We start from the raw sequence: 213,912 nt of genomic DNA, 5'->3' as shown, positions 1-213,912 counted from the left end.
TGAACCCAGGAGGTGGAGCTTGCAGTGAGCTGAGATTGCGCCACTGCGTTCCACTCTGGGCGACAGGGAAAGACTCCGTCTCAAAAAAAAAAAAAAAAAAAGAAATACAAAAAATTATCCGGGCATGGTGGCAGGTGCCTGTAGTCCCAGTTGCTTGGGAGACTGAGGCAGGAGAATTGCTTGAACCTGGGAGGTGGAGGTTGCAGTGAGCCAAGATTGTGCCGCTGCACTCCAGCCTGCATGACAGAGCAAGACTCTGTCTCAAAAAAAAAAAAAAAAATCATCAACCTTGAGCAGAGAAGAAATGAGAAATCTGTATAAAAGCATAGACCACAATCAAGAGTTTATTATAAACTACATCTAGAGCCAGCAATTATAATAGAATGTGACACATTTGTAATAAGTATAAATTTGTCTTTTCAACTAGGTAGGACTCCATTCGGCTGCAAGGAATAGAAACAACAATAGCAGGCAACAGCTGGGGGTGGTGGTGTGTACCTGTAGTCCTATCTACTCGGGAGGCTGAGGCGGGAGGATCACTAGAACGTCAAGTGCTAATGAGCTGAATCAATGATATAGTGTCTATATCTTTCTACCTAGAAATGAGCACTTGGTCTCCTAGTGATCTTCCCTCCTCAGCCTCCCGAGTAGCTAGGACTCCAGGTATACACCACCACACCCAGCTATAGCCTAGTGAGGTGGGAGGATCACTAGGAGGTTGAGGTCACAATGAGCTATGATTGTGCCACTGCACTCCAACGTGGGTGACAGAGTGAGACCCAATCTCTCAAAAAAAAAAAAAAGGAGTAAGCTAAACAAATAGGCTCTATTTCCCTCAAATAAGTCTAGGTGGCATTGATTCAATACTCAAAAATGTCATCAAAGAACCAAGCCTTTTCCATCTATGATGTCAGAGCCAAAGATGCTGAGATTCTTGACTTTTTCTTCATATTGGTTACAAGATGAGTGCTATGGCATCAACCATGATTTGTGTGCCCAAAGAAGGAAAAAAGGTGAAGAAGTGAGAAAAATCATGCCCTCTGTGCCTATATCTTTCTACCTAGAAATGAGCAGCTTCCCCAGAAGTCCCATCCCACCCCTCTGGCAGACATCTGCTTACACCTCACAGTCAGATGAGTACCAAAGCCACCCTCACTGCCCATGCGGCTGGGAAGGCAAGTATTTACCACCCCAGCCTCTTTGTGGGAAGGCTGCAAAAGACAAGGGGTTAGGAATGGCTTTGGGCTAATCAATCAGTAGTGTCTTCCATAGATAGTTTTCCTCATTTTAGGTATGTAGGCACAGAGGGTACTATCTATGAATATTTATTAGGTGGCCAAATGTACAGGTCGTTCAGTTGATTATTATTTTATTCCATATCAAAGAAGTTATGTCCAGACAGGAACTGCAGAATCTTATCTAAAAATACTTCCAAAGATCTCTCAAGAGAACGCCATTGAAAAGAGTTGGGGACAGGGCAGGTGGATGCTCTGGGTGAATGGCAGAGCTAGGATGCCCTCAAACACAGATGATGCCTATCCTGTTTGCTCACCACATGGTTCTAATTGGATTGTCACAGGGTGGATTTATGGCTCATTTTATCTTGGAATTTATGTTGAGGCTAAAAGTGTCGACACCATTTCCTTTAGTAATGTGAACCTACCCACTTGATGTTAAATATTAAACTAGTCCCTTTAAATAAACCAATAAAATAGTAAAATAAGTTCAGAATCTGTAGGTTGACTTAGTCTCATCTACCTGTGAAAGTACAAAATAATTTCTCCATTTTCTTTTTTTTACTTACCAAGCTATTGTATTTATGGTATTATTCAATTCGTCTTTATACTGGAGAACCTCAAGAGTTGAAGATTTGTAAGTTTGAAACATGCCATGTCAGTCCTCTTAGAGGGTTAATGCCATTGTTATAGCCATGTCAGGTTCATCTCTTTATCTGTAAACTTTCTGCTTGTGGCTGGATCTCACCTCCTAGTCAGACAGCTGGAGGTCAGAAAGCGATCATAGCTTGACAGGGATTTTGTTTTAGCGGAAGTTTGTCTATGATTCTATTGGGATAATAATAACAACAACAATAATAATAAAAGGTTGCTTGTTCTTTCAGGGTTTCACAGGAAAACAGCAATTCACAAATTTACAACAGAGGGAATTTAATGCAGGGAATTACAGGGAGACCCTGAGAAGCCAATGGGAGTGGTGAGGTTAACAACAGCAGGAAACCACTACCCTCACTAGGCTGCAGAGACAAAGCGAGGAAGTGGCGTTACCAGAGCCCAGAGCCCAGGGTCATGTCATAGAAACTGGAATCATGGAAGAAGGCCTGTGTAAGAGAGCTGGAGCTACAGAGGAGACACAGCTGGGGCTGGAGCCCTATCCCGAAACAGAGTGGGAGGCAGAGATGTGCCTAATTTCTCCCTCCCACACTCCATTCTCCCTTCAGCTCCTTCCATTGCCTGAACCTATCTGGAAGCCAATTGACTTGTGAGCCTAGAAATGCAGCCTTCGGGGGATCCGATCCCAGCCACACAGAGCAGAACAGGGGAAAGTGGGGAATGGATTTGAAAGCAAACAGGCTTAGAAACAATACAGAAGTTCTATTCCTCCTCTTACCCGACTGTAGGTGAAAACATACACTTTGGCCTCTAGTCATTATTAAGTTGTGCCTCTCAGCCATGTGTGGGTTTCTTTCTAGTGTTGGTTAGAATGGTTATGTCAGCACATTAACAATCTTTATTGCATATCCAGTGGATGATAAATATTACTAGACTCTGTAGGAAATAGAAAGAAATCGAAGACAACATCACTAACTATATGTCATTTACCCTTGCACTTATAGTTAGTTGGAGGTTTTCTAAAAGAGGTAAATCCTAAAACAAGAGGTAAAAGGTTTCCTATAGAGTAGATAGGAAGAATGTTTTAGGTAGAGGAAGTACCCTAAGGAATTGTGACACACATTTTGCATGACACACAAATATCCATAACAGGAATGCGCAGTCTAGATGGGCTTGGGTGACAGAGAAGTCAGTGGAAAACTTTGGAGGTGCAACAGAGGACTTTAAATGTGATCAGTAGGGAACATGGTAAACCTTCCATGTGAAAAATGGTATTGAGCTCTGCTTGGTGCCAGATGGAGCACTAAGGAGCTATTGGGATAGTCTAGTCAGGAGGTAGAGAGCAAGTGTCTGAATGTGAGGAGGCATCATAATGTGGTGGTTAAGAGCACAGGTTCTGAAGCAAATCTGTCTGGGGTCAAATCTCAGTTCTACCACTTACTAGATCCTTCTCTGGAGGACAAAGATGATAATAGTAAGCGCCCCTGCTTGTAGGGTTCCAAGCATTAACTCCATGCCTGAGACATGATAAATGTTAGCCACTATTGAAATCATATTAGAGGACGAGCTTACCAAGGAAGGAAGAGAGAAAGAGTAAAATGCCCATCAGGCAGCTCAGATGTGTATTTGGAACTGTTTGTAATATAAATTGTAGTTGAAATCACTATGAATGCATAAACTCACTGCAAGACTGAGTTCAGAGGAAGGAAAAACAGAGGATCCAGGACAGACAGAGGAGACAATAGAAAAGCAGTCAAGGAAATAATAAGAGAATTCTGTGGACCAGCATATTAAAACCTCAGAGAATAATAAAGCCATACAAAACAGTGGTCACTTGACAGGATATTGAAGCCCTGGATGAATGTCTTCTGTTCAGTTTGCTGAGCTGATTTTCTGCTTACTCTGGCCTAGGCATTACCATCATTTTTGCACGTTGCAGCATTTAAAATAGTATCATTAGAGTAAGAGCCAAATCCCAATGTATAAGTGCCTGTCATCAGTGACCATTAGTGATACATTTTTAAAATCATCCATAGGGAGTTGAGTGTACATCTTTAAATCTTCCGAGGAAGCTGATATGGCAACAACAAGAGCACAACACTTTCTTATAGGGTACCAGAGCCACGTTGCTAGTACCAATTTCCCTGCTTCTCACTGGAGCCTAAAAACAATAAGGAGAAGGAGTTCAGGAAATGAAGACATTACCAACAGCCACAAAACAGCCAGAATTGCTGCAAAAGGTCTGGCGTTAGCCCTATAACAGCTTTGGCTGAGGCTGTACATCTATATGACATGTGGTTATTGTGCCTGACGTTTGGCATGAACAGTGGAGTGCTGGCCTGAGAGTAGAGATAAGGAAAGGAGATGAGGAAGAGAGAGATGGGTGCACAGATTTGCTGTAGGGTTTTGTGTGTTCAATTTCCAACACTGCTTAAAGAATAGGTGTGCAGAACTCCACTTGGTGGTAGCTTAGAGAATGTGCCTTTCTGTGTTTCTCCTTTCATTAAAACCAGTAAGGTTGAAGTTGAAGTATGGAGGCCACTGGGGTTGGGGAAGGGGCTGTGATCTGACCAAGGGAATCAAAGAAGCTGGCTCTTGTGGGTCTTGAGGTAGTGTGTCATAGAAAGGCAGAGCCATTTCATTTATTTTTCTTAAATGCCTTACAGTTCTTAGTCTCTATACATCACATGAGCCAACATTGAAGAATTTGAAGAAAAGCCCTGTGGTTGATCAGTTTCTCTTATAACTAAAGTAACCATGTAACTTCTCCTTCAGACTTTTTATTGAAAGAGCATACAATGAATACTTTTCCTGGGACAACAGGCATAAACTGGACCATCCCAGAATGATTAGAATATGTAATCATTGGCTGGGTGCAGTGGCTCACGCCTGTAACCCCAGTATTTCGGTAGGCCAAGGCGGGTGGATCACCTGAGGTCAGGAGTTCGAGACCAGCCTGGCCAACATTGCGAAACCCCATATCTACTAAAAATACAAAAAATTAGCCACGTGTGGTGGCATACGCCTGTAATCCCAGCTACTCAGAAGGCTGAGGCAGGAGAATCACTTGAACCCAGGAGACAGAGGTTGCAGTGAGCCCAGATCACGCCATTTCTCTCACCTGGGTGACAGAGCAAGACTCCATCTCAAAAAAAAAAAAAGAAGAATATGTAATCATCCTACTTATAACCCATTTCAAAACTTTTTAGTTCATATAGTATAGTGATTAAGAGAACAGACCCTGGAACCAGACTTACTAAAACCCCAGCTATGCTGGCAACTAGCTATGTGACCTTGACAAGTCACTTAACTTCCCTGAAGTTCAGTAATATCATTAGCAAAATAATTGTTCCTACTTTTGAAGGTTATAGTACTAAGTTAATATGGTTAATATGTGGACAGGCACTTACAGCAATTCCTGGTAGATAGTGCAAGCTGAGTGTGTACTGTTCTTGTTATTTCACACACTGAAGAGTAAGCAACCTAATCTTACAGACCTGATGCGCAGCCTTCCTTTCCCATGCCATGGCATGGAGGGGCATTTGGCAAATTATTTATATGCTGAATGAATAAATTAAAAGAAAGAAGGAAGAAAGGAACATGATTTTTATCCTTTACCTACAATTTTTTCTTTATTCTTTATTCTTTCGCTACTTTTAGGCTACTTTGAAGGACAAGGAATTGACATTCACCCAAGAAGCCTTTCAAATGCCTGTTCTAACCTAGCCTTTACTATGCCCTGGGATCCCTTGTATTATGAGCTTCCTCTGGAAGGAAGAGAGATGGATTTGGATTAAGGAGAAAATTAGGCCTAAAACCAACACTGGACTCTCTTCATCATCTGCTTTTCCACCTGCATGCTTCTCCTAAGCTGGCAGACCTTGTTGTAGAAAGTTATGTCTTGTCAATTAAAATTAAATATGTCAATTAGCACTATTGCTACCACCTCAATTAGGCCTGTTAGCAATTCTTTTATTTACTCTCAATCATATTCCCCAAAGATATCATCTTTCCCATCCCTCAAGCTTGCAGCCCACTCACCCATACATCTCTCTCCCAAGTTGACCTGCTTTCTGCTTTATTGAGATGAGACTTTCTAAGATGAACTTCAATTTCCCCCTTCCACATCCAAGTGATTTACAACCCCTCCTATTATTTCCTTGCCTGTGCCAGAAAGGAAACTGCCCCATCTGCAAACTCCAAAGCTAATTTGCTCCTTAGTCGAAATCCATCTCTTTTCCTTCCAGAGCCCTGTTCCATCAGTTATTCCATTCTGTTTTGTTTTTTACAAGTCTCCCAAATTTCTGGTTTCTTCTCTTTTACATATTAATATACTTAAATATTTTTCTACCATAAAATGACAAGAACAACAAAAAGCTCATCTTTCTCCTTCTTTTCATTACCAAACCTGCCAAAAGAATAATCCATGAATATTAGCCTCTCTCACTCTTAATCATTTCTAAACCCTTTTAAAGTGACCTCTCATACCATTAATTTGAAACTGTCCTCTCCTAAATTACTATTGACATTCTAATCCCTATATCTGATGACTTCTCCTGAGTCCTTGTCCTCCTCAATCTCTCTGCAGCATTTTCTGTCATTGATCACCCTCTCCTTCATAAAACACATCCTTGGCTTCTTTGACTTGGATTGATCTTGGCTACCCTCTTGGAACTCTAATTTATATTTGCCTCATCCTTCTATCACCCTCTAAATGGAGGTGCTCCCCCAGTGTTCAACTCTTCCATTTATGATCACTCAACTCTTGTGATGATTGCAACCATTTCCAGGCCATTGACTATGTCCTCAGTGCAGCTGGCTCCCAGATCTATATTTCTATCCCAACAAATACTGCAAGTTCACATTTCCAGCATTCTGCTGGACATAAACATTTACTAAAAACTAGACTTTTCTCCTCAACACATTCTTCCAAACCAACTCTACCCCCTGGGTTTCCTGTTTCCCATCTCCCAGACTCAAAAATTATTTTTGTGCCTTCTTCACCTAATTAGTCTCCAGGTTCTATCAACTCTACCTCCACCCCTGTCAAATCTAACACTTACTTTCCGTGAGCACTGCCACTGTCCAGCATGTCACCTCTCGTCTCAAATTTCACTGCAACCTGCTACCTGCTCCCATTTCTTCCAATCTATTCTTCCAGCATGTCCTGAATCTTCCATGACTCTCTCTCCTAATAGTGCTTTATATGCTACAGATAAAAGCCCCAAATGCCACCATCTGGGCTCCTTTTTTTCCCAGACGTAATCTCTATAATTGGTCTTTACACATACTGCTCTCCAGCCAATCCAAACTTCACCTTTCAGAATAAGTCCCACACTTCCTACCTCTAGGCCTCATCTTTTTCCCTCTCGCATTAGTTTCCTAAGGCTGCCATAACAAAGCACTACAAATTGGGTGCTTTCAAGCAACAGAAATGTAGCCTTGCCCAGTTCTGGAGGCTGGAAGTCCAAAATCAAGGTGTCAGCAGAGCCATCTTCTCTTTGAAGGCCCTAGGGGAAGAACCCTTCCTTGCCTCTTCTAACTTCTGGTGTTGCTGCAGCCCTAGGTGCTCCTTGGCTTGTGGATACATCACTCCAGTCTCTGCCTCTATCTTGTCATGGCCTTCTCTCCTGGATATTTGTGTCCAAATTTCCCTTTTTTTATAAAGACGCCAGCTCTAATCCAGATGAGTTCATCTTAACTTGATTATATCTGCAAACGCAATTCCCAAAGGAGGTCACACTCTGTATGCACTGAATGTTTGTGTCCTCATCAAAATTTTTAGATTGAAATTCTAACCCCCAGTGCAATAGTATTAGGAAGTGGAGCTTTGGGGAGGTAATTAGATCATGAGAGTAGAGCCCTCATGATGGAATTAGTGTCCTCATCAAAGACACCCCAGAGAGCTCCTTGTCCTCTTTCCGCTTGTGAGGATATGAGAAGATGGTAGTCTGCAACTCAGAAGAATGCCCTCACCAGAACTTGATTATGCTGGTATCCTGATCTTGGACTTCCAGCCTCTAGAATTGTGAGAAATAAATTTCTGATGTTTATAAGCCACTCCGGCCATGGTATCATCTTATAAGTGCACTTACAGAGTGTGACTAAGACACACTTACAGATTCTGGTGGTTAGAACTTCAACGTATCTTTCTGGGGGACACAATTCAACCCATAACACTTCTCTGCAGAGACTTCTCCCTTCATCCAGTTCCATAGGTTAAAATCCTTCCACTGCTCCAGAGTTTGGTTGATTTTGACCTCTCCCAAGAAGTTGCTTATAATCCTCTGAGATAACACAGTATTTTGCCCCTTTTATAGCATAGCTATTTCTATATATCTTCTTTGTGCTGCTAAATTCTAAACCCTTCCAGACATAGGACACATATATCACTCATCTTTGTATTCCCTCCCCCACCCCATGCCTAGCAGAGTGCCTTTTACTCATGAACTTACCTGGTTAAATCAAATTAAAATAAATTTCCTTTTAGATATGAAATTTTGAGCATTCCTATATTTTTGTCACTTAAAGTAATTTTTCACTTTCATCATTAAATCTAAATGTTGGCCAGGCCCAAATAATTTCAATCTGGACTTACTTTTCATTGAAATGTTTCAACATTAAAAACATATCTCTTTCTCCTTTTTTTGAAACTCTATAAATTGGTTTCTATAGGTCATTTTTCTATGCATCGATTTCTTCCTTGGATTATTTTGAAGTTAATATTGCAGGTGCCCTGAATTCTGTTGGAATCTAATCATCTAGCATTCAGAAGATATATCAAAGAGTGGTCCAGGGAGTCTGGCTTGGACCTTCAACTTCAGCCTTGCAGGTAGTATCCTGAGATTAAATAAGCATAGTCAAACACAGGTTCCTTCAGGCCTAATTTTTATGTTTTAAATATGTAAATAACTCCTTATTGTAGGGTCATCATAATTAATATGGTATTCCCAATCCTACATTAATTTATTTTTTATTCCTGCAGGTTTCAAGTTCGAAAAAAGATAGAATAACTAAATGCTATGCTAGCTCACAGCATTATTGCTCAAGAGGAATAATGCTCTTGTACTTTAGAGTAGGTAACTACCCTAGTTTTTCATCTAGAGTTGCTGCATATGTATATTCCTCTTTCTCTGTGTGTGTGTGTGTGTGTGTGTGTGTGTGTGTGTGTGTGTGTTCATGGAATGGCTGGAATCTGTTTAATCTCCTAAATAGATTGAGCACATACACAGCAAGAGCATTCAGACTATAGGCTTTTCGTCAAGGACACGATTCTCTTTCTAATGCATATTTGGGACTGACAGACAGAATTACTGAGGATCAGCAGTCATGGGGAGAAAAGGAAAAACAAGTGAAATGGTAGATTGAAATGGTGTTTAAGGGCCAGTTTCTCTGCATGTGCTCCCTCTACAGAAAGGGTCCTAGGGGCTGTGGGGAAATAGGCGGCCTCCGGGCTGTGAGCTAATGCGGCACCACTGCTGTTTGCATAGCTGCACAGCCCTAGGAGAGACCTGGGAAAGCTAGCTTGAATTCCAATGAATATTTACAATTACACTGCTCCGTAGCAGAATGCAATCATAGTGCTCCAGTCTACAGGTTTTATGCATCAAAAGAAAATGAGAGGAGAGCAGCAAAAATGGAGTTGCCTTTGGAGAGACTTACAAACACAGATCTCACTGCTGTGGCAGAACTAAAATGCTTTATTTCTGATAAGAGCAATTTATTCTTCAGGCATCTTCCTTGATAGTAGAAAGCACCTGACTGGGTTTTGAAGTGAGAAAGTCTTCAGTAGATGGTTTTTAATTCTGAGCAAGAGAAAGGCATGGAAGGAATTTTATTGCGTAATTATGATTTTGTTTTCTAACAGCAGACCCTAGAGAGGGGTGGGAAAATCCCCAAGCCTGTTCACAAACTCCCTCTTCTTTCAGTTTGTGTTTTCATTCTGTTCTCACAGATTGTCATTGCTTCATTGGGTAGCCCTGGGAAAAGCTGCCACCATTTTGTATCCCTAATTTAAAGCCTTTGGGTAATTGATTACCAGTAAGGCATGCAATCCCCTTGCTCATTTTTTTCTCATGAGCTGTTGATCCATACCAAAGATCCGGAGAGAGCCAGATGGGAAAAATTAGTCAGAGCCACTTGGACCCAGTGAGGCAATTCTTAACTTTTAGAGGTGCCAGAGTAGATGAAATGGAATGTTTTAAAAGGACTCCACCAGAATCTGGTTTTGGACTCAGCTGACTAATCTCTCTGACTATTAAGAGTTATACTGGATTACTATTTGCTAGCAGCCTGGGTTGCTGCACTAAGTAGAAGCCCTGTCTGCTACCCATCCGTACTTTTACCTATCATCAGCCCATTCCCTTCCATCAAGATGTCCACCTGATGCCACTGTCTACCATCCACCTCCCTGCCTGTTGACCTGTCCCACCACTAATCCATGCATCTTTTCACATATCCATAAATCAACTTGCTTGTACATATCCAAGCTTGAAGCAGAGGCAGGCAGGAGTCAAGAACCTATATTTGACCTATATATGACTAGGCATTGGCAGATCAGAGAATGCATTCTTCCTTCTCTGATTGTATCTTCTCAGATTCTCAGTGGGTTGTAGATGCAGTGGAATTATCAAACCAGGGGCTGGGAAAAGGGGAGGCTTTAGGTCTCCATGACCTCCATCAACTTTCTGCTATTCTTTGTTGTACATGAATCATGTGTTCTCAGTCATACATAATTGCTATGCAAGCACAGCTTCAGGGTGTTCCTCCTGCCAACTGGATCACTGCCTCTAAATCCCTTCTTCAAGGAAATTCTGTATCCTCTAAAGTTATTTAGTAAGTCTTATGGTATACAAAACACATATGGCCTATGAGTTTGCAGTACACGAGTAGATATTTGTTGTAAAAACCCATGGATGTGGTATTACTTAGTGCAGGACAAATAATCACCTTAAACTAATGTGATTGCTTGTTCTTTACTCTTATGGTCAAAGAAGTATTACACTTTAATACCTAGTGATGCCAGGAGGCTAGGCATTTGTTCCAATATGGCTGCTCCTGTTGAAAACATTTGGGTCTCCTCTTCTGGAAGTGCCCATTAAAAATCTAAAAGTAGGCAAAGGACTTGAACAGACATTTTTTCCAAAGACAATCTACAAATGGGGCTGGGCGCTGTGGCTCTTGCCTGTAATCACAGCACTTTAGGAGGCCAAGGTGGGTGGATTACTTGAGCCTAGGAGTTTGAGACCAGCCTGGGCAACATGGCAAAACTCCTTCTCAATTAAAATTTTATGAAATCTTTTAATAACAAAAAGGATATACAAATGGCCAACGAGCACATGAAAACATGCTTAACATCATTAATCATTAGGGAAATGCAAGTCAAAACCATGAAATACCACTTTACATCCAGTAGGATGGCCACATTTTTTAAATGAAAAATAATAGGTGTTTGTGAAGATATGGAGAAATTAGAACCCTCATACATTGCTGGTGTAATGTAAAATGGTATAGCTGCTGTGAAAAACAGTTTGGTGGTTCTTTAAAAAGGTAAATATAGAATCACCATATGCCGCAGCAATTCCACTGTTAGGTATATGCACAAAAGTATTGAAAACAGGTGCTCAAACAAGGACTTGTAAATGAATGTTCATATCAGAACTATTCACAATAACCAAAAGACATTTGGAGCAACCCGTATGCCCTTCAACAGATGAATGGATGAACAAAATGTGGTACATACATACAATGAAATGATTTTAAAAGGATTGCTACATGCTACAAAATTAATGTACCTTGAAACCATTCTGCTAAGAAGTCAGTCACAAAGTACCACCTATTATATAGTTCTGTTTATATGAAATGTCTAGAATAGGCAAATCTATAGAAAGTAGATTAGTGGTTGCTTAGGGCGGGGTTGAGGAAAGAGGAGGTTGTGAAAAGTAGGGACATAATGGCTAAAGGATGTAGGGTTTCTTTCTATGGTGATGAAAATATTTTTAAGTTGCCTGTAGTAATGGTTGCGCATATCTGTGCCTATACTAAAAACCATTGAATTGTACACTTTAAATGGGTGGATTAGATGGTATGTGAATTAATTTTCAATAAAGCTGTTTTATTTTTTAAAGCAGGTTGTAAACAATACTTGTAAATAGTATTAACTCATTAGTTTATGGTCCTAGCCAATATTTTTAAGTAACAAATAATATTATCCAGCTTGTTGACTTACTTATTTTAGAAGTTTGATCCCAAATGACATTTAGCTATTTTTAGAAATCTACTTTGAAGTGGTAAATATTTGCCACCAATGATAATATTCACAATAAAGGCAAGAGGTGATGAGAGAACTGTCCAGAGAAGAGTTCCCAAAATTTTCACTTGTATCCGTGAAATAAATGGGTCATCTCATGACTTCAGAAAGGGCAACTCTCATTTGGAGCTAAAAATTCTGGTATGTTAAAAAAAAACATAGTCACACTTCATCATATATCTATGTATACTTTGGTATACACATATAATTGGTATATACTTCTACATTTACACATATAATTTAGTATATACATATAATAAGTAAATCTATGTGTGTGTGTGGCCAATTTTTGATTTGTAACAGGGCAAGTAGAAAGAAATGGAAGCGAGACTTTTTTTCTATTCTTTCAATGAATGTTTATTGGGCATTTAATAAAGGGTATAAAAATCTTAAGACACATTTGTCAGGAAAACCCCTTATCCAATTAAACAGAGGTAGTGCAGATTTTTGGTAAACTCCAGACTAGAGTTAGAGGCCAAATAATTCATTAGTGCTTAAGAGCAGAGAATATTTTGTAAGATAGTCGAGACAGGTGTTCCCCTGGAGAAATTCCCTGGCAAATATTTTTTAAAGCTTCTAAAAGGGCATTTGACCACCAGAATATCCGAAGGTGGTATAACTAATTGTCTTGGCAAGAACTTATGTACTGTTGCTATTTACCTACGGAGAAGAATCCATCTTCGGTTCTTCCCGTAGTTTCAAGCCCTCCAACAGTAAGTACCGAATAATTTTTGTTAAAATGGTTCCTGTTGGCCCTATCAGCTGATGACAACTGCATAATCATACAACAGGAGAGGGTGTTATAGGTATTGGTGGCTTCTTTGAAATACTGTCCACTGTACTAATGAGCTCTGGGTAAAAAGAGTCACTCATGTATTTGTATAGAATTATTTTAGGTTTTTGTCATTTTTCCTTCTGCTAAAAATGTACTAAGTAAGTCATAATAACTAGCTAACTAATTGCCTCCCCCACTGATGTCCAACTTCTATAGCAACTGGGTTTGAGTGGAAACTTAGCCAGAAAATGATTTTTGTGAACTTAAGTGAAACTCTAATGATACCACCACATAAGAGAAAAACTGCTGCCATCATATAAAAAAAGTTAACGCAGAGCAGATTGATATCTAACAGAGGCCTTTTCAACCCTGCAGGCAATGGTGTTTTCAAAAGTTTGCAAGCTGACCATTCTATCTGGTATTGTTTGAATGTTCAGATGTGCCCCAGAAGGATAGATAACATTTTTTTTTCTAACCTTGAAATAGACACTCAATGGAAATGGGAAATAATGAGATTTGCCTGTACATTTCTACTAATATATCAGTCCTCACTAATGGTCGCTATATCCAAGATTTCATTCCTTAGTCAACTTGAATCCCTAACAATCCACCTTCCACAATTATTAGTTTTATTGATGATACTTCAGCATTTATTGTTTTGGGAAAAAAATTGTTATTTATTTACAGAGTTAAAAGCTACTTGGATTCCTACCTCTGGGTAGCTACTGGTCAGTCACATTACCTTTCTATGTTTATGTATGCATTTATAAAATAGGTATAAAATGCACACAACTGGACCTAGAGGAATATGGGAAACAACATTTGTTGCAAACATACCACATGTCAGACATTGTACTTGGTATTTTACAGACATGATCCCATTTTAATCCTCAAAATAATTGTGCCCAGTTAATGAGATTACCGTATTACAGACAACAAAATAGGAATTCAGAAAGTCACTCAACCTGTGACTATTGTCAAATGATGGTACAAGGATTCAAACCTAAGTGGAAAGCTAAGGTCCGTATAATGTTTAAGGTCCTTGTAATTTTTAAGGTCTTGCGTGCACGCCCACTCCATACACCTTATGTCTTGGATCTCAATTCCTATTATCTCTTCTTCACTATCCTCCAACCCTGCAAGCCTACTCCCACCTCAGGGCCTTTGCACTGGCTGTTCCTTCAGCCTGAAACCCCTTCCCCACATGTCTAAATGATGTATTCCCTCACCTTCTCAGGTCTTTGCTCCAATGTCACCTTCTTAGTGAGACTTCTGATCATCCTATTTAAAACCACAACCTACAACCCACTCCCCACTCCCAATCATTCTTACCCCAATCTGTTTTCTTTTCCTGTAGCATTTATCACCCTCTAATGCTATTTTTATTGTCTGCTCCTCTTGCTAGAATGTATGCTCCACCAAGACATCGATTTTTGTCTGTTTTGTTCTTGATGTTCCTTAGCTACTAGAACTGTGCCTAGCACATAGTATGGGGTCATTAAGTGTTGACTGAATAAGTGAAAGACTCAATTGATTCCAAAGCTGTGCTCTTTCCTCAATGGCCCCAGTAATGAGCTTCTAGAGATTTTCATTTTAAACATTATTAATCTGAATCTCTCCTTCTGCTCTCTGACTTTCTCCTTTCACCAAACAATGGGAAGAAACCCTCCCCTCAACTACCTGGCTGGTGTTTATGTTATTGAGGGTCATGGTTAAGGATCAGAGTATGCAGGATATTATTTGTCTCATATCCGTGAGGGTCTCTGTTGTGTTTGGGGCTGTGAGAAGATGACCAGGGGTCCTGTGTATACAAAGGCTAGATGTGACATGCTTCTAGTTACCTAGCAAGGGGACTGTCAGCTCTTCTAGCCATCCCACAAGCAGGGTGAGTGAAGCCCTGGTGCTGGCCAGCATGGACACTGGAGCTGCAGGGGAAGGCAAGGAGCTCATTCCTCCCCTGTCTTCTTAAAGCCTCCTAGGCCTAAAGACAAGATCCATGCTGTACGTGGCATTTGCAGTCTTGGAGGATGCAAAATAACTCTGAGCTTGGATTATATTTCTAGATGGTTACAGTTCAGAATTTCATAACAGTCATCAGGCTTACTGGATTTTGTGCTTTGCTTTCACTGTTGGATATTTGTTGAAATTCAATGTGGAACTAATTCATCTTTGAAAGCCATCTTAAACTTTCTAATAACCCATAAGCCTGTTGGAAGAAAGGCAATGATAGAAAAGAGGCTCTTGGCCGGGCGTGGTGGCTCATGCCTGTAATCCCACCACTTTGGGAGGCCAAGGCGGGTGAATCATGAGGTCAGGAGTTCGAGACCAGCCTGGCCAACATGGTGAAACCCCGTCTCTACTAAAAATACAAAAAATTAGCTGGGCGTGGTGGCAGGTGCCTGTGATCCCAGCTACTCGGGAGGCTGAGGCAGGAGAATCAGTTGAACCCGGGAGGCAGAGGTTGCAGTGAGCCGAGATAGCGCCAGTGCACTCCATCCTGGACAACAGAGTGCGACTCCATCTCAAAAAAAGATAAAGAAAAGAGGTTCTTATCATTTCCTTGGTGTCATTCTTTGTAGGCCTGAAATGAACCCACTTTTTTTTACTTTATTAAAAAATGTGTGTTTTTGGTTGACTCACTGTATAATAAAGGAAAACTGTATAATAAAGGAAACCCAATAAAGTGTTCAATACAGACATACATCAATGTGCAAGCTACCTATCTCCTTTCAGGCTTTTTTCAACGTGTACGTGTGTGCACATATATACTAGAAGAAAAGTTGTTGAGGAAGTTGTTATTTCTGAATCATAGGATTCAGGGTATTTTTATTTTCTTTTTAAAAAATGTTTCCAAAATCCACCCACCCATTTGTACACTGATACTCTATTTACATGTCTGCATATTTTTCATTTTTTACAGCAAATGTGTATTACTTTGTAACCATGCAATCAACTTTCTCAGTAATGTTTATAATTTTTATATCATTTTCTTTGAAAATCTACAGGTTTCCCCTATATTCATTATGTTGCTTTGAGTCTGTTTGCTTTTTTTGAATCCCTACCATAAAACTAAAAGCAATGAAAGTATTTTACTAATTAAAAGACACTTTTTGATTCATGCTAAAAAATACATTTAAAAAAATCATGAAACTGTTTGTTCAATGACTTGTCAGGAAAGATTGGTAGCCTTCTCTATGACAGGATAGGACAATATTTATAAACCAACAACTGAAATGCAGAATTATCTTCTGCCTTTGGTTAATACTGTCCTGCCATTCCATATTGCCATCCATGATAATATTGGGGAGCCATAGATGGAATACTCCATAGTCATTGGGAAGAATGGGGTAAATCAGCACACTTACTGACTGGAAGAGATGCTCATGAAACACCCTGAAATAGAAGAAAAAGTTACAAATCAGGATTAACTCTGCTCACATGTTCTTAAGAAATTGTTTTGTATATGTGTTTGTAAACAGACAGAAATCCAAAAGGACATACAGCAAATTGCTCATAGTGATTTTTGCTTAGGAGTAGAATTGGCAAAGATGTTGGTTTTTAAATTATCCTGCATTTTTGAAATGTTAAAAATAAAATGGTGTTCATATTTTAAATATGTCCATTTACTCCATTTTTCTAAGCATTCCTTTCTAAGATTCCAACAACTATTGATTGATGCATGATTTCTTTCTTTTTTTTTTTTTTTTTTTTTTTTGCGATGGAGTCTCGCTGTGTCACCCAGGCTGGAGTGCAGTGGTGTGATCTTGGCTCAGTGCAACCTCTGCCTCCCGGGTTCAAACGATTCTCCTGCCTGAGCCTCCTGAGCAACTGGGACTACAGGTGCCCGCCACCACGCCCAGGTATTTTTTTTTTTTGTATTTTTAGTAGAGACGGGGTTTCACCATGTCAGCCAGGATGGTCTCAATCTCCTGACCTCGTAATTCACCTGCCTAAGCCTCTCAACGTGTTGGGATTACAGGCGTGAGACACTGCACCCGGCCTGATGCATGATTTCTTTCCCCCGAACTCAGACATCAGATCAAGGTCACTGTTATCTTCCCAAGAACGTGTAAAGTGCCTGACATACAGTAGGTGCCAGTAAATAATTATTGAATGAAAGAATAAACATATCAAAATGGTATCTACTTTTTAAAGGTTAAAAAAAACTAACAAATTTTTCTTTACAATTTGAGAAAAAAATTCTTGTTTCCTGGAGAGCTAATGAAAGGAAACACACATTCACACATACAATACTTTTTTTTTTTTTCAAACTTTGGGGAATGGATCCATAGTAAATACTCCTCCCCATACATTCGCCTGCTTCACGATTTTTTATTTTTTAATATATTATCAAAAGTCCTGAGGTGACATCTCAACTTCTTCTCTACTCAACTTACAGGCAGAGAAAACAAAAGCTCAGCTGGAAGACACTGAAATGGAGGCACCTACTTTCAAGCCCAGACTTTAAGAGAGGTAAACCACATATCTAATCCTTCTTAATAGATTCCAGAAAGAACATCGATGAAACTTCTCTTGATCTTTTTTTTTTTCTTACACAAATTTAATACTTTGATCGCTTACAACCAAAAAGCAGTATTTAAAGAAACAGCACAGGTCACTTTTATTATATACAGCTCTGTTAGCAAGATACTACCTTGAGTAGCTGTTTAAAGGGATCACACTTCAAAAGGTAATTGACCTAAATTCTTCCTGCTCTGCACTCGGTGAGTCTTCCCCATGTGCAGCCCTCCCATGGATCTCACACATGGAAGAGATACAGTGAGGTCCTGGGGAGCATGAGAATCTAGGTCACTGTGATTAAAACTAATTCAAACATTATTTTAATGGCTGTGTTTAGTTTGCTGAAAATTCTCAACTTCATTGGGCGCCTAAAAGCTGACAGCCCCACTCTGGAATGAACCAGAAGTTGATTTATGGAGAAGAACACTCTAAAATGATCACACCTGTTCTGATCCCATCTGGTTGGGATATGCTGAAATGGAATTATGTGTTTCTACTTTCAAAGTATTTGTTTTGGTCTGAATCATTAACAAAATTATAAAACACACAAATCTCAAAGAAGAAACTGTGCTCTGGCCAGTTGTCCTATGAGTAGCCTAATACTACCTAATTTCTTTTGTTCATCTCAAAGAGATTTTTTTTTGGCAGATATTCACTGATTCAGTCACATTCTCTGGTAATTTTCCTATCCCAGGTCCATATCATTGCTTTGCCCCAATGATATAAAGTGTTTTAACTTGTAAGTTTAAGCGACAGCTGGTAGTCATATTCTTAGGATAATTGTTCAATTGGTTAAAGTTCTTTAGAACTTACTGGAACACTGATTTAAAGTTTTAAGTGTCCAACACACTTCCTAGTTGTAGAAATCCTGTCAGCGCCAACTAATCATTGTTCCAAACAACTTTGGAACAAAACAAAATCAACAAACATCTTTGGTACACGATCTTCCTGGAGTGTTTTTATGGCTTTCTCCCATTATTTTGGAAAATAATATTGTTGCTATCACTTTAGAACACTTCCAGAAGCCGACTTGGCCTTGAAGTTCTGACTCATTTATAAGACCATGTGTTACAAATCACAGCTTTCTGTTCGATACTTGGCAGACCGAGGCAGATGTTTGGTTGGAAAAATTGTTCTGTTACCTGAAGTAGTGTGTTAGCAAAGAAAAATCTGCAAACCAAATTTCTAACTAATATTCATGTTTCTGATATGTGTCATCATATGAGTAAGTGTCCTCCTTGTGTGTTCCCCAAACAAAAACATAGCCATTGCCCTTTAAATTCTAAAATTAAACAGGATAAAAATAAAGAGATATACATAAAATCTCTGATACATAAAAAGGGAAATGGCTGGGGAAAGGAAACAAAAATTAAGCTCTTTGTATCCCAAGATTATATGAATATGAGCAAAAACCCATATGAAGTCACTTAATAATGAGGTCAAGAATGCCGAATAATTTAACATACCCTTGGATCCTGATTTGTGATTGTCCAAAACTAATATTTCACAAGCCACATTGCACCTTGTCACTGAATCCTATTTCACCCTCAAGATAATGTCCAAGTATTAATGGACCCAATTTGGTGGAAATTACCTAATTGGCTGCAGTCACTTCAACTTGAATGTGACATTTTGGGATGTTCTGTAGTCACAAGGATAAGTTAGAAGCTTGGGCAGCAGACTTGCTCTTTGTGATAATTGTAGCTGAAGCTTGTGTTATCACTGAAGCTTATTATTTTGCAAGTTGTACACTCAGCTTTTTGTAAAAATTGTACTCTAAGGAAAAATCCCTGAGGATGCTGCTTTTCTCTCCTGGTTTTTCTAAAACCTCCAGATGAAAATGACCAAAGAAAATGCTCTGTGATTGCATTTAAGCACACTTAACTACATGCCACCTTATAAAATATCTTAGTATCATGCATTAGACAGAGATCCTTAAGTCTCTGTGTTCTTTACCTTGTGTGATTATTCAGTTAACTAAATTACTGCTAGCAAATGGCATTAATGAAGGGCATTCCTTCTATCCTGGGGAAATTGTGTACCTCTTCATCGGACAGGTAAATGGGGAGTAAGAAGTCAGCTTCCTGCTTTCATCGTCGCCTGCCCCATTTTGTGTCAGAGCATTTTGCTTGTGAAAACAGTAAGCTCATTCCTGAACAGTAGGAGGGTATCAAACAGTGGGCATCTTTCTCTTGTTAGTAAAACTTTTTATTTCTATACTGCTTTATAGTTTCAGGAGGATATTCCTTCCCTCTCTCCCTCTCTTTCTTCCTTCCTTGTATATTTAGAGTAAATAAGATGGTCCATGCCCTTTGCTAGGCACTGAAGATAAAAAGAGAAATAAATATAGTCTCTGCCCTCAATAAGCTTCCTCGTTAAGAAGGGGAGAGAGAATAATAACCAGTCAATCATTATCCTATACAGCGAGCGTTCTAACCATGTGTACTACAGGAAATACTGAGAAGACAGGAAGCCTCACAGAGAAAGTAACCTTGTGGCCAGATCTTGAAAGATGAACAGGTGTTTACAGCTGGAGAAAGAGGAGTGATGAGAGGGGACTGGGGAAGTTGTCACCTCAAGCAGAAGGGACAGCAGGTGTGAGGACATTAAGGCACGAAATACGTGACTGAAATGGCAGGTGAGGCCAGATCACAAAGGACCTATGTGCCTTGTCCAGGTGTCTGGAATTTGTCATATGGCGCTTTCATTTCAGCTGTTCCTCACAGTAGCCTGAGGAGTCTGATGTTATCCAACAGCAAACCAGTGTCCTGAGAAATAGAGGACCTAGGCTGTAGTAGGATTCTGCCACCTACTACCACTTGTCAACTTGAGGCAAGTCACCAGGCCTCTTTGAGCTTAGAACACACATCACCTATTTATCACTTCTCTATGCAACAGTAATTTAATATTAATGCTATTGTCCTTTCAGCAACTGTCTGTTACCATATACTGTTAATGTACTTTTCTTAGGCACTGGGTGCTATTAGCCGATGAGAGTGAATCTGGCAAACTGTAATCTCCTCCCTCCCCAGTGCGCATAATGCACCATTCTGCAACCACTCTTACCCAATGAGTATGCTCCCACACTATCCAGAGTAGACTGTCTTTTGCAGTGGTGGTGTTTATTCTGCCATGATCTCTCTTTCTGCCATTTATTTTTGTCCCGAGAAGCAGTTTTGATCCATAATGGCTAACAAAAGATGGTCAAGCACTGGTGCTGGAGCAAAGAAATAGAGAGTGTCATGCTGGGTGTTCAAATACAAGTGTAATATCAGCTCAAGTGAAGTTCAAGGAAATGGTTGGAGAGAGAGAGTGAAGGAGAGAGAGAGGGAGAAGCCATCAGCAGAGAGTTAAAGAGCAGTGGCAGTGTGACTTGGGAAGGGCACCGTACAGACCGGGGCATCCTGGGAGCACTGCACTACACCTGTGACAGCAGGCTGGGAGAAAATTTGGCTGGAGAGAAGCCATGAACTCGGGGAACCTGGAGGGAACAGATTAGCCATCGTCAGCCATTGCCATGATTCTGAAAACATGTCTCTGTAGGGTCTGTGTTTTCAGGACCATATGCAGCACGAATTCAGGCAGTGCACCCTTTTCTGAAAAGAGTGCAACCCCTGTGCAAACCATGGGGAATTCATGGTTTACTAAACTACAGCGTTTAAGAGCATGGGCTCTGTAGCCAGGCCATCTGGGTTTGAAGCCCAGCTTTACCATTTACCAGCTGTACCACCTTGGATATTGAACCTCACGGCATCTCAGTTCCCCCACCTGTAAAATGGAAGTAGCAGTACTATCTACCAACCAGGGTAGTTGAGATAATAGAATACTTGTAAAGTGCTTAGAATAGTGCCTAGCACATGTTAAATGCTCAAAAATATTAGTTATAATTGTTTTTATTATTATAACTGCTGTTATTGTTATTTAGTTTTCTGTCTATAAAATGAGGAGAATTGATTAAATAATCCCTGAGATCCCCCCCAGTGCTAACATTACCTGAACTCATTAATCCCTTTAGCCCTAGGAGAAAACTGCAACTCTGAGGAATTGACTGCCCCCACCAGGATTACACGGGGAGTAAGGAGTAAATGCAAAACTGGAACTGGAACCCAAGTCAGTTGCCCGACTCTCATGCCCCCCATGCTCTCTTGCGTGCCCAAAACTGACCAGAGCATCACGCAGCGGGGCCCCTTGCTCCCTAACCTCTTGCACCCTTGGAGTGGCAGAGTTTCAGGCCAGCTCTGGTTTTTGTTTTGTTTTTTAACCCCTTCCATTCTTCTGTGAATCAAGAAGGGAAGTGGCTAGCCTGGGGAGTGAAAGGGATTTGTTGCACTGGAAGAAATAAAATTTAGCCTAACTTTAATAAACTAAAGAATATTTCTCCCAGCATTTACAGCTCAAGCATCTTCTGTTGGTCCCCATACCAGTAGGAGATTTGGTCATCCTTTTGGAGAAAGTGAAAGGATTTTCCACCCAGTTTTGGAGGAAAAGAAATCTTTAGATGTGGCCCTTTGTCTTAACCACCCATTGCTCTTGTTTTATGTGGCTGGAATCTCAGTCATACTTGTTTCCTTTCTGGTGCAATTATGGCAATTCTTCAAGGACCCAGTAGAACCTGAGAAAGCAGGGAGAGGGGAGAAGAAGGAGAGGGGACGTATTTTCAACAAACTGACCTATCCTTTATCCTTTAGTGTCAATTTTGGCAATATTTGCATCTATATTCTTTTCTACACATTTACAACCCACTTACACATAACAGGGACTCTGGTCTCTAGCTACTGGGAATGAAGCTTTCCTCTTTTGTTTATTATCTCTCTTTTTTTTCTTGTCTGTGTCCATTTCAATATTAGAATAATCATTACCCTCAATAGCTAAAATATCTGTGCAGGGTTTGTTTTTTTAATAAGTATTTTTCATTTGACTGAACCGATTTCATCAAAGGAGGTTAATGTGATCACTTTAATTTGCAAAATGCCTTCCTCTTTTTATTTCTTCTGCATTTGATTTTGAGCACACGTTTAATTGTTTTTGAGGGTTTGTGTTTCAGCCTCAGCTGGACATGCAGAATAGGCTCTAGACAGTCTCAGAATTTCATTATGACCAAGGAACCACTATTCTATAAACACTGAAAATTGGAAATTATCTCTAGAGCTGTTTGTTAACGAAGTCGAAGGCTAACCTTTAGGGCTCATTAAAATTCCACTGATGAAAACTCTCGTGCAGGTCAGTCCCTCTTTCAGGAATCTATCCCTGTGTTACGAGTGCTGGTGTGCGGAAATCAGTCTGGACCCTCCCCTTTGCCCTCCCCTTTAATCTCTTGGTCTGGTTTAGGCAGAGATCTTTAAAGCTTATAGATTCTCTTTCTCCCTACTCAGAGTATGTGTTGTGAATCCAAACAAACATGAGTAGGTCTCTGAATGTGTAACTGTGACTGAGCCACTTGGACTGGCAGTCCTGCTGAATCTCCCTTCCTCCATCAATAAAGGAACAGAGTTATTGATACTGGGGATAATTAAGAGGGGCAAAAAGAGGGGTACATTTTCTGTACCTGACAGTAGAAATAAACATGGAGGCAGAGGCAAGAAATGACAAATCTCCAATTTACACCAGTATACAAGTACACTGCACAATTGGTGGAATGCAATGAGTTGTTTTAATGAATCTATTTGCAAATGACAGTTAAAATACAGCCATTCTTTTCCAGAGATCCCTGCATGGTGACAGTGGCCACTCTCCTGTCCTGCTGGCAGATGAAACCTCCCAAATCCTCCCAAAGTGCTGCAGCATCCACGTGCAGAAGGGTATTTGCATTCACTTGGTGCCTCATTGTAAGGAAGGACACCATTGACAGCACATAACATCACTATTATTATTGCTAAACAGATGGAAAATAATTGTTTATGGAATTTGTGTTTTAATCGCATTAATGTCTTTGGCAGGAAGATCCACCTAAGTACACAATTCAAAGCCTGCCTTTGATCTGGGCCCCTTGGGGGCATTTTCCATGACTGATAAAATGCTCCTCTGAGTTCATAGGCAAATGATGAAAATGATAAAAAGACAAAAGTCAGGCACCAACCTCCCATTTGGATATTTTGTCTCCTTGGAGAATCACAAGCTCACCAGGCTTGCAGTCATGCTGACGATACAACACATCTCACCCTGTTATACCCACCCAGGGCTCAATATGAACGCCTTCGTCGCTCTCCTCCCTTCTTTTCCAGTTCCCTCCTCCCCTTTGCACACAAACACACACATGCTTGATGCAAGAATTCATGTGCTCTCTCTTTTCAAAGATTCTTACTGCCTTTTTATATGGGCCAGTTTAGATGCTTATAAAGTATTTCTCAATAATAGCCCTTACACATATTTTCCCCTTTCATCCATCACGCATTTCTTGGTTAGCATTATATTGTGACAAGATAGAAATCAAAAGCATTGCTTTTAATGAAAATGAACGTTCTAGTTCGGAAACAGTTTGTCTTCTAAATATTCTGCCATAAATCAGGCTGAGTGCAGTGTAATCAAGACCAAACCCTGAAAACTTGACAATTTCCCTCTTACCAAGACCCAAAGGACAGAAGCTAATGTAGAAATTTTGATAGCTAGTGAAAAAGAAAAGGTTCTATAGATTTTTGTCTCACAAGCACAATCCCCATCTTTTCTTCTCCTGAGAAGGTTAATTAGATACTTTCCTTTACTCTTAGAATAAAGAGAACTAAGGAGGTTTTAAATTCATAAATGTATTTTTTTGTTTATTTGTTTGGTGTATTTTTCCCTCTCATTCTTTCTCCTCTGCAGAACACAACTAGTAAATGATTGGATCTTTGACAGAACAAAGGTATTTTTGATGGGCTCTGTAATCTAGTGCGCTAATGCGCCCAGTCCCCTCATTGTCTTGCTGTCTGATCCCATCCCTTCTGCCAGACAGTCACTGCGGGATGAGTCACTTTTAATGTCTGATAATCAAGGTGAATTTTCAAAAAGCTGCCATTTTGGAATTATGCACTATATCACGGTGTCAGGGAGGAGAAGAGAAGGAAGGATGAAGGGAAGGCTAAGATAGACACCTACTGCACATTGAGAGAACTGCAGGACACAACCAGCACCGTGCCAGACAAGATGTGTCCGGAGGGTCCAAGTCGATCAAGGCATACATAATGAGAAGGAGACTATGTTAATTATAAATTAAAAATAACTTCTATGATAATGAAGATTATATGCACAGGAGGAAATGTCTTAGTTAAAACAGACTGGAGGGATGCAATTAAACACCAGCCATTTGGGGGTATGAATTCTGTACCTACTGAATATATTGTGGTCCATTAAATAACCTAATACAAACTTACATTTGAAAAAGAATAGAAGTGAACTGTGGCTGTCTCCATGGATGCTGAATTGTCTGCCATCCTTATTTAAAGCAACACAAGCGAAGGGATGTTACTTAGTAGATGAAAACAGCCTTCCTTCAACTAGGGAGACTGGTTATTTCTGGAATCATTTAAAGAACTGAACCCACCCCCATGAAGTAGAGAGGGAGATACTGGAAACCCTCGGTAAACAAAGGCCAATCAAATATTCTTGCAAGGCTTTGGCTGTTCAAATATATGGCAGTCAGTGTCTTCTCTAAGGTAATTAACTGAACCCACTGTTAGGTATGATGGCTTTGAAATTTTTTTAATTATTGGCATTATATTAAATAGTAGGGTAGCTGAAGGAAAATGACATAATATGAGAATAGCCTGCTACTTTTGTTTATTATTCAGAGAAGTGAACACCTATAAATAGAACCAGGATGTTTTGACTAGGGAAATGCTATCCTCATTACAGCTGGGAGATGCTGGAGTGATTTAAAGCCAAAGCTTCAAAGCTTTGTCCTGCTGTATAAAAGCATGAGGGTTTTCATGGCTGTTTCAGTGGTCGGTGAGAGCCTGCAGGTGCTTTATCTGTCCTGGAGGAGGGAGGAGAGCCATTTCTGAGAGTGCTATTTTGTAACCATGATGAGTACTTACATATTCCTCCAAGAGGTATTTAAATACCTACATATCTTCTTTAACATAAGTTATGTTTACAGATTATTACACCTTCATATTGTCTACCAAGGTTAAGTAGTCCCTCCTCCCCTTAACCCCCTCCACCTGCACCTTTGCCACTCTCTCTCTCTCTCTCTTGCACGCTCTCCCTGTCTCTCTCTCTCTCTCTCTCACACACACACCACCCAACACACAATTGCAAAATAAGGAAAGATAACAGAGTTACTGTGTTACTACTGTCATATTTACATATAAAAAGATTCAAAATATGAAGAATATTTGAGATGGAAAGGACCCCTTAGAGATCTTTTGGTACAGCCCTAATTGTACTGACATAACAGAGAAGTGACTTGTCCTAGGACACTCAGCCGGAGAACAGCAGATGCCAGGCTGGCATGCTTTCTGCCACAGCATGCTGTCTTCCCATTAAAAGAATTAAGCCTCTACAGCTTGGCTGCACCATGATTCAAGCACAGATGTCACAATGAAAAAATAAAAACCTAAGGAAGAGATAAGAATCATATGCACTTTCAACCATGATACAAAGGAATAAAATAGAATATGGTATGAAATTAAGGAAACCAAAATGCTAACGAACATCTATCTTAACAAAATGATCTGCCTAGTCAGGAATTCTATTAGAAGGCAGAATTGTCCTACTTTTAGTAGAGACGTTTGGAATTAGCCAAGAAAGCAAGCGCTGCTTGCAAAAATCACAATGCTTTATTTCTGTCTATATATTTTCATCTGAAACATTAGAATAATTTGGTCATATTCAAGTATGTAGTCGTTGAGATTCTGACTAAGCTCTGCAAACTAGTAACCATGTTAAGTTACTAGAAAGAAACCAGCATTTCCTTTTATTCCTGTAGAATCTAGGTCTTTAGCAGGTACAGCCTCCTTGTTCTCTGCGCCACAGTCTACCTGATATGACCTGTTAGGTATTTTTGCATCTATAACTTGTATTTACCTCCTGATATGTCCTCCCTCCTATTGGACTAATCTCTAGCTGAAATGTTCTGTGCATTTTTATTAAAATATTTCCCTGGTGCTTAAGGAACCTGAGGTTCTGGGTAAGAAACCCCTAAACCCTCGAGTATATCTCCTATTTTAATATTAAACCTCATGGGTTTTCTTCACAAACACCTAATGACAACAGGAACATTCTTTTTTTTTTTTTTTTCTTTTTTTTTTTTTTTGTACATGGAGTCTCTCTCTGTCACCAGGCTGGAGTGCAGTGGTGCAATCTTGGCTCACTGCAACCTCCGCCTCCTGGGTTTAAGCGATTCTCGTGCCTCCCGAGTAGCTGGGATTACAGGCACATGCCACCACACCCAGCTAATTTTTGTATCTTTAGTAGAGACGGGGTTTCACCATGTTGGCCAGGATGGTCTCGATCTCCTGACCTTGTGATCCACCCGCCTCGGCCTCCCAAAGTGCTGGGATTAGAGGTGCAAGCCACTGCGCCCAGCCAACAGGAACATTCTTGGAGGCACTAGATGATAGTAATGATAAACCAGACATGATTGTAAACCAAATAGGACCTCTCAGTAGCTGTACTTTTCCTTCTAAAAAAGGTTTAAAGAAAGGCCCACACTAGGAATTAAACGGTAAAAAAGAAAATGCATATAAATTGAGAATGTGTTTTATTTAGCATCGCAGAGAATTTTGGGGTAGATAAAGGAATGGATCAAAAGATTATGTATCATGTAAAAAGCCTTAACAAAATATGTGGTGATCAACAGACAATGGAAGGGTTACAAAAGAACAAACTGATTCCTTCAAGTCTCAAAACAAATGGCCTTTCATAGTCTTCCTGATCCTACTTTTTGCTTCTGAGGAAGAAAAAATTGAAGAATATATGTGTGGCTGGTGGGGTAAACATGGAAACATGTTATCGTTGTTTTTGCTTAGAGAGCCATCAGGAGTCTTAATGAGATTTCAGTTTCAATGGTACTATTAGGAAAAAAGTTTCTCAATCTCAGCACTAATAACATTTGGGGCTAGACAATTCTTGTTTTGATTTTTTCCTTACTTTTTGCAAAATCCCTTTTCCTGTTTTTTTGTTTTTTTGGGTATATTTTATTATGCAGCACCCTCTTCATAGAATTGACAGGATAATTATTTGCTGAGGGGAGGCAGAGGAGGGGCTGTCCTATGCATTTTAGGATGTTTAGCACCATCCCTGGCCCCTACCCACTAGATGTCAGTAACGCCCACCCCACCAAGCTGTGACAATTAAAATGTCTCTAGACATTGCTCCATGGGGAGCAAGATCACCTCTGGTTGAAAACCACTAGACTAGAGTGAATGGTTGTTATTTTAGAAAATAGGCTTGGTTGTCCCATGTTTTGGAGACAATCTTTATCTATGCAATAAAGCCTGTGTTTCTGAAAATATGCTCAAAACATAGCAGGTACTTTATGGTTCCTGATATTGCCTGTGAATAGGTCCTTCCACAGAAGTCTGAAAGCTCAAGATATATAATTAAGTCTAAAGGGAAGCATGTTTCAAAAAGAAGTGAGCAATTGATTACTGACATATAGACTATAAGGAACTTAAACAAATTTACAAGAAAAAAATCCCATTAAAAAGTGGGCAAAGGACGTGAACAGGCACTTTTCAAAAGAAGGCATACATGCATACATGCAGCCAACAATTACATGATAAAAAGTCAACATTGCTGATCATTAGAGAAATGCAAATCAAAACCACAGTGAGATACCATTTCACACCAGTCAGAATGCCTATTATTAAAAAGTCAAAAAATAACAGATGCTGGCAAGGTTGTGGAGAAAAAGGAACACTATACCCTGTTGGTGGAAGTGTAAATTAGTTCAACCATTGTGGAAAGCAGTATGGCAACTCCTCAAAGACCTAAAAACAGAACCACCATTCAACTTTGCAATCCCATTACTGGGTATATACCCAAAGGAATATATATAAATCATTCTATCACAAAGACACATGCACACATATGTTCATTGCAGCACTATCCACAATAGCAAAGACATGGCATCAACTTAAATGTCCATCAATGATAGACTGGATAAACAAAATGTGATACATATACACCATAGAATACTATGCAGCCATAAAAAAGAATGAGATTGTGTCCTTTGCAGGAGCATGGATGGAGCTAGAGGCCATTATCCTTAGGAAACTAATACAGGAACAGAAAACCAAATACCACATGTTCTCACTTATAAGTGGGATCTAAATGATGAGAACACATGGACACATAGAGGGGAACAATAAACACTGGGGCCTATTAGAGGGTGGAGGGTGAGAGGAGGGAGAGGATCAGGAAAAATAACTAAGGAGTAGTAGGCTTCATACCTGGGTGACAAAATAATCTGTAGAACAAACCCCCATAACACAAGTTTACCTATACAACAAACCTGCACATGTACCCCTAAATTTAAAATGAAAGTTTTTTTAAAAAAAAGACATATAGAGTTGGCTAGGATCAAGTAGATACAAAACGACATTTTTGTAAGAGATTTAATGCCAAAAAAATTTTTTAAAAAGAAATTGAAGACCTAAATAAATGGAAAGACATCCCATGGTCGTGGATTAGAACACTTCATCTTGTTAAGATTTCAACCCTCCTCCAAAGAGCCAGCACCTAGAATTTTTTTTTAATGTGACTATTTGAGACAAAGATGGCCTGGAACCCCCAGTCTTCTATGGAAAGCAGGCCAAACCCTAGTGGAAAGCATTTTTTTCAGTGCCTTTCTTAGATATGGCCAAGGAGGATAATGAGAAGAAATTACCTCCCTGAGCTATGGACAGCAGCAATATAGGAAGCTTTCCCCAGAGAGCAGAACCAGAACCTAACCAAATAACGTTCCTCCTATCTCTAGGGGTCTCTTCCCATGTCATCCCACAAAGAATTTAGAGTTGGCTGTGAATCAGTGTCTGCTCAATGATTTTCCTTCTTTCTCCTTCTAAGCGGGAGTATTTATGGTAGTTACCCTGTCCCTCTCCCACTACATGTTGGGCATGTGGGAACAGGTAACTTGGCTTTAGTTCATAAATCTGGATCAAGAGGAGTCATGTGAGATCCAGTGTTTTGAGTTTGAAATGTGATTGAATAAGACTTTGGGACTTCTTTAGAGAAGTGATGAAAGTATTTTGCATATAAAAGGGGGGAACAAATATTTATTACTAAAAGAGCCAAGTGTGGTAGATTTTATTACTCTTCTCAATTATTTGCTCCCCTTTCCTGTGAAAGTACTATACATATCACTTATTTTCATTTTATTTTCAGCACCTATCCATATGAGATGACTGTCTCTTTGACATCAAGCTTGGTAAGACTTTCTTTTGCCAGTGAAATGTGGATATAAGTGAGGTGTACAACTTGCCAGCAGAAGCTTACACAGCCATGTTATGGTTTGATCATCGTTTTGTTTTGTTTTGTTTTTCCCCCAAAGTGGGGGTTTCAGTCACTTTGTCCAACTGAAAACATTTAGTGGGTACTGCCAAATCAATTCAGAGATTACAGCAGAAGGAATGATGGCCTTAATCTTGATCATGTCTTGGGTGTGGGGCTTTTAAAAAAAATGAGCCTTATTACTAAAGGCATTTCTCAATTTTATCTTTTGCTGGTTGGAAATTAAAAATAGTTACATTTTTCAATCCCACTTACAAACTAGCAAGTTCCTTTGAGCTCTCTCTTTCTTGTAGTACCTTGTTAAATGTAGCGAACAGAAACTAAGACACACTAGTAACATTTTGTTTCCTATCCTCTTCACTTAAGTTTACAAGTTCATTAAGTACATGATCTGCCTTCCTGGAAAAACCAGACTTAAACAATGCAACTTTTGAATTCAAAAACAGAGAAATAGCAGAATAAGCATTTGACAAAATCTAATACCCATTCATGATAAAAACAGTCAACAAACTAGGAATAGTAGAAAAATTCCTCAACCCAAAAAAACAGCATTTACAAAAACCCCAAAATTAATATCGTATTTAGTGGTGAAAGACTAAATGCATTCCCCCTAAGATCAGGAACAAGAGAAAACATCTACTCTCATCATTTCTATTCAGCCTTGTATTGGAGATCTAGTGATGATAATGAGGCAAGAAAAACAATTAAAAGCTTCCAGATTGGAAAGGAAGAAGGGATACTCACTTTGTTTTTAGATGGCATGATCTTGAATGTAGAAAATCTTAAGCAATCCATATAAAAGCAACTCTTACAACTAGTGAACAAGTTCAGCAGTGTTGCACGACACAAGATCAATAGGCAAAAAATCAATTGTATTTCTATACAGTAGCAATAAACAATCCAAAAATGAAATTAAGAAAACAATTCCATTTATAATAGTATTTTTTTTAAACTTGGGAATAAATTTAATAAAAGAGGTTCAAGACTTGTAACTGAAAACTGCAAATCATTTTGAAAGAAATTAAAGACCTAAATAAATGGTCATGGATTGGAAGACAGCTGTCAAGATGACCGTATTTCCCAAAGTGATCTACAGATTCAACACAATCCCTATCAAAATCCCAGGTGCTTGATTTCAGAAATTGATATGCTGATACTAATATGCATACAGAAATGCAAAAAAAAAAAAAAGAATGGCCAAAACAGTGATGAAAAATAGGATTGTTAGAGACCTCTCACTTTCTTATTTCCAAACTACTACAAAGTTATAGTAATTAAGACAGTGTGGTAATGGCATAAAGATAGAAAATAGTAGATAAATGAAATAGAATTGAGAATCCAGAAGTGTCCCCTTATGTTATAGTCAATTGATTTTCAAAAGTTGTGGTATGACAATTCAATGAGGAAAGAATAGTCTGATCAACAAATGGGGCTGGAAAAACTGGATATTCATGTGCAAAAGGTACACCATACACAAAAATTAACTCAAAATCGATCATAGACATAAATGTAAGAAATAAAACTATAAAAATCTCAGAAGAAAACATAGGAGCAAATCCTGACCCTGGGTTAGGCAATGGTTTCTTAGTTATGACACCAAAAGCATGAGCAACAAAAGAAAAATAGACAAATTGGACATCAAAATTAAAAACTTTTGTGCTTCAAAGTACGCCATCAAGAAGGTGAAAGTACAACCCACAGAATGGGATAAAATATTTGCAAATAATCTATCTGATAAATAACTTGTATCCAGAGTACATGAAGAACTATTACGACTCAACAATAAAAAGACAAGTAATTCAATTTTTAAATGGGCAAAGGACTTGAATAAAAATTTATCCAGTGAAGATATCCAAATGGTCAATAAGCACATAAAAACATGCTCAGTATCATTAGTCATTAGGGAAATAAAAATCAAAACAACAAAGTTGTCAGTGGGTCAGTTCAGGTTCTTGACTTCATGACACAAAGTCATGAGAGTGAGTTCAAAGTAAAATAGGCAAAGAAGTTTATTGCAAAGCAAAAGTACACTTGATAGCAGGCTGCTCGAGAATAAGACAGCCCCATGTGACACTGGGGAAATTCCCTTTATAGGAAGCTTATATAATTATTCGTAAGAGGGTGGGGTTGGACGTTGCTGTTAAGCATGTTGCAGGTAGTCTCCTGGGTGCACATGCCAGTTGCTGTACGTGCTGTGTACATCACATGTCTCATTAGCATCTTAATTCTCTAACCAAGGGTGTGTTTTTTACTATCATAATGAGAATAGGTCAACTCGGGGACACTAATCCTGAGTTTCTGTGTTTGTACGAATTTGGGGATTGTCCCTTCTGCTCATTGTCCTCCTTGCTGCAGGCTGTTTTAATCACAAGTCCCAGATAGTTTGTGCACTGTCGGATGATTTGTTCTCTCCATCTGTTTGGCAAGTTTGTTCCCCTTTAAGGGAAGCTATGACAACAAATGCTGGTTAAGAGAACCTTCATACATTGCTGGTGGGATTCTAAAATGGTGCAGTCACTTTGGAAAATAGTGTAACACTTTCTCAACATGTTAAATATATAGGGACCAAATGACCAGTAATTCCACTCCTAGGTTTAAAACCAGGAAAATTGAAAACATATGTCCACACAAGAACTTGCACAGGAAACCTCATAGCAAAATTATTTATAGTAGCCAAAAGTGGAAAAAGCCCAAATGTCAATCAACTGATGAACAGACAAAATATGGTTTGCCCATACAATGGAATATTATTTGGCCATCAAAAAGAATGAAATACTGACACCTGTTAACAACATGGATAAGCCTTGAAAACATCATGCTAAGTGAAAGAAGCCAGACACAAAAGCCACATATTGTATGATTCCCATGATGTGAAATGTTTAGCATAGGCATATCCATGGAGGTAGAAAATAAAGTAATGGTTTCCAGGGGCTGAGGGAAGGAGGGAATGACGAATGACTGCCGATAGGTATAAGATTTCTTTAGGGGTGATAAAAATATTCTAAAGTCAGATAGTGGTGATAGTTACACAGCTCTGTACACGTTGTGTACATGTACCACAAATCATTGAATTGTATACTTTAAAGGGTTGAATTCTGTGGCATGTGAATTATATCTCAATAAAGTTGTTATAAAAACAGAAATAATGAAGGACAATAGTATTGGTAATTATTCTTATTAGTTACCAACCCATCACAAAGATGCTGTGTTCCATTCAATCTGTTCAAAGCATTTATCTGTTGCATATTTGTTCAGAGGATCTAAATGTGTCCAAGCCCAACAAAGATGTAGGATGACCATCTCTTCTGAAGATTTAAGCCAAGTAGAATTCATTCTTTTCATCCATTATTATTTGCCTTTTTGTGGATCCCTCAGTACTCACTCAGAATGGTTATTTCTTAAAGACTCGATTTTACTTGAATAAGAGCTTTACTAGGTGGTTTGGATTAGGGCTAGGGGTGTTGGTATGTGTACATATAATTTTTGGTGGAAGGTAATTGTCCTAATGAAGAGTTTTTAACCTATCCCTTACTATTGGGGGGGTTCAAGTGCATACTGGACTACAGGTAAATTAAACCTTAGTTTTCCCTTTAGCAACTTATAGAAATGATTTACCTTAACATTTTGAGAGTCATTTTTACCAATATAAATGGCTTTGTAAGTTTTTATGTTTTCTGACAATTCTGACAGAGTTAATCACTGTCTCATCTGTATATCAATATCTTGTATAAATTCCTGTTTCTGCCTATCTCCTACCATTTTGCAATCATTTGTATACATGTCTGCCTCTGACACCAGACTATAAAAATGGAGACAGTGTTTTATTAACTTTGCATCCCTAACACTTAGAACATGTTCAGTGCATGTTTGCTGACCAGAACTCCCACTTCCATAGGATTTGTTTTTCACTGCTTAAAGGCTGTCTCCCTGAAGTCTTCACTCCTCCAACCTCTTCATGTCAGTCCCCTCAAATTGAAGTTTGATCTATAAGTTAATACTTATCCTCTTCATGCACTATATCCATTTCCTTATTTCTAAAGTTACTACTAACCATTATTTCACCATTGGCTATAATGAGAAACAGCCCATGACAGTCATGTTAAATGTGTCTTCTAATGGGGTTTCAAGCCACAGTATGAGGACAGCTTATCTGTAAACAAGATTTTAAGTGGTAAGAAATAAATACCTCTGTTCATTCTTTCTTTTGACTATCCCTGCTTTACCAACATTTCTTAGCCTTTTTAACCTAAAACAATAGTGGGTCTGAGAAGCTGAGATCTTCCTTCTGATGTTTAAGCACAGACTATGCATGTCTTTTCCAGAGAGAGACAGCTGCCCTTGTGTTTAGAATAAGGACAGCAAGAAGCCTGCATATAGCTTGTGCTTGACAGATATTTATTGTTCAGCAAAACCTGCCCCATCACTAGAGTTTCTATCACTGTGGCTATCAGCCTCTCAAATCAGACATCATGATAATTGATTGAGATCTGAAAGGCATGGAGGGACATTCTTTATAGTTGATTGAAAAATCCATCACTAAACAATACAGTGAACATTATAGTCACAGCTTATATATTCTCTAATGAGGGCTTTTAATCCACACAACCATTGTTTTTCTAGAGATTGACTTGGAGCTCACTAGTTTGATAGGTATTTTCTCACGAAATGGTGTCAACTTGGCGTGACCAGAGATTGAAGTTCTCCAAGACCCAAATAGCCAAAATGTTTCCATCTTTGAAGGAAAAATCCAAGCATATCAGATGACAAATGGGTGTCTTCCCAAAAGTATATCTTTGTGAGGAAAATTTTTCCCACCTATCTTTAATAAATGCTTTAAAACAGTGCTATTCAAAGTGAGGTCAATGGACCAGTTTGTTACTGGTTTGTAATAAAACACATATAAAAATTAAGAATGAACACTTAGAAAATTTTGCAGCAGCATGACAGAGTAATTATATATCTGTGCAATCCTCATCATTAAATACAGGCCTTGTATTTTATATTTCTTTGATATTTTATTTTTTAAGATTAACTTTATTGTGTTTTACAAAAATATTAGTCCATAATGTTTGGATATGTTTTAAAAACTGATCTTTAGCTCACACAGTTTGAGAATCACTAATCTAAAACACCATGTCTCATCTCTATTTGTTTGCTAGTCATGTTTGCCTTATTCCAATTTTCAGGCTTCATCCCATTTTATACTCACTGCCATTTTCTCTAAACATGGGAAACTTAGACTGTTTTCCCTTTAACCTTCAGGCAGTGGATGTGTCAAAGGTTTGAGGCACTGGTAGCTTCATCTAAAGCCCGTCATATTTGGGGTTCGTTGTGGTCATGAAACTGAAAAAGCCTCCTTTTAGAGACTGTAGTAATGTATGTGTCATTTTGAGAGGAGAAAAGGTTGTTACTGTTGGTTGTGACTTTGGTTCCTGGAATTATCAAGCTATAATAGGCTTTCGTAAATGATCCTCTGCCTGCCACGTTCACAAAGACCATGTGGCCCTCAAGACACTGGAGAACTTCACCTTAATCCTCTGTGCCCTTCCAGTGCTACCCCCACATCATCTCTGCACAATCCAATCAATGTCGGTTCTCCATGAGTATTATTTAAAGTGAACTGATATATCATTCATTGTTATATTTCATTTGATTCTCAAGCCAAGCAGTCAACCTGTCTCCAGGAGAACTATGTTTAACTGATTATGTCTTAACCTATGACCTCATATTTTTTAAAGAACACGATTTGAAGACATTGATATCTATTGCCGTTTACAGCTCTTTTTCATCCAGATTGATTATATGCTTATGACAGGAATATGAGTGATGGAATGGAGGGAGCAAGACCAGAATCAGGGAGACCAGTTGGGAGGTCACTGTGTTAATCCAGGCAAGAAATAATGAAGAGCTGATCCAAGGTAGCGACAGCTGAGGAGGAGAAGGGATGGGTGTGAATGATATCTAGGTGTTAGAACATCAGGATTTGGTGACTACTTAGATGTGGGGTTGAGAAGAGGGAAGTGTTGATCATGACTCCCAAGTGTTTGGCTTGGGGTAACAAAATGGGTGATGATGATATGGGAAGTTACAGCAGGAAGAGCAAATTTGGACAGAAATAGTTGGGAGTGGGGATGGATCCAGCTTTGAGCGTGCTGAGTTTGCCATACCTGGACCATCTAGGCAGTTGGTCCATCTAGGCAGATGAGTCAACTCAGGAGAAAGTTCTGGGCTAGAGATTTGGATTTTTGAAGTCATGGGCATATGAGTAATTAAAACCATAGGATTGAGTGTAATAATTTAAAGTGTCTTAGAGTCATCTCAACCTATTCAATTTCCCTTTAAATGTAAGATTTTTATAGTTGTGATTTCTCTATCTTCCATGTGACAAAATGGGATAACCTGGTTATATCCTAATGGTTTGTGTATGAACACTATGGGATCTTATGAAAAGGGAAGACAATCAGAGAGGTCAGTTTAAATATTTCCTAAACTTGGAACTCTATTATCCTAGTGCCTAGCTCTCCTCCTTACCAGTCAGTAAAAGCACACAAATGAATGTGTTAGGATTCTACGTGTGTTGGCCCATTTGATTCAACTCAATCATCACATGCTCCCCTAAGAGGTATTGGTAAACCCATTTACAGATGAGAAAATAGGTTCGGAGAAATTACGTGTATGGAAAGTGACTAAAGTCACCAGCCTTCAGCGGTGTGTACCTCCAGCCCTCTGGTAATATGTGCTGCTGGACAGTAACATTTTCTAGGGCCCTACTTTGTACTGGTCACCTCAAGCACTGGTACCTCTGTTTAGCTCTGTTTATCTCAAATCAGGCACCGCAAAAAAAATAGCCAATTTTTATGGTTCAAATATTGGCTTCTTCAGCTGCATTCCCAAACACAAATAGCAAACCCTAATGGACACAGGAGAGACAGTTGTCTTTCAAATAAATGTCTTATAATTTTCTGCAATAAATCTTACCAAGAGTGCATCAAGAAGCCTAGACAGAGGACATGAGCAGACATTTATGAAAAGAAGGCATACACACAGGCAACAAGCATATGAAAAAATACTCAATGTCACTAATCATTAGAGAAAGGCAAATCTAAATCACAGTGAGATACCATCTCACACCAGTCAGAATGCCTATTATTAAAAAGAAAAAAGAAAAAAAAATATTGGTGAGGTTGTGGAGAAAAAGGAATGCTTATGCACTGCTGTGGGAATGTAAATTAGTTCAGCCCTTGTGGAAAGCAGTTTGGCAATTTCTCGAAGAACTTAAAACAGAACTACCGTTCAACCCAGCAATCTCGTTACTGGTTACATACCCAAAGGAATATAAATTGTTCTACCATAAAGACACATGCACACTTATGTTCATCACAGCACTATTCACAATAGCAAAGATATGCAATCAACCTAAATGCCCATCAACAGTGGACTGGATTTTAAAAAGTGTGGTACATATATACCATGGAATATTATGCAGCCGTAAATAAGAATGAGATAATATACTTGACAGCAACATGGATGGAGCTAGAGGCCATTATCCTAAGCACACTAACATAGGAACAGAAAACCAAATACTGCATGTTCTCACTTATAAGTGAGAGCTAAACACTGAAAACACATGGACATAAAGAAGGGAACAATAGACATTGGGCTTACTTGAGGCTAGAGGGTGGGAAGAGAATGAGGATCATTCTCTACCAATGGGGTACTGTGCTTATTACGGGTGATAAAATAATCTGTACACCAAAGCCCCATGCCACCCAGTTTACTCATGTAACAATCCTGCACATGTACCCCCGAACCTAAAATAAAGTTGGAAAGTAAAAAAAAAAAAAAAAAGTAATATATAAAGAGTATACAAGAAAAATATTGTACTCATCTGTAGAGAAGTAAGGGAAAAAATATACAAGAAAGAAAAGAAGCCTAAAAGTGGTCATCCTTTTGACCCAGTAATCTGCTTCTGCAAAACTATCCTAAAGAAATAGAGAGGCACCCCAAATTTATTCATAAGTTTGTAGATTTAACAAATAGTTTTGGTGAGCATTTAGCAGTACCAGACGTTATGCTGGGGACTGGGAATACAGCTGTCAATGAGATGCAGTCTGTGTCCTGTAAGAGCTCACAGTTCAGCTCTGTGTTCCCCACAGTGATGGAGAACTTGACCAGGTATCCTAGAAACGGGAGAAGAGTGTCTCAGCAGGCTGGAGCAGGGATGGCTTCCTGGGTGAAGTGATGTGCAGATGGAGTCCATTGTAGGTGTTAGCCTTGGGAAGATGGGAGTTAAGAACATTCCAGGCAAAAGCAACAACATAACAAAATCGTAAGGGAATAAACTGCATCGGGGTCTTTCAGGAACGAGCAGTTTGGAGGTATCGTACACGATACTCAGAACCTTCCTTTCACCCAGTAGGCCAAAATTCCTCCCAGTGTGTTCAGAGTAGCCTTAGCATTCCTCAGAAATGCTTTAGGGGCCTATGTCAACGACGGTGGGAGAAGGGCTGGGAATTGGTCCAGGCTCGAACCCCACCCCTGCCACAACCCAAGTTGCCTGGGAAGTTTTCCTTAAGATGTTTAACAAAAGGCTTCCACTTCTGAAAAGAAAGTTTGAAAACCTTTGATGGGGAGCTACAGATTTCAAGCACAGGAGTAAGCATAACAGATACATATTTCAGGTAGGTTACCATGGGGGCTACGGGGAAGATATTTCACTTGGCGTTTAGGTGTTTACTTATAACTGGAAACAACCTAAATGTCCAATAATAAGAATGTGATAACATAATAACAATAAATAGCTACCATTTATGAAGTGCTCATTGTGTGGGGGCACAATGCTAAGTACATATATATGCCACATCATTTAACCTTGATAGAAACCACATGTGGTGAATATTATCAATATTTTGCAGATGTGAGGACTGAGGCTTAATGAGGATTAGTAGCTGGTTTTGTATCACCTAGCTGTTAGAGGGGTGGGATTGGAATTCTATGCCACGTCTCTCTGACTCTTAAGGGCATACCATTCTGCCTCCTGAGCAATGATAAATCCACATGGAAGAATGTTATACGGCCCTTTGAAATCATATTTTCAAAGACTTTAATAATATGGGGAAATATCAATAGAATAATGTCAATTTTTTTAATTCAAGTACAAAAATATAGAATCATCCCAATTTTATTAATCATGCTAAAATGTTAAAAATATTTATCACTAGATGATGAACTGTAGGTAGTTTTAATTTTCTTTCTTACACTTTTCTTCCAAATGTTCTAGAATAAGCATGTGTCCCTTTAATCATTGGAAGCATAACAAAAAGTTATAAAAAGGATTCAAGGTGAATTGCTGTCATCAGTCATTCTCACCCTAGACTCAAGAGGAAGGATCAGCTCTTTAACACATCTTTCAGAATAACAGTGCAGACTATCCTGTGTGCAAAATGTAAGGGGAATCAGCATGCTAATTATTAGCCATATAACCTTGAAGTTAACGTCTCTGAATCTCAGTTTCTTTTCCTATTAAATGCGGACATTAAGCTAAGTAGTCTTTACAATTCCTAAAAACACTAAATTTTATAGGCTTTTTTTTTTCTACAAATGAAATCAGGCAGAGGGGCATAAAAGAAACATATTAAATTCTTCTTGGTTTAGTTACATTTTCATGAGCATTTAGGGAGGGTGGGTTTTTTATTAGGTCTCAGCTATTTGGTAATATGGTAATATGCTCAGATTCATTTGACATCCAAGCAATGCCAGGTACTTTCATAAAATTTTTTCTCATCTCATCTTCGCTAAAACCTTTTTAGGTGAGCATTATTATGCTCATTTTTGCTGATGGAGATCAAGGGGTTAAGGAACTGACAAAAGGTCTCTCTTGACATGTTGTGGCGAGACTGAAATCCAAATGCTTCTTTGCGAATCTCTAGAATATTGTTAGTTCAGATGTGGAATTGTTGTTTGTTTGTTTGTTTGTTTTATCATTTCAACCACCTTATGTACCGGTTATCAAATAAAATACAGTTTCTGCCCTCAAATATTTTTTGTTCTAAGAGAGAGACAAAATTCTTACAAAGAAACAATTCTGAAATTAAAATTAAAAATGATATATAATGGAGACAAATGGAAGCTTTTGGCAATGTGTCTGTATCCTTTAGTGAGAAGCAAATAAAAGGACATTATTATGAAATTGAAATGGGGGCAGAAACAGTCACTTGTCATTAGTGTCAGGGTCATTTTAATGAAAATTAACCCCGGAAATGCTTGACTAAGCAGTGGAAGCCTACGCACCACTTGGACCTTGACAGAACCAGGGCAGTTAAATCTTTCCTACCTGCACATTAGCTTAAGAGAATAAATCAGTCCAAAGCTACTGGCCATGCTAATTGCTCTAATTATTATCACTGGAAAGGCTAGATAATACCTATGAGGTATTGAAAGATAACCACAGCCCAGAATAATCTAGTAACCAAAGAATTCCCAGAGGAATACTCAGACACTGCTCACAAAGCCTGGGCCAGTTGGATTGGATAACAAAGCGTACAAATATGTAGCTTGACAGAGAGGATGGATTCCATAGCATAGGGTATAGTCTTCAGCTGGGGATGACCATGTTCAGTGGGAATAAAGTGCTCATAGGAAGAACTGGGTAGGGAATCTCAGAAAGTAGTGTTTGGTAGCTTAGAGATGCTTTGGCTTCTGAAGACTGTTGCTCAGTGTGTGTGTGTGTGTGTGTGTGTGTGTGTGTGTGTCTGTGAGTGTGCATGCATGTGTGTGTGGATGTACATGCACATGTGATGTCAGGTATAAGAATTAACCAATTTTTCATCTGTGACCTAGATTGATTTCTTCAAATGTGACTACACACCTAGCATCTATGGGCTATGTGAAAAGGATTATGTCGAAATAAGAGCTTCTAGGATTTTGTGAGGCTTTATTATTATTATTATTATTATTATTATTATTATTATTATTATAAACAGTCTCATTCTGTCATCCCGGCTGGAGTGGAGGGGCATGATCATAGCTCACTGTAACCTTGAACTCCCAGGTTCAAGTGATCCTCCCACCTCAGCCTCCTGAGTAGCTGAAACTTTAGGCATGCACCACCACACCTGGCTAGTTTTTTGTTTTGTTTTGTTTTTGTAGAGACCCCGTGTAAAGACATGGGGTCTTGCTGTGTTACCCAGGCTGGTCTTGAATTTCTGGGCTCAAGTGATCCTCCCGCCTTGGCCTCCCTAACTGCTGGGATTATAGGCATAAGCCACTGTGCCGGGCCAGTGGGGTCTATTGACTTCTTTATTTCCCTGCTGTCCTGAGATAAAAGAGTGACCTAAGGTGGTAAGCTTGACCTCGGAGACTAAGTGAAACAGGCATCTTGTGCATGACCAGCATGGATGTGCCTTCTGTGCATCATTTGGGGTGTGGGGAGAGCACATGGTTTCTCCTGCTCAGACATTGCTTCTCTGATAGGCTCTTCTTTCAGGTGCTTAAAGAAGTAACTATTCTGAAGTGTTCTAGTTCTTTGAGGAATGCTGATGTATGGATAAAGTATGGTGGAGCAAAGAACACTGGACCAGAAGTTGGGGAGGTCGCCTTAGCTCCACCACTGTGTCTCACCGTTAAATTCATCTACAGGTACCATTAATTCTTCATTATTAAAGATAGAACTACATGCTTGTTTATATAAGTAACTCAGAACAAAAAATGTGTCAAAACACATAAATTTTATTGTTAGTAGAGTATAACTAAATTTAAGAAGCCCTTAATATGTGCAAAGTACAAATTCTGTGTGGGATACAAACAAGGCCTTGTTCATATCTTTAGGGATCCTGGAATCTCGGGAGGTGACAGACCAGTGCACGTATTGCAACCAATTGAGGTGTAAGAGACAATATGAAATTGCTATGAGCAAGTTGATTCAGTCACTCAACAAGTATTCACAGGCACTGTGTGAACTCTAAAAGCAAATTACTTCTCTCTGAGGCAGGCGAGGCAAGGTCACAGAAGCTTTATGGAACTGAGCATTTGGGCTGGTGTTTGAAGAAGAGGTTAAAATTTGTCAGGCAGAGCAGAAGGGAGGCAGGTGTGACAAAGGTCATGTGGGAGTCAAAGGCGTGGGAAAGTATAGGGTGTGCTTGGGAAATAGTGAGTGGTTGGGTTGGGCAAGAATCAAAAATGTGTAATTAGAAAAGGAGATAGGGAGAGATAGGCCTGAAAAGATCAATTGTGGCCAGATTCCAGGTGACAACGTTGAGAAGCTTGAACTTTATTCTGTAGACATCAAAGTCTTGGGGCACAGAAGTCACGTGGTTTCATCTATGCTGTAAGACAATCTGGCAGTCAACGGAGTAGAGGAGAGACTGGAGGAGGGAAACTCAGGAAGAGGCTCTCGCAAGAGCTCAGACAAGAAAGAGCCAAACTAGGGTGGAGTGGGATGGAAAAGAGAGATGGATATAGAGGACATGGAGGATGAAGAATTCACAGAACATGACACCGATTTGGACATGAGGCCAAGGAGAGGACAGAGTTGCTGATGAAACTTCTCAAGTGTTGCCATCAGCAGCCCAGCCCTGGACAAATTTTTGAAATAGGTTGGCTTTATTTTTATCACTTCAGAGAACTCAGTGCAGTACCTCTCTTCTGCAGACCAGGGTCGTGTCTGTTTACTTCATTTCCAGTGTCAAATCTGTCATCTGGAAAGGGTGTGAAATTCATCCTGAAGGTAAGAATTTGCAATGCTATCCTTCCCAGGTGTTTGCCCTTCAATAGATCTCTGGCCTTTAAGGTATAGATAGGAACCTTTAAGAAGGAAATTTCTATTCTTAGCTAGTAATTTTCCAATGTGTTTCTCTTCATGTATTATATTCCTTTCAGTAAAGCTTGTAGTTTCAGAAGGTAAGTCCTGTAGCCCCATCCTCTGATAGGTTCCTGGTGCCTTTGACCATGCAGCAGCCCTCCTTTGTCATGTCTACTAGTTTTTGTCCTTTTCCTGTTCAGGGTACTCTACTCAGCAGCTCTAGCTTGTTGGCCCTTACTTATGATTTGGGCAGGTGACCTGCTACCTAGGAAGTCTTTTATTCTCATGCTTCATATATTTCAAACTTTGCCTTGGTCCAGCATGGTATTCAAAACACTGAATAATTTTACAGCCCAGCCACTGACTGGTCATAAGGAACACTGAGAACACCAACTGTAAACAACTGTTAGGGCCATATCAGAACAGCCAGCTGAGTACCCACTTGGATATTGGCATCTTCTGGGTTACAAGAGCCTTGCAATTAAGGATGAGCCAACAGACCTGTAATCGGGAACTACACCCAGTCTTTTAAAAACAAGATTAAAACAAAATGAAAAATAAAATGCAATCCACTCACTGTCACTGAATTTCCAAAGATTAGTAATGCCAGTTCACTAATACTGATCCACAACTGTCTCCTAGGCAAGGCAGGAAAGAGCCATGGAAATTCGGTGCTGTGACATACTCCTCAACTTTAACCTTTCTTCCTTGTGCAGGATGGGATTTTTTTCCCCAGTGCCTTTGAGATGTCCTGGAGAACAGGAAGCAAAACTTCCCCCCAGTTCTTGCCCTGCTGCATCCCACTCCCATGCACAGCCTGGGGTAGCATATTCATGACCCAGTGAGGCTGTGTGTCATGACAAGCTGGCTAGCCTTTTATTAATACCCAAGATTATTCACTCCCCTTTTTATTTGAAAGAGCCAAATAATTTTAAATACCACCTATAAGACTGCAGCTGTCCCCAGAAATGGAATTCTGATTGAATTCCTACTGCTCCTTTAAGAGTCAACTTAAATGTCACCTTTAAATAATAACTGCTGACATTTACCCAGAGCTTACTCTAAGCCAGGCACTTTGCTAAGGGCTTCTCATGGATTTCTCATTTCATCTTCAAAAAAGAAAAAAACAAAAACAAAAAACTCCAAGGTAAGTACTAATACTATCCCCATTTTACAGATGTGGAAACTGAGAGATTAAATAACTTACCCAACATCTCATAGCTGGTAAGTGGGAGAGTCGGCAGTCTAACATCTGGGTCCTCAGCACCGTTACATAGCAGGTATTCAACAAATGACCTGAGGGATGGGCACAGTCTTTGTTTCCCTTTGTGCTGTGGTCTCTGCAGTGACCCTCACATTTGCAGTGACTTAACCAGCACCTGTCTTCCCAAACTCAACAAGCCCACTGCTCTATCCCCCCAGACCTGATACCATGCTTGGCATATTGCAAGCATGCAATAAAATATTTGTGGAAATAAGAGATAGAAGGAGGAAGGAGGGAAGAACAAAAAGCCTTTCTAGTTTGAGGCTTGGAAAATACAGTGACCTGAAATGAACTTTGGAATGAAAAGAAGCTGAGGGCTGCACTGATCTTAGGTTTAACATGCCAGGGTTATGCCAGGCATGGTGGTGAGTGCCTTTAACCCAGCTACTTGAGAAGGTGAGGCAGGAAGGTCCCTTGAGACCAGGAATTCAAGACCAGTCTGAGCAACATAGCAAGATCCAGACTCAAAAAAACCCAACCAACCAAACCAAAAAACCCCACCAGGATTGCAACCCCAACTCTGCCACTTACTGGCCACACGACTCCCATGCATATTGCTTTACTTTGAGCTTCAGTTTCAACATCTTGTAAAATGGTTTTCTTTTTTGGAGTTACGAAAATTAAATGAAGTGACACATATACCTGAGCCCGGCAAAGTGCCTGCTACTCAATAACTGTTGTTAAGTGAGAGATACAGGGAAGAGGCTGGCATATTTCACCTCATATAGAGGAACATGTGGTCATCACTGATACATAAAATATTGCAAGAGACCAGTAACTCTTTCGAGTGATTCAACCAAATGACTCTATGTCTAAACATTAAAGTATGACATATGAAGTATCATCAGGAACATCAATTTTATGTCTCAATGCCAGCTTTACTAAGATGTGTAACTGTTTATATTTATAATGCAAATGTATTGCACGATTCCTGGTCAGAAGAGTTTAAACATCTGTTCTTTTCTCTCCCCCTTCATCCTTCCCGAGAGTAGGTACTCCTTCCCCATACTCTCCCTCCAGCACCCTTCATCTGCCTGTCACTTTTCAAAGACAAGCTCCTCAGAATGAAATCTCTGCTGTCTTTGTTTTCCTGGTTTCCATTTTGTATCCTAAAATATTCACTCCAAGTTCCGCTTGACAGACATTCCTAATCTAATCTCCACGTCTGCTTTCTAATTTTCACAGTCAGGATAAAACAAATAGGTTGGAGTTAATTGCCGGAGCAGCGGGCCAGAGCACTGAGCTGTGATTTATGAGCTGAGTGCAGGCGCTCTGCAACACATTTTTCTTAATTTATTTTTAATGAGTCTCTCAATTAATTTTCTTGGAAACATCTTAATGATGTTGGAGGCGGGTGTTAATGAGGTCTGCACCAGCTCCTAATTTTGCATATTTTAAAGTGCCTAATGTCATCATGCACCCTTTCTTTCCATTTTAAGAAGAGATGTCAGGGGTGGCAGGGGGCGAGGATTATTGTTGAATGGAGAATTTTCACTCTTCATGCCTCAGTCTTTGCTTAACCTTTCAGACTTTATGGGCTTTTGGTGTTCTCAGCGCAATCACATACCCCTGCTCTCCTTCCCCACCCTTGCTCTCTCTAGGTTCGCTTAGGCTGAGAAGCTGCAGCAGGAAAGGAAGGGAAAGGGCACAATCCTCAGGAAACTGAGAGTTCTGGGGAGCAGTCAGTGGACCTAGTGAAGATGTCCAGGGGGTACTTTTGCTAGGTTGATCGACCTTTCCCAAAGCAGACAGTGATTAGGGAAAAATGCAACTGGAAGAAACAACTCGAGGGATGTGTTCTTACCATCTGGCCATTTGTTCAGAGCCCTGGGTCCCCTCAATGTGTCTGCAGAGCCTAGGGCACCAGATCCACAGGACTGCAGCACTGTCCACCTTGCATCCTGCAAGGCCTGGAGAAAAATGCAAGGCCGAGTACTGTCTCTGAGCCCTCTCTCATACCTCCTGTCTCCACTAAGTCTTCATCATTCTTCATTCTGTGTTTTCTCGTTGGAGCTCATTTTTCTGATTAAATAGTCATTAAATGTTTATATAGAAAATCTAGGAAATGCAAAAGAATTTATCAAATAGGGGAAAACCAAGCTCTACCACTTAAAGACAACCTCTATTCAAATTATGGTATGTTTCCTTCTAGACATTTTTTTCCTATTCATGGGCTTTTGGTTTTTATTTTATGCATTTGCGATATACTGAATATCCTTTTTTCCATTTAACATTATAACATTAGATAACATACTTCCTTCAAGCATCGTTTTTAATGGCTGTTTAATATTCCATCTAGCAGATGTGTCATAATTTACTAAACCACTCCACTGTAGTTGGGCATCTAAGCTAATTCTCAAACTGTTATTGCAAATACTTTGTGATGAACATCTTTGTACTGAAAGCTTCTTTAAAAAAGTTTGAAGTTAGTTTCTTTGGAATAACCTGAGGATTTGATTTAAAGAGTATAATTCTTTTTAAGGCTCTTGATATATATTTCCAAGTTACTTTTCAAAGAGTTATGCCCGTTCATTTCCAACTGCCATACGTGAGTGTGTCTGTTTCTTCAATCTTGTGATAGTATGGAGTATTATACAATTGTATAAAACATTCGCTAAGCTGGCATTTTAAATGTATTTATTTAATTTCTCCACAAGTCCCCTCTTTGGGTAATGTTTCAGTTAAACTGAAGGCTGCTTTTGCTAAAGAACTTTCTAGGCCATGAACCCTAACATGGCCAAGACCTGGATTCTTCTGGTGCATAGCAGAGTCTAAGCAAATGTGTGTTATATTGACTTATCCACAAAATAGAAAATTGAGGACATTATCTCTCCTTTGACTTCCCTGCTTTCCTCTGTGAAGGCTCTCTGCCCTCATTGCCTTTATGTTGATAATTCCAAACCTGTATCTCATCCCTCTTCTTTTTCTGGAATGCCAGCCTCAAATTTCATACCATCTGGGTGTCCCACCTCCACCTGGATCTGCCAATGACCTATCCGGCTCAGCATTTCCAAAACTGAGTACACATCTCCTCACTCATGTTTTCCATCTGGAGCAAACAGGCCCCCCCGCCCACATTGAGCAGCTCCCGTAGGCACCAGACATCAGTCTTCTGCCGGGCCCCATCCTCACAGGCCCCCGACATATGCACATTCAGTCAGTGAGCAAGTCCTGTGGATATACCTGTCCACGCGCTCCTGGGTGCCTCTTCCCTCCCATCCCTGCCGTCCTGCTTCAGACCCATCTCTCACCTACACTAGTGCAGAAGTTGTCTCCCCACTGTCTTTTGCCTGCTGTCTTTCCCTATGTGCCTTAGCCCTTCACAGTGCCAGGGCACTGTCTTTCTAATACAAGTAAAAAGCCCTACAGCGATTCTCTCCTCCTTGAATAAAGAATACAGTTCACAATCCTCAGTAATACATCATGGTGACTACACAACAATATGTTGTATATTTGAAAATTGCTGAGAGAGTCATTTTAAGTGTTCTCACCACAAAAAAATAAGTATGTGAGGTAATGTATATGTTAAATAACTTGATTTAGCCACTCCACAATGTATACATGTCTCAAAACATCATGTTATATGTCATAAATTGATATTTTTACTTAATTTAAAATAATTACTTAATTAATTTTTTAAAGATCCACAGTACATGATGAGGGGCTTTCATACCATTTGTCCCCTCATGTTTTACACATTTTTCAAACATGCCATGCCCTTTGTTGGGGTTACTTCCTAAGCCTGCGATGCCCTTTTTCCCATACCCCATAGAACAATTGCATGCAACCTTTTCCCTGAAGGTTTATTTACCACTGTGGTTTCAACACACCTGGAATATATTTTGCACATGGTAGATGCCTAGTGAACTTTGGCGAGTGAGCATAGGGATAAGGCATCTGTAGAAATGTGTGTCCTTCAAAGCTGTTACCCACTGTACTTTCTGGAATGTTTTGCACATGAGGTTAGAAGTTGATATTTGAAATTTTAAAGAGCCTTTCAACTTGAGGATTAGATGTTTATATTTAAAATGTTTAAGTATTAGGCCGGGTGCGGTGGCTCACACCTGTAATCCCAGCACTTTGGGAGGCCGAGGCAGGTGGATCATTTGAGGTCAGGAGTTTGAGACCAGCTTGGCCAACATGGCATGGCAGCTGTAAGCCCAGCTACTCAGGAGGCTGAGGTAGGAGAATGGCTTGAACCCAGGGAGTGGAGGTTGCAGTGAGCCAAGACCGCGCCACTGCACTCCAGCCTGGACGACTCAAGTCTCAAAAAAAGAAAAAAAAAAGTTTAAGTATTAAGAATCCTTCAGTCTGGGAAATATAGTTTTTCAAGGCATTTCTGTTTTCTGGTAGATTCCATTGATTTTTTGCTGGACATTCATTAATTTCCATTAAAGGATCTATTGAGTGTCTCCCACTAATTCCTTGTGCTTAGTGTAAGTATTGTCAGAAGGTTCCCTGAGAAAAGAGCACAGATTTTAGCTTTAGGTGCTAATTGATTCAAATAAGATTCTGTATCCAGATGCAGACCTAAATATCTAGTAGTCTTAGAGTTCAAACAGGATCTTGTTCAAACAGCCACTTGTATGGATAAGCAGGAAATACTGTATAGCAGTAGCTACTGTGCATTTCTTCCTGACCCCGTGTTTGGAGGCATCATGTTGATAGTTTGAAATCGACCATGGTGGGGATATTTATACCATGGAAACAGGCAAACACTATAAATCAGAGCTTGACTTATTGTTCTGTTGATTTTCTAGGACGTTTTGTTTTGTTTTGTTTTTGAGACAAACTTTCACTCTTGTTGCCCAGGCTGATCTTGGCTCACTGCAACCTCCACCTCCCGAGTTCAAGCAATTCTCCTGCCTCAGCCTCCCGAGTAGCTGGGATTACAGGTGCCCACCACCACACTCGGCTAATTTTTTGTATTTTTAGTAGAGATGGGGTTTCACCATGTTGGCCAGGCTGGTCTCGAACTCTTGATATCAGGTGATCCACCCGCCTTGGCTTCCCAAAGTGTTGGGATTACAGATGTGAGCCACTGTACCTGGCCTAGAGACTTTTAAAAGTTATGAAGTGTTGTTAATCCAGATTAACTAAAAGCATGTTGTGTCTGTAGCCATTACATTCTGAATAGCACAAAATATTGAGAGAGTATCCTTACAGTGTTTGAAAACTGTTAACTGATTCAGCAAAGAAGTTGCCCTCATTACTGATGAAGAAGTAAATTGTGTCATACATAAAAACAACAAAAGCATTCTGAGAGAATCAATCAGCTATATGGAAATTACAACAGAGTACTGTGTATTTTAAAATGTAATTATAATATTATTAATTATAAATAACTTGCTGTGCAACCCTTATATTAGCAAATTTATCATAAATTCAAGTACATATGCATATGTCTTTTCTGGAGGGTCAGTTGTTAAACCCTTACCAGCATACCCTTCCCTCTTCTTATGCTTCATTGGCCAGAACTCAATCATGTGGCTTCACCTAGATGCACGGACTAGAGAGCAATTAGATTAGCTGTGTGTCCAAGAAAGAGAGAACCACGTATAGGACACACTCATCTCTGCCCAGGGAAAACAACTCAAAGTCCTGTCCAGTCACTTCATTCCAGCTCAGAGTCCGGGGTCTCTGGATGATGCAAAGATCTATCATGTGACTCTTCTTGGCGTGGCACCCAATGAACTAAAAGAAGTTATCTTTCCTCCCTTTCTCGCTTCACTACTACTTATACTGCAGCGAAGCAAGCTGCCTGCAATAATTGCAATTACAAATTCCCTGTCAGAAAAGGAACAAAAAGGGGGTACACTGAAGCCACTCTTAACAAATGCTGGAATCCTATGGGGCAGATCTCTGCTTGTTTCTCTGGGCCTTTGTCATTTATGCTCTGCTGGAAGCAGTAAGTTTTTTCAACCCTTTGACTCTGCAAATGTCTGGACTCTTTGCATTCCCATTTATTTCTGTTTACAAACCTGCTAATTCTCTCCTGAGTTTATCTCCTTAATAGCTTAGCAAAGGCTGCCAATAAAAACCAACACACATTACTAATAGTCTGCTTTCTAGACTCCTCTAGAGCCGCCAACTTGAGAGGAGACCTTATATCTAGTGTGTTACCACAGGTGACAGTTTTACTGCTGCATGTTCTGGTTCTTTTCTTTCCGTCTGCTGCTGATGGTGTCCTTGTCACTCACTGCCTGACCATTAAACCAATGCCACATATTTTTGGTTTTTATTATGGCATTGTTTCACTTCCATTTCTGTATTAATCAAATAGGATAGGCTAAGCTGTGATGACAAAGAAATTCTAGCAGCTTAACACAATAAAATCATTTCTGCCTAATGGAAAGTTCATCCAGATTCTTGTCGTAGGGCAGCTCTCCTCTAAGTAATGATTCTGGGATAGAGGATTCTTCCACCCAGTAGTTCCATGTCCCCTGGGGTTTCCTCAGAGCCCTCAACACTCAGCTGACCAACAAGCAAAGAAAGAGCAAGGAGGCCCACATGGTGTACTTTAGGGGCCGGGCCTGGAAGGGGTATATCCCACCTCCATCCCATGGGCCATTGGCCGGGACTCAGTCACATGATCCCACTTACATGCAAGATAGCATATGTGCTTTGGTAGTGTAGAAAGAAGAGAAAGGAAGAAGAAGAGAGAGATTGGTGAACAGTAGCATCTATATACACCCAAAGGGGGTAAAGGTAGTTAGTATATTTATCCTCTTCCTGACAAAAACAAAGATCTTAAAATGCCTGAACTTCCCTCCTAACTTCTTCCACCCATCTTCCCTATTAGGATTTTCTAGTATTGTAGTTTCACCAACCTTTTGTATGAGCCAAATGAGAGTTTTTTGTTGTTGTTGGGTGGATGAGTGGTTAGTTTTTGTGTGTTTTTACAGGGAGTACTTACTTAATTAGCCAACATGTTTCACCTACTTTGTTCACTGTTGCCTCCTGTGTCCTCTTCTCTTCTGGTATAATTTGCCTTCTTGAAACTATTTCCTCTATTCATTCTTTCTGCAAGGGTCTAAGACAAGTAAACTCTTCATCTTTATATGTCTGGAAATGTCTTATACAACCTCACTTTTGAATTATTATTTAGTTGGGTATAAAATTCAGGGTTGTCAATTATTTTCCCTAAGAATTTTGAAGGTTGTTCTATTATCTTCTGATATGATTATCCTGACCAAAGTTAGCTGTCAGACTAATGGCTATTCTTTTGTAAACAATCTTGTTTGTTTTTTTTTTCTCTCTCTCTCTCTGGAAGCATTTATTACCTTACCTTTCTGTGCTTCACTACACTGTGTCTAGGTCTGGATTTATTTCTCTTTGTTTTGTCATGTTTGGGACTCTGTATGCTTCTTTAATTTAAGGGCTCATGTCCTCCTTCAATTTTGGAACTTCTATTTTCTCAAATATTGGTTCTTCTCCAGTCTCTCAGTTTTCTTTTTCTGGAATTTCTGTTAGACATGCATTGGCAGGTTTCATTCTGGGATTTCTCATTACTTCTCTTTCACATTGTACATTTACCTCACTGTATAGTATTTTTTATTATTTCCTTTGGTCTCTCTTCCAGTTTGCTCATTCTCACTTCAGCCATGTCTAATCTTTTTCACCCACCACTGAAGGTATATCTCAAGGACTGATTTTTATTTCTGGAATTTATAAATTTTTTTCAATGTATATTGGGCCTTTCTTTTTTATGATGCCCTAATCTTACCTTAAGTTTTCCATTCCTTTCATTATCTTTTTGAACCTTTTAGATACATTGCTAAAGTCCCTTTTATATTCCTCTAATTTCCATGAGTTCTTTGATATGATTTCTCCCTTTTGATGTACCTGCTGACATCTCTTATAATGTTGGATTTATTCCTGTGTTTTGTCACATAGTCAATTAGCCTATTTTGCTAGAAGTTATCTTTTGTGGGGTCCTACACATGCTCTGTATTGTGAATGTGTCTTTATTATGCATTTCCATCATTATGCTGGGAACTCTACAGGATTCAAACATTCCAGACCAATTTTTATGACTGTTTCTAGACACTGAATTTCCATAAAGCATGATTAGTAATGGAATTTGGCCTCACATACATTAGGAATACTAATTTCTCATCGTTCCTTCTACCCTGTGCTTGGAGCAGTGGCTCCACGCAGTGGCTCACGCCTGTAATCCCAGCACTTTGGGAAGCTGAGGCGGGTGGATCACAATGTCAGAGGATCGAGACCATCCTGGCTAACGTGGCAAAACCCCGTCTCTACTAAAAATACCAAAAATTAGCCTGTAGTCCCAGTTACTCGGGAGGCTGAGGCAGGAGAATGGTGTGAACCCGGGAGGCAGAGGTTGCAGTGAGCCGAGATTGTGCCACTGCACTCCAGCCTGGGCGATGGAGCAAGACTCCATCTCAAAAAAAAAAAACTTATAATGAAGAACAAGAGACTCCTTTCTACCTGTCCCCCATGTACTGTCCTAGTTCTGCTCTGCAAGGGCAACCACTTTCAACTCTTCTAGCTGTTTCTTCTGATAGTTACCTCCACACTTATACACAACATATTTATACTGGTAATTTTTTTGTGATGTTAAAAATTATTCAGTGACTGCATATTATGATAAATGAGAACATAGTTATCTCATTCCACCTATCACTCCTTGTTTCAGTTATATATTCAATATTTACAACAGGATGATTATGTTAATACTGTTCACTGTGGAGCCAAGTAGTGAACTATGATTGCGTTTTCTTTCCAGTGCAACTTTGGAATTTTCTGTAAGTTTCCATTTGCTGTTTATGTGTAAAATTTGCTACCTACTAATCCTTGATCTCTTCCCCAAAAGATTCCATCATATCAGTTTTCGCTCAACTTTTTTGTATTAGTTATCTATCACTGTGTGACAAATTGTCCCCAAAACATTGCAGCTTAAAACAATGAGTATTTATTATCTTACAATTTCTGTGGGAAAATAACCAGACTTGGATTAGCTGGGTCCTCTAACTCAGGATGTCTCACAAGGATGCGATTAAGGTGTCAGCTAGGACTGTAGTCCTCTCAAAGTTCAACCAGGAGAAGATCTACTTCCAAGCCCACTCCAGTGATTGTTGGCAGGATTAGTTTCTCAAAGGCTTTGGCTAGGCCCTCCCTTGGTTTCTTGTCACATGGGCCTCTCCACAGGGCAGCTCACAACTTGACGGCTGGCTTCATCAGAGCAAGCAAGTGAGAGAGCAGGATGGAAGCCAGAGTCTTTTTAAATCCTCATATTGGAAGGAACACCCTATCATTTTTATCATATTCCATGTATTAGAAGCAAGTCACTAAGTCCAGCTCAAGAGGAGGGGATTATAGAAGAAAGGACTACGGGGAGTCTGAGATCACTAGAAGTCTCTTTAGACAATGCCTACCACACCCTTTCCCCACCCCCCCCCGGGCTCTTGCTGTAATCTGGACCAGTTAATCTCTAGTGAGAGTTTCCTTCACCACTTTCTTAAGTTGATGTCTGTTTCCTGGACCCCATGGTCTCCTTTCTTGGTTTACTGTCTCTCATTTTAGGAGAGCACATCTGTAGCAAGTGCTGTCAGCTAAAGATACTGTGAAGATAAATGTTCTAAGTCTTTTCGAGTCTGAAATGTCGTTATATTGATATTCCCTAACATTTGGACAGATATAAAATTCAAGGCTAAAAATTACTTTCCATCAGAATGTGTAAGGTGTTGCTCCATTTTCTTCTAGCATGAAATACAGCTATTAAGATGTCTGATTTTTCATTCGACTGTAAGTGACCTGTTTTTATCCCCGCTGGAAACTTTCAGGATCTTTTTTTTAACCCCAGATGTTCTGAAATTTTACAGTGATGTAATCGAGTTAAGGCTCAGTCTTCATTTATTGTGCTGGATACCCATTCACCTTTTCAGCCTGAGATTCATGTCCTTACATTTTGGTAATCGTTCTTGTATATTTTCTTTGATAATTTCATGTGTCCGCTTATCTCTTCTCTTTTTCTAGAATTCCTATCAGTTGGATGTTGGACCTGCTAGAACAGGAGTAAGCAAGTTTTTTGGTAAAGGGCCAGAGAGTAAACGTTTCAGGCTTGGTGAGCCACATGTGGTCTGTCACATCTTCTTCCTTTTTTTTTTTTTTTTCCAATACAACCCGTTACAAATTTTAAAAGCACTCATAGCTTAAAGAACACATAGAAACAGGCCACAGGCTGGATTTGGCACATGTACCATTCATTGCCAACCTCTTCTAGACAGGTTTATCCTCTATATATCTTATCTGTTCTCTCTTATTTTCTATTACATCTTGCTATAATTTCTGGGAGATTTTCTTGAAGATGTGGTAGGCATCTTCTAAAGAGACTTCTAGTGATCTCAGACTCCCCGTAGTCCTTTCTTCTATAATCCCCTCCTCTTGAGCTGGACCTTCTAATAAATAAAATATGATAAAAGTGATAGGGTGTTCCTTCCAATATGAGGGTTTAAAAAGACTCTGGCTTCCATCCTGCTTTCTCACTTGTTTGCTTCCTATTTTCTATTACATCTTGCTATAATTTCTGGGAGATTTTCTTGATGTTACCTTCCAACTATTTTACCACTTTTTTTTTAATTTTAGAAAAAAAAATTTTTTGATACAAGGTCTCACTATCTTGCCCAGACTGAAGTGCAGTGGCAGGATCTCAGCTCACTGCAACCTCTGCCTCCCAGGCTCAAGCAGTCCTCCCACTTCAGCCTCTCTAGTAGCTGGGACTACAGGTGCACACCACCATACCCAGCTAATTTTTTTGTATTTTTTGTAGAAACAAGGTTTCACCACATTGCCTACACTGCTCTCGAACTCCTGAGCTCAAGCAGTCTAACCACCTCAGCCTCCCAAATTGCTGGGATTACAGGCATGAGCCACTATGCCGGGCCCTAGAAATTCTATTTTTAAATTCTAAGAATTCTTTCTTATTCTCCAATTGTTCTCTTTGCATAACATCTTCTCAAATCTCTCTAAAGATATGAACTAGAAGGTTTTTTTCTTTTTTAAGTTTATTTTCTGTTCTCTGCATTATTTCTCTTTCTGTTTGTCTATTTTTGTTTCCTTTCATTCAGAGGTTTTCCTCAAAAATCCTTGCCTGTCACTGTATTTAAATGTGAGATTCTAAACAGGGAGCATTTTCTTTGGGAGTGGGAGCAGGACTTGCCAACTAACAGGCTTCACTTTAAGGTTATTAAGTAGAGAATGTTTGTATGGGGAAGTTTAGTCCCTAGGGCCATCTAGTTTATTCAGAGAAGAAACTTCTGGTTTTCTGCCTGGGGGACAGATGCCTTGCCTCTGGTGTTCTGTGCACTGAGTCTGGGAGGTGGGAGGAAGGCCAACTGTTCTGGTCACTGATTTTTATCCAAGCCTTTTGACCATATCACACTCACCACACACAGACCTAAGCCCCCAAGCTCCAAGTCTAGTTTGTTTCATAAGACCTAAGTCCCTATGTTGCCATAGGGCCTGACAAAGACAACTTCTCTGAAAGCACCTAGCACACCCTTAAGTGCATTGTAGAATCTCTTTTCCTTCACCTTCCCTTTACTAATCTGTCCTCTAAGGTGATAAAACCATCCCTTGCCACCCTTCACCAACTGTTAAAGAACTTACCTAGCAAAGAATCCACTTGGCAGGGGACTATTTCTAGCCCCTTCTGGCATATGGAAGATCTTGGTAATCTTGGGCTACAAAAGAGTCGGCTACTGGATCATTTTAGTAAAGGTGGCCATGAGACGAACTTAATGTGTCATTTGTCCTGAGAACCCCTGGCTAGCATCACTCTTACTGTACTAGGGAAGACTTCACCTCAACACTGTGTTTTGCTTTGAGTCAACCACTGGTGACCCAGTAGCCGTGGGAGGGAAATTGCCCCTGTTTTCCTCATAGCCTGTCAGTCTCTATTACATCAGAGAAAGCTGAAAAATTGATTCTTTTTTGTCCCTGTCCAAATGTGGCAGCTGTTTAATTTCAATTAGCAAAGCTTGAAAAAGAATATTATGCCAGGAGTAATTAAAGCAGGAGGGGGTTCCTTGCTCACCTGCACTCCATCCTCCTAATTGGGGATCTGAGGTGTCCCCCAGCAGGACTGTGAAGTTTGGGTTCTGGGGAATTCTGGTGCCTGGGGCTTTGATGTAGCTCTCTCTTCAAACAAGTGACAGGACAGGAAGCATAAGCCTCCAGGAAGGATTCATTTAACTTTTTAAAGTCTAAAAATTAGCTGTACAGATCAGACTTGTCTACACCAAAATGCCAACTTGTTCACTTCAAGCCCTTGCTTTTGCTCTCTATAAGTCATCTGTCTGCTTTCAAAGCTCCTCCTACTCTCCTGCTGGGGAAGGCCAACTCCTTTCTCCTTTATCAAACAAGTATTTGTTCTGGTTGACACATTAAAATCTTTACCAACAAGTGAAGCAACCCCCTACCTGCAACTTCGTAAGTTTCGCTGCATCCGTCAGAGTCCCAGGAGGAAACAGAATTCACTCCTAATGGTACAGGTGGATGGAATTTAAGGAAGGGGCTACTGACAGAGGAATAGACAGGGGTATGAGAACAAGCAAGGAAAGGTGCCCAAAGACTAACAACACCAGGAAGCTGTTACTACCCATAGGGTGAAAGGAACAATGGAAGGACCAGAGCCAGTGAGAGCTGGGGGAACGGCCCAGCAGTGGCTGTAGTCAGAGAAGGATGTGACCTTCCCAGAGAGGCTGAAGCAGGGTAAGAACAGGGAAAACATGCCCTGCTGCCTTTCCATCTTCTGCATGTGCCTCCCATGGCCAAATAGCCAGGAGAGTTCATTGTCAGAGTTCATTGTCACTTCTCGTGTATGGGTCTCGTTTCCCAGCTTGTGTGTGGTCAACCTGAGGGTCAATATTATGTCTTGTATTTGTTCTGTATCCCATGGGGCTTAAACTAATACTGAGCACATGGGTACTTAATAAATGCTCTGGTTAGATTATTTGAGTATAATTTGTTATTATATTTTAGAAAAAATTGAGAAGATAGATGTCTCCATATATTGAATTTTACATATATTATGATGACAATGTATATTTAAGAATATGATATACAGTTATATATACATATATACAGATAGTACATGCATGGATAATATATACAGATAATATCATATATACAGATATCTATATACAAAATGATATATAGATAACTATATATGATAACAATATATAATAACTGAAAATATATGTACAGTATCATTGTAAATTAATAAGTGGGTCTCAACTGGAAATACAGAGATGACCTTTAAAATAAAAGTAAGAAAACAGTGAAGTCAGTGAGAAATGACAGCTAATGGGCATGTTTGGCAGCAACTTACATATCATGCAAAGCCAACCTACCTGGGATGCTTGGAGTAGAGATACAGGCATGCTGTGCATGTCGCTTTCTGGACACAAGCGCTATTTGAGGGCTATTTGTACGCTCTTCTTTAAGAGACTAAGTGATGGAAGATATGGGGTTTCCAGGAAGAGGGCTCACCGGGGCTGAGTGTCCAGGCCCACTGGCTATGTGGGATCTGTCTAAGAGCGGAGGTGTGTGGAGAAAAGGCAGCCACGCTGGTGAAACATGGAACTAGGATTCTAGCAAACAGTTTGCACGCTCAAAAAGGATTTCATCACTCTTTACACTTAACATTCTGCAGAGTCTCAAGTCCTCCATTGTGATCATTGCACTGATCAGATGGGGACCAATGCAAGGACATGTCACTGTGCCTCAGCCAACTTACCACCTGCCCCAGCTGACACAACTGCGGGTTCTTTGGCTCCTTTCTGACCCATCTCGCACCAATGCCTGAAAGGTGTACTTCCCTGTATTTCTTTTAAGTGAACACTAAGGCGGTCAAGACGCTGACAGGAAACATCCATTCTTCTGCACCAATGTTGAAAAGCCACGAATCACACAGAAAAATTAACTTTGATAATATCCTTGTAAGTGGCATGCATCTTTATCCACAGCACATTTTAGATTATGAACTGGATTATTCCTTTGCCCCAGAGCCCTTCTGAGCCACCTGCTTCTGCCAATAGTTGGCATGCCTGCCAAAAATGCAAACTACTTTAAAGTTACCTTTGGGAAAATATAATTAGAATGGAAAATTATATATTCAATTTAATAAGCTGGGGGAAAAGGAATGACAGAACAAATGTCTACATGGATTAGCATAAAAGCATCAAGTCAGAAGGTCTCTTTTATCATGTAAAGAAATGTTGGGTAACCCTGCTGCCCATTCAGATTTTTCTGCTTCTTTTGGCTGACAGCATTCTCAAGTGGGTCGTCTGTGTCTTCCTGCATCCTTTTCCCTACCACACATTTCTTCATTAGCCTTCCACAAGCTAACTTCATGGCACTGTGGTGATGAATTTTATGTATCAGCTCGATTGGGCTACAGGGTGCCCAGACATTTGGCCACACATTATCTTGGGTGTGTGTATGAGGGTGTTTGTGGATGAGTTTAACATTTGAATTGGTGGACTGAGTAAAGCAGATTGTCCTCCCTAATGTGAGTGGGTCTCACCCTATCAGTGGAAGGCCAAAAATTCAGACCAAAAAGGCCAAGAGGGAGCTTCTCCTGCCTGGCTATCTGAGCTGGGACATTGGCTTTTTCTGACCTTTAAATGTGTACTGAAACATTGGCTCTTCTTAGGTCTTAAGTCTGCTAGCTTTTGGACTGAAATTTGTACTATGCTCAGGTATTTGGACTCTCACTGGAACTACACATTGACTCTCCTGGGTCTCCTTCTTGCTGACTGTAGATCTTGGGACTTAGCCTTCATATTCATGTGAGCCAATTTCTTATGATAAATTTCTTTATATATGTATATGTGTGTGTATATCAATATGCACACACACACACACACACACACACACACACATGCCCTACTGGTTCTCTTTCTCTGGGGAACCTGGACTGTACTCTCAAATGTCACCAGTGGTTTTCCTGCCAGGCTCTATGAGAGGCTCTCCACCTTCACCCTTGTTGATGCTGGAGTTACCTCTTAGTTCTCAGCCCTCCTCTCACAACCTCCTCTAATTCTCAATGCTGCAATTTCCATTTCTCTACTAAACCACAAGCTTGAGTTATTCTCTGTGTCCCAGCACAAGATCTCCTACTACCTATTAGCCTTGCAACTTAGTGCCCCTATCTCTCCTAAAATTCAGTGGGTCTGAATATTGTTTCTCTCAAAACCATCCCTTTTTCTTCTTGATTCTCTTGCTTCTGGCTGAAAACCTCCATGTCTGCTTCTCCCACCCCAGGATCCAATTAATCACAAGCCCTGTGGCTTTTCCTTTCATTTCTGAGGCCATCACCATCTTTTCATTCCCTCTCCTTCAATCCTAGCCCAGCCTCCTCCTCATGTGCAGCAGCCTTCTCATTGGCCTCTCCATCTTCCATCTCCCTTCACCCTGCACTCTGCACTGTCAGCCTGATTGTAGCAGAACATTAGTTCATCCCATCTGTCTCCACTTGAAAATCTCCAGGGACTCAGTGCCAAGCCCAAACTTCTTTACTGAGCCTCTAAGCCTCTCTACCATCTGACCCACCATTCCAGGGTGGCTACCGAGACAAAATGGAGCTCCAGGCCATTGGAGCCACAGCGCTGCCTTCCTCAGAAAGCTTGTATTCCTTCCAACTCTGAAACATAAAGTAATGGGAAGGACTCATCTTTTCCAATTTAAAATCCCCTTTCTACAGGCATATTTTTAAAATGTTGAGATCACGTGCAGTCTGGGTGATAACATGATTCACATGAAGTTCACTATAAAACTTTTAGGGAGGTAAGCATTTCCTAGCCTCCTTTGCTATTGTTACTTTTAGCTACGGTAATCGTTGGCACGTTGAGTTCAGCTAAAAGCAGTGCGCCGGGAAGCGATGATTAACAGTGTGGACTCTCAAACCAAACTACCTGGATTTGAATCCCAGCTATATCACATACAGGCAATATGGCCTTGGGCAAGTCAGTTAACCTCCTGGGGCCTTAGCTCCATCATCTGCAATATGGAAATAACAATAATCACACCCATGGACTGTTGTGAGTTTCCCAGAAAGTGGTTAGATCAATGTAAATGCGCATTACAAAGGCCGTATGCATTTCAGTGCATTGTTCCTGATGGTGAGCTGCCAGCAGTATCAGGAGTGACTTATCTGTGGAGCTGCCCTCCTGGAATGCTGATGTCATGGCCACGAGTGAGCATCCCAGTGGTTCCTCCAAATCTTGGCTCACCTACAAAAGTTGTAAAGAGGTGCAGGTCACAGAGGCTCCTGACCAGAAGGTGCCTTTCATTCTATTGTCAGACATTCTATGAGGACTGTCACAGGCATGATCTCATTTCAACTTCTCACCAACCCATAAAATGAAACAGAGGCTCAAAGAGACCAAGAAATTTGCCCAAGGCTCACAGCTAGAATGTGAGCCCAGATCTACCTGTACATTTTAACTCATGCCTCTGCTTCTGTCCTGTCTCTGCCAGACCTTCCCAAGTCACTCTCACTCACTTCCCCAGACCCCTGGCCCATTTCCCAATAGCAAGCTATTATCTAGTCAGGACATTCATTCATTCTCAGTGGGCCCTAAGTGGAGCAAAACAAAGCAGTGAGGTTTCTTTCTGGCTCTGTGTGTGTGTGTTTGTTGTCTTTGGAGCTTCCACTTTCATAGACGGTGACCCTAGAGCAGTAGAACAGGAAGAGATGGAGGCCCTCAGAGCCTCCATCTAGATGCTTCTAGAACGTACCTGCTTAGGTTATGCCAAGGGCATCAAGGGTGATGGGCAGGGCTGAATTCTGTGGATAAAAATATGAGTGTGCAGCAGAGTGGACCAAAGTGTGGTTGATGATCTCCAAGAACTCTATGGAAGAGACGACTATAAACAAAAGGGCCCTGCATGTGTGCTCTAGGAACCTCATGAAAGGAGGCCACTCTGCAGCCAGGTGACCATGTATGTGCACTAAGTGTGTGTGCCATGCTCTGTCTTTGCATCATTATCCTAGTTCTGTCCTGGCATCATACCCTTTTGTATGTGTATGGAGAGCTAGCAAAGTGGCCAGGCCTGGGCTGTGTTGGGGTCACCCTACCCACAGCAATCCAGGATGCTCACAGGGGTTGTTTGCATTCTTGCTGTCCAGCTGCAATTGGACACACACGTGGTTACTGTAGGAGATGCCACAGAGCGGGACAAATGTCCTCATGAGAAACTTATTATGCTCTCCAAAAGGAGCTGTCCATTCAGGGAAAATCGGTAGCAGGAGGCTGCTCAACACAAGGCCAACCGCCCTTCTAGCGACGTGCTGCCTCTTGCTGCCACAGCACCACACCAACGCTTCAGCGCTTTGGAGTGCAAGAAGCAGGCAGATCGCTTTTAGAAATTAGGGAAAAGAGTATTTGAGAGCTACTCACCTGTTTTTAAAGCCTCCCCATGAAGCTTCCACATCTCTGTCTTTCTCCTGCACTGTAAGGCCCTGGTCCTGGCCCAGAAAGTCAGAGTCACAGCCTAGACACACTGAGGATGGCATCCAGAGTGTCCTGGCCTGTCATCCTGTCCATGGCAGAATGAGTAGTTAGTACATAGGGCCTGTGTGCCCACCAGGCTAGGATGTGATTTGATGGCGCACTCTCCAATATGGCAGCCAGTAACCACAGTGGCTGCTTGGATTTAAATTAATTCAAATTAAATAAAATTTAAAATTCCATTCCTCAGTCACACTAGCCACATTTCAAATGCTCAATAGTCACCCGTGGCTAGGGCTACCTCACTGGACAGATAGAACATCTTCATCATCACAGAAAGTTTTGTTGGGTGGTGCTGGTACTCCAGTGCCATCATTTAAACTGGCATGAGTTCTTTGAAGGGCCCCCAAAATCCACGTGGAGGAAAATAAAAAATGGTATATCAAGTACTAGCCAGGGAGCACAGCTACCTGTACATCCTTCCCTCTGCTCATTCATTCGTTCAGGAATGTCATCGTGTACCTGAATACACAAGGCACACCAGGGTTGACATACTCAGGACCTGCCAAAATGATCCAGACTGTGCTCCTGCTCTTAAAGGACTGCCCATTTGGTTCAGGGGATAAATGTGCACAATGGCCAGGTGTGGTGGCTCACGCCTGTAATCCCAGCACTTTGGGAGGCCAACGCAGGCAGATTGCTCGAGCCCAGGAGTTTTGAGACCAGTCTGGGCAACATAGTAAAACCCTATCTCCACAAAAAACTAGCAACGTGCGGTGGTGCACGCCCCATCTCTAAAAATAAAGTAAAAGTATTCCCAGCAGCTCAAAAGGCTGAGGCAGAGGAATCACTTGAGCCCACGATGTTGAGGCCGCAGTGAGCCAAGATCCTGCCACTGCACTCCAGCCTGGGCAACAGAGCAAGACCCTGTCTCAAAAAAAAAAAAAAATGCGCATGAGTAACAATAACACAAGAAGAAAGTGATCATTTCACCATAAGAGAAGTATGCTGAGTGCTCACAGAGTTCAGACAAGAAAAATCTGCTTCCAGCTTGGGAAAAGGAGTAGCTTTCAAAGGAGAAACGTAGACGTGGAAGAAAAACTATCCCAAGCAGCGGGAAGGACATGAGCGTGGCACAGAGGCAGACAGGGTCCTCCCTGGCAGAATGGTGGCTCTCCTCCCTGGGAACATCCAGCCTGAGGCTGAGGTAGGACCCCTGCTGACTGACTGATTACCTCAGTGCACCCTGCTCAGCAGTGGGGGATTAATGTCCTAGCCCAATTGCCCTCTGTTTTGATTAAGGGTCAGTCGTAAGGAAGTCATAGGGAATTCACTCTAGCAAGTGAAAGAAGGGTATTAAATGACTTACAAAATTACCAGGAGAGCTGAAGAAACAGACACTAGATTGAGCTTTCAGGAGTGGCTTGAACACCAGGGCACCAAGGAAACTGCTGCCTCGTTGGTGATCAGGAAGCCACCAAGATCAGGAAGTGATATAATTAGAAAGTGGCCACCATCCGTACTTGCCACAGAAAACCCTGACACAACCATGATGGTGCTGCCGGAGAAACAGCAGCCCCAGAAAACATGAGCTCTGACTCACTTCCCCTTCCACATTTCATCTGGGCACGTCTGACTGGCAGAACTTAAATCACATCCAGAGACCCAGGGACAAACGCATCTGAAAAATAGAAAAGAACGTGGAAAACAATGGTTGCTAGTTTTCCAGACTCCAAAGTATAGGAAGGAACATTGGAAAGTTGGAAATCCATTTCACCTCCAACCTACCACACCCTCTTACCCACCAGTGGTGGGGGATTAAGTGACCAGACATGCTCCAGGGTGTTTAGAGCAACTTTCAAAGGTGAGAACCTGAGATATTTTCTGCTAAAAGCAGAAATCAGGAGACAGCACTCATATAAGTGCACTAACAAGAAAGAAAAGTGGAAAATATTTGAAGGAGACTGGGTGCCATTTATAAACCAAAGATTCCAGAACTGGGCAACCTCTTTGTTTCAATGCAGCCACTGTGATTCCTAGCTTTTTGCAAAGAACTGCAAGAATCAGCAGGGTTTTACAACACCCTAGCCAGCCACACACTGTAGGACTGAGGGAGGCCACAGGTAGGGTGAATTTCCAAGTCTGAAAAATACCAGGGAAGCCAAAGAAACAGACACTAGGTTGAGCTTGCAGGAGTGACTCTGAACGTCGGCACCCAGCTCTTGGTTTTGTTTGTCATATCAGTCCCTGCTGAGGAAAGCAAACAGCAGGTAACTGTAGAACACACCTGTCTATAGCAGCTGTTTGATGTTAGTAGGCTTTGATTGTCAACCGAGCAATTTGCTTAGGATTTGGAAACAAAGGAAGGAGATTGTCAAAAGCCCGAGGAGCAGGTGACATGCAGCATGCCTGTGTGCTCCCAGCAGTCAGGAGGAGGATGCGTGAGTGAGAGATTGGCACCAGAGCTAGTGCAGTTTGGGGAAGTGACAGCCTCCTACGGGGCAATAATGGGAACTCTGCAATAATGTGCCAACTTCCTATCCCAATGAAGTGTTGATGTCAGCAGAGACCACACTACAGGCAAACTAGTCTAACCAGTGTCGGGGTGGGACCTAGGGAGGAAAATTGCTCAATTCTTAGTATGGTTAGAGAAAAACGTCAGGGCCAGGCTCAGTGGCTCACGCCTGTAATCCCAGCACTTTGGGAGGCCAAGGAGGAAGGATGGCTTGAGCCCAGGAGTTCACGACCAGCCTGGGCAACATAGCAAGATCCCATCTCTAAAAATAAAATAAAATTTTAAAAAGAGATACATCAGTGAAGAGTCCATGAAGGATGCCAGCTGGAATGATTTATAGGTGATAGTGACTAATCTAGAGTCTACTGTGACTGAGAAGTGAATCAACCCTGCTGACTCTTGCAGTTCTTCAGACACTGAGGAGTGTCTAAACCCACCTGTCCTTTAAGATCCAGCTCCAGTCCCAAGTCGACTCATTCACTCACTGATTCATTCATTCAAGGGTTTCTACTCAGCACCTTTTGTGTACAAGATATACAATGAACCATGCTAGTCATGGTGTCCACAGGGAGATGAATAAAAGTAATTTCTCTCTAATATGATGATAGGACATGAATAAATAACTCTATTACAAGGTAGCAAGTGAAATAAAGTAATGTGAAAATTCCAGGATGGGACAGTTACTTCAGTTTGGTGGAGGAAAATGAGAAGGATCTGGGAGGCCTTCCTGGAGGAGGAAGTGGTCTTGGTGAAGGCCTCGTGGAATTTGTTGTCTTTCAATATATCTGATCTTTTCATTTATATCTGACTTCAATAATGAGCTTTGAAAGTATTTTTTAATAAATCAAGGTAATGTATATAAAGAAAGGTGTTTAACCGTATAGTGGGTAATTAATCAATATTAGCCCTTTTCTGGGATGGAAATGGGCCCAGAGGGAAAGGTAAATGTTGTGATTGAATATAAGTGGGAAATGCACTGCAATGCCTTGATCTGCTTCAATGTTAAAGGATTGTGATTGGCAGCTTTGCTGGAGTTCTTTGTTATTTGTTTTGGAGCCAGGCCCTTCTGTAACCTGGGAAAGTGTTCCCCATCGTATTCTGGAGAATTACTCTGAGCATCTCTGTTTGTTTCTAACTATGATATTCAGAGGAGGCATACAGGATTTTAACTGAATTGAAAACAAGATGTAATGTGGGAAGTACTGGAGATATAGTAACTGTTGGGAATGAGGAAAATGTATGATGAAAATGTGGACATAGTTCCTGTAACTTTTGCACCTCTCAAACTCCAATTGAAATTTAAATCCAAAATGCATTATTCTGAGGATAATTGTTCAGCATAAAATTATGAACTCAAATTAGTATCTCATCACCCTTTCAAAGGAAAGCCTGAGAACCAAGGACATAGAACCAAATTTTAGCTTTCCCATCAGACCCCTCCAGGTCACTGTTAAAGTATTGCTGGGGGAGGGGGGAAGAGCTGGGAAAGCAATGGTGTGGTCACACATTATGCATCTGCACCAGTCTTGAGAGCTCTGCAAATCTGTCCTATAGGTGGTGTGGGAACAAGGAGTTATTCAGGCTGCGAAACAATAAATGGGGAAACATTAAGTGGACAGTTGTCCAGGCAGAGAGTCATAACCAGGCTAAAGCACCCAGGGACCCCCCACGGCCAGGTCCCTATGGATGTCACCAGCAGCATACACAGCAGGCAACTCCCTTTCTCCCCTGGCAGCACTGGACCAGGTGTCCTAAGATCTAGATCCTGTCCTTACTCTGTGTGATTCTATTCTAGCCCCAACCTTTCTAGATCCAAATTTTCTCATCTTTAAAATGCACCCACCTACATCACAGGGTTGCCATGCAGTTGAAATAAGGTAATAGTTATGAAAGTACTTTGAAAAGCTGTAAGAATTGTAATAATGTTATTCCTTGACTATAGATTAACGAACATAATAAAATTGCTATTGCAGATATTAGCATAATAGCACAGATTGTCCTTCCCTTTAATGCAATTCATCAGGAATAAAATGCTTCTGCTTTTTCCTGACGTTCTCTCACCATCTTTCCTCTGTAGGAGGCTATGAGGCTCACTGGTCTCCAGAAATGTACCTCTGTGTGCGGGAATGTTCCAGAAGGCCACACTGTCTACAGGGCCATTGCTTCACTGCAGATTAGATGTCCTCCCAGAACCTTCCAGGGCACTAATTGCCTAAACAGCTCTGGTAAGAAGATCAGCAAGTATTTTAGACTAGTAAGTGTGGAAATTCTGCTCTAGTATAAATCAAACCAATTTTGATTAGAAAATATAATCTGTTTCATGAACAGCTGGACAGTTTACTCTGCCAGTTAAAGGATAGTACTTCCCCCATCCTAGCCAGAGGGAGCTTGCGCTGGGTTGAAGTCCCTGATAGGAGTCAGAGGACTGGCTCTACCTGAGGTCACCCTGCTCCTCTGCTCTGTGGACAAGTGACAGTGGAGTGAGCCTGTTTGGCAAAGGCCCCTCAGAGGCTCCATCCCAGCAGGGCGGGCACAGAGCCTTGTGTGCTACCAACAGCTTGCCATGTAGTTTTCTCCCTCCAGATCCAAATGTCACACTCAAACTGCTGATATAAAATTCACTGCATCGCTTCCCTTCATTTCCTCTCGGGCTGCTTTTCACTCACAGGCTCCATGAAGATTTCCATAGTTACTAAGCTCTCTATGTAGAGTCAGCTCTGACAACCAGCAGCCCCATCCTAATTCCACGCTGCCATTCCCTCTCTTCTTGACTTCTCTCCATGTTTCCTATTCCAGTGCAGCATTAGAACAATGGCTTGGAACTAGCTGAGTAAGTGATTTGCAACTACATTCCCCCCTCTATCACTAGAGGGACCGACCTGCTAAAGGAAGTCACTGCAGAAACTACCTTTTTTTTTTCTGAAAAGCCCTTTCCAATAATCTCCCTACACTTTTTTTTTTTTTTTTTTTTGAGACGGAGTCTTGCTCTGTCTTCCAGGCTGGAGTGCAATGGCATGATCTCAGCTCCCTGCAACTTCCACCTCCCAGGTTCAAGCGATTCTCCTGCCTCAGCCTCCCGAGTAGCTGGGACTCCAGGAGTGCACCACCATGCCCAGCTAATTTTTGTATTTTTAGTAGAGACAGGGTTTCACCATGTTAGCCAGGCTGGTCTTGAACTCCTGACCTCAGGCCATCCGCCCACCTCGGCCTCCCAAAGTACTGGGATTACAGGCATGAGCCACCGCACCCAGCCACATTTTTAATGTTCCTTTTGCATGACGTTCAACATAGACTTTCTGAGGACTGGGCTCTGCATTGTCTTCACTTTAGCTCTTCAAGCAGGTCTTCTTAAAAGTGACATTCATAAAGCGGGGAGGTCACTGAAAGGCTAGGGCCATGCAAAGGCTGTCAGCCACGGAAGATGCTCCCCCTGCCTCAGAACACAGGCGGACTGCTGACAACACCTGAACCGACAGGGGAGAGGTGACCTTGGGTTGGAAACAAAGGGCTAAGCCCGGGAAGCATGCGTCCTAGTTCCCTGCAACAGCACAGCCACTCACCCTAGGCAGCGCAAGAGCACAGAAAACAAAGCCTCATTTGGCATCTCTGATATCATCTTTGGAAGTGAATAAGACAAATCACTTAAAAGGGGCAGGGGAGATCGATGACGCTGCTAACTTGAGACTGTCCATATGAGAGGTTCTGATTTATCAGCCTTCATAGAAGCTGATAAGCTCTTGAAATGAGTGTTCTGTGATCGGCGGCCGTACCTCCTGGTAGTCTGTGTTGCTCTCCTGGTTGGGGTGGGTGGGGGTGGGGGGATGTGACTGTGACAGGGACTGAAAATACACACTGTGATTCCATCATTCACCGATCCACGGGTTTGCCTTATTATGATGGGGCTGTTACTTGTGTCAACCCCAGGTATAGCCCAAAGCTGGTGGGAATTATATTTCAGCACAGGTTTGGGGTGGGGGAGAAAAAACTACTACTGAAAGTGGAGGCCGGTCATTTTTTAATTGGTATTACTATGAAAGCTATGTTCCTTGCATTAGCAGACAGAGCCAGAGAAACCGTGCAGCCATTCGGAAAGGAGGAGGGCAGCTCTCCCCAGGGCAGGGGGATGTGCGGGATCCAGCAGGGAGAGGGAAGCTATTATTAAAAATAAGAATAAAAAAATAGAACTGTAAAGCGGGTGAGTAGCCCTTCTGAATATTGGTGCTGAACAGTGTCTGAGCACTGGCTGGGGCTGCCTGAGTAAGATTAAAATCTGCAGGGAAATTTTGTTCCTTAGCACTGGCAGAAATTAGGAATAAATTCAATTGCATTCTGCACAATAGCTGGAAGCGATTGAGGTTAAGTGGCCTCACTCTATGATGTGTTAGTATTACTGAGCACTCTCTGCTCACGTGACTTGGTGCGATCTGCTCTTGGAACACGTCGCCATGGCAACTGATGATTTCTATTACAGTACATTCAAGTTCACATTCTAGGCCTGTCATACGCTTGGAAATTTCCAGTTAAAATATTTATTTATGAAAAAGGCAAAAAGAAAAGAAAAGCCACCCCCAGACTCTTTCAGGGATAGAAAACAAAAAGGTGCCCCCAACGAAGAATGATTCATCTGCCAACAAGAAGGGAATGCTGGGTTTTCACTCAGCTGTTGCCACTAAACAAAAAATGTCCCATGGGGTGGCCAACTTTGTCAGGGAGGGGACAAGTTGGAATCTTAGCTGCTGTGGTTTGGTGTGCAGATGTGATGTTGCACTGGATGCAGAGTGACAGAAGTGGCCCTAAAAACCTGCAGATCAGAGTCTCCATTTGACCCTCTGAGGCACACTGCTGCAATTTCAGCTTCTCGCTAAGGTTCTGCACTTTATCTTAGTCAATCCTCAGCAGGGAAAGAGCTGCACTCTCTCCTCAGCCACAAAGAAGGGGTGGAGGGAGCTCTCACTGGGTGGGTCAATATTCTGGGGTCCCTGGGGATTCCAAGGCTGACCCCAGTGGAGGAGGAGGGCAGCCGGGGACATAACGTGGCAGACTGCTCTCTCGAGGAAGCCATAACCTTGTCCATGACAGAGTTCCATGTGGCTTTCTCTGTACTCCTCCCAGACACTGCCCATGGAGCCCCGGGTACCCCCAGCCCTTTTAGGAAGACTGCTATTTAAGTGTGTATATGCCTGCTGGCTTCTCCCTGGAGAAAGACAGCCAAAGGTTAAACTAAACCTTTCCTGAGAAAGAAAGCATTATTTCTTGACCATGCATGATGCAGGGTTGCTAACAAGGCCTCCTGGCTTCTCATGCTTTTTTACCTTAGTCAAGCACATTAAATATGTTAATAAAAGATTCCCCAGTGCTTTCTCTATCAGAAGCTTCCAGGTGGCTGCAATGACCATAGGTGCCCAATTACCTGGTGAGGGCATCCCATGACTCACAGATGGTTTTTTCCCTAGCTATTAAAATCTCCATGATCTTCTTTTGCATTGTGGCTTCTGCTGAGTCTGATTGGACTCACACTCTGGTTCGTAGCTGGAACCCACTTTGTACAAAGGGGCAGTGTTTCCTGGACTTGCTTGATCATTAGAGTCACTGGGCTGCTTGTTTAAAATGCATGTTCCCAAGGGGACCTCAGACCTACTGAGTCAGAGTCTCCAGGGCAGAGACCTGAGAATCTGTATGCTTATAATCAAGCAAATGTAAGTCACACTGCACTTGGATTGTAGAGCCTATCAGCAATATTAGGGCTATCTTTCAAAAATTATCTTGCTGACATACTCCTAATGTCTCTCTATAAGGCATTGGGCCAGGAGTCTTCTGGGAAATTCCTAAACATTATTGGTGCAGAATGGCACGAGAGATTGGACAATATTAAAGAGTGGATTGATGGTTGTGGTCCTGGAGATTCCCCAGTGGAGGCACGGATGAATTCAGTCCCATTAATATGAATGTATTCTCTATGCAACCAAATAGTCATCCCATGTGTAAGAAAATAACTTCTTCAACTCAGATTAACCAATGTGCTTACCCAGCTGCTCCACAACAGGAGTGCCGTGCATGTAGAACAGATACCACTCTTTGGAGTGTGAGTGAAATGGTAGGGTTAGATTTTTAGTCCCACTCAGCAGCTTTGCCTATGAGGATTTACAAGACAGGTGTTATGTTTACTGATTGCTAACTGCACATGTCAGAGGTTGGGGGAGGCAGCGTCAAAGATGGCAGTGTTAAAGAAAAAAACCTGGCCAGAGAAGTGCCAGTTCTGTACCACAGAGAAGACACCAAGCACAGAAGAAGCCCCCGTACCCTGTACTCCATTTGTCTAACACAAATGAGTGTTGCCCAGACACCCAACTCTTTGAAGGAATCCTAGATAAAGACTTTGGTGTTGGTACCATTCGTATTGATCTTTCTCCCGTATCTGGGAGCAGGAGGAGGGGTTGCTTAACTTTCAGTTGTTCTGTGGATCCAAAAGAGCATTCATGTAAGGTGGACTCAGGGGCACCTGCAGAAATTAGAGCAACCAGGGTTAGTTTCTGAATCAGTTCAAGAGTTTTTGAAAGCTCCTTCTCTCTCTCTGTCTGTCTCTCTCTCTCTTTCACACACACACACACACACACACACACACACACACACACACACACACACATTCTGTAAGCTCTGAGAGAGAGAGAGAGATTTAACACACTTACAGTCTTTACTAGAGTCCAGAATCATGAATACAAAAATGACTTTTTCAGATTCTGGAGTGGATTGCAGACCTGCAGGCCCTACTCAGCCAAGGAAAGGCAGGACCCCCAGCCCAGGACGGCCCTGGCCAAGCCTAGCTCAGGCCGCAGCCTTTGTGTGGGACAGCAGCATCACCTAGTGCTGCTGAGGTTTAAGTACAAGCTTTTCCCTGAGAACGCTCCAATGTGATCAAACTGTATAACAAGATCAATTATCCACATTAATGAAAGAGAGTAGTAGTATTTACAGCAATCCCAAACTGGAGATAACGTCCAGGTCTGTTTTTCACTTAGCTTGGAATGTATTCAGTGACTATGTAGCATTTGAGTTCTCCATAAAGTAACATAAAAGAGTGTATGGCTGAGCTCATGCAGGCAGGATGGATGGGGGAGGCAGGAGGGGTTAGCAAGGTTAAAGCGGGGCTGGGTTCTTGTGTCAGTTCAGGTCCTTCAAGAAGCAGATGCTGAGATGGTGTTAGAAGTGCAAGAGATTCAGTGAAAGATAAAGGGAGAGGGAGCAGAAGCGGGCAGGGAGAGCCGTCAGACTTCAGTGTAGGTCTGACATCTGTGAAAAGGAGAGGGGGAAGGAAGGAAGATGAGGTAGGAGGAGCCTCAGACTGCAGTGCGGCTCAGAGAACAGCTTGACCAGCCCAACAGGACAATCTGGTGCAAAGATGACCTATTGAGGAGTCCTGCACTGGCCAGAAAACGTGGGCCCTGGTGCCATCGCTGCACCCAGTCATTGGCCGGAAGCTGCCCTGGAGACATTGACAGCTGGAGGCTGTCCGCAAAGTGCACTCCCTGGGGCAAGTTCTCTGTCAAGGGAGACCCGAACAGCAAGCCTCCATGGCTGCTGCAGATTGAAGGGAAGTTGTCTCAAATCACATATTTACCTGCAGATCCCCAGGTCCACAAACTGTCAGAAACAGAATGAAGGAACACTATGGATTGATGCATCTAAATTGATGAGTGTAAAATCTAGCACTTGTTCTCATACCATTAACTAGTGTAAGCCAGAAAGAGGAACTCCTGAGCAGCCTTTATTAAGCATGGATTTTTAAACAGCAAGTGGCCTGCCTTCTGAGGTGTGTTCTCTGCCCAGGAAACCAAGTTCAGTGTCAACAACCTAGAACACCAACAGTGCCTTAGCTTCTTTGTCAAGGATGGATTTGGGTCTGAAAATATCTATATCCTGCCCAAAGCATGAACAGTGACCTCACATCTCTACCGATTCTCTCACTCCCATGAATGGTCTTTAATACTATTGACCACGAGATACCACTGCCCAGATGATATGACCTGATCTCTGTATTTAAAAACATTAAGGAACTTGCTCAAGCTCAAAGATTTTCAGAAATCCAATTTGGGTGAATTAAGAAACACAGATAGCACTACAGGCAAGGGCACAAAGTTTTCAAATCACAGTTAAGCCACAAAGGCCCAGGATGCCTTGAATAAAAAATGCAACGAATCGCTTGACAAAGAATCTTGAAAAGATCTAAGGATGGAAGAAAGCCCACTGCAGAAATAGAGAAAGGATGAGGAAGAGCCAAAAAAAAAGAATGTGCAACTCTTTCTAAGGCTCATGGAGGAAAGATAAGAGCAGCTGCAGAGAAAGCAGAATGAGTTTTTAAACTGGTCTTTAAAAAAGAAAAATAAAGAAAGGGAGCATAGATAATTAGGAAGTAATGAAGACTTTTAAATATAGATGTTGAAATAAACCGGGTAAGGGAATACTTGAAAACATGGTACAATATGTAAATCAGCAGGTCCAGAAATGCACATTCCCCAACCTTAAGAGAATTAGATAATGAACTCGCTGAACTACTGACCATTATTTTCAAAGGCTCCAAGAGATCAGGGGACTATAAAATGAAAATATTTGACCAGTCTTTTACCAAATTAAAAAAAAAAAAAAAAGCAGCCTTGATAATTACCATACCTGCCACTATAGACTCTTCCACCTCATGGGGAGGTTGTAATGACAAATGGAACTAGAAATATTAACCCGCCCTGTGGAAAACTTGGGGAGGTGTGGTTAGCTAGCGGTGGTATGTGTGCGCCATGCTGATGGACTGGAGCCGGGCACATATGATTGGGGTAATACAGATGTTTGAATTTTTGTTCAATAGAATGCATTTGGGGGTTGTGTAATTGTATTTCTTTTTTTTTTTTTTTCCTCACTGATATAAAGTCAGTTTGCATCCCCAGAGAGCACTGCAAGGGAGAAAAGTTCTTCATAGTAGGTATCAATGATTTTAAATTTTCCATCCACAGATGGATAATGGACTATAGGTCACATAAAAAATCTCCAAGCTTTCTCTTTAATAAATAGACTAGTACAAGCTATTTTTCATTTTCAAAAAATAATATATTACTCTTCTAGAAAGACAAAAAATACAGATAAGCAATAATGATAATCACCTAAAATCTTGTCCCTGTTTATACAATTTGGTGTTTTTGCCTCCACAATTTTTTTCATACATATAAATTTATTTATTTATTTATTTTTAGAGACAGAATCTCACTGTGTCACTCAGGCTGGAGTGCAGTGGCACCATCATGGTTCACTTTAGCCTCAAACTCATGGGCTCAAGCAATCCTCCCACCTCAGCTTCTTGAGCAGGTAGGACTACAGGTGTGCACCACTACACCAGGTAATTTTTATTTTATTTTATTGTAGAGACAGAATCTCACTCTGTTGCCCAGGCTGGTCTCGAGCTCCTGGCCTCAAGTGATCCTCTCACCACAGCCTCCCATAGTGCTGGGATTACAGGCGCGACCTACCATGCCTGGCCAGAAGTTATTTTTATAAAAATTAGAGGGTCCTCCATATAGGGTGGTCCATGTAACTGTTGTTATTATATAATTGTTATGTATTATATAGCTGCTTTTTTCCCACTCAATATAACGTGCACATTCTTTCATCATTTTAAATCACTGCATATTTAACCAATAACTTTTGGACATTTAGATTATGTCTTCTTTTTTTTTTTTTTTTGAGACAGAGACTCCCTCTGTCACCCAGGCTGGAGTGCAGTGGCAGGATCTCGGCTCACTGCGACTTTCGCCTCCCGAGTTCAAGCGATTCCGCTGCCTCAGCCTCCTGAGCAGCTGGGACTACAGGCATGTGCCACCACACCTGGCTAATTTTTTGTATTTTAGTAGAGACGGGGTTTCACCATATTGGCCAGGATGGTCTTGATCTCCTGACGTGGGATGGTCTTGATCTCCTGATCTGCCTGCCTCGGCCTCCCAAAGTGCTGAGATTACAGGTGCAAGCCACCACACCCGGCCCTGCAGTTAACATCCTTAAAAAAACATCTTTGCATACTTATTCTATTCTTCCCTTAGAATAAAATCCTGTAAGGGGTAATGCTTGGCCCATTGTATTTTTTTAAGGACTTTAATTCCATCCATATTGCTAAATTACTTTCAAGAAAAAAAGGCAATTAACACTCTACAAACAATACATGAAACTGCAAGTTCCCTTCTACGTGCACCAGCTAGATTTAATAAAATTAAAAATTTTTCAGTACAATAACATATTTAGCATCCTATAACAGTTGAATTGGGACCATTAGGTGAAACAAAATACCTGAGGAAATGTGTGTGTTTTCTAAAGTGACATTAAACTGTTAGGGAATTCTGTCTCTCTCTCTCCTCTCAAACGTGTGTGTCTCTTCTTCCCTCCCTCCTTCCATCTCTTTCTTTCTCTCTCCTTCCCTCCCTCCTCTTAGGAGGATACATATGTGATAAAAGTATTTTTTAATCACAGGTAAATAATAAACACAAAATTCAGGATGGTGGGGAGAGGCAAGGGTCAGAGGAATGCCACAAGGAGAAACACTTAGAAGCCACATATTGGTAATGTTTCAGCTCGCAGGGGATCACACACACGCATTTGATCATTCTGCTTCATAGCTTATGTATATGCTGTAAGCATCTGAATGTATTAGCTACAGAGTGGGGATTATGCATTGCACACTCAGTAGTTAGCAAATTTCATTTTCCAGTATGTAAAATCGGGTTCTCATGTCCCCAAAGAGTAGAAGCAGTTTTTCACTGTTAAAACCAGGCCCGATACTTTACTAGCTGGGTGCCTGCCAGGACAGAGCCTCTTCAGAGGATTCCAGAATTCCCCAGAGAGGTGGCTGTGCCCTCATACCTCAAGAGGAGAACTCCTCCCTGCTGGAGAACCAGGAATGGAGAAAAATGAACCAGAACGTACAATAGATACAACTTCTCAAGGAATTACCTAAGGCTCAGGACTATGACCTTACCCATTCTTCTGTACTTTTCTAAAAATAGATCCCCAATTCTGGTAAACTGTTCAGAGAAAATAGCCTATTTTTAAAGGAGAGCTCCTAAATAGCTAAATCATTTTGCTTAAGCAATGAGCCAAGTCGCTTCTAATGAGGTTGTAGCATTACTGGAAATAAGAGATATATTTAAATAAATAGTCCATACATTGCTCCAATAAATCACTTGAAAAATATTCTCGAATGTACTAAATGTGTTTTTAGTGGCATGTGCCTGACCTTTCTGGAAGAAGAAAGATAATGCTAGAACATTTTGAGAATAAACATTTATCCAAATTAGTAGGCAAGACACTAGTAAAATTGTTTTACATTTTCTTAACACCTTTAACTATACCCTGCGCTTCCGAAACAATTTATTTTTCCTACCTTTAATAAAATACAGAATCTGTCTGTAAAGTAGCAGGAATATAGGGGCAGAAAGTTTTTTGATGACCCAATGAGAAATCCTATAATGGCCCTATTACCTCAAGGCCTCGGGCAGGATGGATGGATGTATTTGCAGCATTTCCTGAAATGACTTGCAGGCCATAAAATTTTCATGTTTTATGACTGTATTTCCAAGTGTTTTAAAATCAGTGTCATGTTCTTTTTTCATAATATTCACAATAAAAATGTGAATAAGACCCATTCATTCATTCAACAAACACACGAAGAACCTTCTCTTTGCCTGGTACTCCGTTAAGGAAGCCTAGGTCTTCCCTCAAAGTCCTCACGATCTAAGATGTCCTATAAAGCTTCCTGTATTAAATCTGCAACTGAACCTGTTAATGTTATGCTTCACTGCCTGAAAGAAATAATAATTACATTGTGCCCCAAAGAGTGTGTGCTCAGATTGAGGTGTGCCAGAGAGAAGTTCTGAGGCTCAGTCTTCTTCATCTGGTCTGCCTCCCCAACCCCACCTCTCTCTCACCCCTGCAACTCTCTGTTCTCCCGCCTGCCTCTGACCCCAAGCTAGGCTCACTCTCTTTCCTTCCATCCCATTTCACTCCCTCTCTGTCTCTCCCTTTCCCTTTCTTTTCTCTCTCTCCCCTCTTCCCTTTATTATGAAACTTCTAGAAAGACATTCACAGCACTCTCTCTTCCCATCAGTTCTTCATCAGTAAGTGTAACTGCAGTCCTCTGTTCTACCCACCCTGTGTTCACTGAGGTCAGAAGCAAAATTGCCTTTGCAAAGATTATGACAGTGAGAGAAATCAAGCATGGCTGAATCCATCTTGCCTCTAGCTTCACGAGCTGGCTGTCCACACTCATTCCTGGGTATAGGCCAAGTTAACCATGGGAGGAATTTCGTTCATGGTTTAACTTTGAAGCAAGGATGATAATAGTCCGTCCCTAAAACCAACCCCCTCCTTGCTCAGAGACTGAATAAAACTAACAAAGGTCAGGAGATTAGGATTATGGGAGAGGCCTGAATTCTACTTAAAATGTAGACATAGTTTCTATAATCCCTTACTGCTTAGGAGTCATGTAGCCAAAGGTCACAAGATTTGTGACTTCCCCGATTGCTGCTATAGATAACGTTGCTAGTGTAGAACCTAAGATTGGTTTTTTGAGATTTTTTTTCAGAATTTTGCATTCTAACAACTGACTGACTGCCTGCCAAGACCCGTGACTCATGACTCAACCAGTCCCATGACACTCACCCAGAGGCAGACTCAGCATACAAGGACTATTTTCCACACCCCTATGATTTTATCCTCAACTAATCAGCAGCACCCATTCCCTAGCCTCCTACCCACCAAATTATCCATTAAAAACCCTACCCTCTGAGTTATCAGGGAGACTGATTTAAGTAGTAACTGTCTTCCATGTGACTAGCTTAGCATTAATTAAACTCTGTCTTTACTGCAATACCATGGTCTCAGTGAATTGGTCTTATCTTTGCAGCAGGCAGGAAGACCCCTTGGGCAATTACAGCAGAGGCTCCTAATCTCCAAAAGAATGGCTTGGTTTTCCTCTTCTTACTTGAACTTCTGTAGCAGCTGACACTGTGGACTCTGCCGTAATTTATCTTCCTTCTCCTCTTTGGAGAGGCCCCTCCTCTGGTTTTCCTTCTGTGGGCTCCTTCTCAGCCCTCTTTGCCAGTTCCCTTTCTCTGCCCATTCCTCCAAGATTGGCACTCACACCCCAGACAGCATCTCTTCTTATGCCACTGTTCTGACCACTGGATCTCTCCTTGTGGGCCACACGTGGTCACACATCAGTGCCCTTGAACAAGCTTGTCCCATTCATCTTCCAGGGACTGGCTTAAAGGGACGGCAGCATGTGGTGGCTGAGGGCATGGACTCTGGAGCAAGATGGTGTGAGTTCAAATCCTGGTTCTGCATTGATGAGCTGTGTAGCCTTGGGAACATTACTTAACCTCTCTGTGCCTTAGTTTCCTCAACTGTAGAATGAAAATAATAATAGTGTCTGCCTCTGGAGGTTGTTGGGAGAATTAATGAGCTAATATTTGTAAAGTCCATAGCACGGTGCCTGGCACATCCAAAGTACTGTGTATTTGTTCAAAAAAAAAAAAGTCAACACTAAAAGTATTTTCCAAATGCCCAAGCTTTTAATCATCTGCTACCGACTGTTTGTCACCATGTGTTACACTTTTTAGATAAGTGCCTCCCCAGGGCACTCTGCGCTCCCTTGGTCGGGGACCCTGTCCTAGTCACCTCTAAATCCTAGCCTGGCACAAGGCAGGTCTCTGCAAATGTTTGCTAAATGAGCAGGAGGTCATAACAGATGGGTTTTCCATGGCCGCCGAGCTTAATAGCAAATTAGGGAGTATGGGCATAGAATTTCCTTGGGAAGTATTTTGGCGGGGGTGGGGTTGAGGTAATGTTAGGCACCAGCGCTTTCCATTCCCACAACTTCTTCAGTCCAGTAAACTGATCAGCTGACAGGAGCCATAATCATGCCAAGCCCAATTAATCCACACCAGAATGGCACACACTGTACCTTTCTGTATCCCATCAGTTGAGTTTTATTTTCCATCCTTCATACCTGTTTCCTTCTCTGTGTGTACTTTATGAGCTTCATATGTAAAGCATGAAAAATCCAATAAAACATGAAAACCACAAGTCAACAGTGCTTTATTCAAGAATATTCCTATTAATCAAGAAACTTTCCCAAGTAATGCGCTCAATCCACCCACCAGGTGCCAGGTGGCAATAGGTGCTTAGGGAGAGGGTTAGGGAGCACGTAAGAGAGAAGAACTGTGCCCCCTGGCCTTGGAAAGCTCTCAGTGCTGTCTACGATTAGAATACACCATCCCCTTCCTAGGAAAACATCTTTAGAAATCAAAGGTGTTCATAACCCACTAATGCATCTGTACCTTTAATTAGCCCAATCGAGCATATAACTTGGAAAAATCTCTCACCTCTTTTGCTCCTTTCAACTAGTTTCTGAACACTTCATTTTCTAGTAAGATTTCACTGCATAACAAGCAGTAATGAAATGACCAATATTAACCCATTGTTATATTAAACAAACTACATCATTGGCTGACGGCATTCTATAGTCTTGGGGTTTGAAATGGGTTCTATCCTATGATGAAAACATTTGGCATTTGCCTAATGAGACCATTCTTGTACCTACAAAGGAAAAGAGACATTGTATTAAAGCATTTCATGTTAATGACAGCATGTTCAGCACTTTCTGCTCACAGCCACATCTGTGGGTGAGGCAGGTTTCTCGATATTAAATGCTGCATTTGGGCCCATATTCTTAGTGAGGTGTCTGATTGGCTACTCCCCAAATATAACTTAAATTGGCTTAAAATAGAACAATCACATGCTAACCCGGTAGCATTAGCAACTCTATTAACAGCCAATTTCACATCCACACCAGAGGGAGTAAAAGGTAATTTGCTCATTATCAACACCCTTCGGCAGTGGGAGGAAATGACTGTTCATCAGAAAGTATTTTCCAACATAACAATAGCAGTGCCCATATGTAACCACCTCACTCTCCCTTCCCTTCCACGACTTGATCACTGAAGAACCGCTATAGGAAAAAGGCTTTGCAATATAAACGGGTTCAATATAAGAAGTCTCACCACTCCCCCTCCAAAATCAGCCCTACCATCATCTCACCTTTGCTCTTTAGGGTTACAAGTGAAGTGTTTGGCAAATCACCCTACAGGGTACAGGGTGGATCCCAGTATAATATTAGATAATATCATGTAGACATTGTCTAGACCAAAAAGCTTCCCCATCCCTATGACTTGACTAGTACCCCAGACAGCTTTAACCCAATGAGTTGAATGTGGACAGATCTTGGAGCCCACTGTAACCAAATCTATAATCTGCAGACTCATCTAAGGATGGAAGATACTGGACCATTCAAAATTGTAGTATTGTCCTAATGATTATTTTAAATCGCATCCACTATCAATCTTTATTTAGTAAATGTTTCTTCAGAAGTTAAGTTTCTTTGTTTGCTTGCTTTTATTATTTTTTTATTTATTTTTTTTTTTTTTGAGATGGAGTCTCACTTTGTCACCCAGCCTGGAGTGCAGTGGTGTAATCTTAGCTCATTGCAACCTCCACCTCCCGGATTCAAGCGATTCTCCTGCCTCAGCCTCCTGAGTAGCTGGGATTACAGGCGCACACCACCATGCCCAGCTAATTTTTGTATTTTTAGTAGAGATGGGGTTTTGCCATGTTGGCCAGGCTTGTCTCGAACCCTTGACCTCAGGTGATCTGCCCACTGAGGCCTCCCAAAGTGCTGGGATTACAGATGTGAGCCACCTCGCCCAGCCTGTTTGCTTGCTTTTAATTGCTGCTTAATAAACTTCTATAAATGTGTTTATATATTTGGATATAATATACTGTTACAGTGACAAATTAAAGAAATAGATTTCACACCTATCACTCTGCTCAACTGGCTATTTTTATTTGAAAAGAGTCATCTCCTAACTCCTGTCTAGCTTTCTAGGCCTTCTGCTCTGCTTCCTCTCTCTGTCTATTCGGTCTCCCACACACAGAGGTCAGGCTAATGTACACGAAGCAATTGTTGATGTGTCTCTCCCCAGCTCGAAAACCTTCATGGCTCCCTGTTGCCTCTAGATAAATTTCAGACTCTGAATTCTCGCATCTACAGCTCTTCCCATTCCAGCCTCTCCTTCTCTTCCAGCTTCAGCTTGAAAATTTCATTTCTCCTCAACATCTTAGAATATAGCCCATCTTCATCTGTCAGAATCAAAAGTAGGATCAAATGCAACTATCTCCATAAAATCTTTCTTAATTATTTGAATAGAAAGTGATCCACTGCACCTCTGAATAGCAGAAGCCATTTGGAACATACTGCAACTTCAAAGTAGATTACAGGGGAGCTTCTTCCAGAACTTGAAAATGAGAGAAAAGTTATTCTGGGAGAGCTGAACCATACCCAGCATCACCTTAGGGAGACAGGATAAATCTCAGATCTGCAAAACTTGACTGGACCAGAGTAGTCTATGTAAGAAAGAGCTTATCAATCTCATGATGCAGACGGGTGGAACATATAGTCCCAGAGGGAATGATGGGTGGACCCCTCCTAGCTCTGTCCTGGAGAGAGGGAGCCTTAGCCAACAGACTGATTGTATCAGCCCCAAGATCTTTGCTATCTAAGATAGTTACAAGATGCTGTCCTAGTCAGTTATAATTCAATATCAGATTATTTCAGTATCCCTTACTTCTGATTCTGTCACCCAAAACTCTCTTTGGCTTCTCATATTGGTCTACCTCTGGAGAGAGTGTGTGCTGGCCATGTGGACTGAAAATATTCCAGTTCTCATGACAGTGATCTCTTACTGCAAATTAGTTAATTTGACTCTTCATTCTTTCAGTAAATATTACTGAGCATCCACTATGTGCCAGTTATTTCTCTACTCACTTCAGATAAGATGGTGAACAAAAATTTACAATCCCTTGATCTATGGAGTTTGCAGTCTAGAGGGAGATACACACAAGTATGCCCACAATTCTAATATAGTGTGAGGACTGCCCTGGTGGGGACGTTCAGATCAGGAAGGGAGCATGTGCTTGGAGGAAGAACCCAAGCTTGGGGATTCAGAGAAGGCTTTGTAGAGGAAATGATATTTACCCTGAGTTCTGAGTGAACCCAAAGATGATGGGAGGAGAGAAATGGAATAATGCACATAGCCGTAGCACAAGCAGAATGGTCCAAGGACTGGGTGTGTGTCCAAGAAACTGAACATAGTTCAGTAGAGCTCTGGCGGGAAACGTAAAGAAGGGCAGGGAGGAGGGTCAGAAAACAGGACACAAGGCTGTGCACGGTGGCTCATGCCTGTAATCCCAGCACTTTGGGAGGCCAAGCTGGGTGGATCACTTGAAGTCAGGAGTTCAAAACCAGCCTAGGCAACATGGTGAAACCCCGTATCTACTAAAAATACAAAAATTAGCCAAGCCTGATGGTGCACAGCCATAATCCCAGCTACTCAGGAGGCTGAGGCAGGAGAATCACTTGAACCTGGGAGGCAGAGGTTGCAGTGAGCCAAGATTGCACCACTGCACTCCAGCCTGGGTGACACAGCGAGACTCCGTCTCAAAAAAAAAAAAAAGAAAACAGGACACAGATGAAGAAAGGCCTCCTAAACCATTTAAGGAACACTTTACCTTGAGAGCAATGGATAATTATTAAAAGGCTTTAGGCAAGCAAATGACATGATCGTATCTCTAGTTGTTGGAGGAGTGGGCAGTAGTATTGGGGTTGAGGAGAAGAGGACCAACATAGAAGATTAATTGGGAAGATCCAATAGGCAGGACATGGTAAGTGATGGGATGAAGGGTCTGGGAGTTGAAGTGAGTGAGAGAGAAAGACAAAGAAGAATCAAGATGGTGCTTAGATTTCTGGGCTGGAACAAATGAAGTAGACGGCAGTTCCTTTCACTGATGCAATATATAGTAGTGGTTAAGAACAAATTCCAGAGTTGGGCTACTTGAGTTTGAATTCCACCTTTACCCCATGGTACTCTGTGATCTTGGGCAAGTTTATTCACATCTCTGTGCCTTAGTTTCTCATTTACAATAAAAATAACCACAGTACCCATAGGGCTGTTATGCAGATTACATAAGTTAATAGTGAAGTGCTCAGAATTGTGCCTCTCCTTCTCACACAATAAACGTGATGCAAGTTTGTTAAATACCTTAAAAAGGTGATATCAGAGGAGAAGCAGGTTTGGAGTAGAGGCTTACAGATTTAGTGTTGGAGAGATTGAATTGCAGAAGCCTGTGGGTCAGTGGAGCACACCTGTGTAGAAGGCAGTTGTTATCCAAATCTGGAGCTCCAGATGGAGAGCTGTGCTGGAGATGTTATTGTAGGAACAACCTGATATGGATGATAACTGAAATCTGACAAGAGAGAACAAGACCAGGGAGGATGTAGAGTGAGAATGGGGAGGACAAGACCAGGAAGACCAGGAAGAACCTGGGACCATTTCAGGAATGGCCAGAAGGAGAGGACTTGCCAAGGAAGCGAAGGAGCCGTCAGAAGAGCAGGAGGAAATCTGGGAGAGAGTCTCAGAAACCAAGGACAGAAAGCATTTCTAGAAGGAGAAAGTGCTTCTAGAAAATATTTCTAGAGGTAGCCACTGATGTCAAGTTTGTGAGATACAATAAGGACCAAAAAGGGCCCCCTGGAGTTGACACCCAAAACTTTGACCTTGGCCATTCAGAGTTGCTGCCACCAGGGTAGGGGTGACAAGGTGAATATGGGGAAAGGGGGATAGAGGAAATATCAAGAGGCAGCAAATGCGAACAATTCATCCATGAAGATGAGAAGTGAGGGGCAGAGAGGAGAGAGAAGACGGTGGCTGGAGGAGGGCAGGAGAGGATTTTTTTCCCCAGTATAATAGAAGATAGTTGCTCATAGGTAACTACTGTTATGGGTTTAGTTGTGTTGCCCCCACCCCAATTCATATGTTAAAGTCCTGACCCCCTGAACCTGAGAATGTGACTTTATTTGGAAATAGCATCATTGCAGGTGTAATGAGTTAAGATGAGGTCAACCTGGAATAGGGTGGCCCCCTAATCCAATATGACTGGTGTCCTTATAAAAGGGAAATTTGGAGACAGACATGCACATAGGGAGAACACCATGTAAAGATGAAGGCAGAGACTGGGATGATGAGTCTACAAGCCAAGGAGCACCAAAGGTGGCCAGCAAACTGCCAGAAGCTAGCAGAGAGACATGGAACCAATTCTCCATCACAGCCCTTAGAAGGAACCAACCCCACCAACACCTTGATCTTGGACTCCCAGCCTCTGGAGCCACCTAGAGTGTGGTATTTTGTTACAGTAGCCCTAGGCAACTAATATGCCTGCATATGAGACTTCCTGTTATTTACCTTATAAACTAAGATCCCACCAGGAAGCAGATGGCATGCTCAAGCTGAGTAATTTGTGGACTACTTCATAGAGGAACTAGGCATAAAGCTGTGACCATGGTATAAGGAAGCTACAAGGTGGCATGCAGTGCCCAGGTATAGTAAGGGTAGGTCTTGATCACCTCCAAGCCTCAGGGGCCAGGGGAGAGAGCAGACCTGAAATGGGGAGTGGAGAAAGCCCCAAGACCCTCTGGGGACCTGGCAGGGCAGAATCTGAGGACCCAGTCCCCTCCCCCACTGACCTTCCTGCTGATTTTCCACACTGGTCAACCAAGCAGGGGCCAGAGAGCAGAGGGTAAGAGAGCTGGTTGATGCAGCTCATGGGACACAGAGCGGAGGGGAGAGAGGCAGAGAGTATGTGAGGGGCAAAGGAAAACCCAGCGCAACTCCATATCACATTTTGAAACCAACAGGACTGTTACATATTCAAATGTTGAAACATTAACATGGTAATAAGAAGAACTACTGGAGAGGGAGAGGCTACAGCACAAGGTAGCTCATTATAGGGCATGGGTATTTTTGGAGTTACACTTCTCATCGTACATTTCTGCTTCACCCAATGCATACTGGGTTCTCAGCACTTTTGAATTAATAAGTAAGTTCATATTTATAGTCTCTGTTTCTCCTTTCATCTTTGGAAATAATCACTGAGAGAGACATTTCCTGCTATCCCCTAACCTCTTGGCCTTTTTTTTTTTTTTTTTTTTTGAGGCAGAGTTTCACTCTGTTGCTCAGGCTGGAGTGCAATGGTATGATCTCAGCTCACTGCCACCTCTGCCTCCCAGGATCAAGTGATTCTCGTGCCTCAGCCTCTCAAGTAGCTAGGATTACAGGTGTGCACCACCATGCCTGGCTCACTTTTGTATTTTTAGTAGAGATAGGTTTTTGCTGTGTTGTCCAGGCTGGTCTTGAACTTGTGAGCTCAAAGCCATTTGCCCACATTGGCCTCCCAAAGTGCTGGGATTACAGGTGTAAGCCACCTCTTGACTTTTGAAGTGCCTGAGGTGCACCTCTCTTCTAGAATACCTGTGAGATATGCCGGTGACCAGGAGAATAGGTCTGGTTTAAATTACGGGCTCATACAAAGCAAAGTGACTCCATGAGAAGCTTCTAAACCAAGCTTGTCTAATCAGCGGCCCATGGGCCACATGCAGCCCAAGACAGCTCCGAATGTGGCCCAACACAATTTCGTAAATTTTCTTAAAACATTAGGTGATTTATTTTTTATTTTTTATTTTTAGCTCATCAGCTATCGTTAGTGTATTTTACATGCGGCCCAAGACAATTCTTCTTCTTCCAATGTGGCTCAGGGAAGCCAAAAGATTGGACACCCCTGTAAACAGAAATGTAAACACAGCACAATCAGTAACAATCATTTCTTTTATCTGTGATTATAAACATTTATTTAACTAAACCTACCAGAAAAGGCTATATTATCTAAACTAATACATGTTGGCATGCTATCTTCTTATATGCTTCTATGCTAGATTCAGCCAATGCTTTATTTTATAATGAATATGATCAATTCATTAAGGAAGTCAGCACCATACTCATTGATAAGAATAACAAGTCTTTTATAATGAAGGACGATGTTCACATATTCATCTCAGTTCACCTTTGGGTTTTGCAACCTGAATAATTTTTTAATCTCACAAGGAAGGGCTAGCTTCATGATAGTCTTTTGAGTCCCTGGATTGGGACCCAATGTTTGAGTTGACTCTCAGATGTTTGAAAAGTGGACAGTAGTATAGGGAGAAAACTTGTGAAGCAATGAGAAAAAGCCATAGATAGCTAAGAACTTTTTTAAAAGTAAAAATAAAAGAGGTAAAAGACAAAATGGAAATGAAGTGTGCAGTATCCCAAGGTCCAAAATGTCTTCCAATAAAATGCTCTTCTGTGATGGCCCATAATCCTTATCGAGTATTTAATTTAATTTAATTATTATTATTATTATTTTTTTTTTTTTGAGATGAAGTCTTGCTCTGTCGCCAGGCTTGAGGGCAGTGGCTCGATCTGGGCTCACTGCAGCCTCTGCCTCCTGAGTTCAAGCGATTCTCCTGCCTCAGCCTCCTGAGTAGCTGGGATTACAGGCGCGCGCCACCACGTCCAGCTAATTTTTGTATTTTTAGTAGAGACGGGGTTTCACCATGTTGGCCAGGATGGTCTCGATCTCTTGACCTCGTGATCTGCCCGCCTTGGCCTCCCAAAGTGCTGGGATTACAGGCCTGAGCTACCGCTCCCGGCGAGTATTTAATTTTTTTAAAAAAGGCACACCCAAATGCTGCAGTGCACAGGAATCTTTTCATTTCTTCCACTCATTTTGGGGACAGACATTCCCTTTGAAGGCTCCTGGTTACCGGGACCACGGGAGCACTGGGGTTTCCTCCCTCATTGCCACTTGTGCAGTTGATGTGGTCTTAGTTACAAAGCACCAGACTGCTGCTGCCTTCAGTCAATCTGTTTAGCCAAAGGCCTCTGATTTGTTCACGGTTACTACAACACATACAGAGGGCTGGAGAATTTTTTTTTTTTTTACTATTGATCTAGTGCTTTAAGAGGGGAAAAAATCTCCTTGGCTGTCTAAACACTATCGATCCCTGCTTGGGAGTCGCAGCAGAAGTGTAGAAAGGGCGTGGATGAATTGAAATTTCATTTCCGACAACTTGTTCCTGTTATTTTTACCCTTTTGGTTGGGGAGAAACACATTGCTGCGGCTTCAGTCAATGTGGTCGATAGCTCCACTGAGAAACTCAACACGGCTTCTGCCAGAGGTTTGGCAATGAGACATGATGTTGGATTTAGAGTGTATGAAACTGAAGGATGCTTGTGAAAAGTATGAGGTCTTAACACCAGTGGAGGCAGAACAAGTGGCTCTGGGCTCACTACAATCTACAAGAGCTGTGGCTTTGCAGAAAAGCAGGATTGTGGAGACTAATACCAGTCCCATGTAGGAAGGGCCCAGAGTATGCACCAGAAGCTTCCCTGGCCTCTAAGTGCCTTGCTTCCTACTCTTAGCTGGCTTTCTGCAGCAACCATGGGAAAGGTACCCTTTAGCAAAGCTACATTTCAGCCCTCAAAGAAGACCATGATGTTGAGCCCTTACAGGAGGTTGCTCATGTACTGTGCGGGAAAGGACCCCTGTAGAAACTGGAGCTGCAGGCCTTCAGGGAACTAGTGGACAGACTGGGCATGCAAGGATAGGTATCTGCAGCCAGTGGTTTTGGGAAGCTCCCCACCCCTCGAACACACCAAGTAGGAGATGTGGTTTGGTGCCAGCAGCACCAGCTTTGTTCTTTTATTAGATGTTCAAAGAATACAGGAGAGAACCAGGCTCCTTCTTCCTAATGGCAACATCTGGCATTTATGTAGCCAGGCACCTTTGATCCTTAAGGATCCCAAAGCACTTTACAACCTGCTGTAGTGCTAATGGCCATAGCAACGATCATACAGTAAACATGGCCAAATATTCCCCGTACTGGTTCCCTCCTCTCCATTCTGCAGTGTACACACAGTTTTTCCTTCTGGAAGGAAAGATTCCAGTTTGGATCCAAAACATCTCTTTTGTTTGTCATTTTTTGCTAAGTTTGTTCAGAACTGCCTTTTTTTTTAACAAAAATACTTCACAATCATTTCTTAATAAACAGTACTTCATTTACATTTTCAATTATCTTATAAGCCCATTTCTGCCCCTCATCCTCATCCCTCCCACTCTAGAGAAAGATGGAAATGTTCTTCTCTCCTGGGAGTCAAGAATCTGCATTGCGGATGAGGTTGCAAATTCAGACACAATAAACAGAATTAAGAAAAACTGAGCTGGCGTTTGACAGAAATTGTAAAATGACACTCAGAAATGTTGCTCTTGTGGAAATTACTGATATTAAAATATAAATCAGTGTCTTGTGTTTCCCATAGCACCAGGGGCTCTATTAGGTTATGCAGTTTGATTGCTGAGCTGAACCTAAGAGACTTGGCAGTTCAGAGCTGAAGTTATCACAAAGCATTTAACCCTTCTCCTGCTGGAGAGCAGGCACCTCTGAGAATGCCAGTTGATAATATCGCCCTCAAAAGTCCTTGACTTTTTTGTTGAGCCCTTTGAAACCTGGGAGAAGGTGGAGGAGGGCTGGGTTGGGGAGAGAAGATAAAGGAATTTGGAAAATCTTTTCTTAAGACAAGAGTCTTGTTGCATAGTGCCAGCCCAGGGCAACTCAAGAAGCAGAGTCTATGTTGGAGAGTTTATGGTGGAGAGGGCAAAGAAAAAATGCCCATTAAAATTGTCTGAATATTACCCCATTACATTATTTATTTAATCCCCATAACCACCCTGTAAGGTAGGTATTATTGTTCCAGTTGTTTCCAAATGGGGAAACTGAGACTCAGAGAAGTTAACTTGAGTCAAAATGTGAGCCCTGACTCCATGAAGAAGTGGCTGAGGCAGGGAAAAGTATAAGATGAACCTGGAGCATCTCGTACCCAAAAGTAAGAATGTGCTTAAGAATGGGTATTGTTGAAAGGGCTCAGGAGCCAACCTTTGGCCCATTGGCCAAAGCTGGAACATTTGAGCAACAAAATAAATAACAGTATTAGATTATAGCCCATATAATAGATATCCATGAGTTCATAGTGATGTAAACAATACATTAATTAAATGGGTGAGAAAGAGCAGCTCTTTCTTACAGAAGAGTTCCAGCGAATAAATGTAGAAGAAATAAAGGAAAAAGAAGACCCCCATTAGAATACTACTGTAACAATTATTGCAAGTGAGATCCACCTTGCTAAAGATAGCAGGTGACAGTTTGAAGAAAAACAGGATATTTGTATACTCTTAAAGTATCTCCCTTAATATATTTATTAATTATAGTGGGGAAAAATAATAACTTTATAGTAGATAAACCCAGTAGACACCAGCATAACCAGGTGACCAAGGTCAACATCATCAGGGATAAGATGCATTGATATCATGTATCCCTGACATGATACACTAAGAAGGTGTATGACACACTTGCCCAAAATGCATAGCCTCAATCTCAGCACAGAGAAACATCAGGCACTTTGGGAGACCGAAGCAGCCAGATCGCTTGAGCTCAGGAGTTTGAGACTAGCCTTGGCAACATGGTGAAAACCTGTCTCTACAAAAAAATACAAAAATTAGCCAGGCTTGGTGGTGAGTGCCTGTAGTCCCAGCTACTTGGGAGGCTGAGGTGGGAGGATTGCTTGAGCCTGGGAAGTCGAGGCTGCAGTGTGCCATGTTCACACCACTGCACTCCAGCCTGGGCAACAAAGTAAGACTCTTTCTCAAAAAGAAAAAAAAATCAGGCAAATTCAAATTGAGGGGCATTCTATGAATTAACTTTCCAGTACTGTTTAAAAGTGTCCAAGTCACGGAAGACAAGGAAAGACTGAGGAATTATCATAGATTAGTGGAGTCTAAAGATATAAAACAACTAAATGCAATGTGGAATACTGAATCAGATCCTAGAACAGAAAAAGGACATTAGTGAAAAAACTGGTGACATCCTAACAAAGTATGCAGTTTTGTCCATAGTTTTGGACCCATGTTAATTTCTTAGTTTTGATCATCGTATCATCATGTAAGATGTTAATATTGGGGAAACTGGGGAAAGGGTATACAGGAACTCTGTGTACTATTTTTGCAACTTTTCTGGAAATCTAAAATTATTTCAAAAAGGTCTGTGTGTTCCTGTTCTTTCACCAGAATAGATCACTTCTACCTTTGGGGAGAGACAAAGCAAATCACAAACAACCATAATAAAGGCAGATCATTGTGTTAAAAGAGGTATGGGAAAAGGGCTGTAAGGGGGAAAGGGTACACACCTGGCAAGGCTGCTGTGAGGATTAGCTCTGTTATTTTATGTTCAGAACACTGCCTGGCATATAGTAGCTGCCATACAAGAGTTAATGTGACATGTAGTTTAGGGAAGTTGAAAGAAATGGCAATTGGGTTGGGTCTTGAAGATGTGTGACTTTGGACAGGCAGAAAGAATATATCTCGTAAAGAAAGAAAGAGCAACCAATTGGGAGAATTTTCTCCATGTCAGTCAATGATAATGGCAACAAAGATTAGGTGGACTGTGTACTTCAAAATGGGAAATTTTCCAAAATGGCATGGGAGTAATAGTGGTGGCAGTAGGAAGGCTGAAATGTTCCTCTCTCCCTGACCCTGGCTGTTTCTACTCCATACAGCAAATAGAGAAGGAGAAAGTGAACACAAAGAACTGACATCTCAAGAGAAAACCAAGGCAAGTCGAGAAAGGGAAGGGGCATTTGAGAAACATATCTGTGGAATCGCTGAAGAGCTGGTCCACCATGAAACAGGGGTTCCAAAATGTAGAGTATAAGCAACTAGTGGAGGTGCTAGAAACGGTGAGTGAACTGTAGAGAGAGATCTCTGAGAGTAACTTAAATAAGTGTGTTTTGTCAGTGTCAGCTTGCATTAGATTCAGGTGTATGAAACAGAAAAATTAAAAACAAAATCATTACTTAAGCAAGATAGAAATTGCTCCTTCTATCCAGGGCTGGCAATGATAGTTCCATAGCATTAAGGCCTCATGTTCCAGATGGCTGGTGGAACACCAGGCATTAAGTCAGCATTACAAGCCATTAGAAAGGTGGGAAGAACAAAGAGCTGTGCACTACTTCTCTTTCAGAAGATTTCATGGAAGTCCCCACAATACTCCATTTTATGTCTCATTGACCAAAACTTAGACACATAATCATACCTAGCTGCAAGAGAGGCTAGGAGATAGAGTCTTTTAGATGAGTGCATGCACATCCCAATAAAATGAGCATCTGTTACTAAGGAAAATAAAGAGTATGGATGTTGGAACAGACAACAAACAGCCTCTGTGAAAGGTAGCAAAGAAGAGAGCCAGGGGGAGACATTTTCACCTAGGACAGTGAGTCTCATAAATCCTGGATTCCTTCTCCTGCTCCTCCTGGCCCCTAATTTCTTCTGTCATTCAAAAGCCTCTTTCTGGAGAGACCCAACTAGCCCTACTTTCTCTCCAGAAGAACTCCAGTCCTGGAATTGGACTGTGGCTCAGTCAGTGACATTGGTGTCAGGTTCCTATTCACTGTTACTCTGCAGAACCCCAAACCCTGGCAAAACCATCTCCAACATCATCTCCTCATACCATCTCCCCCTACCAGTTATGCTCTGCACTACCAGGGATTTTCTCCTTTAGAACCGGGTTTGGATTCAAAAAGGCGAACTCTCTGCATGCCAAGCCTCTGCACACCAAGCCTCTGCACATTGGCTCCAATCATACTTTCTGGGTAGAAATAATTAGTATACAATAAGTATCCCTGTCTGTTCATGGGGCTCACACATTTTTAAAAATAGAGAAAACCTTTAGCTCCCTCTCATCATTTCAATAATTAAGAGCTCTAAGATTCATCACACTTTTTTCACTGGTAGGAGGTAGAACATTGGAGAAAAATCTAAAGCCCAACATAAGTAAAGGAAAGACTTATGGCTTAGTATAGGTAAGCCTGAGTTAGTTTGTATTATCCCACAAAGATAGCTTTAATTTTAAACCAAAAAAGCATCTCTTTCCTGAAAACCCGGAAACATGTTTTAGATTAGGAAAAACAGACCCTTGATATTCTTCCATCCAGGCCATGAAGGAAAAGGAATAGTCGGTGTTCCTTGGAGCAACAAGGTTGCTGTAAGGCCAGGAGTCAACCATATACCCAGGCACTTACCAGTTCCTTGGGGAGGGAGTCAAAATTAGCAGTCTGTGATTACGGCATTTGTGTAACCCAATGTGGGCAGGTGGTATGTGAAGTACTAACTGATGTGTTTCACATCCTGGCCTGCTAAAACTGCATTTCAGAGAACTTGTTCACTTATGCCCCTTTTCCTTCCTCTCTCCAAAACCACACAAAGACTGTTTGAGTTAGGAAAGAGGAGGAATAGGGTAACTGGAACATAAGCAGGAGAATTAGACCCTGGTGAGATCTATGAGATGGGGCAGAAGGGAGGGAAAACAATAGATTCCCAGATAGGTTTAGTGATCGAAGGGCAGAGGGACTTTTGATCAAAACCAGGAAAGTGAGCATTCTGTCCTCTTTCTCTCAATACCTTTCAAGGTAAAAGATAGAATGCTGATAGGACAAGTCTAAGAGACAGTCTGAATCTACTCTCATGTGGTGTGTGTGTATGTATGTGTGGTATGTGTGTGCATGTGTTTGTGTCTTGATGGGGAACAGGGAGGAGCATCTTCAAAGGATGAGGAAGTGCCAGATGACCCAAAGCCCTTAGGATGAGGAAGACACAGGATATAAGGTGATATGGTTTGGCTGTGTCATCTTGAATTGTAATCCCACAATCCCCATGTGTTGTGATAGGGAGCTGGTGGGAGGTAATTGAATCATGGGGTGTTTTCCCCCATGCTGTTCTCGTGATAGTGAATGAGTTCTCACGAGATCTGATGGTTTTATAAGTGTCTGGCATTTGCCATGCTGGCACTCATTCTCTCTCCTGCCACCTTGTGAAGAGGTGCTGTCTGCCAAGATTGTAAGTTTCCTGAGGCCTCCCCAGCCATGCAGAACTATGAGTCAATTAAACCTCTTTTCTTTATAAATTACCCAGTTTCGGGTATTTCCATATAACAATGTGAGAACAGACTAATACTAGTACATGTGGCCTACTGACCAGGACAGTGACACCTCGGCATACTCTAGCTAGGAGAGATGCCCATGACCATGGACCACAAGCTTCCCCTGGTGCCAGGATCCAAACTGGGACCTCAAAATCTTAAGCACACTCTGGAGACGCCTTAAAGAGGTTGAGAGAATCATGAACTGTGAGGGAATCATGAACTGATTCATTTTTAACCTGAAAGTCGTGGTGCTTTCTCAGAAATAACTAAGATTGTGTTTTCTGCCATTTGGTGAAAATGGGGCTAAACAAAAACACTGAGTAATAGAAAGAGTTACTTTCTCTTTTTGCACACCTGACTTGATACTTGCTACCTTAGTCACCCATTTGAGGTGTGGTGTTAGGTGTTTCTTGGGAATCTGCAAGGTGCTCTGATAGTAGACTGAGGGAAGGCACAAAACATCACTAGAAGCTCTGACCAAGTTTTTGTTTTCACTACAATCATTTCTTTAGGCACAGCTGTCACCAAGAGAAGTCCTACTTTGAAAAGCAGATGGCAGGAGTTTTGAATACAAAAAAGGAGTTGCCTGGGCAGATGGCAGTAGACAAGGCATGAAGAAATGAAGGTCTCAACAGAGACGCAAGAGGCAGAACAGAATATGTAAGAACAAGGGTTCAAGAAGAGGGAGACATGAGCAAAGTCCTGGCTTCAGAGAGTCAGTAGCCGGGGATCTGGTAGAGAGTCCCTGCCTCTGGGATGAGCCCTTCCTCCACAAAATATCTGTCCAGCCATACTCCTCAGTCAGACAGCACTGTGAAGGTTCACATGGCATTTCGTAAAGCCTGTGGGGCTCCCCCAAAACACTCTTCCCTATCCATCTGGCAAACATTACTGTCAAATGTATCAAAAACTTATCATATAACACTTCCAGTTTTTTCATCATAAGCCCTTCCAAACTGCCTGCTGCTATTGTTAATGACTGAAGATTCTGACATCTCCTTCATGGAACAAACTCCAGCTCTCTTTTTTTCTTCCTACTTACCTTACTTAGTAAATTTCAATATATTTTCATGCAAATGTTAGAACCTATGCCTTCTACTTTTCCTTCGAAATGCTCTTGGCTCTTGCAACTACAGCTGTGTAACTCCATAGCGGATGAAACCATCACAATCTAGAAAATCATTTCTCTGTCTTTTGGACAAGATTTCATTTGATTTCAGAATCATCTCCTGACTATCCAGTGGGCTTGCCTGCAAAGAAGTATGATTCTCAAGGATACATTTGTTCCATTACAACTTTTTGTATGATACTTGGGTGAGTTCATAGTTCCTCCTAAAGAAAGGTGTCCATCGTGGTAGAGCACTGAATCAGTGAACTTTAAAGCTAGGAAAGACTTCTAAAGGCCATTTATTATAGCTTCCTAGCTTACAGAAGCAGAAATGAAGCCTCAGAGATATGAAGGCCTTTGCAAAGGCCACTCCTCCAGTGAGGTGCTGAACCAGGTTTAGAAGCTTGGTGGCCTAGAATCCTGTTTAGTGTTCTTTTATGCCACGCTATTTTTAATCTTGCTTGACTAGTGTGGAAGTCATTTGTGAGTTCGCCAGTACAGGCATACCTCGTGTTACTGCTCTTCACTTTACTGTGCTTCACAGATATTGCATTTTTAACAAATTGAAGGTTTGTAGCAATCCTGCATCAAGCAAGTCTATTGGCGCCATTTTTCCAACAGCATGTGCTCCCTTATGTCCACATCAGCATTTTTTTAGCAACAAAGTATTTTTAATTAAGTTATGCACCTTGTTTTCTTAGACATAATACTATTGCACGCTTAGTAGACCACAGTATAGTGTAATCATAGGTTTTCTATGCACTGAGAAACCAAGAAATTTGTGTGACTTGTCTCATTGTGATATTCGCTTTATTTTGGTGGTCAGAAACCAAACCCGCAATCTCTCTGACATATGCCTATATTTCTTTGAGGAGGTAAAGGAAGAAGTTAGGCATGGCCATGTGACTTGTTTTGGCTAATGAAATGTGAGCAGAAGCAAAGTGTTTCACTTCCGCTTTAAGAACCAGTAGGTGATTCACCAAGTTCCCTTTCTGCTACCATGGCAACAGGCAACATACTAGATAATAGAAGTTCACCAGCTGAGGACTACGAGGATATTGAGGACAATGTGGAGCAGAGCCCCAGCTGACTCATAAAGGACATGTAGCATGAGTAAAAAATAAACCTTCACGGTCGTAAGCCACTGAGACTTGGGGGTTGTTTGTTACTACACCATCACCTAGCCTGTCCCCACCAGGTGAGCCTGAGCCACACCTCCATTTCCATGATGCACCTCTGTGCATGAAGACTTCAGAGGGTACTCAATGCAGGAAATCAGAATTCAGCTCCATAAAACATTCCAGATTCCACATATCACCAACATTCTTTCTTCCTCTTGGCTTATATTAGGGATAGGGGATGTGGTTTGTTACAAAGGATGAGTATTTTGATAGCTTCTCATTCCTTGAACTATTCTGCAGGTAAGTTCCTGGTGGAAATTCCTCTATTCTTAGGGTTAAAAACAGAATGAATGAGATGATTTTAATAAGCTCAGTGCATTATGACCTCAAATGCATCATCCTGTACTTACATGCACATACATGTGCAAAGATCTTTGGTTTCCTGGGAGGCTTTCTAGCTAGATAAGTCTCAGCACTTCACATGTTTCCTAACTTTATGAGCATCAACATTATGGCAAGCTGATGCTTCAAAAACACCATATCATCAGATATTTCATATGAATAGTTACAAAATTAATGGAAGCTCCTCATAGAGTAGTAAGAGAGCCTCTGTGACCCTGGGTAAGTCACTTAGCCTCTCTGGGCCTCAGTTTCCTTATCTTTAAATGAGGATAGTAGTAGTCCCTGCCTCCCAGGGTTCATGTGAGAATGAAGTTAGGTCATGCACATCATGTCTGGTTCATAATAAGTACATAATATTAGCTATATCTGAGCCATAGAGTACATAGAAATCTAAAAAGTAAACTCGATTCAGACTTTTTGCTTTCCAAGAAGGGTAAATTCAGAAACTGTTTGGTTCACCAAGTAGTGGTTTTCTGGAAAAGATGTAAAACCATGGTCCTGCCATCTGGAGGTTTTAACACCCTTTTAAAAACACAAACAGATGGGTAAGCAAGTGGGTATTGCTAACAGTTCAGGAAAATTTTCCAAACCTCTTGCTGAGGGCATAGATCCAGCTGGGAAAATCTTTAAAGGGCAGAGGCTCATTTATACTTTTTCCATCTTAAATACTTGGACTTTTTCAGGTTTATAACAAAGCTCAGAAAATACTAAAGGTTAAAGGAGAATTGAGAGCTGCCAAGGAAATGAAAGATGAGGTAAGGCTCCTAACTCCTCTACATGCATGGAGTTGAATATTCATTACAAGGGACTTTTTTCATGTTTTATGATTCAAAATTCCAGTAATAAGCATCACAAAATATCATGGACAGAGGTGGGCAGCAGAGCATCGTGTTTAAGAGCCCAGACTCGAGCTGGGTGGGTCTGGGTCCATATCTACCAGCAGTATGATACTGAGTTTGTTTCCTACTTTTAAGTTTCCTTTGCCTTATCTAGAAAATATGAATTGTGATCACCTACTCTAAGTTTCCTTTGCCTTATCTAGAAAATATGAATGATGATCACCTATTCCAAAGACTTGGTATGAGGATTAGCAAAGGTAGTGCATGTAGAAAGCACTTAATCGATATTAACTATTGTTGCTAACATTCTCTCTTTATCTGGAATGATATGAAAATGGAGTGTCTGATTAGTTTAATATTTTGGTCAAACTGTGTTTATGGGGCCAGGCGCAGTGACTCAAACCTGTAATCCCAGCACTTTGGGAGGCCGAGGCAGGAGGATCACTTGAGCCCAAGAGTTTAAGACCAGCCTGGGCAACATGGTAAGACCCCTGTCTCTACAAAAAATAAAAAAAATTAGCCAGGTGTGGTGGCACGCTCTTTTGGTCCCAGCCACTCAGGAGGCTGAGGCAAGTGGATCACTTGAGCCTGGGAGGTTGAAGCTGCAGTGAGCCATGATCACACCAGTGCATTCCAGCCGGGGCGACAAAGACCCTGTCTCAAACAACAACAACAGCAGCAAACTATGTTTATGTATGCCCTACCTTGTTCCAGAAAGGATTTAAGGGGACTTTTTTGATGAGTAAAGGATTGTCCCATGTACCATATGCTTTTTAACAGACCTCCTACCAAGAGGTGAGCAGATTCTGAAACAGGCAGTCCACTCCTTTCCTGCTGCATTACTGGAGCCATACAGAACTTCATACCAGTTCTGTGGGGAACAAGGATCTCGTATGGATTTTCTAGAAGGCTCTTTCTTCATTTAATTTATATCTTTGGAGCACCTTCAATATGCCAGGCGTTCATTGTTCTAGGAGCTGGGAATAAAGCAGTGAACAAAATAGACAAAGATCTCTACTCTCATGGAGCTTACCTTCTTAGTAGAATAATTTCTCAAATGATATGATAGTGAAAAAAGTCTGTGAAAATTGCCCAGGTGCCAATAAAAATCAGCCCACGTTCCATAGGTGGCTGATCTCCAACATATGTCATATGTATCCTAGTCTGTATACTTACAGGGTGTGCCAATTTTGTTTTTATGGCAAACACTAATCTAGCCTTCCATGATATGTGTCAGACAGTGTTCTAAGTACATTGTATTTACCAATGCATTTAATCCTTGCAACAACCTTAAGAAAGCCATAATTATCTCTATATTATACATGGGGAAATGTAGGCACAGAAGTTAAATAACTTGTGCTTGAATACACAGCTGATAAGGGGATCTCTCAGATATCTTTTTTAATTTGTTAATCTGTGTGTGTGTGTGTGTGTGTGTTTATCTTTCTTACATTTCATAATGTTTTCTTTATTTTTTAAATCTTTTTTATTATACTTTAAGTTCTGGGATACATGTGCAGAATGTGCAGGTTTGTTACATAAGTATACACCAATTTTAAAAGAATTTAGAACACCATAAAATATAGTCACTCCTCAGTATATGAACATAATTGGTTCTAAATTTTTGTTCACAGGCAAAACCTTGTATAAGTACCCATTAATTTCATTCATAAGTAATGCAAAAACTGTAATATTTCTATAAATGGAAAAGTCAACTTGGGAATCAAGTCAGTAATATCAATAATAGTGTTTAAAATTACTGTAGATAACTGTAAACTCTACTATTACACAAGTGAAATGTAAGAATTCCTGAATCAATATTAGTTTTTAAGGTTTCATGATTCTTAAGGCATAACTCTTACCATAAATTGAATGGTTGTGATATTAGTGGTGGTTAAAAGTGGTTTCCCATTGATTATTGAAGATTTGTCCTCATCCTCAGACAAATAAGATAATATCCCAAAGATGATGACCTTTATGGTGTTATTGGTTGAATCCAAAATTACTCCGATTTTCATGTTGAAATGCCACATCCCTGGGAATGCTGCCATTTTGAATCTTTGCAATGCTCTTGGGCTCTGAAAATGCTACTGAATCACGAGCTTCAATTTAACATTAGCTTCCCCCAAGAAGAAGCTTGAGACTGTTAATACTTGGAAACCTAAAGCAAAATGTCTTCTCCTATTTTGAAATATATGTTTGAGATACCATGCTTTTTGACAAAAGACCCATTTAATCAATACAGAAAATTTGCTTCAGTAAATAACCTATTTTCTAATAGTTATCATGAATATGGTAGCAACTGCAGTATCAGCACTCATCATTTTGCCTGTGGGTTAATAGCTGCTGCTGCTGTCATATGTTTCAAAGCAGAGTGACCAGGTTCCAGCCTTATATAAGAGAAACCGGGTATCTAAGTACATGACTTATGTAAATGAAAACTCACCTAGCAGTGGAGACTTATGATTTCAGCCATTGTTAATGACTTCAGATCCAGGACAAGATCAGATGGTGCCTGAGGGTCAACATTATGACTCTCAGTTCATCTCATGCCCCAGTAATGGTTACAGAGCTATGATTGATGAAATGTCAGATTAAATCTATCCCTATTGCATGTTGATACTCAAAAGGCATCTGCCTGGAATTTAGCCTTCATAAAGTAGATAGGATTATAAATAGTTTACAGCTAATATCTGTGCGAGATACCAGCAAGAAATTAGGTTCACTGAGACCCCAGAAACATTGGCTTTTCTGGGGTTCTGAGGTGAACACAGCCTTTTCTAATAACTCCCTATAATTAAAAATCGAACATCATTCTCGAAATCACCTGATCACTCTCCCAGCATTTTTACTCCTTTTCTGATGCATCAAAACCTCTTTATAATTTGGTCTTCAGGAGTGAATGGTTTTCTTTTCAAAAGTAAATTTCACTTGACATCCATCAAAACATATTTGTTATTCAACTGGTTTAAGGAATATTCAAAGAAAGATGATTTATTCCAAACCTTGTTTCATGAATGAAGACATTTTCTCAGAGACTCTGAGCCGATGCTAAATGTACAAATTAGATGAGATCATCTGTATTGAAGATCCAATTCTGAACTTCTGGTGGTGCAAAAGAATTGGGCTGTCAGGCCTTCTACTCAGAGGACATCCAAAACTGGAGGGAGAAAGGATATTTTTATTGTCCTGAGAGAGAGCACTTAACTTTTAATTTAGAGAGACTCAAGTGTGTATCGTTGGCATTTTGTTAGTGAGCCCTCAGTGTGCTGGTCTCCATGGGGAACAATCTGGTGTCAGGGTCCCTGCCTTAAGACACGTATATTCAGCACCAAGGCAAGAGTATAGGGTATTTGGCTCTCCTGTGGAGCAGGCATCTTGTTGTCACCTAACCTGCTCATAGATGCCAAAGAAAGACAGTCCTGTGGCCAGAGTGGAGAGGCTCCTTAGGGTCCCACTTCCTGGAGAGGCTCCATACCCTATTCCCAGTGTGGTGACCACAGGAAAGGGATCCAAAGCACCAGAATCAAACTACCACTCTTCATCGAGTTAAGGATTTTGTTTCCAAGTTAGAAAACAGTGTCTGTACACCATCTTTTAAGGCCACTCTACACATATTGTCTTAAGAGAGTCCCCATTAATTGTCTTAATGGTAATTACATGCTTGGGGCAGTTGACATCCACTGTTATTTTTCTGGAAGTGAGGAACAAAAGATAGGAGCAAGAGAGGAGGAGGGAGAGTTTTGAGATAATGAAATCCTTTTAATGACAGAGCCATGCCGTTAACCTAATTAAACTGTAAAGTGGTTAAAAAAAAAAGTCCAGGTACTAAATGGAAATGAAGAAATAAATCAGCGGAGACAGCAGCAGTTCTGGGAAACCTTCTGAATTCTGAATACTCTGACATTGCAATGTCCAATTCTCACCGTTGTCCTCCGGCCCCCCTCGGCCTTGTGCAGGGGTCCTTTAAACTGACCTGTCCAGTAAGGTTTGATTTACGATGTCCATATCAGGTCTCCAGTTCCTCTGGGAATGTGTGTTATGCAGCTCATATATTTCAAAAGACAGACCAGTCAGTTGGATATGAGGGCAGAGCACTGGCTACAGGGTCAGGAGGAATGTGCTCTCCTGGCCCTACTGCTAACCAGATGTGAGACCTTGGGCACTTTGGCTTAGATCCCTTCACTATTTCCATGCACCTATCCCCTGTCTACTATGCACTTTTGCAGCTGTAACTCTCTTAGAAGAATTGCCTTTAGACTATTGAAGTCACTTTGCCTACAGGGGCAGAGAGCTGGAAGTTCTTAGGAGCTTATAACCCATGGGATGGCCATTGGCCATTGACTGACTGATGCTGAGTTTGACAGCCCAGCTTTCATTGACACCAATCAAGACAGACTCTAAGGTGTAGCTCATATTCCAGAGTTTCCTGTATGAGCAGGCTAAAATTACTGACCACAGGACTCTCTGAAAATGTACCTATACTTGGTTTTTACCCCTTCCCTGTCCTGCTTCCCCCTCTTCCATGCTGGTTTTTCTTGGGAGTGTTTCTTTAATAGATGCCATGAATCCTCACTTAAGAACCCTCTTGGTAATCTAACCTAAGAGATAGGTACTGTATTAGCCCATTTTCACACTGCCATAAAGAACTACTGGAGACTGAGTAATTTATCAGGAAAAGAGGTTTAACTGACTCACAGTTCCACATAGCTGGGGAGGCCTAAGGAAACTTACAATCATAGCGGAAGGCAAAGGGGAAGCAAGGCACATCTTACATGGCAGCTGGAGAGAGAGAGTGAGGGGAAGTGCCACACTTTTAAACTATCAGATCTCGTAAGAACTCACTCACTATTACAAGAACAGCATGGGAGAAACCACCCCCATGACCCAATCACCTCCCACCAGGTCCCTCCCTCAACACATGGGGATTACAATTTGAGATGAGGTTTGGTTGGGGACTTGGAGCCAAACCATGTACTGACCATGAAGGAGCCAGCCTCAGTTCCTAGATTTAAAACTCAGTAACGGTAACATCTGTGCTCACAAGTGTTGTAGAAAGCCGGCACAGTGACAGAACTGAAGCACTACACAGGTTCACACAGGACTTCTTCCACCTTCCTTTTCACACCATTGCCACCCACAACTCTGGGAGTGGAGGTGGCATCCTGGAGTGATAAAGCCCCACCATCCTACAACAGCTCTGCACCTGCACCCCCACCCAAGTTACTATGCCCCACACATTCTATTTATATCTCAGTCACTACTTTCCATCCCCATCTAGCAACAATTAGCTAATTCTTTTCACTCATAATCAAAGACAGAAATCTTACGCCACCAGCCCAGGGATTTCACTTTTGTTCCCATTGTGAATGCCTCTAAAGAAAAGCACTGGGTTGGCCAGGCACGGTGGCTCATGCCTGTAATCCCAGCACTTTGGGAGGCCAAGATGGGCACATCACGAGGTCAGGAGATCTTGACCATCCTGGCTAAAACTGTGAAACCCTGTCTCTACTAAAAATACAAAAAATTAGCCGGGCATGGTGGCGGGTGCCTGTAGTCCCAACTACTCAGGAGGCTGAGGCAGGAGAATGGTTTAAGTAAACCCGGGAGGCGGAGCTTGCAGTGAGCCTAGATCGTGCCGCTGCACTTCAGCCTGGGCAATAGAGCAAGTCTCCGTCTCAAAAAAAAAAAAAAGAAAGAAAGAAAAGAAAAGCACTGGGTTTATAGGTGAGGGACATTTTTTGGTCTAGTGGGTAGAAGAGAAAGGTAAGAGACTTCAGAATCCCATATCAAGCCCATCATGGATTCACTATACTTGTCTTGACAAGTTCATTTGACATCTCAATATGTTCATCAGTGGCAGAGCCATTAATATTTATAGACAGTCCAGTAGGTGCCTAGAATTATTCTAGACACTGACTTCCTCTTGAAAAACAGGGGAATTGTCTGTTGTGCACCCCCAGCAGTGTGGTGAAGATTTAATTAATATAAATCAGTAATTGTCTGAATAATGCAGAACGGTCAGACACCTGGCAATTGGAAACTGTGTAAATGTTACACAGGATGAGTAATAACAGCTAATGGTTGATGGACAAATTTCCAGCAAATTTCAAGTCTCTGTCAACCTGTTAAGTGAATGAAAGCAGCACTTTCTTGATAGTTTATAATTGATGCTTTTGTTTTTCTGGCTGCCTAGGCGGGGGAGAGAGACAGAGAAGTGAGCAGCCTGAACAGCAAGCTGTTAAGCCTGCAACTTGACATCAAGAATCTGCACGATGTCTGCAAGAGACAGAGGAAGACCTTGCAGGACAATCAGCTCTGCATGGAGGAGGCAATGAACAGCAGCCACGTAAGGGACTTGGCAGCAGCCGCTCACCCCTGCTCTCTTGACTTCTGCCTCTGCTCCCTTGGGCGGGAATAATAGAAAGTTCTTCCACTGTTCATTCAGGAGTACTTATTAAGCAAGCAATGAGAGAGAATTAAGAGAATTAAACACACACACCCCAACGCACATACACATGGAAAATGCCAGTCCTGCCTTCAGGACTTTTCCATCTATCTCCAAGGTCATGTACATCCTAGGCACGATGTTTTCCTTATCTGGCCTTTCACACCTGTATTTACAGCTCATTGCCCTGAAAATATCAGATCATAGTGATACAAGGGGAGCAGCGTCTGCTATGGATCTCAGACAAACTTCTAAGTCAACCATGAAAATAAAAACCATCACACCTGCTCTAAGGTATCAGTGTCCATTGGGGTAGCAGGGGGTCTTTATTGCTGCACCTGCGTCTCACTGCCTGCAAGCTTTTCTTCTGGATGCAGGAACCTGATCATAGGACAAGCTCAGGTTCTCAAGAGTTAATGCCCCTAGAAGCAACCCTCAAGCAATGTCAGATGGGGAGATGGTAGATTACATCTCCCACCTTCCTTTCTCCCTAATCAGAGGTAACCCGAGGCGTGCTGTCTCACAGACTTCCTCCATGGACCTGAGCCCAGTTGCTCACAGCGGTACCTGACTTGATGACACACCTTTTTTTTTTTAACCCAATGTTGTTGTTGTTGTTGTTGTTGTTGTTACATGAGTAAGTTCTTTAGTGGTGATTTGTGAGATTTTGGTGCACCCATCACCCAAGCAGTATACACTGAACCCAATTTGTAGTCTTTTATCCCTCACCCCCCCCACCCTTTCCACAGAGTCCCCAAAGTTCATTGTTTCACTCTTATGCCTTTGCATCCTCATAGCTTAGCTCCCACTTATAAGTAAGAACATATGATGTTTGGTTTCCCATTCCTGAGTTACTTCACTTGGAATAATAGTCTCCAATTCCATCCAGGTTGCTGTGAATGCCATTAATTCATTCCTCTTTATGGCTGAGTAGTATTCCATTGTATATATATACCACATGCGAAAACATGGAACCAGTCAAATGCCCATCAATCAATGAGTGGACACACCTTTTATCTGCTTCCTTCCCTTCCTTGTTTCAGTCTCCCACTCCCCAACCAGAGTTTCCTAAGACCACCTCCCACATCAACTACTACTTGACCCTCAGTTCCTTGTCACAGAGCCTGCTTTCAGGGGTGCCCAAGTGAAGACACTCAGTAGCACTGATCCTACACATGTGTGAACATGCAGACCTCCTGGCATAAGCATCTTTCTTGAGACTGTGATTTTGGACTAATACTTATCTAGAGTCTAGGCTGTTCATCAGCTGAGATAATTTCATTTTAGCCTGGGGTTTGCTTTCTTTGGAAGCTCTAAATCTAAGGTCTTTAAGTCAGTCTCTAAATTTTTCCACATAAGCTGGGGAGCCATCTGGGAGATATTTTCCCACAGCTCCCTAACACTTTGGGTTTCCAAGAATTCTTTACTTGTGGTCTTCATTTCCATTTAGTGACATGAGTTCTCGGTAAACATAAAGAAGGTCCTAGCTGCACAGACCTGTTGCTGGACACCCAAAGTTAGCCTCTGGGAGGCTGTGAAGCCGCCACTGTGTTCTTCACTGTTTGTGGTCAAGGATCTGGCCTCTTTTCATTGCATCTATTAGAGTTCTCCCAGGACTTACCACCTCACTATTGAAACCACAAATTGTTCCTCTGCAATGTCCTAGAAATACTACCAACAAAGCATTTCTACTTCATCTTGTAAGCACTGCTTTCCTCAGGAAGTCACAAATAGAGAAAAATCCACCAGTTTCCTAAATGGATCTCAGGAAGAAGATTATCATAATTTACTTCTTTCTAAATATTAACATTTTAGGATATTTTCACCATTGCTGTCATGAGTTTACTTATTCCCCCAGTCAGGGAAAGCCATGTGGCTTATAAATGTACCTGGCAACTTGGAAGGAGAAAGGTATTAAATTGCATTTTATTATTCTAATTGCCCAGAAGAAGGTCTAACAGCTTGAAACAAGCTTTAAAGCGAGCTCTTTTTTCCCCTAGCACTTAGTGCAGAATTTAAATAGCAGACTATGCATACAAATCCACAATTAGATGTAGACTTACACTCATCCGCTCGGAAAATCCCTTTAAGATCTGCCTTCCACATGGAAATGTAATATGGGAACAAAAGGGAAACCAAGACTTTCTGAAATTCTGACTACTCTCTAACAAGGAGCTGGGGAAACAAGCAGGAGGTCATAGTTTACAACCGCAATTATGCAAGAAGATTAAAATGTTACATTAGCTGTTATGTATAACAAAAGGAGTGGCAGGGAAGGGGCAAGTGATAGAAAAGAAAACGGCATGACCTTGCAAATCAAAACTACGTTATGCTCCCAATCCCAGGAACACAGCAGGAAATAGGGTGAAGCAAATGAGGTGGCTAAGGTGCAAAATTCATGGGCACAAGCTCTTCAGGTGCCAACCTGCATGTGCTCCACCCTGAGACTGAGTGCCTCCTTAAAATTTGCACCTCACTTCCCTCACTGTAGTCCTGGCCCTGCCCAGGAATCAAAAGAGCATCTCAAAGTGAAAGGAGAAAAGAACAACAGAGACATCATAATAAAATGATCAAACCAGAAAAGAAAGGGCCTTTTGAGCAATTTTCCCAGGCTCCATTCCCTGATGGTGGCATAGGGTGCATGCCCTGATATTCAGTAGAGCTCAGATTGCCAAACTCATCTTTGAAGTGTACAGAGGACACTTTTTAGCATAAAACTATATAAGGCAAGTTTGATTCCTGTGGATAAAAGTAATTTGTTGAAGATGTAAAGATTAGTAGAATCTTGATGGGCATTATTACACAGTATCGTTTTGAATCATTGGGAATGAAAAAAAATATTTCACTGAATCTTCTAAATGCAATGTGAAATCCTGGATTGGATATTGGAACAGAAAAAACACGTTAGTGGAAAAACTGGTGAAATCCAATAAAGTATAGTTCATAGTAATCTTCCAACATTAATTTCTTAGTTTAGACAAATGTACCCAGTTATTTAAGAAGTTAACCTTAGGGAAAGCTGTATGAAGAACATATGGGAACTCTCTGGGCTACTTTTGCAATTTTTCTGTAAATCAAAAATTATTCTAAAATACTTTTTTTAAAGTGAATGTCAGGCAAGCAGAAGTCACTAGTGAGAAGAATGTCTACGTCAGAAAGATGCATCTAAAATTAATTCATGTCACTTAAACTTACAGTTCTATGCTCTGCTAGTACAAGGAAGTACAAGACATGCAATTTGTAGAAGACATAAGAAATAACAGATAAGGCCGGGCGCGGTGGCTCAAGCCTATAATCCCAGCACTTTGGGAGGCTGAGGCGGGTGGATCACCTGAGGTCAGGAGTTTGACACCAGCCTGGCCAACATGACAAAACCCCATCTCTACTAAAAATACAAAAATTAGCCAGGCATGGTAGCAGGCGCCTATAATCCCAGCTACTCGGGAGGCTGAGGCAAGAAAATCGCTTGAATCCAGGGGACAGAGGTTGCAGTGAGCTGAGATCATGCCACTTCACTCCAGCCTTGGCAACAGAGTGAGATTCCATCTCAAAAAAAAAAAAAAAAAAAAAGTAACAGATAAACCTATCCAGTGATATAAGGCTAAACTAGAGTTCAAAGGAAATATCTCACTTACTTCAAAGATAGGAACAGAAGTTCATGACAATGACTGAAAAAGTGAGTTAGTCCTCATCTGTGCTAATGGTTGCTGCTGCTACCTTGTGAACAAGGAGAAACTGATTCAAAAGCCAAATAACCCCTCATGCAATTCAGCTCAAAGTTTGAAGACTTCCTAGATTGTTCTATAGACCTCAACACCAAGAATACATATCACAAATTTAATAGATCATGCTGTATCAAAAGGTCAAATATGAAGCACTTAGAATTTTTCAACTATACAAATGTATTCTCTGGGTTCTGCTATGGCCCGGACAGTGTTAACTTCCTTTTTCTATTGTGGGTTTTGGTCCCCTCCCCAGGAAATTAATTCAGTTTGATGTATCCAAGTCTTAAGTTTCTCAATAAAGAAAAATATCTCCATTAAAAAAAGATAGTGAGACTTTTCGGTTCTTAAATGAAAAAAAAAATCATTAGGGATTCAGTTATCAGAACAATGCCAACCTAGTCAGCGCAAACTAGAACAGGGAATAAAATGGTTAAAAAGTATTTTGAAAAGCCAGCTTTAGGCAAATCAGCAGGGCCTGATGACATACTTCGAAGAGTACTTAAGGAATTGGCAAGTGTTATTACATAGCTGCAAGTGATTATTTTTGAGAACTCAAAAGGATAAAGAAAGTCCCTGTAGACTGAAAAAGGGTAAATGAAGTGCTCATCTTTTTAAAAAGGGAAAAAGGACAATCCCGGTAATTATAGACCTGTCAGCTTAACTTCAATACAAGGAAAATACAGAACTTAACATCAATCAATTAGCATCAACTTGAAAAGCATAAAGTATTGGGTGGAAACCAACGTGACTTTTCAAAAGGCAAATCATGCCAGGCCAATTAATTTCCTTCTGTGATCAAGTGGCCACATAGGCAAGGAAGGAGCAATAGCTATAATCTCTTTGACCACAAGTAGGGATGAAATGTGTACTAAATATGGGAACAGGTTCCTATGGACAGCCAGCAGTCCCCATCTTTTCTAGCAGCTGAGACCTGGATAGAAATCCAGCTGAGAAACCTGGTAGACCAGATGGCCTCCAGAATCACATCTCACTCCAGATGGTCATTTTAAGAACTAGTCTTACCTCTGTAAAATCATTTCCAACGTACTTATTTTCTTCAGATCTCAGTTTAAAAGTCAAAGAAGACTCTTAATAAAATATCTGTGTCTTCATTAGGAAGAATGTTTTAAAAAAAAAAAAAAGACAAAGAAGCAATAGGAAATAAGTTGGTGCCTTTGTGATACTGCTCTTCAGCACATTTGTAAGTGAAATGTAGGCTTCATCCATAGCGTGTCTTTTTCTATTCCTTTAGAATTTAGAAGGATAAATAAGTAGAAATTTAACTGGTCTCAAATAAGTCTAGGCATTTCTCCAAGTCTTTGAAATTTGATTCCTCTAAACCCATTGATATCTATAGTGTGCAAATGTTTAAAATTCCTATCCAAAGAACTCTAGTTTCTCTGCAGATAGAAGCAGTCCTTGGATCTTTATAACCAGGCAAATTAGGTTGGGTGCTATATTTGTCCTGTACTGGAAGAGTTGCATAAAATCTCATCATCTGGCTAGCCCATCATGTTGCCTCAGACCAAAATTAAACCCAGAAGATCCAAGACGACCTCTGGGGAAGATAAAGCATTGACATTTCACCAGTATCCCTGCCAGGCTGCTAAGTTTTATACACATCATTTAGAAAAAAGCATTTATTTCCCACCAGAAGCTTTAAGACCAAAGAGTAATTCTGAGCACACCTAAGTATAGATGGGGGTACCAGGTACTAGAGGGGAAGCCCTAAAGAGAGAGAGAGTTTGACTTCTTTTAAAAGAAGAGCATTTCTCTCATTCTTCTGGGCAGTGAAGAAAAAACAGGGACGTGGAAGCAAAGAGAAGCAAAGAATGAAGGAGACCATGGTTAGTTTTCAGCAGGGTCATACACACTCAGCAGTGGACAGATGCTTACAAAGCCAAAAGAGAAAGGATTTTGGCAAAATCTGATAAGGATATTTTCTGAGACAGTGTCTTGCTCTGTTGCCCAGGCTGGGGTGCAGTGGTGTGACCATAGCTCACTGAAGCTTCAAACTCCAGGGCTCAAGTGATTCTCTCGCCTCAGCCTCCCAAGTAGCTGGGACTACAGGCACGTGCCAACATGCATGGCTAATTTTTTTACTTTTTATAAAGATGGTGGTCTCGCTATCTTGCCCAGGCTGGTCTTGAACTCCTCATCTCAAGCCATTCACCCACTTTGGCCTCCCAAAGTGCTGGGATTATAGGGATGAGCCACCATGCCTGGCCTGATAAGAATTTTATTGGATTTATACTAAAATAAGCCCTTCTGAATTAACCCTACCACAGGATGTTCACTCCTTTGCATTAATTCTGTCCACGTTAAGTACTTATTTGTGATCATGTTTTTTTCCAGGTAGCTCCCCACCCTCCTAACTTACTATGTAAGCAGGAGGACTCAGGCTCTTCAGAAGCCCCTCTATCTGTGTATGTGCATGTACACACACATACATGAGCACACCACACACGCCACTCCCAACTCTCTTCTCTCCAAACCTCATTCACAGATGAGTTGTGAGAATAGCAGTGTTTTTATCTTGAAAAGAATGAAAGCCCTTAACAACAACATTTAATATAAATGCTGGCAATTATAGCTACACAGAGTAAATACAAAATTTAGCTTTGTTCAACTTAGAACAACTTAGAAAAGAGGTCTCATCAACTTTCCTCCAGCCACATACACTGGCGTGTCTTTGCCTAGGATTTCTTTTGCCTGGTGACCATAGTGGGTCCATTTTCTCTGTCTCTCTTCTCAATTCTGAGGCACTTAAGATGAGACACTTCCAAGAGAGCCTGGAAAGGGTCATTCAGATTGTACTGACACAATCAGCTATCATCTTTCTGGTTCTGGACTGGGTTAAGCCTCCTTTACCTTCCCTGTGCTGCCACCACCACTCTCTGTAGAGATTTTTTGTCTTTCAGGTCCCAGCTCTTACTGAATTAATCTCATTAAAATTCCATCTCCCCAGTTACTCAGACAAAAACCCTGGCATCATCTGTTACGGATGACCATCATGTCCCACCATCTAACCTGTAACCCAGCAGCAAATCCTATGTCCTGTCATTTCAAGATACATCTAGAACCCAACCACTTCTCCCGCCCTCCATTGCTACCATCTTGGTCCACGCCGTCATCCTTTGTCTGGATTATTGCAGTAGCCTCCTACCTGGTCTTTCTGTCTTTGCCTGCCTAGAGTTGATTTCCAATAAACAGCCAGTGTGACCTTCATAAAAGCTCAGGGAGATCATGTTGCTCCTCTGTTCAGTACCCTCCAAAGGCCTTTCGTCTCCCCAAAAGAAGTTAAAGTCTCGAGAATGGCTATACGATCCTAAAGACCTCACCTCCTTTTCCTATCTCACTCCATCAGGCACAGCTTTCCCCCTTACTGTCTCTGCTCCAGCCAGAAAAAAAAGTGGCTGCAACCCCTGGGGCTCCTCAAATACCACCAGGCATGCTTCCACCTCCAAGGCCATCACTCCCTGGAGCATTCCAGATACCTTCTTTTGCCTCCTTCAAGTTTCGGTTCAAACGTCAGCTTCTCAATTTGGCCTTCCATGCAAACATTTAATTCAAAAATGTAACCTCCTCCATCCTGGAATTCCTCATCTTCCTCCCGTTTCACTCTCCCCTGTTGCATTTTGTCCTTCTAATACACTACATATATACTTGCTTAGTTTTCGCTCTCCCCATATTAGATGCAAACTCCACAAAGTCGGGATTTTGTCTGGTTTTTTTTTTTTTTTTTTTTTTTTTTTTGAGATGGAGTCTCGCTCTGTTGCCCAGGCTGGCGTGCAGTGGTGTGGTCTCACTGCAAGCTCTGCCTCCCGGGTTCACGCCATTTTCCTGCCTCAACCTCCTGAGTAGCTGGGACTACAGGCGCCCGCCACCACACCCGGCTAATTTTTTTTTTATTTTTAGTAGAGATGGGGTTTCACCGTGTTAGCCAGGATGGTCTCGATCTCCTGACCTCGTGATCTGCCTGCCTCAGCCTCCCAAAGTGCTGGGATTACAGGTGTGAGCCACCGCACCCAGCCGATTTTGTCTGTTTTATATACTGCTATATCCCCATTACGTAGTGTAGTGCTTGATATACTAGGTGTACCACATTATTTGCTGAGCACATTAATTAGATGAAAATATCATACCCACACAAAGGCTAATATGGTTAATGTTCATAGCAGCAGTATTCGTAATTGCCAAAAACTGAAACAACCCAAATATCCATCAACTGGTGAACAGATAAACCAAATATGGTATATTTATACAATGGAATACTATCCAGCAATAAAAAGGAATCAAATACTGATTTTTTTTTTTTCTGAGACAGAGTCTCACTCTGTCGCTCAGGCTGGAGTGCAGTGGCACGATCTCAGCTCAATGCAAGCTCTGCCTCCCAGGTTCATGCCATTCTCCTGCCTCAGCCTCCTGAGTAGCTGGGACTACAGGCGCCCGCCACCACGCCTGGCTAATTTTTTTTGTATTTTTAGTGGAGACGGGGTTTCACTGTGTTAGCCAGGACGGTCTCGATCTCCTGACCTCATGATCCACCCACGTCGGCCTCCCAAAGTCCTGGGATTACAGGCGTGAGCCACCGTGCCCGGCCTCCAATACTGATTCTTGCCGCAACCTGGATGAACCTCAAAAACATTATGCAGCCAGGCACAGTGGCTCACACCTGTAATCCCAGCACTTTGGGAGGTCAAGGTGGGCAGATCGCATGAGCTTAGGAGTTCGAGACCAACTTGGCCAGCATGGCAAAACCCCATCTCTACTAAAAATACAAAAATTAGCTGGGTGTGGTGGCACACACCTGTAATCCCAGCTACTCCGGAGGCTGAGGCATTAGAATCACTTGAACCGGGGAGGTGGAGGTTGCAGCGAGCCAAGATCACACCACTACACTCCAGCCTGGGCAATGGAGCAAGACTCTGTCTCAAAATAAAATAAATATATATTTTTATTTATAAGAAGCCAAAAAATGACATATTATACAATTCCATATGTGAAACGTCTAGAAAAGGCAGAAAATCCATAGAGGCAGAAAGCAGATTTGTGGTTGCCTGGAGCTGGAGGAGGGAGCAGGGGTGACTGAAAATGGGCATGAGGAAACGTGGGGGGTTGATAGAAATGTTCTAAAACATTGTAATGATGGTCACACAATTCTATAAGTTTATTACAAGTCACTGAGTTGCACACTTAACAATGGTTGCATTTCATGATATGCAAAGTATACCTCAATAAATCTGTTTTCAAAAAGTTAATTTAAAAATTTGAAAGCCACGGTATTAGAAGTACTCTGTTAATGAGGCCAAGGCCACAAGCTCAACCCCTCGGGAGCCAATGAGATTGCTTGGACGCTATTTTCATTTCTTTCATTCAATTCATAGGTATGTATGAATCTGTAAACTAGGCCCCATAAGAGCAAACATGGCCCTGCCCTCCAGGAGTTTATAATCTAATTAGAAGTTAAAATGCACAGAAATAATTACAGACAGAATACAGAATAGCACATTAAGGACATGCTAGCAAAGTCTGTGGTACTGGTGCAAAGACAGCTTTGCAGGGAAAAAACAGGAAGGAGAGCAGGATTTAAACAGAAACTTAAAGAATGTGTAGGAGGATAATAAGCAGGGTTGGATGCTAAGGACTGCCCAGAGGCTACCCTCTTTATCCACCTTAACCTCACGTGTCATTGTCATAAGGGATGCTGGAAAATATAGGAAATATAGAAGCATCAGCAACTCAGGGATGTGTCCTACCAGCAGAATACCTGGTAAAACATAGGTGCTTAGCCTGTGTCTGTTGAGTGAATGAATGAATGAATGAAAATGAAGGATGAGCCTAGCAGCATTTCAGATAGATTGTGGATTAGCAAGAAGAGATCACACCACACACACACATACACACACACACACGCACACAGAGTCAGCATCCGCAAGGTCACATCTTCCTTCAGGAGAAGGAGACAGAGTCAGTGCCCAGATGTACCTGAACAATATCTCTGGCTCTCATTTTTCAGCGTTTCAAAATCCCCAAGAATTCACCCTTGACTCATTGCAATGCTCCTTTACCCAGGTGTTTTTAATACCAAGTTTAGTCCAAGAACCAAGGCCAGAAATCCATTTCCTTCCAAGTCACTAGTGTTATCTTTATATGGGAAGGCAACACCTCAGCATATTATTACACATATCTCCCTAGGTCCTTTATGTGTATATTTTTTCTTCTGACCTAAATAATAAGATTTTGGTAGATAAGAACCATTTTTTTTCTTCTACTGAATTCTTCTTACTGAGTGGGAATACTAAGTGATACATTTCCTTGTGAATAGAGTGAAATGTTTAATAAGATCTCTGTAGATGAAAAGATAAAAAGATGGATAGATGGATGTGAATGACTGAACAAATGAAAAAAAAATCCTGGAATGAATACGTCCTTAGTGATGATCTAAAGCCTTTTTTGTATATCCTGTCTCTATGGTAGGACAAGAAGCAAGCACAGGCATTAGCATTCGAGGAGTCAGAGGTGGAATTTGGGTCCAGTAAACAGTGTCATCTGAGACAACTCCAGCAACTGAAGAAAAAATTGCTGGTCCTTCAACAAGAACTGGAGTTTCACACAGAGGAGTTGCAGACTTCTTACTATTCTCTCCGCCAGTATCAGTCCATCCTAGAGAAGCAGACTTCCGACCTGGTTCTTCTGCACCATCACTGCAAACTGAAAGAAGATGAGGTATAGACAGATTAACCATGGAAATAACCCACATTCTTAGGTACCTGCAGAAATCAGACCAAGCCCACTAGAAAGCAGACGCTGGACTTAGGAGAGCTTTGCAACATCCCGAGCAGGTTTTATAAACCTTCCCCCTTTAATTCTTGATCTTTTTGAAGCTGAGCAGAAGGAAACTAAACTGAATGGCATAACTCGGTGAAAGCTGCAGTATTCATGCATGTGGAATATGTGGAGTGTGTGTGCAGGCATGTGTGTGTGTGTGTGTGTGTGTGTGTGTGTGTGTGTGTGTATAAGTCCATCTTCTCCATTCTATTACCATTGCAATGTAAATGCAAAAGACTGTAGGTCTCTGAGGGTTATCAAAGAGGTATAAGGTCCATTAAATCCACCATTTTTAGAAAAATAAGGTCTTGATAATATATAAATTCCTGGCACGTGCACACTAGATAAGATAACCAGATGTTGAGTGGGAGTCAATCATTGAGAGTACCAGGTAATTTTTTCAGACTGGAGTTTTAGATCATATAGGCTTCACTTAGGTATATTCAGGACATTAATTCCCATTCATGTTCCAGGGTGGTATTTTCTAAGCCGAAGAGTACCACCCCTTTAGAATCCCAAGTAAATTCCAAAAACCCAAAGCTGCAGCACTAAAACCACTTGAGCAGTGATAGCACTAGGTGCAGTAAACCATGGGTTCTAAATGATGGGACAGACGTACTCTTCCATCCTGGGGTTTCCCCTGGCATTTTCTTTCTTTAGATTTAAAGATAAAATTTCAAGGAGTTAGGTTCTATTGGAAGGACGGAGAAGAAAAAAAAATTTCAAAGAGTGTTTTGGATGGTGCTGTTGCTTAAGGACTAACTTCAAGGACTTTAGGTAGGACCTTACAGACCATAGACTTTTTAAAAAGGGAATATTGTCACCTAGTGAAAATCTGCTCAAAAGAATTAAGAGTGGGAGGAACAGAGAAAGGTTATTCTAATCCTACAAATATAATCTATGACTTAGCCTGTGCACATACACATAGTTTTAAAAAGATAGTGCAGGGCTGTGTTAAAACTTAGTGGTTCACTACAACTTAAACAAAAGGGTCCAGCCTGGATAAAGTGACCCTGAATGAGTTGGGATTCTATTTAGCAGCATATAACAGAAAATAAATAAGCTAGTTGATTTCTGTGTCATATTTAAAAAGGTCAGAGACAGGTGGTCTGTTGCTGTTATGGCAACTGTGTGTGTCATCAGGTCTAAGGGTCTATCCTTGGGTTCCACCAGCATCAGCTCAGGGCTTCCATTCTCTAAGTCACCTGAGGTGCCTGCTGGAGCTTCAGCCGTCACATCCTTTTTTTTTTTTTTTTTTTTTTTTGAGACGAAGTCTCAATCTGTCGCCCAGGCTGGGATGCATTGGCCCGATCTTGGCTCTCTGCAACCTCCGCCTCCCAAGTTCAAGTGACTCTCCTGCCACAGCCTCCTGAGTAGCTGGGATTACAGGCACGCACCACCACACCCGGCTAATTTTTGTATTTTTAGTAGAGACGGGGTTTCACCATGTTGGCCAGGCTGGTCTTGAACTCCTGACCTCGGGTGATCCGCCCATCTTGGCCTCCCAAAGTGCTGGGGTTACAGGCATGAGTCACCATACCAGGCCACATCCTTGTTCCAAATAATCCAGATAAAAGGGCAGAGGACCAGGTGACAAGGGTGGAAAGGAAAGGCACACTCCCTTCCTTTTAAGGACACTTTCCGGAAGCCACAACACCTTCACTTAAATATCCCTGGCCAGAATTAGTCACATGGCAACAGCTAGTTTCTAGGAAGCCTAGGAAATGTGGTGTTTTAGGAGGTGCATTGCTGCCCCCAGTAGAGTCAAGGTTCTATTAGTAAGGAAGAGCGGGAGAATACATACAGGACTCGGCAAATAACAGTCACTGTCAAAGATCCCAAACCGAGAAAGCATTGAGAGAATTATTTTAGACATTCTGCCAAGTTCCCCCAATGTCTTGTTGCACAGCCTCATCAAACATCTGTCTAAGGTTGGGTTCACTCAACAGCAGACCCTAAGACAAGGATATAAATTCAAGTAACTAATTCCGGAGGTGATTCCTGCATGCACATGAGCAAGTGAGTCAAAGAAGGACCGGAAGCCCATAAAGGACACTGGTATTGAGTAGATTGCTTGCTTGGTCCCTCTGGGGAACTCTGGGAGATAGTGTAGAACATGCCTCAGAGTGAACCCACCAACATACCCCCAGTCATTGGTTGAGGGCTGCTCCTGAGGGCGTTAACCCCCCAGCACTTCTAACCTACCCTGTCTTGCCTCTCTGGTTGAATGGGCTCCTGGTATTAGAGAAGCCCTCAGGCAGAGTTGAATATGCTTGCAGTGGGAATGGGGTTAACTTGCAAAGAAATAGCAAGTGCCCAGGGGATATGGGCTGGCCACTGACAGCTTTGGTTACAAATATTTGGATATAAAATATTCCTCTCTTCTTCCCCTTACGTAGTAGACACCTTACACAAAGTTATCCTTTCCTAAGAAGAATCTCAAATGACAGACAGCAAGTATAATGAGCTTAAACTAATGGAACATGTTCTATCAGCATTCTACATTGGATTATTTAAACTAATATAAAGCCATCCTTCATGACTCTTCTGCTGTTAACTCCTTCAACACATCAAATTCGAGCCATACAATTTAGCACACTCAACTACCTACAGCTGTTTATTCATTTTAAATCTTATGTCCCCAAGATTGTGAAAGTTTTAAACTCTTTGAGGGGTGAGCATATGTCTAATATGTATATATCCCCTCTGCACTTAACACAATGCTCGTGAGCTTTCAATAAATATCTGTCAGTTTGTTGACTAATTACTTGATGAGGAAGAAAATAAATCTAAACAAGGATTGTGCAAATCCCAGAGGAACTTTGGGTCATGTTCCCCACCTATCTCTTGGGAACTTTCCTGACATAGTCCTGTGTGCAGGAGGAAGTCTGCATTTTCTAAGTTCAACCTCTAGAGAATGCCTGGGAAGGAAAAAATACCAGCATTTCAAGCCCTTAAAAAACAGAGCTATACAAATTCATTCCTATTAATCAACTAGCAAGTATTCATTGAGTTTCTGCCACATGCTGGGCAGAATGGGAAATGGATATGATCCTGCCTTGAAGGAGCTTACCTCTAACTAGGGCCACCTTTTTTTGTTTCCAATCATTAGCATCTTGATATTACATACTGTAGCTTTTAGATCTGTGCAGCCTCTCTTCTGTTCATCTGGTCTTCTGGTTCAGATACAAGACTTCTCTGCAGGGAATCTTACAACCGCATCCTTTCCTCATTACGTGCTTCCATGGGCTCAATGTGGATTTATTCCTACACCTACAGGTGATTCTCTATGAGGAGGAAATGGGAAATCACAACGAGAACACAGGGGAGAAGCTCCATTTGGCGCAGGAGCAACTCGCCTTGGCCGGGGACAAGATCGCCTCTCTAGAGAGGAGCTTAAACCTCTACAGGGATAAATACCAGTCTTCCCTGAGCAACATCGAGTTACTAGAATGCCAAGTGAAGATGTTGCAGGGGGAACTCGGCGGGATCATGGGTCAGGTAGGACTTAAGTCAGGCCATTCAATCCAGGCAAGTGGATGTGCTCCCAGGTGGTCCCCTCAGACAGTCCCAGCCTCCTCCACTGGAAACCCAAACCTTTACCCAGATGTCACTTCCTGCCCTTGATTTTGTAGCCCTCAGCTTTTGAACCTCCAGCTTTCACATATCCTATAAGATCACTTCTTCACAATTTTGAGGCTCTTTAATTAACATAAAGAGTCACCACTTCAAATAACGCCAAAAGAGAATTACCAAATAAGCTTCAGCCCCACAGTTCCCTGTGGGGTTGGCTGAGCCTTTGTTGAGATTGCATCACAGCTCATCTCCCTCTGCCCAACCCTGCTTCCTCCCTCTTCCTTTCACAGGTGTTAATACCAACAGCTCTCCCTAACAATGTCCAATCTTTTCTTAGTTCTCATGGGGGTCCGGCAGGGGGCTCTGCTAGGCCACAGGACTCATGCAAACCACAACTTCAGGATCAAATAGGAGGAAAAAGCTGTGAAACATGGGAAAGAAAAGTCGAAACACCTGATTTGTTTCTTTTTTCCTTTAACTGCTATTTTTAATTACACAAGTAATACGATTATTATAGGCTCTCTAGATAGAAGTATGGAGATTAAATATGAAAGTCTGCCTTCAACCTCTTCCCCATCATTCTCCTCCTCTTCTTAGGTAATTACTTGAATCATGTGTTGAGAATCCTCTCGGGGCTTGTGCTATATACAGTTACATATATAAATGGGCAGGAGGTTATTTTTACCTAAGTGGTTATCAATGTGGTTTTAAAACTTACTTTCAAAATGCACATTTTTTTTTTGAGATAGTGGTGCAATCTTGGCTCACTGAGGCCTCCATCTCCCAGGTTCAAGTGATTCTCCTGACTCAGCCTCCAGAGTATCTGGGACTACAGTCACGCGCCACCATGCCCGGCCAGTTTTTGTGTTTTTAGTAGAGACATGGTTTCGCCGTGTTAGCCAGGCTGGTCTTGAATGCCTGACCTCGTGTGATCCACTCACCTCAGCCTCCCAAAGTGCTAGGATTACAGGCGTGAGCCACCGTGCCCAGCCTAAACTGCACATCTTGACAATTTATTTTACTTACTACCTTGTATTCTGTAGTAGGGATGTACTACCTATTGACCTGTTTTTTCCTCTTTTTTACAAACGAGCTGTAATTAACTTCCTTATTTCTTTTGGATAATTCTTGAAGTGTGATTGCTGGGTCAAAGGATATGCTTATTTTTATTGTTTAAAGATACTTCTAAATTATATACCAAAAAGGTTCTACCAGTTTACACTTTTACCAATAATAATTAAGAGAGCGTATTTCCCCACACCCATCCACACTGTACGTTTTCATTCTTTTAAAGTTGTGCTAAACACTGATGGGTAGGGAGATAACGTTTACTGGTTACAATTTTCATTACCTTAGTTCTAATAGTCACAGGTTGGGTTCCCCAGGAAGCCAACTCTAAGACAGAGTAGTGTGCAGGACGTTTTTAGGGAGAGCTCTTGGTATTAACACCAGTGAAAGGAAGGAGCGGAAAGCAAGGTTGGGCAAAGGAAGAAGTCGAGCTGCGATGTAGTCTCAACAAAGGCCTCAGCCAACCCCACAGAGCTGGATGAACCTTCAGAGCCTTGCTAAATTGAAGGGAAGGGAGCTGGCCTTTAAGCCTCCATGTCATCATCAGTTCTGGGATGTGGGCCCCATAGGGAGAGGTGCTTGGCCTTGGGCAAAGCAGTTTTCTTCAGCCTACACAATCCCCATAAAGGGCAACAAGTCCTTCATTGCCAAAGGGGATCTGGAAGGCCCAGCACAGTCTCCACCACACTTATGAAGGATTGAGCACTATTCATAAGCATATTGGTCATATGGATTTCTGTTTTATGAATTACTTGTTAACTCATTTTTTACTGGGTTTTTAGTCTTTTTTTCTATTGGTGTATAGGAGCTTCTTAATATATTACAGGCAATAATGCTTCATTACATATGTGGCAAATATTTTCTCCCAGTCTGTAACTTTTCATTTTACTTTATTAGTGGTATTTTTCACCATACAAAATATTTTAATTTTTTTTATTTTTTATTATTCTACTTTAAGTTCTGGGGTACATGTGCACAACGTGCAGGTTTGTTACATAGGTAAACATGTGCCATGTTGGTTTGCTGCACCTATCAACTTGTCATTTACATTAGGTATTTCTCCTAATGCTATCCCTCCTCCAGCCCCCCACCCCCCGACAGGCCCCCATGTGTGATGTTCCCTGCCCCGTATCCATGTGTTCTCATTGTTCAACTCCCACTTATGAGTGAGAACATGCGGTGTTTGGTTTTCTCTTCTTGTGTTACTTTGCTGAGAATGATGGTTTCCAGTTTCATCCATGTACCTGCAAAGGACATGAACTCATCCTTTTTTATGGCTGCATAGTATTCCATGGTGTATATGTGCCACATTTTCTTTATCCGGCCTACACTGCTGGGCATTTGGGTTGGTTCCAAGACTTTGCTATTGTGAACAGTGTGGCAGTAAACATATGTGTGCCTGTGTCTTTATAATAGAATTACTTATAATCCTTTGGGTATATACCCAGTAATGGAATTGCTGGGTCAAATGGCATTTCTAGTTCTAGATCCTTGAGGAATCACCACCCTGTCTTCCACAATGGTTGAACTAATTTACACTCCCACCAACAGTGTAAAAGTGTTCCTATTTCTCTACATCCTCTCCAGTATCTGTTGTTTCCTGACTTTTTAATGATCACCATTCTAACTGGCATGAGATGGTATCTCATTGTGGTTTTGACTTGCACTTCTCTAATGACCGGTGATGATGAGCTTTTTTTCATATCTTTCTTGGCTGCATAAATGTCTTCTTTTGAGAAGTGTCTGTTCATATCCTTTGCCCATTTTTTGATGGGGTTGTTTTTTTCTTGTAAATTTGTTTAAGTTCTTTGTAGATTCTGGATATTAGCCCTTTGTCAGATGGATAGATTGCAAACATTTTCTCCCAATCCGTAGGTTGCCTGTTCACGCCTCTGATAGTTTCTTTTGCTGTGCAGAAGCTCTTTAGTTTAATGAGATCCCATTTGTCTATTTTGGCTTTAGTTGCCATTGCTATTGGTGTTTTAGTCATGAAGTCTTTGCCCGTGCCTATGTCCTGAACGGTATTGCCTAGGTTTTCTTCTAGGGTTTATATGGTTTTAGGTCTTACATTTAAGTCTTTAATCCATCTTGAGTTAATTTTTGTATAAGGTGTAAGGAAGGGATCCAGTTTCAGCTTTCTGCATATGGCTAGCCAGTTTTCCCAGCACCATTTATTAAATAGGGAATCCTTTCCCCATTGGTTGTTTTTGTCAGGTTTGTCAAAGATTAGAGGGTTGTAGATGTGTGGTGTTATTTCTGAGGCCTCTGTTCTGTTCCATTGGTCTATATATCTGTTTTGGTACCAGTACCATGCTGTTTTGGTTACTGTAGCCTTGTAATATAGTTTGAAGTCAGGCAGCATGATGCCTCCAGCTTTGTTCTTTTTGCTTAGGATTGTCTTGGCTATGCGGGCTCTTTTTTGGTTCCATATAAAATTTAAAATAGTTTTTTCCAATTCTGTGAAGAAACTCAGTGGTAGCTTTATGGGGATAGCATTGAATCTATAAAGTACTTTGGGCAGTATGGCCATTTTCATGATATTGATTCTTCCTATCCATGAGCATGGAATGTTCTTCCATTTGTTTGTGTCCTCTTTTATTTCCTTAACAGTGGTTTGTATTTCTCCTTGAAGAGGTCCTTCACATCCCTTGTAAGTTGGATTCCTAGGTATTTTATTCTCTTTATAGCAATTGTGAATGGGAGTTCACTCATGATTTGGCTCTCTGTTTGTCTGTTAATGATGTATAGGAATGCTTGTGATTTTTGCACATTGATTTTGTATCCTGAGACTTTGCTGAAGTTGTTTATCAGCTTAAAGAGATTTGGGGCTGAGACGATGGGGTTTTCTAAATATACCATCATGTCATCTGCAAACAGAGACAATTTGACTTCCTCTTTTCCTAATTGTATACCCTTTATTTCTTTCTCTTGCGTGATTGCCCTGGCCAGAACTTCCAATACTACACGAATAGGAGTGGTGAGAGAGGGCATCCTTGTCTTGTGCTGGGTTTCAAAGGGAATGCTTCCGGTTTTTGCCCTTTCAGTATGATATTGGCTATGGGTTTGTCATAAATAGCTCTTATTATTTTGAGATACATCCCATCAATACCTAGTTTATTGAGAGATTTTAGCATGAAGCGCTGTTGAATTTTGTCAAAGGCCTTTTCTGCATCTATTGAGGTAATCATGTGGTTTTTGTCATTGCTTCTGTTTATGTGATGGATTACGTTTATTGATTTGCGTGTGTTGAACCACCCTTGCATCCCAAAGATGAAGCCGACTTGATCATGGTAGATAAGCTTTTTGATGTGCTGCTGGATTCGGTTTGCCAGTATTTTATTGAGGATTTTCGCATCAATGTTCATCAGGGATATTGGTCTAAAATTCTCTTTTTTTGTTGTGTCTCTGTTTTGGTATCAGGATGATGCTGGCCTTTTAAAATGAGTTAGGGAGGATTCCCTCTTTTTCTATTGATTGGAATAGTTTCAGAAGGAATGGTACTAACTCCTCTTTGTACCTCTTGTAGAATTCAGTTGTGAATTCGTCTGGTCCTGAACTTTTTTGGTTGACAGGCTATTAATTATTGCCTCAATTTCATAACCTGTTATTGGTCTATTCAGAGATTCAACTTCTTCCTGGTTTAGTTTTGGGAGGGTGTATGTGTCGAGGAATTTATCCATTTCTTCTAGATTTTCTAGTTTATTTGCATAGAGATGTTTATAGTATTCTCTGATGGTAGTTTGTATTTCTGTGGAATCAGTGGTGATGTCCCCCTTATCATTTTTTATTGCATCTATTTGATTCTTCTCTCTTTTCTTCTTTATTAGTCTGGCTAGCAGTCTATCTATTTTGTTGATCTTTTCAAAAATCCAGCTCCTGGATTCATTGATTTTTTGAAGGTTTTTTTGTGTCTCTATCTCCTTCAGTTCACTCTGATCTTAGTTATTTCTTGTCTTCTGCTAGCTTTTGAATTTGTTTGCTCTTACTTCTCTAGTTCTTTTAATTGTGATGTTAGGGTGTCAACTTCAGATCTTTCTTGCTTTCTCTTGTGGGATTTAGTGCTATAAATTTCCCTCTACACACTGCTTTAAATGTGTCCCAGAGATTCCAGTATGCTGTGTCTTTGTTCTCCTTGGTTTCAAAGAACATCTTTATTTCTGCCTTCATTTCGTTACTTACCCAGTAGTCATTCAGGAGCAGGTTGTTCAGTTTCCATGCAGTTGTGCGGTTTTGAGTGAGTTTCTTAATCCTGAGTTCTAATTTGATTTCACTGTGGTCTGAGAGACAGTTTGTTGTGATTTCTATTCTTCTACATTTGCTGAGGAGTGTTTTACTTCCAATTATGTGATCAATTTTAGAATAAGTGTGATGTGGTGCTGAGAAGAATGTATATTCTGTTGATTTGGGGTGGAGAGTTCTGTAGATGTCTATTAGGTCCGCTTGGTGCAGAGCTGAGTTCAAGTCCTGGATGTCCTTGTTAATTTTCTGTCTCATTGGTCTGTCTAATATTGACAGTGGAGTGTTAAAGTCTCCCACTATTATTGTATGGGAGTCTAAGTCTCCTTGTAGGTCTCTAAGAACTTGCTTTATGAATCTGGGTGCTCCTCTATTGGGTGCATATATATTTAGGATAGTTAGCTCTTCTTGTTGCATTGATCCCTTTACCATTATGTAATGCCAGAAGATTTTAATTTTTATGGAGTTGAATCTGTCAGTCCTTTATAAATTCTAGGTTTTATGTCTTGCTTAGAAAGGCCTTCACTACCTTCAGGATTATAAAAGTTTATTGTATATTTTCTTTAGCACTTTTATAATTTTGCATTTTTATGTTTTTATCTTTAGTCCATCTGGAATATATATTTTATATGTATAATGACATAAGGCTCGAATTTTATTATTTAAATAAATATCCAGTGGCCTCAAAACCATTTATTGAACATCCCAAGCCTTCCACACTGGTTCAGGTACCAGCTCACAGACCGATTCTTCTGTACACGGGACCTTCTCTGGACTCGGTATTTTTTTTATCTTTCTGCCAGTTCGTGTGCCAGTGTCAGAGTTTTTTAGTGACTTTAACTGGTAGCTTGTTTTAATAGATCCTGTTAGGACAGGTCCTCCTTCACTCTTCTACACTTTCTATTTTTTCTTGGCCATTTTTTTATTTCTTTTCTTAATGAAATTTAGATTTATGTTGACTGACTTTCAAATTATGTACTAATTTGGGGGAAATTAGCATGCCCTGTGGAATATGACATATTTTTACTTTTATGCAAGTTTTCTTGTGTGTCCTTCAGTAAGATTTTGTACTTTTCTCTGTAGATCTCACGTATTTCTTGCTATGTTTATTCCTGGACATATTTCAGTTGTTATTGGTTTTATAAATGGGATCTTTTATACATTTAATTTTATTAATTTTTTTTTTTGAGATGGAGTTTCGCTCTTGTTGCCCAGGCTGGAGTGCAATGGTGCAATCTCGGCTCACTGCAACATCCGCCTCCCAGGTTCAAGCGATTCTCCTGCCTCAGCCTCCCGAGTAGCTGGGATTACAGGCATGTGCCACCAGGCCTGGCTAATTTTGTACTTTTAGTAGAGAGGAGTGTTTCTCCATGTTGGTCAGGCTGGCCTCGAACTCCTGACCTCAGGTGATCTGCCTACCTTGGCCTCCCAAAGTGCTGGGATTACAGGCATGAGCCACCACACCCGGCCAATTTTTTTTGTCTCTGAGATGGAGTCTCACTCTGTCACCCAGTCTAGAGTGCAGTGAGGCAATCTCTGCTCACTGCAACCTCCGCCTCTTGGGTTCAAGCAATTCTTCTGCCTCAGCCTTCCAAGTAGCTGGGACTACAGGCACGTGCCACCACAGACAGCTAATTTTTGTTATTTTTGCAGAGACAGGGTTTCACCATGTTGGCCAGGCTGGTCTTGAACTCCTGACCTCAAGTGATCTTCCCACCTCAGCCTCCCAAAGTGCTGGGATTACAGGTGCAAGCCACCACGCCCGGCCTAATTGTATTATTACTGTTGTATAGGAAAACTTCTCTCTTATCCTGCCACCTTACTGAGCTCTCTTACCAGATTTTCACTTGACTGTCTTGGATTTTCCTAAATTGCTTTCCCTTTCAAAATTTACACAACTTATTTTCCATCTTATCGTATTGACCAGCATCTCTAGAGCAAAGTGGAATTGTAGCCTCTTTGCCTTGCTCCTCATTTTAAAGGAAGTAATTCTAGTATTTCACTATTAAGTATAATGCCTGTTCTTGGCTTATTTTCAATATCCTTTCTCAAATTGTAAGTATGACTGTCTATATTTAGCTTATCAAGAATTGTTATTAGGAATGAATGTTGAATTTTATCAGATGTTTTTATTAGCATCTATCCATCAATGAAGCAGATTACACGAATAGATTTTCATATATAGAACAATGTTTATGTTCCTGGAATAAACCCTATTTGATCATAATATATTATTAATAATTTTAATGAACTTTACTAAATTTGTTAAAAGTTAATTTTTTTTCATCTATTTTCAGAAATGAGATTAATTTGATGGCCTAAATTTTTGTGCTTTCCTTGCATATTGGTGTCTGGATTATGCCATCCTAATATAATGAGCTGGAAAGCTTTTCACCTTCTTTTAAATCTCTGCCACTGTGTATATATAGGAAGTATCTATTTCTTTAATATTACAAATAAACCCAGCTGTTTCTCATTACTATGCTCGGCAGTCCCTTCACCTCTTCTGCATTCTTGGAGTTTTCCTTTTGCTGTAAATAATTCCTTCTTAATTCTTTCAGAAACAATTGTGGGTGGCACAATTTCTCAATATTTCCATGTCTGAGCAAGGTTTATTTTGTCATCATCCTTGAATGCTAGTTTGGCTGGATATACAAACTTTCAAAAGCATCTTCCCTTAAGTCTTCAAAGATACTGCTGCATTTCTTTGTACCACCTTGTACCACAGTATTAGAGATGCATTGTTAGATGTCAGTGTGTTTCTCATTTTTCATAGTTTACCTATTTTATCTCTTTGAACACTGGAGGTTTTTAGGCTTGGGGTGTTAAGCCATTCAACACTTCACTAATCCTTTTAGTCTGAAGATCTACATTTTTCTTCACTTCAGAGAATATTTCTCCTATTCCTTCTAAATTAGTTTCCATTTTTCATCCCATAGTATTAAGAAGATATGTAGATATCTTCTTCCTTGTTAGCTTTTCTGTTTTGTTTTCTAGTCATTTGCCCCTGTAGACTCTGCATTATCTACATGAACATTATTTACAGTCAATTTTAGATTTCTGCCTGGCCTTCCTGCAGCTTGCTCACAGAAGGCTTTCATGCTCACTGAACATGAAGTATTCCTAACTTTGCCTGAAAAAGCCCAGTTAGAGAGACAAGTTTAATGGGGAAAGGATCTACCACCCAAACTAGAACGCTTTGCTTTTTTTTTTTTTTTTCACGATGTATATCAATTTACCCCCTTATGATTGTGAACCAATAAGAGGGCAGTAACCTTCGTGCATGATTTCAAACGATCTAGGGAAAGACATTTAAAACAAACATGGTTCAAGGAAAATAGCCATACTCATGTTGATGACAGTGTTAGGTGTTAATTTCTTTGAAGGACAATAGTACAATATCCAATTTTAAATATGATCTGGGAGTCCTACTTCTATGAATTTAATGTACACAATTACCAGAATAAATACTCAAAGATTTATGTACAAAAGTATTCATTTCAGCTTTGTTTCAGAAAAAAAAAAATATGGAAACAACCTATATTCTCATCAGTAGGAAACCAGATCAACACATTTAAAAGCAATTTAAAAGAACAAGATAGAAGCACATGTACTAGCATTGATAAATCTCTAACTCATCTTGCTGAGTAAAAAAACATTTTTTATGTTTTAAAAAGCCAACATAATTTATATTGTACAGATTCATTTATATTATGTAAATATAGTATAAAGTTCTAGAATATGCACAGACTGTCATCTCTGGAAAGTAGAGAGATAATGAAATTAGAAGTGACGGTCAAAGAAAAATTCAGATCTGCCTGTAGTGTTACAATGTTTTAGAGAGACAATATAAATATAATTACTTATGTAATTTGAAATTAATTTTAAAAGAGGAGTAAGATAGATCAACAAGTAACAATATGAAAACTATCTTAAATAAATTGTCAAGTGAAAACACAATGTTTAAATACTGTATAAGACACTCATTTGTCCACCGGATGTGGTAGCTCATGCCTGTAATCCCAGCACTTTGGGAGACTGAGGCGGGTGAATCACCTGAGGTTAGCAGTTTGAGACCTGCCTGGCCAATGTGGCGAAACCCTGTCTCTACTAAAAATACAAAAAAATTAGCCCGGCATGGTGGCACATGCCTGTAATTCTAGCTATTTGGGGGGCTGAGGCAGGAGAATCGCTTGAACCTGGAAGGCGGAGGTTGCAGTGAACCAGGATAGTGCCACTGCACTCCAGCCTGGGCGACAGAGTGAGACTCCATCTCAAAAAAAAAAAAAAAAAAAAAAAAGACTCATTTGTGTAAGAAAAAAAGTGATTTTTATGCAAATATGCATAAAATATTCCTGAATGATATCCAAAAAGCTGGTAACATGGATTGTCATCAAAAAGGACACCTGAGTCATAGTTAGGATGGAGGAAGACTTATCTTTCAGTGTCTTCTCTTGTGAACCATTTGGACTTTTTAACATGTATATGCACTAGTTAATATTTTTTGTTTTGTTAAGGAAACCATGATTTCCATATATGAACATATACCTTTAGAATATAGGTCTAGAGATTTTCCATGTTCATGGAATTCTGAAGTAACTCACAAACTATAAGCAAAATCAACCCATTATTTTTAAATCTCTCAGGAGCCTGAGAACAAGGGTGATCATTCAAAGGTACGGATATACACTTCTCCTTGCATGATTCAAGAGCATCAGGAGACTCAGAAACGACTGTCTGAAGTCTGGCAAAAGGTCTCTCAACAGGATGATCTCATTCAAGAACTTCGAAATAAGCTGGCCTGCAGTAACGCTTTGGTAAGTGCCTTCTTCTAGAACATGTCTCTGGGAGACCCTCAATCAAGACATGGGGAGAGAAAGGAGGGGAAAAGAGTCACCTAAATTAATCTTTTTCGCCGAGAATCCTCAAATGTCTGATATATACTTGCCCCCCAACTTTGTTCATATTCTCCATGGTAATGCTTCTTCCCACCCAAATAGTGTGAGATTCTAAAGAATCTTAAAATCTCTCACACAACAACCTAACTGCCCATCAGTGGGGAAATGGTTAAAGAGATTAAGAGAAATAATTGAAGAGATATCCCTACTGTGGAATAATATGCAGCCAGTAAAAAGGACTAAGCACATCTGTAAGAGCTGCATGGAAGGCGCTTTGTGACTTATCGTCAAGAATAAGTTGCAGAATTCCATGTATAGTTCAGTCCAACTTTTGTTTTATCTCTAATGATAATACTAATATATAAGTACAAACTGAATTTTCAATACTGTCCTCTCCCTTAGTGGAAGTGAGAGAAGGGAGAATAAGTGAAGAGGGGGTTTCACTTTTCCATGCTCAGGTCTTATTTGAATTATTTTCAACAAATTCAAAAAAGCATAAAATTAAAACCAAAATTTCATGTTTTTTATTTTTCAAAAAAAAATTACACACACAATTACACACTCCATAAGGAACTTCCTTCTTTAATTCTCAAACTTTGTATCCTGTCCTCTGATAGATTAGGTATATCTCTCCATCACAGCCCCTGAAGAACCTTCTTCTGCCTCATCAAATGGACCAAACGGAGGTTTAGGAGAGAGTGCAAGGGTGGGCATTGATGAACTTGAGACAGATCACATATGCCTTAGAGAATCTTGATGTAAGATGGGGAGCTTAATTCCTTCTCCCTACCTACCCCACAGGGAATGCCTGATGAATTGTATAATTCTGCAACAAACTTATGCTGCAGAAAGGAACACTCTGAAATAATAGTCATGGTAACAAGCACGTTCCATTGATCATCCAGCATAACTGATCTAAGCTTATTTGCAGGTTCTGGAGCGTGAAAAGGCTTTGATAAAACTACAAGCCGATTTTGCTTCCTGTACAGCCACCCACAGATACCCTCCTAGCTCCTCAGAAGAGTGTGAAGACATCAAAAAGGTGGGAGAAATTTGCTGATCTGTGCCTACTGGGATCGGGCTGAGCTGGGTTTGATTCTGGGCTTTCCTACTTATTTTTTATTTTTATATGACAATTTATATTTTATTTTATATCTGTGTGAGCTTGGTTGGCCCTGCCACAAGGATACTGTGTATAATGTATGCCAAACCCAAAAGACAGGCAGCATTCAATTTTGGAACTGCACCTGTCTCTTAACCCACTTCTAACAGTACACCTAAACAAGACAATATTTCTGTTGCCTTGCTACATTCAAAAGGACCATCTAGCCTCCTCGTGTCTGGCTGGAGTTGAAAAGTACTAATTTAGGAAAGATTATTAATCCAAATTTATTCCCCCTGCTTTTTTTTTTTTTTTTGAGAACTCTGTGTTTGCAAAATTCAAAGCAGTATCAAAAGTTGATTCTAATAATAAATGAGCAGTTAAACCATGTAAACAAATAGCAAGAATTGAGTGGCCAGGTGTGGTGGCTCATGCCAGTAACCCCAGAACTTTGGGAGGCCAAGGTGAGCAGATCACTTGAGGTCAGGAGTTAGAGACCCACCTGGCCAACTTGGTGAAACTCCATCTCTACTAAAAATACGAAAATTAGCCAGGTGTGGTGGTGGGTACCTGTAGTCCCAGCTACTAAGGAGGCTGAGGCAGGAGAATCACTTCAACCCAGGAGGTCGAGCTTGCAGTGATCTGAGATCACACCACTGCACTCCAGCCTGGGCCACAGAATGAGACTCCATCTCAAATAAAATAAATAAATAAATAAATAAAAGTTGATGAACCAGGAGTTAAAACATGGCCAGGTGTCCTCTTAGGTGAGGTCCTGTTAAGTCAGCCATGACTGAACTTGGTACCTGGCAAAGCCAGCCACAGGAGGCCATGCTGGGCAGGTGCTGGCATGCCTGCACGCCCCAAGACTGATGCTGAAATGGGGGCGAAGCGGGGTGGCAGAGGGAGTAAACAACACATGTCAGCTCCCCAAGGGGTTCTCTAGTCGGGGAGGAGGAGATGCTCCTCTTTCCAGGACTTTCCAATCCCAGAAAGTTGGTTGAACAAGGGATCAATATTGAACTTTGTAGTTCTTCCTTGGACATCTGTCAATATTTATTTTAAAGATCAGTTCCATGTTATTCACATCCTGACCTAGAGCAAAAATCTCATAAGACTCCATTTTTTTAGTGATACAAACTTCCCCAAGAAGCAGAATACACCTTCCCCCACCGCATTATGTTTCCTTTCCAAAGCCCTCACGCTCCCTGGGGCTCCATTAGGAATGAGAGACCCACGCCAGCTTTTTCCAGCAGGCCTCTCCTCCCCTCGGCAAGTGTGGCACAGTGTGGGGCTTTGAGTCCCTGCAGTGCCCACTCCTGGGTCCTGCAGTGGCTGCCCTGAATCTCTCCAGCTGTCACCTCCTGGCTTCCTGCTGCTGCCCTCCCTCCTAGCAGCTCTGAAATCACACAAATAACTCTCCCCAATATCCCCGATGCCAGGCAACGAATTGCTCCTCCCCAGCCACATGTTCCTGCCTTCTCTTGGTGAGGAAGGCATCCCCTCTCCTTCAGGGTAGAAGCCAATGGTCTTGCAGAAGGACCCCAAGCCCCAGGTGATGTGACCACCCAGCTCCTCACCTCGTCTCCTCCAGCTCTCCCCATTGCCTGCTCCGTGCCAGCCGCACTTGCCTCCTCCATGTTCCCACCACAAGCGTTGTCTCTGGCTGGTCTCCCCGCCTGAAAGCTCACCTCCAGCAAGTCTCAGCTGGGAGGCCACCTTCGCAGGGAGGCCAGCCCATCCTCCTACTTAAAATTGCAACATGCGCCTCCCCCGCCCATGCCCCTCCATTCCCCTTCGCTCTTCTGTTTCCCCCATAGCACTTATCCACTGTTAACATTTTCTATAAGTCACTACTTATTATGCTCTTCATCTCACCCCACTAGGTCAGCTCTGTGGGGACAAGGATTTGTCTGTGTCTTTTGCTCCACATTATTTGCTTTGAAAATATTAATGGAGCCATGCCCAGCACCCAGGACAGTGCCGGGCACACAGTAGATTCTCCATAAACAACTGTCTGTCTCAGGGAGGAAGGGATACAGGGATGGCTGCTTTTATGTGTATTCCGTGTGAGCCTGAGAAGTCTGCAATATCCTTTTGTTTTATTCTCTTTTTTAAAAAAATTTCATTGGGAGACAATGGACAAATTATAAAATTCACCATTGGTTTTTAGTATATTCACAAGGTTGGGCAATCATCACCACTACCTAATTCCAGAACATTTGTGTCACCCCAGAAGAAACCCTGTACCCATTAGCAGTCACTCCGCACACCCATCCCCTGGCCCCCAGCAGCCATTACTCTGCTACTTTGTCCCTACTTACTGTTGACTGTGGATGCTGGGCATTTTAGAAAGCACTCTCCATTGTCTCTCATCTCCTCATCCTGCCCTGTTCTTCCATCTGCCAGATACTGAAGCACTTGCAGGAGCAGAAAGACAGCCAGTGCCTGCATGTGGAGGAGTACCAGAACCTGGTGAAGGATCTGCGCGTGGAACTAGAGGCCGTGTCGGAACAGAAGAGAAACATCATGAAGGGTAAACTGGGGCTGCAGGCTGTGGCAGGGGAGCCAGAAGGAAGCCTAACTCTCCCCTGAGCATAGACTCTGTCCCGCCCCATGGTAGACATGATGAAGCTGGAGCTGGACCTGCACGGACTGCGGGAGGAGACATCTGCCCACATTGAGAGGAAGGATAAGGACATCACCATCCTGCAGTGCCGGCTGCAGGAGCTGCAGCTGGAGTTCACCGAGACCCAAAAGCTCACTTTGAAGAAAGACAAGGTAAAGTGAGGAACTCTGGTTGGGGTTCCCAATGGGGCAGGTGTGAGGCCATGTCCTGGCATTAACCGGTTCTGCCTTCACCCACCATTATTGCTTTGGGAGCCTCAACACAAGCACAGTGAGATGGTGGCTCTTCAGGCCCAGGCTCAATTCTAAGCACTTCTTTGGTATTTCTCATCATACATAATAAATGAATCTGATTATGCAGGGACCAAAACAGAGGCACTGACTTTTCCCAAGCCCCGCAAGGTAGCAAGAGCATTTGTGACACACTTACTTGCATTGTTCCCTTATACTCTTCTTATGCTTGATAGTGGAAGGAAATGATATAAAATAACAGGTAGCCTTACTAAGAATTTCAAGTGAATTTCACTTTTAAAATTACAAATATCTGCCTGGGCATGGTGGCTCAAGCCTGTAATCCCAGCACTTTAAGAGGCCAAGGTGGGGAGATCTCTTGAGCCCAGGAGTTTGAGACCAGCCTGGGTAACATGATGAAACCCCGTCTCTACAAAAAATACAAAAATTATCTGGGCATGGTGGTGTGCGCCTGTAGTCCCAGCTACTTGGGAGGCTCAAGTCACAGGATCACATGAGCCCCTTGAGCCCAGGAGGTGGAGGTTGCAGTGAGTCGTGATCATGCCATGCACTCCAGCCTGGACACTAGAATGAGACCCTGTCTCAAAAAAAAAAAAAAAAAAAAAAAACAGAAAAATTAAAAATATCTTATGAATATGTAAATAGGCAGTTTGAAAATATTAATGGAGCTGTGCCCTAAAAGAACTGTTACTGCCAACATAAATCAAATTCTTGGAAAAGCCTAGAAATGGAACCAAGAACAGAAAGGTGGTGAAACCAATGCAAGCTTTTTTAATCAGTACTATTCCGACTCTGAACTTCCGTCAGAGCTATTAAAAATAATCCAGCTGACGGCCGGGTGCGGTGGCCCACGCTTGTAATCCCAGCACTTTGGGAGGCCGAGGTGGGTGGATCACTTGAGGTCAGGAGTTCAAGACCAGCCTGACCAACAGGGTGAAACCCCGTCTCTACTTAAAAAAACAACAACAACAAAAAAAAAAAAAAAAAAACACACACACACACAAAATTAGCCAGGCATGGTGGTGCACAGCTGTAATCCCAGCTACTTGGGAGGCTGAGGCAGGAGAATGGCTTGAAGCCGGGAGGGGAGGTTGCAATGAGCCAAGATTGCACCACTGCACTCCAGCCTGGGCAACAAGAGCGAAACTCTGTCTCAAATAATAATAATAATCATCATCATCATCCAGTTGATAGACTGGCTGGTCATGAAAACCTCCTGTTTCAAGGCACAGAGGAGATATGCCCGTCAAAACAGAGGTATTTGGAGAGATGATGACAAGGCACGGAGTCTGCGTAAACAGTTTTGAGTTATTCGTATATTCACTCCACAAATATTTTTGAGCCCTAAAATATGCCAAGCACCGTCCTAGTCACTAAGAATATCACAAAACCTGCAACATGCCTCTTGTCATAGAGCTTGCACTCCTGTGTAGGGAGACAGCCGGTAAACAAAATTAATATATAATACTGATATACCCACATCAGACACTGATAAATCCCTCCAACAGCTTGATGGCGGTTGTACACAGGGTGATCAGAGAAGTCCTCTCTGATAGGGTGACATTTGGGCAGAGATTTGAATGAAGTGAGGGAGCCACCCAGGCAGAGGTCTGGAGGAAGAATATTCCAGGCAGAGGGAATAGCAAGTGCAAAGGCACTGAGGTGGGGTCTGCTTGGAGTGTTCCAGGAGCTCAGCAGAGGCAGAGAGTTGTGAGGGTGGCAAGGGGTGAGGTCAGACAGGTAGCCTAGGACCAGACCATGGGGTGCTTGTAAGGACTCCCTCCTTTTTCTAAGAGATGGAAGCCAGTGGAGGGTTTTGAGCTGAGGCAAAAGATCTGACTTGCACTTTTAAGATCCCCCTCTCTAGCTGGGCGCAGTGGCTCATGCCTGTGATCTCAGAACTTTGGGAGGCCAAGGTAGGAGGATCACTTGAGCCCAGGAGTCTGAGACCAGCCTGGGCAACATGGCAAGACCCCATCTCTGCAAAAAAATGTTTAAACTAGCTGAGTGTGGTGGCACACCCCTGCAGTCCCAGCTACTCAGGATGTTAGCAGTGGTAGTTATCCATATGGGTCTGTAGCAACCTCAGATCTTGCCTCCTCAGAAGAAAGAATTTGACTGAGGGGCAGAAGGCAGAAGGAGAGACTGAGGCAAGTTTCAGAGCAGGCAGGAGTGAACATTTTTTAAAAGCCTTAGAGCAGTAATGAAAGGAGGGAAAATATACTTGGAAGAGGGCCAAGCAGGCGACTTGAGAGACCAAATGTGCCATTTGACCTCTTGATTGGGGTTTTCTTACTGCAACCTCCCAGGTTCAAGCGATTCTCCTGCCTCAGCCTCCCAAGTAGTTGGGATTACAGGTGCCTGCCACCATGCCTGGCTAACATTTGTATTTTTAGTAGAGATGGTGTTTCACCATGTTGGCCAAGCTAGTCTCTAACTCCTGACTTCAAGTGATCCACCTGCCTCGGCCTGCATACTTCCGGGGTCCTGCATTACTTCTCACCACTCTCCCAACTCCTGAGACCTTACCCAGGAGTCTGCTGATCACCAGTTTCAGGTGTTTTCTATCTATTAGGACCCTGCCTTTCCCTGGCATGGCCGTGACCAATTATTACTTAAAGTGACAATTAACAACCTCCTGACCATCACCTGATGGTCGCCCGACAACCCTGGTGTATGTGGCAGGGGAGCCCTCTCCTGCCCTGCTCACACCTGACTAGCTACCTGCTGTAACAGGGAGACTGAGGTGGGAGGATCGCTTGAGCCTAGGAGGTTATAGCTGCATTGAGCTACGATCGTGCCACTGCACTCCAGCCTGAGCAACAGAGTGAGAGTGCCTCAAAAAGTAAAACTAAACTAAGATAATAAACGGCTGGGTACGGTGGCTCAGACCTGTAATCCCAACACTTCGGGAGGCTGAGGCAGGTGGATTACTTGAAGTCAGGAGTTTGAGACCAGCCGGGCCAACATGGTGAAACCCCGTCTCTAATAAAAATACAAATATTAGCCAGGCGTGGTGGTGGACACCTGTAATCCCAACTACTTGGGAGGCTGAGGCAGGAAAATGGCTTGAACATGGGAGATTGCAGTGAGCCAAGATCATGCTATTGCACTCCAGCCTGGGCGACAGAGAGAGACTCTGTCTCAAAAACAATAACAATAATAATAATTATAAAGACTCCCTCTCTCAACTGCGTGGAGAATAGCCTGAGGGGAACAGGAGTGGAGGCAGGGAGGTTCGTGCAATGTCCAGGCAGGGGATGCCAGTGGCTTGGATGAGGGCTTGAGACAACCTCTCATTGCCTTCACCCACTGCCACTCAGACCTTTCCCAGCATTTGCATTTTGCTGTCTTCAGTTCCTCCAAGAGAAAGATGAGATGCTGCAAGAGCTGGAGAAGAAACTGACACAGGTTCAGAACAGCCTCCTGAAAAAGGAGAAGGAGCTGGAGAAGCAGCAGTGCATGGCCACAGAACTTGAAATGACAGTCAAGGAGGCTAAGCAGGACAAGTCCAAGGAGGCGGAGTGCAAGGCCCTGCAGGCTGAGGTCCAGAAGCTGAAGAACAGTCTCGAAGAGGCCAAGCAGCAGGAGAGGCTGGCTGGTGAGGCCCCTGCAGGTGCTGTCCCACCACACTTTTCTGTGGGGCTAGAGCAGCCCTAGAGCAGCCACCTTCTCTCTCCCAGTGGCCACTTCCCCTCGCCCTCCTCCAGTGTCTCACTGCAGACCTTCTCAGGGCCTCATCCTATACCTCACAGCAGTGGCCACCGCCCTCTTGAATTCCTTCACCCACTCCCAAGCTCACCTGCCCTCTGTAGTCACCCACCCACCATTCTCCCAGCAGTCTTGCCTGAAGACCCTGGCCCTTCCTGGCCACAGGGAGGCAGGGCTCTGTCCTTTGCACCACAATCCTCTCCATCTTCTTCAGGCCCTCATCACACAATTCACTTCACCCTTCCCTGGCTTTTTATTCCCTTTCGCCTTTTTGCCCCCAAATACATTTCTCTTCTGTGCAGCTTGCACTGTGGATGATGTCCTTGTCCCTCCACAGAGCCTGCTTTCTCAGAGGTCACCAATAGCTTCTTCCTTGGGTACAGGGTTTCTCTGGGGGTGATGAAAATGCTCTGGAATTAAATATTGGTGATGGTTGCGTGACTTTGTGATTATCCAAAAAACTACTGAATTGTATACTTTTAAAGGGTGAATTTCCCAGGCACGGTGGCTCAGGCCTATAATCCCAGCACTTTTGGAGGCCAAGGTGGGCGGATCACTTGAGCCCAGGAGTTCAAGACAGCCTGGGCAACATGGCAAAACTTTGTCTCTACAAAACATACAAAAATTAGCCAGGCATGGTGGTGGGCACCTGTAGTCCCAGCTACTTGGGAGGCTGAGGTGGGAGGATCACTTGAGCCTGAGAGGTCAAGGTTGCAGTGAGCTGAGATTACGCCAGTGCACTCCAGACTGGGCAATAGAGTGAGACTCTGTCTCATAAAAAGTGGGGTGGAGGGGCTAAATTTATGTTATATGAATTACTTATCAATTTATAAGATAAGATCCAAGCTTGGCTTCCTTCCTCACCCTCCTTTAATGCTGTGTTCCTTGATGCTGTTGGCTACTTATGCCTCAAAGTTTGTTTCTCAGCTTTGGAGACATCACGGGTCCGTCTTTCTCCCACAAACCTCCCCATTGTTCTCTTTTCTCTCCTGCTCTGACTGTAGTCATCTAGAGACTCTCCTCCCCTTCTTACTCGTTCCTCAGTGAGCTCCCTCCTCTGTGTAGCTCCCTTTCTCTACAGGTAACTCCAAGACTTCAAGCCCCAGCTCTAACTTTGTAGCTGCCTTCCCCTCATACCCAGTGGAGGCAAAGGCGTGGGCTAGAAGGATATTGCTGGAAGTTTTTCTCTATTCTAATGTATTCCAATTTTCCTGAAGCAGTTTTTCTTTTATGTCAGATTCCTGCTCAAGAACCCACTAAACCACATCTAAGCATTTCTCTTAGGCTTCCAAAGTCCTCCAAAGCCCCACTCATCCATCCACTTACTCAACTCTATCGCCCACCATTCCTCCCCACTTCCCTTTCCAGTCAAACTGGTGTCTTCTACCCTCCTCCCACACACCTTCCGCATTCTCCTCACCAGGCATCTGCTCTAACAATCCCCGCCCCTGGAATTCCCTTCCTCCCACTTCTTTTTCTACATCTCAGCTTCTGTTCCTCCACTCATCCATCTCCAAGCGTTCTAACCCATGTGGATCTCTCTTCCTGAGCCTAGTTGGTGCGAGTTTAACATGACAGTGTTCTCTAGGACGGTGGGCCAGTAAGCCTCCCTCAGGAGCCTCTAAACTCCAGAAGGGTCAGGATTTGTCCCCAGTGACAGAATGAGTCGCACAGGAGTTGCTGAGAAATTTCTACCAGTTTGTTTAATTTTAGTCCAGAAGGTGTCCACATCTGAGACAAAGACAGATAATTTAATAGAGCTCTTTAGGACTGATCATGAAATGGAGAGAAATGAGGACAGACTGGGAACTGAAGTAGGGCACAAAATGAAAGGAAAAACTCTTCAGCCAGGCTGATAAGAGTGTGATCTTCATACACCCTCCCTTCTCACATGGCCATCTCCCTGCTTCTGCAGCTCAGCAAGCAGCCCAGTGCAAAGAAGAGGCTGCACTGGCAGGCTGTCACCTGGAGGACACCCAGAGGAAACTGCAGAAGGGTCTCCTCCTGGACAAGCAGAAGGCAGACACCATCCAGGAACTACAGAGAGAACTTCAGATGCTGCAGAAGGAGTCCTCGATGGCTGAGAAGGAACAAACCTCCAACAGGTGCCCAGGCTCAGGCTCCCCTCCAGAGAGAGGTTCTGTCACTCTTGACCCAGCCGGGCCCTCTGTGGGCAGCTGCCCAGGCGTGGGAGAGCAAGGATTTCCCATTGGGTCAGCTCCACAATCTGCCCACATGGGCACTGAAGTCTGTCCTCCTGTGGCTGTTATTTTGCTTTAGAAAACGGGTGGAGGAGCTGTCATTAGAACTCTCTGAAGCCCTGAGGAAGCTTGAAAATTCAGACAAGGAAAAGAGGCAGCTTCAGAAGACAGTGGCTGAGCAGGATATGAAAATGAATGACATGCTTGATCGTATCAAGCACCAGGTATGACGGGCAGGCAGATGGCCCATTCAAGTGCTTGCTCTGCTTAAGATAAAACACAGACTAGGAGCAGTGGCTCACACCTGTAATCTCAGCTCTTTGCGAGGCCAAGGCAGGCAGATCACTTGAGCCCAGGGGTTCCAGACCAGCCTAGGCAACATAGCAAGACCCTGCCTTACAAAAAAAAAAAAAAATACAAACATTATCAGGGCATAATGGCACATTCCTGTAGTCCCAGCTACTTGGGAGGATGAGGTGGGAGGATCCCTTGAGGCTGGGAGATTGAGGCTTCAGTGAGCTGTGATCGCACCACTGCAGTACAGCCTAGGTGACAGAGTGAGACCCTGTCTCAAAAAAAAGAAAAAGATTAAACATATCAGTCATTATTTGGGAAAGATATCACCACCAATCCATGCAAATTAATTGACCAGAATTGTGTTAGTATGCTAAGCCAGCCACTCAGCACCAGCTCCCATTACCAGTAAGAAGCATTTTCAATGGTTAACCTTAAAATTAATCAAATGACAATGTTGTTCTTTCTAGGATTCAAAAGCTATTCTTATCAATTTATTTATTTTTTAAATAGTGCCCAGCAGTAGGAGATAATTGTCAGTCAATTTAAAGTCTTTGATCTCTGAGTTACTCTTTTTGTTCTCTTCTAAGATTTTTTAAACTTCATTCAAAAAGGTTTTTGATAAAGATTTGGAATCTTCCTAATCTTTGGGAAGAATTGGTAAGAAAGTGGGAGAGAAAGCTGGTGCTTAGGAATTAGATCAATAAATAAAATAAATTGGTATATCTGACTGAACAAAGAAAAAATGTTACAGGCGTTGGAGGAAACCTTTTATTTTACATATGCTATATAACTAAGGAATTGTCTTCTTCTTCATCTCAGCCATGCCCTGTGTGCAATTGTCTGTATTTTTCCCCCAAATATAATATAGTCTAAGACAGTCTTTCAGCTCAGTCTTTATTTTTTCAGCACAGGGAGCAAGGCTCCATCAAATGCAAGTTAGAAGAAGATCTTCAGGAGGCCACAAAGCTTCTGGAGGACAAACGGGAGCAGTTGAAGAAGAGCAAAGAGCATGAGAAGCTGATGGAGGGAGAACTTGAAGCTTTGCGGCAGGAATTTAAAAAGAAAGACAAGACGGTGAGTGGGAGAATCCCAGGAGAGCTGGGTCAGGAATCCAGAGCGGGACATGACCCCACCTGGGCCTCCAGGGATGCGGAGGCCCTGGATGCTCAGAGCTTAGGAAAGACGGGAGGGACAGTGGGAAAGGCCAGCGAGGAGGGGAGCGAGAATGCCTGAGCTCCCGCAGGGTGGAGATAGAGCTGGGTGAGAGGGAGGGTGGAGTGGGGCTTTTATAGTTATCTGAGATTAACACCTCTTTGCTGTGCTTTGTTCTTTAATGAGGGAACAGTTGAAAGAGAATTCCAGAAAGTTGGAGGAAGAAAATGAGAATCTCCGAGCAGAGCTACAGTGTTGTTCTACACAACTGGAATCCTCTCTCAACAAATACAACACCAGCCAGCAAGTCATCCAAGACTTGAATAAAGAGGTGAGTAGACAGGAACCCCAAGGGAGTGAGGAATTTGAACCCTGTGACCCTTGACCTGAAATCTGTACCCACCTCTCCTCCACACAGAAATGCAGCTAACTGCTCAGCCAACTGCGGATCCTGGGCCACCTACAGCTCTACTTCCCTCCCCATTGGCACCTGGTTGCTGAGCCAGAGAAATGTTTCTTCCATATGTGGAAGGTCTCATCTCATATCTGGTGGAGCCCCAAGCTATTTGGGCTTTGGCATCAAGTCTTCCAATGTTACATTTTAGACCAGAGTTGAGTGAATCCATTTTGGGGGGCAATTTGCTAGGGAACACTTCCAAAACTTGTCACAAAGCACAAAAAGGAGATGAAAGGGGGGACAGTTATTTTTCATTACACAAGTAAAAATGACAGAAAGGAGTAAATAGCATCTGACATATGCTAAGCACTGTGCTTGAATTCAGTCGTCATTTATTTGTCGTCCACTTAAGCTCTTTACATGGCTTCCATCTGCTTTACTGCCAAAAAGAAAGACATGATAGAGGAAAGAAAGATGGAGGGCCAAAGTCACTGACCAGCAAGTGATGGAATCAACCACTATTTGAACCTGAATTATCCAGCTCTAACACCTGTTCCCTTTCTCCCTCATCATAAGCAGCCATACTTTCTCCAGCTAAATCCATTCCATCTTTCTGGGCAAGAGAAAAATATAACACCTTGGTAGTTGGTCTCTTGGGCTACAAATGAAAGGCCAAGCAGCCCTTATTCCCTCATAATATAAAAATAAATCTTAAAGTAGTATGACTTTTCTAAGTATAAAAATAGCACTGCCCAGTAGAACTTGCTGCCTTTCTGTGATGATGGAAAAGTTGTATGTCTGAGCTGATGGAATGAATGTGAGAGAAAGTGAGGAATCAATGATGACTTCATGAAATTCACCTATAAAACCATCTAGACCTAATACCATTGACAGCAGAGAGAGTAGGTCTTTTATTAGAACTTTTACTAGAACTTCTTGGTTCTATAATTTACATACTTCTATATGTAGATTTTTAGAATCTTTCTCCAAGCTAAACCACTCATGTTAGCAAAAATTTTTAAAGCTTCCATTTTAGCTTCTAGCTTCACTGTAATTTTTTTTCACCATCCTCAGTTTTAGTGTCTTACCTCTATACTGACATTTCTCAGTTCAGCCATCATTTATCAAGCATTGACAGTGAATTATAGTTTCTCCAGTGATTCCTCTGGTTTACTGGGCAGACCCTGCTGACTCCATGTTTTTCAGAAGTCCCCAGAAAAGATGCACTTCTGTTTTCAGAAGACCAAATTATTTCATCTTTAGGAATAGTTTCACCACCAGGGCATGTAAAATATGGTGTCAGAAGTCCAATTTACCACTTTTCATCTCACTAATTCCCAGGGCCAGAGGTACTCAAAATTGTATCTGAAAAAGTAATAAACTTGAAGCACTGATCAGTTACTGGAGATAAAACAAGAAAACCCAAAAGAATGTGTTTCTGTGTGCATGGCCACTTTCAGATGCAGGTGTGCTAGAATACCAAAGAATACAAGTCAGGCATATGAATTTCTGAGGTCTCCCTCTGGCTTCCAGACTCAGAAGCAGATCTCTGTCCTGTACTTAAAGTATATAAGAAGGCTAGTTTCTGTGTGTGTCTGTGACAGTAACTCATAGTCGTATAGTAAAACAAAGCCCTTTTTACACATATCACCTCATTTGATCATCATAAAAACTCCACGAAACAGTTAAAATGATTTCAATTTGTGGAAGCAGAAACTGAGGCTAGAGAAATAAGTAAATGATAGAACCTGGACCTCAACCCAGATTTTTCTGACTCCAGATCCCAACTTCCTTTTAACTATACCATGAATACTCATTACGATGTTGAAAACAGACTTCAGTTTTTAAACACACTTCTACCAGAACTACATGTTCCCTAACATGTTGATCAATTGATCCCTAACTCCAAAAATGCAATATTTCACGTGACAGAACAAAGACCATTTTTGAGCATTTCCTGAAACTCTGTCATGTGCCATGCCCTGAGTTACAGCAATGGGGAAACAGCAGGAAACAAAACACAGGCACAGTCCTGCTTTCTGGCACATCAAGTCTAGTGAATTACATCAGGAACTAAGTGAGGCATAAAACACAAAGGACATGTTGTTATCATGTCCACTAACCTCAAATCGGATTCCAGGTCTTTATCAAAGGCTGCAGAGTATGTGAAAGGGACTTTTTTGTGTACTTGGCATATCATGCCCCAGCACCGCTGGTACTCCTGCTGTTTGAGGGAAATGCTAACTAGAAAGAGAGATGTGGCTGAGGGGTGCAAAAGAGCCTGGAAAGACAGCTCTACCTTTTACAGTGGTGAAGTGAAGATGTGAGTGTTAACACGGACTCTGCAGGTTGCTGCAGACAGGAGAGAGCTTGGCTCTTGTTCATTTCCTATAGGCACAGAGAATGCCTCTATGACCCTGACCTGGCACCCTGACAGTTCTGCTCTCCCTCCTTAAAGATAGCCCTTCAGAAGGAGTCCTTAATGAGCCTGCAGGCCCAGCTGGACAAAGCTCTGCAGAAGGAGAAGCACTATCTCCAGACTACCATCACCAAAGAAGCCTATGATGCATTATCCCGGAAGTCAGCCGCCTGCCAGGATGACCTGACACAAGCCCTCGAGAAGGTGAGGCCACACCCTCTAGTCTCCAGGGCTGTTTTCAGGCAAGGAAACGTCAAGGTAGCGGGAGAAGCACAGGAGCCAATTTCCTGCCTATTGACTGTCAATGGGGCCATCTCAAACCCTTGTGTGGGCTGGGATGTCTGTGCAGAGAAGGCCTGCTTCCTCTTTGTGAGGCTTGGAGTTGGGTGGAGGGCGGAGGAAGAGGACAAAGATCAAAACCAAATCTAGCAAGCCTTTCTGCCCATGGGTGACTCGGGGGCAAGGTTTTCCCAAAGTCTGGATTGTCAGGGAAATTCATGCCCCATCCTGTGCTGATCATGGCTGGCCCATCAATTCATGGGATTGGAAAGAGAAGAAATGGAGGGAGTGGGTAGGAAGGAGAAAGCAGGGTGCAGAAAACCAACCACTGTCATTTCCCACCCCTCTCTGGGAGACTAGGCAAGGTGACCGTCCGTGTCACCCTGGGCAGAGGACAGGAAGGGACTGGAACCCTCCTCCATTCAGGACTCAGCAGAGAGGGTCAAAGTCTCTGACAGCCATTCGTCCTCTTTGTCTTTTCCGGAAGCTCAATCACGTGACCTCAGAGACAAAGAGCCTGCAGCAAAGCTTGACACAGACCCAAGAGAAGAAAGCTCAGCTGGAAGAGGAAATCATTGCTTATGAGGAAAGGATGAAAAAGCTCAATACGGAATTAAGAAAACTGCGGGGCTTCCACCAGGAGAGTGAGCTGGAGGTGAGGAGCTGCCAGGGGCTTGGGCTGCCTTCCTGGTAGGGGTCCACAAGGTCACCTCTTGCATCCAGAATTATTTAGCACTAAGTCATTCCCTTGGGCTGCTAGGTTCCCTCCACTTTCTTGGCTCCCTGAACTTCAGACAGAGGCAGCAAAGATCGGAGCATGGGTGCCCTCTGCTGGCCACTGAGAAGAAAATACCCCCAACACGTATCCCAAGGCCCAGGAAGCACCCTCTGGCCTTGTGGGTCCTGCGGTCAGGGAGGCCAGCTGGAGTCCCCCTCCTCACTTTGCTCTCCTGAGTAGGTGCACGCCTTTGACAAGAAGCTAGAGGAGATGAGCTGCCAGGTGCTGCAGTGGCAGAAGCAACACCAGAATGACCTCAAGATGCTGGCAGCCAAAGAGGAGCAGCTCAGGGAGTTCCAGGAGGAGATGGCCGCCTTAAAAGAGAACCTCCTTGAGGACGATAAGGAGGTGGGCATGCCTTGGCTTCTGCGTGCCTCCTCTCAGTGCCTCCAGGCACATCCTATGACCACCCAAATGCCAGACAGCCCTTGGTGGGGGTGGGAGAGCCTGGGAGCAAAGGAAAGGTCACCCCCTCCATTTAGCACAAAGCAAGAGCCACAGCTGCTGGTTCAACCCACCTGTGTTCTTGTGGCTTTGTTGATAGATACTGAGCAGAGCGAAGGCCCCATTCTAGAGAAGAGACTGTCAGGTACACCAGCTACCCCTGACCTAGTCCACTGGGTCCCCTTCCAGAGTACATCCTGACACTTTTGGCAGCCCTGGACCCTACAGTAGAATGGACTAAGTGACCTTCTGGGCTTGTCCCAGGCCCACCTCCCTGAGCAGTGAAGTTCATGGCAGGAGGCCGCAGGACAGCTCAGGTGGCCACTGGGCCTTTGCTCGAATTACAAAGAAGGCATCTTAGGCCGGGCACAGTGGCTCATGCCTGCAGTCCCTACACTTTGGGAGGCCAAGGCAGGAGGACTGCTTGAGTCCAGGAGTTTGAGACCAGCCTGGGCAACATAGCAAGACCTCATCTCTACAATAAGTTTAAATGTTAGCTGAGCATGGTGGCCTATGCTTGTGGTCCCAGCTACTCGGCAGGCTAAGTGGGAGGATAGCTTGAGCCGGGGGGGAGGTTAAGCTGCCATGAGCCGTGATCATGCCACTGCACTCCAGCCTGAATGACAGAGCAAGAGTGTCAAAAAAAAGAAGAGAGAAAAAGAAGGCATCTCTTCCTCTTCCTCCAGATGTTTTTCTTCCATCTGTTGGAAAATTGGCTTAGCATACTTCTTTTTTAGGAGTCACTTTAATGCCTTCACACTGAAAACCGTGATTATAAGTGTACAAATCTACGTGTCTCTGCCATAAATGGTGCCTTCTCAGAGATGTCACCTTTGTGTGAGATGCCACCCGCACAAGCCAGAGGGGGAGGTCTGGTGGCAACTCCACAACTCTGGCCTCGGGTTGGACAGCAGAGTCAAGTTTTCTTTTCCCAGGGAGATAGAAGAGGCCTGACTCGGAAGGAGGGCTGACAGGCCTGTGCTCCCACCTCTGACTGTCTCGTTTTCTTCTTGTACCCAAGCCCTGCTGCCTGCCCCAGTGGTCTGTGCCCAAAGACACCTGTAGGCTCTACCGAGGGAATGATCAGATTATGACCAACTTGGAGCAATGGGCAAAACAGCAGAAGTGAGTATGGGAGGAAAAAGGGAGGCAGGGTCCGAGGCCTGGACTGAGCCGAGGAGCCACATGCGTGCCAAAGATTAGTCACACACACCCCTGCACTCCTGGAAAACAGATCCAGTCTCAGCCCACACCCAAGGGATGGAAATAAGATGGAGAGGAGGGCTCAACCCTTCAGGCAGGCCTGGAAAGCCCTCTGCTGAGCTGGAAACAGCGATGGCAGGAAGGAAGGGGTGCTTTGCTCGGCAGCAAGAAGGAAGGGGGACATTGGCTCAGATATCCTCCTCCCATCCCAGGATCCAGCTTCACTGCCTGGCCCCCTTGAACTCATTCCCTTGAACTCACCTGGGGCTCACAGGATTTTGCATAGGAGTTGAGTTCAGAGAGTCCTCTGAATCCCCAGGTGCTAGGAAGGCCTTAGCTCTGCGGACGGGGTGATGCGTGGGGGACGTGGGATGCAGCAGCAGTCTTGCTGAGAACCCAGCATCCCATTCAGCCAGCTGCACCCTTGCTCGCGGGAGGCTGGCGACTGGCTGCTGTTTTCTCCTGTGATTTTATTACAGGGTCGCCAATGAGAAACTAGGAAACCAGCTCCGAGAGCAGGTGAAATACATTGCCAAGCTGAGTGGCGAAAAGGAGTAAGTCATCTTAAACCACCCTGGCTGCTTCCTGGGAGCTGACAAGAAGGGTCAGCAGGGAGCCAGGGCTGGCTTTAGCCCTTGATAGGGGGATCAGCCCAGGAAAGGCCTGGTGCTTTGGAAAGACCCCCAGGTCTCGAATCTGCATCTATGTGACCTTGGGTATATCACTTGACCTCTCAGGGCCTTAGTTCTCTCACCAAAAATCCAAAGGGAGTTTAGTAGTCTTTTTGCTCCTTCCTGCTCTCATGGTTCTCAGAGGTCAAGGGTGCTAAGCAGGGAACAGGCACTGAAAGGCAGACTGGATTATTTAGGGCAGGGGCTGAGATGCTCTAACAGATCCCAAGTGAAGGAACAAACAAGGAACATCTCTTCATGAAATCATCAGGTGAGCAGGCCAGGTTGGAGGAGCCCTTCTGTTCCACCTGCTCATCTGGGGGCCTGTGGTCTTGCTTCCCCTCATGGTCAAAGCTGGGTCCACTAAGAGGGAGGTATGCGAGGAGTGTTACCAGTTTGAGAATGGAGGTGAAGGTATGAAGGCCTAAAACTGAGATTTTGGAGGTGGCAAAGTAACAAGTAACAACAAGCCTTAGGACAGCGCTTCCCAACCTTTTCTTAGGGAACACTTAGAAAACAACCATGCCTTACGTAACACCATGGATACTATGCAGCTATCAAAAAGAATGAGATCATTTCTTTGTGGGAATATGGATGGAGCTAGAGGCTATTATCCTTAGCAAACTGACACAGGAATAGAAAACCAAGTACCACATGTTCTCACTTGTAAGTGGGAGCTAAATGATGAGAACTTAGGAACACAAAGAAGGAAACAACAGACAATGGGGTCTGTCAGAGGGTGGAGGGTGGGAGGAGGGAGAGGAGCAAACAAGATAACTATTGGGTACTGGGCTTAATTCCTGGGTGATGAAATAAAATGTACAACAAAATCCTGTGACATGAGTTTACCGATGTAACATGTACCCCTGAATCTAAACTAAAAGTGAAAATAAAATAAAAGTGAAAAAGAAAATGACCACAGTTTAGGATCACTTGAGCCCAGGAGTTTAAGACTAGCCTGGACGACAGCAAGGCCCTGTCTGTATAAAAAATTTAAAAATGAGCCTAACCAGGCATGGTGGTGCACACGTACAGTCCCAGCTAATTGGGAGGCTGGGGTGGGAGGATTGCTTGAGCCCAAGAGGTTGAGGCTACAGTGACCTATGTTCACACCACTGCACTCTGGCCTGGGTGACAGAATGAGACCCTGTCTCTAAAAAACGATGAAAGTAACCACATTTGTTTGGCATACTTGTGACAAAGCTGACCAAGCAGTGGCTGCCTCAGAGCCTGCCCCCAAGGGCAGGCAGGCATCTCCAAACACCTGGAATCCATTCGTGGCACCCCAGGTGGAAAGCCCTATTCTAGGCTTTGGCCTTAGGTACATGGCTGAGTTGAAGAGAAGGATGAGACCTTTGGAATAAGGAGGCCAATGAATTGAGAAGTCAGGATGTGGATGAGCTGTATGGGATATTGAAGGCTTTGGGGATGCTGACAGGAGGGAGCCAGAGAGCCGGGAAAGGAGGGCACTGCTGAGACCCCCTCTCCAGACCCACCAGCACTGGGAGTGAGGGGCTACTGGGCGGGGGAAGAGGCGACCTCAAGGTTGGCCAGCTTTGTAGAGAGCAAAAGGGTAGAGCATATGCCCACAGAAGAGGTTGAGGATGAATTCTCTACTTGATTTCCTCTAGAAAAGACCACGAAACTTTTTACTAGGGTGTAAGTAAAAGAAAAGTTGTCAGATTCTCAAGGTAACAGATAACTTCAGTCTTTTTCTTCTATTGTGCCAAGTCCAGGAAGTTCTCTTTCACAAAGAACTCACTCTTGAGTTCTCCTGTTCTTATTTGAAAGAAAACCAACTTTTAATGATGATAGTAGCTCAACTAATACATATTATTTGCTGTGTGTGAGGTACTAAGCGTTGACACATATGAGCTCATTTCATCTTCATAAGACCTCCTGTGTTCAGTATAGTCATGATCCCCATTTATGGATGAGGAAAGAGAGGACCTGGGAAACTAAGTAACTTGCCCCTGGTCTCAAAACTAATAAGTGGCAGAGTCACAATTCCAACGTGGGAAGTCTGGTTTCAGAGCCCACCTTCACCCACTGCCCTCAACATTAGTTTGGAGACACACAACAGTGATAATAAAAGTTGCTATTTATTGAGCCACGGGGAATGCGCTAAATTATCTTTCCTCTCCTCTACGTGGCAGCCTCCATTTCCTAATCTGTAAAATGGGGATGAGTAACTCACCCAAGTTCTTGACAGAGCTGGGATCTCCTGTGCTCCCGACTCTTCAGCAAAGGGGAGCGGAGAGAATGCGGGCTTTGGCATTGGTGCTGGGTGAGAGTGTTTCCAAGGCACGGCCATGAGAACCCGAGGACACATGATCACAGTTGTCCCTACCAGCCTTCTGGCTCTTCAAGTCAAATTTCTATCATTTATCAAACCAGATCCTCGTATGAATCCCATCAGTCAGGCCAGGCCTGACTGTCCCCGTCTGACAGATAAGAAAACAGGCCCAGAGCTGGCAGAGTTGGGCAGGAGTACCAGCTCCTGGTCCACTCAGACCCCAGGCCTGGGCTTCTTTCACAGGACACACGTAGGCTTCCATTTCTACAGAGCATGTGTAACAGGCCGGCTCTGAACAGACCTGGGCATCTGTGCTGTCTTCCCTGTGACACCTTTATCTGTCCTTTCTAGCAGGGAACCAACCAGAGCCAGCAGCCCCAACACAACCCGTCCTTCCTCTCCTTCCCACAGCCACCTCCACAGTGTAATGGTCCACTTGCAGCAGGAAAACAAGAAGCTGAAGAAGGAGATAGAAGAGAAGAAGATGAAAGCCGAGAACACAAGGCTATGCACCAAAGCCCTAGGCCCGAGCAGAACGGAGTCCACACAGAGGGAGAAAGTGTGCGGCACCTTGGGCTGGAAGGGGTTGCCCCAGGATATGGGTCAAAGAATGGACCTCACCAAGTACATCGGGATGCCCCACTGCCCGGGTACGTCTGCCATTTGTCAAAAAAATAAGTGTGATTTTTTTCTTTAAATCACTGGATTGAGAATTCAAGTAGGAAGAAGAAAATAGGCCTTTTGTGGCCTCAAGTCATTTTCTTAGCGACTTTGGACCAAAGATCGTTGTTTTCACATCTGTAAAGGGAGGAGGCAAATTAAGACCCCTTCTGATCTAAGAACATCTGAAGCATACCCAAGTGCCTCACATCTCAGACCTGCCCCCTCCCCTGACCCAGACCCATTTTAGGGAACAGGTAGAAGAGGCATCTTCCTTCTACGTCTGGAAACCCCGTAAGAGCACCCCAGCCACCTACCCAGCCTGGGTCCACAGCCGCCTTTCCTGCCACCTGTAAACTCCATGTTACCCCAGAGGCAAGAAGTCACCCTGCAGCAGAGCTGCCTGGCCATGCGGCCAGCCCTTGAGGAATCACCTCGTTAATTTCTCCTCGAATCAAAACTCTCATTTCCTCCCTGTTCCCTCAGGTTCCTCATACTGCTAGAATCCACATCTAGCCCTGAGCAGCATTTCCACGGGTGTTTCTTCAGAGGACAGTGAGTTCCCAGCCCTCCCTCTCTCTTGACCTGGATCAGCTCTTACAGGAGTATATCACGGTCCCAGCCTATTTTGCAAGACACTAACTTTTGTTGAGTTTTGTCCACTTCCTGCCATGGAGTGAGCTTTAGAACCATACTACCATCTCCAGGCCCAAACTCTGAAATAAAGACATGAGCATGAGCACAGCAGTTGTGGTGAGCTGTTGGCGTCTAGCAGACATTTCTGCCCCGCAATCCCCCAGCAACATGTTCATCCTGTTTTCTCTGAATTCTAAGAGATATTGGTCTCTTCCATATACAGGGAAGCCATAATACCCAATGCAAGCTTCTGGATTCGTTTTTAAACCAACAAAAGTGATAAGTAGCTCCTTTTTTTTTCTTTCCATTACTATCTGAAACTTAAAAAGAGAAAGTCTAAAAACTCCAAAGAGGAAGTAATCCTGAGACCCCAAAGAAAGGAAGAGCAATAAGGGCTGTATTTTCCAAGTGGGGGAGCAAGAGCACGCCACCTGCCCCCCCGCCCACCACCGGGCTCCACATTCCATTCCTCCTTCTAACAATTTTATTTTCCTCCCCAGCCACCTCAATACAAGTGAAATTCCATTATGACAAACTCTAAGGACAGCTAATATTTTATTCTGGTAGGATTTTGTTAAACTGAGTACATGTCTAGAATTTATATTTCTAGTCTATAGGAAGTGGAGACAACTCACTACTAGGGTAATATTAATATAAGGGAAAGAAATGAAAGATCTTACACTTCTGAGGGGGGCAGTAAAAGTGAAGGAAGAAACCCACTGGTTAGCAATGATTCTTCAATATTCTTCCTGGGCCTAATAAAGGCCAAGAAAATTCACTGCTAATAGGAACACTAACATATTACATAGGATGCCCCTGACAGAACTTGGGAAGGGCAGTTCCAGAAATGCAGTGTGAGCTAGGAGTGACAGGCATCTCTGGTAGTTTCTGTTATGATAGTTGTTGTCTGTTTAAGCTCTTTGAACTACGTTCCCCCATGTGGTTTAGAATATGGGTTTGTTTTCTAGAGAAAACAAAGATTGAAAAATCTAGTACTCATCTAGCCTGTGGCTTGCTTTATTCAAACTAAAGTTCAATGCCATTAAAATCCCCAGCCTAGTCTACTAAAAAGGGATTTTATCTCTATAATTTACCAAAATATTTCATATACGTTGGCCAAAATGACAATCTCTGGTTTCTTTGAATGTTGTACATCTTTCCAAAGTTATCTTTCACTTCCTGTGGAGTGATTACACCAGAGCAAAGCAGGTAGTCAGTTATGGAGAGCTAATTGGTAGCAGAGCCAGAAAAACATCGACATATTACCCAGCCATCCGACTGTGACAGCCCAGCTAGGCAGAAGACCTGGCTGAGTACAGGGGATGGACTTAGAGAAGTGCAGTTTCTCTAAAGACAGGAGGAAGGGCAGGGAAACTGAGTGTTGCCTGCCTATAATTTGTTAAGAAATAACCAAGGAATTGAGCTCCTAAAAAGTAGTTCGAACAGCTGATATTAAAAAGAAATGGTTACAACAACACTCTTTTATGAATTTTTTAAAAAGCATTCAACAAATGAGGATTAGAAGGAAACTACCTCAGCAAAATAAAACCACATATGAAAAACCCAGAACAAACATTATACTCAATGGTGAAAGACTAAAAGCTTTTCCTCTAAGATCAGGAATAAGGCAAGAACACCTGCTTTGCCACTTCTATTCAGCATCGTACTGGCAGCTCTAGGCAGAGCAATTAGGAAAAAGAAATAAAAGGGATTCAAACTGGAAAGGAAGAAGTAAAATTATCTCTGTTCACAGATCTTATATGTAAAAAACCCTAAAGACTCTACAGACCACCCCACCCCAAAAAAGAGCCTGGTAGAACTAATAGTGAATTCAGCAAAGTAACAGGATACAAAGTCAACACACAAAAATGAGTTGCAGGTTTATATAACAACAATTAATAATCTGAAAAGGAAATTATAAAAATAATTTCATTTCATTTATAATAGCAAAAAAAATAAACAAATACCTGGGAATTAACCAAGGCAGTAAAAGACTTGTACAATGAAAACTATAAAACATTACTGAGAGAAATTAAAGAAGACATAAACAGAAACACATCCCATGTTCATGGATTGAAAGACTTAATATTAAGATGTCAGTATACACAAAGTGATCTACAGATTCAATGTAATCTCTGTCAAAATCCCAATTTTTTTTTTTTTTTTTTTTGCAGAAATAGGAAAACTCAACCTAAAACTCACATGGAATCTTAAGGGATCCCAACAGCCAAAACAGTCTCAAAAAAGAAGAACAAAGCTGAAGAACTTACTGACTTCAAAACTTACTACAAACCTACAGTAATCAAAATAGTGTGGTACTGCCATATAAATCAAAAGACAGACATACAAACCAATGGAATAGACTAGAAAGAATCCCAGAAATAAACCCTCACATATATGGTCAAATAATTTTGACAACGATGCCAAGACTATGAAATGGGGAAAGGATAGTTTTTGTTTTAGTTTTCCAACAAATGGTGCTGGGAAAACTGAATATTTGCATGCAAAAGAATAAAGCTGTGCCCTTACCTAATACCTTATACAAAAATTAACTCAAAATGGATCAAAGACCTAAATGTAGCCACTGAAACTATAAAACTCATAGAAGAAAACATGGAACAAACCCTTCATGGCACTGGATTTGGCAGTGATTAGTTCACCAAAGGCACAGGCACGAAAAGAAATAATAGACAAATTAGACATCCTGAAACTTTTAAACTTTTGTGCATCAAAAGCAACATCAACAGAGTAAAAAGGCAACCCACAGAATAGGAGAAAATATTTCCAAATCATATCTCTGATGTTAATATCCAGAATATATAGAGAACTCCTAAAACTCAAGAAAACAAACAACCCAGTTCAAAAATGGGCAGAGCATATGCCAAAGAATGAAACTGGACCCCTATCTTTCACCATATATAAAAATTAACTCCAGATGGATTAAAGATTTAAATGTCAGACCTCAGACTATAGAAATTGTTATCGCCTGTAATCCCAGCACTTTGGGAAGCCGAGGCGGGTGGATCACGAGGACAGGAGATCAAGACCATCCTGGCTAACACGGTGAAACCCCGTCTCTACTAAAAAAAAGAAAAAAAATTAGCTGGGCATGGTGGTGGGCGCCTGTAGTCCCAGCTACTAGGGAGGCTGAGGCAGGAGAATGGCATGAACCCGGGAAGCGGAGCTTGCATTGAGCCGAGATCGCACCACTGCACTCCAGCCTGGCAACAGAGTGAGAGTACTACTCAAAAAAAAAAAAAAGAAAGAAAGAAAGAAATCATTATCAGGCCAGGTGTGGTGGCTCACACCTGTAATCCCAGCACTTTGGGAGGCCAAGGCAAGTGGATCACAAAGTCAACAGATCGAGACCATCCTGGCCAACATAGTGAAACCCCGTCTCTACTAAAAATACAAAAATTAGCTGGGCGTGGTGACACACATCTGTAGTCCCAGCTACTTGGGAGGCTGAGGCAGGAGAATCGCTTAAACCCAGGAGGCGGAGGTTGCAGTGAGCCAAGATCAAACCACTGCACTCCAGCCTGGCAACAGAGCAAGACTCTGTCTCAAAAAAAAAAAAAAAAAGAAATCGTTCTCAACATCGGCTTTGGCCAAGAATTTTTGGCTAAGTCAGCAAAAACAATTGCAACGAAAACAAAAATTGCTAGGAGGGACCTAATAAACTAAAGCGCTTCTACACAGCAAAAGAAACTATCAGCAGAATAAACAACCTACAGAGTGGGAGAAAACAGTCACAAACTACACAGCTGACAAAGGCCTAATATCTAGAATCTATAAGGAACTTAAACAAATCAAGCAAAAAACAAATAACCCCATTAAAAAAATGGGCAAAGGACATGAACAGACACTTCTCAAAAGAAGACATACAAGCAGCCAACAAACATATGAAAAAATGCTCATGATCACTAATCACCAGAGAAATGCAAATCAAAACCACAATGAAATACTATCTCACACCAGTCAGAATGGTTATTACTAAAAAGTCAAAAAATAACAGATGCCGGCAAGGCTGGTGAGAAAAGGCGACACTTATATACTGCTGGTGAGAATGTAAATTAGTCCAGCCACTGTGAACAAAGGTTTGAAGGTTTCTCAAAGAACTTAAAATCGACCTACCATTTGACCCAGCAATCCCATGAGTGGGCGTATACCCAAAGGAAAATAAATCATTCTACCAAAAAGACACATGCACTCGCATGTTCATCGCTGCACTATTCACAATAGCAAAGACATGGAATCAACCTAGGTGCCCAGCAATGGTGGACTGGATAAAGGAAATGTACATACACACCATGGGGTACTACACAGCTATAGAAAAGAATGAAATCATGTCCCTTGCAACAACATGGATGCAGCTGGAGGCCATAATCCTAAGCTAATTCTTGCAGGAACAGAAAATCAAATACTACTTCTTCTCACTTATAAGTGGGAGCTAAACATTGAGCACACAGGGACATAAATATAGGAACAATAAACACTGTGGACTACTTGGTTGGGAGGAATAGAGAGAGGGAAATGGGTTGAAAACATACCTGTTGGGTACTATGCTTACTACCTCGGTGATGGGATCCATACCCCAAACCTACCACATCACACAGTATACCCATATAATGAACCTGCACATGTACCCTCAGTATCTAAAATAAAAGTTGAAATTTAAAAATTTTTAAAAAGTTACTAATGCAAAAAAAAAAAAGCGGGGGGGAAGAGGACTTGAGACATTTCTCCAAAGAAGATAAACAAATGACCAATAATAAGCACATGAAAAGATGCTCAACACCACTAAATACTAGGGAAATGCAAATCAAAACTGCAATGAGATACCAGCCATTAGGATGGTTACACTAAAAAAATACAGACAATAACAAGGGTCAGCCAGACTCAGGAGTCCACAACGGGGCCATGGTGCTAGAGACCATGTCATAGGTATGCTTTTGTACCTCTAGAAAAACAATCAGTTGCCATCTGAAGAAAAGACAGTGAGAATCAGAATATTAAAGCTCGAAGGAACTTTAAGGAAGATCGGAATGGAAAGGATCTGTAATTTAAAAAAACACTGGAAACACAGGAAGAGACAGAGCCTTGAGCAGAAGCTCCAGTACCGTGGCAAATTCAGGGGGAGCTGCTGTGGGCAGGGGACCCCTCCATTCCTCTTGTAGCACCCACATGTACCAAGTATCCTTTACCAGGTGTTCCTTGCTTGTAAATACGATGGTTGAGTTGGACCCATTGTTTTAATAGCCTCTCTGACCTTATTTTTTTATCTAAGGGACTTAGTGAGTTTGTGACCAAGGTCACAGCTTATTAATAATAACTGTTAAGTAGAACCTCAATCTTTTTCCTACTCCATTGCCTGATTCTGTAAATAGGTCACACATCAGCCAACTTCTAGTCCTCCAACCTAGGGCCAAGATTAGAATGCTTCCTAGGCAAAGTGCTGGCAGCCCTCTCTTCACTACAGAGCCCTGAGAAGCCCATTTCCACCTGCATTCCCCCAAGGGGGCTAGAGGGAAGAATGGAGGCAGAGGTGGTAGCTGGTGCTGGCTGGCAAAGCTAGGCTTCTGAGCTCACCCACAAAATTGACTTACATTTTAACATTTATTGAGTTATAAAACATGGAAAGGCAAATCCCAGGAACAGAGGGAGAAAGGGATCAGAACAGCACAGCAGGCCACGCACCACAGGGCTCACGCCGGCACTGGCCTGGTATCAAGGTGCTTCCGAGCCCCAATCCTGTCTGTGACTCAACCCCAACACAGAACCTGCCAACCAGCACACCTGGCAGAAGCCCAGCCTGGAGGAATCACAACATATACACCATGGTTAGTGGAAAGGGCCAAACACCCAAAAAGCCACCTCAGCAGACTTAAGAGACTGCTTAAAAAGAGAAAAGACTGGTGATTCTGGTGTAAGGGTCACCTTTTACGTGAAAATCAATAAGCAACATTTTACACTGTTTTTCAGTCAATGGACAACCCTTACCCTCTGCCATCCAGAGCAATCACATGGACCTCTTTCAAGCAGCCAAACCACCCCAGGGAAGGCTGGGGTGGACTCCTGCGCACTTCCCTCCCATGACCTGGCCATCAAGGCAGACCTGCCAGTGCCCCCCAGCCTCAGGAGCAGCTGGGCACCCTCAGAGCTTGGTCTGCCTTGTGCAGAAATAAGGGCAGAGTTCCAGGACGACCCATGCAAAGGAAGTCAGGGCAGGCTTCTGCACCCCCCACCTTTATTACATGATTTAAGAGGGTGAAGGAAAAAGTCAGACATGCAGTCATGTTTTACAAATAATAAATTTATTTCCAAATCCTGAATTATAACCAAATTACAATTCCCTTTAGGTCTTTTTTGCTGCTTTACACAAGGATTAAAAAAGACAGCCACAGCCAAGTCACGCATACACCAAGTGTCCTGGGCCAGTTTTAGATGCGATGGGTCCAGCCACCTCCCGCTGCCCCGGCAGCACCTCGGATACTCTGCAGCCCCGCTCCCGCCATGCCGTGCTCCTGCATGGAAGAACTCCACCTCCTCTGCCAGAGAGTCTGGTCCAGCAGGAACTGCCCTGGGGGGCCGTGATATGCACAGATGAAAGTCCTCAGATGAAAGGGCTTTGTCCGCAGCCTCAGGGCTCCCGCCAGAAGGCTGAGGACCCAATACCTGCTGCCATCCTCTCTGGGGACAGCCTCAGCTCACAGACCAAAGCGGGCTGGCGTGCGGCGAGGGGTCATGGGCTCCCCTTGCTCTTTCCGGCCTGGAGTGTAGATCTTCGTAGACCTGGAGACACAGCAGGAGAGATCAGGAAACACCGTGCCCTCACCCACAGCCAGGAGGGCAGGAGGATGCAGAGCCCCAGGACTTACTGTTCCTAACCCATGGTGGGGAGCTCTGGGCCGAGGGATCTCCTCCCCGGCACATTCTCACTCCTCTGCCGTCCCCATGTTCGACTGGCGATGTAATCAAGGAAGCTCACTCATTCCGATATGCTTTAGATCGGATTTTAACAACTCCTCCCACAGTCCCTAGGGGAGCTACAAAAGCAGCTTCCCTCCACCTCACGTGCGCCACTCCAACTGTGTAGCAGCCTGCCTTTGTCCCCAGTGCCTAGGAGCCAACTCTAAACCCTTGGAATTTCCCAAGTGACTGGAGTGTCTGCTATTCATGGGGGCCCCTCAGCCCTCGTTTGAGAGATTATGCTAATGAGGTGACTCTTGGTGAACCCCTTGAGTTTATCTAACAACATGACTCAAGGCAGGCTGGCCTCTCTGCCCCGGGGTTAGCACTGGTGCTCTGAGCCACGTGCTATCAGCCTCACCTCTGGGGAGGAGGGGGGACTGGAGGCTGAGCTCTACCACATGACAATGATTCAGTCATTCATGCCTAAGTAACAGAACCCCAATGATAAGAACTCTGGACACTGAAGTTCAGGTGAGCTTCCTGGCTAGCAATAACCTGTCATACTGTCATGCATCAGTGTGCCACGGGGGGACGTGGTCCTGAGGACAAACGAGGCTTCGCATTTGAGACCCTCCCAGACCTTGCTCTATGCATCTCTCCTTTTGGCTGGTTCTAATTTGTACCTTTTTGGTATAATAAAGCTATAATGGTAAGTACGGCACTCTCCGGAGTTCTGAAAGTCATTCTAGCAAATACTGAACCTGCAGGGGTCCATGGGGACACCAGTAAGGATGGTGTCTACACCTGCAGCTGGTATCTGAAGTGAGGGCGTTCTCACGGAGGCCTGTGCCTGCGACCTGTCAAGTCTGGCCTAACTCCAGGGACCAGCACAGACGCAGAAGCCCAAGGCGCACTTCTCACCACTGCACTGGGGTTTCCAACCCCCTCGCTCATGAGTAAAGCTGTGAAACCCATCCTGCTACTCCAGGCTGCCTCAGGCCCTGAATCCCTGCAGGTGTACTGTCGCTCCTTTAAAGCTGTCAGGAACTCCTCCCACACATCCATGTGACCACCAAATGCACAAGCAACTTCTGTCACCAGTTTGCCTTCACACATGCACCTTCCCATAAATCCTGACCCTGCATCAGGGCCTGGTCTCTGGCAGCCTCCTGGGATGGGTGCCACCCCAGCCAGAGCCCGAAGGCCGGAGCTCACCTGACACTGCCCAGGGGGCTGCGCTTCTCCTGCTCCTGCCGCCGGGCTCGCAGCTGCTCCTCGGCCAGCGCCATCTCCTCCTCCATGGCAGAGGCTTCCTCTTTGGCCCGACGACGGTTCTCCTATTGAAGAGGGACAGACCTGGCTGAGCCTACTGGGGACCACTAAGGAAGGAGGCCTCGTCGGCACCCAAGTCCCTGCCACAAACCAGGTGCTGCATCCACCAGGCCAGTGCTCCACATGGCTGCCTGCCCCAGTACCAAAGCCGCCTTCTCTTCTGCAGCTGAGGCCTGCTTTTTTCACTGACTCAAGACACTGGACAATCAGTCCTAACTCAGTCATCCCTCAGTCCAGGAAGTACTTACATTTCCTTCTTTTTTGAAAAATCAAGTTCACAACTATGCTAGGAAGTACAGAAAAACAGGGAAGATGTGATTACCTGCTGGCTGGAAGAGACAGGCATAAGATGCAAGGGAGCCTGGTATGGGGAGAATTATGCTACGAAAAGGGGTAAGCCAAAGCCCAGCACCATTTTGCAACCCTAAATATGGATCTAGGCAATGGCCATCAACAGACGCTAAAACCTCAAGATGGAGGAGCAGTGGAAACCTATCAGGGAAGAGGCAGGCTGCCACCACTGGGGCCCCTCATCCATCCTCCCATCAGCAAAGGTGGGGCCACCAGACCTCACATGCCTCCTGAAGGCATCTAAGAGGAGGTTCACAGTGCCACATGCAGGCATCTCTGCCACACGCAGCTCAGCCGGGATCTAATTGAGCGGTTGGACTCATCGCCAGCTTACAGCAAGTGCACGAAACACAGGCACAGGTTAAACACCGCTGTGAGCAAGCAATGAGGCAAATACATCATATGGACTATTCGACAGGACAAATGACCTGGCTGCTCCAATAAATCAATGTCATGAAAAAAAGCGTGGGGTGGAGCCTGTTCTAGAATGAAACAGTTAACACACATAAGCAGTTGCAATGCCTGGATCCTAATTCAAGCAAATCGATCATAAGAAGTTATCTTTGAGATAAATGGAGAAATCCAAATGCGGACTGGAGACTTAGGTGACATTAAGTATTCATTTTTTTATGAGTGATAACGGCACAGAGGTTATATTTAAAATTTTAAGTCCTTTTAGTCAGAGACACATACTCAAGTATTTATGGATGAATAATGTATGAGATAAGCTTTAAAATATTCCAGAAAAAAAAAATGGATGTGTGTGGAGTGGGGTAGGAATAGTGAAATTGAACAAACGTTGACAATTATAGAGGCAAGGCAACGAATTCATGGTGGCCTGTTGTACTGTTTTTCCCACTTTCATGAATATTTGGACTTTTCAATAATGAGTTTTTTGGTTTTGTTTTTAAAGGCTCAGCCTACCAAACAACTGGAGTGGGTGGTGGGGAATCAGACAGACCCAGCCTGCTGGATCACAGCCTTTATGTTTGCAGAGAGAAGTAAGTGGGTTGGATGACCGCAAGTCTTCAATACCAAGCGGAGGGAACACCGACCCCACAGGCAAACAGCACCCCTGCGAAGAGCACAGAATCCTCACCTGCCGTGACTTGCCCGCCTGTTTCACGCTATAGAACATGGGGCCCAGCTCCGCCAGCCACTCCCCGTCCACAGCGGTCACACACTGCATATACTCCTGCGGGCAGAAGGGCAGGGAGGCGAGGGTCACAGGAGGGCCAATGTCCCTCCCAGAGTGGTTCCACAATTAGGAGCCACATGGGAAGGGCCCAATCCCTGGCCCTGCAAGGCTGAAAAAAGGAAAGGAAAAACCCCAGATACTCCCATCCAAACTCCTCCACACTTGAGAAAATGCCCCCAGTATCTAAAAGAAAAGGCCCAACCCCTCCGAAAATCCTTCTAATGACACCAAGAGGGGTTGCTCATCCCAAGCAGCAAGTGGGGAACAATCGTGCCCATGCAGCTGAGGTCAATGCAGTCTAGAGGTCAACCCTGTGCAGAGCTTCCCCAAGTCCCCAAATGAAAACCAACCTCACATGCCCCGCAAAACAATGCATGTGGCCTCAAGGCTCCCAGGCTAAAAGCTCATGCCAGAACGCAGTGAAGGGTTTCAAAGCCTGGCCAGACAGGGGGCCTGCATTATGCAAGTGCCTTGGAAAAGACTCACCTTGGTGGTCATGACCAACTCGTGATACACTATGTAATCTGGGGTGTAGCCCATTCCAAAAAGGGAGCTGGTGGGGTGCAAGTGGCAGGGCATCCCTGTGCGGATGTTCACGTACTCCCCGATTCCCTAGGGAGGAGACACAACAGGCAGCCACATCAGGAAAACAACACCCATTTGGGCAGCGACCCCATCCCTTAACACTCTTGACACAGCCTTTGGCGGAAGCCCAGATCTGCAGAACCACACCAGGACAAAGGAAGAACTTTGCCCTTATACAGGTATCAGGCTGGGAGGGGCTCACTGGGCTCCTGGGTTCACCTTGAGCTTGGCTGCTTGGTGGAAATAGGCAGCACAGATGCACTTCCTGACGATGTCCCAGTCAGTGCCACACGAGGCCAGGCTCATCCGCTGCTGCACCATGATGTCCTTGAGTTGAGCTCGCACCTCCCGGACCTAGGGCAGGAGACGGAGGCACCAGGAGGGAGCCCTCCTTTCCTCTCGACCCTCCCCTCATCCCAACATCCTGCTCATCCACCACTCTACCTTCCGCATGGCCTTAGCATGGATGAAATGATCGTTACACCAGATGGTGGAGTAATTATTGTTCTTCCACTGCAGGTAAACATTCAGGTAGGTCAAATGATCGCTCTCAGGAACAGCGAACTTCTCCCGGATTTGATCACTCTCCTCCTCTCGACCCTAGGAAGGGAAAAAGAACCTTCACTCTAAGTACAGGGGGGTCCAGGCCCACTGAGCACATCCCAGAGGTTCTAACACTACCACCTACCCACACATAGAACTTCAAACATGTCAATAGGTTGCCCTGACAATTTGAGAAAAATTAAAATAATTTTTAAAAAGGTCTACTCTAAAACATGAGGGCTCAAGAGCAACCATACTAGAAGATAAAAAATGCTCTTGCAAATTTCCAAAGCATTCCCTGAGAACCACTGGCCCAGCCCTTCCTTTCCCCTACCCCAACCTGCTTAACCGAGAACAGCAAAATCATTCTTCAGAAACTCTGATTCTGCCCTCTGTTCCATTTCAGTAATACAGAGAGAAGCCATTCCCCTCCCCAACACTTCCTCGAGCCCTCCGGGGAGAGGGGAGCCAGCCGCTGCCCCACCTTGGGCCTGTAGAAGATGGCTGGGACCGAGAGCATGGAAACGATGAGCAGGATCTCGGAGCTGCAGCCCATGTCACAGGACACGATGAGCATCTTGGACAGGGCAGGGTCCAGCGGGAACTCCACCATCAGCCGCCCGGTAGAGGTCAGACCACCTAGGAGAGATGAGCAAACCCGGATATTTGACGGGACAGTAGAGGAAAGAAGGAAGTCAAGCGCCAGCACCCATGAGGCTCCCGGGGCCGCCTCACCTGTGTTGTCCAGGGCCCCGAGGATCCAGAGCTGATACATAGAGTTGAGCATGTTGTCCTCCGGGGGCGGGTCCATGAAGTGGAACTGCAGCAGGTCCTGCACCCCGAGGGACTTGAGCAGCAGCACCACGTTGGCCAGGTTAGTCCTCTGGATCTCGGGCACTGTGGTGGTCAGGAGCTCATTCTTGTAGGCGCTCTGGGTGTAGAGCCTGCCGGGGAGAAGACCCCATCTTCTCACCACAAGGAAACCCCACAGCAGCCAGTACAGATGAAATCCCACAGGGAGGGAGGAAATTCTCATTTCTTCTCCCCACCCACTACTTCAGTGAATCACTGACTTCCACCTATTCAAAACTCCAATCTGCCAATTTAGCCCTTCTTCTGGAGCCTCTTACATGTTTCATTTCTTTTTTTTTTAGACAGAGTCTCACTCTGTTGCCCAACCTCTGCCTCCCGGATTTAAGCGATTCTCCTGCCTCAGCCTCCCGAGTAGCTGGGACTACAGGCATCCGCCACCACGCCCAGCTGATTTTTGTATTTTTAGTAGAGATGGGGTTTCACCATATTGGCCATGGTGGTCTCAAACTCCTGACCTTGTGATCGGCCCGCCTCGGCCTCCCAAAGTGCCAGGATTACAGGCATGAGCCACCACACCCAGCCATCTGTTTCATTTCTAGAACCAATGGGCCTGGGACTAGAATCATGGCTGGGTTTTATTTTCTTGATATTTTTCTATATTCACTAACGCTCTATAGTGAATACATTAATTTTTTTAATTGGAACAAAAAAGGGGAAGAGAGCCAGGCAGAGTGGCTCACACCTATAATGCCAACAGTTTGGGAGGCCAAGACAGAAGAATCGCTTGAAGCCAGGAGTTCACAATACCAGCCTGGGCAACATAGCAAGACCCCATCTCTACAAAATATGAACAAATTAGCCAGGTGTGGTGGTGCCTGCCTGCAATCTCAGCCCCTTGGGAGTCTGAGGTGGGAGGTTCACTTGAGTGCAGGAGATCAAGGCTGCAGTGAGCTGTGATTGCACCACCACACTCCAGCCTGGGGTGACAGAGCAAGACCCTGTCTCTAATTGGAAAAAAGAAAGAAAGAAAATGGGGAAAGAGAACAATAGAAATAAAAAGAACCAATGGCATCATCTGTCCAGACCTACCCTCTGAAGGGAGGCAGGCTGTAATTACCTGCATGTGTACCTACATCCACGTAGGTTGGCCTCAGACCTCTGAAATCCCTGGAAAGCCACTCCTTCCTTCCACTCAGTAGCATAGGATGAAAGGACTAACAAGTGGCAGCCCTGCCAGCAGCTTCCAGCCTTGGGGACCAGCTCTAGAGCCAGCATCCTGCCCGCCCCCGCCCGGGCTCCACGCTCAGCAACCCCAGCGCTGCCCCAGAAAGCAGGCTAGCACAGGGCTCCTACCTGAAACACTGACCTGGGCCCGTCCTGCCGGCTCGCCCTGACCGCTGGTTGGCATTGGCCTGGCTAATGGGATAGATCTGCAGAGCATCCATGCCAATCCTGGGGTTGAAGACCTAGGAGGGGACGGCAAAGAGCTGACGAAGGACAGAGTGAGGGGAAAGTGGAAGTAGGCCTGAGACAAAGGCAAGCCCTGGTTGCTACACATGGCAGAGGAAGAGCCAGGAGGCTCTAGAAATGTTCTCATGAACACCTGAAGAAGTCTTCCCCACAAACACCAGCTCTCTGAGCTCTACTGTTAAATTATCTACCTCATCGAGTATTACAAGGGTTAAACAAACCAAGCACAGTGAGTCAATGTGAGCCTCCCACCACCACCACCACTTCCACGCGCTCCCCACATCCCAGGGCCAGGAGCGAGGCCCTGGCTTCCCACCCCGCAGCTAAGTTAGCTTCTGGTGAACACCCAGGCCTTGCCTCCCATGTCTTCTCTTACCTTTAATTTGCAATAACCAGAATCGATAACAAACATGATGCCGTCAACAGTGAGAGACGTCTCGGCAATATTGGTGGCAACGATGCACTTCCGAACGCCATCTGGAGCCTAGAGCAGGACATACAGGAAGGGAAAAATGAGTCCCTCGAGACAGGAAAGGCTCCGCGAGGGGGAAAAGCCTACCTCCTAGCCCACCCCCTGCCAGGACAGTCACATCCCCTCTCGCTTCCTTTAGAGAACTCCAAGAGCCACTCCTGGACATTCCTGCTGACACACCTTCTGGAAGATTTTGGCCTGGAGGTCAGAAGGCAGCTGAGAGTAGATGGGCAGCACAGCCAGGGCAGGCGCGTTCTCCAGTTCCTCCAGATGCTCCACAATCTGGTCTGAGGTCACCTGAGAGCCCAGGGAGGAGCTGTGAGACACTGGAACCCTAACCTCTCATATGCAAGACACACCCGCTCATCACAGTCGTGACCAAGGCACGCACCTCAATGTCCTCTTGGCCAGGCATGAAGATAAGGATGTCTCCAGGGGCCCCCGACAGGTGCACCTGCAAGGACTGCTTCACTGCAGCCTCCACGTAATCCTCCTGTGGGGTCTGCAACAGCAGTGGGGACACAGTCAGAGGGAGGTACTAGAAGCGCAGGCCGGGCATCTCCTGGGAGCCCAGTGGCCCAGGCACTGCTCTGGAATGGAGCCATGGACTTTGAGGGCCACCACACCTCCACATGGGCCTGACTGCGAGGCCTCTACAAGAGGGCACAGTGCCTCCCTGGGCCCTGTACTTCAGCCTCAAAGAAATAATGAAACAAAACCTCACCCAGAGCAGAGTCCTTTGTCCCCGAGTCCCAGAGCTGCAGGCTGCCCCATTTGCCCCATGGTCCCCAGGAAATCTTCTCCAACCCAGTCCCCTACCCACCCTCCACCCTCCAGCCGGCTTCGCATCAGAGAAGTGCGTGGCATGGAAGGGTCAGTTCGTAACATGGTGGCCTCAATACCTTGCTGAAGAGGATGTCAACAGGGAAGGTACGGCCAGGGATGTGGAAGATGGGGACATTCCCAAAAAAGGCAGCAAACTTCTCCGCATCCATCGTGGCTGATGTGACGATGAGCTTCAGGTCTGAGCGCCGAGCCACTACCTGAGAGAAGAGGCGGCTCGGAGGCCCCCATGGTGGGGACCCTTGGCTCCTGTCCCCCAGTCCCATCAGCACCACCCCCGAGGAAACACAAGCCAAAGCTGACAAATGGGCCTATTCAATTCTTACCAATCATGAAGACTGAAGCAATGGAGCCACTGCCCAGAAAACCCCAAGCCACCCTCAGCAGAGCAAGAACAGCATGAACTACAACCCGAGTCTGAACTGCAACCAGAGGCCTCAGGAACCTCTGGCCTACCAGAGACCCCCTCAGCCCACCTGGAGCAACCCACTAGCTACTGGTGGTGCACTGGTCAACACCCCATGCGCAGAGAGACCAAACCACACAGCCCTCACCTCCCGGAGCAGCCCAAAGAGCACGTCAGTGTTGAGGGAGCGCTCGTGGGCCTCGTCCATGATGATGGCACTGTAGTGATCCAGGTCGGCTTCCCGGAGGGACTCTCGGAGCAGGATCCCGTCAGTCATGTATTTGATCAAGGTGTTCTCTGAAGTGCAGTCTTCAAAGCGGATGGCATAGCCCACCTGGAGGTCAGAGAGATGGCTCAGATGCCCTGGCCACCGGCTCACCACCAGCACACCCCGTACTGGGGTCCGAGTCTTAGCAGATCACACCCTTTAGCAAAAATGGGTGGAAGCTACTAGGGAATAACTACATGGCTCAGCCCCCACGCCCACTCACCTCCTCGCCAAGGTTTCCCCCCATCTCTTCACTGACTCTCTTGGCCACTGACATGGCAGCTACACGCCGGGGCTGGGTACACCCAATCATCCCATAGTCCGTGTAACCATCTTCATGCAGGTACTGCGTCAGCTGAGTGGTCTTACCACTCCCCGTCTCCCCAACCACGATCACGATGCTGTTGTCTCTACAAGGACAAGCAGGCAAAGGGCTTATCAGCCGAAGTGGAAGGCCAACACCCAGCCTCCAAGAAGACTCCGCTACCTCCTATCCCCATGACTAGCTATCCAGGGAGCATGCCGGTTTAGAAGGGAGAATTTCACTGGGACAACAGCCTCTTACTGAGATAACACCTGAAACATCTGGAATACGGTGAGGTTTAAACAGGTGAGCTAAAACAAAATGGTGCCATCCCGTTACTTTGTGCAGTGTACCCCAGGCATGAGGTCAGAGGAAAAAAGTATTTCCCTTCTCCACTGGGTGCAATGCACAAAAGAAAAAGAGCTCCTGGGTAAACATGGGAGACCAAGGGCACCCCTGACTTGACACTAGATTCCTGGGCCCCGGGTGAAGTTACCTGATAATAGTGAGCAGCTCCTGCTGCACTGCAAAGATGGGCAGGTACTGCCTCTGCTCCAGGATGGACTTCTTCTTTGCAAATTCACTGCTGGCTTCGCTCTTTCTCTTCATGTGATCTGCAAACTTCTGCTCTGTCCTAGGAACACACAGCAGCCTAAACACCCTGCATGGTGCCCCATGCTGTCCTTCCTGATTGGGTTGCTGCCCTCCTTCCTACGCTCAGGAATGAGGACTTCGGCAAGAGTCTGAGACACCAAAGCAGCCAGGGAATCTGAGATGGTTCTCATCGACCTCAGGACTGAAACTGCTACTTGAGAATCCATCATCCACAACACACTCGACACCACAGGGTCCAACAGAGCTAGCTGAACATGGATCGGAGGATTTACAGATCACCATATTAGCAAACCCTCTAACCAAAACAGAGTGAGCAGAAGAGGAGTGGAAATCAATCCCCAGGTCACTAACTTGTAGAAAATACCCTCGGGCAATTTCAGCACAACGTCTAAAGGGCTAAAATAGCCACACAGGCCTTGTGAGGAGGTAAGGGTGCAGAGCACGGGACATGGGTCAAACTTCCTCCCTCCTCTTGGCAGGACAGCAGGAAAGCATAGTCTGTACGGTTTTGTTTTCAAAGAACTGTGAAAACAGCCCCACTAAACAGTAACCTGCAACCTCTACTGAAAGCTCTCAATGTCTGACACATGTACACACCCGAGATGCAGAGCACTGTCACTTTCTCAAGGCTGCCTGGCAAAAAGACACCAGTTCAGTGCTCCACACAGTCCACACACCCCTCCCCAACCCCCTCCCCAGAGACTTCCTGTCTGATGTGCCGCCCCATGCTCTGCTGAGCTTCCTATTTCTAATTTCACCCAGTCCCTCCTGGTCACCCAATAACTAATACCTGAGGAATTAAGTTAACTAGAGAAGAATAAGGGCTGATCAATAGTACCAACTTCTCGTATGGACATTTCACACAGGAGTGGAGAGAATTATTAACTCAGATGACCGTTCAGTAGAACATAAGGGCATTCGAAGGATGAGGATCTTAAGGGACAGATAAGTCCAGCCACCTGCCCAATGCAGGAATCCCAACTCAGCATCTGCTTAGATGCCTCTATGAGCAGAGAAGTCACTGGCCAATAAGATAACCCTTTCTATTTTGGAACCTCTTTTAAAAATAGTTCTTATAGTGAACTCAAATCTAAGGGACTAAAACCCAGCTGCCCATGCTGAACACCTGGGAGGTACTTCAGCAGAGTGGCTCTGATGTGAGACGGCCTGGGTCTGATCCTAACTCCCTCACTGACAAGCTGGGTGACCTCAGACAAGTTACTTAACCTCCCTGGGCCTCCTTCCTCTCACAACACCAGCACCAGAGGAAGCAGTGTGAGGGAGGAGGAATCACATATAGGAAAAGTGGAGGACAGTGAAGAGACCAGGAGGAAGGGACCAGAGAGAATGGAAGATGCAGAGAGGTATCCTAAGAGTCTCCCACTCAGGAGCCACAAAGTCGATGGGTTCTGCCGCAACTGCCCACATGGGCCCCCATCTTTGGAGCAAGGCTGATGTGCTGCTGGCTGAGGCTGCCCACCTGTAGTCCACCTTCCCATCCTCCGTCACAGCTTTATCTGGCTCTTCCTCCTTCTTGACGCCCATTATATCTCCCAGTTTGGTCCCCGCCAGTTCCCAGTGTTTGTGCTGAGCCTGAAAAGGAAAAAGGTCAGTCTGCTCCATCCTGCCACATGACTGCGAGCAATGGAAAATCAATCCCACGGGAGAGCAGACTTCACCCCGCAGGTGGTAAACTCCCCCAGAGTGCTGGTGGCACCGAGCCACATTCCAATCCTCAAGCCTCCAGCTCTCCCAACACCAGGCCCCGCAGCTGTCGGGCCTAAGGACTTGATAGAGGGGACTCCTAACTTCTATCTGTGGGCCTAGTAAGACTTATGAAGAGAAGAAAAAAGAAAAAAATACACATAAACTTCCCAGCCACGAAACCAAGAAACCAACCTTCTTGCGCTCCTTCTGCTCCCTGTGCTTCCGCACTGTCTGGCTGCCTTTCCGAGCAATGATGGCCAGGTCAGAAGTAGCATCCTTCACTGGAATCACCGGCTCCGGCTGCAGCAGTGGGGAGAAAGAGCGATGCCCGTTAAAATCAGCAAGAAGGCCATGTTCATAAGATCCCTACTTGTGAAAGGGACTGCTACCCTCTCATGGTACAGGGCTATTTTCTCCCTTCTCTTCTTTCTGTCTCCACATCAGGCCTTTTTTGTGTGTGAGACAGAGTCTTGCTCTGTCGCCCAGACTGGAGTGCAGTGGTGTGATCTCTGCTCACTGCAGGTTCTGCCTCCCAGGTTCAAGCAACTCTCCTGCCTCAGCCTCCCGAGTAGCTGAAACTACAGGTGCCTGCCACCACACCCGGCTAATTTTTGTACTTTTGAGACAGGGTTTCACTATATTGCCCAGGCAGGCCTTGAACTCCTGGTATCCAATGATCCACCCTCCTCAGCCTCCCAAAGTGCCGGGATGACAGGCATGAGCCACTGCACCTGGCCCACATCAGGTCTCTCTGAGCTGTCTTGTCCCTGGCCACAGAGGAGCCTCACCTGCTTGGTGAAGACAATGCGCCCATCCAGAAAGGGAGGCACCAGATTGTGCACCATCAGATGCACCTTGGCCGCGTTGTCCTCTTCAAAGTCCTCATCCACCTCCAGCCGATGGACCACCCCACTGGTGAGCATGCGGTTTGTCTCCCAGCGCTCGTTATCCTGTGAGGACACAATGGGAGCCACACTCAAATTGCCACCCCAAAGGTCGTCCTGAAAGGTTATGAGGTAAGTCCACACATCAAGTCCTGACAGAAGGCCACTGGTAGCTGCAAAGATGTCACAGGCCTCTACCCACAGCTCCAAAGACAGAAGAGGTGCTGATCCCAAATCACCTGCAGGAGTTTGTTCCAAGCAGCAGCACCTTTCATCTAAATCAGAACCTCTAGAGGGACACACAAATGGTAAGTGTCCCTAGCCCACATCAGAGACACAAAGAACACAGACCACAGAGGCAGGTCCCAATGCACCTGTTCCCATCAACAGTACTTCCCCTCAAGGAAGTACTGCAAAAGAGAGAAGTACGAGCCGGGGCTTTCCTTAAGCTACTAAAAGGCTCATCACCCACTCCTCTTCCACCTCCAGAGGATCTGGGCTTCTCGGCAATCAGGGGACAAGCTGTGCTGCCCTCACTTGGGGATAACCTGCTGCTTCCCCACGTGCTCTACCTCCAGCTCTGAATCTGCTCCAACTTCTGCAGGCAGCCTCACCTCATTGATCTGTCTCCGCTGAGCTGAAATGCGCTTCTGCTTCTGTTTATGCAGGTGCTGCTCCCGCCTCCTCACGTAGTCCTCGGAGGAGTAGGCCAGCGGGTTGTGGAACTCGTCATAGCCCTCGTCCATCATGTACCAATCCCGATCGGCTTGCTGCAGGGCAGGAGGCAAAGCAAGGGAGTGAGGGACAGATCAAGTTTATGCACGAGACATGGCCAACAGAAGAAGGGACGCTTGGTAGGAAGTCACTACTGCAGTGGAGCTACCCTTGTGAGGGGTGCAGGAGAGGCCTCCCTGCAGACACATGCCATCTGGAGGAGAACCACAGTGGGCAACTACACAGGACTGGAGGGCAGCCCATCACGATAGCACTTCTTAGATTTACCACATGGTGGCACCAACACATAACAGAACAGTTAGGTCAGCCTACTGCAGTGAGTGACAGGGTTCACCGTGCCGTCTATGCCTCTGCAAAGAGACTCCAGGGCATTGGGTCTGAACAGGGCTCAGGTGTACCCTCATCAAAGCCCAGTCCTGCTAGAGGGTCACCCATCTACAGACGGCCACCAGCCCCGATCAGCCCCTCAGAGGTATAAAACTTTACCCTCTGGTCATCTTCCCACTGCTGCCGCTCCTCCTCCGTGTCAAATGAAATTCCTTCTTCGCCCTCCTCACGTCTTCCTGGAGGAGCACAGGAAGCAGGTCAGTCCATGCCCTGGCCTGTCCCCAGCGGCCCCAGACAGATCTGCAGGGCCATGCAGCTCCAGAAGGGCAGCCCCTGCTCATCCTCGCTAGGGCAAGCAAGCCTGCTCTTCTGCCTGCTGCCCCACAGGCCTCACCTCGGCCCCTGGACAGACGCGGGGTGGACCCCAAGTGTCTTCTGTCATCGGCCCACTCGTTATATTTGTAGGAGGGAGTTGGCAGAGGCGTGTCATCCGAGTACTTGCCCCTCACAGACCTGGGAACAGCAGCACCAGCATCACAAAACTGTCACTGAGCTAAGCCACGTCCTCCTGGCCACCATCTGCTCTCCCTGCCGAGGCTCCTTACCGCCCACCCAGCGAAACTGGGCTGCTCTGCCCAGAACATCACCTGTCTCGATCTCGAGTGGACAGCCGATGGCTCCGCTCAGAATCCCGATAGGAAGGCGTCGGGGAGGGCGATTCCCACTGTGAGCGCCTTGAGGAGCCATAGCCACTGTCCTCTTCCTCCCAGGTAGACCTTGAAGGGGTGGCTGCATCTGGGCCACAAAAGACACATCCACAGGAAACATCTCACTTAACCATGACATGGTCTAGAACCAGTTGCCAAAAGTCAATTCCCCAAATTTACTCCTTTTACTATTTCTAAACCTTGCATGTATCTATAACGGTTAAGATCGGTTTTGACAGTTTTTAAAGATATCTCAATTTTTAATGGTCCAGGATGTATTTTTCCTTTTTTTCTTTTTTTGAGACAAAGTCTTGCTCTGTCGCCCAGGCTGGAGTACAGTGGTGTGATCTTGGCTCACTGCAACCTCTGCCTCCCGGGTACAAGTGATTCTCCTGCCTCAGCCTACCGAATAGCTGGGATTATAGGTACCCACCACCACCCCAGGCTAATTTTTGTATTTTTAGTAGGGATGGGGTTTCACCATGTTGGCCAGGCTGGTCTCGAACTCCTGACCTCAAGTAATCTGCCTGCCTCAGCCTCCCAAAGTACTGGGATTACAGGTATGAGCCACTGCACCTAGCCAATGGTCCAGTTTGCATTCTGTGTTTATGACAACATTTTAAGGGATATTTACTTTATCTCTACAAACACACCCTTCTTGGATATAAGTAGTTCTTTTTAATAAACACTTCTTCTACCTCCAGCTCCCTATTCTTTCCTACCATTTGGAAAACTGGCCATTCAGCAAACCAGCCTCTCACCTTACAGGAACCATATCCACCCCAAGTGCAGAGCTGTGCCCACCTGACTCAGAACCAACTATCCCAAGATGTTCATGGTAGAATCGGGAATTCTGACTCAATGCCTCAGCAATCTCACTGAAGACGAGAGTCACTCACTCTGCCTTTTATACACTTGAATCCTCACAAGCCACCAAAACAGTGAGTCTACCTTTAGGTCGATGTCGTGGGCTCTCGGGTTCATTTCTTCTGCTGCTACGCTCTGACCCTCCATCTCGCTCTGATCTGCTGCTGTGCCTACTTCTATCCCGCTCATCTATGAAGAGTCACACGAAGCTTAAAAACATGCATCCCATCCTAAGGTATACACATCTTCACCCTAGAGAAAGGACAGGCTGCCCACTCACTCACAGGTGCAACCTGCACTGCTCGAATGTGATCCGTGGACTCCTGAAACTCACCTATCCCCATTCTCCCAAGGGGGAAAAATAGTTACTGCCTAGAAAATTTCAAACCCACAGTAACAGTTATTTTCCAGCAAGAATTCAAAAAATACTAGTGCGAGTTTACAGTGAATCATTTTTTTTAATAGTTACAATTCTATCAGCTATAAAACTTAATACTGAGCAAGGACAGCATTGGATTTTTTTGTCTAGCTTTGTTCCATAGCACTGTCCTTTCTCTATCACCAATACTATTAGAAATGCTGGTCTCTTATACATATTTACCCATTATCTCCTTTATCATCAATTTTCATAATAAAACGAAGACCACACACTCAAGGAGAGCAGCTATGTTACAGGCAACAGCTCTTTTCTTAAACTAGTATTCCCAATCCCAGCAGGGTCAAAACCACTCAGGCGGACATCATGCAAATAGGACTCCCTAACAAATGGGTGTTGCAAAAACTCCTGCAACAAGAAAAAGGCTGACACATTTATTCGAATGCTAATGGACAATAGGAACTGTGCTGGACAGTTTACCTCTGTCCCTCTTGCGGTCATAGTCTCGATCCCGCGATTTCTCCTTCTTCCAATCCTTTTCTTCTTTGGACGAGGCATAGACACCATGTTCCCGCCGCTCCCGCTCTCTCTGCCGACTGCGTTCCCAAAACTCTTCGCTCACACCACCCGGATGGGATGGAGTCTCTACCCGAGCAGACCGATAATGTCTGAAACAGGGAGAGCAACTGGTAAAGGCCCCTCCATAGGAGAAAAACTCTGCCCTAAAACCTTTGGCTGTCCAAACAAGTGATCTGTCCTTTTCCACTTTCTCTCCCTGGGACGCAGGCTCACATATGGCAACAACCCAAGGCATTTCTAACCTCTACCATCTCGTCTTTATTCACCTTTGTTTTTCCCCACAAATTCCTACCTACCTTCAGTATTACAGAATCATAATAAAATCATAAAGCTCTAAATCTCCAACAGGAAAACTGAGAGATAAACATGAGCTGTTATTTTCCAGCCTCCGTTCGCTTCCCTCTGGGCTAACCCATACTAAGGCCTTTACCTGTCTTTCCGGATATTTTGGCCAGCCTGGTCACCGCCCTCTTCCTCAGCATCCTTCTGGTCATCCTTGCTCTCTTCCCAGTCCTTGTAGGAGGAGACTTTGGACTTCTTCTTGTCCTCCCCATCGTCCTTCTCCTCTCGCTCTCTCCGTTTCAGGGAAGCCAGCAAGTCCAGTCCGAGTAATGAAGGGCGGGGAGCAGGAGCCTTGAAGACATGCTGCTCGCTGGCCGCACTTTTGGACTTGCAAATAAGACCACCAACCTGACAGTCCAGATCAGTGCCTTCCAATCGATGGATCGAGGCATCCTCACTGGTGTCCCCCATCACAGGATCTGGGATTTCTCTGGAAGGAAGGCAAACCATTTGGTACTAGAGAAGGCTCAGCTCTACTATATCCCACAATAAATGCAGTTATGGTTATATGTAGGTGATTAACCTTCCCCATCTCCCCTTAAGACCAGGACTACTTTTGCTCCCTCTCTCCAAGACCTTTCCATCAAGTCACTGCCTATCTCCAAAGATTCTCCTATTCCAACCCCCAATAAACACCAAAATAGATACACACACACACACACACACACACACACCCCATACATTCCTCCCCAGCCCCCACAAAGATCCAAGAGGCAATAAAAAGTCTCACTAAGGGACACTTTCTAGAGCCTGATGTCAGCAGCTGTAACAGGGATGTAGGGAAAACACCACTAAATTTGAATCAGAAACCTCAATTAGAAACCAGGCTCTTGACACTTTCTACCTGTATGATGGTAAGCAAATAACTTAATCTTTGTTTAGCCATAATTTCATATCTATTAAATGGAAAAAATTTTTACCTTATCTAATCCATGAAGCTATTGTGAGAATCAAACAAAAAGTGTATGTGAAACCATAAAGAGTAGCTCTTTATGTAACCATAACAGTTAACATAAATGTAACTGCTACATTGTATTATTTGCTATCCTCCTATATACTGTTGGTCCCTCACCCATTTTTTTACATGAGTTCTACCTCTTCCTCTCTTTAAACAACAGGTACAGCAGCACAGAGATGGGGCAGAAGGCTACCGTCCATGTTCTCCATACTTTAGTGGCTTTTCTTGGCCTAGCTGCGTTTTACAGAAAACAATTTACTCACAGCAGCCAAAATCAGTTTAATAACAATCCATGTTCACCAAAAATATTTATGAGAAACACCAGGTTAGGAAAAGGTGTTACTGAGAAGTATTTAAGTGGCTACAAGACTTCTGGCACTCAAGTTGGAACAAGCTCCTCTTTACCTCTCACTACACATCTGCCACTCATCAACATATATCAGTTCTGGATGCTTGGATAATTCCTCTCATTCCAACAAGTTAGCAAAGCAAAGGAGATGCCACCAGAATCCAGAATTGTTTACCAAACTCTAATTAAATGCACAGCTCTACAGAGTATTGCCAAACAGACTGGACACATAATATTAATGCAGAAACAAGAGTTACATTTTGAAAATGCCATCAGGCAGAACAGAAAAAAAGAAAGCTGCATATTGGTGACATCTGTGCGCATGTGAGGAAATCCACACAAGAAGGTAAAGATATACAGGCTCTACTCAATAGTTGTCTAAACTAGGAAAGGTACCCTGGACTGCCATTCTACGCAGTTGAGAGAACACTGGATGTGTTGTTGACTGCTGTAGCTCAATGTCTAGCAAAATAAGCGTTTGATAAATTAAAAAATGAATTAATTTAAACTTATTAAAGGAGGACAGGAACCCAAACATTTCTGGAGACAGCAAGGGAAGATTCCAGCAACACAGGACAAGGAGACAGCCAGAGAGAACTTCATTAGCTGCTGAGACGAACAAATAAGGAGCTAAAGAGCAAGATTCTTGAGAAGGATTAATGGCAAAGAAACTACAAGGCGTACGAGAAAGCCAGGGAAGAAAGAACCTGGATTCATTCATTCAACAATTATTCACTGAGGGTGTCCCTGAGCCAATTGCTGTTCTCGGCGATAGCAACAGAGAACAAGACAAAAATCCCCGCCCACCTGGAGCTGACATTCTAGTAGAAGAGATCGCCCACCAGATTGCCTGGTATAAATGACACTGTGAGAGAGCAGAGGAAGACACAAGGAGTCCTACTCGGGCTCGGTGACAGTCTGGGGTGGGTTAAAGCGGAGGCCTGGGAGAGGGACCAAGGCCACTCCAGGCAGCATCCCTGGATCTCAGCGAGGCCGCTCCAGGCAGCAGGATTTGACCAGAGCAAGGAGGAAGGCCAAGGCGGCCAGGACGGATGCAGCATCCCTGAGGTGAGTAAGGCAAGGTGGGTGACAGGGACGACAGAGGAACTCCCCAAACTGGGGCCCGGACCTGAGCAGGGGACCAATATCCGCCGCCTAGAGCCGCCATGATTACAGAAGGGCAGGCCAGGAAGGAAGAAGGGACTCTCACCTCACCAAGCGCGACTCTTGGGACCCTTCTGTCCCGGATTCTGGGGCGCCGGCGCTGCCACCCCTCGCTCAGACAGGCTCAAGGAGCCAAAATCCACACCTTGAAAGCGGCCATTATTGTCCCTTAATACTTTGCGCGCCCCCTCTATCCGCCCAAAGCTACCATAGAGAGCAGCCTGGAACACGCCCGATTCCTGGATCCAAGTGTGGAACGGTACGCCAACAGGCTCTCAAGGCCTCCTCTGGGGCTCTGATCAGACACTTCCGAGTCTCCTTGTGACCAATCACTCTTAGCCTAAGAGACTACATCCCGCCTCTAGTCTGGGGGCAGGAAAAGGAGGGGAAAAAGGTCGACCATCTTTAATACGGGCGGAGGTGACGCCTAGCTTCCGGTCAGAGCCGAGCAAGGTGGGCGGTGACTAGAAGCTCTTCCGTTTATTGGGCTGTTGAGCGGGGGCCGACCGACGGCCAGGAGTTTCTTTTCTGCGCTTGTGCGTTTTCTGTTCGGTTTCCTTCCCGCTAGCGGGGCCACGAGGGTTGCTAGGCAACAGCCCCTGGGTGACTTGGTCTTAGGGTCCTGTCCGGCTTGGGGCTGATGAAAGGAGCTGTCCGCGCCCGGGCTCTTCCGAGAAGTGGTTGCTGACAGCCACAAAGTGAAAGGGAGTGAGGCGGCGTGGACGAGTAAGGTAAGTGCTGGGGTCCCTTAGCGCTTGTGGGCCAGGAGCAGCGCAACACAGGTGACTTTAAATATGTATATCGGATATTTTGGAAAATGGAGATGCGCGCCCGGCTGTAAATAAAAATCACCCATGCGTTCACACGCAGAGATGACCACTGATTTCCAGTTGTTTTTCTGGAATACATTGTAGTAAGATTCTGTACAAAAGTGAGTTCAAGCTTTTTTTCTTTTTTTGGTGTTTCTGCAGTTGTGGCGCGCGCCTGAGGTTCCAGCTACTCGGGAGGCTGAGGCGGGAGGATTGCTTGAGCCTGGGGAGTTGAGACCAGCCTGGGCAACATAGCGAAACCCCGCCTCAGAAAAAGAGAGGGAGAGAGGAAAGCAGTGGAGTTATTGGTCAAAGAGTATGTCAGTTTTCTTTCCAGAAAGGTTTTGTGTCTGCATTCCAGCAGGAACTCCCTGTGCCTGCCCCTACCACTATCTTGTTTAATTTTTGCCAATTCAGTGACTTTGTAAACATATGTTTTAATTTGCTTTTCTTTGCTTACTGGTAAAGCTTAACTTTTTAGTTTATTTACTGTCCATTTGTACGTCTTCTTTTGGGAATTCTCTGTGGGTATCATTTACTATGGACATTTTCTTAGATGTGGTCTCAGTTTTCCTCTCCTGCTTCCAACGTTTGTCCAGTTGCACCCCTAGCCTCACCACTAACAACTTTGTTCTCCCCTTACTTTCTCCTTTCGATCAGTAACACGGAGGAACTGCTGTTTGTTTGAATTCTAGTGGGACAGATCCGTCTTCTCTTTGACCTTCCCTTTCATTGGTAATTTGTTCTGCTGCTCACATCTGATGACGTCCCTTTGGGCCATCAATGTCCCTGTTTAAAGTATGACCTATAGCTGGAACAATCTTATTTCCTATGTGAATTTTAGTTAAATAATTCCTTTTTTTTTTTTTGGAGACGGAGCTTCGCTCTTGTTGCCTTGCCCAGGCTGGAGTGCAGTGGAGCGATCCTAGCTCACTGCAACCTCCGCCTCCAGGGTTCAAGCAATTCTCCTGCCTCAGCCTCCTGAGTAGCTTGGATTACAGGTGGCATCTGCCACCACGCCCGGCTAATTTTTTGTATTTTTAGTAGAGACGGGGTTTCACCATGTTGGCCAGGCTGGTCTCGAATTCCTGGCCATAGGTGATCCACCCTCCTTGGCCTCCCAAAGTGCTGGGATTACAGGGGTGAGCCTGGCCTAATTCGTATCTTAAAATGTGACTTGTGACAAAAAAAATAGGAAAAGAAATCCTCCCTTTTCATATTTGGAACTGAATTCAAAATACCGACCATCTCAATGGAGTCTCTTATAGATGACCACAAAACTAAGCTTCTTTGTCAAAGAGTTTCTCAAAAATGAAATTTCTACCAATCATGAAAATAGATTATTGTAGTAGAAGGACCCCTGGACTAGAAATTTGGTGGCCTGTATTCTAGTCCTTGTCATTGTAGTAGAAAGTGCAACTGTAAGCAAGCTAGTTTGTAAAATGACGGGGTTGTATTAGGTCCCTTGTACCTCAGTATTTTATTATTTGTTTATGGTATTGTAGTTTTCACACACACTCTTAATTGATCTGTTTGCCGTGTAATGAGGTGCACCTAGTAAGGTGCACACGAAGAATCTTTAAGCCAGGACTTGTAATAATATAAAGTATACAATAAAGGACTGTTTAAAAAGTGTAACACATGCAAGAAATAATATGCTGCCATGACAGAGAATATGGATGTTCTCTATATAGAGATATGGGGCAATCTTCATAGGTTAGGTTTGAAATAATGAAAAGTGCTGAAGAGTAGATAAAGTGTGTGTGCTGAACATCTGCCATTGGTCCCTCCACAGCCATTCTTCATCCTCCTCTAGACTGCTCTGGGACAGGGAGGTTTGCCTGCCTCAACAGGCCCCTGCCCTCTGGTTCCAGTTGGAGTCAGCCGGTGGTTGCATGAGCAAAGGTCAGAGGGAGGGAGGAGAGTGGCTGCAACACCTAACAGCAGGCTGCCCTCCTATACACTGTCCTCTCCACTCACCTCTTTCTGCCACACAATTCTTATAACTGCTTCCTACCGTGGCTTCTTCCTCCCATGGCCTAGGGATGGGTACAGCATCCCGCTGTTACTAGCCCCAAAGTAGTACACTTTACCGTATTGTTTTTCTACACCTGCCTTAATTAAACTGCCTTCAAATTACCAAAGTTGAGAGTGTCATCGCTTTCCTGCTGGAACACTGATACAATAGGCTATCTTTTGGGGGTGGGGAGAGAGAGAAAAAAAATATCGGAACGCATATTTGTATTTTTTGGTGAATGCATAACAAAACTCTGAAAGATACATGAGAAACTAATGAAAGCAGTTATCTGGCCCGGGGGAGGGAACAATGAAAACTGGTTCCAAGGAGCAGGGACAAAGAGAGGGAAACTCCACAGTGTTACCTTTCTATGATGTTTCTTTCATACCATGTGAATACATTAGCTACTCTGTGAATTAATTTTTTTTAATGAGGGCTCACGCACTTAATCTAAACTGTCTTTAAACATTGCACCTTTATTTCAGGAGTGACAGTGAGGATTCACATTTGGGTTATTTCAAGATGAGCTTCCTACTGCCCAAGCTGACTAGCAAAAAGGAAGTAGACCAGGCGATAAAAAGTACTGCTGAGAAGGTGTTGGTTCTCAGGTTTGGGAGAGATGAAGATCCTGTCTGTCTGCAGCTAGATGATATTGTAAGTGAATGTCTAAAATAATTGGTTTTTATTAATAATCTGTATATTCTCACTTCAGCATCTGAGTAGTACATGAGAGGGAGTAGTCAGGGTTGGGTATATAGCTGTTCATTTGTTAGTTCACTAAGAGCTGATTGTGTGCCTGCCCTGAACCAAGCCCCCAAATCTGTGTGTGCTGAATCTGTCTTGGATGTCCTTACCCACTAGAAGCTGTCAATGCTGTTTCACCAACAAGGTGATGGAAGAGCAGAAAACTATTAACAAGCATCTGTGAACACTATCTTTTCAGTGCTCGCAATAGTGGGATAATAGTAGCCCCATTTCCCAGTAGGAAAAAAAAAACCAGAGAGGTCAAGTAATTTCCCACAGGTGCAGATCCACTATATTGCAGAGTTGAGATTTGAACTCAGTTTTCTGTAGCTGCAAATAATCTTTTCTAGTGTGCTGCCTCCAGTATGTGCCTGATGCAGAGAGAGACCTAACCCAGAACTAAGACCTCTTACCGCCATTTCTACTGCTACCATCCCGTGTAAGAGCTGAGCGTACAAATCCTCATTTCCGTGGTTACAATGAGGGTGTGATGTGTTAGCTTGGGGAAAAAAGGACCAGAGGATTCTACCCTCAGTCATAAGCAGGAGGAAATACCACAGAGGTCAGTGATGTAGACACTGAAGCCACACTGCCAAAGTTCAAACCCCAGCCCTACTGCTCAGGAGCTGTGTGACCTGGGGCAAATTACTTTACCTTCCTGTGCCTCAGTTTCCCTATCTATAAAATGGGGACTCTGATAGCATATACCTTATAAGAATGATGTAAGGATTAAATGAGTTAACAAATGTTAAGCACTTAGGACAGTTACCACATAGTAATGTTATATAAGTGTCTGCTACTAATTATCGTGGTTTTCATTTCTGGGAGGATTGGGAGGAAGGAGACGTTAGGGAATTTCAGTATCCACATAACATATTTCTAAGTTGTGTTGTTTTAAATGAGCATGGGCTACTTTTATAAAAGCATTCAAAGAAAGAAATTAAAGGAAGAAATAGATTCACACAGTTTTCCCCAAGGATTTGTATGCTCAGCTCTTAACACGGGATGGCAGCAGTAGAAATGGCGGGTAGAGGTCTTAGTTCTGGGTTAGGTCTCTCTCCACAATGAATAGACAGGAATACTCCCATGCTGTCACCCTCCTAAACTCACACAGTTTTCCCCAAGGTCCCCTTCTAACCTCACACAGTTTTCCCCAAGGTCCCTTCCTAACCTCATACAGTTTTCCCCAAGATTCCCTCCTAACCCCGTTGCAGTGAATGAGACTCTGGAGGATGGGGTTATGCTTTGTCTAATGTGGGAGCCACATGGGCTGCATTGTTGGCCCAGGAGTTTTTTCAAACAAAACACTCTGTTGTAGTAACAAGTTTCACAGAAGAAACATTAAGCTGCCTCTCATATTGTAACCTTTGTCTCTCTCGTCATTTGCAGCTTTCTAAGACCTCTTCTGACTTAAGTAAAATGGCTGCTATATACCTGGTAGATGTGGACCAAACTGCAGTTTATACACAGTATTTTGACATCAGTTATATTCCATCTACTGTCTTTTTCTTCAATGGGCAGCATATGAAAGTGGATTATGGGTAAGTGCAGTTGATCTGAAGTTAATTGCAACCTTGTAAGTTTCCTTGGTAAGCATTTTCAGTAGCTTGCCTATTTCCATGTGATGTTGGCTCTGTGAGTCTTATATCAGTACTGTTTCCCCAATTGACGCACTCTCTAATTTTTTATGCAAAACCTTGCTACAAAATGAGAGTGCTTCTGGTATGATTGTCAAATTTTATTTATTTTTTTAATAGTGCATACACATGGTTTGTCAAATTTTAATTTCCGACTTAAGTATGAAGAAATAGTACAGGTGGCAAAGCACTACCATCCATAAGTCTATAAAATATAAAATAGCCATATTAGCTAAATAAAGAACTCTTAAAATTTTCCCAGGAATTTCATTTGAAACAAAACATGTAGTTTTTCTTAAGCTTTTGGACTGGTAAGTGGCATTTATGAAAGAAACATTCCTTCTAGCAAACTAAGATGTGCTTCTCTCTTGCAAAGTTTCCTGCTTTTCGCCATTGAATTTTAAATCATTCTTCAACAAAGCCTGTCAAGAATAAGTAACATGATGTCCTCTTTAGTGCCTTCCACTCCATCCAATTACCATCTCAATACTTAATATTGATGATTGGGTGCATCCATGATTCTGATCATTTCTTACTGTGGTTGATGTGTCCACTTATCTAGATCTGTGTACCCTTTTTGTCTTTATTTGAAAGTATGTGAAATATTATCTGTTTTAAAGTGTTTTAGGCTGGGCATAGTGGCTCACGCCTGTAATCCCAGCACTTTGGGAGGCCAAGGCAGGCGGATCATTTGAGGTCAGGAGTTCAAAACCAGCATGGCCAACATAGTGAAACCCCATCTCTACTAAAAATACAAAAATTAGCCAGGCATGGCCAGGCGCAGTGGCTCACGCGTGTAATCCCAGCACTTTGGGAAGCCGAGGCAGGCAGATTATGAGGTCAGCAGATCGAGACCATCCTGGCTAACACAGTGAAACCCTGTCTCTACTAAAAATACAAAAAATTAGCTGGGCGTGGTGGCGGGCGCATGTAGTCCCGGCTACTCTGGAGGCTGAGGCAGAAAAATGGCATGAACCCAGGAGGCGGAGCTTGCAGTGAGCCGAGAGCGCGCCACTGCACTCCATCCTGGGCAACAGAGCTGCCGTCTCAAAAAAAAGATTAGCCAGGCATGATGGTGGGTGCCTGTAATCCCAACTACTCAGGAGGCTGAGGCAGGAGATTCGCTTGAGCCCAGGAGGTGGAGGTTGCAGTGAGCAGAGAACGCACCACTACACTCCAGTCTGGTGACAGAGCAAGGCTCCATCGCAAAACAACAACAACAACAACAAAAAAAAAACACAAAAGTATTTTAAAGCTGTTTATTCTACTGGAACACATTTGATGTAAGTATTAATTTGGTACAACCTTTTATGGGGGCCAGTTCAACATTATGTATCAAATAGTTTAAAGTTTTTAAACTTTTTAACCCAGTAATTACACTTCCAGGACTTTAATATGATGTTGCAGATGCACATTTAACAAATGAAAGAAATATATGTCAGCTAGAAAAAAGCATATTACTGAATAATTTGTATGACATAATTCCCAATGTTGGGAAAAAAGAAGTTTGTATCTGCACATACACACACACACACACACACACACACACACACACACACACACAAGATTGGAAGGATAGACACTGAAAAGTGACCTCTGGCCTCATCCGTGATTTTATTTATTTCTTTAAAATTTTTACAGTAACATACCTGGTGTTTGAGATACTTTTCTAAAAAATCAATTTTTTAATACCTACCACTCAAAAGGCCATGAATATTGAATGGGCTTTGCACAATGCCCAGGCAAAAGCAACAACAGCAAACGAAGAAACAATGTGCACTCCAACACTTGGTGAAATCTGCTTGATGATTTGAGAAGTGATAAAAATAGATTTTGTGATTACAATAGCTTTTGAAGCTAAAGCTTTGCACATGACAGAGCTTTCATGCTAGTGGCCCACAGCACTGGGTTGAGTCATTTACTAAATGGAAAAAAATGATTGAAAAATTAATGTTGGGCTTTATTTCTGAAGTCTCATTGACAAGAAGAAAATAACAAAGCTGTTTTTCATTTTGTTTATCCTGAAAGTCTTCAACAAGTGATTACTCAAAGTTCTTAGAGCAGTTGTTTCTCTTCTATGCTGTCTAGATCTCCAGATCACACTAAGTTTGTGGGAAGCTTCAAAACCAAACAAGACTTCATAGATTTGATTGAAGTAATCTATCGAGGAGCAATGAGGGGGAAGCTTATTGTCCAAAGTCCTATTGATCCCAAGAATATTCCCAAATATGACCTTCTCTATCAAGACATTTAGTACATTAATTGCTGTCAAAGATGAAGAAGAAGGCACATCTTGACACAGTACCTGAATCCAGCTGTGCTGTGTTTCTGGAGTCCTTTGGAAACATGTGTCCCAGAGGAGAAGAGGTTTGACTTGCGTGTAGAAAACCCGGCCCCTGAGGAAAAGACCCCACTGGTTCTCTGATGACCTGGGATGCCTAACTGTCTACTCCCTGCAAGCCTCAGAGCAGCCAAGTCATTGGTGTTCATTTTCCCCACAGTGATTTTTGTAACTTCTCTTTCTAATGTTTTTCTTTATCCCTTTAATACAGAACCCTCCCAAACATTGGCTAGTACAACTTGATTTCATCATGTTCATTTGATACACAAGTGAACTGGAAAGTCACTTCCCATAGAAGCAAAAGTACTTATTTTCTACCCTAGCTGGGTGCATGTGTGTGCACACACACACACACACACACCCCCACACCCCTTTGCCGGTTCCTCGACTCATACATCCCTCGTGCTTTCCCATCTCCAGTCTGTATTACTGTAGGTTCTCTTCAAATAATTAATTGAGCAGACAAGTTTGTTTTATTTTGGAGCCTTTTTGGCTCTGGCTTTTAAACATTGTCCTGGTTGGCTCATTTAATTTTTTTTTTTTTTTTTGAGACCGAGTCACTCTTGTCACCCAGGCTGGAGTGCAGTGGCGCGATCTCGGCTCACTGCAAGCTCCACCTCCTGGGTTCATGCCATTTTCCTGCTTCAGCCTCCTGAGTAGCTGGGACTACAGGCGCCCGCCACCATGCCCAGCTAATTTTTTGTATTTTTATAGAGGCGCAGTTTCACCGTGTTAGCCAAGATGGTCTCGATCTCCTGACCTCGTGATCTGCCCTCCTCAGCCTCCCAGGTGCTGGGATTATAGGCGTGAGCCACCGCGCGCACCCCATTTAATTATTTTTTATGTTATAAAATTTAATATGGAAAGTGAGAATTTGAACCTTCACCATCCACCACTCTATTCAGGTAAAACAATGAATGAGCCACCTTAGCAGGAGCAGATTTTTCCCAGAAGCTGCTGCCTCTTCCTGAGGCAGAAAATTGGATTACTAAGGCTCAAAACTAAAAGAGATGTCAGCATTGTTGGATAGAAATGTCACCTATATGGGATTTGCCTGTTTTAATAACTTTGTAAGGAATTCTTGCTCTTCTAGGGGTGCCTGGCGCAACCGTGGGCAAGTTACTGCTCCTCTTTAAACCTCGTGGTGGTTATTGAAACAGATTTATTAGAAGGAGAGGGTAGGTGCAGAGCTGGAGAGCCATGGGTGAGGCAGCTTGTGACCTGCCTAGCAGCCGCTGACCACCTCTCCAACAGAAGCCTAGTCCTGTTCAGAGCAGCACTGTCACTGCAAGTCCAGCCCCCTTTGCCAGGGGCTCCATTCCACCCCTTTCCTGCAGGGAGGGGTGCCATGAGTCTTGCTTTTGGCTCATACAGGAGAGAGGGAAGGCTGCCAGGCACTGCTTGTATCCCTGCTGATAAGAGGAGGGAGTCACTCCAGGAATAAGACAAAAGGAGAGGAGGAGGCCATCACCTCTGGCCTCTTCCATCGTACACTTCCTGTCTCTGGTTTAATCATGATGCATGGAGCTACAACAGCCATCTTAGGTCCCCGAGGTGCCCAGCATCACGTAAAACATCGATATGCTAAGAAGAACAAAAAGAGCCCAATCTCTGATGTTATTGAGCTCCTGCATGAACTCTGGACCTGCCTGCCTCAGACTTCTGTGAAAGAATAAAATTTCTTTTTGCCTAAGTCACTGTTAGTTGGGTTTTCTGTTCTTCAGCCCAGATCACACAGTATTTGCGGTATGGTAAGCACTCAGCGCACCAGCCAAAACTCAGAACCTGCGTGTGCAAAATTATCATGTCTTCTTCCTCCTGTTAGAAATAAGTTCTCTTATTTCTGAGTGCCGCAGAGGAAGAGGAGCACTCAGAAGAAAAGTTTCTCAGCAAGGCAAAGTTTACTTCTGCAGAAGGGTGCTGCCCGCGCCTATAGCAGTCGCAAAAGCACACCTAACAAAGGAGAACAGGTTTCTAACCCTAACGCAGTTCCTGCTTCTTTGTCTTTCCCCCATTGGCTGGGGTTGGACCGCACAGTCTAGGCTGACTCCAATTGGCTATGCGCTTGAATCTTTCTCAAATAAGGCAGAGGGTAAAGGTTACAGGTTAAGGTTTGGAGCAAGGCGGTTTACAGCCTATGACAAGAAAGTTGGATCTTTGAAGAGGAACCTTTCTTTTATTCTGACAATTTCCCCCTTTTTGTTGTTATAATTCTTCCTCTTCAAATTATTTTAGTAAGATTTGGCTTTGTTGCTCTTCTTGATTGTCTAGGAGTAAAAGTTGGTCTGAATATGGAGGGGGAGAGACAGAGAAGGTTTTAGTGCAAGCCATTTCTATGAGTCTTTGAACTAACCCACAAACACAAGGTGTGATGCAACAGCCTACAAGGATGAGTGCACTTGTAACAATGGCAAGGGAAGTGAGGATAGAGGCCATAAGTCCTTTCCATTTACCAAACCATCTTTTGGTTAAACCTGTGAAGGGGTCATCTATTCCAGAATTTTCAGCCAGCTCATTTGCTAGGGTGGTGAGGCCTTGTAGAGCCTTGGTAGTGGTTCCATCGGGAGCTGTGTTATTTGGGATCAAAGTACAACATTGGGCTCTGATGATTACACAAACTCTGCCGTTTTCTGCTAATGTCATGTCAAGAGCTATCCTGTTTTCCCAGGCCATTTGGCTGGTGGGACCAAATTGCTCGGCTATCCCCAAATGGTATCTCTGGTATAATTAACAAATCCTTGTTGATTGTAATATATATAGTTTATCCAGTCTACGTTTTTGTTTATAGTAGACCACCAAAATAAGACTGACTCAAACCTGGCAGCTATTTGATTTCGAGCTTTAAATTCATTGGCGGCTACTCGTGGTACTCCAATTGCCTCTATATAGACATGGGGGTCAAAAGACCCTTGAGGAGCTTCTCTTTCTTCCCAAGAGGGTGACTTTTTGTCGGACTGATGAAATGCCAGGGTGAAAGAGATGGCCAGTTGGATTAGAGTGCAAGTGCTGCTCCAATTATTTGGCAGCATACCCAGTAGAGGTCCTCCACAATACCACCAAACATCTGCTTGTGGATAGACAAGGGCAGTCTGATTGGTGAGCTCTCGAAAAGGCTCGGATTCACTGCATCCCGTTAGATTCCTGAAAGATGTAAGTTTTCCCCGTCATGAGAGACAAGAGGTAAAATTGGCATCAGAGGCCAGGAGCCAGATGGCCCTTGGGGGCTGACCCACAGGGAAGTCTTTGACTTTTGGGAAAAGCAGTGAGAGACTGGTGCATGACTTATTACCCCAGGCTGTGGGGTGCTGGAAGAGAGCTACTGTACAGTCCATGCCCGGTTGGTTAGACCATCCAAGCAGGAAGGGAACTATTTGGATTTCTGGCCTGCCCATTGCACAGGCATAACAGTCGCTTTTATTTAAAGTGCAAACTGAATATTTGATCCATTTCAGCCAGGCATTCATTTCTTGGTGTCCGGTCTCGATGGCCAGGGTTTGTTTTAGGTCTTTGACTTCCACTATGTGCACTTTAGTTTTGTCATTAGGTAGTGGCAAGATAGTTGTTTCATTTGGAGGAGATCTTCGGGAAGGAAGGGGTGCTGGAGGGGCGACAAAACGAATCTCAAAGGACCCTATGGGGTCTTTCCCGCTAACATCTGCCCCATACCATAAAAGCGACTTAGGGTGGGAATATGGTTAGTGGAGGTTGAAGTAGTAATAGAAATATGCACCAGGTTACATCGGAGGTGTTGGCAGTTAGAGGAGTTATTTTGTTTAGTAAAATGGATATAAGGTTTTAGGGAGGTGCAGCCTGCTGAAGAAGTCCAGCCTTGGGACTGAGTGGTCCAGAGAATATCGTACCAGGAATGGCAAGGTAGCCAATTATAGGGAATCTTGCAAGGATCAGATTGAGGGTGGGGTGAGTACCAAGGGCAAAGATACTTTTCTGAAGAGGCTAGTTGCCTTTGACTTTGTAGGTCTCTGCAAGGTATGACTAGGCAAGCATCAAACACAACAGCTTGAGGGGAGGCTGACCTGGTTACATTAACAATGAAATGCGGGCTGGGCACGGTGACTCATGCCTGTAATCCCAGGACTTTGGGAGGCCGAGGCGGGCAGTTCACAAGGTCAGGAGATCAACCATCCTGGCTAACACTGTGAAACCCCGTCTCTACTAAAAATACAAAAAATTAGCCGGGCATGGTGGCAGGCACCTGTAGTCCCAGCTACTCGGGAGGCTGAGGCAGGAGAATGGTGTGAACCCAGGAGGCAGAGCTTGCAGTGAGTGGAGATCTTGCCACTGCACTCCAGCCTGGGCAACAGAGCGAGACTCCATCTCAAAAAAAAAAAAAAATGAAATGCCCCTGGGCAATTAGGGGGAAGAAGAGACAAATTAGACCTTTTTGAATGTTAATTTTGAGGGAGTTGGTCCTGGAGTGATGGTCCATGATTCCATAAGGGGTGGGGTCCTTTTTACCCAAGTGTGATGAGTCCACCCCTGTTCAGCCGTTCGGGCTGCTGTTTCAGTTGTTAGGAGTATTAGATAGGGTCCTTCCCACGATGGTTCGAGTTTTCCTCCCTCCAGCTTTTGATGAGCACATAATCCCCAGGCTGATGTGGGTGTACTGGAAACTCTAGAGGCGGCATTTGTGCTAAGAGGCCTTGGGTCCTGAGGGAAAAAAGGGTGGAAGATAGACCACGTATATAGTTTTTAAGAAATTGATGTTTTGTTTCAAATGTAGGGATGTCAGTGGTGGAATTTAAGCATGGCAATCTGTAGAGCGTTTCATAAGGGGACAGGCCGATATCTTTTCAAGGGGCGATACGAATTCTTAGTAAGGCGACAGGGAGGTACTTAGTTCATGGCAGTCGGGTTTCCAAGATTAGTTTAGTTAGGTGATTTATTTATTTTGATTCATTCTTTCTGCTTTTCCTGATGAGGGTGGGTGCCAGGGAGTATGATATTCCCATTTTATCTCTAGTGTCTGGGTTAATCCTTTAATGACCTGTGCAGTAAAATGGGTTCCATTGTCTGAGTCAATGTTCTCTATTAATCTGAATCTGGGTATGGTATCTTCTATTAGTACTTTAACTACATTATTGGCAGTTGCACTTGGCAGGTGAATGGCTTCCACCCAGTGAGTGAGATGGTCCACTATAACTGACAAACATTTGAGGCAGCCTATTTGGGGCATTTCGGTATAAGTCAATTTGGACACTTTGGAATGGCCTTAGCCCAGGATTTCTTCCGCCGAAGGGCAGTTTTCTTAAAGTTTGTTTATTGGTTTTTCTGCATACCATACAACTGTCTGTGACTTGCCTGGTGAGGGTATAAATCCCTGTACACCCATAGGTTCTAAGGACTGCATCACACATGGCTTGGGGACCCCAATGGGTCCCTTGGTGAAGTTGTGTTAAGATTTCTGTCATTAGGGGTTTGGACAACATTTCTTTGTTATCTGGCAGTATCCGTTTCTCTTCTGAGTTTTTGTTAGCCCCTATTTTCTTTAATTTTTCTTTGTCTGCTTGGGAGAAGATGGGGGTTGCAGATGGGGAAGGGAGACAAGGGGTTCAGTGGAAAATGGGTGCTTCTTGGGAAGTAACTCTTGAAAGAGAGACCTTTATGGTGTCCTGGGACATGAACAATGGCTATGTCCTCTGGTAGCTGAAGGTTTTCTAATACTTGCATGATTAACTCTTTGTGGACAAGGTTTTGGCCCTTGCTAGTAATAAGGCCTTGTTCAGTCCAAATCTTCCCAAAGGTATGGGCCACTCCAAAAGCATATTTGGAATTGGTGTAAATAGTCCCTTCTTGATTCTGCAGCTATTTTAAGGCTTGATTTAGTGCGAACAACTCACATGTTTGGTTAGACCAGTTATTGGGAAGTCTCCCTGATTCTACTTCTGTGAGAGTTTCTCCATCAACCACTGAGTAGCCATTATGTTTTTTCTCTTCAATTACCCGAGAGGAGCTGTCTACAAAGAGATGGTGCCCTGTTTTTAAAGGGGTCTCACTTAGATCAGGCCTTACTTTAGTTTGATGATTAAGTCTAAACATTTGTGCTTGGGGTCTCCAGCGTTTGGATTTCCTGTCAGGAAGGTGGCGGGGTAGGCCGGGCACAGTGGCTCACGCCTGTAATCCCAACACTTTGGGAGGCCAAGGCAGGCAGATCACCTGAGGACAGGAGTTCAAGACCAGCCTGACCAACATGGAGAAACCCCATCTCTACTAAAAATACAAAAAAATTAGCCAGGCATGGTGGCATGCCTGTAATCCCAGCTACTTGGTAGGCTGAGGCAGGAGAATTGCTTGAACCCAGGAGGCAAAGGTTGCGGTGAGCCGAGATTGTGCCATTGCACTCTAGCATGGGCAATAAGAGTGAAACTCCATCTCAAAAAAAAAAAAAAAAAGGAAGGTGGCGGGGTTGAGCACATTGTCAGTGGTTAGGGTTAAATCACCTTTTTCTAATAGGATAGCTTCATATTTTAGGATTCTTGAATCTGTAAGCCATCTCCCTGCTTTTTGGCTAAGAATGGTTTTAACCTGATGGGGTGTGCTTAGGATGAGACTTCCCCCAAAGGTTATTTTTCTACTTTCCTCTGTCAATAAAACAGTTGCTGCTGTAGATTGGATACATTCGGGCCACCCACAGGTTACCACGTCAAGAATGTTTGACAGAAAGGCTGTGGGCTGGCAATGGCCCCATGCTTTTGAGTGAGTACTCCTATAGCTGCCCCATTGCTTATATTAACAAAAAAGTGAAATGGCTGTTCTAAGGATGGCAGAGCTAAGACAGGGGCAGTTATAAGTAGATGTTTTAGTTCCTCAACTTGCTGGACTTCTTGTGGGGTCCAAAGAAGGGGGTCAGGCCCTTCTTGGGTAAGTTTTAGATATAGAGGTTTTGTTTTTAAGGCATAAGAGTCAATCCACAGGCAATAATTTCCAGCTAGCCTGAAGAATTTTCTAAGTTCTTGTTTTGTCTCAGGCAGTGGCAGGGATATGATCCCTTCCATTTGTTCGGGCCCTATCTTCGGCTTACCTTTGCTTATTAAGTGCCCCATGTGTTTTACCTCAGGTTCTACAAGCTGGAGTTTACTTTTTGAGACCCGTAACCATTGTTCCCTTAGGAAATTTAGAAAGCTAATTAAAATTGCGGTTACTTGGTCTTTGGTGCCTCTGGAAATGAGCAGGTCATCCACATATTGGAGTAGACATAAGGATGATGAAAGAGGGAAATTCTCTAGGACTTGTTCCAAACTTTGACTAATAGGTTTGGAGAGTCTGTAAACCCTTGGGGTAGAACTGTCCATCACTACTATTGCTTCCAACTGGAATGAGGGTCTTCCCATTCAAAAGCAAATATGTCCCAGCTATCCACAGCTAAGGGGCAAGCCCAGAAGTCATCATTGAGGTCTATTACTGTGAACCACTGGCAGTCATGAGGGATCTTGCTGATAATGGTGTAAGGGTTAGGAATGACAGGGTGGGTGGTCTGGACTATTTGGTTAATGGCTCGAAGGTCTCGCAGTAGCCGCTATGACCCATCCGACTTTTTTACAGGCAATATTGGAGTGTTGTAAGAGGACATATGGGGTTCAAGAAGTCCTTCCTGAAGGAGACCTTCGATTATAAGTTATAAACCTATTCTGCCTTTCAAGGGAATAGGGTACTGTTTTCTCTTTACAACTTCCCCAGGATTTCTTAATTTTACATGGATTGGAGAAACTTGTAATTTTCCCCAATTTCCTTCCTATGACCAAACGTCATCAGAGTGGATTTGGCTCTCCTCTAGGGTGGTAAGTAAGTTTAAGGAAGTAGAGAATTTTCCTTGATTAACGTATAGACCTATACCTAATTTTGTCATTAAGTCCCTCCCCAACAGGTTTGTCCCTGCTTCTGGAATTAACAGGAATTTGATGCTAGCTAATTAGTCCTGATACCTGACTTTGCAGAAGCCCACAGGCTGAGGCCAGGAGGTGGTGCTGGGGAGGAAGGCAGAGAAGATGAGTGATCAAGAGAATGCCAGAACTTTTCTCTTACTGTTGTTTTACCAGAAGCCACTTAATACAATCAGACAATTCTTTAAGAAAACTGCAGAGTGCCTTGTTCTTCCAAGAAACTTGGTGCTGAAGAGATCTAGGAAAATGTGTAAGTGACTGTGTTCTAAGAGGCATTTTTTTAAAGAGTTTGACTGGTGTTTGCCAGTTTCTGGCTATTATCTCTTTCACAGGTTCTAGAATATAGGTCTTATTGGCCTACTAGCGCTAACCTGTTGAAGTTTATTGATGAATCTGCAGGGTGCCTGTGAGGAGAGCTTCACAGAGATGGCCAGACCCTGGTGAGAGAGAGTGACATCAGTGTCATTTTACACCCTGCAAAGGAGGGGCCGTATTTTCGCATGAGAAGAAGGCACATTGGTGATTGGTGGTATTGAAAGCTTATAGCAAGAAAAAGTTCTGTTAGAAGAGCTTCTGTTTCTCAGAGCTCCAGAAGCTTTCTTCTGGGAGACCCTTAATAGCATGACCTGCCATCAGGAGAGGAGGCTCAGACAGCTTGCTTTTGATTCCTGGTGAAGGGTGGGTTTGTTCCAAGTAGGAAAAGCAGCTTCTACTGAGGCAGGGACTCTACCTCCCCACTCTTTACAGAGTCCCAGAAGCTTATTGCTGATAGGGACGTTACCCTGGCTCAAGTCCTTCATGGAAGAGACCAGGAACTAATGGCCAGGAAGCCTAAATTACTTAGCAAATGTTTGGGCCAAGCCATGATTTGGACTCAGCAAGTCCAGAGATCCTGCCTTTACATCATCATCTTTTGTTTTCTGGAGTGCTGGTAGGTTAGATCCCAAACTCTGAAGTACTGTCTGTGTTAAAACACTTTTTCCCCATCCCATTTTGAGCTAGCCTCTTCCTCACCAGGCCCATGCCCTTTCTCCTAATTCGCTTTAAAGAGGCAACAGCATGCAGTGAAAGGACCTCTGAGTTTGTATCAAACAGACCTGGGTTCAAAGTTCTGCTTCCCTGTTTCATAGCTATGTAACCTTAAGCAACTCACTTACCATCTCTGAGTCTCTGTTTCCTTGTCTGTAAAACAAGGACAACAGTTAACTTTCTGGGACCTAGCATTCAATAGGCACTCAATCAGTGAGCATGATTCCCTAAGGTGGAAGAGTTTGTATCACCTTCGGGATTTCCAGTGGGTTTAGGGTGTTTTCTGCCATACTCCCAGTAGACTCTATACCTTCTGACTACCCTGGACCATAAAGGAGCAAATAAAAAAGACTCAAGACTGAACACAACACAGAAATGGGTCAAAAGAAAGCTCTTTATTGATTGACTCAGCAATGCAGGGCTGGCACCCATCAGCTTCAAACCACATCTTATCGCATCCACTCCTGTCCACTCCCGTCCACTTTGCCCTCTTCCAGGCTGAAATCTTGCTTTCAGGCAAGGGCTTCCGGCCAGCCTTGCATTAGTTCTCAGCTATGGTCTTCTGAACCCAGTGCTGGATGGAAGTCACCTTCACATACACACCATACTCAGCCACAGCACAGCTCTTATCAAAGCTTAGGATCCCAGCCGCGTACCAGGTGTCCTCCTCCAGGTCGTGAACGGCAAAGGCACTGCCCGCATCGCCATAGCAGGTGTCTTCCTGGTACTTAGACATGCCGACACAGAAGGTGTGTTCGTTCAGTATGGGCTGCACCCCTACAGGGCTCTTCGGTGCCTTCCATTTGGGGCATGTGCTGCCTTCATAATGCGTTATGCAATCGTATTGGTCAGCCACAGGCAGCATGACATACTTCAGATGGTCAGTAAGTTTAAAGTTGTCACTTTGTCCCCAGCCAGACACGTAACCCACACGCCCTACTTCTGCATAATTCTTTGAAGGTAGGCAGATGGGCATCACTCTCTCATTAACAAGCACCTTCTGTTTGAGTTTGATGAGCCCAATATCTACCTGGTGGTAGTTAGGGTGTAGAACCACCTTCTCAATCTCTACAAGCTGCTTTTTCCCCACATAGAGTGTTAAAGTAGGGGCAATGTCTTTCGCTGTTGCATTTTCTGAATGGTTCAGGAAGAGATTTTTAGCCGTGGTCAGCAGCCATTGTTCATTGATCAGCGTGGCCCCTGTGGTGAGATTATGGTGGGAAACCATCTTAGCCTGCCAGGGAAAGCTGCCTTTGGCATCCAGGTGTCCACCCAGGATCCGCTGCACTGGGTTTGCCGGATTCTTGGGCTTCCCACATACTGTCAAGGAGAGCAAGACACTCGTGAGTGGAAATGTGCAAGAGCCTTTCCATCTGAGAAAGGGGTGAAAGCATTGGCGGCTGTCACTGCTGCATAAACTGGAAAGATTTAAATGCTTTGTCCTTACCACCTGCTGATCTCATTTCCAATAGTTGCAGTTTTAAAATAATTTTTTTAATTGTTTACATTACAAAAAGCTCTATTTCTAAATAAGGAAATGAGAAATACTGAGTTTTTTGAGGCCTGGCTGGTGAACTATATTATATTTAAACAATTATCTCAACAAAGGAATTTTCACAATTCCCTGAAATTCATTGAAAGGGCTAGGGGCCAGATGCGGTGGCTCACGCCTGTAATCCCAGCACTTTGGGAGGCTGAGGCAGTTGGATCACCTGAGGTCAGGAATTAGCACCACTGCACTCCAGCCTAGGCGACGAGAGCAAAACTCTGTCTCAAAAAAAAAAAAAAAGAAAGAAAGAAAAAAGAAAGGGCTAGGAGCTACAATAATTCATCATCTCTGAAGAAAGAGGAATCTAGAGCAGCATTGGCTGGAGCTCATACTTTATAGATGTTGCAGTTAATACGAGGCAGGTTGGTAGTTCCACACCACTCACAGCAGAAGAGGCTGGGCCTTTGCCTCTGGTTCTGAGACGGAAAGGAGAGAGCAACAGTTCCTCCTAATAACGAGAAGCAGGAGTTCCAGCCCATGTCCAGCCTCCTGCTAGGCTTCCATGGATTAAGATTTTATGTTATCCCTTGACTTGTTCTCCCTGGAGCTTGCTTCTCCTTAGACCCAGGGCTCTCTAGCAGGCTCTCTGTATGCACAGGCTCTCCTGATCTGTGGGCAATGCCGACAGTGGATTCAGCCAGTGCCCTTCAGGCCCCAATGAACAAGACCCTGGTGATCCTTAGGGAGTCATCACCTAACTGCTTAAGTCTCTCCCTGGCCAGCTGCGGTTCTCCCACATCCCTCCTCCTGGCTCTTGTGTGCTCAGAGGAAGCCGCACTGGAAGGCTGTGCCTCTAGGACGTTCCCCGCTGGACGCCTGCCTGCTCTCTTAAGTGCTCAGTGCTCAGCACCCACCTGCTTCACATTCAGGAAGTTTATCTCCAACAGCCTTATTTATCCACTGCTTCTTATCATTTAAGGTGTATACTCCTGAAACAAAAGGCAAGAAATGAGCCAAAGGAAAAGTCAAGTCTGCACCCAGAGCAGAGTGAGAAGGCATTTAAGGAGAAGAATTAAAAAGAAGAAGAAGAAAGGAGGCAGACAGGAAGGGAGAAAGGAGAGAGAATACGAGAAGGAGGAAGGGAAAGAGTGCTGTGCTGGAAGCCAAGTGCCTGGACACCAGTTAAGCCCAGCAGAACACACTGTGGTGATGGCGGTCACAGCCAGGCAGTACAGGGAGGGCTCAGGGTTCAAATCCTGACTCTGCCTCTTACAGGCCACCTGAATTTGGGCAAGATACTCAACCTGTCGGTGCCTCTGTTTCCTTATCAGCAAAGTGAGAATAATAACCTCTATTCAGTGGGAAACTGTAAGGACTAAGTGAGCAAATAAATATAAAGCCCTTAGAGCAGTGCCAGGACAGCAAGACTCACTAGGTGAGGGTGACATCATCATCAGCATTCCTTCTTTTCCCACATCTGCTGGAGATGTAAATCTGACTCTGAGATTTACATGAGGTAGGCTGCATGGCATCACCTCCCCTTAACAAAACAGAAAACCTGAGGCTGACAAAAGTTAGTCTGCCCAAAGGGCCATGGCTACTGGCGACAAAACGCTTATCAGAATCTAAATCTCCTGGCTCCAAGGAGAGCAACGAACTTTCTGGCAAATCACCTCAGCACCACCCATCATGGAAATGTCAGAGCAGGGGTTGTAGGTAGAGCACAGAGATAGTTGTCCAGGTCTTACCATCTCCTTCTGTGCGCAGTCTGTAGTAGTTCTTACACTGGTAGCGAAACAAGTGCTCCACATAGCCATTTGCAATCTCAGGGGGCTTCGGGAAGCGGTCATCTGCAAAGAGAGAGAAGCCAGAGAGTTTACCATTTGGAAATTGTTCCCAGAGACCCATGAAAAGTCAGATGAGTGGAAGCTGCTCTGCACATCAATCTCCTTCTACCCCAAATAGAAGCCAACGAAAGCTCAAGCTCCCCTCATTTCTGGCAGGATCCCCAATGTTCTTGGCAGTCCTGAAAGCCCAGAGGTCAGGATAAGAATGGGGAACTGTGTGTTCTCAAAGAAAGAATGCAGACCCGAGAGAGTCAGAGTGGGATGTGGCAGTGCCAGGGATGCATGCTCCTACCCAACTCAAAGACTGACCTGAAATATCCGTGACATCATTGCCTGAGTACAGTGCAAAAAGCTGTCGTCCCCAGAGCAGGAGGGAAATGACAGCTCCCAGGTCACTGCAGAGAGAAAACAAGAAGGAGCGGAAAGCTGGTCTCCCTGCTTCACAGCACATGCATGCATCCACACACACAGGCATGTACACACACACACACACGCACACACACACATGCATACACACACACTCCTCCCACTAAGCAGCCAGAAAAGAAAATCAATATATGGAAGTGCTAGGACCAAGAAGTTGCCCCCACCCTCCGCCCCACATACACGCTTTAGCTGCTTCTGAGCATACCAAGCTTCCAGCAAGCTCTGTCTTGCTGGGAATTCTGCAGAAGCTTCAGAGAGGGATAGAAAGGTACATAGGTATAGGGGCCTCAGTTTCTGGCTGCAGTCAGGAAGGTACATTGGCAATAATTCAGAAGCCCTCCAGGAAAGAGAAACCTCCCTCAGTCACCCCAAAGATACTTCTAATAAAATGTAGATAACTCAAAGATGGGAACAGAGGGCTTAGTATGCTATTCCCTCTACTTCTTGAAATTTTCCATAATCAAAGATTCCTTAAATATATAATTGTTGAAAACAAATGCTTGGTGCTGCAAAGAAGAACTAGCACTGAGACAAAGGACAAAGGGTCTCTCAGCAAGGCAAATTTACTTTTGCATAAGGTTGCTCCTCATAGGTTCGGTTGCCACGAGAGCACCCCGAACAAAGGAAAGCAGAGGTTTTTATGTCTAACGCAGCTTGTCCCTGCTACTGTATCCTGACTCCATTGGCTAGAGTTGGACCGTACAATCTAAGCTGAACCCGGTTGGCTAACTTGAAAAGTGCAGGAATGTGATTACACTGCTGGGAAGGCAGGAAGATCAGTTTTGCCGGGAGAAGCCATTGTGATGGGAGGGGTAATTCACAGAGTGGGTAGCAGATGTGGAATGTGGGCTCTATAGATAACGACTGGCGGGAAGGTTGTTTACCAGCGCAGGGAGAACACAGAGAGTAAGGAAGTCTGGCCTTGAAAGCAGGGAGCAAAGAACAAGGAAACTTAAGCAAGCTGAACCTTTGAAGAAGAATTTCTTACTGTATTTAACAATCCCCCTGTTAAATATTTTACAGTATTTTTTCTTTAAACCCTTTTAACATAATTTGGCTCTGTTATTCTACTTGGGTCTTCTAAAAGAAAAAGCTCACTGGAACGAGGAGGAGGAGGATTGAGGGAGGTTTTGGGGAGAGCTGTTTCAATGAGCTTTTGTATTAATCCTAGGGCACAGGGTATGACACAGCATCCTACAAGAATAAGCAACCCTATTCTGATGGCAAGAGACATGAGGATTGAGGACATAAATCCCTTCCATTTGCCAAAGAATTTCCCATTAAATTTGTGAAGGGGTCGTTTAGTCCAGAATTTTTGGCTAGCTCATTTGATAAGGCAGTAAGACCTTGTAGTGCTTTTGGTGTGATCCCACCTGGAGTAGTATTATTAGGGATAAAAGTATAGCATCGGGTTCCGATAATGACACAATCTCCACCCTCTTTCGCTGGTATCATGTCTAATGCTATTTTATTTTCCCAGGCCATTTGACTGGTGGGTCTTAATTGTTCAGCTGTCCCTTTAAGAGCATCTCTAGTATAATTAACAAATCATAGGCTGGGCACAGTGGCTGATGCCTGTAATCCCAGCACTTTGGGAGGCCGAGGCAGGCAGATAACCTGAGGTCGGGAGTTTGAGACCAGCCTGACCATCATGGAGAAACCCTGTCTCTACTAAAAATACAAAATTAGCCAGGCGTGGTGGCACATGTTTATAATCCCAGCTACTCGGGAGGCCGAGGCAGAAGAATTGCTTGGACCCAGGAGGCAGAAGTTGTGGTGAGCCGAGATCATGCCATTGCATTCCAGCCTGGGCAACAAGAGCAAAACTCCGTCAAAAAAAAAAAAATCATCATTGGTTGTAATAAATGTAGTTTATCTAATTCACATTTTTATTTATAGTTAACCACCAGAAGAACGTGGATTCAAATCCTGCAGTTGTCTGATTTTGGGCCTTAAATTCATCTGGCACTCCTCGTTGGACTCCAGTGGAATCTATATAAATGTGGGAGTCAACAGACCCATGAGGGGCCTCTCTTGTTTTACAGTGTTTGGTTTCTGTCTTTTCTGGTTGATGAAATGCCAGGGTGAAAGGGATAGCCAATGGAATTAGAGTGCATGTTCTGCTCCAGTTACTCGGCAGTGTCCAGTAATGGTCCACCACAATACCACCATACATCCGCTCGAGGATGACTAAGGGCAGACTGATGGGTAAGCTCTTGGAAGGACTTAAGCTCACTGCATCCCATTAAGGCTCCAAGGAACACCAAGTTTTCTCCCTGTTGTGAGAGACACAAAGTAAAATTGGCATTGGGAAACGGAAGCTGATGGCCCTCGGGGGCTGACCCTCAGGGTGTTGAGCTTCAGGGAACAGCAGAGAAAGAGCTTGACATGATTTGTCACCCCAGGCTGTGTGATCTTGGAAGAGAACTACCATACAGCTTATGCCCGGTCAGTTAGAAGACCATCTGAGTGGAAAGGGGACAATCTGGGCCTCTGGTCTACCGTGAGCACAAGCATAACATTCATATTTGTTTAAAGTGCAGATGGAATATTTAATCCATTTTAGCCAAGCATTTGCATCTTGACATCCTGTCTCTAGGGCTATAGTCTGCTTTAAATTTTTTACCTTTACAACCGTTACTTTAGTTGGGTTGTTTTGGAGATGGGAGGAGGACGCTGAGCTCGCTATACTTGGAGAGAGTGTTAGATTCCACTCGTTTCCCAGACTCTGGGTGTGGATTTTTTTTTAATTATCATTGTTAACCAGTGGTTGAAGATTTTTATGGGATTTTGTTTTGTAACATTTGCTCCTAATCCATACTGTTTGAATATAGTGGGTTCTTGGGCCATTGTTTGGGGGTTAGCTATAATTAGCAATGAGGGGTTACACTGCAGTGGCTTACAGTTTGGTGGGGTGGGACCATGAATTAGTTGGAGTTTCTGTTTTAGTCCCCATAACTTATTTGAAAAAGGGGGCCTGGCTGTCCACCCTCCATACTGAGTGGTTTCCAAACATCTGTCCAGTCACCACAGGGACTTTTTAAGGTTCTATACTTATACTTGGTTGACTTTTTATGGTATGGACATAGGTACTTATCTACATGAGACAGCTTCCTTTGAGCTTGCTTGTCTCCACACAGGATGACTGAACAAGCATCAAACTGAAGGATTAAAGGATGGTTAGCCCAAGTTACATTGATGACAAGATGACCTTCTGTTGGAAAGAAAAGAAAAAATAAACAAGTGATTATTAAGCCCTTTTTAGAGTTAATTTGGTTGGGGTGAGCCCTGGAGTGACGGTTTATGATCCTGGAGGTGGCAGCGCCTTTTTGACGCGGGTGTGATCAGTCCATCCTCATTCTGCTGTTCGGACTGCAGTCTTAGTATTTAGGAGCACCAAGTAGGGTCCTTCCCAAGCTGGTTTGAGTTTGCCTTCCTTCCACCCTTTTATGAGGACATGGTCTCCAGGCTGACGCTAATGTGCTGGAAACTCCAGCGGTGGCGCCTGTGCTAGGAGACCTTTAGTCTTAAGGGAAGAGAAAGTAGAGTATGGACCAAGTATATAATTTTTGAGGAACTGATCTTTTATTTTGAATGTAGGAATGTTAGCAGTGGAGTATAAATAGGGCAATCCATAGAGCATCTCATAAGGGGAAAGGCCAGTATCTCTCTGAGGAGCAGTTCGGATTCTTAACAAGGCAATAGGAAGACATTTAGTCCATGGCAATCAAGTTTCTAGAACTAATTTAGTTAAGTGGCTTTTTAGAGTCTGATTCATCCTTTCTACTCTTCTTGAGGAGGAGAGATGCCAAGGGATATGGTTTTTCCATTTTATGTCTAGTACCTGGGCTAACTTTTTAATGACATATGCAGTGAAATGGGTTCCATTGTCTGAATCAGTGCTTTGTATTAGTCCAAATCTGGGTACAATGTTTTCAATTAATGCCTTAACTACGTTACTGGTGGTTGCATTTGAGTGTGGGATAGTCTCTACCCAGTAGGTAAAGTGGTCTATTATTACTAATAAGTATTTTAAATGACCAATTGGGGGCATTTCAGTATAATTAATTGAACACTTGGAAATGGTCTTAGCCCTGAATCTCTTTCTCCAAGGGGCGGTTTTCTTAGAATCTGCTTACTAGTCTTTTTACATATTAAGCAACTATCTGTAACTTGTTTGGCTAGGGTGTAAATTCTTATACATCCATAGACCCTGAGAACTGCATCGCACATGGCTTGGGATCCCCAGTGTGTCCTCAGATATAGTTGAGACTAGATCTTCCACATAACGGGCTTGGATAACATTTCCTTTTGGTCTAGTAACAGCCGTTTTCATTCTGGTCTTCTCCTTTGGCTCCTATCTTTATTCTTCTTTTTCAATGGAAGAGAAAAAGGAAATTGCAGTAGGGGAAGGAAGACAAGGAGTTAAGTGAAACATAGGTGTTTCGGAGGAAACAGCAGCTTGTTTGGCTATCTGGTTTGTTAGGTTATTTCCTCGACTTTCAAAAGAAAGGCTTTTCTGGTGCCCGGGTACACGGACAATAGCTATTTCTTCTGGCAACTGAAGGTTATCCAGTACTTGGATGATTAACTCCTTATGAACAAGGTCATGACCTTTACTATTAGTGAGGCCACATTCAGTCCAACTTTTTCCAAATGTATGAGCCACTCCAAAGGCATACTTAGAATCAGTATAGATGGTTCCTTCCTGGTTTTGCAAGTGCTTTAAGGCTTGGCTGAGTGCAAACAGTTCACAAGTTTGGGCAGACCAATTATTAGGCAATTTTCTTGACTCTGTTCTTATACATAGAGAATTTCTCCATCGATTACTGGATACCCGTTGTGTCTTTTTCCCTCAATCAGCTGGGAGGAACCATCTATAAATAAGTGCCGTCCTGTTTTGAAAGGGATCTTTCCTAGATCTGGCCTGAGTTTTGTTTGGTAGTCAATTAAATCTAGACATAGGTGTTCTCTCATCTTTTTTTAGTAGAATAGCCCCATATTTTAAGATTCTGGAGTCAGTTAGTCACCTTCCTGCTTTTTTATTTAAAATAGCTCTCTAACTTGGTGGGGTGTGCTTACTGTTAATCTCCACCCAAAGGTTAATTTTCTACTCTCTTCAACTAATACTGCTGTAGCTGCAATGGATTGGATGCACTGAGGCCATCCACAGGTGACCAGGTCCAAAATTTTTGACAGGAAGGCCATGGGCTGCCAGCAGCCTCTGTGCTCTTGGATAAGCACCCCTAAAGCCACCCCATTTTTCACGCTGACGAAAAGGTGAAGTGTATTTTCTAGGGAAGGTAAGGCTAGGGCAAGAGCAGTTATAAGCTATTCCTTTTAGCTCTTTGACCTGATCGACCTCTTTAGAAGTCCACAGGAGATGCTCAGGTTTTCCCTGGGCAAGTTTTTGGTATAAAAGTTTACTGTTTAGGGCATGTGAGTTAATCCTTAAGCGGCAGTATCCAACTAACCCTAAAAATTTCCTGAGTTCCTGTTTAGTCTGAGGCAAGGGTAAGGACACGATTCCTTCGACCCATTCAGGCCCTATCCTTCGCTTGCCCGCACTTATTAAGCGGCCTAAATATTTAACTTTAGGCTCCATACACTGAAGCTTTCCCTTTGAGACCCGTAACCCCTCGAACTGTAGATGGTCAAAAATATGTGTAGAGAAGCCAGCTTCTTTCTCTATATCCTCACCAGATATGAGAATATCATCGACATATTGAAGCAGGCATAATTGTTTTGGAACAGAAACTTTGTCTAGCACTTGTTCTAAAATTTGACCAAAAAGGTTGGGTGAATCCATGAACCCCTGAGGCAAGACTGTCCATTGATACCATTGTTTTCACCCTAACTGGGGATCTTCCCACTCAAAGGCAAATGTGTCTCGGCTCTCTTCAGCCAGGGACATGCCCAAAAAGCATCCTTTAAATCTATTACAGTAAACCATTGATGATTATATGGAATTTTGCTGAGAATGGTGTAAGGGTTGGGGACAACAGGGTTAGTGGTCTGGACTGTTTGGTTAATGGCTCTGAGGTCTTTCACCAGCCGGTATGACCCATCTGATTTTTTGACAGGCAGTATTGGGGTGTTATAAGGAGACATACAGGGTTCAAGAAGCCCATCATTAATGAGACTTTCAATTATAGGTTTTAGCCCTAGCATGCCCTCTAAGGGAATGGGGAATTGCTTCCTCCTCACTACTTCCCAGTGCGGGGTGTTTAGCTTGATGTGGATTGGGAGAATTCGAAGCTTTCCTCAGTTTTCTTCCCTTGACCAAACATCAGGATGAATGTATTTCTCATCCGCCGTGGTGAGTAAGTTTAATGAAGTAAGGAATCCCTTTGGGCTGACTTGTAGGCCTATGCCTAACTTTAACATTAAGTCTCTTCCTAACAAACTAGTTGCTGCTTCAGGGATTAACAAAAATTGAACCTGGGTTGTTTAGTCTTGGTACTTGACTTCTGTATTTTCTAAGATTCTCACCGTAAATCCTTCCCCTTTTATCTCAGAGACTATAAGTTCTTCTGAAGAGCAGGCAACATTAGATGAGGGGAAACAAACAGAGGAACAGGCCGCTCCTGAATCAACCAAAAATGTGATAAGCTCATGTGTAGGTCCCACCTCCAAATTTATCAAGGGCTCCTGGTGGGACTCAAGATAATATAGACAGAGCCCCTGACTTCCCTGTTCCTCTTCAAAGGTCGTGAGTGGAAGGGCTTCTCTCTCCTTTTCTAATTTGGGACATTCTCTTTTGAAGGGGGCTGTCCTTCCACATTTGTAACACTTATCTTGTCCTTCCCCTCTCTCAGTTTTGGGATTTTTTGGTCTTGCTTTTCTATGCTCTTTAGGGGGCCTGGGAAATGTAGACTTGGGTCCTCTAGCTGAAGGTTTGGTTTCTCTAAACTGGGTTTGGGAGGCTTGGGACCTTTTATAGTTTCTGGCTCCCTGGAAGCCTCATTTAGTAGCATATGGGTTTGGAGCCACCTGCTGGAAAGTAGATAACATTGGTTTTGACTTCTGTTTTTGTTTTTCCCTGTCCCTCCTCACATACACCTTTTGAGCTTCTCTGAGAAGTTCTCTTAGAGGTCGGTTTTCTCAGTCCTCCAATTTTTGTAACTTTTTTGAAACATCTGGCCAGCCTTTAGTGACAAAATGGATCTTTAACATCCTTTGCCCAAGGGGATCTTCTAAATTCAGACCTGTATATTGCTTCATTTGCTCCTTTAGTCTGTCTAGGAATCTTATAGGTCCCTCATCTTTCTCCTGTTGTATATCAAATGCTTTAGAGAGCTTTTGAGTTCTGGGTATGGATTCACTGATTCCTTTTATTATTATTTCCCTTAGGTCCTGCATGTTTTCTCAGTGGGCTGCATTGCTGTTGTCCCACCAGGAGTCTTGCTTGGGCAGCAAATGTTTGGTCCACAGTAGGAACGTTTTGACCAGGAGGGTGTTCATGTTCCCAAATTGCCATAGCAGCCCTACGGATCATGCTTCTTTCCTCCCCTGAAAAGAAGATGCCTAGGATAGACATTTGCTCGACCCAAGTGTATAACTGAGGTCCTAAGAATTGATCAACTTGATCTGCCACTCCATAGGGGTCATCTAGCAGTGGCTTAAGTTCTTTCTTCAGACCTCAGACTTCTGAAATAGTCAAGAGAGCATTTACAAAACCAATGACTTCCCCTCCTTGTGATACCCCTTTTAAAGGGAAGAAAGTTATGGCTGACTCCTTAGGTGTGGAAAGAAAAGGGGAGTTCTGAATGTCCTTTTTACACTGCTCTATTTCATGTTGGAGCCCTTTTAAGGAAGGATATTTAGGTTGGCAATGAACAGGCTCTTGGGACGACTGCCCCTGAGAGTCAGGGTTGTAAGCGGGAGGAACATCATGAGTTGGGGAAGAATCTGGGATGGGATCTGGGGCAGCAGCAGCTGCCTGAGGAGTAGGGGGGTTAGGATTGGGGCAGTAAGCAAAGGAAGACAGTCTAGGGGATCCCATGTGCTGACTTTAGGTGTGGGAGTCGGCTTGTCTGACTTCTCAATTTGAGATGCTGGATCGGATTCTTCCCTAGTTGTCTTTAAGGGAAAGAGGAGGACAGGTCCCTGCTTCCAACAAAGAGCATAGTCTAGTTCTTCTTGAGAAACCAGACTTTTATCATTAACATATTGGATTAGGAGTTGACTCATTACACCCTCATTCGACCCATACTTTGGCCAGAAGATTGAGGGTTTGAGGATGGGACCTTGGGTCCAAATGAAACAGCAATATTTTATCATTTGCTCCTTCTTCTTATGCTTAGTCCTCTCATTATCTTTCCAGTATTTTAACATGAAACCTAGGGGACTATCAAGGGGTATATCCTTGTTACTATTTTCATCCTTCTTATTCTCTGTCTTTCTTGGGGTATTTCCCATATTGGGTCTTAGCTAGGCTCAATCCCTCATATTAGGGATTTGTTGCCTGCTGGAGGCTTGCTGTGGCTCAGTTCCTCATATTAGGAATTTCTTTTTTATCTGTCTGGAGCTTTCTGTGGCTCAATCCCTCGTATTAGAGATTTCTTGCCTATCTTTTAGCCCCACCTCCTGGAGGTTCTTCACACTCTTCTCCTTTTGCTTCATCCACTCTGGCCACTTTCCTCCTAGGAATATTTTAAGTCCCGCTTAGCATTGGGAGGACTATATAAACCCCAACATCAGGATCCTTCAGAGAAGGCTAAGCCGTATGAGGTAACCATAGACCCACAGATTGGACTCATTCACTCCACACAGCAGTAGCACTTGTTACCATTCATGAACTTTCAGCCACCAGAATATAGTGACCACCAAGGAAGTACTTTGTCACTCCTGCGACATTTCTTACCTTGGTCTGCGCACAGAGTTACCTGGCCACCATAGTGTTGCAAGTCTTTTTCTCCCCACGTTGTTGAGAGTCTGGGGTTATTCATCAGACCAGGTGGGTCTCGATTCCTTACTCATGAGGCCACTGCAACAAGGCAGTGGGATGTGTCTCCTCACAAGAGGTGATCAAAGACCCTTTCCCGGAGGACAATGTTTTCCCTGTATGGGCCACCAAATTTGTTGGAAACAAATGCTCGGTGCTGCAAAGAAGAACCAACACTGAGCCAAAGGACAAAGGGTCTCTCAGCAAGGCAAATTTACTTTTGCAGAATAGAGCTCCTGGTAAGTCTGGTTGCCACGAGAGCACCCTAAACAAAGGAAAGCAGAGGTTTTTATGTCTAACGCAGCTTGTCCCTGCTACTGTGTCCTGACTCCATTGGCTGGAGTTGGACTGCACAATCCGAACCCGGTTGGCTAACTTGCAAAGTGCAGGAATGTGGTTGCACTGGTGGGAAGGCGGGAAGATCAGTTTTGGTGGGAGAGGCTATTGCGACGGGAGAGGTAAATCACAGAGTGGGTAGCAGATGTGGAATGTGGGCTGTATGGGTAAGGACTGGCAGGAAGGTTGTTTACCAGGGTAGGGGAAACACAGAGAGTAAGGAAGTCTGGCCTTGAAAGCAGGAAACAAAGGACAAGGAAACTTAAGCAGGCTAAACTTTTGAAGAAGAATTTCTTACTGTATTTAACAATAATTTTAAACACTTATGTGGTTATTTCTAGTATTTTGTGATAATTCACCTTTAGGAAATGGTATCTCAAACCCCAAAATGCCAGAAGGTTACCTGGAAGAGAACTGGTGTCTGAAAGCAGGACGGTGGCCATGGGCATTGACACACAGGCGCCATCTGCCAGTTCACCATCTCGCTAACAGACGCCCACCATTCAGGCACTATTTGCTTCTATTAAAATAGTTTCTAGGCAGGGTGCGGTGGCTCACACCTGTAATCCCAACACTTTGGGAGGCCGAGACAGGTGGATCACGAGGTCAAGAGATCGAGATCATCCGGGCCAACATGGTGAACCACATCGCTACTAAAAATACAAAAATTAGCTGGGCGTGGTGGCACACGCCTGTAGTCCTAGCTACTTGGGAGGCTGAGGCAGGAGAATTGCTTGAACCGGGGAGGGGGAGGTTGCGATGAGCTGAGATCGCGCCACTCACTCCATCCTGGTGACAGAGTGAGACTCTGTCTCACAAAAAAAAAAGTTTCTAGTCTTATTATTTCAACATTTCAAAAAGTCTTTTTATTTTTTAAGATCTAAGTGTCTTAATTAGATGTATCCCAGGTACTAGTGTGTATCCCAAGTACTAGTCAATTAATTGTGTCATTCAAATGTGTTACTATTAGTCTTTCTTATTATACATTTTTAAAGAGGAAAATATCTGCTAGTAAATATATTCCGAATGCCAGGAAGCCTACCACGGGAGCTGATGACATACCCTACAAAGACAAAAACGTAACCTCAAGGAAAAAGACACTCCTGAGAGTAAATCTTATCTCCTGGGAAAGACAGCAGCACTGTCTTCTATGGATGCAGAAAAGGAGAAGATTTAACACACTAAGCCCTTTGGTTCACTATAATTTAGCCCATTTGCCCTGTTTCTTTGTTCTATTTCTGCATCTGTACCAATGTATGCAAAAAAGACTGAAATAAAGAACCAGAGGAAAGGCAGGAGGGAAAGCTGTGGACCCACCTCATCTTGGTTGGTCTTGCCTCTGGAAGAGCAGTGCTGTGGGGCATCTGCTGGTCTTTTTATGCTGCCACTAGCTCACTTCTCCCCCTTCTCCATTTCGTAATTCCTGTGTCTACAAACTTTGGACCTGGTAAGGTCTCTATCTTTTCCAGTAACAAAACTCCAAACATTGCCCCTGTTAAGAGTTGAGCTCTTGCTTCACACTTGATTTTCCCGTGGTGTTCTTTTTTGTTTTTTGTTTTTTTTGAGACAGAGTTTCACTCCTGTTGCCCAGGCTGGAGTACAATGGCATGATCTCAGCTCACCACAACTTCTACCTCCGAGGTTCAAGCAATTCTCCTGCCTCAGCCTCCCGAGTAGCTGGGATTACAGGCATATATCACCATGCCTGGCTAATTTTTTGTATTTTTAGTAGAGACGAGGTTTCTCCATGTTGCTCTGGCTGATCTCAAACTCCCACCCTCAAGTGATCCACCCGCCTTAGCCTCCCAAAGTGTTGAGATTACAGGTGTGAGCCATCACGCCCAGCCCCCTCGTGAGGGCTTTTGATCGTCTTTCTCTCACATCTTGATTTGTATTTTTGATCCTATCTTAGTTTCTTTCCATTCCACAAGTATTTGTTAAGTGCCTGCTGTATGCCCCATCCTATGCTCACAGCTACGTAAGTACAGATGGCTCCTTAGAGGAGGCAGTGCCTGCATGTTGAAGGCGGGTAGGAGGTGCTAATACAGCAAGGGGAAGGGAATTTCAGCAGAGGGCCCCCGAGGAAATAAAGCCCAAGAACTGGAGACGGCCGGGCTTGTCAGAGAGCAACATGGAGTTTGGTGTTGCTGAAGCCCACAGGCTGAGGCCAGGAGATGTTGCTAGGGAGGAAGGCAGAGAAGATGAGTGATCAAGAGAATGCCAGAGCTTTTCTCTTACCATTATTTTACCAGAAGCCACTTACTTAATACAATCAGACAATTCTTTAAGAAAACTGGGGAGTAGCTTGTTCTTCCAGGAAACTTGGTGCTGAAGAGAACTACCAGAGGAAAAGGTGTAAGTGACTGTGTTCTGAGAGGCATTTTTTTAAGAGTTTGACTGTTATTTTCCAGTTTCTGGCTATTACTTCTTTCACAGGTTCTAGAATATAAGTGTGCATCTTATTGGCCTACTGGCGCTAACCTGTTGAAGTTTATTGATGAATCTGCAGGGTGCCTGTGAGGAGAGCTTCACAGAGATGGCCAGACCTTGGTGAGAGAGAGTGACATCAGTGTCGTTTTACACCCTACAAAGGAGGGGCCGTATTTTGGCATGAGAAGAAGGTGCACTGGTGATTGGTGGTATTGAAAGCTTATAGCAAGAAAAAGTTCTGTTAGAAGAGCTTCTGTTTCTCAGAGTTCCAGAACCTTTCTTCTGGGAGACCCTTAATAGCATGACCTGCCATCAGGAGAGGAGGCTCAGACAGCCTGCATTTGATTCCTGGTGCAGGGTGGGTTTGTTCCCAGTAGGAAAAGCAGCTTCTACTGATGCAGGGACTCTACCTCCCCACTCTTTATGGAATACCAGAAGGTTATTGCTGATAGGGACATTAGCCATCGCCTGGCTCAAGTCCTTCATGGAAGAGACCAGGAACTGATGGCCAGGAAACCTAAATTACTTAGCAAATTTATGGGCCATTCTGTGATTTGGACTCAGTAAGTCCAGAGATCCTGCCTTTACATCATTGTCTTTTGTTTTCTGGAGTGCTGGTAGGTTAGATCCCAAACTCTGAAGTACTGTCTGTGTTAAAACACTTTTTCCCCATCCCATTTTGAGCTAGCCTCTTCCTCAACCAGGCCCATGCCTTTTCTCCTAATTCACTTTGAGGAGGCAACAGCATGCAGTGAAAGGACCTCTGAGTTTGTATCAAACAGACCTGGGTTCAAAGTTCTGCTTCCCTGTTTCATAGCTATGTAACCTTAAGCAACTCACTTACCATCTCTGAGTCTCTGTTTCCTTGTCTGTAAAACAAGGACAACAGTTAACTTTCTGGGACCTAGCATTCAATAGGCACTCAATCAGTGAGCATGATTCCCTAAGGTGGAAGAGTTTGTATCACCTTCGGGATTTCCAGTGGGTTTAGGGTGTTTTCTGCCATACTCCCAGTAGACTCTATACCTTCTGACTACCCTGGACCATAAAGGAGCAAATAAAAAAGACTCAAGACTGAACACAACACAGAAATGGGTCAAAAGAAAGCTCTTTATTGATTGACTCAGCAATGCAGGGCTGGCACCCATCAGCTTCAAACCACATCTTATCGCATCCACTCCTGTCCACTCCCGTCCACTTTGCCCTCTTCCAGGCTGAAATCTTGCTTTCAGGCAAGGGCTTCCGGCCAGCCTTGCATTAGTTCTCAGCTATGGTCTTCTGAACCCAGTCCTGGATGGAAGTCACCTTCACATACACACCATACTCAGCCACAGCACAGCTCTTATCAAAGCTTAAGATCCCAGTCGCATACCAGGTGTCCTCCTCCAGGTCGTGAACGGCAAAGGCACTGCCCGCATCGCCATAGCAGGTGTCTTCTTGGTACTTAGACATGCCAGCACAGAAGGTGTGTTCATTCAGTATGGGCTGCACCCCTACAGGGCTCTTCGGTGTCTTCTTTTCGGGGACTGTGCTGCCTTCATAATGCCTTATGCATTGGTCTTGGTCAGCCACAGGCAGCATGACATACTTCAGATGGTCAGTAAATTTAAAATTGGCATTTCGCCCCCAGCCAGAAACATAACCCACACGCCCTACTTCTGCATAATCCTTTGAAGGTAGGCAGATGGGCATCACTCTCTCATTAACAGACACCTTCTGTTTGAGTTTGATGAGCCCAATATCTACCTGGGAGTAGTTAGGGTGTAGAACAACCTTCTCAATCTCTACAAGCTGCTTTTTCCCCACATAGAGTGTTAAAGTAGGGGCAATGTCTTTCGCTGTTGCATTTTCTGAATGGTTCAGGAAGAGATTTTTAGCCGTGGTCAGCAGCCATTGTTCATTGATCAGCGTGGCACCTGTGGTGAGATTATGGTGGGAAACCATCTTAGCCTGCCAGGGAAAGCTGCCTTTGGCATCCAGGTGTCCACCCAGGATCCGCTGCACTGGGTTTGCCGGATTCTTGGGCTTCCCACATACTGTCAAGGAGAGCAAGACACTCGTGAGTGGAAATGTGCAAGAGCCTTTCCATCTGAGAAAGGGGTGAAAGCATGGGCGGCTGTCACTGCTGCGTAAAGTAGAAAGATTTAAATGCTTTGCCCTTACCACCTGCTGATCTCATTTCCAATAGTTGCAGTTTTAAAATAATTCTGTTTTTTAAATTGTTTACATTACAAAAAGCTCTATTTCCCACTTTTCTAACAAAGGAAGTGGGAAATACTGAGATTTTTGAGCCCTGGCTGGTGAACTGTATTATATTTAAACAATTATCCCAATAAAGGAATTTCCACAATTCCCTGAAATTCATTGAAAGGGCTAGGGGCTACAATAATTCATTCTCTCTAAAGAAAGATGAATCTAGAGCAGCACTGGCTGGAGCTCAGATTTTGTAGATGGTGCAGTTAATACGAGGCAGGTTGGCATTTCCACACCAGTAAGAGCAGAAGAGGCTGGGCCTTTGCCTCTTGTTCTGAGAATGAAAGGAGAGAGCAACAGCTCCTCCTAATAACGAGAAGCAGGAGTTCCAGCCCATGTCCAGCCTCCTGCTAGGCTTCCATGGATTAAGATTTTATGTCATTCCTTGACTTGTTCTCCCTGGAGCTTGCTTCTCCTTAGACCCAGGGCTCTCTAGCAGGCTCTCTGTATGCACAGGCTCTCCTAATCTGTGGGCGATGTAGACAATGGATTCAGCCAGTGCCCTTCAGGCCCTAATGAACAAGACCCTTGGTGACCCTTAGGGAGTCATCACCTAACTGCTTAAGTCTCTCCCTGGCCAGCTGCGGTTCTCCCACATCCCTCCTCCTGGCTCTTGTGTGCTCAGAGGAAGCCGCACTGGAAGGCTGTGCCTCTAGGACGTTCCCCGCTGGACGCCTGCCTGCTCTCTTAAGTGCTCAGCACCCACCTGCTTCACATTCAGGAAGTTTATCTCCAACAGCCTTATTTATCCACTGCTTCTCATTGTTTAAGGTGTACACTCCTGAAACAAAAGGCAAGAAGTGAGCCAAAGGAGAAGTCAAGTCTAGACCCCGTGCAGAGTGAGAAGGCATTTAAAGAGAAGAACTAAAAGGAAGAGGAAAAGGGGACAAAAAGGAAGGGGAAAAGGAGAGAGTATATGAGAAGGAGGAAGGGAAAGAGTGCTGTGCTGGAAGCCAAGTGCCTGGATGCCAGTTAAGCCCAGCAGAACACACTGTGGTCATGGCGGTCACAGCCAAGCAGTACAGGGAGGGCTCAGGGTTCAAATCCTGACTCTGCCTCTTACAGGCTGCCTGAATTTGGGCAAGATACTCAACCTGTCTGTGCCTCAGTTTCCTTATCAGCAAAGTGAAAACAATAAACTCTGTTCAGAGGGATACTGTGAGGACTAAGTGAGCAAATAAGTATAAAGCCCTTAGAGCAGTGCCAGGACAGCAAGACTCACTAGGTGAGGGTGACATCATCATCAGCATTCCTTCTTTTCCCACATCTGCTGGAGATGTAAATGTGACTCTGAGATTTACATGAGGTAGGCTGCATGGCATCGCCTCCCCTTAACAAAACAGAAAACTTGAGGCTGACAAAAGTTAGTCTGCCCAAAGGGCCATGGCTACTGGCGACAAAACGCTTATTAGAATCTAAATCTCCTGGCTCCAAGGAGAGCAACGAACTTTCTGGCGAATCACCTCAGCACCACCCATCATGGAAATGTCAGAGAAGGGGGTTGTATGTAGGGCATGGAGACAGTTGTCCACATCTTACCATCTCCTTCTGTGCGCAGTTTGTAGTAGTTCTTACACTGGTAGCGAACCGAGTGCTCCACATAGCCATGTGCAATCTCGGGGGGCTTCGGGCAGCCGTCATCTGCAAAGAGAGAGAAGCCAGAGAGTTTGCTATTTGGAAATTGTTCCCAGTGAACCGTGAAAAGTCAGATGAGCGGGAGCTGCTCTGCACATCAATCTCCTTCCACCCCGAATAGAAGCTCGCGAACTGTATTATTTTTAAACAATTATCCCAATAAAGGAATTTCCACAATTCCCTGAAATTCATTGAAAGGGCTAGGGGCTACAATAATTCATTCTCTCTAAAGAAAGATGAATCTAGAGCAGCACTGGCTGGAGCTCAGATTTTGTAGATGGTGCAGTTAATACGAGGCAGGTTGGCATTTCCACACCAGTAAGAGCAGAAGAGGCTGGGTCTTTGCCTCTGGTTCTGAGAATGAAAGGAGAGAGCAACAGCTCCTCCTAATAACGAGAAGCAGGAGTTCCAGCCCATGTCCAGCCTCCTGCTAGGCTTCCATGGATTAAGATTTTATGTCATTCCTTGACTTGTTCTCCCTGGAGCTTGCTTCTCCTTAGACCCAGGGCTTTCTAGCAGGCTCTCTGTATGCACAGGCTCTCCTGATCTGTGGGCAGTGCCGACAGTGGATTCAGCCAGTGCCCTTCAGGCCCCAATGAACAAGACCCTTGGTGACCCTTAGGGAGTCATCACCTAACTGCTTAAGTCTCTCCCTGGCCAGCTGCGGTTCTCCCACATCCCTCCTCCTGGCTCTTGTGTGCTCAGAGGAAGCCGCACTGGAAGGCTGTGCCTCTAGGACGTTCCCCGCTGGACGCCTGCCTGCTCTCTTAAGTGCTCAGTGCTCAGCACCCACCTGCTTCACATTCAGGAAGTTTATCTCCAACAGCCTTATTTATCCACTGCTTCTTATCATTTAAGGTGTATACTCCTGAAACAAAAGGCAAGAAATGAGCCAAAGGAAAAGTCAAGTCTGCACCCAGAGCAGAGTGAGAAGGCATTTAAGGAGAAGAATTAAAAAGAAGAAGAAGAAAGGAGGCAGACAGGAAGGGAGAAAGGAGAGAGAATATGAGAAGGAGGAAGGGAAAGAGTGCTGTGCTGGAAGCCAAGTGCCTGGACACCAGTTAAGCCCAGCAGAACACACTGTGGTCATGGCGGTCACAGCCAAGCAGTACAGGGAGGGCTCAGGGTTCAAATCCTGACTCTGCCTCTTACAGGCTGCCTGAATTTGGGCAAGATACTCAACCTGTCTGTGCCTCAGTTTCCTTATCAGCAAAGTGAAAACAATAAACTCTGTTCAGAGGGATACTGTGAGGACTAAGTGAGCAAATAAGTATAAAGCCCTTAGAGCAGTGCCAGGACAGCAAGACTCACTAGGTGAGGGTGACATCATCATCAGCATTCCTTCTTTTCCCACATCTGCTGGAGATGTAAATGTGACTCTGAGATTTACATGAGGTAGGCTGCATGGCATCGCCTCCCCTTAACAAAACAGAAAACTTGAGGCTGACAAAAGTTAGTCTGCCCAAAGGGCCATGGCTACTGGCGACAAAACGCTTATTAGAATCTAAATCTCCTGGCTCCAAGGAGAGCAACGAACTTTCTGGCGAATCACCTCAGCACCACCCATCATGGAAATGTCAGAGAAGGGGGTTGTATGTAGGGCATGGAGACAGTTGTCCACATCTTACCATCTCCTTCTGTGCGCAGTTTGTAGTAGTTCTTACACTGGTAGCGAACCGAGTGCTCCACATAGCCATGTGCAATCTCGGGGGGCTTCGGGCAGCCGTCATCTGCAAAGAGAGAGAAGCCAGAGAGTTTGCTATTTGGAAATTGTTCCCAGTGAACCGTGAAAAGTCAGATGAGCGGGAGCTGCTCTGCACATCAATCTCCTTCCACCCCGAATAGAAGCCAATGGAAAGGCAAGCTCCCCTCATTTCTGGCAGGAACCCCAATGTTCTTTATGGTCCTGAAAGCCCAGAGGTCGAGATAAGAAGGGGGAATTGGGTGTTCTCAGAGAGAGTGCAGACCCGAGAGGGTCAGAGTGGGATGCACACTCCTACCCAACCAAAGACTGACCTGCGATATCCGTGACATCATTGCCTGAGTCCACTGCAAAAAGCTGTCCCCAGAGCAGGAGGGCAATGACAGCTCCCAGGGCACTGCAGAGAGAAGACAAGGAGGAGTGGAAAGCTAGTCTCCCTGCTTCACAGCACATGCATGCATCCACACACACATGCATGTACACACACACACACACACATGCATACACACACACTCCTCCCACTTAGCAGCCAGAAAAGAAAGTCGATATATGGAAGTGCTAGGACCAAGAAATTGCCCCCACACCTGCCCATACACACTTTAGCAGCTTCTGAGCATACCAAGCTTCCAGCAAGCCCTGTCCTGCTGGGAATTCTGCAGAAGCTTCAGAGAGGGATAGAAAGGCACATAGGTGGAGGGGTGGGCTCAGTTTCTGGCTGCATTCAGGAAAGTACATTGGCAATAATACAGGAGCCCTCCAGGAAAGAGAAACCTCCCTCAGACACCGCAAAGATAGTGGTAATAAAATGTAGATAACTCAGAGATGGGAACTTTGGGCTTACTGTGCTATTCCTCTACTTCTTGATATTTTCCGTAATAAAAGGTTCCTTAAATATATAATTTTAAACACGTGGGTATTTCTAGTATTTTATAATAATTCACCTTTAGGAAATGGTATCTGAAACCCCAAAATGCCAGAAGGTTACCTGGAAGAGAACTGGTGTCCAAAAGCAGGACGGTGGCCATGGGCATTGACCCACAGGTGCCGTCTGCCAGTTCACCATCTCACTAACAAATGCCAACCATTCGGGCACTACTTGCTTCTATTAAAATAGTTTCTAGGCCAGACACGGTGGCTCATGCCTGTAATCCCAGCACTTTGGGAGGCCAAGGCAGGCAGATCACGAGGTCAAGAGATCGAGGTCATCCTGGCCAACATGGTGAAAGCCCGTCTCTACTAAAAATACAAAAATTAGGTGGGCATAGTGGCGCACGCCTGTAGTCCCAGCTACCTGGGAGGCTGAGGCAGGAGAATCACTTGAACCTGGGAGGTGGAGGTTGCAGTGAGCCGAGATCATGCCACTGCACTGCAGCCTGGTGACAAAGCGAGACTCCATCTCAAAAAAAAAAAAAGTTTCTAGTCTTATTATTTCAACATTTCAAAAAGTGTTTATTTTTATAAGATCTAAGTGCCTTAATTAGATGTATCCCAGGTATTAGTGTGTATCCCAGGTACTAGTCAATTAATTGTGTCATTCAAATGTGTTACTATTAGTCTTCCTTATTGTACATTTTTAAAGAGGAAAATATCTGCTAATAAATATACTCAGGATGCCAGGAAGCCTACCACGGGAGCTGATGACATACCCTATAAAGTCAAAAATGTAACCTGAAGGAAAAAGACACTCCTGAGAGTAAATCTTATCTCCTGGGAAAGACAGCAGCACTGTCTTCTATGGATGCAGAAAAGGAGAAGATTTAACACACTAAGCCCTTTGGTTCACTATAATTTAGCCCATTTGCCCGTTTCTTTGTTCTATTTCTGCATCTCTACCGATGTATGCAAAAAAGACTGAAATAAAGAACCAGAGGAAAGGCAGGAGGGAAAGCTGTGGACCCACCTCATCTTGGTTGGTCTTGCCTCTGGAAGAGCAGTGCTGTGGGGCATCTGCTGGTCTTTTTATGCTGCCACTAGCTCACTTCTCCCCCTTCTCCATTTCGTAATTCCTGTGTCTACAAACTTTGGCCCTGGTAAGGTCACTATCTTTTCCAGTAACAAAACCACAAACAATACCCCTGTTAAGAGTTGAGCTCTTGCTTCACACTTGATTTTCTTGTGATGTTCTATTACAAATCCCAAGAAACCTGGCAACTCTATGACCCACAAACCTGCCAAAGTATTTCCTGAAATCAGCAACTGGGCAGGACAGGGCGGCGGCAGGAACCATCAATCTGTCTCTTTATCTTGGAGGATTTTCACACTGCAGAAAGGCTCATTTTGAGTTTTTTCAAACCCATTGTAGACATTTCTGCAGCCTAGCTTAGGTGGGGCTCTAAAGAAAGTACTTCCTTTTCACAGTAATTTTCTCCACCTTGTGTGTGGCCATCTCCCTATTGCTTAAAAGCTCTCCAGCCTGAAATCAGTAAATGTGTTTATTGTGTCTTCTCTGATTGCTCTTTGCAAGAAATCACACAACTAGTTAAAGCTATAGTGTAGACTGACACAGACTATACTCAATGGCAGTGGTTCTCATGGTTTTATAGTCTGGTGATTAGCCTAAATAGGCAGATGAGAAAAATCAATATGTCTCAGTCAAATGTCTGCACCTGTGTGTATCCCAGGTACTAGTCAACTGAAACTTAGTAGCAACTCAATACAAGGTTGATTTATTCATTAAAAAGGGTTAGTTGTTCTTAAATTAGAGTGTACAAAAGAATTACTTTTGGATAATCATGGTGACACTGATATAATAGCAAAGTAACTAGAAACAAGACAAATGCCCATCAACAGGAGGAAGGGTCAATACTGCATTGTATGTGGATATAATGGAATATTATACAGCATAAAATGAATAAACTCTGCAAGAACATGGATCATCTTATAAACATAATTTTTGAAAGAAAACCGCAAGTTTCAGAAGATTACCTTCAGTATGATGGCAGTCTTCTAGAGATCAAAACCAAGTAAAACTTGGCAATGGATTCTTAGATAATGACACCAAAATCACCAGCAATCAAAGAAAAATTAGATAAATTGGGCTTCATCGGAATGAACATTTGTGTATCAAAAGACAGTATTAATAAAATGAAGACAGGCCAGGCGTGGTGGCTCACGCCTGTAATCCCAGCACTTCGGGAGGCTGAGGTGGGCGGATCATGAGGTCAGGAGTTTGAGACCAGCCTGACCAATGTGGTGAAATTCCATCTCTACTAAAAATACAAAAATTAGCCAGGCATGGTGGCGCATGCTTTAATCCCAGCTACTCGGAGGCTGAGGCAGGAGAATTGCTTGAACCTGGGAGGCAGAGGTTGCAGTGAGCCTAGATCGCACCACTGCACTCCAGCCTGGGTGACAGAACAAGACTCTGTCTCAAAAAAAAAAGTGAAGACAGTCTACAGAATGGGAGAAAATATTTGCAAATTCTATATCTGATAAAGGGTTGTTATCCAGAGCATATCCTAACTACAACAACAAAAAGACAAACAATTAAAGCATGGGCAAAGGATTTAAATAGACATTTCTCCAAAAAATATACATAAAGTGCCAAAAAGCACATAAAAGATACTCAAGGCTGGGGAGTGACTCACACCTGTAATCCCAGCACCTTGGGAGGCCGAGGTGGGTGGATCACCTGAGGCCGGAAGTTTGAGACCAGTCTAACCAATACGAATATGGTGAAACCCCATATTTTCTAAAAATGCAAAAATTAGTCAGGCGTGGTGGCATGCATCTGCAGTCCCAGCTACTACTTGGGAGGCTGAGACAGGAGAATTGCTTGAACCTGGGAGGCAGAGTTTGCAGTGAGCTGAGATCGCACCACTGCACTCCAGCCTGGGCAACAGAGCGAGACGTCGTCAAAAAAAAAAAAAAAAAAGTCACTCAACACCATTGGAAAATGTCAAT

The 213,912-nt window shown here is 43.4% G+C and overlaps 5 protein-coding genes and 1 long non-coding RNA gene across 26 annotated transcripts, besides 15 other annotated features; 2 read left to right on the top strand and 4 right to left on the bottom strand.

The window, feature by feature from the left end:
- Window positions 1–16,617: 16,617 nt before the first annotated feature.
- PMFBP1 (polyamine modulated factor 1 binding protein 1) lies at window positions 16,618–149,910 on the top strand. Of its 9 annotated transcripts, XM_047434734.1 has the most exons (24): window positions 16,618–16,791; window positions 17,331–17,404; window positions 66,020–66,167; window positions 92,497–93,298; window positions 95,299–95,370; window positions 101,651–101,803; window positions 112,108–112,356; window positions 115,738–115,959; window positions 125,985–126,155; window positions 127,168–127,278; window positions 129,748–129,874; window positions 129,962–130,119; window positions 133,576–133,834; window positions 135,845–136,034; window positions 136,210–136,354; window positions 137,334–137,501; window positions 137,773–137,910; window positions 140,435–140,599; window positions 141,162–141,329; window positions 141,633–141,800; window positions 142,918–143,021; window positions 143,579–143,653; window positions 146,478–146,716; window positions 149,537–149,910. In XM_047434734.1, the coding sequence occupies exons 5-24, from the start codon at window positions 95,359–95,361 to the stop codon at window positions 149,662–149,664; spliced, it is 3,150 nt and encodes a 1,049-aa protein (XP_047290690.1). In that variant the 5' UTR covers window positions 16,618–16,791; window positions 17,331–17,404; window positions 66,020–66,167; window positions 92,497–93,298; window positions 95,299–95,358; the 3' UTR covers window positions 149,665–149,910. The 9 variants fall into 9 exon arrangements, with proteins under 9 accessions (XP_047290690.1, XP_011521663.1, NP_001153685.1 ...); NM_001160213.2 differs by lacking the exons at window positions 16,618–16,791; window positions 17,331–17,404; window positions 66,020–66,167; window positions 92,497–93,298; window positions 149,537–149,910 and adding exons at window positions 94,097–94,290; window positions 102,081–102,196; window positions 147,213–147,470 and having other exon boundaries at window positions 133,576–133,819; window positions 146,418–146,716; XM_011523361.4 differs by lacking the exons at window positions 16,618–16,791; window positions 17,331–17,404; window positions 66,020–66,167 and having other exon boundaries at window positions 92,662–93,298; window positions 146,418–146,716.
- Window positions 42,154–43,353: an enhancer, noted in NCBI's record as "MED14-independent group 3 enhancer chr16:72257113-72258312 (GRCh37/hg19 assembly coordinates)". NCBI's record gives its function as "activates an origin of replication core promoter dependent on BRD2, BRD4, P300/CBP and CDK7 cofactors, and independent of MED14, by STARR-seq in HCT116 cells {active_cell/tissue: HCT116}" and the evidence as "EXISTENCE:reporter gene assay evidence [ECO:0000049][PMID:35650434]".
- Window positions 44,641–45,900: an enhancer, noted in NCBI's record as "VISTA enhancer hs22". NCBI's record gives its function as "enhancer in: forebrain[7/7]" and the evidence as "EXISTENCE:transgenic organism evidence [ECO:0001131][PMID:17130149]".
- LOC105371341 (uncharacterized) lies at window positions 56,933–62,906 on the bottom strand. The gene is made up of 3 exons (XR_933729.4): window positions 62,797–62,906; window positions 61,377–61,515; window positions 56,933–60,206 (listed from the first exon to the last, which is right to left on the bottom strand). It is a non-coding gene; the product is annotated as an uncharacterized LOC105371341 (long non-coding RNA).
- Window positions 62,965–63,034: an enhancer, noted in NCBI's record as "active region_11095". NCBI's record gives its function as "activates an Ori minimal core promoter by ATAC-STARR-seq in GM12878 lymphoblastoid cells {active_cell/tissue: GM12878}" and the evidence as "EXISTENCE:reporter gene assay evidence [ECO:0000049][PMID:35858748]".
- Window positions 63,065–63,134: an enhancer, noted in NCBI's record as "active region_11094". NCBI's record gives its function as "activates an Ori minimal core promoter by ATAC-STARR-seq in GM12878 lymphoblastoid cells {active_cell/tissue: GM12878}" and the evidence as "EXISTENCE:reporter gene assay evidence [ECO:0000049][PMID:35858748]".
- Window positions 128,842–129,342: an enhancer, noted in NCBI's record as "H3K4me1 hESC enhancer chr16:72171124-72171624 (GRCh37/hg19 assembly coordinates)". NCBI's record gives its function as "activates a minimal SCP1, AML or CMV promoter by ChIP-STARR-seq in naive H9 embryonic stem cells {active_cell/tissue: H9 hESC(naive)}" and the evidence as "EXISTENCE:reporter gene assay evidence [ECO:0000049][PMID:30033119]".
- Window positions 136,042–136,543: an enhancer, noted in NCBI's record as "H3K4me1 hESC enhancer chr16:72163923-72164424 (GRCh37/hg19 assembly coordinates)". NCBI's record gives its function as "activates a minimal SCP1, AML or CMV promoter by ChIP-STARR-seq in primed H9 embryonic stem cells {active_cell/tissue: H9 hESC(primed)}" and the evidence as "EXISTENCE:reporter gene assay evidence [ECO:0000049][PMID:30033119]".
- Window positions 137,373–138,173: an enhancer, noted in NCBI's record as "NANOG hESC enhancer chr16:72162293-72163093 (GRCh37/hg19 assembly coordinates)". NCBI's record gives its function as "activates a minimal SCP1, AML or CMV promoter by ChIP-STARR-seq in naive H9 embryonic stem cells {active_cell/tissue: H9 hESC(naive)}" and the evidence as "EXISTENCE:reporter gene assay evidence [ECO:0000049][PMID:30033119]".
- Window positions 140,510–141,011: an enhancer, noted in NCBI's record as "H3K27ac hESC enhancer chr16:72159455-72159956 (GRCh37/hg19 assembly coordinates)". NCBI's record gives its function as "activates a minimal SCP1, AML or CMV promoter by ChIP-STARR-seq in naive H9 embryonic stem cells {active_cell/tissue: H9 hESC(naive)}" and the evidence as "EXISTENCE:reporter gene assay evidence [ECO:0000049][PMID:30033119]".
- Window positions 141,556–141,615: an enhancer, noted in NCBI's record as "active region_11093". NCBI's record gives its function as "activates an Ori minimal core promoter by ATAC-STARR-seq in GM12878 lymphoblastoid cells {active_cell/tissue: GM12878}" and the evidence as "EXISTENCE:reporter gene assay evidence [ECO:0000049][PMID:35858748]".
- Window positions 141,626–141,735: an enhancer, noted in NCBI's record as "active region_11092". NCBI's record gives its function as "activates an Ori minimal core promoter by ATAC-STARR-seq in GM12878 lymphoblastoid cells {active_cell/tissue: GM12878}" and the evidence as "EXISTENCE:reporter gene assay evidence [ECO:0000049][PMID:35858748]".
- On the bottom strand, window positions 153,655–172,720 carry DHX38 (DEAH-box helicase 38). 5 transcript variants are annotated; one of them, XM_011523484.3, is made up of 28 exons: window positions 172,516–172,720; window positions 170,087–170,428; window positions 169,558–169,745; window positions 168,786–168,890; window positions 167,775–167,922; window positions 167,522–167,640; window positions 167,287–167,363; window positions 166,680–166,835; window positions 165,970–166,131; window positions 165,374–165,481; window positions 164,955–165,067; window positions 163,356–163,493; window positions 162,779–162,965; window positions 162,436–162,621; window positions 161,941–162,081; window positions 161,430–161,540; window positions 161,219–161,335; window positions 160,943–161,050; window positions 160,450–160,562; window positions 159,019–159,227; window positions 158,768–158,922; window positions 158,185–158,340; window positions 157,960–158,094; window positions 157,642–157,767; window positions 157,057–157,152; window positions 155,490–155,611; window positions 154,038–154,154; window positions 153,655–153,942 (listed from the first exon to the last, which is right to left on the bottom strand). In XM_011523484.3, the coding sequence occupies exons 2-27, from the start codon at window positions 170,407–170,409 to the stop codon at window positions 154,070–154,072; spliced, it is 3,684 nt and encodes a 1,227-aa protein (XP_011521786.1). In that variant the 5' UTR covers window positions 170,410–170,428; window positions 172,516–172,720; the 3' UTR covers window positions 153,655–153,942; window positions 154,038–154,069. The 5 variants fall into 5 exon arrangements, with proteins under 5 accessions (XP_011521786.1, XP_047290941.1, NP_054722.2 ...); XM_047434985.1 differs by having other exon boundaries at window positions 172,678–172,720; NM_014003.4 differs by having other exon boundaries at window positions 153,655–154,154.
- Window positions 157,853–159,052: an enhancer, noted in NCBI's record as "CDK7 strongly-dependent group 2 enhancer chr16:72141414-72142613 (GRCh37/hg19 assembly coordinates)". NCBI's record gives its function as "activates an origin of replication core promoter dependent on BRD2, BRD4, P300/CBP, MED14 and CDK7 cofactors, with strong dependence on CDK7, by STARR-seq in HCT116 cells {active_cell/tissue: HCT116}" and the evidence as "EXISTENCE:reporter gene assay evidence [ECO:0000049][PMID:35650434]".
- Window positions 167,065–167,565: an enhancer, noted in NCBI's record as "H3K4me1 hESC enhancer chr16:72132901-72133401 (GRCh37/hg19 assembly coordinates)". NCBI's record gives its function as "activates a minimal SCP1, AML or CMV promoter by ChIP-STARR-seq in primed H9 embryonic stem cells {active_cell/tissue: H9 hESC(primed)}" and the evidence as "EXISTENCE:reporter gene assay evidence [ECO:0000049][PMID:30033119]".
- Window positions 172,189–181,710, top strand: TXNL4B (thioredoxin like 4B). Of its 5 annotated transcripts, NM_001324355.2 has the most exons (5): window positions 172,947–173,200; window positions 175,781–175,949; window positions 176,390–176,478; window positions 177,429–177,580; window positions 179,765–181,710. In NM_001324355.2, the coding sequence occupies exons 4-5, from the start codon at window positions 177,459–177,461 to the stop codon at window positions 179,928–179,930; spliced, it is 288 nt and encodes a 95-aa protein (NP_001311284.1). In that variant the 5' UTR covers window positions 172,947–173,200; window positions 175,781–175,949; window positions 176,390–176,478; window positions 177,429–177,458; the 3' UTR covers window positions 179,931–181,710. The 5 variants fall into 5 exon arrangements, with proteins under 5 accessions (NP_001135790.1, NP_001135789.1, NP_001311284.1 ...); NM_001142318.2 differs by lacking the exons at window positions 172,947–173,200; window positions 176,390–176,478 and adding an exon at window positions 172,189–172,373; NM_001142317.2 differs by lacking the exons at window positions 172,947–173,200; window positions 176,390–176,478 and adding an exon at window positions 172,698–172,922.
- Window positions 172,425–172,724: an enhancer, noted in NCBI's record as "active region_11091". NCBI's record gives its function as "activates an Ori minimal core promoter by ATAC-STARR-seq in GM12878 lymphoblastoid cells {active_cell/tissue: GM12878}" and the evidence as "EXISTENCE:reporter gene assay evidence [ECO:0000049][PMID:35858748]".
- Window positions 172,785–172,834: an enhancer, noted in NCBI's record as "active region_11090". NCBI's record gives its function as "activates an Ori minimal core promoter by ATAC-STARR-seq in GM12878 lymphoblastoid cells {active_cell/tissue: GM12878}" and the evidence as "EXISTENCE:reporter gene assay evidence [ECO:0000049][PMID:35858748]".
- Window positions 172,845–173,174: an enhancer, noted in NCBI's record as "active region_11089". NCBI's record gives its function as "activates an Ori minimal core promoter by ATAC-STARR-seq in GM12878 lymphoblastoid cells {active_cell/tissue: GM12878}" and the evidence as "EXISTENCE:reporter gene assay evidence [ECO:0000049][PMID:35858748]".
- HPR (haptoglobin-related protein) lies at window positions 189,321–203,341 on the bottom strand. 3 transcript variants are annotated; one of them, NM_001384360.1, is made up of 6 exons: window positions 203,307–203,341; window positions 201,573–201,810; window positions 192,590–192,675; window positions 192,182–192,283; window positions 191,348–191,422; window positions 189,322–190,264 (listed from the first exon to the last, which is right to left on the bottom strand). In NM_001384360.1, exon 6 carries the CDS (start codon window positions 190,170–190,172, stop codon window positions 189,486–189,488), a length of 687 nt encoding a protein of 228 aa, NP_001371289.1. In that variant the 5' UTR covers window positions 190,173–190,264; window positions 191,348–191,422; window positions 192,182–192,283; window positions 192,590–192,675; window positions 201,573–201,810; window positions 203,307–203,341; the 3' UTR covers window positions 189,322–189,485. The 3 variants fall into 3 exon arrangements, with proteins under 3 accessions (NP_066275.3, XP_024306019.1, NP_001371289.1); NM_020995.4 differs by lacking the exon at window positions 201,573–201,810 and having other exon boundaries at window positions 189,321–190,264; XM_024450251.2 differs by lacking the exons at window positions 201,573–201,810; window positions 203,307–203,341 and adding an exon at window positions 193,274–193,319 and having other exon boundaries at window positions 189,321–190,264.
- HP (haptoglobin) lies at window positions 205,512–212,062 on the bottom strand. 3 transcript variants are annotated; one of them, NM_005143.5, is made up of 7 exons: window positions 211,910–212,062; window positions 210,324–210,406; window positions 209,936–210,037; window positions 209,101–209,175; window positions 208,212–208,313; window positions 207,379–207,453; window positions 205,512–206,455 (listed from the first exon to the last, which is right to left on the bottom strand). In NM_005143.5, the coding sequence occupies exons 1-7, from the start codon at window positions 211,912–211,914 to the stop codon at window positions 205,677–205,679; spliced, it is 1,221 nt and encodes a 406-aa protein (NP_005134.1). In that variant the 5' UTR covers window positions 211,915–212,062; the 3' UTR covers window positions 205,512–205,676. The 3 variants fall into 3 exon arrangements, with proteins under 3 accessions (NP_005134.1, NP_001305067.1, NP_001119574.1); NM_001318138.2 differs by lacking the exons at window positions 207,379–207,453; window positions 208,212–208,313; NM_001126102.3 differs by lacking the exons at window positions 208,212–208,313; window positions 209,101–209,175.

This window comes from Homo sapiens, chromosome 16 (assembly GCF_000001405.40).
Source record: "Homo sapiens chromosome 16, GRCh38.p14 Primary Assembly".
In the NCBI taxonomy this organism is placed as follows: domain Eukaryota; kingdom Metazoa; phylum Chordata; class Mammalia; order Primates; family Hominidae; genus Homo; species Homo sapiens.
Note: the sequence above shows the minus strand (reverse complement) of the source record. Positions and strands in the feature narration are given on the sequence as shown.

Excerpts from the sequence above, each read along its gene's own strand:
- PMFBP1 (XM_011523361.4), top strand. Across the intron at positions 101,804-112,107 it reads AGGCAATGAACAGCAGCCAC|GACAAGAAGCAAGCACAGGC; the intron begins GTAAGGGACTTG and ends TCTCTATGGTAG. Across the intron at positions 127,279-129,747 it reads AGTGTGAAGACATCAAAAAG|ATACTGAAGCACTTGCAGGA; the intron begins GTGGGAGAAATT and ends TCCATCTGCCAG.
- DHX38 (NM_014003.4), bottom strand. The coding sequence starts at position 170,409 with ATGGGGGACACCAGTGAGGATGCCTCGATCCATCGATTGGAAGGCACT. Across the intron at positions 165,068-165,373 it reads AGCAGAAGGAGCGCAAGAAG|GCTCAGCACAAACACTGGGA; the intron begins GTTGGTTTCTTG and ends TTTCCTTTTCAG. Across the intron at positions 159,228-160,449 it reads GGCCCAGGTCAGTGTTTCAG|GCTCTACACCCAGAGCGCCT; the intron begins GTAGGAGCCCTG and ends TCTCCCCGGCAG.
- TXNL4B (NM_001142318.2), top strand. The coding sequence starts at position 175,818 with ATGAGCTTCCTACTGCCCAAGCTGACTAGCAAAAAGGAAGTAGACCAG. Across the intron at positions 175,950-177,428 it reads GTCTGCAGCTAGATGATATT|CTTTCTAAGACCTCTTCTGA; the intron begins GTAAGTGAATGT and ends CGTCATTTGCAG. Across the intron at positions 177,581-179,764 it reads CATATGAAAGTGGATTATGG|ATCTCCAGATCACACTAAGT; the intron begins GTAAGTGCAGTT and ends TATGCTGTCTAG.
- HPR (XM_024450251.2), bottom strand. The coding sequence starts at position 193,296 with ATGAGGAGCAACCTTATGCAAAA. Across the intron at positions 192,676-193,273 it reads AGGAGCAACCTTATGCAAAA|TGACCTGGGAGCTGTCATTT; the intron begins GTAAATTTGCCT and ends TTCTCTCTGCAG. Across the intron at positions 190,265-191,347 it reads ACTTCCTGAATGTGAAGCAG|TATGTGGGAAGCCCAAGAAT; the intron begins GTGGGTGCTGAG and ends TCTCCTTGACAG.
- HP (NM_005143.5), bottom strand. Across the intron at positions 209,176-209,935 it reads ACTGCGCACAGAAGGAGATG|GAGTATACACCTTAAATGAT; the intron begins GTAAGATGTGGA and ends CTTTTGTTTCAG. Across the intron at positions 207,454-208,211 it reads ACTGCGCACAGAAGGAGATG|GAGTGTACACCTTAAACAAT; the intron begins GTAAGATGTGGA and ends CTTTTGTTTCAG.